The sequence below is a fragment of the Poecilia mexicana genome, unplaced genomic scaffold, assembly GCF_051168715.1.
Source record: "Poecilia mexicana isolate PSO_F unplaced genomic scaffold, ASM5116871v1 scaffold_6, whole genome shotgun sequence".
Taxonomy (NCBI): domain Eukaryota; kingdom Metazoa; phylum Chordata; class Actinopteri; order Cyprinodontiformes; family Poeciliidae; genus Poecilia; species Poecilia mexicana.
In genome coordinates this window covers 22,618,922-22,823,151 of record NW_028263375.1, presented here as the reverse complement: position 1 = coordinate 22,823,151, position 204,230 = coordinate 22,618,922, and the positions used below count along the sequence as shown (strand labels likewise).

Below are 204,230 nucleotides of genomic sequence, written 5' to 3'. Positions count from 1 at the left end.
AATATGATATTATATGTTATTTATTATATCGGTTAATGTATTATTTTGTTTGTTCATTTTGTTGTTTTTTCAAATACTTGGTAAATCTGGATTATGTTGGAAATAAACGAACCTACAAAATTATAATAAAAGTTAAATAATAAGACATAAATTGCAGCATCAAAAATGTACATTTTTAAAACTATGGTTAAAATATTGAGTCAAAGAAAGATTCATTGCGATTTGTTTATGCTTTTATTGTGAAAGTATAATCACCCATTTTCCTTTTTGAGTCATCAGTTTCTGTGGGAGAGTAAAGTCAGAGCCGGATGACAGGAGGAAGCAGCCAATAGGAGCGAAGACCTAATTATTTATTCATGCTCAGGAGGTGGGGCTTCCGTACAGGCCGCATTGATCCCCGACAAGAAAGCGGAGCCTCTGCTTACTGCTTACAGGACACTTTCATTTTCCCATCAGTACCACTTTCAGAAACCATGAAGCAGACACTCACTTCTGCTCATTTTACAAACGTTTAAAAATATTTTTCAATTCATTTTGCTCTTCAGGTATAAATGGTTGGGACTCACTTAAAAGCAAGATCCACTTTACAGTTACTGTCATTTTAATTTATTTTTAAATTAACCCTCTTGGTTATCAAAATGTTCTTCCAGTGGTTTTAGCTTTTTACTTTATCATTACATAACACTAGTGAATTGATGTAAATTATAGTTTTTGTTGCCATTTGTATATTAGGAAAAAGTTAATTTGTATCATAGTTCTTATTTTATGTGCCTTTCAAAAATAAATAATCTTTGTCCTATTGAAAATGCAGTTTTTAAATAGTTGTATAAAATTATTTTAAATACAACATTTATTAAAAAAAGTTACATTTTCTGAATGAATGAATATTTGAAGACTGGGAGACACGGAGAGAAAAAATATGCTTACATTTTCCATCACAAACCCTTTTTTTGTTGCAACTGAGAGACACAGGTAGAACAGTCTATTTTTAAATAACTTTACACATAAAATTAACCAAAATATCTTGCATATTTTGCTGCCAACTTTTCACCCATGCAGAGCACCAAAACACAGGAAGCCCTGAAGGTCAAATACCTCCTTCTAGCCATCTAAACATCACCGCAAAAGTACTGAAACAAAAACATTAACAAAAAGCAGCAGCCTTGAACAGACATTAAAGAGTGAGCCACTCTTTACTCCAAAACGCTCACTGCAACGTACCAACTGCTCCTTCTGATCGGTCAAATTTGTGCTACTGCAGGACAGCTGTGCTCCTCTCTGTTGTTTGGTGAGCCCACAGTAAAAAACTCGCAGATGCAGCACTGGTCGTGTTTTGTCACTGGATCTTTATTGCAGCCGAGGTTCACTTTGTGTTTACAAAACCAGAACAGATTGCAAAGCATCCATGTGGGAAGTGAGAGAGGCGGGAGATTCACCTGCTCGCCTCTCTAGTCATGCTAACGTCGGCTAAAGGTGCGGCCCGCAGCTTCACCCGGTTACATTCACAGTGTCGCTGACATTTCACCCCCCCCCACCCCACTGCAGGTCTGGGGTCTTCACAAGCGTCGCCAGAGAGGCCTCGTTACGCAGCAGCAGATTGTTTTCAACTCCCCTTTTTAATGGTTAAAAATAAATATTTTATTGTTTACAAGCTATTAAGTTTACAATTTTGTTCTTGTAAGGTACATTCAGGACAAAAACAAGGCAACCCATTAGAGTTAAACGCTAATGCAACACTGCACAGCTTTTTAACCTCGCAAAGCCCTGCCTCTCGACCTCCAACGCTCCCCGCCTCTGATTGAACCCCTCCCGCCCCAAAATGCGTGAGTGAAGAGTGAAGGTTTGGTGCAGCAGATAGGGCAGATGCAGAGAGAGATTTAAGTCAACAAGTGTGTTGAGAGTGAAGATGGTGAGATAAGGAAGGTAAAGCAGTTGTGCAAAAAAGCTGGCATGTCTACATTCTTGCTAAAGAGTTCTTAACAGCTTCAGTGATTTTTTTTTATTTTTTTTTTTATCTTTTAGACCTAAACTTGACTATTAAATGATACATTTAATGCTCCAATCCAGCAAAATTAACTTTGAAGCACCTTTACTGGATTATATGATCATTAAGACACGCTGCAAACCCTCGGAGAGTCCTCCCCTCTTTAAATACAAACGGTGTGCACAGTGAGGTCAGAGTCTGAGCCAGTCATTGCTTCGTGCTGCGGACCGTCTCGCTGCGGTGGAGCTGCGATGAAGGTGGTTGGTGGTGATGGTGGTTTGGTTGAGGCGAAGCCTCGAAGTTGGACTGCCGCTGCAGCTGTGGCCTCTGAGCGGCTTTGGCCTCTCTCTTTGGAGTGTTGTTGAGGATGTCCAGGCTCCGGCGGCTGGAGGAGATGACGTCGGCGACAAACTTTGTGCATTCGGCGCAGATGTCGCGCAGCGTGCAGCCGTGAGCGTACAGGTGCGGGAACTCCTCCTCCACCGAGCGGCGGGACAGAGTCCGCAGGGATCTGCGAGTGGAAACGGAGGATGGGGGTGTCTTCACATCGTATATGAATCAGACATGTAGACAAATAACTACAACATTGCGTCTATAACTGGGATAACACACAAGCGCATCATGTTACAGTAGAACGGAACTGAAAGTCTAGTTTGTTTCGGTAATTCAATTCAAAAAGTGAAACGCAGTATCCAAACATACATATGGAAAGCTGAGTGGAAGGAAAACATCTGTAAGAAAAAGATGCACAAGGATAACTGCAGCCTGGAGAGAAATTGAAGGGTTTGGGGGGGATTAACGAGGCTTAGCCCACATTAGAGTGTTTATATTTTTTTGCTTAGTTCAGATGAAAGGGTTGGATCATTGAAACTGAAAAACTACGCAAATCTGACATTATCAGACTTTTGTGAGCGAGAACGTTTTACTCCTATAAAAGGGTTTGACTTTTTTTTTCTTGTTGTAAAAAAAAAAAAACCGTAAACAAAATTCTCCAAAACTTAATAATGCATCAAAATAAAGTGTGATTGCTTATTACCAGTAGTTTAGCCAATACTGCGATAACGACAGTTAGTCCACTTTGCAACTTATTTTTGGAGAATATTGTACATCGTGACAAAAAGAGCATAAAAATCTTTTTTTCTATGTTCTGGTGGTAAGCAGCTGAAAATAGTTGACACATTTATGTATGTTTACACTTTTGGCAGGATTGTTAGCCATTTCAATTTAAGGAAAAAGTGTTGCAATAATATGCAGTCTGACTGTCTCAGTCCAAATAGTTCCCTCTGCAACTTATAGTTTTGGAAGATTAAGTACATTTTGTGTTCCTTTCCACCAAAAAGGGTGTAAAAGCAGAGTAAAAACAGACAATAAAAAAAAGGCTTTATATCTATGATCTCAAGTGGATGAAATGCTTGGATGAATGGAAAGCACATCAAATTTTGAAGTGAACTAAAGCATAAAAACGATGCTTCAGCGGTGAGCCAGGAAAATCAGTCACTGTGGAGAAGACTGAGCCGTCTGACTGAAAGAACAACAATCTCAGTCGTAAAATGAAAAACCTCCCTGACAGCAGAGAAACGCGACACCACACCAGCTCCGGCTTCACACCGACTGGCTGCCTTCAAGGCGGGAGGATCGTAGTGACAGCTGGGTAATTATTACATAATGGCTGCTGAGAGGCCGTGTAGGAGGCGCTGCACTGATTACACAACAAAGGAAGGAGGGAGTGAGTTATTGGAGGTGACTGGATTGAGGAGGCCAGCTTCTAGTACTTACATGGGGAAAAGTTAGTAAATCGTCACTAATGGGATAAAAAGTGGGATAAAGAGGAACTTTAAACATTAAGGAATGTAAACTACAAATAAAAAGATAAATAGAGGGAAACAACAGTTAAATATTACTTGGTTTTACAATTAATTTATGTCCAGTCAGGCCGTCTTCATACTCAATGTGAGTTAAAAAAAAAAAGCTCAGCTGTCTTGTTGCCTGAGTTTCCGTTGAACATTTAACATTAAGTTAGCTGAATTCAGAGTGTAATCCACCACGCACAACATTGTGCATATATCAGGAGATATCCTTCAGTTTGTTATCCTGCATTGAGCTTAGTTGGACTTTCTGTTTTGTGCGGATTTTGTTGTTTTTCTTCTTTAAATATATATTTTTTTCCTAGTCAGGCTTTCTTATATTATTTTAAAGCGGTCTGGTTCAACAGCTCTCTGACCTTCCTGATGGTTTTTCTTTGGACTTTGGATGCTTCTTACTCTTTTTCATTCTTGTCAAGAGATAACCTAACACATAAGAGAACATTTTATTAATCTGAAGCCAAGCTTACACTGTGCGATTATCAGCTGTCTTAGATCAAATCTTCCGTCGTGAAAGGAAATCTGTGGTTGTGAGGTGAATCTGCGGTCGGCACACAGACAGAACTTAGTGCTCCAATTAGCAAAGATAACCTGAGAGAGAAATCCAGCAGCACCAGAGACGTTCTGAGAAAGTTGTGCAGCGTGACTGCAGACTGGTTTTTATCCCTTGTTGCCCAGCCTGAGTGCTGGCAGCTGACCTTTCTCCCTCTTCTCAACATCTGAATTGAACTGGAAGGATTTAAGCCTCGTAGCTTGGTGTCCATTTCTTAGTTGGAATAATATATGTTGCATTTTGGTGACACATCTTCCAGTTGTGCAGCGTTATGCTACCGAGCCTGGACAGTGTAACATGTTTGAGTCCTGCAGGATTTTAAAAACACAAACTGTTCTCGCTTCCTTAGTTCGATCTATAAAGGAACACTTCAGACACTGTTTGAGAGACAGAAAATAGTATTTTAACGCCATTGGCTGCTTTCTAAATTATTACTAGCTCAAAATTTGTCCAAAATTAGATGGTGTATATCTCAGGTACTGAGTTAGAGCTTCACTGTTGTTGTTTTTTTAAAATTCACTACAAATGTCTTCTCTAGACACTGGAAAACAATGCAACCCGGTTCAATCCACTCCAATGGTCAAGTTCAAACCCGATGGACAACATGGTTAAAATATATAAACTAATTCCTGTTTCTTAACAGTTCTTCAGATGGACTTCATCTCTAGGTAGTTTCAGGCCTGGTGTTTTGTCAAATCTTTCACTTTTTCCACAATTTTGGAAACTGAGCATCAAATAAACCACCAATCAAAACCACCTTCAAACATTACAAGAAACGTTTAATTAATGTTCTAAAGATGCCAGTAACAGTAACTTCTCCTCTTTATTAAGATAAGTCAACAAAGAGTATTTGCTTAATCAAATGCTAGCAGCGTCAGAGTGTCGCCCTCAGTGAAAAACACAACCAAATACTGCTGAAAAAACCAATAAACCAGAGGCTGCAGTCTAAAAATACTCCTACTATTCTTTATTTTCTGTCTTTCATAATTGTTGAGATTTGGTTAAAAAATAAAATAAAATAAAAAAAAGAATAAAAAAATGTCATACATTTCCATAAAATCACCTAATAAAGCTGAGATGTGTGAGGCTCGCGTTGGTTCCCACCAGTGATTTGTATGAATGTGCTCCAGTAAACATGTTCATAGGTTCTGGAGAACGGTGAGATTTTACGATGATGTTTTCACCTGCCGAACCTGAACCCAACACAGCTTCCCTTGTCGCCACTAAAAGGTGTTTTGTCCGGTAGTGAATGGCTGCCGCAAATGAAAGACTCTTAAAGTTGCAGCGTTTCCCCTCTGCCGGGTTTGACGGCTATAAAACGCACATATTTGTCCTGCTGTGGAGGAGGGACTGGAAATGTACACTTCTCTTTACTTTCTTTTAGCTTAAATGTTGAGTTGACCCAATTCTGTTGGCAACAGCCTGCTCTTAGCAGACAGATTGTGTCACTATCACCTTTTTTCTGGGACAAACATAGAGGTATCCAGTTACTTAGACTTTTTAAATTGCTCAATAAAAGCAAAGACTCACTTGTAGACTTGGCTTTTGTGTCCATGGCCTTTTGGGGTGCTGTGAAATCCCACCGTGTACACAGGAATATGAGCCATCTTCTTGGAGGGAATCTTCATCTGAATTCAAGAAACGCGAACAACATCCAGTCAGAAAAAGCAGAAAGTTGGAGGAAAAGAAACAGTCATGTGACATTAAGAGATGTTCATTAAAATAACAACTGACTCATACAATTTATTCGTAAAATAGGTCAGTATTATTTTACTCTCATTGCACAGCAACAAAGCACTGAACACACGTACAAACAAATGCAGACATTTTTAATTAACGGTGAGAGAGACATGAACACAGATGAGCCACAGCACCACACGGACCACAAACAACAAAGCACAACAAATCCAAACCTACACAGCACAGAACCACACATCCAACACGGGCCGGCACTGAGGCGACAAACGAAAAAACAAAAAACAAACAAAAAGAGCAACAACAAAAAAAAACAAGAAAAGAAAAGAAATTTGACGTCAACAGCGGATTAAACCAGTGCTAAAAACTAAAATACCTTTATTAACCCGTTTCTGCTGCAGCCTTTCTCACACTCCTTAACACTTTTCATGAACCATTTTTAAACTGACTTGCAAAGTAAACAACTAATAAACATAATCAAAAGATTAACAGGAGATAAACTTGTTCTACTGAGGCTGTAAGCTTTTGAATTTGCACATGTTTAAAACAGTAAAATTACATGTTCTTCTGTCATTGTGACGTTGCTGAGTAGAAATAATAGAGGTGGATAAATGTGGTTCTTTAAATCGCCTCCATTTCTGATTCACATTTTTGTCACAAAATGAAGGTCATGGAGACACCCGACTTGTTTCAACTTGAAAAATGTGCTCTGCATTATAAACTCCACATAAACCAACTAATATTCAAGCCATATAAACAGAGTAGGGATGCACCTACATGATCATTTAGGCCAGTGTTGATGTCCTATATTAACATTACCAGCTGTGGCTGATAACCAATATTACACATATTCCCCTTCCTTTTTAACACCAGGAAGAAAAAAAAATGACCAGACTGCTGACTCAGCTTCTCTGCTTCAGTTAAACACCAAACAATCCGGCTCTGGATCAGAGTCACATGACCAAACAAATGCCGCGTGATACACTTCCCCTCTCTCCTGAAACACATATACTAATGGCAACAAGATGGAAATAAACATCAGTCATTAATACTGGGCCAGTTTTAAGTATGGGGCCAAACGACTGACATAGGTCAATTAGACGGCAAATGCTAATTAATCTGAGAGAATAATAAACAAACAACATTGTTTGCTTCAAGCAATGAAAATCAACTTGCTGTATTTTTATGAGTGTAACTATTAAAACAAATATATAAAACTATTTAAAACAGAGTGACACAAGCTAGTATTTGGGAACAAAATAAATATTATATGTCTAAAGTTACCTTTGCACTACAAGAGCCACACACTGACCTGCAAGAGGAACAAAAACGAATGAGTGTTACTACAATTCAAATCTTAAATAGTTTCTAATTCCTGTGCTTCACACTCCAGTCGTTTGATATCAAGCTGCAGAAATTATTGCATGAAAACAAGTTCGATTGCCTTATCATTTATCTTCGTTTATCTATCAAACCTTTAAAGAGTGAAAAACATAACAGTGGCTAATGTTTTGGAGAAATTCGGTCTTTCCGTGTTTCGTGTGAAGCTTAAGCACGAGATCAATGTCTAAAGATAAAATGAATAACAATAAATATTCCAAGAAACGCTCAGAAGGTCCAGTCAAAACTTTTCTCGGCTACCTTTTGCACAGTAAGCACGTAGAGGGCCACGAGAAGAGAGGGAATCTCACTCTGCAGCAGCAGCAAACCTGAGGAATCAGACGCAGTAAATACCGACGGCATTCACTGCAAACACAGCAGAGGAGACGAGGAAACCAGAGCTGCTACCTTTCCTCGCTTCAGGTTGCTGTACAACTCCTTGCTCTGAAGATATTTCTCCATTTCTGCCTTGACGAGTACCCGACGCACGTTGATGATCTCGTCCAGCGTAAGGGCCAGACTCTCAACGGGGTGGCTGAACTCCTCCTGAGGAAAAACGGAGGATAAACACACGAACGTATGAGTTCAACGATAAATATATTCAGAAGGCGTAATAAAGAGGATATTCTAAAACCTGTAAAGTTATTGTTCACGTTGCAGAACGTGCATCAGCATTCCTGCGGCACTAGTTGCTTTCATGAACAGCATCTCAGTAGGACATCCTGATCTTTACTTTATACAGATGATGAGGCTCTGCCAAGAGTCTGCAGCCGTTTGGGAAGTGGCCAAGAAGAGAGTCAGCTCAAGTTAGAGGTCATGGATCTATACCAGAAAAATCTGGATTCTTCCTCCAGATTGGGGTTAATCTCCTGCCTCAAGGGAAGGTTCGAGCATCTTGGCGTCTTCTTTAAGAGTGATGGTACGACGGAGAGATCGGAGCGTTTCTTATACCGATTAAGATGAAAAACAGAAGCCAAAGCTCCGGATTTAAACGTCCACCAAAATATTAGAAGACCAAGATCAAGACTGAGGATATAATTTAACATCCTCTATGTAGAGAGAGATGTCAGATTAGAGCCACTGGGTTAGTTAGGGTCACTTGAACCTGTAATTATGTTGCCCTTTGGTTGTCTTCCATTAGAGGAAGTGATCCAAAACGTGGGTCAGTCCTAGTAGATCTACTCTGGTCTTGGAACTCACTGGGATGTCCAAATAAAAACAAAAAAACGTCACTGGGTTTTAACCAGTTCCTTGACGTTAACGTTTCCTGTTTTGCTGTGAATGTTCAGTAAATTTTGTGTGCTGTTGCCAGTCTCGGCCAGGACTCTCTTGTGAAAGAGATTTTTTATGTCAGTGGGATTTTGCTGGTGAAATAACATTTCATAAAAAACAAATGGGAAGGGGAATGTTTTGAATTAGGTCCTGATCCGTTACTGCCACAGTGTGTGTGTGTGTGTGTGTGTGTGTGTGTGTGTGTGTGTGTGTGTGTGTGTGTGTATCAGATTGGATTGATAGACGGATGGATTAGAGGTTTTAACCATTTCATCTGATCTTTATCTTCTCACTTATTCGGAAAAAAATGGAGGTCTGAAAGACACAATGCTGAATCCAACTCTTCACGGTGTTCTCTCTTCACCATCTTTTTTTTATCTCACCATCCACTGGTCTCCGCTTCTGGAGTCCGTTGTCGTCTCGAGGCCCTCCGTGGCCTCGTCGACCGAACTCAGAGACAGGCGAGCGGGAGACGGCGGCGCCCAGCCGTAGACAGGGAAGGAAGCTGGGCGTGGAGAAACGGATTCAAAGTCAGCGAGAAGGAAACGATAAAATACAGAGAGGTGGAGGGGTTGTGTAGCTGAGACTGCATGAGGAAGGCACATGTACCGGCCTAACTACTCCATGAATTACCCATCAGCCTCTGTCGTTCGGCGCCATCTCAGATCTCAGCCGCCGTACAGCGTTCGGCGAACTCCTCTAAAGCCGTCGTGTATTATTAATCTGATTTCAGGAGAGAGATTTGGCCCGGGCTGCTACGTCTGCGGGGCGGGCGGCCGTCACACGGCTCAAACTGGGTGCCTCTCTGCTGCTGCAGACGGAGGCCATCGATTTGGCTCAAACAGGCCGAGAAGACGGCTGAGTCAGGCCAGCAAACATCATCCGTACATACAATTTGGATCAACTGCTGACGACAGATGCAGCTTACAGGCTTACATCCCTACACAGCCCCCAGCGTAAGCATAGGGCCCCCCCTGCTGGCAGGGTTGAGTACTACACGATGAACCTCTGCGGACTGCTGTGCGGAAAGCTGGGAGTGGACCCGGATCGTTTTTCAGACGGCGAGGCTGTTAGTGCACAAATTGTTGCCACCGAGCCGAACCTTCGCTGCTGAAGCCCCATCGCCCAGTCTGACTTTATCAGCACATCTTTTTTTTTTTTTAATCCAATTACAATCCATCAAACGTCTGTTAGCATCCGCAGGGCTGATCTGATCCCCATCAGTGGCTGCTGTTCCAGCGTGGAGAGAAAAGGCTCTTATTTCAGCGAAGCAGCAGTAATTTAATAACTTTTTGTGCTTGAAGCAGAGAACGGAGGCAGCAGCGACGTAATGTCTTCGAAAATCACCAAATTATTCCGAATTGTGTCCAGCCCAAGTCAGAAATGGAGGAAATAAAGTGTGACGTTTGTAGTAAAAACAGTGGGTTTGCTGCTGGGCTGGTTACCTAACAAATATATAGTTCCAGCACAGAATAAGAGCTTAAATTTCACTGTTTGGGATAAGGAGTTACAGAGCTGCCCCTCCCCCACGTGTTGCTGAACACTGCCAGGTAACTGGTTGAAACATGACTGCTACATGGAAGGTCATGCTGAACATTAATTCTCCGGTTTTTAGAACCACTGGAAAGTTTGTCGAATGAACGCCACATGGCGTTTACCGCCACCACACTCTTATTTTTTTCCCAGGCTTTCTAACATATTTTGAAGAAAACATGTTTTTTTTCAGAGTGTGACAAATTTCCCCTTTTTCCATTAACCTCAAAGTCAAAATCTGAGGACAGAGTCACTAGTCGGTGCTGATGAAAATGATCCAAAATGACTTTCCATAATGCCACAGTTTTCCCTCGCTAGCCTATAAATAAATTTAAGTAAATAAATAAGTGTGCCTGTGCATTTATAGTTTAGTATTTCTTTCTGTGTACTCTGGTAGCCAAGCAACAACCATTCATTTCATTAGGAAGAAAAATATGGGTGTTTAGAAAAACTCAGTCATGTCATAGAAGATAACGGGGAGCCACCTCTCTCTCTTACTGATGTACTGCAGCTTTAAAATCCTATACTTGTCAAGCTAACAACTGCATGTCAGTCAAGCTGTTGTTAACCAATTAATATAAACCTATTATTTTCCCAGTGATGCTTTACAGCGTGCAGAACTGAAAAAAATGGTTATTCGAGTAAGTTTACTTGAACATTTCTTTAACTGGTGTTTATTCTATACCTAAAATAACTTTTTGTTCTGTCCAAACTTTAATTGCTGTGCTTTTGTAAAGCCGGCAGGTAAAAACAGGGAAACAATTTAAGCCTCTGTTTGGCTTCAGCCAACATATCTTTACTGAAGTCAATTGAACTGAAAAAAAAAACAACAAAAAAACCTAAATTTCATAAATCTCAGATTAATTCTTAAGCAGATTTTTGGAAATTTGTCCATCTTTTGTCTTATTTTTCATGTCTCACTGCATCCAGTGATGTCATGTTTTTATTTCCCTTTGCAGAACGAAGATGCATCACGACCACCTGGATTTGCTTTCTGATGCTTTGTCTCCCTCTAGAGGAGGAGAATTGAAACTGCTGCTGAGAGCAAACAGCTGGGTTTCCCAATCATCTTCCTTTCAGCCAAATTAAAGGGGCCGCAACACTCCAACAAGCTTCAGATGCGAGTCAAGATGCAGATGGGCAGGAGAGTTTAATGGCTGCACATCTCTGAATTGGCTGTGATTGAGACACAAAAAGATTTGAGTTTCTAAATAGTCCTGCTATCTCGCAAAAGTATTCACACTGCTGAGACGTTTTCACTTTTTCCCCACATTACGACAAAACCTTCAGAAATATTATTGGGAATGTTATGTTGTAGATCAACACAATGTGGATCATATTAGTAGAAAAAAAAAACAAAAAAAACATCCTACTGCAGTTTTAAAACATTTTACCAATAAAAGTCTAAAAAGCTTTGTTGTTTAAAATCTCCTCAGCCACAAACCGTTCATTGATCTAAAGATATTTGGTGAGTGAAAATCCATCAGACCTCGGTGATAAGGAGGCGCTCCGGCACCAGTCAGCGTTCTGGACCGCGGCCTCACGTCCTGCAGTCTGACCGTCTCGCCCAGCTGGGCTGACTCCGACAGCGAGGGAAGCATGTCCCCGCGGAGGAAGGCCAGGTCCTGCTCCGAAAACGATCGGTCTCTTTTCAGCGGCGCCGGAGAGCTCTCAGTCCTCCTCATGTCCCCGCTGTCCGGGGACTCCTCCTCCTGCCAGGGTTCAACGAAAGATGGATATTATTACACACAGTGTTGGAATAGCATGAAAAAATAACAAAATGATACATTTATTTATCTATGCTACAACGTAGCATATTTTTTAAAATCAAAATTCTACATCTCAGGTTACTGACCTCCATCTAACTTATTTTTACATTGTAACTATAAATGTTCAGTGTGAATTTATCTCTGGTTAAACTTAAATTCTCTTTCAAGTGAAAGATGTACAATAGATGCTGAACAAACACTGGAAAATAGATCTAGGTTTGGGGGATCAACAGGACTAGCACATAGTTTAGGTAATGGATGTGCAAAGTTTAGCATGTTTTCTTCAGTCATGTCTGAGAAAAATTTAACTTTTGAGCTAAAAGTGCCAACACATTTAAGCCAATCTGCTAGGTTTTTAACAATAAGACAGTGTCTAAAAAAATCAATATATGATTGCAAAAAAACAAAACAAAAACACAGTAAATCAGTAGAATTACTGCCTACAGGTTTAATTAAATGTTTTTCTTTATCACCTGATATTTTATTCAAGTTATTACAAAAATCTGCTAATATCTCATAGGTCTGTGTTCAGACATTTTGTGCTGCAATACTGTTGAAAACTATAAAAGGTAATTATTTAAGTTCTTAGTTGTAGTTTTTATTAATTGAAAGACAGATGAGGGTATATATTTATCTTTTTTTAAGCACTGAAGCAATTTGAACGCAATCCCAAGTGACTAACAACCAGTTAAATCAGCAGTCCCCGAACCTTTGCCTCTAATAATAATAATAATAAATATACATTCAAATTCATATCCTGCTTTTTAAAACAAACAATGACAATTCCATGCAATTTGTCTTCATTAAATTGCAAATTTCAAAAACAAAATGTGAAGCAGACTTTCTAAAAAAAATTGATCAAGTATCCAAGGTAGTTTTCCAACATTTACAACACGTTATTACATATGTCAAAAAAAAGAAGAAAACAAGCATTAAGACCTTTCAGATGGAAGAAATATCTTTAGTCTGGATGTTGTGGGTGTTTGTGCGATCCTAAATTTTACAGGTTTGATATTTTACAAATAACTAAATCTGCATAAAAATGTGTCTCTTTGTCCAAAATTAAAAAAAAAAAAAAGGATTCACCTCTCTGCAGAGAAGAAACTAAACCCACCAGTGCAAGGAACAAGAGTGAGAGAAACACAGAATCAAAACGAGCGACTGCCGGTGGGTCTTTTCCCACCTCAGAGATGTTCATCTCCTCCATCTCCGCCAGCGTCGGGGCCTTGAGCAGGATGCGAGGCCGCAGCGACGGCCGGGGCTCCGACACAGACAGATCGATGCATGACGTAGATTTGACATTGCAAGGACACGTCTGAGCCAGACAGGGCAGCGAGCCGAATGCTGAGAGAAGAGAAGCAGACGCAGCATTAGGGGGGAGCCAGGAGCTCTCAGATGGTGAAGGCAGGGGGAAGCTCAGACGTGCTTCGTGTGCAACTCCGGCGTCTGGAGCTCATTATCGCAATCATTCGGCGACATCAGAGTGACTGTAGCTGCTGCATTTTTAATAAGTGGGTCACAGAAATCTAATGCATTTCTCATTTTCATTTAATCTAAAACATTAATGCCAACCTGGGCATTACTCTGTCCATCTGTAACTGACATTTGGGGTAGGCACTCATTTTGCTTTCTTTCATTAAAAAAAAAAGAAGGAAGTAATAAAATTGAAGCGTCTTCTGTTCTGTTTACTAAAACAAAACATGACCAGTGTTACTGATGCTTTCTTAATAATATGCAAACTTTGTTCAACTTTATTTCATCTTTTCTACTCGGGTTTCTCCTGGCCCACACAGGTCACCTCAATAAGACGAAATGTTCTCATTTGAAGATGGAACCGCTTAAAAGAAGCAGTCAAAAACAGACGTAATGTGATGCAAAAAAAAATAAAATAAAAATTCTGTTTGTTGGTGAGAGCTTTTATATGGTGATAAATATATATAATGTGAAATATAAAGTGCAACAGTACATTTAGTATGAATGTTGCCAAGATAAAGAAATTAAGTCTAAGAAATCAACAGAAAACGTAGATTTTATGAACTGGTTGCTTTTTGTTGAACCGATTAGCTTCATAGTTTCTAAATGGTTGCAAATTTGTTTCTTACTTTTTACTTCTTAGTGAAGGCTGAATGAACAGTCACATGTGCTGAATTAAAGGCTAGTTATTATTATTTTATTTTTTTGTGAAATTAACATAATCAGAAGGTCAGGATTGTTTTCTTCGTGACAGAGGCAGTGGAGCTCAAGAGTGTCTGCGATTAATTGATTGAAATATTATTTTCTCTGCTGTGCGTAACTAATAAGGCCTTTATAGAAATCGGATCGTTTTACTTTATGTTTTTTAAGACTTGGAGGCTTTAAAGTGCATCTGTCCTGTTATTTATGTTCTTTCTCCCACAAAAAGGACAAACTAGCCGACCTTCATCTGGAAATAGCTGATCAGTATTTGTAAAATTTGACACCATGTATCAGCAAAGTGTCTGCAACTATAAACAGAAAGGTATTATCATATCAGTGTTCAGGTCTACCTTATAATTCTACTTAAAATGACTCAAAAAGACAGAAAACAGTGACGGAAAGGCATTTCAAAACTTATAAGAGAATACATTTAAAATACAACCAATTAAATCTGTCATAATCTAAGTTACATGTAGGAAGGCTTCAGTTGGAGCCAATAGAAGTTGTTTTTAGTTGCATTTAATCTGATGGCCAGGAGGAGGTGACACATTATTAGAAATGTGCGTAAAAGTCTATGGAAAATTAAATTCAGGTTTAAATCACTTCACTTTATCTACAATTCAAAATGAACGTCTTCTTCTCAAAGCACTTTATCAACATACAGAGCGACGATCAATTCAGATCAATACATGCACAGTTCAGATCCAGTACAATTCAAACCGAATGATTGATCACCTCAGCGGCTGCCCATGTGATCATAATAACGGGTTTACTGTTTGTGGACACGTGTGGCTGTAAAATGGTGAACATCACCAGAATGATGCTTTTTAAATTAGCTTAGAGGATTAAAAACTCGTTTCAGGCAGCAGGAGGAGGCGCCTCCTCTGGGGTGCCATTCATGCAAAACTGTCACTGAACCTCAGTAAACATTTTCCTGTAGAGTTCACCATTTTAATTAAAATTCAGCATCTTTCAGCTCCCGTTCTGGTGCTCTTCTTTAGGGAGACAAACATCAACCTGAACTTCTAAACGTGGCTGCAGAATTAATGTCTCTGTGTTGCAGAATCCAAAAGACGTTTGTCAATTTAAATCATGTCAGGAACAGAATCTCCTTTTTAAAGAGGATATTTTGTACCTTTTTAGACCAAAACACCTGAGACACAGTCATTCATTTTTTTTCTTCAGATATTTTTACTAACTTTTTCCTTTAAGCTCTTTTATCATACTTTGTCTCTCTCCTCTTGGTGTGATGCATTAACGGATTATGCTGTTTAATGCCTCGAAACTGGAATCAACATTTTGTACGATACTTCAGAGGGTGAAAACATAAAAGTTTTGCTCTTACGCCTGGCGGTGTGCGGCACCACAGGCCTGAGCTTCCTCTCCTGCTTGATTTCTGCCAGAATCCGGTCATGAAGCGAAGGCTGCCGCGGAGGAGGAGGAGGAAGGCTGCGCTCTGAGACCTAAGCAGAAGAAAATATTTCACCACATCTGCTCATTCAAAAAAAAGAAAAAAAAAAAAAACACTAGAAACCAAGCTTTTCCACCAGACAAAGTTGTCCTATTTATACAAAAAGCAACGGTAAAGTTTTCACACCCCTAAAACTTTTCCAGATTCTCTCTTGTTACAACCACAAACCGTCTAGTTTCTAGAGCAAATATCGCAGTGCACTTGAAATAAGACAAAACTTACTTAAAAATAAACTTCTAAAGGAATAAGAACTTTTTCCAAGTGAACAATTTCTTAAAATTGATGAAAACTTACCAGTTTCACTGGCAGAGCATTTCACTTATAACAAGAAAATCTTAGAACATGTTAGACTTGAGATTGGATCAGAGGTTCGTCTATAGAAAACAGAATCTATCTGCCAAATCTTCAGCTAAGAGAGTAAAAAGCAACAAACTTCAGCTGTAGATTTGTAAATAGGAAGAGACATGTCCGCAAAAGACCTGCAACTTCAAGCAGCAGCTTCTTCTAAGTACAGATTGCAAAACATTTTTGAAGAGTTAAAGTTTTTTGTTTTTTTTATCTGCATCATTTGCTTTCAGCTCTACTTTGTGTTTACGAAACAAAACCCCAATAAAATACGTAGACGTTTGTTGTAATAGGTTGTAATTGATCCTGCAAATGGATCCACTTACAGGTTTAAGAGGAGGTCTGGATCTGATGAAGTCCAGGATCAGCTCATGGGCGCTTCTCTTCACTCTGGTAGGAATATCACCGTCCACCTTTACAAGGCAGGAAACACAACGTCAACTTAGGGAACGCTAAAAACAACAACAGCAACAAAAAAATCATACAGTCACCCACTATTACATCAGAACAACATCTAATTGCAACAAAAAAATGTTATGTTGAAGCTTCAATAATTGACTTTTAGGCCTCTGACAGCTTTAAAGACACCAGGCTCTTTAAAGCACACATGAGCAGCACTAGCTGTGATTTGTAGCTTCACACAACGCAACTCTGTGTTGATGTACAAACACCATAAAACAGTAACAGCTGAACACCGCTTTCAGCATTGAAGCAATTATATAAAAAACCCTCCAATGTGGCCAGAACAACAGAAGGCAGGAGGGTTTCATTAATATTTGTGTCGCTGAGCTGAATAATGCATCTGGCCGTGGGGAAGGCCTCCAGGCTAACTCCACCACACCATCACCGTTTGCTCTCTGGGTCTGAGTTCAGCGTCTTCCTGCCTCACCTGAAGCTCTGCCAGCTGGTGATGAAAACATCTCCCAGCAATTGTCATTAAAATTTTTATTTTATTTATTTTTTTCTTTTGTGGATAACATTGTTGGGGACGATTTGAAACCCAAATCAGCTAACTGCGCTAAGTTAGCTGCTGTAAAACTGTGTAAGCTGAAGGCTGATCTAGGTGTTCAGTATCTATAGCAAACAAACTGAACTCAACATGTCTAAGTTGATGAACTCCGGCTGTTTTTAGCCTGTTTGTATCAGTTTTAGTTGCTACAAGGCTAGAAAGTTGGATCTTTGATTTTTGTTTTACCGTTAATTTCTGTCCTCTGTGCTTCTTGGATTGAATTTTTATGCGAGATTTCTAACAATTATCTCCTCTTAGCTGATGTTTTAGCTTCTGTACTGATATCACATTGTGGACTTCATGGGAATCTCCGCTAAAGACGCCGAAGAGCCGCACTAAAGCTGAATGAGGCCCTAATCGGAATGAATTCCAGTTCACATGTTTTATAATATTCAAGCAATAAATGATAGATAATTGAATTAGTTTTTTTGTTGTTGATGCTTTATTCTTTCTTTTCCATTTCTTTTGCCTTTTTTTCTTTTCTCTCTTTTGTTAGACTAGATTCTTTGCTCTTCTTTTTTCCTTTTCACTCTCATCCTGCCCTGGTTTGATCTGGCAGACATGTCTGGTGTGCAGCGCATGAAGAAGATTAGGTAAAAAGTCAGAGGTAAGAGAAAAGCTCAGTTTCAGAGAGCTGCAGAAAACATATATATATGCCACGTAGTAGGCTGAAGTGTATTCCAGGAAAAGGTTTTCGTGTCCTCACAACATGAGGTGTTTACTAAACACTTCCGAGGCTTCCTCTGGGACTGATGCTTCTGTTGGATGAGGCTAAGATTGAGCGTTTTTATAACAAACACTTCTGGTGAACCTTCTTCACATTTCCAATTTAGAAGTTACATTCGTTATTTAGCTTTTAGACATGAACCAAAAGCTAAAATGTCTCTTTATTTTCCATCTTTATTCCCCCAGCAGCTCTTCTGTTGTTCCAGTAAAAAGTTTGAACTCTTCCCCCTCGATCGCAGCGCTAGCTGAAGCCGTCGACTCTCACCATGACTTTGCGAAGCTGGAACTTGCGAGCTCGGATGTCCTGCATCAGCATCTCGAAGGGCGTCAGGCTGAACTCGGTGGGCAGCGGGTTGAACGGCTGCTCCTGGACCTTCTTCAGCTTCACCCCCTGCCTCAGCTCCTTCATCAGCTGCACCCACAGACGAGCCTGGTGGTGTGGGAAACAACAGCAACACATCTGGTTCTGTCAGCGTGACGGCTCCGCCCGCACCCGCTCAGACACACAGCGCTGCCGTTGTCCTTTCTGTGAACTCTGTCGCCTCGTCTCACCCAGTCTCTGTGCTTCAGCGCGTCCAGCTCGGCCGTGGATCGGTCCTCCAGAGCTTCTTCGGAGGAAATCTTCTTCAGCATCTGAGTGGCACAAAACAAATGTCAAACATTTATACCGCTCGTGTTTCTGGATCCCTTCTAGAAATCACTTAAAAGCGATTCAGAGTTGGTGGAAAGACTCGAAAAGTGCTATTCAGAGGTCCAGTCTGGCTGAGCCTGAGATTCTTTGCAACAGCGAATGAGTAAAGATTTTTGTCTGTGGATTTTTGCAAAGCCGGTAGAGACGAACACAAAAGGTGCTTCTATCACTTGAGATCCTGAGAAAGGTAATTTAAAGTTAGTGGCTGCACAACAGCACAATGGGGAAAAGTTCACAGGGAATGAATATCTTTGCAAGACACTGCAGGTCTTATCACCTTCACCTATCAGTGATTCAAGGCTGGTCGCACACATCCTGCTACAATTACAATTATGTTACAGTTACAGCTATGAACAGCTTAACTAAAATTCACATTTCCTATGATTAAAAGAAATACATTTCAAGCTGTTAGCACATTTAAACCTTATGTTTTATTTTCAGAAAATGCCTATAAACTCATATGCATAAACTTGGTATTTAACCTCATGAGCTTATAGAAATGTACTTATTGTTTTACCATCTACACAAAAATAACTCGCTGAAGCTAGACTAAGTTGATGGTTTTGGGCTTTGTTTTGGATTTCCATCCACTGGATGACCGTGCTTACAGGTTTAAATCACAGTAGGAACTCAGACAGTTAATGTCATGTTGACGTTCTGGAAGAAACTCTACATTAGAAATGTATTTTCTTCACTTAATTTGTGTTTAAAGCATTCATCAATCGAGTCTTATGGTGACATACTCATGACTTTGGCTACAAATATTATAAAATGTCATGCAGGATCATGTATTCACAAACATCATGTTTTACAAAAACTAATCATTGATACAATGTGATAAAGCCACTTATTTTCGTCATGTTGTATTCAGAGTTTCTAATTATTCTTGTCCCTAAACGTGTAAAGTTTTATCTTCTCGTCTGATTTGGCCCTTGCTCAGGAAACAACCTTTCTGACACGACGGCGCGGTGACGTACCTCCTTCGCGTCTCTGATCTTGACGAGGAAGGTCTGCAGCTCCAGCGTCTCCACAAACAGAGCACGGCAGACGGCCTGGTAGTGCTCCGGGGCCAGACTCGGGTTGGCCAGACGGGACGCACAGAGCACCACGACCTGACGGAACAAACACACCGGCCTGATCGCTCCCTCCTCCTCCTCTTCCTCCTCCTCCTCCTCTTCTTCCTGTCCGCTGTACCCCTCATCGGTAGCTCCGCTGCCAGCGGAGGGGACGCCCTCGCCGCCCTGATCCCCGCCCGCCATTCGCTCGATGAGGCGCTCCAGCTGCGGGCTGAGCTCCCGCTCCTCGTTGTCGTTCAGCCCCCAGTCCAGAGCTCGGTAAATGGCCACACCGAGGGACTGAACCAGCTGCAGGCACCAAGGGAAGCACAAAGAATAAAAGTTGTTTTTTTAAAACTATATGATGTTAACAGTAAGACATTTCTAAAATACAGTGTTGAGAATAAATGGGTACACCCCGACAGACTTGTCAGAAAACCTTTAGCTTCCTGTCAGAGTCAACATTCACTATTTGATACTATTCTCCAAAATATTCCCACAGATGTGGGATTTCAAACATGATGTTTTCATTTTGCGCATGCAAAAAAGTTACAAGCGTGATTACGCCAATGAGTACTCCACTGCGTTCAGAAATGAAAAGAATAATGACATGCCCAACAACAACCACTTTGGTCATTGGTTTCCTTAAATGTCAGAAATGTTCATTTGTAAAATATGTTTTCTTTTTACTTTTGTCATTTTAACACATTGAAACAAATAAAACTCTTTTTTTTTTTACATTATTACTCAGATTTATTACTCTCCTAACATTTACTTTCTTTAAACCATTACTTTAAAGTTAGTATTTAAGTTTTTTTTAAATAAGTAACAAAATGTTTTCAGCATTGTGTTGTATAATAGTGTTAGAAATGTTATTTTTCAGTAAATTACTAAACAATAAAAGTCAAGTTGAGGTGTTATTTTGTGTAAAGTCTTGTATCGCAAGCTAGCTATTTAGCATATCATGAAAAAAAGACTTTAAAAGTTGCTTTGTGCTTTTTACCCGTCGCTCTGCGATTGGTGGAAGAGGAGCGCCTTCATTATCATCTGGAAAAAAACAAAAACATGAAAACCAGTCAAAGCATCGCTGAGAATCAAAAGATTTCTATGATCATCAATATTGAAAGACAAAAATGCTTCAACACAGGAGAGCACATTTTCAGCATTTCCAATTTTATTGCAGTATTATTGCTGAAAAGTACAATAACAGTATTCATTAAGACTAATCCTTATTTTCAGGACATTTTTCTGTCTCCACTTTTCTCTATGGGCGTTTAATGGAAACTATTTAAAGAGTTAAACATGTTATGGATACATATAACATGAATGTATGACACTTGATGCTTACATTCTACCAATCATTGCATGATGATGAATGCAATTCAATATACTGTACTTGAAAAATATTACATTACGTCTGCAGCATCTTTATGGAACTATATGAATGGAATTGCGTAAATAAACTTTTCAATGACATATATAATGTATTGAGATGAGTCTGTATAAATGATTGGTAATTGGTAGCTGGAGAGCAGCTTATTTAATATCCAACTTCATAAATGGCTTAGTGATGAAGCTGTAAAGAACGGCAGAAAGGCTGGCTGCAGCGTCCTACATCAGGAAGAAACTAGACTACAAGAAATCACAGAAAGAGAATGACCTACGAAACGACAGAATACTAAATGAAGCTCCTTAGATTCATGACAAACAGCAGACAATGAGTAGATTACAGAAAATAACTTTAAATTATCGGCTGTCAAAGCAAGACAAAACATCCACAAGGTGAGTAAGAAGTGGCGCATGATGAGCACAGCTATTTGAATTGGCTAAAGCTAATCATCATTATCTGTGCATGGATGAGTAAAAAGGAACCAAGCAGGAGGAAGACGGATGGAAATGACGAGAACCAGACGGAATAATAACAGAGGAGGAGACGACAGAGGAGAATTAGCAACAATGGCCAGGTGTGAATTGTAGACAGCAGGTTACAATGCGTGCAGCACAGAGCAGACTATGCAGGCTTTCAGAGTTAAACACGAACCAAAACAAATACATCCTGAAGCTAAGACGGGAGATTAAAGAACTGAAATAAAACCAGAAAAGCTCAACAGACCATCACATCTATTCAGAAACACTGCAGAAAACACATCACACCAAAAACAATTACATCTGGACACACCAGGACGATAACTTTGGATAAAAATACCCCCATCTGACGTTATCAGGGTATTATTTTGCCCTGACCAAGTTGTACCCTGCCAATGACAGCTGAAAATAGAAACAAAACTATCAAGACAAAATCCAGAAGAAATGTCCACTAAGTTGAGTGAATGTTTCTCTTGAGCTGACACTAGCAGTCTAACTAGTCAGGCTGTCTGCACATGTAGCTAGTCTGCTGACTCCTGCCACACAGACATGTTTTTAACCTGCTGTCGTTTTAAAACAGCAGTAAGTAACGCAAAACAAGCGACATTGTTGTACCGTACTCCAATGTTTTCCTATTCGTGTTCACAACCGCAAATATTTCCAAACATGATTTTGAAAGGCGTGTAAGCGTGGAAAGCCATTTTGGACATTAATCAAACGTTAATCAAACAATGTCAAAGCCGCATGTGTAAAAAAACGTATTTAAGAACTTGAGATGAACATCATAACTCTGTTTTTTGTGGGCTAATGTTGCATTTGAAGTTAAGTTCAGGTTCAAATTTGGTACTTTTAGCAAAATATCTTTATGCCACAATCTCAAATAACTTTAAAGCTCCTGTTGCTGGAACTGTGGTTCTTTGACTCCATTTAGCTCATCTGAACTGGAGTTTTTGACCGCAGACGGGTTAGCTTGGTGTGCCCGTGTCAAAGAGTCAAGCAAGCCTTTCCTCTTGGCTCAGATGTCAGTAGCAACACCCGAGGAGGCCTGAAACTCTTTATCAGCAACTCAGCGGACAAACGGGAGACTGGACGAACACAAATATAGATCAGGGAGAAAAGATGCGAGGCTATTCATCAGGAAACCTAAAACATATTGTACAAAACGGGAAACTGAAGGCAGCAACTACACAGTGTTTATTATCAAAGATGTCTGAGTAATAAACTCTAAAATATTAGAACTGCTCTACATTCCTGTGTTTTATGCTTAACCAGATTCATTATCATTTCATTGGAAATGGAAATAGAAAGTTTAACTTGTTTTTCCCGGATAATTCTGAGTTAAAAGATAAAACCACATTCCTAAGACTTCAGCAACTTTGGGCTGCAGGCTATTTAAAGATGACACATTGTTAGTAAAGGTGTCTGCGCCACCGACAGTCGGACTCTCGGGGCGGTGAATCGGGTTTTTGCCCTGTAGGTCTGCTTGTGCTGCAGGAAGCAGTTGGCATCTTTCGCTGTCTACAACAAAGCGCTGGCAGAAGGGCGTGAGTGAGCGCATCGACCAGCAGAGCCTCGGCCCGTTTCCTGTGCGAAAAGAGACGCTGCTTCCATCAGCAACAAAAGGAGAGTCCATTACAAAGCCCTCCACTCAGGAAGGAGACGACAACATGAAGCCCTGTAAAACCTGTCGGGCAGGTCCGCAATAATGCAGGGCCCGGGTCACAGAGTGAAACCGATGATACCTTCCCACAGATACGCCCCGGTGAACACAAAAGAGGGAAAGAATCTGCAGTGAAAATCCCACAGCAGCCCTGCAGCTCAGCTCCTGGGAAAAACACACAGCGAGCCATGCGCTCTGGAAAACAGGAGGCGGCTGCGAATGGACCGGTTATCTTCTTTGAGCTGAGCCACTCCTTACAGCACCTTGCAAAAGTATTCCCACCCCTTAGACTTTCCTTTTTCCTCAGTACGTTTCAGCCATAAACATCAAGATGGCTTATTGGGATTTTAAGTGACAGGCCGACACAAAGCAGCGGGCGATTCTGAGTGGGTGCAAAAGGACAAATAAAATTCTGAAAGGTGCGGCATGCATTTGTATTCTAACACGGTGATTTAATAGTTTTTACAAACTTTTTCTGACACTAAGACAAATGAGAGTTTTTTTGGTGTTGAACTTGAAAATAGATCAAACTCAGATTAAGCAGAGAGGAAGAGTGAACAAGTTTCATGTCTTTGAACAGATTTCTTAATCGGTTTTATAGGTCATGGACTTTGACTGGACCAACCTAACACATAAATATACTTTCGTCTAATTAAGGGGTGCACTGACATGCAAATTTATCAGAAATGTTAGAATTTTGTTAACCGAGAGCCTCCAGGACACCTACAGCTCTGCCCTCAAAAATGCAAATAAATTATGCACAACGCAATAGCCCAGCGATGCCTTATCCAGCCAGAGCTAACGATAGTCAGAGCTAACCTGGATCAGGCTTTAGAGAAGGTTTAAAGGAGCAGTAACCTATTTTTGGGGAGTGTTTATTATCTAATGCAGGTTTTCCAAACATAATACTTTAAGTGAAACTCATGGGTCCAAATAAGCTGAGGGATTTTAATACTGATGGATTTCCGTGGATATAAACAAAACTCAAGTATTTGAAAATGATTCAGATTCCAGACTGCAGGCAAGTCCAATCCAACAACAGAAGGTCTGGCTGCATGCTCTACTCCTCCTGGGTTTATGGTGTGTTTCAGTGGTTGAACTGCAGCAATGCACGCCTGGGTAAGTGATGGAAACATTTGAATTTTTTGGAAAGATGACATTTCATGCACCACGGCTGTTATAAACAAACCATATATCAATTTGTACCCAACAATTACACGATTAAAAGAAATTTGAGTGAGCCGACATCAAGCCTGGTCCTGGTCCTTGGCGCAACACACCCGTGGTGAGACATTGGACAGAACGCCTCAATCGAATGCCTAAAATCCTACAGCTCAGCCAGCTCTGCGGAGGAAGCTCATTTCACCTCTTTGCATCCGAGATCTCGTTCTTTCAATCATGATCCGTATCTCCAACTCAGACTCCCATCCCATCTCATCATTAGTGTCATTCTGTTGTGGAAAGTCAAAGCAGATATGGAATATAAAAACAGAGCCACTGCCCAAACGAGTCCTTCTTACTACATTTATATTCGCTCATTTCTGCATGGCTTTTAGCCCGTGGGATTCAAAGTCACTGTGGAGGAAATAAACACCCACAAGCTGTAGACCCCCGCGCCTGGCTCAAACAGAGGAGACAGATATTTATCACAGAGAATAACAACCTTATACATAAAGACAGACGGCCTGTGTCATCTACGCGGAGCATGTTTCTGCCAACCAAAACGTAAACATATCGTCGGGTTCCCGACTTCTCCGGTAGACACGACGATAAGTCCTGCTGGACCTGGCAGAACTCCTTGCCGTCAGTCACACGCAGTTTACTCCGGCTAATGACGGATCGCTTTCATCCTCAGAAGCCCGACACCTCCCCGTTTCCTTCGTTAAGACGCAGTAACTCAAAAGCTCCCCCAGTGTGGACTTTGCCTCCTGTTGCCATGGAAATAAGGAAGGAGAAATGTGACGGAAGAAAAAGCAAACCGGGTTCAGAGGAACAGGCTTGATAATGAGTGATCAGAGGAGGCAAACAGTACAGAAGAAATAGGAAAGTGTGAAAGCAGCCGTTACATGAGCTGGAGCCACGGCCATAAATCCACCAAATCTAAAAAAAGAGATTCAGATGTCAGCGCAGGAAAAAGCTGCTGGGTGTTACCTGTGACGATTGTGATGTTTTCTGATCTTTAAGACACTTGCTGCTCAGTTTTTTGTTTTTTTTTAAAGCCAAATGTGAATAAACCCAATACTTGACATTGTAAAGTATTCATTCTCCTTTAACTTTCCCCATAGTATCCTTTAATAACCACAAACTGACGTATTTTACTGGTATTTTGGAGCATTTTCATACTTAGACACCGTGTTTGCCAGACAGCTCAAGTTCAGTCAAGAATGCTTTTACACTTTTCAACATATTTCTCATTTTCTGATATTTGAACCTGCAGCATCTAACCGATCTATAGATGCTGGAAGTTCTGCAAAGAAAAAAAACAGTATCCTATGTAAAACAAAACTGAGATCATGTAAAACTTTACAAGGCTTTTATCATAGAACTATCACTGTCAGTGTATGACTATACTCATAAAATGACTTCATCAGCCTTTATCTATACACCTATGCACCTAAAAGCAACAGTCACGCCTAATATGTGCAGTTTAAAAGGCGTGACTGTTTCATTTTGGACTTTTTACCTCGTTGTCAAACCTTTTTCTCAAGAAATGCAGAGACTAAAATGAGATCATCAGTAAATCCGTACTGATTTGCATTCAGTTTCCTAACTGAATGCAAACTATCACAGTCAACAATGAGCTGCTTTGGTTTCTTGGTGGATAAGGTCTGTGGTGCAAATGGCTTTTACCTGGCAGGAGCCATTTTTATATGTGGACCTTGACTTCCTGAGGACCTTCTGTGTAAGAGAATCAAGACGAATCTCAATCTCTGGAGTTTATATAAGAGCTCCAATGACTCAGAGCAAAGATTAGAGCTATTTAAAGTCCAGTTATTCCACAACCTCTGCTTAGAGTTTTCAGATTAGATTACAGCTCAGAGGAAGCTGAAAGAGGATCGTTCAAGTTAAACAGATGAGAAAATAAAACCTCACTGCTGCCAGAAGTTGAGTCCAAATTCATACAGTGAGGGTGTTGTGATTGAGTAGGCATATTTACATTCTTTAAAACGGTCTGGGTTTGAAATGACAACAGGATTTCCAGATCCTTTTAAACAGGGATCAGTGGATCCTGTGACCACAAAGTCTTCAGCCAGACTTGCTACAAAGACTAAAAGACTCAAAAACATCTTCCTCCTTGAATAAGCACTTTTGAACAAAATATTTGTCTGAAATTAGACCATAGCTCAAGACACTGTTCACGGTATAATCATTATAGGAAGTTCAGGAAGTCCTTTTAAGAAAACCTGCTGAAGCATAGATCAGTGTGCTCCAACTTTGTTTTGGTTGTTGGTGCGTCATACTGCATTTACTGTTCAAATAAAAGTCAACTAGGTTGGTACCACAGTTTGAGAACCTTGGGATTAAATAATCTTAAAACACTTTCAAATTTGAACACACGTATAGGAGAAGTTCTGGTACTTTGGAGAACCGGAGCGCGAAACTTAATTTGAATCCATCTAAAGTCTGCAGCAATGAATTTAACACCACATTTATTATTTCAGACATATCTGCTATAGCCCATGAAATCTTTACAAGCTGCCACTAGACTACACTCCCCCATATTGTTATTTTTCCACCAAAACTGCAGAGACGGATCTCTGGCGCCGAGCTCCAGATGGCAGGTGGCTGATGAGCGCTCCTATGCAGCTGGGTCGCAACAATTCAGCCTTTTTATGGGCCCGTTGCGGCACCGCGGCTCATGTTACGACGGCTGCTTCGGCTCAGATTTGTGCTCCGTCTGATGGGGGGAGAGTCAGAGCCACAGCTGATGTCAGCAGCGTCTGAAAAACTGCACACCGGCTCTCGTGTTTACCATCAAATCCGGCATCAAATCCGAGGAGGCTGGCGATGCCGGAGGAAACAGCAGAGAAGGAGGAGAGGCCCACCGTCCCTGAAGATGTGAGGATTATTTCATGTTTTCGTGCTTATGAGCACACAAGAGGACAGGAGAAATGTGATAACAGGAAAGTGGGAACGTTTTACTTGAAGATATCCATCACAGATTAACACATTAGTTAAAAACTCTATGAACAGCTACAGTCTGGATCCAGGGTGTTTTCCCTCTGTAGAGTCATAGCAGTGATAGATTGGCATGGAAACCACAAGCACGGTGACCGTCATGTCTGCTCATTTTTAGAAACTCAACTTTATATCTTATTGTTTTTTGGGGTTTTTTTTTTACTAACATACACTGAAATTAAAAACAGAATGGAGCTCCAACTTAAAAAATTTTTTTGTTGATTTGTCACAAGTAATTGAAAAAAGTTTGTCAGACTTACTTTATTTCATTTACAACCTAATAAACTTAACTTCATATGATTATTTGTGACTAGCACAGTATATTTAAGTTGGATCACCTGTTCTCTTTTCTCAGTGTACGCAGAAAGCAGATTAACTTGGCTGAAGGTCATAATATTACCACAGAAAACCAATAAAGGTTTTTGTGAACCAGCGCACATGTCTGAAGGCATGTAAAGAAGTAATCCAAATAAAAAACCCAACACTGACGCCACCGATGCGTTCACTGGCGTCAGAAAAACCAGGACACTTCTCCTTCCCCCAGAGGGATCTCTGAGGAGAATCTACTCAACGTTAGTCAGGAAGTTTCAACGTCTTTTTAACGCATCTACAAGTTTACAAGTGTTCGCTCTACCAGGCAAACAATACCCCTGTAACTGCTTGTGCAATGATTGCACATAAAAGTTAAAATGCCTCTTTTCATTATTGGCGCCACATTAACAGCTTGATTAGATGCAGTGAAAGACTTTTTGTTCTAAACCATTATAGTTCTGGCTGCATGCTTAGAGCCATTTTCCTGCTGGAGAGTGAACATCACTTTCAGCAAACTTTAAAATCGGCTAATCTTCTGACTGTCCTGGGAACGGATCTCTGGTGCTTCTGCTTCTGCTCTCTCTTTGCCCGACAGATACGTTTTGAGACGTTCAAATGGGCTCTAAAGTTCTCCACAACTTTACTTTTAGGTTTGTCCACTAAGGTTTTCCGACAAACTCTGCAATCCATATGCCATTAAATTAATAAACACTACTGGAATCAATCAGTTGACTTCTTCTTGAGTACAGCTGGTTAAGATAGATTTTATTTTCAAAGAATCAGAGTAAGTGGGGGGCAAATACAAAGTTTACCCTGTAAAAAATAATTATAAATATTTCTCTCTCCACTTCACGCAGATGCTGATGGTGTTTGTGGGGAAAAAATCAAGGTGTATGCATCTCTCTGTAGAGCACTGTAGCTCCTTAAAACGTGGATTTAAGTCTTCCACAGATGGTTAAATATGCACACATAGTTTGGCCTCCAGTTGTCTCCATGCAGACTCTGGAGCAGATCTCCTACACCGCAGTGAGGACATAAATACTTCACATCCGGGAAGATATTATGTCGGTGCAAGCTCAATTCAAACGGGAATTTCGGAAAACTAGGAGACTGCGCTAAAACCTTGTTTGCTTCGATCCACATTTGCTCGTCTCTAAAAACGGTCCTTAAATGAAAGGAAGCTCGGGTAAAGCTTTACTCTTTGAATAATTAATCATTTACCGGCACACAGTCATCCCTGTTGGCAGTGGATGTGAGATTATTCTAAATATGCATTGCACGAGTAAATTTCACTTTGTTTTAAAAGAATTTGAAATACTAAAGCACAAGATAAGGCGGAAATGTGAATTCTACCTGGGAAGGGAATTGTTCCTCTGTGCCAAACTTCCCTGGAAAACCACTTAATTTAAGAAAGAGCTGCTTTTTTCCCCACAATGTCCAAAGTAAAAACCATTATTTAAGGTTTCTAATGAGAGATTTAATATTACTATTAAATTCCGCAACATTACTGTAATTCTTACAACCCGTAGTTTATTAGTACACTTTGCAGACTTCAGTACTCAAACTGTTTTCAAACTAATAAGCGGATGATTTTTTTTTTTTTTTTTTTTTTTTTTTTTACCGAATATTAAAAGGGATATTTAGGTGTTGGGAGTTTAATTATAACCTACATTTTAAAAACTATTAGACCTGGTTTAATGATGGTTTCCCGCGTTTGTTTTGATTCAGGATGTAAGTTTGGGGGGGATAGGAACAGTTGGGGTTCGGTCCTACCGTCGGGTTGCGGCTCCTCCTTTAAAGACACGGTTCCGTCCCGGTGCAGGAGGATAGAGGACGGGTCCTTTACCCGACCGGGTCTCCCGGACGGCGGGCGGGGCACCCTGAGCCCGCTGCAGCACTGGTAGCACACCGCCCATGCCTGCTCCTCGTTGATGGGCTGCTCGTAGGACTTCAGCACCTCCTCCAAAGACAGCTCCCGGGGCTCGGCCAGGTCCCGCACCTCCGCGCGGTCCGTGGGGGCGGTTACACGGGGATCCCCGTCCTCTGCGCTTCGGTTGGTGGATCTGGCCATGACTGCGATGCCGCGGAGCCCATGCTTCACTTCGTGAGCAGCGGGGACATTGACGCCGAGCGCTGCTTGGCCCGGTCTCCTGCGTACCGCTTGATGTGTCGTCTACTACCGCAGCTGCACCGCGTTATCTCCTGTGCTGTCAAGGCAACGAGTGGACACAACTACATCCGGTTTGGCGCCTTACAAAAATAAAAGCATTTTTAAATTGCAAAATAAAATCGGTGACTAAACTGGAATAAATTTCTTTATTTAAAGAAAAAGTTACAACTTTTAAGCCAGTACTTAAGGTCTTTTCCTCAGTGGCATTTTCTAATGTATGTTTTTTTGGACATACACGTATATTCAGAGCCTGCAGGTTCTACAGACAGCACAGGAAAACTGTCATTGCAGATCTCCTTGAGGAAACCATCAATACCATGAAACATGGTGATGGCGCCATCATCCTGTGGGGATACTCTTATTCAACAGGACCAGTGGAGCTAGTCAGAGCTGAAGGGAAGATGGGTGGAGTTAAATGTAGCAGTTTAACATTCATTGTTGTCACTAATGAGTTTTAAACAGTTAAAACAGATATGAACTGAGAAATAGTCCAGTTCTTATTCTCCTCATCCCGGATAAGATGCTTCTCATGCTGTCTGTTGTTCAGGAGCAGCTTGACATGACGAATTTCACATTTTAAACCCATGCATGAGTATAATAGAATTTTTTAAACAATAGTCTAATGTCATGAAACACTGAATTTTGAGTTTTCAACATTTATAATCATCCAAATGTCAATAAAGACTTCAAATATGTCACTCCATATATGTAATGAATTTATATGATATACAAATTTCACTTTCTGAAATATGTAATTTAAAAAAAATGCATTTTTTCACAATATTCAATTTTTTCAGCTGTACTGTGAATTTTCATTGTTTTTAATTGGAATTTGCGGAGAGGCAACAGCGCCCTCTGGAGTTACAATATCCAGCAGGGGAGAGTCTCTGGATGACGTCACCGCTGCTAAGAAGTTTAGGGCATTTTCATTTCCCTGTTTTTCTACATAAATAAAACAAACTGTTTTAAACTCCGCTCTGATAAACTACGGCCCAGATGGACATTTTAACCATAATTAAGATTAAGAATATCAAAAATAAACACAGATAAACAAGAAAAAACTTGTTCTTGCGTTTGTTAAAAATCGGGATGTAATTTTTAATTAATCAGACTATTTTTATCTGATAATTGATGTTTGCGCCCTTAAGTTAAAGAAAAGATAAAACTGCAGCTTATTTTTGTCAATAAGAATGAGTTGTAAAGAACTTTGCTTTTGACAATCCTTTGACATTTAGCCTGTTAATATTGTGCTATAAAAATAAAAACAGCAGGTGGGAGAGAAAAAAAACAAGTAAAATGTAAACATTATCAACACTAATTAAATTGATTTTACATCATTACATTCAAATGCACTTGTAAAATACATGGATGCTACAGAACCAGGCAGGAGGAAGTCAGGAGGAAACCGGCCTTACAGGTTTGAAATGTTGCACCTTATTAAGCAAATCTGCTGAGTCAGCGCATAACACAGTCCTAAATAAGTCAGACAGTATGCTGTTGTAGACATGAAAGACATTATTTTCCATAAAGCTGCTGAAGCAAAGCATTCAGTCGTTCAGTTGCAGACTTTCTCCAATTTTTGTATTTCCCATAGAGGTATTAGTTGAAAACAAAAGAGACGTACTGTTGGTCCTGTGGCTTTTGGAGACCTTTTTATTTATTTATTTATTTATTTATTTTAGCATCTCAGTGTTGCTTTCAGGGTCAACGTGCTTGGTTGGACAGCCGGACCTGGATACAGTGGTTGTTTTTCCTACTGTGGATTTAAAATTAATTTTAGACCTTCTCAGACTCCAGACCAGACTCAGGAGCTGCTACAGTCTTCTTCCTGGAAGCTTCAGGCAAGTTTTTTTGGACTTCAGCCTTGGTGACCACAGTCACTTCAACAATCAGGACAGGAGCACCAATAAATGTCTGCAGTTCAAACCTTCTTCTATATGCTATGAGCAATGCAATGTCAGGCTTTGTAAGTGGAAACAAATGCCCTTATTTATTCCTCACCTGAAAAAAAACATTAGTTATTAGGTCTTACTGTTTATTTTAATTTCTCAGTATTGTCAAAACAGATATTAAAGATCAGCTACAAATATATAAATAAACGGAATGAGTATGTGTCAAAATCTTAATTGTAGGATTGATTAATGTTCTTATAAATAAAGGCAATTAGGTAATGTCATATGTTGGAACTTTATAACTTTTTTTTTGATATTGTTAAAACTAGATCATTTTATTTAAGGTTACCTGCTGTCAGAATCTGATACTGGATGTGTAAAACATAAATCATTAGGAAAAAAAAAACCTTGGAAATATCAGAAGAGATATTCTCCATTTCTAGCTTCTCTGTGCTGAACTTAAACCAAAACACATATTCTTCTAGTAATTTGCTGTATGTGCATTAAGAAAAAAGAACCAGTTCGTCATGCTTTTCTTTTGTCTGTTTTTTTTTTTTCCACAGAAAACACGGCGACCTCAGATCAACTGAGACCTGAAATTAAACTGCAGCAATGTGCCGCCAGAACAGATTCAACCCCAAAACCGCGACTACCCTGATCATCGTGCACGGGGCGGCAGTGGTTCTCCTTTGCAGCTGGTTCGTTCACTTCGGCCCCTGCAACTTCGCTCCCGCAGGCCCCAAAGTTCACGTTTTGCTGCTGTCTTCGTGGCGGTCGGGTTCATCCTTTCTGGGTCAGGTTTTCAGTCAGCACCCGTCCGTTTTCTACCTCTCAGAGCCCGCTTGGCACGTCTGGACCAAAAAGTGGACGTCTGGCGCGCAGGCTCACCGAATAGCAGTGAGGGATCTCTTACGGCATTTATACCGCTGTGACTTTTCTGTGATGGGTTCCTACCTTCCAGAGAAACGCAGCGTGTCCTCCATGTTCATGTGGACTCACAGCCGGGCACTGTGCTCGCCGCCGGCCTGTCCCCTTACGGCCACCAATGACACTCAGTGCCGCCAGATATGCCATGCTCAGGACATGAAGAAAGTGGAAGAAACCTGTCGCGGATACTCTCATCTCGTAATTAAAGAAGTGCGATTTTTTGAGCTGGAATCCCTTTATCCCCTTCTGCAAGACCCAAACTTGAACATCCGCATCGTTCATCTTGTTCGAGACCCGCGGGCCGTGATACGGTCGAGAGAGGAATCAGCCAAAATGTTGAGGAGGGACAACGCCATCATTCTGGAGCACCGAAACGTGCCAGCGGCTGAGAACAACTACGAAGTGATGCAGGAGATCTGCAGAAGCCACATACGCATCAACGAAAGAGCAATCCTGAAGCCACCTCCGTTTCTGAAAGGCCGCTACAAAAGGATTCGGTATGAAGACGTGGCACGCAACCCGCTGAAGGAGATGAACGACATTTATAAGTTTGTAGGCTTGAAGATGACTAAACAAATGGAGGAATGGATCTACAAGGTGACCCACGGAAAAGGGAAAGGCAGCAAGAAAGAGGCTTTCCAGATCACCTCTAGGAATGCCACCGAGGTGTCGCAGGCGTGGCGCACCGTGCTGCAACACAGCAAGGTCAAACGCATTCAGGAGCTGTGCAAAGGGGCCATGTCGCTGCTCGGCTACCGGACAGTTGACAGCGAAAAAGAGCAGAAGAGACTCGACATAGATCTGCTGGTTCCGCTGGAGTTCAGATGGGGGTCAACGAAGAAGACATGAACCTTGGATTATCACCAAAACTGCTCAGACGCCCCACTGGCTCGCTATACACCATCCATGTTTTTGCTACATTTCTGACAACTACAAACCTTCACACAGTCAAATGACCTGTCATCTCATTTGACTGAGTTCATAAAGCCAGGAGTATTGCATGACAAGCTGAGTTTATGTTGTCACGACAAACCCGCAGGAAATGCACGGTGGAGCAAACTGTCTAGCCACTAGAAAGGACTTTATTGTGACATAGACTGAAAGTCAACAGCAACAGTGATTCTGATCAGTTTTTACTTCTTGAGCAAAGTCAAAAATACAAGGTGCATATCGACTAATGTGAAACGTTTGTAAAAGTTCAATAGTTTTTCTCATTTCACAGAGAAAACTTAATAAATAAGCATTTATAAATAGAATGGAATATTTAAAACTTATCATTTGTTGTAATATCATGTAAACCAAATGTTTTAAACAGAAATGCAAGACTTTTGGAAAGTATGCTCATTTTTATGTACTCGATAATTTGGTTGGGGATCCTTTTACATCCGCATCATTGACTGTGGAAACTTTCGGCTGGATTGCCAGCAATGTGGATCCCGAGTCTCACAAATACTTTGTGAATAGCCGCGTGTCTCCTTTGGACAAAAAAAAAGCTCCTTCCAAGTTGCCATCATATTATTTTTGTGTCAACATGTTTTCTCCAGTTCTTTTCTTTTAAACGGTTTCTAAAGTTCTCTCAATACACTGAATCTTCGCAAAATTACTGAAATATGAACCAATTTTAATGCTTGAGGCCATTTTTATAAAAAAAAAAAAACAATACTAAAGCATTGAATCTGATCACATTTTATGTTTTGTCATTAAAAAGATGTCAAAAGAAATATTTATTTCTTGTCCTACACATGGCACAATAATAAAGCCACACCATAATTTATACAGCCCATGAAAAATATCTTCAACGGACAAAAATATTGAATTTCCTTATGCTGAAATAAGGAAATGAATGCAATAACAGTGCATTCAAAGTATGCATGTTTAGTTTGGAGTCAAAGACTGAATAAGAAGTCAAAGGGACACAGATTGCAACATTTAGTTTGAAATTAAATTGCAAAATATGACAGAAAACACTATGGCAAGTGAAAATTTAGCCAACATTTACAACCTGCCAGAATTTTACAGAATTAGGATTAAACCTTTTCTTAGCCACAACATTCAGCTGCACAAAAACCCAACTCAGAGTGTAAAGTATGACAACTAAACCTCCAACAGCAAAACATTTAATGTGGTGTAATGGGACTAAAAACTCTATCAAGGGCATAAAATTTACCAAAATCTAAATAGTTAAATATAAATAACTAAATAATTGAATTGATAACTAATATGTATCATTGAATAAGGGAAAATAGCATTTTCACTTTACTTCCTTATTTCACAATCAGCATTTTTTTAAGGATTCACAGAGGGTTAAAGTCCATGACTTACAGATTTGTTGCAAAGCAAAAGGAAAAACAATGAAACCACTCCATGAATTAATAAACAATTAATAATAAAAAAATGCAAGAAAAATAGTCAACAAAAGATGCAATAATGAACAAAAACACAAATTTATTCTGTACCTAAAGGTAATTTGGAACCATTATGAAAAAATTTAATATTTTAAACTTTTTGATTATTTGCCTTTTAAAAACCCCATAGAAACCCTTCACCATAAATAATAGAGAACCAAAGATCTGTTTTTGCCACTGGTAGATTTTTTTTATGGATATTTTTTAAGACACATTTTGCTCATGATGTCAAACATCAAGTTACTATCACTTGATGTTTTTAAAACATCATTAGTCGTCACTTTTGGCCATTCTTCACTCACAGGTGCTACCATAACAGTAGCTAGTTGTGATTATTAATTTGACTATGGATCTTGTTAACCATGATTGCAACAATGATGGGTTTTTATGTTGCTCTGGTTTCCAAACGTTTTTGTCACTTGGGCCAAAATCACCAATTCAAAACTGCTGAGGGTCCAAAAGAATATAAATAAGTAAAAGAATACAGAAACAAATTGTGCATTTATTTTTACCTGCACACCTACAAACTAAGCATGCAAGAGAGAGGAATGTCTAAATTGCCATGGATGCCACACAAAACTAATTAGTCCAAAGGTCACTAACAGCTCTAGGGTTACACTTTGGAAAACTAATTTTACCAGTAGGTGGCGCCAGAATGTCAATTATTCAATTACCAATTTTAAATACAGCAGAGCAGGTGCTGTCATGTAAATGTGTCATTATAGAGAAAAAAAATTATATCCACAGGTTGATGATATAGAACAAGAATAAAGATTAAAATCATCGTCGACATGCAACAGTCACAGGCCAGATCACGCAGATTATTAGTTATATTTTCCCAAAATAAAAATTCTGTAGGGATGAGCTAAGACCATTTATCCAGTATTTGTACATCTTGTTATAGAGTCTGGTGACTGTAAATGCAGTTCTTCATATTTTCTTCATCACGGAGTCTCTCCACCCTTCAATAAGTTTTAACATCTCGGCTGCTGAGATTTGCAAGCATAAAATATAATATACTGACAAATATTGCATCCATCCAGTCCTGCTTCAACTGTATATATGTTGCTACTTTCGTGCACACACTAATGCTCCTTTTCTTTGGTAGATTGAGAACAGATCTGGTACATGTTTTGGTTTGAAACAATCTGCAAGATTCCTTCCCAGATAATTTGCTTATATGAAAATAAAAGGTATTTTTAGGATTTTTAGCTTACTTCTTTTAGTTCATGGAGCTTGTTTTATGGGAAAAAGCTAAAATAAAAATAAAGGTAAGGCAATTTTAATTATATAGCACATTTCAGCAACAAGGTAATTCAAAGTGCTTTACAAGAATTAAAAAGAAAAACAAAGAATATAATAATGTTGATCCAAAGTATGTAAACTAGATACTCCTATTCAGGGTTGCTCGATAAATATAAGTAAGTATCCTCGGGTCTAATTCCTATTCTGGGTTGGGAAAACAGGAGTCTAAAAAGTAGTTGCTAAGGTAGATTCAAAGTTTGTACTTGAATCCAGAAAGGAGGTTTGGCTGGTGCAGGAGACAACAGAGAGACTGGTGCTGGAACCGGAGCTGGGTTGGAGGTATGATTTCTTGCAGATAGAGGTCATATAGTCCAAGAACCAGGTCGAACAGGGTCGGATGACCCTTGTAGTGCTGGAGGAGGTGGAGGTAGTCTGTGTCCGTGTACTCGCTCCAGGTCTCTGGGCCCATGATGAAAAGTGGCGTTCCTCACCGTTTAGTGGTCGGGTCCTACTGTCATGAGTTGAGGTGGAGGTGGTGAGAGTGAACGCAGGCAGGACCCAGATTGAGAGGTGATGATGATGATGATTGATTTAATAGACAGTAGCACAAACAGTCCAGTTCAGGCGGCATGGCAGAAAACTAAGCAACAGCTTGATACCGGTAGCAACTGAAACTAATAAGACTGACATACAAGAGCTAACACCGTCACAGGACTATACAGTTCAACTGTGACGACTAAGACAATTACTGACAACGACAACGAGGACCGACAAGAGACAAAGACAACAGGTGGACTTAAATATGCAGGGAGGGTAATCAGGGAATGAGACACACCTGGGAAGCAATCAACAGGGAAGATGCAGAAACAACAGAGACTCAGGACAGAAACTGAACACAGAAAAACCTTAAAATAAATACACAGAAACACGGATCATGACAGTACTCATCCTTGTTTTGGGTTGCTAAATAATGTTCCTGTTCTGGACGTAGTTTTTTCTGGATTCTAAGTTCGTTCTAAGTCCTAATAAAAAGCACATTAAAGTTAGAAATGCGCTGATTTTATCAGTTTACTTGTGTGTTAATTACAGGATTCTTTTCCAGAAAACAACCTCTGAGTATGTTATCAAGTATGAATAACTGTGTATCTTTTTCTGTGACTTATATTTTTTTAACACAACAAGAATCTAGCACTTGCGTCTAAGTTTGTTTTTGATAATGGTTTTTTTAGGGGTGCACCAATTGCGGTTTTCTGGTCGATTGCCGATCTTTTAAAAAAGCCTAACTTACCATTCCCATTTTGGCCAATACCATTTTTTTGTCTGAAATGTAGCTCAATATATCAAGAAAGCTGTTGAATTGGCAACATTGAGGTGACTATTGTTAACTGTAAATGTGCAGACATGACCTGGTCGGCTGGTTTGTCAGTCAAACTTCTCTCACGGGAGAAAAGAAAAGCACAGTGGTCGATTTTTAGACCTTTGCCGAGGTTGATAGTATCTGTGGTTAAGATCGGCTTCACATGTAAAAATCGGCCGATCACTTATCTCCTAATTAAGGAAATCGGCCGGCCGATAAATCGGTGCACCCCTACTTTTTTGGTCTAACCTGGAAGCTGAGCTCTTCATGGCTGCCCAGGGTCTAACAGGTCGATATCGAGTCTCTTCTGCTCTTCTTCGCTCTCTACCGTCCTGTAGCCGAGCAGCAACATGGCGCCTTTGCACAGCTTCTGAATGCGCTGGACCTTGCTGTGCTTCAGCACGGTGCGCCAAGCCTGCGACACTTCAGATGCGTTCCTGGAGGTGATTTTAAAAGCTACGCTCCCGCCGCCTTTCCCCCGTCCATGCGTCATCTTTTGGATCCATTCCTCCACCTCATAGGTCATCTTTAAACCTACAAACTCATAAATACTATTCAACTCTGTTAGTGGGTTTCGTGCCACGTCTTCGTAGCGAACCAGTTTGTAGCGACCCTCCAGAAACGCAGGCGGGTCGAGGAACCCCCTCTCATAAATGTCCAGGTGACTGCGGCAGATTTCTCGTATGACTTCGTACTGCCTGTCGGCCGCGGACACGTTTCTGTGCTCCAGGACTATAACGCTATCTCTGTCGAGGAGGTACGCTGACTCCTCCCTGGACCGCATCACCGCCCGAGGGTCCCGGACCAGATGAACCACTCGGAGGTCCAGGCTGGGGTCCAGCAGAAGGGGATACAGGGACTCCATCTCAAAGAAGCGAGTTTCTTTTAAAACCACATGAGTGTATGTTGCGCAGGCGTCCTGCGCTTTGTCCAGGCTTGCAGAGTGACATGCTTGGCTGCAGTGACTCTCATTGGCTGATTTGACGGGACAGGCCGGCGGCGAGCACAGCGCCTGACTCCGGGTCCACATGAAAAAGGAGGACAGACGAGGGTTTCCTGGCAGGTAGTCTCTGATCAGCGAGAAGTCGCACTTGTATAAACCCCACAGCATTTCCCTCACAGGCACTCGGAGACTCTTTGCCCCGGATTTGTGATTTCTAGTCCACACGTGCCACGCGGGCTCCATGAGGTAGAAAACGGACGGGTGCTGACTGAACACCTGACCCAGGAAGGACGAACCAGATCTCCATGACGACAGCAGCAAAACGTGAACCTTGCGGCCTTCAGGGGGAGGAGAGTGACGGGGGCTGATCCTGGTGTACCAGTCATAGAACAGCACCACTGCTGCCCCCTGCAGGACGCCCAGGAGAATTAAGGTTCTGAATCTGCAACGGGGAATCATCGTGAACTTTGTTAATGTAGGCTTCAAAATCTGAAGTCTATTTCAGCCTTCTTTTATCCTTTGTGGTGCACAGACGCATTTCTTCTGCAAAAAAAAAAAAAAATGCAAAAAGTAGAAGTTAGAAATTCGTCAGTTGCTTGTTGAAACAAATTCTAGATGTACAATTGTAATGAGTTCAGCCAGTTTCATAAATTTGGGCATCAAAATGAAAACTACATGCAGAAGGTTAAAGTGAGGTTGAAAAAAATAGGATTTAAATTACTTTGAAAGCGTCATGCTTGTGTTGCCAGGTGAATAATATCAGAAACTGCTGATTTGCTGGTATTTTCACTCATAATCATCTCTTCTGCTCACAGAATGTGGTCTGAAAAAGACAAAATACCCACTGAGCAAAACACGTGTAGACGAGTACTTGAATTCAGAAGGATTCAGGATGTGAGGGTGGAGCTGTCACCTGTACAATCTTTCATTGTAACAAAACAAAGCTTGTGATAGCGCACAATCACAAGCTAAATATTTAGCTTCTTTTACTGCTTGCAAAGCATAAATATTATAATAATGCTTCAGGTAGCTGTTAGGAAAGTTCTCGACTGAATAGGCCATTGTACTATGAACTGCTTTTATTCAACAATGTGCCCGAAGCATTCCTGAGATTTTGGTCCATATTAACATGATTGTTTATGTGGTAGTATTTTTGGAACCAACCGTTTGCCCCAAATGATGTTAAAATTGGCATCTGAGCCTCCTGTTGGACTATCTCTCTAGAGATGTCCGTCTCATCCCCTACCAGAAATAAACTTAAGCTTACAATTTCAAGTCTGGACCTGCATCTGTACGTCTGCTTTTAATCAATCAATCAAGCAAGCAAATTTTATGAGTGTAAGTAAAATATATGGCCTTTTACCTCAATACCCAGATATTCAAAAGAGGTAAAATGACCCATTAAGATTTTGTTACAATTTAAGCCACGCCTCTCCCTTTTCTATGTTTTCTATTGTCACCGAAAAAAAAATTGTAATTCTGAGACGCTTATTCAATTAGTACAGAAACAACCATGTTTCTGTTAGAAATCAATATTATGTTGGGTGGAGAAGTCATTAATTAGTAAAGCTTTTGGTGTTAATGACTGAAAATTTAAAAGAGCCCGTTTGAGTGAGCTGGTGGGAGTTTTAGTTCCTGAGATTGAGGTTCCTTTAGGTAATGAGATGGGTCTGATTTCAGGACGCTGTATTTTGTATTTTTCTGTTTTTTTGTAAGTTTTCTTTTGGTGATCCGGACAGGCACCGTCCTGTTTTGTAGTGCTGGGAGGCCAGACACATTCTGGAAGAAGACAGGTGTAAAGATAATGTCTGGCACCCAATCTCAGACTTCAGAAACAATTGGAGAATCGGGGAATCTGGGGAATCAGAGTCAGGTAGTTTTGTTTTTATGCACTAAGAAAATAAGTAATTTTATCTGGGAAACATGCTTTTTGGGAGCTCAGGAGAGAAGTGTCCGGCGAAAAGTGACGATCCAGTTTCTCACTGAAGTCAAGAAAACCCAGTTTAAGTGACGAGATTTCTGATGCGCTCCCCTAGCCTGGATGAGATGAGGCCTCCGATCCAGTAGATGCAGCAGGGGTGGGGACCAGAGCAGGGAGGAGGGGGGGGAGAGCAGTCGCTGCTTCCCCAGTTGATGTTTTATTGTTTAGGAACAGCCTGTTCCTGATAGGCGGTGGGTCCCATCCTAATCAGGCGTCCTTCAGCCGTCCGTCAGGTCTGAAGAGGTGGAGTGAATGTTTTCCGTGTGTGAAGGCTCACAGGTTCTTGTTGAAGTGCAGCAAAACTGTTTTTCAGTGGGATTCCCATGGTGTCGGCAAGCTATAAAATTATAAAACTAATGCAAACCATTATCATGTCTTCTGGGACTGCCCAATTATAAAAGATTATTGGAAAGAGATAAATAGTGCCTTACAAGATATTTTTATGCAAAACATTCCTTTTGAGTTCAAGCTTATGTATTTAGGCATAATTCCTCAAGACGCCACAAAAAGAAACAAATATCTGATGACTATTTTATTAACGGCAAGTAAGAAAAACATTACAAGAAAATGGTTGTCACATGACAAACCAACATTAGATGACTGGATTAACATAACATTTAACATATATGAAATGGGAAAAATAACAGCCTCTCTCAATCACAGGACTGAACAATTTGATCAGTGTTGGAGGATTTGGGTAGATTATGTAAAACCTAAAAGACCTGATTTCATCTTTAAAGACCAAACTTATTAAATCTCCTGGACAATCCACTCTCCTATGATAGCCATACCTTATAGTTATTTTATATTATATTTTTTGTTACTGTATTTTCTTTTCTTTTTTAATTATTTTTTCTCTTTTCTTTCCCTTAGTTTCTTCTTTCACACTTTTTTTTCTTTATGATCACTTTACAATCTTTCTCAGAGAAGTGTAGTTATACTTTTGAGTTGACTGTTATAAGGCAATGGTCTACATGTGAATCTTATTTCAAATGTGGAAGTTAGTTTGGTGATGCCTAATGTTATGTAAATGATACTTTCTCGAGAATCAATAAAGATATAATTAAAAAAAAATTATAAAACTGAATTTATGGAATAACTTTACCAGTCAGTGCTATCAGTAAGGACGAAATACCAAGCAAAATAAAAACAGTGGTGTGTAGGACACCTTAAAAATGTTAAAAGCTGGACTAAAGTTTAAGAGTTGTAATTGGAAGTATTTGATTAAAACTGGCTCTCCTGCTACAAGATTCAAAATCTTTAGAGATTTTTTTAATCTTCTTGCTAATTATGGTGAAATATCTCCCACTTACTACAAGTTTGATCACTTTTAGTTAGTGATACATTGAAATTTGTTGCTCAGTGTAAAAGTGAGCCGCTTGATCTTCGTCCGTGTTTCTTCCCTCCCCAGCAGGTCGTTAATGCAGATAAGGATTTGTTCTTATTAACTCACCTGGTTAAATAAAGACCAAATAAATCAAATAAAACTCTCCTCATTTAGTAAGTAAGAAATAATAAAAGGATCATAATGAGAACAAATTCCTACCTCTGATGTCTTCGGTTTCACTGGTTTAACTAAGAGGCTGATGGGAAAGAGCTGCCAGCAGGATGTGAGACTTATTGTCTCCTCAGCACACGCACACAAAGGAGCTGCAATGTAAATGGACAAGCAAACAGGATAAAGTACAGATAAAATCCTGTGACAGATAATCCTTTTGTTCAAAAGACCGCCTTGAAGTTCACCCTGCTTTCAGGCCAGTAACCGACTCAGTTTATTTTTCATATTTAATTTTTAATTTAATTTTTAACCTCTCATATTTGAGAGGTTTAATCTTTAAACCTCTCAACAACCATATCAGTATTCAACATAAACATAAAGTTCACTCAAGTAAAAGTAAAATAAAGTGTTTGGTATAAAGGCTTCTCAATTACTCTGACTGATAAAAACATCTAATTTAATTGGTGAAAATGTTTCAATCACACAGACAAAATTATACGCTTATCTGAAAATTCTGGTATTTTGCAGAGTAAAGTAAAAAAGAATAAATAAATGAGTAGAAATAAATATACAAAAATCAAGAAGGAACCAACTATTCCTAATCCTCATTTCACGACATAAAGATCTAGTTCTACTTTATTTGCAGAACACTTTACTTTCAGTAAATTGTGAATTCAATACACTGTAATATTCAGTAAGTTGCTGTTTATGGCCGACGCATTATGAGCGACACACTGCTGGGAATCTGCGTTGCATTCCTGTGGTATGCAATAATTTACCACGGGAAGCTTTAATGGAATAAGAAGAACCTCTCTACACCTGATACTTTATCAAATTAGTAATCACCAGCTAAGCTAGGTCAGAGTTTTTCTTTTAAATGTCTTCTATGTCCAGGCATACTGCAGGAACAGTTCCGCAACAGCTTAAATGTCTCCGTATTAACCGGATAATATTACTTAACCTGTTGTTGCTCTAAGCAGACGCTGTCTGCACTGATGAGGTTTTACTCACTTCAGCATGCCGAGTTTGGAGCGACTTCGACAACAAGGACTTTCAGCCTCTTTACTCATCAGTCAGCTAATAACTATTTGACCACTGGGGGGCGCTCACACACCGCAAAGACCATTACTGGTAACTTGCAGGTAAGTGACGTCAGAGCTGTGGATGTTATGTAGGCGTCTGTATGATTAGAGGAATGTACACTTCCTGGCAAACTAATATTTCTTAAAATGAGGAGAAATAATGTACCAGTCAATTTATTTAGCTAACTTTGACAGCATCTTGCTAAACCTCTTTGGCCTTCAGAACTGCTTTGATTTTTTTTTTTAATGTACAGATTCAACAAGGAAACATTCCTCGGGGATTTTGGTCCATCATGCAGCTCCTGCAGAATCCCTCGGTCCACCGTCCCAAAGATGTTTTGTTGAACTCAAATCCGGTGACTATGGAGACCAGGGGATAAACCAGACAATAAACACATTGTCATCTCCAGGAAACCAGTTTGAGAGTTTTGTGAGACAGTGCATCTGTCAAACCAGGGCAAATCATATTATCTAGGCAGAAGAAATCTGTCACAATAATACCAAAATAAATTTTTTTATTATTATTATTATTTTTAGTTGATCTGTGACAATTATATCCCCAGCTGATTGTTTTTAACTAACAGGATGGATACTTGGACTGGTTTTTTGCTGCTTTAGCTCATCTGCTTTAATGTTTAATGCGTTGTGAGTTCAGATGCAACTCGCCCAGATGGTGATTCAAAGATATTGTGCTGGGTAATTCTCCCATGAAATCTGAATTTTTATAAGCACGTGTTCGTTCTCTCCTTAGATAGTATGTATCCAATGCTGTATTTGAATAAAACCCCAAATCACATTTTGGTATGTTTATTCCACACAAAGTCACTGTTATGGAGATCAATCCTACAGCAACCTCAGCTAAAAGAGGACTTTGAATGTTGGTATGTGCTAGCATGAAGAGAAAAGGGTAAGGCCGCTTATATGTTTCACATAGCTTTAGCTTAAGCAAAAGAATGGGCTAATCAGATCTATTCAGAGAGTTCATGAATGTGCTTTTTGAGTAATTGCCCAATGGTTCTTGAAATACCTGTTTGAAGAGTTGGCATTGTGTCTCATGCTGAAACTTAATTTTCTAGATCACTCAGTTGTGAAATATGAAAGACGAAACGTTTGAAACGTACATGTACCTCACAGTCACGATAACCATCTTAAAGTGGAAAATCAGGGAGGAAATGGAGAAGTTATATGAAGTCCAGCAATGAGTCAAGGCCTAATGGAAAGAGGAATAAAAAGCTACACATTAAAACTTAACGGGCTCATGTTGCAGTTTTTCACCGACTCGTCTTACAAAATTAAATAAAAACAGAACAACATGATTACAAAATCACAGCTCCAATGGAGAAAATAGGGAAACAAAATAAATAAATGAATACGCAAAACTTAGCTTTGGATCTTCATTGTATTTTAAGCAAACACATCCAGGCACAATGTGGAATAAGCATTATAGAATCCCCAAGCTTTTCCAACAAAGATGAACATCTCCGAATTTTAATGGATTCCATTGTTTACCAAACCTTGTTAAAAAATGCTGCCATATAATTGTTTTAAAAAAATCAAAGGGATAAAAGGAAAATACACAGAAAGGCAGATACCTAAAACTAACAAAAATCCAATCAAAACAGTAAAAGCACCAAAAATCTGAAAAATGGTGGGCGAGAAACAAAACTTAAAATCTCAAATAAAGGTAAAAACACATTTAGTGCCGATTCCGTCTGTCAAGTGAAAAATATCATCAGAGATACATTTTATACAAGTAGGTTCAGTGTCAAAACAAGAATATCATCTCTGCTCTGACTACAAAGAATACAGTTAAATTAAATTAAAATACATTTTATTTAATACGTCTACAGACTGCATGAAGGTTCTACATCTACCATCTGTAGATGTACAACAAAACCAAAACAAACAAAAAGGTAGTTAAATTACTAATAACCTTAATTCACATACTCACAAATTACAATTTAAGAATTTGCTAATTCAAAGTAGCCATGCTTTAGGACCGAATTATTCGTGTCTTTGGAAAAACATTTATATCTCATAGATGAGCGACTGTTTTAACAAGTCCCGTTTTTAAATTACAATCTAAGAGCCTCTAAAGACAATTTGCTATTATTACAAGCCTGTAATAATAACAATAATAAATACTTCCTGACAATTGCACATTATAATAGAAATATTTAAACCACAACAGAAGACACCTTCTTAAACAGAATAATTCAATCAGGCCATCCAGTGAAATACAGAACACAAAAAAGCCCTTCATTCATAAAACAAACATTTATGCACTTATTTATCATGTGAGGGGAAATATTCCCTCAGTTACTAGGCGACCTTACAAAACTAACACCCTACTAAAGAATTTAAAACACCATTTGAAAATCCCAGCCGGCCTGAAATGAGCCAAGGTGGTGAAGAAACGTGTGATAAAATCTTATTGCATTATGATAATCCATCCATCTATGCTACCTTACAAGCCTGGGGGTCGTCTGGGGTGCTGGTGCCCAGCTCCAGCGGTCAACGGGTCAGAGGCGGGGTCAATCTGGACAGGTCACTAGTCCATCACAGGGCAACACAGAGACATTCATAACTAAATTTTACAAGGAGAACAGATCAATTTCTCTTAACTCCCATGTTGTTGTGCAAGCATCAGTGGAGGAAAGCAGCTGTCAGCTAATAGAAGGAGTGACCCGGCTAATTTCTGTGCAATAATCCAATTAGGAGCTGATAAAAGTATTCATAATTCAGGTAAATAATTCATCACAATGAAAATGATCTCACTTCTCATGATGTAGGTGTAATATATATAGAAGCACAATTAAGGGACAAAATGGTGGCACAGTTCGATAAACAGAATCAGAGACACTTCCTATAGATCTGTAACACAATCACTGTGCCAACCTCTTGTTGTCTATTTCATGAATTGAACTGCTATTTATGAAAACTAATAATGGACAAAAAAACCCCATCTACTATCTATTCAAATGTTTTGCAAAGAATGCTTTGTTCCAACACCAGATGGGATTTAATTGATCATTCATTTCTAAAAAATGTTTCCTCGAAACAAAGCTGCAGCTGAGTTCACCTACTTTGTTTGATGCCTGTCCTTTGCGCGACCTTGTCTTTTTCACAGCACAGATTACCACTGTACTCTCGCTCCACATTTAAATCTCTTTAACAAATAATCACTGTGAGGTCCGTAGGACAGTAAATCTCGCTATCGAAACCATTATGATGCCAGTTTGAGCAATGCCCATATTACAGATCAAGAAATCTGCGTTGGATTGTTCATGTTTGTAGTTTCCAGAGGAACCTGAAGCACCCCGGTAGACCCTTGAATGTCTTAACGCCTCCGTATTTTACCCGATGCCCAAGCAAAGCCTTTCGGTCCTTCTGGCATGTACAGATCCATGTCAAGTCTCTTCTGCTCTTCTTCACTGCTGACTGCCTTGTAGTGGAGCATTGACATGGCCTCTTTACACACTTCCTGAATGCGTTTGACCTTGTTGTGCGGCACTCTGGTGCGCCAAGCCTGGGACACTTGGGCAGCGTTTCTGGAGATAACCTCGAAAGCATCATTCAAGTTGCCTTTCCCCCTTCCGTGGGTCATCTTAACTATCCATTCCTCCATCTCTTTGGTCATCTTTAAACCTACAAAGTCATAAATATCACTGATCTCCTGAAGCGGGAAGCGTGTCACATCTTCATAGCGAACCAGCTTGTAGCGACCCTTGAGGAACGGAGGAGGGTCCTGGGTGGCTGTTTTGTTGATCTGGATGTGACTCTGGCAGATTTTCTTCATAACTTGAAACTGCTCCTCGGCTGCTGGTGCGGCTCTGTGCTCCAAGACGATGGCATTGTCCATCTTAAAGGATAAAGCTGACTCCTCTCTGGACCTGTACACGGCCCGAGGATCTCGGATAAGATGAACAATGCGCAGGTCAAGATTGGGGTCTTGAAAAAGAGGGTAAAGGGATTCCAGCTCAAAAAATCTAGTTTCTTTTAAAACCACATGGCTGTAAATCTGGCAGGAATTTGTCACTTTCTCAAAATCTAAACCGTGGCATTCCTTTTGGCACTCTTTCATGCTGCTTATCTGACCAAACAGTGTGACGGAACAGACTGGCGGCGAGCACAGTGCCCGACTTTGATACCACATAAAGAAGGAGGAGGTCTTGCGATTTTTTGGCATGTAGGAATCCATCACGGAGAAGTCACACTGGAACACGCTCCGTATTAGATCCCTCACAGCCATCCGGAGAGTATGCGCACCAGAAGTCCTCATTGTGCTCCACGCGTGCCACGCGGGCTCCATGAGATAGAAAACAGACGGGTGCTGGCTAAACACCTGACCCAGGAAGGATGAACCCGATCGCCATGACGACAGCAGCAAGACGTGAACTTTGCGGTCCACAGGAGGAGAGTCACAAGAGCTGAGCTGGTAGTACCAGTTGCAGAACATCACCACTGCTGCCCCCTGCAGGAGCACCAGGAAAATCAGAGTGTTGAAGTTCAACCTTAAGACGGGTCTCATGTCTGGAGATCACTGTCAGCTTCTAGCGCAGGAGAACATCAGCATTGTTATTCAGTCTGTGGAGACGAATTCAACTGATTCGCGATGAAGTCGATCAGCGTCCAGGGGGTTTGAGACGAGTTTTCTGCAGGAAGAAAGGCAAACAGAAAAAAGAGAGAGATTGGTACTATTCTTAAAAATCAAACATGACAGCTTTTGACAAAAATTACAGAGAGCTCCTGCTCTTTATCAACCTCTAGGAAGTGCCTTAAGAGAGAGAGAAGCTACAAAGCTTGAGCTTTAAAGTGTTGCTTTTGGAATATTTTGCAACAAATGTTCCCCTGTGTTGATAATAAAGCATGTATGTGTTTGTAAAATCAGCCTCTGAATGGTTAATGGTGAGAACTTCTTGATCCGATTGAAATGAGACGCTCCCTCCTGTCAGTTCGTAAGGTGTTGCACCAGGTGAAGAATGAGTAAGTGATGCCTTCAGAAGCAGTAGGAAAAACAAAGCTCCAAGCAAGAAAAAAGAAGGTGGTTACAAATTTAACAAAGTTTTATATTCAATATTTAAACAAAAAATAGACATAACTGGAATCACTAAGAAGAACAGGAAGACAAGCACAAGATTCTTCTAACCAAAATAAGAAAATAACACAAAATAATGAAACTATAATGACCAAGAAAGGACTGAACTAAGGTGAAACAAAGACATAACTGATCTAAATTAAAGGGGGAACAGAAATAAGCAAAACCCTACCAGACACCCTGGGAACCTGACACTTCCTTTGTGCTTTCTCTACAGACTCTCCACAGATTTAAACCAGTTAATATTTTATCTCTCATCTGCCATTGATTTTTAGTTCCTTTTGGAAGTTGTGGTTTGCTTGTTTAGGTTTGCCTCGCTTCTTTACTCATCAGCTTGGTTAAACACTGGTTAATTATCCACAAGATTCAATATAATCACTCAGTTTCATCTCAGGACATTTTTCTTTTTTTTTTCCTTTTTTTTAAAGAAAATTTTAATTTAAGGATCACTGAATGCAACAGTTTACCAATTGAATAGATTTTAATATGAAACTTAGAATGATAATTCACTCCCTCGTTTAAACATTAGAATATTATTGAAAAATGTATTTATTTCAGTAACTCAATTCACTAATATTTAGATTTTTTTAAACACTTATTGATGTTTTCATACATTTATTTCTGTTATTCATGAAAAACACACCATTTAATATTAGAATATTACATCAGACTCATAAAAATACTATTTTAATGCAGAAGGGTATTAATGAAAGTAGCAAGAAATACCTGCTGAAAGGTTATTTTAAAAAAAGATATTCCTGATTTGACAGCTGAGCTTAAATGAATGCACATATTGAATATGACTGTATTTTATTTAATGAGGCTGATTAATCCATATTGCTTACTTCATTATGGGGAATTGCAAACAAAAATGTACTTTCCCCTAAGTATTTTAAATGATCGAGATGCACGTCCAAAACAAAAGCTAATTAAAAAGGAGCTGCTCCTTTCAGACAGAAAAATAAAACAGCTGGCAGCATTTACTTTATGTCTCTACCTGAACATGAATTGAAAAGTGGCTTCAGCAGAATTTGAGGAAGCAGTGGTGAGGCCATAAGTCAAGATAACGTGGAAGAAAGAATGAGGAAATGTGGCATAAATATGCAAATTAAACAAACTAGAACTAGTTTTTGCATGGATTTGTGAAACAAAGGGATATGACTAATATACGTTCCACAAATATCAGTCATATTATCATAGTTTCATCAAATACTTGTTACTCTGGTTCTGGGAAAAGCGTTTGGTGCCTTTAGCAACATGTCTTAAGGGAAAAACCTTGCAGGACTTCTTCATTTGAATGTCTTTAAATGAGCAATTAATTACAGTCATTAATAGAACTGTAAATTAAGAGAAAGTGGGAGCAAAATAAATTAATAAAGATAAAGAAACACAATGCTCTTCTCAAAAACACTGTATTTTTTTTTTTTTTTTTTTTTAAACTGAAGATTTAAAATTCCCCATGCCTCTTTGCTCATCATTAGATGTTTGATCTTATCTGAAAAGTGTCCCTCAGTGTTTCCTGGAGAACTTTCCAGTGATTTCAACTAAATCCCTCTTCTAAAGCGCACATGTGACACCTCGTGATCTGTGGGATTTGACTGGGACGTTGTGCTGTTGCCTGAACATAGTGATGTGTAAACAAACATAAATAAAACTATGCTAAATACTTCCTTTGGCTTTTTAAAAATAAGCACATTTGTTACGTGTCCTTCTGTATTCTCTGGTTTATGAAAGTTCATATTTTGTCATTTCATCGTAAATATTTATCATTTTAATGTATTATTATTATTATTATTATTGTTATTATTATTATTATTATTATTATTATTATTATTGTTATTATTATTTACAAATTCAACATTGGGGGAATTTTTTGAGAGGGATTCATTATAGTTAAAAAATAATAAGTAATCCTCCAGAGTTTTGCCCAAATAGAAAAATAAATCGTCTTACTATTATTACATTATAGTGTTAAAGAAACATATTTAATATATTATCTATTCATTCACTTGAATAACAATAAATTCCTACCGTAAGTGTGTTAATTAACTGATGGCTGTCAGCAGCTCTCCTCCTCTGCGCCGTCCTCTGGACTGGGTGAACTGGTACTGGACCCGTACCCGCGGAGCTGGTGGGAGGGATGACTGATCAGCAGGCGGGACCAGAGACGGATGATCACGGCCACATCCGCTGCAGGAAGTGCATTGCTCTGCAGGTGGAGACCAGGTGAGTCGGTATGCATAGACATGATTAAGATTTGAAGTTAAAGCTGGTGTCTTAGCGCAGTATTATTATTATTTTATTTCTAAATGAACTTTTCTTCATCTCCCTACATGTAGAGCTGCTGTAAACCTGCACAGTTTGACTGTATTTGCTTACCTCGCGGTTTCAGTACCTATTTTAGAGTATTTCTCGTCAGTTCTTGTCATTACCGGAGTTCAGAAGTTAATTCAAAGAAGTTATCTGCGGTCAGCGGAAGGTGCGGCATCCCCGCCCTGCGCTGCTTCTGTTGGGTCATTGTCCTGGCCGCAGTGCTGGCTCGCTTCTTTTCGCTGCTTTAACCTGCCATCTTACTGTGGCTGACTTTATGAGAGCAACCAAAACGATTCTCCCGGACCTAATGTATTTTTACAGTCCGCTTTTGATGCTCTGAATGGTACCGTGTATGGAAGCTCATTCATGCCAAAGAAACCCAGCATTAAAACACAATGTCAGTCACAATTGTGGTCACATTGGGAACTCTGAAAGTTGAAAATATGATTGAAGACTTTACAAATCGCACTCTAAATTTTTTGCACTCTAAATTCTGACTACTGATGTTATAAACATGAGATATAAAGTTGAATTAGTCTAAAAAAAGTTTACCTTTCACTTAGAATTTTACAATTAAGGATACTGGTACATTTTGGACAGGTTGGTATATAAAGTTCAATTAATTTTACATTAAAATTATTGATTTTAATCTCATAAACTTGAGTGAACTCTTTACCCTTTTTGAAGTCAAAATGACAATCTGATATTTATTAGATATTACAGTATATGCTGTGACTTTTTTTCTTCAAGTGGCAAAAATGGACTTCTATCCATTAGTAGATTTTTATCAATAGCTGCACTCACCTGTCCAGCTCTGGATTACCTGTATTGTCTCTTTGTGATAAATGAATTCAACTTCTTCTCACAGCAACATGAAAAAAAAAGCACCTTAAGCCTTTATTTTGCCTCAAGGCGAGCAGTGGGTGGACATAAAAAAGTAGTATTTACTCAACAAACCTTTGTGAAGATGTAAGCAGAAAAGCAAAATGTTGTTCGTCACAGTTTTCAACATTACATAATATGTGAAACTGTGGTATGGCAGTGCCTGGCAATTTGTAAATAATTTGATTATTCTCAAGTTATGAGAATAATTCAGAGACATTAAGCACAAATGGAGAAAGAATGGAAGAGCGGTGAACCCACACACTGACTATTCATCCAAAAGGAGAAAGAGCCCGATGTAATAAGAAGGAGACCTGGAGGTGGCATAAATAGTGAAACTCACTCATGACCAAAAACAAAGCTAAAGCTCAACTCCTAATTCCCAAAAACAACTTGAAGAAACCCCAAAGAAAAATATTTTATGGATTAACATAGCAGAAGTGCAACTTTTTGAAAGGTTAATACAGGTTAAAGATACATTTTTAAACTTCCTTAAAAAGTCTGTGAGTCCTACTATTTACCACGGTGGTGAACTGTCAAAACAGGGTTTAAAACCACCACTTTAGATAAGTCAGATAAAACTGGAGCTTTATGTACAGTCACTAAAGTTTTACGTTTATAGAAGGAAAAATGAAGCTGTATCCATTGGAAAACATGAAGGAGTATTGTTTGGAAAAATTGTGAAATCACATCAAGACTGTCAGACAACCCAGAAGAGAAACATACGGCTCACGTTTAACCTTTTGTTATCCAGAATGAAACACTGCAAACTGGCACCATGCGTTAAACACAGTTTGTTTTGTTTTGGGGTTTTTTTTTACTAGATTTTAATCGACATACAACAACATACATTAAGGCACTAATTCTATAAATATATCCCAACAACATGTGCATGGTTTGGTTACATATCGGTACCAGACGGAGGAGCCCCTGGGTCATGGAAGCATTTTAATTTAAGAAATTCAATACGATGACAGAAAAGCTGACAAAATATAAAGAAATGAGAGTGCGCAAATCTAAAAGGAGGCAAAAAATAAGAAAATTACATAAAATCACTCAGTATGACCTTTAAACAGCTTCGACAAACTGATCAGAAATACAGGAGTTAGTGTCTCAAAAAACATTAATTTATACAGCAATGCAAAAACAATCAAGACATGAGAAACAAATTGGAGTCAAAACATTTGCAGCTACACAGAACCATGAAACCAAACTGATGGGAAAAAAGTTGATGCAACAGAAATTATTACTCAAAACACAAATAAATAAAAAAATAGAGGGCAGAAAGATCAGGGGTCCTTATAAAAGCTAAACATGTGAATCAATGTAGAGTAAAACTAAATGACATCCCAATGGGGCTGTCTGTCCTTTTTAAATTCACAGGAAAAAAAAATCAGTAACTTGCACACATTTATTAGTGCAACCCTAAGTTTCTAAAACTGAATTGCTTTTCTTATGTTGATCCATCCATACTGTGTTGAACCACAAAGGAAATGCTGTGCATCATTTGCACTGCAACACTAGATATTCACGTGAGAATTAAAAATGAATACTGAAACCATAAAGGTCTGATTCATCGACACCTTCACGTAAAGCACTCAGTCAACATAAATAAGCAAAGCTCATAGTAAACTACCTCCTCAATGTCTGACCACTTTGAACATTTTCAGTGTTAGTCAAAGAGAAATCTGGTCCACTAAGAGGAATATCTTTGTTTTCCAGTCAAATTAAAAATCCTACACCTAAAAATCAAAATTAAAGCTTGGATATTAAATCACTAAAGATTCAGAATTAAAAATAAAAAAAATAATGTCGATAAAAGTCACCTAAACTGAACCACATTTCCAGGCACTTTGATGAGAATAATGAAATGAAACCAGTTTTTATTTGTTACCAACTGGAAAACAAAAGCCGCTCGAGTGGAAAAGTGAAAACGTACAAAAATATAGATATTTATTACTCATAGAATAGAAAATACTTATCTCTGAATATTGCTATTGCTTATAAACTGTTTCTTTGTTTCATAATTTCAGTGCAATTATGAAAGGATTTCTAAAACAAAAGGTTTTCTCTAGTCTACACAACCAGCTGATGCTGACAGCTGTCCACCAGCAGTCACTGATGCTCCCCCCCCCATAGTGGGTAAACTGGTAAAGGAAGCTGAAACCCGGATGTTCAAAGTGCTGCATCCCAGCATGTTGATGGAAAGTTGACTGGAAGGAAAATGTATTAATAAAACGTATGCAAGCTCACATAACCATGGACATACGTTGCAATGGACTGACTTTGTATATAAACATTTTTTCTTGAAGTAATTTATTTTTTGTTGGATTAGTAAACCAGTATAATAAGTCTAATATAAAACAATAAACAGTGAAGATATGCCACCCTCTGTGTATGGGCCCATGTAGAATATCAGTTTCATTTTTTGAATAAAATCACTGAAATAAATGAGCTTTTTCATAACATCATCTTTTTTTGTTGTTTTGATTATCACCAGTTGTAATGGATAGTGGCCCATTAAAATAAACTGCCTAAATTATTCAAATTTGTAGACTATTGTAAATTATTTTAAGCAAATTTTCTAAATTAAGGATGTTGCAGATTGTTTAATATTTGTCTGTTTTGATTAGCACTGTTGGTGGTTTGTATTTTGTTTTGTTTAATTGTATTTGCACTTTGTAAAGTTTTTTGTTGTTGTTGTTGTTGTTATGTACCTCCCGGGCTGCCGTAGCTAAATGAGGGCAGGCCCTAAAAAAGCTGGCAGAATCATTGTACCAATGAATGACTTGAACAAACTGTCAAAGATGTGCTTGGCACTGTCAACACTTAGTGTTCCCCGGTGAAAGCAGCGACGTACGTTTTATTTTGTTTGTGTGTTGTAAGTTTATGTTTATATTCTAATATTTGTATATTTGTTTAGTTTTCACGGTAACTACGGTGACTGAGGTAATCAAGATGATTGAGATGACTGATGGTCCACATCAAAGAAAAATAAATAAACCTTGAAAATCACCCGTCGAGACCACGCAAATTAATTGAAGTGCTGGGGAGCTGCTACACCAGTAATATGCTACATTTTTGCATTACTTCACTTGTATCCACTACACGTGTGGCTAAAGCTTTAAGTGTCCTTTTCCTTTTGCCAGTTTTTTGTAGTTGGCAACTTTGTTATGCATTAATATCAGCTTGATGTTACGTAGGTATAGTTATCCCTTTCAGTCATCAAATTTAAATAATTATAACAATCATTACCTACAAGTTTGAACACCACTGAAAAGGAAAAGTTGAATTAATGATGATGCATGTCGTCTAAGACTGATCTGTGCCATCGTTCAATCACTATCATTACACCATAACTTCATTTTTTGTGTTACACTTTACAAAGCAACTCTGACATATTTTATCCTTTAAACGCACATTCTCAGGTAAATCTCGCAAACAATTCAGCGCTATTTAAAAAACAACTTTGTACATTTATGTTTGTCAGAACGGAAAAGCTACATGTTGCAGAATGAGGTGGTCAGATGTGTAACAGCCTGACACACATAGCAGACAACCAAATCCTGTCTTTGAGGCAAAATTTTGTTGATTCCTTCATAAAAAAGAAGAAGCCAAAGTTTGTCCTAAAACGATCTCATCTTCAGGCATCTCTTGTCTCCAGATCAGTACACTCCAACGAGCTGTGCTCTATTCAAGTTTCTCAGGAATAAAAAGCCATATTAAGCTCGGCGTTCTCAGACAATATACACGTACCCTCAGAAATGTGTTCCTGCTCATCACTGGACAAAGAACGCATTGATTTACAATAAATTACATGTGAGACTGGATGTGCGCATACCATTCCAATGTATACAAATTTAGGTAAATCAGATTTGTCCGTTGAAACCCCTGGTAATTACGAGTCTCAAGTTTCCATAAATCTTGGTAAGTTTCTCCTCCAAAGCAGTAGAGAGACTCCAGGAATCGCTGGGCCCAAGGATAACAAGACAAACTCTGTATGCTAATTGGCATAGGGTGTATGTTAACATTTTGCTAAGGTTTACATGATCATTTAAATAATATACAAATACAAAAGTTAGTGGAAAAGAAGTGGAAAGCATTGAAAACAAGTGCCATTAGTTTGTCTTCAAGCTCAATTGTGACTCTTAAGGTGAGTGACGTTCTGTGAAATGCAATGGAGTGTAAACCCTTGCATAGCTATCCATCTATCAGAGGTTTTCAGGAACAAGGCTGTCAGTAAGTTCTACTGAGTCTTTTACTCCACTTTCACATGCTGTACTGTCATGCAAAAAGGCTGTAATTAATCTTCAAATCTTGAAAAGAGGCAGTCTGAGGTGGCAGTTTGAGCCATGTTTTAACAACGACAGGGAGACCATTCAAGCCTGTCGCCTCTGAGAGGACCTGAAACAGGAGGCGTGATGCTCTAGCTGCTCCCTGTGCGCTGAGATTTAGCTGAAACCCAGCTGAACTCATAAGGTTCACGTGGAACCAGCAGATCTATGTCGAGTCTTTTCTGCTCTTTTTCGCTGTCAACTGTCCGGTAGCCGAGCAGCGACATGGCCCCTTTGCACAGCTCCTGAATGCGTTTGACCTTGCTGTGTTGCAGCACGGTGCGCCACGCCTGTGACACCTCATTGGCATTCCTAGAGGTGATCTGGAAAGCCTCTTTCTTGCTGCCTTTCCCTTTTCCGTGGGTCACCTTGTAGATCCATTCCTCCATCTGACTTGTCATCTCTAAACCGACAAAGTCATAAATATCATTAATCTCCTTTAGCGGGTTGCGTGCCACGTCTTCATACCGAATCATTTTGTAGCGACCTTCCAGAAAAGGAGGTGGCTTCAGGATTGCCCTTTCGTTGATGCGTACGTGGCTTCTGCAGACCTCCTGCATCACTTTGTACTGGATACTGGCTGCTGGTACGTTTCTTTGCTCCAAGACGATGGCGTTGTCCATGTCAAAAGACTTGGCTGATTCCTCTCTTGACCGTATCACGGCCCGAGGGTCTCGAACGAGGTGAACGATGCGGAGGTCCAGGTTTGGGTCTTGAAAAAGGGGATAAAGGGATTCCAGCTCAAAAAAACGAGTTTCTTTTAAAACCACATGGCTGTAAGTGTGGCAGGCCTTCTCCACCATCTCCAAACCTTGAGAATCACATTTCTTTTGGCAAAGAGTCTCGTTGCTCATGTCACTGCGCCGTGTGAGGGAGCACGCAGGAGGCGAGCACAGTGCCCGACTGTGGTGAAACATAAACAAGGTGGACATATTGTAGTTCTCAGGCATGTAGGAATCCATCACTGAGAAGTCACACTGGTACAAGCTCCGCATTAGATCCCTCACAGCCATTCGGAGAACTCGTGCCCCAGGCTTCTCTATTTTGGTCCAAACATGCCACCCGGGCTCCATGAGGTAGAAAACAGATGGGTGTTGACTGAAAACCTGACCCAGAAAGGATGAACCTGATCGCCACGACGACAGCAGCAAAACATGAATCTTGCCTTTTCGGGGAGGGGAGTCACAGGGGCTCAGCTGGTAGTACCAGTTGCAGAAGAGCACAACTGCTGCCCCCTGCAGGACGACCAGGAAAATCATAGTGTTGAAGTTCACTCTGCAGCGGGGACTCATGACTGGAGGTCACTTTAAGCTTCTGAAACAAAGAGAGAGGAAGACAGATTTTTAAGACAGCAGGTCCAAATATCCAACATTTCTATTCATATATGTTCTCCCACCTCCTTTCTCAGGTTTATGTCTGACAAGACAAAGTCCATTAAACCCTACGGATTCAAAGTCTCTTTTAAATCCTTAATTGTCAGACCCAAAACGCTGACATGTCAGTTCCAAGTTCCATGAGGACTAAAACTAGAAGTGAAGGTAAAAAGTGTCAGTCTTTTTAATAATAACTGCATGGCTCTACAAAATAAAACCCATCAAAAAAAAAGTTTACAGGTATATTACTTTAGGTTTGCAAACATTGTCTGTTAGTTTATCATTATACAGTGCCTATTTGTGTTTCGGTATTTGTGGATTCACCTATTAGTGGGTTTTTTCACTCCAAATTATTCAAAATGCTTATCAAAAAAATGTAAAAGAAAACGTAGGTTGAGAAGCTGAAATACCTCTTCTCTTTATGCTTGACAAACTACTGGCTGGCTAAGACAGCAAAACACCCACTCTAGAAAATCTGAAACATCATCTGACTTCAGCAACTAACATTTCCTTGTTGAACATAAATGCTTTGGTTTGTTTTAGTTATGCAATCAACTCTCTATCTGAAAAGAAAGAGGAGTGTAGAAAAATATTTCCACTTCACACATCAGGAAAAAAGTCATCTGGCATGCATCAAAAATAATGGATTAGCGTAACTAGTAGGACAAGTCTTGAAACGCCTGCTGAATTTAGAATATGAGCATTTTTTTTCAGGCTGAAAATCAAGTTTCTTAAGTTAATGTCAATTAACTCATGCTGTTATTTTTCATTCTTTTAAACTCTTCCAAAATGCTGCTGCCAGAATCCTGACCAAAACCTGACCAGCCATGATGCTGTACAGCTTCAACAAAACCCCTGAGCCATATGTGACGACAATGGAATAGCCAAATTTGATTTCCAAGCAGGGGTGGACTGGGATAATCCAGGCCGGGAATTTGATACTATTTCAAGCCACCACCAGCGAATTAACCAAGTTAAATTAAATCGTGGTTGGAACAAACAGCTGCCTGGAGACTACCACTTGACTTTCCATTGAAACAAACTGAAATGTTTCACATCATGCATTCAAGAACAAAATAAATAAATGTAGAACTATCCTCAAATATAGTTTCAGCCAGGCAGAAACTACCCGAGAGAGTGGCATGGATTGGTGTTTATTAAGTGGGACCCGTCACATAAACCACGTAGCCCCGCTATGCCTCCACCTCAACAACTACCTAGGCTAGAGGGGAGACAAAAGAAAACCATAATTTCTGAAGCCTCAGCAGCTAACATGACCCTAGGTACATGTAGAGTGGGGTGTGTCGCAGCGACTCAACAAGGAAGATTTGGTTCTGCAGAAGTTACAAAATAATGTCCTCCACTCCGTTTATGCACTACATGGAGAGTCTAAATTTATGTCTAATGTATTTGAATATCATTTGTACAGTTTAGATTGTAATTATTCATTCCCCGGGTAGATTTTATCTCTGAGTTTTAGTTTCAAACTTGCATTGAGCTGCTTGTTTTTAATGAATTTCGCAGTAAATATTTCAAAGTATTTATGTGTGTCTAGCGTAATTTAACATATTTGTAGTGTAATTTAATGTATTTTCTTCCTTAATCTTGCGTTTCCTCAGACTGTACCAATTTTAGTCAAGTCTGAGGAAACTTTTCCAAAACATGTTTGGACTTGCAATTTGTAGTTTCTTAAACAGTATTGCATGAAACCCGACACGTTAAATGCTATAATATGGGGCATTCAGGAGCTTGACATTAGAACCAACAGTTGCATGAAGACACATCCACATGTTGCATCTTTCCACAAGATGTTGTAAAAACGAATCCCCAAACGCTGGACATTTGCGAAATATGACAAGTTGCCTTGAGCAAACCTAAAAGGAAACAGTTTCACTCTTTGAATGTAATCTTGTGTAATGTTTGAGGCACGCAGTACACTGCTTTGACTGACTATGCTTAGATGCCCTCGCAAAATGCCTGTAGCAAATCTCTCCTGACACGGCTCGGGCCTTCTGGCGGTGAGAATCTGATTCTAGAAATACTCGTTCTTTGGCTGATGCAGATTTTTTTTTGTTCACCTGTTTGACCATTTGACTACACTACACCACAAAATGAAATAATTTACATGCCATATGAGTGATCTGTTTGCATACCTTTTTAGTCATTTTAGTGTAGAATGACCCTCATTAGCAACATTTAGTTGTATCAATTGTAAATCGTCTACCATGCAACCCTGTCACAGTGTCCTCTCAGACATGAATTATGAGTTTCACCCTTTCAGAATTAAAGCACTCGGTTGGCTGCATGCTGCTCTTTCTTCACTTACAGTTGTTGCACATGATAAACTGTTTGTTTTACAATCAGTTTATTCAACAGTGCGTATCATACAGTGAATCAGCTACTTTAATTACAAGCAGTTAAAAAAAGAAAGCAAGTTCCTTACAGGTGAAACATTAAGGATGATATGCACACAAACAGGAGTTTCCTGTCTGTCTCCTAAAAAACGTTTACTGAATTCAGAATGTTCACACGAACTCACCCTGTCACAACAATCCACCTTATTTTATATATCATTTTAATAATGTAATTTATAACCTTCAAACATCTTGACAGTTCAAACTTGAGAAAAATTTTAAGTATAGTATTTGCCAATGTTTTCCAAAAACTACAAATTCTCTAAAATGGAGAAAGGAAAAGAAAAGATGCTAAAATCTACAGAGTGAAACAAACAGTAAACCAGGGGGGAATTTCATCTGTCTACTCAGATCTGGTCTTCACAGTCTATCATGTTAATGTTACTTCTCTGTGGAACTCCCACTTTATTTGCTTTCACTTGCTGCAATGAAGGGCAAATACAGTTTAGTTATGGACAATTTGTGTTGTCAAAATGCAGTGTGACAATTTAAAGGCAAACATCATGCATAACATCAGAGATATTTAGTAAAAGCCCGTCTAGGGTTACTGGCATCCATCCAGCCATCGTCTATGTATTTTCTTATGCCATCAGTGTTGAAGGCATAAGAAGTCAGCGGGCAAGAGTCGAAGTACGCCCAGGACAGGTTTGGTTATTCAAATAAATTATATAATATAGAGCAGTGGTGTACTACAACGTTAGAGGATACATTGTACTGACAGCAACAGCTTGCTTTTGTTGTTATAAAGGTTTTGGAAAGTCACCAGTGTGCTGCAATACATCACTACAGAATCATTCCCACAAGGAAGGAATCCACAAATTGTGTCCAAAACAGGTTTCAAAATCTTACTGTAAATGTCTAATCTTTCTGATAATAGAATAATAGAACAACTTTGTAAACGTAACAGCTTGTTACGTTTTACTTGTTTGGCACCGATTTACCAAAATATCGGTTTATGTTGCTTGTTTCTCAGTGTTGTTCATGACATGTTGCTCAGCTCATCTATGTAGCAAAGCAAACAGACACGCCCCTTCATGTAACTCAGTGCAGGCCCCAGAGATAAACAACCTACTTAAATAGTATGAAGAAATTCATATCCCACATCTCCAAAATACAACTAGAGGCGTCCAAAACTGAAGCCCAAAATCAAATAAGAAAAATTAAAGCAACTGAACCACCAAAAATACAGGAGTCTGACCACTGCCCAAAAACACAAAAAGTATTTGGTGGCGTATTTACAAAAAGACATTCATGAAATGTTTTATAGTTCTTGAAACAATTGGCTTGTTGTTTTTGAGCTTTATAAATTCAGAAAACAAGAGACAAGACTTATTAAATTGTAATTTTCACAGACCATCTTTAAATCGTATTAGATAATTGGAAGATTTGCACAACAGTTTCTTAAGCAATCCAGAGATTTTTCAGACAACTTGACTGACAACAGAAGAATAGCACGTCTAGGTTTGTAAGAGTTACCGTAAACTGGAATGTCCAATTCCTGAACGAAGGAATGACTGTAAAAGTTCACAATGTACTCAAGGACAAAACCATGTCATACTTCTGACATGGTTTGCAACACAATGATTCTTATCTACATTGGCTTATTTTCAAGCATCACTGCTCTTGAATAACATGTTTCAACACTTACTTATTCCTTGCCTCGGCTGAATGGTTCCTATAGCAGAACTGCGTTAAAGTGCTTTACTGCCTGAAACCCGATTTCGTCTTCAAATAATTTATAGTTTGAAAACCTACCAAAAATATTTCTATGGTGAACTCCTTCAGTTAATGTAAAAGGCAATGATGAATTCCCAAAGAATGCAAAATAATTTCATTCAGTTTGGTAAATTTCAAGCCCAGGTGATCATACAACGCTGCCACCTGCTGATTATATTTGGTAGGTGTGACATTATGCACTTTCCAGGCACATAGAGCCATTTATAGCACAACCCAGCAACTATAGTGTTATAAACATGCTGTACGTATCAAACATAATTTAAAAGAAATATTACTTTGCAATTTAATACCTTAAAATTGGCCTCCGTCTTTTTAAGAAGCTCCTGTTCTTTCCAACACTCCGCCTTCAGCACACTATCACAATGTCTTCCCATCATGCCGTTTAAACTGTTGCTAGGAGCTTTGGACTGAGAAGTAGTTTGTATGCTAAGCTCAGCAGACTCATATTTCCTCAAAATGTTTGCTAATGACTGCAGTTGATATATGTTACTTCATATATATTATTGTAAATATACATCAATGGGCTACGCTTTGTGAGACCAAGTGTGTTTGCACCCTGAATGGCTGCCAAGGAAGATCCGACGATTCCTCAAAACATGCATAAAAAATAAATCAAAACCAAAAAAATCAAAGCAATACTTCAAGTATGTTTTTGTTGAGGGAACAACAATAAAGATTAATTAAATCTCAAAAAAGTCCACTTTACTTAATACCCCCACTTTAAGACATGAACTGTTTCAGTATGGACCCTGATTAATTTCCTGTTCTATGTAGACCAAAACTGTTCAGTTTTTTTTGTTGTTGTTGTTGTTTTTTTTTGCCATCTTAAATGCCTATTTGTAATTAAATTATTATTTCAACAGTACACCGTTTCTGTGATAAGGCAGGAAATTATATAAAAGTCTAAACAGAAGATATGTGGATTCTGGTGGGCTCTGGACAGAGACACATTCTGCTGACACTAGGAGGCAGCAGAAAAGGAGAATCATTTATTTATTTACAGATAGATCCCTCTCTACTGTTGTACAACAGGCCACCAACTCTGCACACCCCACACTTCCTTGACTCATAATGTTTTACCTCTGGGTTGGTGCTGTGGCGCACTTCTCACAGCAATAAGACGCCACAGAGAAAGTTTCGTCCTCCACGGTGTCTCTGTGGTGAACACAACCAACACCTTACAGCCAGTATAATCAGCTACTCTGCTGCAAAACAATTCGCTTATTTTCACCATTTTAACCTGTATTTTTAAAGGAAATTACACAAATATAATATTTACATATTGTTTATTTAGTTGGGGTTTTTTATATTGAATGTTTATACACCTTAAGCGGGTGAAACCACAGTTGAATTCTCTATGCAATGAGGGGTGCCAAAAGAGAGGAAATAAAGTTGCATAAACTATAATCAAATGTTGATTTTTCTAACAACGCTGAACTCCTGATGAGTTGAATCAGATCAAAGAACAATTTGACACTTCCTATTACTCAACAAATTGAACATTTATTCAAAACGAGTACATTTTTACTTACTAAAGTTACTTGGCCTGTTTTTTTTTTTTTTTAAACATTTGAACTAATTTGAATAATGTACTCGACTGCAATGTTTGATCAATTGGAATAAATGTAACTGACTTTGAATATGTTCTTATGATTGAATTGAATTTAGTTTTTTTTTTAAGTGCCAAATTGTCAGTGTGATAAGGACAAAATTGTTTATACTGTGTAGCTGGCATCTAAAAAACAAAACTTTAAGAGACATTCAGAAGGATGCTCTACCCGTTCCTGCTACAACGTGGACTGATGCTGTTGCAAACCCTGTCCAATGTTTTACTTTGCTTGAAGCCCCTGTGGTGCTCAAATGAAATGTTGGGTGAGCTGCATTCTGCCTCACTGAGTTTTTAATGACCTGAAATCATGCGCCCTGCGGGACGTCTGAGCTGATTTATTACAGCTCTTTGCATAATTAACTGCTTATTCAAAAACCAAAAATATTCAGTGTTGAAAACTTATCAAAAAGATTTACCAGCATAATTAAAGCTGCACAGAGAATTTTTAATTTTTAAAATTATGATGGTGGTTGTGAAGAAGCCATTGTGCAAAGGAGATTTTTTTTGTTTTGTTTATCTGACCAGAACATAAAAACTAAGTATGACATCATTCCTCTTTACTAGAACCAAATGTTGGAGACTTAAGTGAACACAAACAAACCAAACTCAAATCAAATGACTGATAAGACTACGCAACAATGCCAAAGGGCTTATCTGATGTTTTTTTCATACTGCACTGTATAAACACACTCCAGCCGACAAAACCAGTGCAGGATGTTGTGGCTGAGTCACAAACAGTGAGAAATCTTAACACCAATGTCTCTTTAAGGCCTGCACTGCATCCCATTGTTGGAGATAACTGAGTGGGTTTGTGTCATGTCTGATCCGACCCCCCACAGCAGATTTTCCTCAGTGTTCTGAAACTTAAAACTTACTAGTTAGAAGCTAATGTCTCTGCATATATAAACAGTCCTAAGGTTTTATATTTTAGAACTTAAATAAAATAATAATAAAAAATAAATAAATCGCTGATCCCTCCTCTAAGATTTACACACGAAAAATAACAGTCATTATTCCCCACACTATGAAAACCATTACTATTTTCAGTTTTACTGTTAATTTCTTAAAGTTTAAAAGTACCTCAAACAACAACTGGCAGAAGCAACAAACCCAGCAGACATTCGCAGATGCTACATTCTCCCATAATTTAATCCAGTGGCAATTTTTAGTTGCCATTGGATTAAATGACTGGAAATCATCTTCAAAAGTATTTTAAAACAGCAGAACAAAAGTTGACTCAACTATGGCCCGGAGCCGTCATGTGTGGAGTTTGTATGCTGTTCACATGAATGAGTGGGTTTTCTACGGCTACCTCTCGCAGTCAAAATAAGTCACTTATAGGTTAACCAGAGGTTCAAAATTGCCTTTAGGCAAGCATGAGTGTTTGCATGCATGTGACCTGCACCTGTACGCTGCTCTTTTGCTCATTGACTGCTAGAAATGCGCAGTATTCCTACAAAGTTTAGGTGGGTATAGAAGATATGGACAGTTTAAACATCTTAGCATAATTGATTTAAAAACTGTAACACTGAAAAAGTTTGTTTTTGAGTGCAGTTCCTCTGTCATTTTGGAGGATGGAGGACTTGATTAGTGATTTTAGTTAAAATTAAGTTCTCATAGAACATTTTTTATTTTAAATAACGTGCAAAGTTAACATGGATCAACATCTCACTGGTTCTCTTTCTACATTTTCCCCCCACACAGTTTATTTGATGCAAGTAAATTTTTCCACCTCTTATTTTCTCCCTTGTCCAATTATCCTTTTTTATTTTAAGAAAACAGTAACGCCATGCAAAAATATACTTGTTTACAGCCAAATACACAGGAACAAATGATTAAACTTGATAACTCCCTATTAAACTTCAATTTAAATTGGCTAATCCACAACCTCCACATGAATGATACATAGGGTCCTATAAGCTGATTGTCATCTCATGCACTATGTAAATATTACCAGTGCTGTCTGTCTTCTGCTTATGGGTTTATTATGAGTTATGTCTGTAAAAGTCAAACCAATAATTCCTCAGAAATTTATTCTTCTCCTAATGTTTGCAGCTACAGTCACATCATTTTTCATCTTAGAGCTTCGGTTCATTTAGTGAGTTGAACTTTTCATCTGTCAGATTGTTGAAGATTATACTTCACCAGCTAAATTAGGCCCGAGCTTAAAATATCAGCAACACCCTAACTTAGAGCAGAAATATTCTGCAACAACAAACTGAACACAGTCTGTATTCCAAGAGTCCTGGGCCATCCTACGTAAAAGGTGTTTATCCATAAATATGCTTGCAGACAAGAACAATGTCTTCAACAAATGGCCAACTTTCAACAACAAAAAAACTTAGTTACTCTGCACATCTAAAAACAAAATGAAATAAAATAAAACCAAAGAGTTCCACTGTTTGTTTACCTGTAACAAAGAGGGTTTTAGTATTTCACCTGCACATCAACTTTGACTTATTCTCTTCGATTCATTTATTGGCAGGAAAAAGCTAAAATATTAAATTTTTTCCTAACAATGAGTGTGAAATATCTTGTATTTTAATCATTGGGAGTGACTCAGCCAGAGTGCTGACTTGAAGATGATAAGACAGGAGGGAGCAGAAGTTAGGGTGGAGAAAATGAGGCCAACAGCCCCAAAGACCTGCAGCAAATCACCAAAGAAGAATCATCAACATAACAGCAGATAGAAGAACATGCAGAAAACCTTTCAGGAATTTCAGAAGCATTTCATTGCTGCAATAGTAGTAACATTTTTTTCCATTAATCTGTGTGGAAGTAATTTTCAATGCTAACCTTATTTTGTTAAAATGTAAATAACCAGAAAATTGATTCCCCTTGTACATTTTCTTCCTGTTGTTTGAGTTGCCCGTTGCATTTCCATAGAATCAAATTTCTTGATTGAATTTAAATCATTTTAATCATAGATAATAATTTGGGGTTTAACTGGTTTTGTTTCTTTTATAGCTACAATAGCCATCCAAACCTTCACAGAGCGTCAAAAATGGTTTGATCTGTTGCCAGTTTGAGACGACATTATTTATGTTATCTTAATAATTAAAGATTTCAGTCTGATAACATCAGGATATTCCTCAATAAAGACAAACTATGACACAAGCAAACTAAAATGCTGCTTCGGGCTCCCACGCCAGCAGCGAGACCCCCAAGAACTCTTCACTCATCTCAAAAATTTTTTATTTTTTTTTTCTGTCCTCCGATTGATCCAGGTCAACAACTTAGGTAAGGGCATCTGATACTTGCAGAAATTTGACTGATATAGAAGAATGTTTTTCCCTCTTGCTCTCGGTGAAGGCGGACGCGTTTTTCCTCTGCTCCCTCCCTGCCCTCGCCTGCCCTGTTTGCTCTGTTTTTGTCCTGTCTTTTTCTCTATTTTTGGAGCCTTTCTTTTCACATCCTCCAAATCTACAAATTATGGATCTGGTCAACCGGTCTCTCAATGCAATTGATCAAATTTTCTCGACGAGAAAACTGGACACAGGAGAGCCCTCTTGTCCTGATTGGGAACTGAGATGTAACGGTGAGACTTTATGAGAGATAGAAATTTATAATCTACCCAACCTAAGACATTCTGTATCTGAACTGGCTTTTCCCGTGTGGCCTTGGAAGGGCTGCATATTTCCAATTTCCTTGAAGATATGTAAACATAACACTCCTTCCCATCTCACCCCCTTCTGTTATCCATGCAGCTGCAGAGCTGAGCACTTCCAAGAACGATATCATATCAGACTTCTACCTTGAGGCTGAGCAACGTGGTTTCATGGCCCTGTGATGTCACCGCCTTCACTCATTTCTTTCTTTTGACCTTTGTTTTGTCTGAATGTTGCCATGTGCCCTAATGTGTCCTTTCCTTTTTTATTTCATTCCCCTTTATTATTATTTAGAAACTGTAGAGTAATCACTATTTAGACCACTATTATATTTCTTAGATTCATTTTTAGATTATTATGCAGAGAGACTCCTATTATTGCAAACAGATTAGATTTAGAACAACCTATAGAATCCAGAAAAAAAGTCTTCCAGAACAGGAACATTTAGTTTTTATTATTACTTAGAAATTGTGGAGTACTCATTACTTTTAGGTCCAAAATTATAGTCTTTGTTTGGTCATGCATAACGTTAAGCGTAAGGAAAAGAAACTCTGCATAGAACTGTAAAAGAACCGTTCCTTTGATCAAACATGAAACTGAATAATAAACTGTAAGAGATAAGAAACTGCTGTAAACTCAGATATATGAACACGTTTTTAGTTTGCTTTTAAAAACATTCAAACTTCCTTTTCCACATCTTAGGGCCCCAATGATAAAAAAGGACTCCTCAATGTATGTTCTAATTCTCTCACCAAGCACCAGAAGAAGACTTTTCCACAATACTTGCTGAGATTATTTTGAGTTTTAGATAGCAGTAAAGAGCATCTTAAATCAATTTAATGTAAAGACTTTAAAAACAATAAGATGTGAGCTCGCTCTCTGGCCCACTTTTGCAGTTTTGGGGCCGAGTTCTGAAGTGGAGATAAGGTTATTTTAGGAGAACCAGAAAGCAGGACATTACAATATCTATGCTACAAGCTATAAAAGATAAACAACGATCTCTAAATTGAACTAAGGGAGAAACTGTGACAGTTCTTTAAGTGATAATGTATTTTTGTCACATATAATGTGGTTTCAAGTTTGATTCAGGAGTTATTAGGATGAGCTGAATAAATCATTGTCGGTGTTTGAAGCAGGGCTAGTTATTGGCACAGTTTAGTATTATCTGTGCCAATAACTAAAATTGATTCTGATTTAGCTAAAGGAAACTCGGAGATATCCATAACTTAACATCCCGATTTGGTAACACAATCTACAGGGTCACAAATGTCTCTGTATCCCCTCACTAGTCCAACACACTCGAGCCCATTTGTGTGTAGTTTTCAGCTTATAAAGCACCCTGGACTTATCTATTAGGTTAAACTTAAATAAAATATACATATGTACGTTTTTTTCTGTCCGTTTCTGTTAAAGATGAATAACTTATAACCAATTAAGTTTGTTTCCTCGTCTGCAATGAACCAAATCAACAGACGAAGTCAGAACAGGAAGAAGTGGCCAAAGTTAATTTATTCAAACTCATTTAGAACAGAATGAAAAGAAAAAAAACAAATCCCACCTTTAACTATTTTTCCGTCGTTTCGCTGTCTTCCAGCGGGGAGTCGTCGTTCGGTCCACCGTGTCCCTAAATCCCGCGGTACTCCCCGCCGCTCCCCGCTACAAGCAGACCACCAGATGTACGGTCAAATGAGTCCCGCGGCCCTATTGGGTACAGAGCGGAGCTTTCTGATACGTGTCCGGTTGCTCTGCCGTGCTGAACTGGATGGCCAGTGGGCTGGGCGGAGGCTGGTGGGTGGGTGGGAGAAACAGGCGCGTCCATGAGGCAGGGAAAACTGTCCCCAAACCAGGGTGCAACACGCAGGTAAGAAAGCCGACAACCTTCAACAGCTTTGAAAGCTAACGTCTAGTGGCTTCGGCGTTGCTAAGCAACCTTAAAACCCGGCTTCCAGGGTTTTCTAAAGAAACTCATAACCTGGGCTGAGACTCTGCACACCAAATGCCCTGTTACTATTTTGTATTTTAGGTTAAAAAATGTGTCTCTTCTTAAAAAGTGTTCAAGGCCAAATGTTCCAAAAACAACGGGAACTTGTACAATAATTACAAGTGCTGTACAACCTGTTGTTTTAAAGTGCTTTACAAATAAAATTGGCACTGCCAGGTGTTACGATACTACATATTGAAAATGCAAACTAGTTCCTTTCAGCACAAGGATGGAGGGTAATTTCTAAAGAAACCGGCTATTCACAGAGTGCTGGATCCTGGAAAGTTTAGTGTTGCTTTGAAGCATAAGATTATATTGATCCCACAGCAGAAACAGGAAAAACAGCCTGTAGAGAGTAAAAAAATAAATTAAAAAATAAAATAAAATAAAATAAAATAATAATAATAATAAAGGATGATAGAAATTATAGTGCTAAAATGATTAAACAATAGTAAAGTATTTGATTGTTATGCAATATGTGTGTACAATATGATGTACTGCACACCTGTCATGGTTGAGTGATCAGAGGTGAGATTTAATTTGCAGCAGCAGAGATAGAAAATGCCAGAAGTGTGCACAACTTTAATATGTTGGTGTCTTAAAGTTATTTGCTTTTATGTGGTTGCAGTTAAAACAATCATCTACTGCACAGGTGTCAAACTCCAGTCCTGGAGGGCCACTGTCCTGCAACTTTTAAATGCCACTCTGCTGCACCACATCTGAATAGAATAATTAGGTCATTAGCAAGGCTCTGGAGAACTTATCTACATAAGAAGGAGGCTATTAACCCATTTCATTCCAGTGTCGTGTACCTGTAGCACATCTAAAAACTGCAGCACAGCGGCCCTTGAGGACTGGAGCTTGACACCCCTGATCTACTGAATTGCTGAACTGTTAATCATTTTCTATTCACCTTATTACAGAGGGAATGCTAGGAAGAAGCCTTCTAATTTAGTGGAAGACAACTCCAAGTACCCACAATAAATTAATTAAAGCCCATTTGCTGAAGTATTGCTCAACACTATGTGCGTTTTCACTAGAGTGAACAATTTAAAATCTTAGATCCATTTGTAACAGTGGCTCACCGTTGCAGTGTATTTGTGTCAGCTTCTTCACATCATCATTTTTCTTTCTCATTTGTTTTCATGGTCAGTTACTACCTATTCATCAGCAGGCAGGAAAGCAGATAATACGTTTCACCTCCACTCAATAGAAAAAGAAGGCCAAACGCTTCTAGTTACATATAGGTAACACCCAAAGAAGTTCATATTCACTGTTGTTGGGAACTGTTACCTTGAGGCAGTTCATTAACATTAGCACAAACATTAGCATTTCATGGGTGTCTCATGAAGATCGAAATCCTTCTCCACCTTTCTGTCTGACACACAGGGCAGTTGGCTGAGGGCCAATCGCTATAGCAACAGAATCCAGAGAAAGGCAGAGCTGCTGGTTTGGACTACAAACCAGCAGCCATAACTGCCATAACTGTAGTTCTATCTATGGCCAAGACTCAGTTAAAACAGAGGCCTGAGCAGCATCTCAGAACTACAACATGGCGGAACTGTCTGTTACTATAGAGGAGGACTTAGCTGGTATTCTGAACTACTTGTGCTTTGGGCTTTATATAACTGATTTAACCCAATCACTATTACACATGGAATTAGTGTGACCATTTCAAATGAAGCTTACTGAAAGTTTCAAAGTTTCAAAATAAAAGCTTCATTAATCCCCTCCGGTAAGTGCAACGCCACAGGCGGTGCAATTATATTAGCTTTAATGATCTTTTTTCCTTGAGTTAGTGCTCCACCTTATGCAGTGCAATAATATGAGCCTTTTTTTTTTTAGCATTTTCTTTCAAGTTATGGCATTGGCGTGCACAAGTCAGTGCATTAGCATTAGTATTTCACCTAAAATGCTAATGCAAAAAAAAGGGCGTTTAGCCAATTTTTTTACTTATTAGCCATGTTTTGTATACTGAATGGAATAAGTGAATGACAGACAACATGGTAGTGATACCCCACATTCTACTGATACCATTCATGCTATTAGTAGCATTTTGGCTCATTTTACCGTATGCAACACACTGAATGGTACAAGTACAGCTTAGTCCACATGCTTCTGACTCTCCACAGGTTATTGACTACATTGAAGCTTTCTCTAGCATTAATGCTAGTTTTTAGCATCAGAACGCTGGGTCCAATCTGACGGGCACACTTTGGCAAGCTCCATTTAAATTTCTTCAGGAATTTTCTAGTTGAAATATGCTGTTATGTGACTGGCACACTTTTGACTGCATGACTTCGAACTGTGGGAATCCAAGCAGGTGCTAATAGTCCAGTTAGCTTTGTAGTTAACACAGCGATTTGGGCGCCAGTGGTCATTTGCGTGCGCCCCCTCACAGGGCCTCAATTATAAACCTTGCTCAACAGTTTTACTAGCCAATGGTAATGGAAAAGCTGAAAAAGAAGCAAGGCAACTTAGCAAATGGTTCTAGTTGACACTAATCGTAAAGGGTTTAACTGTCTAACCTTGATAACAGTCCCACAAAGTCAAATCACTTTGACGTTGACACAATGTGCCCAATACATCGTGTAAACTTTAACCACTATGTTCTGTGTAAATGATGTAATGTATTGTTTTGTAAATTGACAGAATTCCCCTATTTAAGATGAATAACCTTGAGGAATTATGTGTTGAAGGAACCATGTTGATTAAAAGAAGACTTATGCAAGACTTGGGGATGAGCAAACATTTATTTCACTAACAGAGCCAGATCTGAAGTTTTTGATTGAAGGTAAGGCACTGGAATTAATCAAGCTTTACTCAGGAATCTGAGGTCCTTGTAATGTAACTTCACACACTAATGTTTTTTCAAAAGTAATGTTCCAGATACCATGCATATGTGAGTATTAGAGCAACAAAGCATCATAATTTTGATTATTTTTTAGGATCAAATTAACAACATTCTCAAATACATCCTCATCCAAATCAACTGTCAACAACCAGGGGGGAGATATGCTGCACATTATTTTTTGTTTTTGAACTTGAAGTGTTTTTCTATATTGAATAGCATCATCTGATCAAGCATCCTATGAACATGGACCTGGAGGACCAGCTGTATGAAGCCATCACACTGATTAAGCATTCAGCTAATGAGGACACAATAAGAAGACAAAGCTCACATTTGACTTCCAACGCAACATGGTCCTCGACCCCCAATAATCAAGCAACGTACTCTCTGTCTTTCTGCATCAAAAGCTTGGTAATTATTTATTATTTTTACTATTTCAACAATTTCAGTTATACATAAATTGTGTATCTTTGTGACAAGTCAAAATGAATACAATTAATCTGGCTGTGAAATGTTAGTTTTTCATTGATTTTATTCTGATGTTTATAGAAAACATCTGTGGCACGTTTCTGGAGAAATGGATGACGACATTCAAAAGAGACATCATCCAACAATGCAGAAAGTTTCCAACCACCAGGGAGCTTGAAGATCTCCTCCTGACAGCTGATTATACTGAGGATTGGACTGACGTGGATGACGACAACATCGGTAAGTTGTCTGTAATAGTGCCAGGATTTGCCGAAACCAGCTCGTTGCTGCTAGTACATTTTCGAAATTATATTAGGTGTCGTCATGTGAGCTTCACTTAGTGAAGCGTACATAATTGAAATTGCAGAACCACAAAATTTTTCTGATCGACAGTTTAACATAAAATTTCTGTTTTCACAGGTTGGGACAGTGACGTCTCATCAATTTGCTACTGTTACTTCTGGTTCCCCCCCTCTGCCATGGCTCATTATTAACCAGGGAAGGTGTCTTCGTCCCAAGCAGAGAAGCATCTTGTGATCTTCAAGAAGGTTTGTATTTGTTGCAAATTTTATTTTAGGTTTTATTCGAGTTTGTTTCACTGAGAGAGTTTCAGTTTTCGGATTAAGACCTCACACATAGTTAAATGCTGTTTGCCCATATGAAGGCCGTAGTTTCTGTGTAATATTACAGTTATCGAATTGTAATGGTATTTTTCTTTTCTCAGAGCAGAACCAAAATCCAGGAATGTCTTGATGCCATTACAATGAGCACACAACCCTATCACCTGGCTGGAGGACAGAAGAAGAAGGCAGTCCACCAAAATGCCATTGCTTACAGGTGAACCTCCTCTCTTGATGCCTTTGACAAAATGTTTAAGGGACTTTGTGTTTGCCACAGTATACAACCCCATGCTGTGCAACATGTTTACATTCATCCAGATCACTGTGTACAACATAAACTTTAGCAAAGTATAGGAGAGTCCTCATGTGGCAGAAATTTGAGCCAAGTTTTAATTATACTTGACCATTTCTGTTTGGCATGAAGTGTTTTCTTTGTGAGACAGTTGACTTGCACAAATGCACTTTATGGTGACACTTTGATTTTAGAGGGTACAGTAATTGCTGCAAAATTAGGGATTGTTTTGACAACTAGTGTGCTTTCTGCCAAGTAGATAAAATACTGTGGTACAGAGTTGTGTCCTGATTTTATCATATGTACTGAGATAGCATGTGAGATACCTGTATTTTGCAAAGGTAAAGTTATGTGCTGAAAAATTGATGGAAATCATGAGTTTTGATGACCACTACAAATCCCAAATTTTGCAGCAATTGCTGCACCCTCTGAAGTCAAAGGGTCACTTTATGGGCAAGCTGCATGTAGACAATTTTCTAAATGTTTTGCATATAACTAATCTTTTCTACTTCAAACCAATTGATGTTCAAATGAAGTATGTTATGACTAATACTGCCTTATATTTGGTTCCATATTGCCATTTTATACAGATCTGTGGTCATTTTGGTAGTAGTGTTTTTGGTAGTGCTGAAGTTAACTGTTTGTGGACTTGAGATTGGTTGCTTGGCATGCCAGGCACACCTGAAACCATTTTTACTGTCAACTCAAAGCTCTAATGTATTGGGGAGTACACCATATGATATTACTGTAACACTAAAAGTTTACAATGGAACTTTAAAAGGTGCTTTTGTTCAATAAAGTGAAATTAAATGCATTTCTGTGGTATCTTTATTTTACTTAGTTGTACATTCTAAAGTCATTATTGAATAGCAATGGATTGATGCAACTGAACTCTACAAAAGAGTAGAAATAGCACCACAACAATGTGCAGTGTTAAATTTTGACAGAGTTGGTTTTTCACTGCAAAAGAGTAAATAATCAACACATACCGTGTTAAATTAACACTCTTAGGAGTTATATGAAGCTCCAGTGTTAACTCTCAATAACTCAATGCCATGTTAAAAAGCATGAGTCTGAGTTCATTTGTTGCCAGTGTGGAGTAAATTATTAACTCTGCTTAGAATAATATTTAGTCTCATCAGTTATTTGACTCATAGTGTTAAGTTTTATTAACACTGTACAGTGTTAGGCAGTGTTAAATTTTACTCTGAAAATGTAACACTATGGAAAGAGTTAAATTAACACCAATTCCGATAAGGACCAAACAGACTCGGACACACTGCAAAAGAGTAAATAACTCTTTAAGTGTTGATTTAACACTGCAAAATTTACTGATATAGAGATATATCTCTATGAATCTCTGTAAATAAACTCAAAGAAGGCTAGACTCCCTTTCCCCGCATACCCTAGGACAGAGTAATAGGATGCATCTGGTTCCTGTACACAGCAATCTCATATCCTGTCCTTCATCTCTCTGCTTCCAAACGTGAGCCACTCTGCATTTAGATGGGACAGTGGCTTTATTCTGAAGCGCTAGTCTGGAATCAGTTTGAAAAGGTCACACCAACATGTAAGACAAAAAAAACAAAACAAACGGCACTCTGTCATGCCAACTTCAGATACAGAGCAGCATGGCTCTTGGGAATCCATTAATTATTTCCTTCGTTATTCAAGAATGTCCACTGCAATTGTTTTTTTTTTTTTTTAAGTTATAAGCTGTGGTGATTCCAGCACACCTGATTTAAATTGCATTACCTCCTCAGGATGCTCTGAGAAGATTGTTCCGTTACATTTTTAATTAGAAGTCAACAGATTTCACTTGGAAGCTGAACACAAAGATCTTAGCAACATTAACACAAACAAAATAATTGAGAGAAGTTTGTGGGTTTCTATTCATGGCTGCCTCACAGTGGCACAACAAAAAAAAACTGTTGGCAAAAGTCTGAGGATTTGCTTCTCGTTCAACCTTTCAAATAACAGCTTCATTCAGTGAGCATGTTTCTACTACTACCATTAGCTGCATTTCCATCGACCATATAATCGCGCAATTTGACGTTTAGAAAGTAAATTTGCTTAATAGAAAATTATTTTCAATAAAGAGTTTTGGCACTAGGATAAGATGATGTTTTGGCCGTATCAACATTGCAGTGGAGACACTTTTCGCATCACACGAGTCACGTGATCAACAACCGGATGTTGCTACTAGCGCAAACCACGAAGAAAAAGACGACAGGAAGTAGCTGGAGGATGAAGGTGTTTTTTAATGACTTATGTGAACAAACTTATTCATGTGTGATTTTAACTGTGTTTTATCAGCATTAGCAGAATATTGAGAAAGGTTGGCGCACATTTGAAATGGAGGTGCAGCTATTGTTTTTAGCTAATATTGCTAGCAGTAGTTAGGTAAATCTCACTGTTGGTTTCAAAACTTGAACTGGAGCATGGCTCAGTTGGATTAGATTCAACTCCCAGAGCCCATTCCTGAATTTAGATGTGGAAAAGAACTTTAACCGAAATCGCTTCTTGTTTCTCTGTCGTCCGTTTCAGCTTTTATTGGGGTCTCTAAAATTTCCTATGTTCCACCTGTTCTAAGTTACTTTACTTTGTTCCTTTGTATTTATGTCCCGCAAGCAAATGTTTAGTGTCAACATTTCTTCTAATCACCACTAAAAGCAGCCCAAATCCTACCGTTGGTACCAACTTCACAGCATATTGAAGTTTGTAACAAATAACAAGGAACTACCTCAAATCAGGTGGACTCTCGTGCTCTCATCATCAATTTCCCAATAAACCAACATCAGCACTTTCTGTGAATGGCTGTGCTGGAAGGAGCTAGCAGCAATGAATGCTAAATAGGACAAGGCTCTATTACATGCAAACAGTACTTCCCTGTTCACATAAGTAACTAATGGCCTCCTAGCATCCTCATCTGACTTGAATTATTCTGAAGACCTCAGCAGCAACAAGGAAAGTGTAAGAGGGTGTAACAGTTACGTAATTCTCCACTTGGCCCTAACCAGTGGAATAAGTCATTTACATGAGCTAATTTAGAGGGATGGGCTCAGAGCCACACCAAAGCAAACAAAGCATATCCTGGCAAACCTTTCCTGGGACAGACTGGCTGCGAGAAGAAGCTAAATGAAAAGACGCCCCTCTGAAGCACAGCTGATCAGAAAAACTGATCTTTCTAAAGTTGGGTTTCATCGAGGTGTTAATGGGTCTCAATTTTCAGGAACTGATGGCACTTTTTGTTCAAATAAAGTGAAATTACTTGGAAGATAAACACAAAAATCTTAGCAACATCAAGTGTACAAAACACATTTGCTGATTTAAGTAATATTCTGTATTTCCTTGCAGAAACTGTTCCCTGCATGTTAAATTGCATCTTCGGTTCTCTCTCTTTATTGTGTGAAAGGAAAACTAAAAACTTTGTTTACATCATCTCAGCAATAAAAAGTAAAAGTCTTGTCAATTTAAAACTTTATTTTTAACCAGATGTATTGTTGACAGGCTCCATATTACTGCCACAGAGCAGCCAATGGTATGCTGCTACCAGTATGCATCATTACAGTGCCTGGTTTACACATATATCAAGTCTTTTTTTATAAAACAGTTTTTCCACCAGCCCTAAATCTTTTACATTGTCAAAGCTAATTCAGAACATTATTGTTTCTTTTAATTTTTAGAGAACAATGTATTTCTACCACTTAAGTTCTAAAAGCTATTGATATCAAGAATTCAATTTGGGCTCACAAATGACTAATGTAGATTTCTACAAGCTTCTACTGTTTAAAATCTAAACTCATAAAGACAAGAATATTCAATGGTGAACATTGGAGGTAAGGGCGAAACATTTAAATTAGTGCAGATGAGGCTGAAGTGTTTTGGAATGACAGCAACTCTAACAAAGTGCCTCATAAAATCACAGCAGCTTATCAGTCAGGCCTTTGAGGAGTTTTAATATTCATTTCGCTACAGATTGTGGTAACTATGTTGTTCTTGGTATTTTCAGACTTGACAGTCACATGCGATTCAGTGGACTATGGAGATGTAATCTCTCGCTTACAGCAGTGGGAGGGTGCAAGGGGCATTGCTCTGGATGGGTTCAGGTCCCATTTGTCTGGGCGTACATTCTGTGTCAGCTTTGGTAGATCTGCATCCTCACAGGTCTTCCTTTTGGAGTTCATCAGGGCTCAGTCTTAGGTCCCTGTTTTTTTTTTTTTTCCTTCTCTGCTCCATTTTTATGTAGAATGGTATACACTTGCACTGTTATGTGGTTGATGTGCAAAGTTACCTGCCTCAGCAGAAAGGACGCCTCTTTGGTTTACTGGACTGCCTTGACGAGATTTGGGTTTGGACGTCCTTAGACATTTTGAGTTTCAATGAAAAGAAAACTGAGTTTACGGTTCTTGGCAGCGCCTCCACCTGTACCTCCCATGATCTTAGTTCCCGTGCAGACTTTATAAAGGCAACTATTACAGATAATGTTCATCCTCGAGCTGCAGTCTACACAACCTGCTATTAGAAAAGCAAAAGACAAGAGATGAATGGATGGATGGAAGAAAGGAAGTGTGAGGTGAAGACAAAACGAGCAAAAGTTGCAAATACTTATGGAATGGAAATATTAAATTTAACAGTTTAAAAAATAAGTCATCTTGTCATTATTAAATGATTGTTTAAATAATTACAAGAAAAAATGTGCTTTATGAAGTTATCTGGAAAAATAACTCTTAATAATCTTTTAAACACAGAGTTTCATGCAAATATACAAAAAATGTATTTGAATTACTGAGAAAAGACAAAGGAAGAACGCTATGGGTCCACCAAAGCTATACTGCACAAAATAATTTCTTTTATTTATGTCACAAACTGTTTTAAAACGTGTAACATTCAAGTTGCAAAAATATAGACAATTCACAAAATCCCTACACTTCAAACGTTATAAAACAGCAGAAAAAGAAGAATAATTATCTTCTAGGAAAAAGGTTTATTAGGTTTACTACACAGAAAAACTATAAAACTCTAAGACAACACGTGCTTTTCTTGTAAGTTTTCCTTTACAAAGAAAAGTCTAATCAGCTCTCTGCTCAATCAGCACAAAAAGAAACAACTTTCTGTCCTGCGGTGAGTCCATAAGTTTTAGATTCTGAATTGAATCTAAGGGATATTCAGTGGGAGTCATCTGTGTCGTACGTTGCTGTTACAGGAAAAAAGCCTTTCAGGATGTTTACACTGGCCTCACAGATGCAGTAATAAATTAAACCGTGCAGGGAAATGTGTACTTTAAATGTATTACTTCCTTCTTGTATAAAAGTCGTAAAAGTGTGTGATATCGGAGCAGTGTTGCCCAGACACAGCAGTTTGAGAAGCATAAGTATGTAAAATCAATTCCTCTTTTCAGTTCTGGTCTCGCTACATTCTCACTAATGAAAACCTTCTTTATTTGTGTGTGTGTTCTTGTGACAGTGCTATAAAAAGTCCTGAATGGATCAACTCTCTCATTTAACATTTAGTTAGATTATGAAGTTAAAAAAAAAAACTATATCAAAAATATGGAGCTATTTGAGAAAATGTGCTGATTTCAGATAGTCTACACATATAGAAAACATATTACCCCCTGTATCAGGAAAAGTGAGGTTTTCCCACAGGTATGGGTACGGTTCTGATGACCTGGTTCTGGAAAACAAATCTCTGGATGCGTTCAAAGACCCAAATGAAGATCAGGAGGACGCTGACATACTGGATCCAGGCAAACTTGATGGTTTCCCAAAAGCCGGGCCGGTAGGTGGAGGGAGGCAGTTAAGGTGCAAATGTAGTTCTGTCAGCAGAATCTTTATTTGGCTTTCAATATGTTCTTCAGTCCAGATTCCCAAAATGCCTCAGTGTGTTTGACTCACCTGGTCTGAACTAGATGGTCAGAACAAGTTCATGTTTACAAATATTTACACGTCTCATTACCGTTTTTAGGGAATATTTCTGTATTAAACTTGTTGCTTTTCAGCATTCCTTACATAACTGAGTAATATGTTCATATCCAGTACAAATAAGTAAAAATAAATCAAATGATGGGGAGTTTTAGTTGTGTAACTTGTGTCACATTCTTTTTTCTTTTAATTTCTGTTTTATGGCATTTTAAATGATCAGAGCTGGAATTTCTTGATGAAAATAAACTGGGAATGTTTTCAGAAATGGTTACAGTCACTAGCCTAAACCTACTACTTATTTGTCTAATGTAACATTTTATACCCCCAAGTATAGAACCCACCTTAAAATAAAGCACAGGCCCAATCCCGTCTCTGTTCTTGTTAAAGGATATCTGATGATCTCCAAGGGATAACGGATTTCAGCATTCAGCTCAAAGGGGGAGCCATCAGCTCGACCCACGGTCCAGACCAGCACTGGACCGGACAGCACCGTCGACACTAAAGGTCAGAGAACACAGCGAAGAAAATTATACGTTTCAATCCCAGTGCGGAGAGACGGCAAGCAAACAAAATGACTCCCTTTGCCAACTTACAGTTTCTCTCCTGGTAGCGCCTCATGATGTTGATCAGGTCGTATGAACTTGCAAAAAGGCTGGCGCCGTCGATCACTGAGACCTTCGCAACAAAACAGAGGAGACTGGATGACACCTGAGAGCCCGATTCTGAACAAGCGCAGAATGTGGCTGACGCACTAAATATAAGTTTGAAGGGAGATGGCACATCTAAATCTGCCCCAGGGGTCCTGACTGGTGGCAGAGCCTGGATGACACAACTCCTGAAATCATTCAGTAGTACAACGCTTCATGATAAGCATTCTCTGACTTTCTGGCACAGTTTAAAGTGTCAGCACCGGTTATTTACGTTCCAGTTATTGTCTATATTTACTGTAGTTTTGTTTTCCATCTTCTCATACATTTACTTCCTAATTCTTCTCTCCACTCAATCATAAGTTTCCAGGGAATGGTTTTTGTTTTTTCACATTCTGCTCATTTTTGGCTTTATGTGAGATGTACAATCTGAAAGGTTGTCTCTAAAAGACAGACAGCTGTATTTAAAGTGCTAGCACTCCAGGAGAGTGTGTGTGTGTGTGTAAGTGTGGGCGTGCTCTCTTACGTTGTAAGTGTTGTGGAGCCCCCGGTGAGGCAGGGGAATCCTCTGCTGCAGCCTCAGGTCTCCACTGATGAACATCTTCGCTCCGGGCACAGGAGACGAGTGCTGCACAAACGCAAGGCTCTGCATCACTACAGTGGACTTCCGCTGGAGAAGAAAAGCGGTAATGTAAGAATAATCTCTGCTGCATCCATTTTTTTTTGTGCCTGGATGGTTTACAATTATCTACTACATATTAGGTAAAAAAAAAAAATTTTTAAAAGTAATTTACATAAAGAATACATACAAAAAGCTGGTAGCTGAAGGTGAGCAGCAGCTGAATACTGTATACATGCTCATCAGACTTCAGAGGAAGCTGCAGCTGAAATGTCAAGAGGTCCAACTTCCCATCTTGGTTCTGGTCTTCTTCTCTCACCTATGATGCAGATACATAAAGAAATAGAAGAAAAAGCGTTTGTCTAAGACTGTTACAGTTTCCTAACCTGAACACGATAAGACGGAGACTGAAGAAGGGATGTAATTTTAAACACTGACTGATGTCAAGAAGGGCAGCAGGTAAGCCACTTGTTTCAAAGAAAAGCATAAAGTGTAGATTTATATTCTGCACAGAGCACTAGTAGAGGAGCGGAATAGAGTTATTTCCTCTGAAGAAACCTTGTCTGTCTGGAACGTCTGAAAAAAGAAAGTCTCTCTGGACATGCCAAGTAGATAGTAAACATCACTCCTCCTCCAAGAAAGTGGACTAACTCAGTTTTATATAGAAACACAGCAGTGAATAAAGAAAACATTCTCTAAAAGCAACTTTGGTCAATGGTCAAAAAGAAATTTGGTGAACTCATCAGATCTAGATCTAAACCTGTCTTGAATAGAAACTAAGTAATGATGATGATGATGATGATGATGATGATGGAGCAACACTCGGTTGTCATCGATGAAGATGGTGCAAAAGTGACTTTCAGGGGCATTAAAAAAACAAAAGCAGACACTCAAATTATTGAAGCTTTGCACGTGGTTGATGCCTTTCTCTTTTAATGTCATAAAATTGCTACTAAACTTTAGTGTACAACAGAAACATCGCACAGGAAAAGATCACACTGCATCCTTTATAAAAGCTGTTGATGTTGTGATATTATCAGTGTTTAGTTCTTACAGAGACGGCGGGAATCCTTAGGTTGGTCCCAAGCATGTTGTTGAGATGAGGAAACGTGCTCCAGGCAACGTAGTCTCCCTGTAAACTGGTGGCTGCGAACAGCAGGGTTTGGTACTGGAATCTCACCACTGGCTGTTCTTCATAAGTTTTTCTCTTAATCCAGAAACCTGAAATAGAAACAACAGCCCAGAACTGAAAATGCATTGTCCAGCTGTACATTTCACTACAATTTGAACATTTATTTCATAATAATATTTTATAATTTGCGCTTCATATGTACACTCTACAAGAACCTTAGAAGATGCAGAGTCTGCAAATTCACCAAGTTATATCCAAGATTTTTTAATAAACAGATAAAACCTACGTTTAATTGGTATTTATAATCAGTTTTACAGTCACTCTGAGGCATGAAATTAAAAAACCTGACCTAAAAATCTACAAATTGCAGAGTGTCTCCGTTTATTAAACAAAAGTTAAGCAAAGATGGGCAAACTGCAAGACACACCTGAGTGCATCTCATGATGCCACACTTACAGCCATCTAATGCTCACGTTGTTGCAGTAAAATGTTGGTACACTCTTATTTAACTTTTCTCCAATTCACTGAGACTTCTTTCACATTATTCTCAGATCGTCTGAACTTTGACTAGGCCACTAGAAATGTCTTAATTTTGTTTTTCAGCGATTGTGTTGTGGATTTGCTCCTGTTTTTAGTATAATTGTTCTCAGTTTACCAAGATTTAACTGTCACAACGAGTTTGCCTCACATTTGACTACTGAGGTGATAGTTTTTATTCTCCCAAAAACCTTAAGTTTGATGAAGTAGTCTTAAAGGAGTCACATGCAACTTTGCAAATCCATGTTATACTCCCTTATAATAGGAGTTTGCAACTCCAGTTCTCGACCTAAACCATTTTTTGTCGTTGTTCCCAGCAGTTATGACAGCATTATCAGCGAATTAACACACAGGGACTAGAGCAACATAAAAAAAAAAAAAAAAACACCGCTGTACCTTGGCTTCTGTAAGCGACCAGCAGAGGCGCGATGTATGTGAGGCACAGAACAACCACCAGGAACAGGGTGGCCTTTGTACAAACGCTGGTTCGGTACCGGACCAGAGCCGGATGAGAGTACACTTCATAGAAAGCCATCGCTAAAGCTAGCGAAGATGCTAACCGAGTGATCTAAAGTGAGCAAACATTCACACAAAACAAATTGAGGTGAATAACATATTGCTCCTGTTAGGTAACGTCCATCTAGCTGTCTCCAAAGTCGACTTTACGTGCGTAATATTGACAAAATGTGGCGTTTACAGATGCTAGCGGCGCTAGCTTTCTTCTAGCGTATTAGCAGCCACCGCGCCATGTCTAGCGTCAAACGGTTTCCATGGCTGCCACTTTTAGCAGCCAGGGTGCGTTCAAGTACCGTTGGAGTTTATTTTAAAATAATCTACACATAGGTTGAAAAGGGTAAAACTTTATATTGGGAAGTACTTGTAGCACAATTTTCATAGGATATCATGGGATGTTATTTTATTTATGTATTTATTTATTTATTTACTGCTGTTTATCTTACTATAATCTCTACAAATTTAAGTTTATTTTTGATTGTTCTCCATGTTTTATTTTTCTCTGTCTGGTTTTTCAACGTTGTATGGCGTTACAGCTTAGGCAAACGGCATAGTGGGTCTGGTAGCCCTACATCGTCAGGGCAGATTTGCTTACAAAGCCGGAATATTTGATTTGTTTTACTAATTCCTTCATCATGAGAAACCATATTAGATTTGTTACACAGAGTGACACTTCAAATGCGTCTTTTGATTAATTTAGGTCATAAATGACGACCCAAAAATCCTAAATCTAATATCAACCTCAGAAAATTTGAGTACATGATTGGCAGCAGATTTTTCCACTTGCTAAAGAAAATCTTCATGTAAATCTGCATGGACTTTGTCAGGGCTTCTTTTGCATGAATGACTACCCAAACACAGCATGGTATGGAGGCGGTGAGCCTATTCAAAGCCTGCGCATCTTTATTAGCATCCTTCAGCTTACATACACCATTGGCTCTGGCTTCTCGTATTTCTTAACAATAATTTATAGATTCACAGTGGGATTAAAAACGCCATTTTCTACTGTAGTTTTTCCATCCACTCGACTTTCAATAAATATGTTTTGACACACAAACAATTTTCCTGGAGGGCATCTATGATTTGCCTTCTGGACAACTCTCAAGTCAGCAGTCTTCCCTATAATAATGTATGTTAATATACATTTCATATATGACGATGTTCTAGTTTACTGAGATGGACGCGTGAAGGCGCATATACTGACTGTCTGGGAGTGCACCTGAAAGCAGCAGCGCTCTGTCAGACGATGACGTCACCCTGTGTTAGACGGACAGCTGAAAGGCAGAGACTTCTTGTTGACGTTTTGTTTTGATCGCGTTTGTTTGGATTTTTTTTGGACGTTTCACCAGCATTCTCAGCGGATCCAGAAGCTCGTACCGTCACGCCTCAGTGCGGGGATCCTGCAAAGATGAAATGGATGTTTAAAGAGGACCATTCCCTCGGTAAAATAAAAAAAAAAGAGAGAGAAAGAACATAAAACAGAAAAGGGCATTGGATTGTTATGAAACGGGAGCTGATTCTTGTCTTGTCACGCATCTTGATCCCTTCTTTCCTTTCTGTTTTGCAGTTCCCGCATTCATGTTTTTTTTCCCTCAATTTCCCCTGATAGGCGCATTAATGCACGTTTGGGTTCCCCCCCCCCTTTGCAACCTGCAGATGAATGCTGTAAATCAATAATGGCTGACGCTTCGGCTGTAGCAACCTCTAATAACGTGTCTTTGCTGCAGGATAGGGGCTTACAAAACAAATTAATCAGCTGGTTGCACCTTAAAATATTACCTCGTGTGTGCATGTGTTTATTCTAATAATATTATCAAGTTTAATTACTGAAACTAGCGAGTTGAGCAACTTCTTAAGGGTGTTGACCCGCAAGGTTATTTAGTAAAATTACATTTACCTGTACGCAGATGCCAGAATTTGTGTTTTTCATGCACAATTTGCCTCATGCTATGATTTCTGTAGCAAATTATTGAACTTCCATATATGACTACTAGTGTTTCTGAACTCAAGCTTTTATTTTGAAACTCTCTTTAGATAACCTCCAAGCTCCTTTCTTTAGAGGAACATCCCAAATTAGCCCCTCTATCTAGGCTAAGGAAGGCCTGCACCTAAATGAGTCCTTCCACATTTTACCACCTTTCCTGACTTCTGCTCATTTTCTGCCTGCTGTGGCAGCTTCTGGGCTCCATGACAGCACTGAATATACCTCATAAAAGGTGCCAGATTCAGAAAATGTTGTACTTGTGTGCATGAGCAAGCATCAGCTTATCTCTCTGCTTGTTGTGTTGTGCTTTGTTGCTGAGCTCTCTATCGAACCGGGCCCGGCTGCAGAGCAGCAGAGCAAGAATCCCAAGAGGCCTCACTCATCCCTTTAATCTCTGACTTCCTGTTTGTTTGCTGTCTCTCCCCCAGAGCACCGATGTGTGGAGTCAGCCAAAATACGCAACAAATACCCGGACAGAGTACCGGTGAGTGGTGGGGGAGGGGAGGTGCTCCTTTATTTTAAGGCCGCCGAGGTTCAGATGAAGTGACAGAGTCAACAAATAAAAGCAGAGGAAGGGGATAGCTATTTATCACTTCTTTTTTAGGCGACGGTGTGGTTGTGTCAGTCTGCATAATTCCACAAATATTTTTAATATGCTTATTTAAGGCACAAAGAAGTATGATTTGCATCACTTAACATGACTTACTGTCTCTTTCTTTCAATATGACCCCAGTGCAATCAGCCATGTAGGCCACATTTGTGGAAAAATGCTGGTTGAAACATTTTTCAATCTCTGCAGTTCCTCCAGAGTTACCCTGAGGTTCAGTTGCTTCTCTGATTCACTCTTTCAGTTTAGTTGGACAATCATGTCCTGGCTGCTGTACTCTCAGTGTTCAGATGATGGATTTAGCAGAGCTCTGTGAGATATCCCAGGATTGGGATATCTTTAATCCTGCTCCAAACTTCTCCAGGATGTTCTCCCTGACTTGACTACTTTGCCCCCTGGTTTCCATGCTGCTCTGGGTTACCGCCCATATGGCTCCTACCAAAAACTGCAAATTCAAGCCAAAGGTTTAAGAAAACACATTTAGAAACCCACGTATAATTTTTCTTTCCACTTCACAGTGATGGATATCTTTAAGTGGGGCTGTCACATAATACCCCATCACACAACACATTGAAGTTTGTGGTTGTAATGTGACACAGTCTCAAAAAGTTAAAGAGCCATGAATGCTTTTGTAAAGAACTGGATTTTAAAGCTCCCTATTGTTAACATTTTAACAATAAAACTCAGGATTTCCCCCAGAAAACTTGCTAAGCCCAGTGCGCGCGTGCTGCCGCTGGCCGTGTTTTTGAGTTAAAAAATGTTTCAAGTTGACAGAAAATTTAAAAATATCACTTGATATTTATGGATTATTGTAAGACTGGAAGATTATTGCCTAAACACCAACAAAGAAGTCTTAAAAAAGTCAATAATAAAAAAAACCTAAGATAAGTTAACAATGCCAAGCCTGGTGGGGGCACAAGTAAAGCCTGGTGGCCTGCCAGGCTTATAATACACTGAGGGAAAACCTCAAGCTAGGTTTTAGATGATGCAATGTTTTTTTTTTTTCTAAATAACAGCTTAACTTATTTGTACTCTCTTTGACTTAAAAAAAAATCTAATTTTGTTGCATTGCTGCATATCTCATTAGATGTGCATAAATATATTTAATTGTAATCAACATTTCAATAAAAGCATGTGATACAATGCAGACACACATGTATATTATCCCACCAGTTGGACTTACTCAGAAAATGTAATAATTATTCATGCTAAGTGACAAAGTCCCATCACCTCCATTTATCCTGATTTATTGTACCGAATCGTCTTCTGTTGGACTGAAACACTGCATGGTGACTGAGAGGTGAGCCGCACAGCGTTTGCTGCTCATGAATCTTTAATGTATCATCAGACTGATGGCAATGCAAAAAGATACGCATGGCATCGGCTGTAAAGCAGATATAGCTCTTCCAGTGGGATTCTGAGGTGTTTCCAGGCCGGAGAGGAGAGAGATAATCCCTTCAGTGTGACACGGATCTGTCCCAATATCTCCTCCCTACCTGGAGCCGCTGACGGCTCCTCCGACCATGAATCAGCAGAGTTTCGGCTCGGAGCGCTCACCTCGCAGCGCTTTACACTGAACATGTCACTCCTGCTGTCAGTTTAAACTCGCCTCATTCCCTCAGTTTTCACACAGGATTCTGACAGAAATACAGACTGAGCTAAAAAATAAAATAAAAACAAGAGCGCGGTTCGCTCTGCTCTTCACGGTCGAACGTGGTCAGAGATTCTGATCCTCCTCCGCCTGCGCCGTTTGTGATGGCAGGTGAAGGAGGCCAAAAGCAGAGGAAGAAATATGTGGCCATCAAACCGTGTGCTTTTTGAGTGAAACAGGATGGTGCAGGAAAGGGGTTTACCATTTATATGAACTTAAAATAATGTATATGTAACAAATAAGAACATTTCTTCAAACAGATATTTGAACCAGATAAAGTAAAACTTTCCAGAATCCTGGAAATGCTTGTCATAGAGGACAAAATTCACAGTGAACGGGTTCTTCTTTTAAGGGCCAGAAGTCCCAAAATTAAAGAAATAAGTGTTTGTGATCATAAAAATAAAAACCGTAGAATATGAAAGTATAATAATATATTACAGTGTCATTAATATCTGCAATAAGCAGTACAATAATAAAATACTGAAATAAATTATTAAAACTTCATAATGTTTGAAAATGACGTGTAAATATCTCATATTTGATTGGTGTATATTTTGTATTCCACAGTTTATCATGAAATAATTTAAGCCAATCACGTTGCGTTTAGCAGTGTTAGCCCCGCCCACTAACTCTGACGGACAGACAATATAATTTCATAATATGTAACAATAAGACTGTGAAATAATTTACATTAATTTAAAACATCCATAATAATTGATGCTTTTTAATGTAATTAATACTTATTTCATGTATTTATTTCCACATGCATTTTACTAATTACATATAATTATTCAATATTTAATGTGTCCAGCATAAATATTTATATAAATTTGATACGTGTTGAATTGTGGCACCTTTTGGTTTCCGTCCTGCTCTATTCTGGAAAAGTCTCTCACTTATTCGCTGCAGCTAAATTAATCTCTTGCCAACTTTGCATCCTGCTGCACAGATAAAACGTTGCAACTTTACATAGTGCTGCATGTTTAAACACGGGTGCAACTTAACAAGGAAGTTAGAGAAGAATTATGAACAATAAATCGATGAAAATTAAACAGGAGATTCTGGAAACAGGCCTGTGCCTCACAGCTGATTGCAATGCAAATGCCCAGAAGTGTTCACCCTTAAACACAGGAACAAATCAGCCGCTGCACTTGGCAAAATATTTGCACAGTTTTCAAACTTGTGCAGATATTTAACCAGACAGTTTTTGAACCCACTAACAGCCTACAGCTCTGACTGGACGTTATAAGTTAGTCATAAAAAATAAACTCCAGACAAACTTGCCTATTTAGAAACCTTCAGATTTGATTTTATAGATGTATTTGCAGTGGAAAAAAGAAATAGAATGAATAAAATATTCTCTTTTGGGATCTTATTTTCCTCCTCGTATGTTTTTAAGCCAGACGCAACTTTAATAAAACAGCATCTATTTCTGTGTCGAATTCTGGTATTTTCTTCTTAAGAAAGTTAGTGTTGTGTTTCTGGAACAGTCTGAACCTCAACTTGATAAAAAATTTGTGTTATTTGCTTAAACACCAGGTGCGTAAAATGAAACCGGCTAAAGTTACGCGAGCTTACCAGTTCTGTTAGAGTCCAACGTCCAGTCAGAGCTGTAGGCTGTTAGTGGGTTCAAAAACTGTGATTAAAATCCTACTGTTTCATCCGACGGTTCAGTGGCAGAGCAGGTTCACCGCATGCTGAGACCACCGACCTCGACGCAATGGTTCCTGGTTTGATTCCCGGCTCCTGCCGTTTGCTGCATGTCAGGCTACCGTTGGGTAAAGGTCATTAGTGCCATAAAAATCGCTAAAAAGGAGATATTTGACAAAAATCTTAGCGGGTTCGGTCAAATATATTTTGCATGCTGGGTACATATAAACCAGTCTTTGTAATTTTGACCCCGTGTCGATTACAGAAAGAAATTTTTCATAAACAGAGTTGCATAATTCTGCTCTGGAAAATGAATATTCCAATTTAATCACAAAATATTTAAAAGGCTGCAGCATTTATGGTGATTGTAATATCATCAGCCATTCTTCAAATATCACCAGAGCACCCTGCCTCCCAGTGTTTTTTTCGTATATTAAATTAGAATTTCATGAAATGACTTTTGTCTCAGATTCTCTCAGTTCAGATTTGGAAAAGTTTGTTTGTTTGCTTCCTGAAAGTTGAAAGTTGTAGCAAGGATCTACCAAACAGCTGCTGTGACACAAACCGTAAGCCACATGAAAAGATCGTACATGACCTGTTGATGAAAAATGGTCAGGCGTCTTCTGGTTGTTGATCTTGGCTCAACTTTTAAGCCTCCTTGGTGTCGTTTTGGGAGGAACAAAGATAAGCAAGGATAACGCAGGTACAATTTCAGTTTGCACAGGGATCAAATGGCAATGCTTTGCTTTGGACCCAACTGTAACATTTGTTCCAGGAACTTTCACTGACAGCCAGCAGAGCGAAACACTTTATATATAGGCAGACAAATAAAAACAAAAAAACCCCAACCTTCTGAATAAACAGCAATCAAGCATAATCTTCTTGTTGGAGCGCGCAGTCAGTCTAACCTCTCGGGGTCGGCTTCCTGTTTGGCCTCCAGGTGATCGTGGAGAAGGTCTCCGGCTCTCAGATAGTCGACATCGATAAGAGGAAGTACCTGGTGCCGTCGGACATCACGGTGGCCCAGTTCATGTGGATCATCAGGAAACGCATCCAGCTGCCTTCGGAGAAAGCCATCTTCCTCTTTGTTGACAAAACAGTCCCCCAGTCCAGGTGAGCGCCACGCAGGTGACCCCACAGTGGGTAAATACAAGAACAGGTTCTGCAGACTGAGAAATGAGTGAGTCCTGGTAGCGTGCGGTCGTGTTAAGTGGACGACAGTAACGGGACGAAGTAATTAAAGCAGGTTTTAACGCATGTAGTTTATTTCCACGTATTCCGTGTGTGAGAAATCAACTCTCAAATCCTTTAAGGTTATTAATTATGCAAATTGAGTGGGGATCACAGCTAAACTAGTGAAAGGCTAGGTTTTTTTTTTGCATCCGCGTGTCGTATTTGCTGATTATCTGTTTAACTGCAGAGCTGGAAGGTCCCACAGTCATCGGTTTCTTTCGTGTGAGGATTAGGCTTAACCTTCGGGTTCGGTTCATTTAGTCCTAAGCTAATATTAACACATGTAAACTGAATGTAGAAAGAAACATAAAAAAAAATGCTGTTTTATTACTCTGGCATTTAGCAAAATTTGAAGGACCTGAAACAGAAAAAGTTTAGTTTGATGTAATGTCAGACAGAAACCATGTAGCATTTATTTTTTATTTTTTTGGGTTGATTTTCAGTTTCTCCGCATAGCTACAAGTGACTTAATCCACCATCATAAATGTGGAAAATTGTCATCATGAGGTTGTTTCTAACTCAGTCTACTTCCCATAATGCCTCTCTTTCCTCAGGTGAAGCATAAATAAAACAAACTCACAATCTCCACAAGATCTGTCCTGTTTTTATCAGTTCTTGATCAGTATTTTACAATCAGGCGGGAGGCGTAATGGGACGGACCGCCGCTCTCGACAGTGGCGATAACCTTGGGTCATGTTTCTGTTTTGTGCCGCAGTCTGACGATGGGCCAGCTGTACGACAAGGAGAAGGATGAGGACGGCTTCCTGTATGTGGCGTACAGCGGAGAAAACACGTTCGGTTAACGCCTCACTGAGCATCCAGCCTTCTCCCTCACACACACACGCACACACACACACACACACACCCACCCACCCACCCCAACACGGAGGGGGGCCTGACAGCAACTCGGGCCTTCACTTGTGACACTCCAGTAACGCCCACACGTACACTTCAGTTTTTGATACTGAAATATATTCATTTATTGGGTTAGAAAAAAAACCAAAATGCGCCATTGTTTTGGGTCGAGTTTGGATGATTAGACACACAGGGAAAATACTCGACTGTAAAGGACAGGAAAATCTGAAACACTGCCGTTAAATCCGATACACACATCACCTGAATGAGACAAAAAGAGGAAAAACAATATATCAAACCAGGAAAACAACCTCCATCCTCCCTCCCATGTTTTCTTTGTTTCTGTTCTTTGCGTTCATCCGAAGCGAGAGAGAAACTGTGATCTTTAACGCTCAAGCTCGGCGCTTTAGACCCATGCGGATGGAAAGCGGCTCGACGGCCGGTGAGTCCAGCGCAGGGTCGAGCGAAACAGGTTTCAGTGCTTCCTCAGTTTGGCTGGTTTACATTTGCACATTGCGATTGCCGATTCAGGATCCAGAGCGCATGAGGATTTAAACTTTACTTGAAGCTAACTGTGCTGAACTGTGATATTTATCTGCTGGCAGGAAGAAAGCGTATTACTCTGCAGAATCTCAGTAATTTAAGACGCGGCAGACAAGTGAAGAAGCAGTAATAATGATGAACGCTGCTTTTATTCCAGCTACATGCGAGCAAAGAGAGGGCGAGGTTAGCTACTGTTCCCTCCTGATTCGTTTTTGGATCTTTCTGCACCATTAGATTATGAATCCGTTATTTATTTGGAAGAATTTGAATGAAGTGTCTCAGAAAATGCAGGAAAGACTCAGATCTGCTTTCAGTTTTCTTTTGTTAAACATTAGTTTTATTTTTGCATGCGTCAGTCTGACAGAAGTTTGTTTTTCGCAGCTAGTACTTGTTTAGCACTTTAAGTTATTATAGGTACATTCACTCATAAAGTTTATTTTTTCTTTGTGGCACTTACGTTTTTAAGGTGTGACGTTGTAGAATATCTGGACGTGAAGATCAGGAAATTTGACGAAACCTCTTTTTGCTGGCTGCGTCTTTTCTGCGAAAACTAAAACTGTTGATCAGGAGTTTAAATCAACTCATCAGCAGAATTATCAAATTAATTTTGTGAATGTAATGCTTTTTTTTTCATAATGTACAACTCTAATAATTTTTTTTTTAAAGGTGGAAAATTTGACTTTTGAATCTTTTTTTCCACCTCATTAGGTCAGAATTATTGGTGCAGGTTCAATCATCTATTTATTTCTAATAAGAAAGATTGAAAATGAATTTTATTTCCCAGCCACGATCATCAGAGCGACAGAAATAAATATGTAAAATGTATCACTTAAATGGCAGTAGATTTTTTTTTTTGGATATTTTATCTTAAACTGATGAGGGTTCAAACAAGCGTCTTCTGGCCATGAATTGTTGTTTAGAGACACAAGAGAAATCATTGAGAGGGAAACTGAAGCCATACTAAGCAGCTTGCATGCAATCATATGTATTCGTTTTCTTTTTGACACTTTCTCCTAGTATTTCTCCACTTCTGTTAGTGAAGAGTAAACTGTACGCCAATAATCACATATCTTCAGATTATTTACTTTTTGTGCCATTTTAGAAATCTGCTTGGCAAAAAGCGCATAAAGAGCAGCAGACAAGAGATTCTGGGACATTTTAATGGGACATAAATGGTCATAAAAATGGGATTTATCACAACACGTTGCTGATTTTTATTTTTTGTTATAATTTACAGCAGAAATCACCAATCATGCAGTAGCAGAGGAACAGTTTTTAATGATCTTGCTCACACGAAGCGCAGAGTTATGATTTCTCTGGTTAGTTTACCTCTCTTCTCTCAGATGAAGCTAGCCGACATTTTAACAGCTGCAGTTTGTTTTGGTGCTGAGAAATCATAGCTGAGCCCCGCAAAGATGAAACCGCCGTTTAAAAATGCGAGAAGGCGTGTCGTCCATTGTTCTTCCATCGTCATCAGACACACGTTGCAGATGTGAAGGGATTTTCCACATTTGTAAAATGTATGTAGCCAAATGAAGTGATCAATAAAAATAATAAGCTGATGTCAAAGTCTGTCTTCTCAATATGAAATGTGTCTTTCTGGTTGTTTTTAACTCTGTAAGTCTGCGACGAGTTACAACATTGTTGGTTTGGATTTTCTCGTCAATGTGATGGAGCGACGCCCAACTCCTCTTCAGTTTAGTCCGCTGAAGTTTTCAGATTCTTGTTTCTCTCTGTTGGGTGACGGAGTTCAGATGATTTGGGAAGCGGCCTGTAATCCTCACATTTTAATCCGCAGCAACAACAAATCCTCCCCTGAGATTACTGCTGATGTCTTTCCATTTGGTTACCAAACACCTGATGATGACCAATCAATCAACAGCGTTTAATTAGCAGCATAGTTTCTCTTTGGTCTTCTGTGGAAACGTTAACGGGTAATAAAACAAAAATTATTGAAGTTTCTGGTGTCATATATGCATTATATCCTGATAACCAATGGAGCCGATTCACAAACTCTTCTAAACTTCAGGTGCTCCCATGCTAATCATCAGTGATCCATTAAAAGTATGTTCTAATTTGACTATTTCAACTATAGCAGATTGTTGCATTTAAAGGAAACGGTACAACAAAACCAGAGTGCAATGCTGATGAATCAAAATATGCGTAAGCACTAGCCTCCTTAGAGATTCATTCTGCTTCTTATGACAAAACACATTTTTCACTTATTAAATCGTGGATTAAGTTTAATTTCCTGGTTTCCTGATTGCTGTCAGGATGCTTCAGAAAGTCACTGAAACAAACCCTGGCTGACATGAAGTAGGCTAAAGGAGCTCAAAAAGCAACACATCACCTCCCGATCTGAAGAAATCCAAGAACGGGTAGGAAGTCGACGGCTGCCATTAGTCTGGAAACGATTACGAAGACGTTTGTGAGGCTTCGGGGCGGCGGGGAACCACGCCGAGAGACACGGAGCGGACGACCAACTGAAATAACTCCAAGAGCTCTGCAAAGGACCAACAACAACATCTAAACACTGCTGACCTCACCAGCCTCAGGTCAGGTCAGAGTTCATGATTCAGCAATAAGAAAGAAACTCCGTTTGTGGCAAAAAAGAAAAAAGAAAGAAAAGAACATAAAGGTTGATCATCTCAACTGTCCATAAAACTTGCAATTCAGGAAAGCAGCAGATAAGAGAATACTGATTTCATTCTGCTTCATCTGTTTGATAATTAATGCAGAGGAGCGAAAGGTGCAGGCGGCTCCCCTCCCAGCTGTGTTTTCAGAGAGCTCTCTCAGCATGAAAATAAAGCAGCCACATGCAGACACCAGCGGGACGGAGCGGGCCGTCCTGCTGCGGGTTCTGAGCCGCAGCGCAGCTGAGCTAACAGACGGCCAGGGGAAAGTGACGCTTTGTCTCTGGGTCTGCCGACCTCAGTTTGAAATCAGAGCTTTTCTGCCGGCCGGCGGCCGTTTCAGCACGTGACCCTCCGGGTTTGCGCTGCAACAAAGCCGGTTCTTCATCGAGCCTGACGAGGACATTCCTGCTGCGGAGTGGGCTTTCAGCGAAACAGGAGGAGGTTTCTGTCGCTGCGGGGCCACAGAGGGAAGGTCTGCAGACGCAGCTGCTGCCAGGCCTGCTGGTACGACTGGGAGGCCCGCTTGTGGTCCCAGTAGGTGTGCAGCTCTCCTGACCTGAGCAAACAGAAGAACGAGGGTTGGACTCTGTGTGCACCTGTATTACTCAAATGAACGGGAATAAAAAATGGTGAAAGGTGCTACATGAGTAATACTTTCCATCATACCTATAAAGTGTGTGTACAGTGTGTGTACTACCTGATCCTGTCCTCTGGTAAAACTGGGACATGGTTCTGAATAAAGTAGCTGAAGTTTCTTCTCATAATCTCTTATTTGCAACAGTCAGATGTGCTAATGTCAAGAGCTTTGGCAAAATGAGGAATCCACAGCAAACATCACTAACTCACTAATGCGACATCTCAAGCGCCGCAGTTTTATGATTTAACAACTCGAGAAATCACATAGTAATCTAAATTTATCTAATATTCACAAATGCAATTGTGTAAATATTTTCAGTAATATATTTAAATAAAAACATAACATTTTCTATTTATACTTTTTATGATTACAGTTAATGAAAATTAAAAGCTTAGTTTCAAAAGGGATTTTTAATACAGAAATGTTCTGCTACGGCAAACACATGACTTCTGGAGGTTTCACCACCTCATTTAAGAGACTTTTTAAGACAATTATGTATGAAACTTAAGACCTGTATCAGATAAGAAGGAAAGGTCCCAGGGGAAAGGTGAATGTTGTCCAGCCAACTAGCGATAAATCTGAACTTAAACCAGGATAGATGCAAAAAAAAAAAAAAAGCAAGCTAGTAACTAGCTAGCTAGCTAGCTTTTGCTTTAGCTAGCTAGCTAATTTTTCTCCTCCCTTAGTTTCCACTGCAGGAGCCAGGGCTAATGGTTCTTGCTAATACAGCTGCTAATATGCGCTTTGCGAGCTAGCAAGGGTATATTAGCAGCTAGTTATCGTTAGCCTCAACTGTCTTGAGTCACAACGCAAGCGGCTAATTATACTCTACAGAACATGAGCATGTTTTAGAGTATCCTGGCTGAGATTTATTATGCAATATTTCTATTATCTGAGAAACCAAACTAAACGTTCAGTTTCTCCATCATCATTAAAATTAGAAGAAAAAGCTGCTTGAAATATACGTTTTACTTTTTTTTAAATTAATTTTTGAAACGAATTAGCATTTTGATGCTATTCTAATATTTACCGAGACACACCAATAAATCTGTGATTTATTTTATTCTCCAATGATCACTTTTCATGCAGCTGCACAGTTTGGATCTAAATCATCAGAACAACAATTCATCTGCACCTTCTTCCTGTGACTGCAAAGAGAAGAAAACTTCCTGGTGACCCGTTGGTAAGGTAAGCAAGTTACTGGAAGCTGCAGTTTTGTTTTCAGGTGGGGAATAATGAGCGACCTGTGCGAAGAAAGCAGCAGATCAGGTTCTGTGCTGAAGCCATGAGGAACAGAGGAGCCTTTGTTTCTCCTTCAGAAAAGATTCCCAATGGGAGCCTGGTTACACACATTCAAACAGAGACTTGTGTTTCTGTTGTTTCAGGGGTCGCATATTGATTCAGAGCAATGATGAAACTATTAAAAAAAATACATAAAAGTATTGAATTTTTTCTTAAAAGCTTCCTCATTTAGTGACAGAAAACACTTTGTTCTTTACCGGGATCTGCCGGTAAAGAATATTCTGATAATGGCTCTGTGTAAACTGACCCAAATAGATATGATGATAAGTAAACACCAGCAAAAAAATATGAGAAATATGTGAACAGGGACAGCCTCAGGCAAACTGAAGGAGATGATCACATAAAATCTGGGCAGTAAAACCTTAGTTTTAAAGTTTTGTCTTTTAAGGGCTTAAATACTGGTCTGGACTCACTGATAGCCGGATTTAAAAGCAACCAAAACATGATTATAGTCAAAGTAAAACACAGACATTTACTAAGTGTATGACTAGTATTCGGTCAAAATTTCTGACCAAAATAATTAACAGCAGAGTTTAATATCTGAGCATTGGGATGGGTTTAGTAACAAAATGAGAGGAAAAAACATTTAAATCAGTCTAAAAATATTTTTTAAAATCCATTTAAATGTACTTTAACACACTTCTTGGTGCCTGACATTATCCAAAGCTTAATTAATTTTAAACATGAAGGGTTTCTTTATTGAACATTAATTTAAAACAAAAATTTAAAAATCCCAAATTTCACCTGAGTGAGTCGGGCAGAGCCGAAGGGTCAGTGGCCGCTACGAGAGACAGGAACGAGTGAAAAAGCTCCAGTTTACACAGCAGAGACCTTAAAGGACAAAACGACATGAAGACAGACCTCAGGAGGAAACTTTAATGACACAAAAACAGTAAACAGTACTTAAATTAAGAGCCTGTAAGCTTGTACCTAGCTTTCGGTGTTCCCAGAACTTTCTTTGTCACGCCATGTTTGTAGCCGTTGGCAGTGACATCTAGTGGCTGATCTGCAACATTACACCAGCTGATGGCTGAAAGACAAGGGACATTTATTTAAGCTAATAAGAAAAATAAAACTACGTTAAATGTAATTTTTTCAGACAAAACTTTTTATCGTATGTAAAAAAAGATTCAAAATTTATATAGTATTTTATATAGATTCTAACAAAAGTAGGGTCCTGCCCGAATTAATTTTCTTCTAGCTTGATATTTCTACAATCTTTTTGAATTAAAGTCAGTTTTTCACTTTTTGAACACAAAATAAATGTATTTTTATTAACACAAACACTAATCCTTACAAACATAAATTGTGCAATTTATTTGAAACTCTGGGTGAGGCTCAGACTGGATAATCAGCTTCTGTGAACATAATTTTTCAAGTTTTGCCACAAATTCCTAAGTAGGTTTAGGTCTGGACTTTGACTAGGCCATTCTAACCCATGAATGTGCTTTGATCTGAATCACTGCGGCTCTTGTGGTATTGTAACGGCTGTCGTCCTGCTCTAAACACAGGGGCCTCTACCTGTGGTAATGTGGAGTATAGAGGTACTGATCAGATTTTCAGTCGATTTCCGTCTCCAGTTTGTTTAAAGCCTTCATCTTCTGACAACCTTTAGTACTTATGATTTTTAACAGCAAGGCCAAAGATTAAAAACAGCATATGTTCTATGGCCTTCCTATTGTCTGCTAAAGGTCTCGCTCTCTCTCAGCCTCATTAATATGTCAGAGCTCCAGACTAACTCCCACTGAAACTGTAATAAAGTAATCAAAGTTTCATGTATTCAGTGACAGTATTTGTTGGGAGAGCTGACCCGCTCCACATGCGGAGATGCGTCCCTGTCCGCCCCGGTGTTGGAGCTCGGTTTGGTTCTGGCTGAACGGGAACTCCAGGCTGGACTGCAGCAGCAGCGGCGAACAGACAGAGAAACCAGCAGGAAGCTCTGAAACGCGGGAGCATCTGCAAGTAGAGGGAAATGATCCATAAAGAAGATTTTAAATACGCTCTGTATCCGTTCTTGGTGGAACTGATAAGCTTTGCTTTAACAGGCTGGTTTCCTGCTACGGACGCGGCTCTTAAACTTAGCCCAGAATTTTTAAACAAGGTTGACATCAGGGCTTTGAATAGGACATTGGGGTCCTCTTTTTCAGGCATCTAGCTGTACAGTAACACTATATGAGCATGATGCTGCCATTACTAAGCAACAGCAAGCAGATACAATATTTCTAGGTTTGAAAGTCTCTATTTGATTAGTTTCTTCTGTATGTGGTGCAGTTAGTCTTCTACAGTAAATGTTTTAAATACTGCTAAAAATAATCATGAAATCACTAAAAACAAAAAGCACTTGGCCTTCCTCCAGCAGAATAAGAGTCTCTGCAAGCCGCGCACCTCGTGACCAGCGCCCTGTGCATGACTTCCTGGCTGTAGGGACACTTGCCCACCACCACCGTGTCGAAGTACAGCGCCTCCTCCAGGTAATGAGACAGCAGCGCACCCTGGAAGCCCAGCACCCCCCAGCGGGCCAGTTTGTCGCTGCAGGACAGGGACAGAGTCGGCTCTCCTCGACCCGGCTTCACACGGAGGACCCCGGTGCTGTGGTAGCCCGCCCCGGGCCGCAGCGGGTCGGCCGGGCCGCCCGGCACACACTTGGCGCCCGTCCTGTGAACGTCCGACTGTGTCGAGTCTCCTGGTTTGAGCTCCGACGCCGATGCAGGAACAGACGCGACTCCGTCAGGCGATTTAGTCCTGGATTCTTCTTCTTCTTCTTTTGAATCTTCCTCTGCGAGTCGAGGCAGCTTCAAGTTCCCTCCTTCGCCGGGTTCCTCAGCTTTCCTTTTCAGGTTCCGTCTTCCGTCTCTCTCGCCATAGCTGCTCACAGATGTGACGGGGGGACAAGGCTGGGCCTGGGAGTCCGTCATGGGGATGATGGACGCGTCACCACCTCAGGATAAAAAAACAAGAGCCTCAGAAAAACCTTCAGGTCAGAGAGTTTCCATGGTGAAGAACTAGTAGAATATATGAAACTTAAGAGAAATGTCAGTATTCTGGATTTTACTGTACTACAAACTCACTTTTAGTGATTTTTCTGTTGCTAAAGATGAAGATATTGCAAATAATAACACATTCCTAGTTTACCTAGAGCTTGTTAAGCACAGCGGGAGCACACTGGACTCACATGGAGTGTGACTGGTGAAGAGCAGGAAGGAAACTCCGGGCTGAAGCCTCCACTTCCCTCTCCGGTCCGCCGGGCGAAACAGCGAGTTGCAGCGACCGCTCACGGCTCCATGAAGCTCCTGGATCAGATACCTGCACAGAAATTCATCCGCACTGAACTCGGGGTGGAGAAAACGTCCACGGAGAAACACAACAGAGAAATTCTCCCCAAACATTCACCTGATGCAGCCTCTTCGGGCGATGACTTCAGCATGGCTGTCGTTGAGCACGTCACCTGATTCAGAAAACGGTTTTCATTTAGAAACGAGAAAGCTGCACGGTGTTCAGACCCTAATAGAGGCTAAAATGCTGAGAACATTTTAAAAGCAACGTCCAAAGCAAGTGTTTGAGTAATGAATTATGTAAGCGAGGAAGAGAGACAAAGGAAAAACAGGATCCCACAGACCAGCGGCACTCATGGCTGCCCTTCCGACACACTTAGTCCCGGTTCCCAAGGAAACGACCTCCATCTCCACTGGAAAAAAAAAAAAAAAAAACATTTAATTTTACATGTCAGAGATCCAGATTTTTATGTAAAATTTATGCTGTACTGAACAACAAGGCCTGAGTCTCGACTGTGCAAACATTTTGAGCCACCTCTTTACAGTTTGCTTTGCTGCAGTCAGAGATGAATCACATGCTGATGCCCCACAATCCTGTCAAATCCACTATTCCTTTTGTGAATGCTTTTTTCCTTCCACTAAGCTTTCCATCTATATGTTTAGACACCCAGTCTCTTTCTCAATTACCTGTTTTTTCATTCCCACTTTCCAGAGGGTTTCTTCTCCATGTTCCAAACACAAATAATTTTTCATTGATCTTATGAAATTAATTAAATCAATAATTTAATCTTATGAGACATTTTATTTTGCATTTAATTACCCGCATGCCAATCGGAGTTTGCACAGTATCTCAGGCTCTCACAAACTAAGATAGTTTTTAAAAGCACAGATTTATTAATTGGTACAATAAGAGCATTATGTTGTGGTTGTTTCTGCTCTCTAACCTGAGTCGGAGTTTGGTCTCCGGGTGATCCGGAGCACAGCGGCCAGCAGGCTCCACTCTCTGCCCGGCTCGGGCTTCCCTCTCCGGGGCAGCTGGCGGAAACGCTCGTAGCACAACTCGGCGACTTCATCCGCATTTATCATATTAAACAGGAGAAATATCATTCAAATGTGGTCAAATTGTTGTTAGACATGTATTAGATTAACAGCGTACGGACTGAACCGCGTGAACCGATTTGAAAACATCTCCAAAGCCCGGAGGAAGTACTTCCGGGATGGATAGAAGGCGGGATTTCCACAATAAAATCCCCTTATTTTATCTCTTCCCCCTCTTTTTCTACAACCTAAAGTAGAATGGCAGAAAGTAATATTTAATGTTGCAGAATATATATGTAAAAAAAAACTAAGACCTGGAAGTCTGGACTAAAGCGCAATTCTCATATTCAAAACCACAACATACGGAGGAATAACAGAAAAGAAAAGACATGCGACTAACTGTTGAATAACCTATAACATGACATATGAATATAATGTCAATTTTGTTAATTCTGGGCGCACAACGTGGTAGCAATGTTTCTTTGTAGCAAGAAGGCAAATGTGTTAAACTCAAGGCCTGGGGGCCAAATCCGGACCACCATAAGTTTTTATGTGGCCCTTTAGACTCCAAGAACTAGAACTTTAAAGATAACATATATGTGCTTAAAAAATTTTTATTGAGTAAAAGCAATTTATATCTGTATAGTGGCAAATTACATCAAAAATAATAAGAGACAACTATTTATTAATATTTTAACTTTGCTAGTGGGCAGTTTTATCACTGCATTCTGCCACAACCAGCCCTTTGGAGACATTCATGATCTTGAAATGGCCCAAAATGAAAAAGAGTTCAACTCCCTCCCTGCTCTACAGTGTTTGTCACAGAGTTCCCCTGTGACAGGTTGACATCCTTCCTGTCCAGGATGTACCACTATTGGAAACAGGCAGATGATTTTTGCATTGTAGTCCATTTTCACAGATCACGCCGGTTGTTTCTCCTTCTGGTATTTAAGCGTTGTCTTTTGATGTTCTGTTGCACCTTTAAGGTATTTTCAAACCCAGATGTAGTCACTGCCAGCAGCCAGTTCGTATCTTTGCTCACTAGGACTTACAGCAAACCGCTTATGCTACTTGGAACATTTCCATCGCCCCCAGTTCAAGACTGGAACCATTGTTGGCAACAGTGGGGATGACATGACAGCAGTTTGTTTGTGTGGCTGCATTCCAGCATCTATTTCCAATTATTGAAAGCCTGCCGGCCAAACCACAAACTGCGTCTCGATGAGCGGAAAACGCCGCCAGCTCCGGCACAGCTCTATCTGCACCAACAATCACCGACTAGTTTCGGTTTGTAGATTCAGAGGCACTGGGTTTAATTATTGTCAACATTGTCCACGTTCCCTTTGATGCTCTGAAAATCGAAAAATCAAGTTGTGTTTAAATGAACTGCCACAACTGATCGTAGGCCTACTAAAAATGAAATTGCCTTTCTCCAACAGCACTTTGTGGGGCATCGTCTGTTGCATCTCCAAGCAGCCGCTTCCCACCAAATAATTCATCCCAGCTCCTTGATTGGTATCAATATTCCTACAAACATGCATTTTGTATCTATGGCAACCAAGTTGCTAATGGACGCCGCCACTTTAAAATCTTTCAGCACCATTGGGACATCAAGCTTTACTCTGAGATCATCTATAACGAAGAATCACACAGTTGAGACACTTTCTTTCACAACTTACATATTGAAGACCTTGCATTAAGGCATCAGAAATCAGCATCAGCACAAGAATGTACCGCATGATCAGAGGGAAATGGCATGTTTAAAAGCTTGCAAACCTGGTAGTACAAGACTGAAACCATTAAAATACATGCGTTTAATGGGAAGTTATATAATCAATCAATAGTCCCCTGATATTTCAGGTTTGTTTTAGTTGTTCTGAACATAAAGGCGTCTAGTTTCGCTGTGAAAGGGACTGCCTCAAACTCCAGGCAGATATACTGGAAGACAGTAGCGTGGAGCACATTGAAAATTGGAGTACAGGTACATATCGACTTTGGACGTTTTCAGATGAGACTTTTCTCCTTTTACATGGGGAAAAATGAACTCGTCATTAGCTACAGTATGTGCCAAACTACAGAAACTGACCTATAAAGGAAAAGGAGTTACTTCACATTAACACTTAATGGCCTGAATTGTCTAAATATGTCATCAGAGATCAGCATCAACACAAGCATATGTGTAGGAACAAAAGCAGCTTCGCTCAGTGAAGATGCTTTTTATTTAAAATGTTAAGGAAACATTTAAAAAAAAAAATCCATCTTGTTTAACAAAGAACAGGCAAAGGAGAAACTCAGATGCGTTGTACTGCCAAGTACTGAAGGCAGTACTTGTTCTTGTACTGCCTGTACACTGGGTCAGGAGGCTGTGGTGCTTCTCCTCAATAATTAAGCATCTATTATTGTCATACACCGTTAAAGGTCATCATCTTCATGTTGAAGGTAACTACATGTCTGTTATTTCTATTAAATGGACTGAACTCTTTGCCAAGATTCCATTCATGTAACTTTTGTTTGTTTCCTAGAAGTTACTAGAAAAATACCATTAACTCATACATTATTAAACATAGAAAAACCTCCTGGAATAGTATTTCTGAGTTTTTCTGCACCCAAAACCTTTACAATTGATCACAGAGCAATTGTCCTGATCTAGTTATACAAATCTGCAAAGGATGAATCGACTCTGTTTACGATTGAAGTCTCATTTATTTAGGGTCTGTACAAGAGAAAATGCAGACTTTTAAAATTAACATAAAAATAAAAAATAAAATCACATCTCCTCTCTCTAACCTCTATAAAGGAGGTGCAGTAGTTCCTGATAACCTCTCGGATGTGTTCATCTCTTTAAAACGCTAAAAGTGTTTGTCTCTGGTAGATATGTTACGCTGCATTCGCGGTTAACTGTGCTGTGGTTGTGGAGCGGCATTAAAGCTTTAATGCCGTCTGATTCTGGTGCAGTTTGTAAGCTCAGAGTGGTGCCACCGGCGCGTTCTTGTCAAATTTAGGCAATTACAATAAAGTGAGCATACACACACACACGCGCACACACACACACACGTTCATTCGTTCTCGAAGCAACTGTGCTCCGACTTCAATTTTTTTTGTGTCGACAGACATCATCTGATTGCAAGTGATTGGTGAGACTGCAGCCCTGTGATTAACAAACGCAAAATAGGCTCGATAACAAAAACAAGAAACTATTTTGTTGCTTTAACGGCTTCACTCCTGCCCAAATCCCTCCGTCTCCTCGATGGCGAACAGCAGCTTCTCTCTGAGCTGCTCCAGGCTCCTGTAGGGCGGCAGATCCAGACGGTTGAAGCTGAAAAGAACAGAAAACGGAGCAGCAAAGTTATGCATCCAGGTTAAGACATCCTCCTCCTGCTCCTACTGCTGCTGCTTACAAGGAAGACGCTGGGAAGACCAGCAGACACTGGACCGGTCTGTCAGAGACACACAGAACAACCAACCAACCAGGCAATATAAAGAGTTCAATCAAAAAGATTTTCAGGTGTTTGCAACAAACCAAAACATACAAAAATATGTTAAAATACAAGGATATAATTGGCTGCTTTTCCCTGACACTGGAAGCCTGCAACCAATCACGTATCAGGACAACCTGGGAGAAAATGTCAGTCTGTGAGGACGCTGAAGTTTGGGAAGCACTGGACTTTTCTCCGATACCAAAGAAATGTGAAAATCTACAGAGGACTGCGGCCATCATGATCGTCAAAACTGAACCGCATTTAAAATCTCCGTTGGGATTAAAAAAAGGTAGATGCAATCAGTTGAATAAATGAATGAACTGGTTTCTTTTCACAGCAAAGCCACAAAAAGGACACTAATATCTGCTGAAACAGTTAAATAATTTTGAGGCTTCAACAAACATAAGTGTCACGATAAAACCCTGGGTTTATCGTGAGAAAACGACTTATGATATTAGTCATGTAGAGCTATATAAATCACATGTTTATGCCTTTGGCCAGAACATGTGGGTTGAATAACTAATTTCAGCTGTATGCATTAATGTCTTCTGTTTGACAATCCAGCATTGTTTTCATTCAACGTATAAAAAAATGTGTTCCTCATCAGTAAGACGATCCGTTTTGCAAATCCCGTTTTCTAAAGAGTCACTGCTTCGAGAAGAGAAGTTGTTTTTTTTTTTGTTTTTTTTACATACAGACTTGAGGTTTTTAGCAACAACCAACCAGTCCGTTTCTCACCATGTGTGGCTTCTTGGAAGCCAAGTCTCCTTCCCCACTCTGTCTATGCAGAACTTCTGGGGGCCGTTACTTCCTGCAGGGACGAAGAGGAGAACAAAACTCATCACACTTTCATCTGGAAACATAAATGAAAATGTTTCACATTTTTTCCTTTTCACCGGTTAAATTACCGTTCATGAATATAAAAAGATAATAGTAAACTCAAGGAACTCATTATTGTTTTCAGAGCATCTGTAAGTAACTGAGCGATACTGTTTTACATGACGATCGAGCTGACAGTTGTAAAAAAAAGAAAACTTCACTGTTTTATTAAAGCAACATTTTTACCGTGACTATTTTGTCTGATAGAAATCATCTGGTCCTAATGAGGTTCTGAGATTTGTTTAAATCCAACCTTGTCAATCATAACTAGTCAGCAGATGGAACGTTGTTATTACTGACTAAACACAGAAGAAAAAAAGTATGGGTGGAAAACAAGCTTGATGCTTCTATGGGACTTAAGGAGTAAAGTAGCAAACAGGAGCGCTGAACGAATGAGAAATGTCTAGAAAAGCAGGAGGTATCTCAAACAGCATGAGACCTTCACATGATGCTTCAATAAAACTGAAGCAATGCTATAAAGAAGAGTGAGAGACTGATGAGGTCAGACAGAAAATGACTTCTGAGAATTATTGGATTCTGGGGTGTACTTAGTTTTTCCATACACAACATTTCCCCCTGCGTTCGCCTCATCCCGATCAAACGCAGCGTTACTCGTCTCATCCTTTCATCCCGGTGAACCGGTGTACCTATGAGCTCGGTGAAGCCTCCGACCGGCAGCCGACAGGTTCCCGTCACGAACTGCAGCAGACGGATTCTCTTCTCGTTGTCCATCTCTTTCACAACCTGCATGTCAGTCGCACAATAAAAGCATTTTTACTGAAGGTTCTTGGCTAATTCCAAACCTCAAGTCAACGTTTGTGCAAGAGTGTACGTTTTGGACATCGTTACCTGCCAGAACCAGTGGATCTGCTTGCTGTTCTTGGTGTAGTGTCTGTAGATGGTGTTCTTCTGCCAGTCAGCCAGATCAATCTCCTGCATGCCGCAGAGCATCAGCTGAAAGCAAAGAAACATCGACGACGTGGTCAGAGTAGCTGATATAAAGTTATGTGTCATCAGCATGTTTATGGTAAGAAAAGCTGCATTACTCCATGATCTGATGTCAGTGGGAGAATGTAAATACTGCATAAAAGGGGCTCCGAGACTGGAGCCTTGAGGAACACCACATGGGAGCTTTGTTCACTCAGATTTATAATTGCCAAATGACCCAAAGAAACTTTTACTTATACACCAAATGTAGTCTATTTTTGTCTGACAAACTTAGGAAACTATGGGATAATAAATGGAAATTGTGTGGAAACCCTGTAAAGCAATTTAACAAGCACACAGTTCTGAAGTTTGCTGGAAACAGTTCTCAAGTTGAGATGTGGGAAGATGAATGCCTGCGTTATTCAGCCTGGGAGATTTTACAGTCACCTTCCTCGTTAAATAATTGGAAAATAGTCCAAGGATTTAACAAGACACTAAACACGTGGAGACGTTTTGTGAACATTGTCACGTTTGCTCTGCAGCAGGTGAAATTCAAAGGCCTGACTCTGGTCCTCCTCACCTCCAGCTCCTTCTCATCGAAGTAGCGAAGCCACTCCAGAGGAACCACCTCATTGAAGCCGTCCAGGAAGGCCTTGGTCTGCTCCTCCACCCCGCGGGTGAACCTCCAGTCTGTCAGCAGGCTGCAGGGACAAAACACCTTCCCGTTTTCAAGGTCTGGCTTCCACCGTTTCTCTCACGTCTGCTGAGGCTTCATTCCTCTCCTGTGAAGTCCAACAGCTCACCTGATGTACTCCTCCTTGTTTTCTTCTGTGACCAGTTCGTCCTCTCCGCCCTCCTTCAGCGCGTGACTGGAGACCTTCCCGAGGATTTCCATGTCCTGTGCAAAATACAGCTCCACTCCACAGTCCTTCAGGTTGTTCTCTCTGGAGACAAAGAAAAACACAAAACGTGTTACAGCATCAAAAATCGCCTGCTGCGTTTTTACACACTTTTGACACTTTAAGATAATCTGATAGTCCATTTCTGATTGTAGACTAAGGGGCTAAAATCCCATGTTCATTTCAAATTTCTAAAACGTACAAACTGATGGGCAACATTTATGTGCCGTTTAGGTAGCGTATTTGATAAGTGTTGATAAAAGTTTGATTTTTAGAGCCATACACGCATTTGTTAAAGATGTATTGCCAAAAAGCCGTACTTCATTTTGTAATACTTCTTTTATTATTATCATAAATAATATGATAATTATTTATGATTATTATATTTTCACATAATCACATATTTTTTAAAAAGTAAACTCTATAATCATCATATCTCTATTTCAAGTGTTATGAAAATAAGATAGAAACCAGAAGGTATTCTACCTTTGAAACAACTAATACTTTGGATTTTTACCTATACAGATCAATATCTAAAAAATATGCACGAATATAAATGACAATACCTGAAACCTAAAAAAAAAAAAAAAAAAAAAAAATATATATATATATATATATATATATATATATATATATATATATATATAAACATTTATATATATAAATAAATGTTTATAAAAAATAAAGTGAGCAGCAAAAGCCGCTGTATTAACAAACATAATGTCTCCCTTTAGCTACAGAAATATTAACAATATAATAAACACATTCAGGGATGATACTGAATTTTTTTCTATTAATTTACTCTTTTTGAACATTGATCTCTATTCATCAATTGACATTATGGTTTTATAATATATAGTTATCTATTTTAACAGTTTAAAAGTATGTTTGCTCATTTTTTTTAGAGAACATACCAAGATGCTGTTGAAATCTTAATTTAAATAAAAATGTAAAAGTCTGGAAAAACATCCTGATTTTCTTCAGTTCAGAGGTTTCAAACCGGCTACGACACAAACCTAAAAACGAGCAGTGGCTTCACTTACTTAACCCACATGATGGAGTTATAAAACTCGGGATCTATGGACTCCAGGTCTTTCAGAGTTGGCTTCTTGTCCAGCATCCGCTTGTAGAACGGCAGCGTGAAGCCGGTGTCGATGAACTTCCCGTGGTACAGCGCCTGCAGGGAGGACGCCGTGCATCAGAAACCACACCGAGGCCGTCTGCAGCTCTCTGCTCAGAGTCCCTCGAAAATAAACTCAAAGGTTTGTCTGCAGCTCGAACAAGCAGGTGATGTGTTTGAGTCATGGATGAAGCTTTTTAATGTACTTGTGTATATAAAAAAAGATGCAGATGTCCTACAAAAACATCCAAATGGTTTAGAGGAAACATTTTTTTACTGCTTTATTTTACGTGGCAGCATGAATAAAAGGTTAAATGACCAACATGCGGCGGCAGAACGCGTTTTAAAACGCTGCTCTGTGTTCCTGGACCAAGCTGGTGGACAGAGCAGCGCCTCACAAATGGATGAGACCAATGGTTTTTAGACAGGAACTGACATCACCTTGTGGCAAAAGTGTTAAAATTATAAATAAATAGATGTATGTCGACTGCATGAAAGCATCAGACCAAGTTGGGTTGGGATTTCTGAAATTATTTCTGTCCTGTGTCTGAATAATTAAAGGCAGATTTTTCTAAAACGCTTCATTCAAAGCCAGAGGTTCAACATAAATTACCTTTGTATGAGGAAGCATTGCTTTTAAACTTTGTGAGTTGGGTCAAAAGTGATGAATATTCTTCCACAAGCCTCTCTCAACCGTTTGTCCTTAAGCAACTTTGTAACTAATTTGGCATTAGTTTTGACCCACTGCCTATTTAAAACGCCCATTTAAAGTCAGAGAATAGAGAGGCTAACACACCAACTAAAAGGTGATTCTGATTCGTTTCTCCTCTGATTTCATCAGGTTTAGGCTCCAGGACAAAATAAAGCACAGTGTCGTAATTTTGCCCTCTCGCTATTCTGGGATAATTTATGGTTATTTCATGGACACATGGTTGAAGGAAGTAGGTCACTGAAAACTCAATCATTAGGTGTTTGTACTGATGACTCACGGGGGGATTATCTGGTGCCTATTTAGGTGTTAGAAAGGTTTCAACAGCTATTTTTTTTTAATTTTTTTTTTTTTACAAGAATCATGAACGGGTCTTTTATTTCTATAATCGTTGCAGCCAAAATCACTCACATAAGGTGTGTGACTCACACGGTCAATTTGTTACAGACTCAGAAGAGCTGCCGTCTTCTTTTTGTGTCATGTACACATAAAAAAACAAACAAAAAAAGAGATTTATACAAATGTGAGAACTTAAAGAGCTTTAATCCAAGTCCTAATCTTTGCTTAGGTGTCTGTGTGTGTGTTTGCAGAGAATCAGACAGACGGAGCTGTTTAGCGTTAGAGAAACCACAGAGGGTTCAGAGCCGCAATGCCAACAATAACACAGACGTCCAAGGACTGACTCAGTCACAGTCTGCTCTGCGTTACTGACTGGGCCGACCGTGCGCTCGTCTCACAGCTAAGGGGGTTTTCAGGCAGAAGGTGGCTGTGGAAATTTACAAAATGAAAACGAAGGCCTGCACCGGCTCGGTAGATGGAGGAAATCGACTTTAGGAGAGAAGAAGTCAACAAAGTGAATTCGTGCTCTAAATATAGGCAGCTGGTGGCGGGTGTGGGCTGGCTGAAGCAGTGAGCTCATGGTGTGGGCGAGAGCTGGCAGGAGGGTGGAGGGTTTGGGAACCCAAACCATTTGGAGTCGATCCCAAAGAGAAACCTTCAGCTTTTTGCTTTATTCTGCGAGAGCTGGAGATGTGTTCACACACTTGTGTCATTAGATGACATGATACAGGCCACAAACTTAGCGGGAAATGTTCTGAACTCAAAGAAGAACTCGGCGTAGGCCTGGCTTCTCCAAGCACAAAAGCTTTTCAAGGAAGACCCCATATACAATCCCCCTTTTGATTAGAGTAAGAGAAAATATTGAGTTTTGACAAATAGTGCTAAAGTTTCAACATAATGAAACCTGTATTAATGATCCAGGCCTGCAAAGGGAGAACAAGCAAAGTCCACACAGAAAAGCCCCTGCTGGGTTTCTATTAACATTTAGTAACAAAGTTAAAAATGCAGTCCACTGCTAAATATTCTTCAGCTGGTTAAAACAAAACGGAGGTGAATTGATTTAAATACAAAGTGCTACGCTACGTCAAATCACAAAGATGTCGAGGTGCTTAGATCTCGACTTTCTGCATCGTCAGCAGCTGCTGGCCTCCAAACATCGCAGGGCTTTCCACGGCCTGCTCAAATCGGCCCCTTCGTTCCAGTAAAAGACCTTCATGCTTCCGTGTGCCAAGACGTCTTGGACCATTTCATGCTCCCAACTTTGTGGGAACAGTTTGGGGACGGCCCCTTTCTGTTCCTAGCAGAAAACCGAAAACGCATCAAAGACGTAGATTTGATCTTATGGAAGCGTGAGGAACAAATGGTAGGACTTGCAAATAAGCATGAAGATGGAAACGATGCTTAAAGAGCGACTCAAAGCAAAGATATTTATGAGGCGAGGCTCACCATGGCGATGAAGCGACCGATGAAGCGGAAGTACGTGAGATGGTCAGGGTTGATGGAGGAGGCCGGGTTTATCTGGAGACAGTAGTTGTTCTTTCCGGCGTATTCAAACAGGCAGTACATGGGGTTCAGGACTTCATGGGACAGCAGGAAGAACCACTCCCTGCAGGGCCAGAGGACAAAGGTCATCAACGACAGAAATCACTCCATTAACCTGTAATTTAGCAAGAGAAGCTTTTTGTTTTACACCAAGCAGACACAGAGAAACTTTAGTCACCGAGAGCAGAGCAAAACCAACGTTAGCTTAAGACACATTTTAGCACCACTGACACAAAAAATAGCAGCAACAGATTTAAACTGAGCTATTTGTTTTTATTTTTTTACAAACCTGATGAAATATATATATTAAAAAAAAAAAACACACACACACAAACAGTCCTGTTTTGTGCTTTATATCTCTTTCTTGCTTAGAAACAAATACTGGCAAAGAGCAACCCAGTCTAGGTTTAATATTAATTATATTAAATCCAGCTGGTTAACAACAGGAGAGGATAAGCTGCTTAATGCCTGCTGGTTTCCATCTCCAGTGTCTCTGTACAAATAACTGAACTTTTGTAGTTTAATTTAGAACTAAAACTCAGTGAAACTAATACAAAAAATAAAGATTCACCAGTCAAGTGGCCATTTTCCCCAATTTTTTTTCAAATATATATAAAAATAATAGAAATAAGATTATTCTTTTTGTTTATTACATGCATAAAAACCAAGATTTCTCACCATTTTCTTCCTTCATGCACTTTTAGCTGATTAAAAATCAGATAACATGTTTTGATGCATAAATCTTTTGATGCATGTTAAATTACTGCTACACTTACCCAGCCAGCCTTTATAAAGTTTTACATAATAGAGTCAATCATGGAACTCGGATACAATCTTGAGTTGGTATTTATTTGCTCTGCTGCTCTTTGCTCATGCAGATGTTCCTGGAATATGATGATTAAAACTATGAGAATAAATATTTTTACAATATGTGACATTAAAGCAGCAGAAGCAACAGGAGTTGCCCTTTCTGTTTTCAATAAAAACCAGTGGGATTATCTTAGCTATTATGTTCCAAGCTTTTTAATAAAGGCAAAGAAAATTATGGAACTATGCCGTTTCTTGCTTTGCTCTAAAAGGAACCAAACTTGTGATCAGTTGGGGGAAAAGCAAAGCTAAGGTTTATGTCTTATGACCCCAAAGCCACAACAAGATGTTATTTTGCGTTACTGAAATCTAATTTAAAATTCTGCCTAACAAAAATCTGTGCTTTAATCAGAACTTGGCATTAAAAAAAAGTGAGAAAAAAAAACACGCAACATTAAAAATGGTGGACTTAAAAAACAACAACAAAAAAAAAAAACAGGATAATGAGGAAGGATGCATGTTAGATAGAATGAAGGCCCTCCACCAGCTGCAGCACCAAGCGCTCCCACGGTTCACCCGTTTCAGCACACATCGGGTGGAGTAGGCGTATGAACGGACGGACGGTTGGACGCAGACACCTCCCAACATCCCGTCCGTGGTTCTACCCTGTGGTAGAACAGCATGATGTCACCTACCATAGGGTAAAACCACTGACGTGACACCGGAGACAGAGACACAATGCGAAACCAAACAGAAACAAAATGAGGAAAAAAACAACAAAAACAAAACACGGCAAACAGAAAAAATGTCAACATATTACAGAGAGTCGGAGGACAACAGAGGGAGGTGTGAGGAGGATGAACGGGATGAGGGAGGGAGGACAGAAATGTTGGAGGAGGAGGAGCGCGTGTTGCATGGCTTCAACGACATTTACATCAGACACACCAGGCCTAAAACTCAAATGTTACGACTTGATGCAGCTTCAGAACTCAGTTTTATGGAATAAAAATAAGCAAAAAATCTTAAATAAAAATTTGAATAAAATGCAGATCTGGATTGAGGAAAAATAATTTAACAAAATCATCTTTGGTATAGAAATGTTTTTGTTATTTTTATTTTGCATAAATAATTTGCCATGATTATCTTGAAGGTCCAGTGGCTGCAGAACAAGAACAAAGCATCACTCCTCCACCAGCACAACCATCCAGTCACACTTCTCTCTCATTTTACCATCCTGAACTCAACACTCGACTGTGTCAGGTTTTGGACGCTGCGGCTTGCTGTAGCTCAAAATTGTGAGCTGCAGGTCAAACCGTAAATTTTACTCAAATATATGTAAAGTTCCCTGAGTAACAACAGACGTGATGACTAACAGGAAGGTTAAACATCAATGAGACAAAAACAAAACAATTTCTGGATAGATGTTAAATAATTTGAATTTTATTCTCCTTGAAATGTTAGAGAACAGTCCGCTCCAGGGGTCCACGCTTTAGCGACAAAAATACGACATTAACTAATCCCAAAATAATTTATTAGGTTTGGATGATTTATTGCAGTAAACTATGTTAACATATTTATTCATTCTTATATTTTCAGTGTTTCCCCCAGTGTAATATAAGCCTGGCGGGCCACCAGGCTTATAAGTATTTATTTAAGTGTTTTTAAAATGTTTGCATTTTTTTAAGACTTTATAGTTGATGTTCAGGTATAAATCTTCCAATAACACATAATTATCAAGTGATATTTTCATATTTCCTGTCAAGTTGAAACATTTTTTTACTCAAAAACACGACGGGCTGCTGGATGAATGACTGCCTTAGCACCAAACCACCGGGCTTAGCAGGTTTTCTGGGGGGAAACCCTGCAGTTTTATATCCAATCAACTATCAAAAGACATTTGTATTAAATACTGAATGAGCCTCATCTCTTTTGTGCCTTTTGTCTTGTTATCGTCACAGCTTCTGCTTTGATCCAAAGAATGGGGTCAGAGATTGAACAGCAGCGAAGACAGAAAAACAACACACCGTCACCAACATCACCAGAACAAAAAGAGCTGAACAGGTCAAAAAAGAAGCCCAGAAACAAAACCAGAGTGCGACAGGAAAATGGCGGTTCGACGCTCACCTGGCAATCCCGCCGTAGTCCAGACCCTCCTCTCCTCTCATGATGATGTAGAGCCGGCGCCGAAGGTCATACGGCTTCACGTTCATGATCTGACGAAGAATCATTCATTAGCTTTTAATGCAGAGTTCAGAACTAAAGTGTTTGGGTAAAGAGATTTTAATTGTTTTGACTTTAAGTCTAAACGAAAAAGGGTAAAGGTGTGCACAGATGAAACGCTGTATATCACCAAATATAAACATCATTTATTCAGAAAACACAAGACTGAATGCAGTTGTTATTTAACAGGGTAATTTTAATCCCTTTGTGTGGCACACTGTTGCAGAGAAGATGTACTGAGTGCTGTGTGTCTGACCTGCTGGAACGAATCTTCAAACAGTGTTTGTCTGGACACGGAGATCTTCACATGGCTGGGCAAGGCGTTGGACTGCACAGAGACAACACAGACCAGGAATATCAGGAATGTTTGCACATTTGTTTTCGCACACAGGACATTCCTGGAAACCCTGTCACAGCTTAGCAGTTTCAGCTGACTGGGACAGCTACGTCCTGGAAGTTGAACGTTTCTCTCTGGACGGTTCAGCACTTAGAGCTGATTAGGTAAACTTCATGTGGGACTGAAAGACATTTTTACCCTAAATGTTCAATTATCACCCCGTTATCAAGCTGATGTGAACACTTTATGAGCTTTAAGATATTTGCGTTAAGAAAATATGCATTTGATATTAAAGATTGTCCTGCTACAAATGCTAATTTTGAATAATGAATGCATATACACCCAAATTATGGGTTACACTTTCTTTCAAAGATGTCAAACATTTTGAGTCCAAAATCCTAAGTTCTTTTTATCCAATTATAAAGGCAAAACAAAACACTATGAATTTATGACGTGTGTTTTGACAAAAGGTATGTATTTAAATATGCAGCCTCTGAAAGACGAGTGAATGGACGGTCTGACTGATGGATGCAACAGTTTTTTCTCTATATTTATCCAGACCTGGAGAAACTCAAATCACTACAAACATTTCCAGGTTGCATAGGAACGCTGGGCAGCTGCAGTGAGAGGATTGTTTCCTTTCTTTTAGAGGCTGGACCGAGAAGATCAAAGTGGTTAAAGCTGAACTGAGTGTTTTATTGAACCTGCAGACTTCGTTTAACACTTACATGACACAGGAAACGGAACTGGTGGTATTTCCACCTGAAGCTCCGATCATAAGCTCCAGGCGAGCCGCCCTGCCTGGACCTGAACACAGACATGGAAACAGACAAAAATTGGTCAGTTTTCATTATTCCAAGGAAAACAAAATAAAATGACAACAAAAAATAGAAAAATGAAGAAGCTGATGTTCCAGGGAGCAAGTAATATTGTATTTACAGCATCCATTCTGCTGCAGATCAACGTCTGGGTCTCACAGAGAAAGGTGAGCTTAGGGCTGCAGCTGTGTTAGTGTTAGCTCTCTGCACACACACATGCACACAGGATTTCTGCTTTGTCAGCAGCAAAAAAGGCCAAGATGCAGAGAGAAAGAGGGGAGGAGGAGGTGAAATGTGTGGGGCTCGCTGAGCTGCCAGGCATTTCTCAGTCTGGGTTCGGAAGCGGAGACCGCAGCGGCAGAGCGCCGTCCGTGCGAACCTGCGCTGCTGCAGGATCCAGAGCAAGAAAGCTGTCTAAAAGTGTCTTTCTGGACCGCTCCAAAGCCACCGGACTAAAAATAACACCAAACATCACCAGGGGGAGCAGATTCATGCAGCTTTCTCCACAAACACGTGTCGTATACAGCAGCGGCCACATAAGTAAAACTGAGAGGAGACACGGAAAAGCACAAACAGCCACATGGATGCCAGGGCAGTCTGCGGCGCGGCATGCGGTGCACGGCCACGCGGGCCTGACTCTGGCTGCGAGATTTCAAGCCGCTGCAATAAAGAGATTTACAGTTTGTGTGTCCGAATGAGCATGTTGCTGTGATTTTATGTCATCTCTTAATTTAACGGCTACGACAAAAGGAAATGCAAATCACAGACGAAGAAATGAAAGGCGTGGAGTTAAGAAAAGAAGCTGATAAAAAAAATCAAAAAGAATAAATTGTAGTTCAGATTTAGAGACATTTTGACCCTGTTGTGTGGAAATTAACACTGTATGCCTGACCAAGGCAGAATTACTGTGCAAGAATCAAAGTATTTGAACACAAATAGAAATCTGATTGATTGTTTCTCTCCGTCTCGGTCTGTGGCAGGTTCGAGGGGGAGAGACAATAGTTACCCTGACTCAAAGCCGGGTCTGGGGTCTTTAAAGGTGGTGGTGCGAGAGTTGTGGTCCACAAAATACCGCACTCCCTCTGCGGTGTACTTCATCTCCCAGCCAGGGGGCAGGGCGTGCTCCTTGATCATCCTGCAACAGGGAGAGGGGCAGTGAGCACGTTCCCAAGCCGAGGGGCCCCGTCTGGGGGGGCGAAGCTAACACAATCCCCCCTGCCGACCTGTGCTGATAAAAAGCCAGGGTGCTAAAAGCAATAAGATGAGCCACAATGTGGCAAAACGTCTAAGTTTGAAAGTACTGGAGATCAGCTTAGAGAGGAAAAAAAAAAAAAAAAAGCTTAACCGTGCATGCCTTATTTGTGATAGAGTCAAAATAAATAGATAAATAAATACAGCACCTTCCACATATAGAAAAATATCCAATAGCAAAATCTCACTGAAAAATTAAGAAGCTTTTAATCTATAATTTTTAAGCACAATTATTCAAGTTTTTTTTTTTAAATCACAGAGGCCACATTTATTGGCTCCCTGAATAATCCCTATAAAATAAATGCAAATGAGGTTCTTTTTTTTTTTGTCATTTCTGTTTCACATTTTAAAGTTGATCCAGGGAAGCAGGAAGCAGGTAGACATCGATAACTTAGAGGTTTAGAAAAGATGCATTTCCACTGCAGAAGCTTTTATAAAAGAACCATGCTAGCTGCCTGGTCCGTTCTTTGTTTTTCTTTTCTTTTTCCTTAGGGGAAAAAGTGTTTCTCCTGGTCAGGAGTTTCTGCATAGATGCCAAAATATAAGTGAAGTTTTGAGGTGGAAGTGTGATAAATATTTATGTCTGGTTAAAATCCACACAGTTTGGGGAGTCTTCACTCCACTTTTAAACCACAACAACAAAAATCTGATCTGAATACCATATTGGACTGATTCCACCAGGTTTTGATCACAGAGGACAGAAGATCTTTGCCCAGATTGCGGAGGCAGCCCACTCAGGAACAGTGGCAGGAAGTAATTTAATCAAAGAGCCCGGCAGCAAACCCCACAGTGGAAACACACACAACTGTCTGTGGAATACAAAGTTTGGGGAAATTCAGGCACCACAGCAGGCCCGATTTTAATAGCAATTCATCAAAATAGGAAAGACAAGAGAACTTGATCCTGGATGTGTTAACAGAAATAATTTCAGGGTGTGGGTGCACAGTGAACGGTTTAACTTTAAGGTTTTCATGCAACCAGTTAATATGAAGGATGCTTATGTGCTTTCAGAAAAAAAAATTTAATTAGCCACTGTTTTAAATTAAAAAATATTAATTTACATTTAAAGAACGCAGACCGACTTGGCGTGGAAGGCAAGTAAAAGGTGTTTTCCATATGAAGAGGCAAATTGTCTGAACTTGGCAAAATCGTAAATGAGTGAAAATCTCATGAAAGTTTAATTATGAGTGACATGAAGCAAAAATAATTTAAAAACTCCGGCTAAAGGAAGATAAAATGACATCAGCAACATGATCGGTTGTGTTATGATAAACTCTGAAAATGGCTTCAAAAACACTTTTGTCTGTAGTTTTTAATAAAACTTTTGTAAAGACCCGATGCCGTTCCGGTTCCCGGAACGGCATCGGGAACCGGTGCCAATTCTGTCATAATTGGCACTTTAACGTCCAATTCTGTCATAATTTGTAAAGCTGTCTCACAGCAGTGTGACGTTCACATCTCCCTGTGTCTGAGCAAACACTCAAAGCAAGGCGCCACCTAACAAGCAGGCAGACACACATGCTCAGACACACTGGTGTTGAATCTGGAGCTCGGCGGTCTCACCCTTGGGTCCGAGGATCGTCCCACTGAGTTGTCCTGGTGTTGTGGTTGACAAAGTACACCCGGCCATTGTCCTGACGTTTCTCTGCGAACACAAGCAGGACAGAAGGAGCGTGAATATTGTGACGAAATCAGAGGGGGCATTTATCGTATCGTATATCGTTTATCGTGGCAAACTTTGCATCGCGATAAGATTTGAGTTATCGCTCCAATTAATGTTTAAAAATGACAAAACATTTCTGTCCTGTTAGGATTTTTATTTATTATTTAGTTATCCAGTTTGTTCAACAAAGGTGTGTCAATAAATATCAATAAATTTGAAAATATCATTAAATGTTACTGTGAGCGTTTTAGTCATACAAATCACACTTCTTAATGTCCTAAAGAAGTTTATTACAAATTTTCGGGCTTTGGCTGCTGTGCACAGCCCCTCAGTTACCTTAAAAAGAAAAAGAAATAAAAAGCTTTTATTGTTGCTTCTATCGTTGTCACAGTAGCACCATAAAGTATTGCTCATGTCGCTCACCCCTAAATCAGAGGAATCACCTTTTGGGATGAAGAGGAGAGGAAAATTATCAGCACTCTGAGTTAAAACTGGCGGGTCTGTGTGGCATTTCACCATGACTTGATGTGAATACACAGAGGTTCGTTTCTGGTGGTTAATAAAGTTTTACAGAAGCAAACTTCAGTCAAAGTTTTCTTCTTTCATGCAAAAGTGTGTCTGTGCCATGAGAGTTAAGCCGGTGCCCCATCCTCCTCCCTCCGCTGCTCTAACATCTTTTTCTCATTACCAGCAGTAAGTGGAGGGCCCAGAAACAGTAGTGCTCTCATTGCTGCTCCTGCTAGCGTTCCGCTTTCCTCTCTCCACCCCCCTTCATCATCCAGTCAGAGCTCCCTTCACTTTTTCTCCATCATCTTTTCTCCCATCTTTCTCTTTCCGAATCTGAGCCTCAAACAAAAGAGGAAAAAAAAAAACTAGAGGGAAGAGACCGCAGTTGACAGAAAAAAAAAAAAAAAAAAGAGCAAGAAAGAAAAAAAGCGCGCCAGAGAGGCGAAGCTGAGCCAATGATATAATTGAGGTTTTCGTCTTGAGGTACCGCAACATGTTGAAAAGGCATCATGGGCAGAGGAGAGGGAGCGTTTCTGGAGAGGACACGGCTGTGAGAACGCAGGCGGACGCGGAGCTGCCAGCGGCGTTCGTTTATGAATGAATGTGTGCGATGAGGGGAGTCTGCGTGGATCCCATTACATTACTCTGTTGGGAAAATGTTGGATGATGAAGGGTCCCATCAATAACACGGTCCCTGTAATTTGTAGACCTTTAGAGCAAAGGGAGTCCTTACAGTGATAAACGAGCGGAGCAACAAATAGAAACCAGGAGAGACTCTCTTCAACGGAGCAGAAATCAGAATCGCTCGAGTGGAGACGTAAATCTGCCAATTAACGACCGGTTCGCTCGCGGCAACTGCGTCCCGCCGGACACAACCAAAGGGAGAACATTCCTTCTGTTGTTTCATGAAGGCCTAATACCAGTAAAAACTGCTCTGAGGTTGGCAAAAGCAAAATACGCTTAATGCGTTGTAGAGCTGCACGATATATCAAATCACAATTGTAAAACACTGGCGGGATGCAATATTTACCAGGCTACTACGTCTCAAAAAGCCAAGCGCTAAAGCTCTGCTAGTCAAAGTCATGGCCTCATGGATGCACTTTTACTGTCACAGCTGATCCAAGTGACCCTGGAGTTCAGAGGTCAATAAACTCGTGACATTGTGATGACGGCAAAGAAAGGACGAAAAATGTGGATTAAAGACAATCGACCTTGTGCTTGTGAAAAACAAAACAATTCTTTGAATTTATTCAGAAAACCCAAATAAAAAGTGCTGGAACAAACAAAAATAATGTTCTGCTGCACAATGTATCCCATTAGAACCATCCTGGATCAAACAACACTGCTTTGATGGGATATTTAGTAGGAAGATTTAAAACTCTGCTAACCACTAATGTGCTCGGATGTGCTTGTAGGTTTCCTTTATGGCCGTAAATGATAGATCCGAAAAGCTCAGGGATAGTGGAGGGGACATCGCAACGATGAAAAAGAAGACTGAGGAAAACCTTCTCTTGATTTGACATGCAGGGTCCCATTTAAAAAAACAAAACAAAACAAAAAAAACATCCACACCTTTACCAGACTCCATTTTTTTGATTTTTCAAGCAATATTGTGAATATTAGAGTAGAAATCGTTTACATTGTTGGGGAGAGCGACTTTCACTGCTTTCCCAGCAAATGGACAAACTGATAGAAAAGTATATAAAGCTGAGACGTATAAAGTGCAAACATTAATTACAGATTTAATTTCTGTATGACTTGGATCTTATTCTCTGTAAATTAGAAAGACGATATATTGAATCAAATTAATTTGATGTTTAATCAATATTTGAAGCATTTAATCAGTCAATGCTCATCAATTAGACGAGGGATTCAGAAATAAATGTCTTTCTTGTTCGATCCAGTTCCAGACTCTGAAACTTTTTAAACCCAAATCCAAGACTTCAAAGGAAGCCTGAAGATATCGAGCAGCCCTAAGCGGATGACGACATAACGGCAGCTGGAGAATAATAATAATCTTGTGCATACGAGCGAGTCAGGCGAACTTACCCCATCCAGGAGGCAGCGGGCCCAGGGGGTCATTTTCCACCGGAGCGCCGGACGGCTGAGGAGAGACAAGACAAATCCAGTTAGGACATCTTTCTGTCTCTCATCTCCACATGCTGCATGTTTCTTCTCAGCCTTGAATCACTCTGTGTTGGCATTCTACTTTCCTGATGCTGTTTGTGGGAAACATTTAAAAAAAAAAAAAAAAAAAAAAAAAGTCAAGCAAGGAAGGGAAAAGATGAGGGAAAAAAAACCTACTCAGTTCTGCTCTTCCAAGGGCAGCAGATCTTTTCACCTTGCTACCTCCTGAAGCCCAGTGTGTGAGTGCGTGTGTGAAGTATTTAAGATAGAAAGGGGCTGGCGGGGCAGCATGGTGGGGCGGGGAGGGGGGGGACTCCTCTTTGCTCCAGCAGCGAGGGGCGACTGAGGGAGCTGGCCGGCTGGCGGCTCCAGTGGTTTCCAAAAGTGACACGCTCGGTAGGAGGATAAAACAACAACGCTGTTCCAATGAGCTCACTGGCTGGATGCAAGCCCCGCCCACTCAGCTTCCCGCTCGACTCCTCGAACACACACCCTCCTGCCCTCACCAACACCACCTCCTCATCCACTGACCCAGCCCTCCGGTCCTCCTCCTCCTTTCTAGCGCTGTTGTGAAACCAGGCAGGGAAGTGTGATGTCTGAGCGAACTGAGGGAACATTCATGCCTGTTCCAGACTGGACACCCCACCTCCTCTCCAGCCCCACCCACCCAATGTCTCACAAAAGGCACCTTTATTCACCGTGGGCTTGGAAACCACTGTGGGGTTTACTCAGGCTGCACACACACACACACCTAAAAGAAAAAAAAAAAGGTGTGTGTGTGTGTGTAGCAAAGTGTGGAAAATTTGTCCGTGGCAAACAGTCGGTCAATGTGTACGCTTTAATATGAGGATAAACACACACACACCCACCGGCACGCAAGAATATATTAACTTGACTGGGAAAGCGGCTCAAACGTTTGCTTGTTGGGAACGTTACAAGAAGCTCCAGCATCACTGCAGAGCTTACCAGAAATCAGGAAGCAAGCTACTACAGCTTAATTAATTTATTTATGCAGAAAACCTAAAATATATTATCATTTTTGGCAGCATTACATTCGCTGAAATCCCTGCACACTACAAAAAAAACCAAACACAAATCTTACTAAGCATTTTTGGTCTAGTTTCTTAGTATGCTTGAAATAAGAAAACTAGCTCAAAAGTAACTTTTCAGCAATAAAAATTAAATATGAGCTTGTTTTAAGTCAATATTTCCTTAATACTGATGAAAAAGTACTAGTTCTACTGGGAGATTTTTTCACTTATAAACACCTTGTTAACATCTTGTTACAAGTGCAATAATCTGGCATTTCTCAATGTTAAGTAATAGTTGACTTTAAACAAGTTGTTTATATTCTGTTGAAAAAAATACTTGTATATTAGTTTATCTTATTCCATGTGTACTAAGACATTTGCACCAGAAACTGGACTTTTGGTAAGATTTGTGTGACAAAAACAAAAACTCAAACTAGAATTTCTCCAAATGAAATCTGTTGCTTCTTCAAATGTCCCTCTCTCACACTGAGCTTAAAATATTGATGCCTTCCTCGGCGGGCATAAGTGGAGTATTATCCACCTAATGCCAGCGCCACTTTGAGCGTCTTTTAAAGCAGCTCTGTCATGGAAACTCTGAGGGAGTCGGGATGGAAAGGACTGGGCCCGCGTAAGGAGTGAGACTGGGCACAAAACAGGGTTAAAGGGTGTGTGCGCGATTATGTGTGCGAGTGTGTGTCGCTCCCATCGACAGCCAATCTATGCCCCGAGCCCCACCCGTATGGGTTTTCTGTGACTAAAAAAGGTAAAAGGAGAATATAATGATATAAAGACATGATGACTTCATCCTGGCTCTGACCATTCAGCTCCTCCGTGGCTTCCAGACAGAGCGAAGCTGGAGGGAGGAAAAGAAAAGGAGTCTGGGAAAACAAGGGAGGGAGAGGAAGCGAGGAAAAGCAGCCATTTGGCACAAACGTGAAATAAGGATAGTGTGCTGCGGATTGTGGGAGGACTACAGGTGAAAATGTAGCTTTGGTGCTTTGGACTCACGAGAAGAAAAATACGAAGGATAAAACAAAATCTAGTTGCTAATGTGAGCAAACAGCAGGGGGTAAAAATCATGTACTATAGGGGGAAAAAGTGGGTTGGGAGTGTCTTAAGCATAAGGTCATGGAGTTTGCCTGAGAAAATACCAAGTCATCTTAGTGCTTCATGCTAATGTAGCAGAAAATTGTCTTACAGTCAACTCACATTTCAAGAGGATTTCAGCTTTTGGCCTGTTTTTAAAATGCCAATAAAGTTTATGGTGGAAATTTCAACAGTAGTGAAGCTTTAAGAGTGGAAAATGAAAAAAAAACCCCACAGAGTGTGAGGGTGGATGATCAGATGGACAAAAAGACAGCTGGACCAACTGACTGGATTATTAATGGACGAACTGACGGACAGATGGTTGGATGTACTTTTAGAAATCTAGATATTTATCCATTAGACACTAAAACATTTTAAGATTATCCAGGGCTTCACTGACAAGAATTAGTGGATAAGATGGAAATAAAGAAAATGTTCAAACTTGATTCCCCGGTTTTTACATTTGGTCAGATGGAGTTAGATTATCCTTTAGCTTTAGTCAAACTCACCAATTTCTCCTCACTTTCTTCTTCTACTACTCTCCAATTTGTATTATTTGCTGTGTAAGGTACTTTAGGCACGTAAGGTAGTTAAGTCAGCAGTTGTCACAGCTGTGATTTCAACTGCTGACTTTTTGTTTTCTCAGTTTCTCAAATTTCTCTCCAAAGAAGCTAACAGTCTCTTCTCAAACGCCCAGTGGGTCGTGGCAGACGGCTGCTTGTACTGAGCCTGGTTCTGGTTCTGTTGGAGGTTTCTTCCTGTTAAAGGGGAGTTTTTCCTCTCCACATGAAGCATTGCTGTAAAGTCAATGACGAGGAAAGCAATTTTCTGCTGCAAGTCAGTGACTGAATGCAATCTGTTGGGTTTAGACAGAAAACTTTTTAAGCTACTTTGAATAATTAATTGAACATTTGAATCAGATTGATATCTGGGATTAATTGAAGTGTTTGTGGGATTGAACTTTTTTTTTCTTTTTTTTTTTACTAAGTGCCTCGAGACAACATTTTTTGTGAATTGGCGCCACATAAATAAACTTAAATGAATTTAATTTTATATTGCAAGAAACATTTACATTAGTATAATAAGAAGAGCCAAACTGAACAGGAATAAATTAACATATCAGTTAATAGAAATTACATTTTTCTCTTCTCAGTGTTTTTGTGCGTTAAAGCAGGCAGTGACAAACATACCAGCGGTTCACCCAAATGTAAGTTTTATGTAAAACCGGGAAGGAGAAATGTGTTTTATTAATGTTTTACAGAAAAACCCCCAACTCCAATTCAAAGACTTCATTTTCTCCAATTAAGATAAAAAACAAAACAAATGCCTAGTTTTTCTTTCTTAATTTCAGAAAAGCAGCATGTTTAGTGTTTTTATCTGCAGGATTTTTACAGCGCTTTTTTTTTTTTTTTTTAAAGAACCAATTTGTCATATTAAGTCCAAAGTATAAGTCCACCAAGGTCTAATGTACAGAGCAAGATTGGAGCAGCTTAAACATTTTCTGTTCATTGTCCTTTCATGGCAATAATGTTGTCTATGGAAATATGAGTGCTGACGGGTTGTGTGTAAACACAAGCTAAGGTGTTAGAAGGAGCAGTGTGGATGTGTGTGAGTTTTCTGTTCTGTGAGTGATAAAACACAGGGTTGATTCAGGTGCTGCTGTTAAGGAGCCCTTGTTCAGGCAAAAATGGGCTGAACTCATAATTGGAGCGGTGGAGGAGGAGGAGGAGGAGGGATGAGGAGATACTGCTGGGAAGGAAACCGATCTGACAGCAGAAAATCAAGGATGGAAAAATTATGTCTGAAATAAAGCCAGATGAAAATGAAGAGGTTCTGATGCAGAAAGGGAAAGTTTTGGAAACCAAAACGGGATTTTTTTTTTTTTTAACAGGGGCGATGGAATGATGAGGAGGGGTTACAGGAAGGAGCAAGGGTGAGCAACAAGGAAGGGGACGACAGGCAGAGAAGGAGGGAACGGGGGAGAGCTGAATCGGCCGCTAATGGCCACGAGGCCGCCCTTCTAACGAGCTGAAATTACTCTGCAAACACACATTTGGGCTTCTATCTTTGCATGGACTGAGGCAGCAGCGGTCAGTGTTTTCACTGTTGATTCACGTTAAGTTTACTTTCTCAACTACGTCTTTTGCTAGCTTGAAGAGAAAAAAAAAACAAGGGAAAGTCTCAAGTTTTACTTAATAAACGACAAATCAAAAATATTTACTTAATCTGTAATTTGAAAAATATATATATACAGAATATCAACTTTTTAAAAAATGATTTGTGGCGAGTTTTATTTGTTGACATCTGACAAAGTCACCTTCACCTCCTTCATTCTTCTGTTAATACAGATTAAAAACAGAACAACAAACCTGATTGTGTTTGGTGTTAAAATATGAAGAAATAAAGAACAAAACAAGATCAGCTTGATACTGAACACTGTTTGCCATGTTTCAATCAAAAAAGCTCAGAGAAATTTGCATCTGCTGAACAGTTATTTTTTGTAAAAGTGTTATTTTGGATATTTTTCATAGATTTAATTTAAAAAAAAAATAAGGTCAAATAGTGATTCTGTGAGTGTTTCATCCCTGAATGAGGAGTCATAGTAAAGAAGTATAACAAAAAACATCTTAATGGTTGTTCAAATATATCGACTGGGAACCACTTTAAACGTCAAAGTTTGGCTTCTTGGAAGCAAACAGAAAAACAGGAGAGAGCTCCAACACTTTTTGCACAGTAGTGTAAATGAAGAGCTGCTCTGGTGCTTGTGTATATTGGTTTGTGCAGATGAGCCTTTGCACAACGTTTCCGTACAGCTGTGTGAAAAATGTGCATGCCCCTTAGAGCAGCTCCGTGGATTCAAGAAGACCGGCCACTTGACCCTCTTCAGTTGTCATGTGCAGCGCAGAAAAATGTTGCACCTGAGCTCAACTTTAGCAACTCTGACTCACACCGAGACAGAAGGAGCACATGACGCCGCCCCTCAACATGCACAGTGGAGTCGACGTATTCTCTATTGCATAAAGTCTGCAATCCAGTTTGTTTCCATTCAACCAAAAATGAACAACTTTACAGAGCTTGCAGAACCTTTCAGCTGGTTGGAAAAAAAAAACAACAAAAAAAAACAGTTCAGCTGAACGGGGGCGGTGGCAGCGGATCGTGTGGCTGTGTTCACAGTGAAGCTATGAGCCCTTTTGTGAGCCTGTTTCCTTGTTCACACACACTGGGGCCATAAATAGTCGGCACTATCAGCAGTTTGGGCATTCCAAGACAGAGCCGCGCACTATCAACAACCTGCCCTCTTGGCTGTTCTCACACACTGGGTGAAGGAGGGAAGGAAAGGGAAGGAGAGAAGGAAAGGACGGCGGTGGAGTTGTTGATTCTGTCCCAAAAAACCAAAAAAAAAAAACAACGGCATTGAATGCTTGTATCTGATTGGCTTTCTCTGCAGTTTTTACCTGCAGAGAAAGTGGCGTAAAGGAGGATGCTTGGTTACTGATAAATCCAATCCTACTCAAACAGCTGGCAGGTGGTTCTGGCAGGTTCTAAATGTTTTTGACTCAGAGTCTGGATATTCATTTCCCACAGAACCAATATGGAATGGAATCAAAACATTTATTGCACCAGATGTGAGGGAAAAATCAGATAATCTGACAACATGACATCAAGAACTTAACTGGATTCTTTTCTCACTGTTAAAACATTTTACACCTGATATTCCTGATGCGTAAAGGTATTTGTACCTTTACTGAATGCTCACAGTCCAGACATCATCTCCTGCTCATGCAGTCAGATGAATAATAGTGCATGTTAGTCGTAAGGAATTGCCACTTTCATTTGGAAAATAAACGCATTTCTTTTGTTCCTACTAAGTAGCAAACCAGGAGAAAAGGAAGATACGACTTCACGTCGAAGCAATTCAATAATGGTTTGTTGCATCATGCAGAAGAAAGAAAATCTGAACTCTGTTTACCAAACATGCGACTTCTGAAGCTTGTTGAGCTTCTTTTGTGTTTGTCTGCTGCATAAAATCCCAATAAAATCCACTGAAAGTTCTGGTGGTAAAGTTGTGACTTGTGAAAAGTCAAGCAGTGTGAATTCTTCCGGAGGGCATTTTACTCGTTTCAGTAAAGTCAATCTACTCCTGATTTTCACAGCAAATTTGAGCTGTAAAAAATGGAAATATCTCATTTAGACTTGGAATCGTCTTACTGACTAACTTAGCAGAAAAAAAAAAGCTTTTCCCAAAAGGAAGGAGAGGGATTTAACACAATAGTTTGATTTGGGGTGCTAAAAGAAAGTATTTGGGCGTGAAATGAGCAATTAGTGGGATAAAAACACAGTTTTCTTTTCAAAAAAAAAAAAAAAAAGAAGCATTTGAGGGATGTTTAGGGCTAAACTGTAAAGTGGCGGTCGGACCAAAGACAAATAAAGCCCACACCCGGAAGACCATAAAACCCAAAGAGACGCAGGACAACAAAAAGTGGACAGAAAACACCAAAGTTACATAAAAGTAAAACATAAAGGGTGCGGAGGCTTTATTGGAGTCTGTATGAGTTTTAATGTTGGTTTAACTGATGACCCATTGAAGAATCTTTGTTGTTCTAATCCAGTATAACGTTAATGCCTGGCAACTGTCTGACCATGGCCGCTTCATTCAGACCCAAAGCCTCAACAAGCTCCACTGGAATAAACACACGTCTGTGTGTCATTAATCTACATCATGTGTTTCAATTAGAGATAAAGTTCCCGAGATAAACGGATTTCTCAATTCAGATTCATTAAAACCCTTAACTAACAAGATAACATGCAAGTGTTTTTAGGGTGAGAGTTAATGGGGGTTTTTTTCATTTAAACTCAAAAATAAAAATAAAATGACAAATGTTCCAAACAATGTATTCATCACGAATTAGACTTTTGTCCTTTTTCAAAAGATTGTGCAACTTTTGTAGCTCTAAATTACATTTATTAAGTTGGAGGGAGAGCAAAAGGCTCCGTGGACCACTTCACTAGAGCGTTTTAAATATCATAAAAATGCTCTTAAAGAAGGAATGAGGGAATGTGGGATGACTCAGGAGTTCGCTACACGACAGCAGCGGTCTCCAACCTCGGTTTTCAAGACCCACTGAGCTGAAGGTTTTATATGTCTCTGCTCCAGCAAACCTGATTTAAATGACAGCAATAACTAACACAATATTAGTTAATCACACCGTTCCTCACAATGGCTCCCTGTAGCTCAGAATAGACTTTAAAATGCTGTTAGTTTATAAATCACTGAACGTTTTATCAACAAAGTACATGAAAGATCTGCTATTGTCGTATCAACCTTCCAGATATCCCAGGTCTTCTGGTTCTGGTTCTGCTCTGCATCCCCAGAACCGGAACCAAACATGGAGAAGCAGCATTCAGCTTCTGTGCACCACAAATCTGGAACAAACTTCCAGAAAACTGCAAAACAGCTGAAACACTGAGTTCCTTTAAATCTCAGCTGTTTAGAGCTGCTTTTGAAACCTAATCATGAAATATCAATCAATAATCTGATGTGCAAAATGTAATGTTGTCAACTGTGTCCTCCATGACTTTGCATTTTTGTGTTTTTATGATGTAAAGCACTTTGAAATGCCTTGTTGCTGAAAGGCGTTGAAGTAACCAAAGGGACGCGGCTAAAACGAGCTGAATTGACCTCCGAGCAGCAGCTAAAACCATTTGCAGTCTTATGAACCAGTGATGGCTGCAGGTACCTGGTAAAGGAAGCGCTGGCTGAACTGGTGCATGGCGCCCTGCAGCTGGCTGCGCTGGCTCTGCCACTGCTGGTAGTTGCGCACGGACTCGGCTGTGGGCCTCTGCCACGTGGTGGTCCTGGTGTTATGGTCCACATAGTAGAACCGGCCACCCTGGTCCACTCGTTTCTCCCAGCTGAAAGGGGGAATTGGTTGGAAAACACAAGTAGGGGTGAGAGAGGGTTTAGCTTTCAGCAGCATTTTCTTTTTTATTTGACAAGTCAAGAGTGGGTGGTTGCATCAAAAAGCTGCTCCCTGCTTCTAAAGTCGAGGAAAAAGAAACAAAGACGAGAAAAGGAAGGAAAACAGAGAGAGGAGGCGATGAGCGAGTGGCAGCTGAGAAAGGAAGAGAGAAAAACGACAAGGAGGAAATAAAGCAATAATGTAAAGATACCATTTTACATGGAAGGAGGACAAAAAGGGAAAATGCTACTAAAAAGGTAAATGCAGAGAATTTTTAGAAATTCCTATAGAAATATTTAAAATGTTATTTTTATGCTCCACACCTAAAATAAAAGCCTTCCTAGAAATTAATCATGATGCCGTGAAAGCTTATTCCACAAAACCCAAAATGGATTACAACAGCCAAACGGGAGATGGATGACAATTTTCCTTGTGTTGAACTCAGTTTTTATGCTGCTCTTGTTATTTTTTTAGTAATTCCATTCAAACAGTAAATTATATGTATCCATTACACACTGAGTGATTAGTTCCAAGTGATTATTTCTGTTAAATTCCTTGACATAAAAGATTATTTAAATACAAAATTATTGCGGCGTAGATGATACAATTGTGGAACAGTGTTTGACCTGCTAAGAAAGAGGCTAAGTCATAGAAGATTGTTGTTAAAGAAGCTGGCTACTCATAGGTGCCAGCTTCCACGCATAGGAAAATTGAGTGGAAGGTAAAACTGCAATAAAAATGTAGGCGCAAAAGATAACCACCACCTTGAGAGTGACTTCAGATGAAAATACCAATTGAGTGTTGGGGGAAATTAATAACGGTGTGGACTGCAGCTGGAGTTGGGCCCAGACAGAAGTATTCAGGACCTGAAACCGTCTCGTTCTTCATGTTTAATCACTCAGCAGACTGGCCACAAAGAGAAACTGTCAGATATTGCCAGAAGGAAAACGAAAGACACCAAACCCAACAATGCAGATGACCTGAAGGCATTCTGGACTTCCATTACGCCTCAGCAGAACCACAGGCTGACTGCCTCCATGCCGCACCCCGTAGATCCTAAAAGTATTTTGTTTTTTTTTTAAATTGATGTTATATGCAAGCAATGCACAACAAATAAGCTCCTGAAAAAAGCTTTCTTTGTATCTCACCATTATACAACTTCTACATTTTTGAAAAAGTTTCAATAATATTGAACTCCATTAAGATTTCCTTAAAGATTACACCATGTTGACTGTAGCTTCTTGTTCTGTTGCAGACTCATTTCTTTTCCCCCCTTTATGCTTTGGGCAGCGCTTTATTGCATTTATTCTCGATTGCGCCATTTCTTGAGGTTTCATCTTTCAATGAGAAGCACATAAAGTTAGTATGAAATTGCTCTACCTAATGCAAAACACTTCAAGCCAAAGCCCGTTTTCAATTATGTAAATGAGAGAGAGTAACGAGAGAAGCATTTCTGACTGCCGATAGCCGTGTTTGCACCACAGCGCGCCTTTTGTCCGCCGCTGCTTGCCAGTGGCATTACTCAGAGGTGAATGTATATTCCAGTTTTCCCCAGAGGCAGGAGGTCTGGACGAAGGCTGAGATAGTAGCAACCCACAGAAACACAAACACACACACACAAAGGACAGTGTAAAGAAGGACACCACACACACACATGGACCGACTGCTGGTACTGCTGGTCTGCTGCTATTCTCATGTCTGACTTAAGTGTTGCAGAATTTGGAAGAGAAATCAGCATCAACTTCCATGTGCTTGGAAAAACACGGACTTGGTTTCTTAGGAAACTTTTAAATCTGCACAAGAGCAAAAAGAAATAAAGTCCCCTGTGGTGCAAGACGCAGAGTTTCTCCTTATAACCAGAAAAGGTTAAAGGCAAGCCATGTAAAGCTGCAAGTCATTATGCGTCAGGGCACAGGTCTCTCCCCTATTCGAGCTTTAATCCTCCAACTTTTAGTTTGCATAGCTTCCCAAAGCTCTGAATAGATGCACTTTGGTTGCTCCAAAGTTATTAATGCAAACTCACACAAAGACAAACACATCCAGTCTGCTCAGTGGGCAGAAGAACTGCATGCATACTTCAGTATGCAAGAAACAGACTGGGACATTATAAAAAAAAAAAAAAAAAATATATATATATATATATATATATATATATATATATATATATATATATATATATATATATATATATATATATATATATATTTATTTACTGTAGCTGTAAAAAGTATTTACGCCATTGGATGTATTAAACTTTTCATTGTTTCATTGCTCTTACAAATCAATCATGATCAACAAAATGTGGCTGTTTTGACAAAAATGACACAAAAACTCCTTTAATGTAAAAGTGAAGATGAATTTCTACAGCCAGTTAATGCCAGTAAATTTTTGCTGGGTGATAAACTGTCCCAGTAATAGAGATAAACAATAATATTGTTGTTTGGAGACCATTTTCAAGTAATAGATTGATAACGTCATAATAATGCAAGTTCGCCCTCACAAAGACCAATAAACTTTAATTTTGGAGGGAAAAAAACAAAAAACAACAAAAAAAAAACCTTCACACTGAACCTGTAAGACACAATATCCAAAAAAACATCCAAAAAAAATAAAAAAAATATTACACGAAAATAAAAACCACACACAAATGAAACCATAAATAAAATGGATTACAAAGTCTCTAAACAAAATCGTCCTTCAAAAAATGCTACTCATACAAATGGAAGAATCTCACTGCGATTAAATGATTATTTGCTTACTGCGACTGGCTAAGCCAACAGTCCCACAATGAGTGCAGTCAGTGTGTCTCAAGTGATTGTATTGTAGTCGTACACCAGTAAGGTCCATTCACTGGTTGCTCAGAAATCCTGGTCCAAGCAAATCAGAGAAAATGTCACTGAAAAGTATAAGATATGAATGAACAACAGTGGGTGTTGCCATAACAACCCGTTAATCAGCAACGCCCTCTTGGCTGCATGCTGCTGAAGGATGTTTCTGTGCATCATATAAACAGCAGGAGTCCTCACTCTCTGGTATTATTAACAGTAGCTACTCATTTACTGGAGACAGGGGAAATCCATAGAACCCACAGTGGTCCGTTGAGCCTCTACATAGTTATTTACCTGATTATATCTCCAAGAACTGCCAGTTAAGGCTCGGGGTACATCTGTGTTCCTCTTTTGGACGAGCCGTTCGTTACTCATCACCGTTTTGATTCAGGGTAAGATCTACTCCGTGTTTGAAGTTTAAAGTTAAAGTTTTGTTTTAATAACCAAAGAAAAGAGTAAAAAAGATCAATAAGTGATTGGAATTTCAATACAATTAGTTTAAAAAAAAGCAGTATGTGAGAAGAGTATAACAAAAACAGGCTTCTGAGAACTTTTTCTTCCTGACACTGCGGTGACCCCTTTTAAACTAAACCAAAAACCCACAAACACCCTGGATAATGTCAGGATTTTGTCTCAAGTGGATATTCTCTGGGTTCAGTCCTACATCAAATGACTGCAGTACTTGTGGCTCCAGATCTGATTGGCTGTGATGTAAAAATAACACTCCCTAATTTTCTCTGGTGGTACTTTACTCAAACAGGAAAGAGTACAGCTTATTCTTTGGTCTTACTAATAGATCTTTACTGAAGCGGCGAAGGACTTGAAAGGGAACAGAGCTGCAAAACTCGCATAAATAGATGCAATGAATTAAGAAAAAAGTCCTGCTGTGTGTCATTGACTCCCACAGTCTAATCAAAAATTATAGTTCACGCACAGGGCGTCATGCCTTGCAGGAGCTGTTATTCGGCCCAGAGAATATCTGTAATTTCTGGAGTGCTCCGTTTAGTTAACACACCACAAACCTAGTGGAAATTGACTTTTCATTAGTCATTTTACACAATCCCATTAAAATAAAAAAACACTAGAAACTTGTGGAAATTAGCATCTGGTTTCCAGGTATAAATGACTAAAATGGTAGTTTCCAGCTATTAGGACGACCAAAAAAAAATCTCACTAATATCCAAAATGAGGCACAATTGACTCACTCACTGTCTTTTTAATAATCAACGTGGGACAGACTGACATCAAACACATACTGGATAGTTTGAGAATGAGTCGTAATATGACAGCTCTGATTACCAGAATGTGGGTTTGTTCAGTCTGCACCAGACACATTTTTAAAAAGAGTGACTGTTGCACAAAAATGCAGCCACATTAACAATGCAGCCTTGATTACTGATCGGAGCTTTGATTGCATTGTACACATGCGACAGCTATGCGCTTTAGTGTGGTCGTTTATCCCTGGAAGTAGAAGTAAGTGCTCCACTTTGGTTTGGCAGAGGTGCTCAATCTCGAGGCTGGTATTTCTTTAACAAAACATGAAAAAAAAAAAATGAAGTTTTGTTCAAATGTAACTGCTACAATTTGAAATATGCTTGCTGTAACCATAAAATTCAGCTTTCCAGTCTGCTTTCTACAGTTTATCTGTGTCTACATAATGCCACATGATAAAACTGGCACCGTGCAAAGTATAGCTTCATGTAAACACGCCTTTAGCTTTGTTTATGAAGGCCCTAACAGTGAGAGGCACAAAAAACAAGAGTGAGTATGTTTGTGATGCAAGGCTGGATTCAAAACACGACAGAATATTTGATAAAAACGGTGTGACTCATAAGTTCTCCCCAGCCTAGCTTCGGATGGCTTTCATTACTCCGGCTTCCAAGCTCTGCTCTGCTACCCCCACTCAACCTCCTAAACAGTTCCTGGTGCGTACATCTGGAGCGCTGGCCCACTATTAGCCTGCTAATTGATCCTCTGACAGGCCACGGCAGCCAGCACAGCGGAGCATGGAGGTTCATGTGACTCTAAGAAAGGACTTTTGTTCTCAGGGCCCCAACAGTCTTGTTCCTTGCATGGAAAAACTGACATGGGGGGCAGGAGTTTGGAAAGGAGGAGGAGGAGGAGGAGGGGGTGGGGGTGACCTTTACTTAAAACAGACTCTTTTTCTCTCTGTCACCCAGTCAGACACGCTGTGAAAACCAATAAATACAAGTGGAGAGTAAAAATGTCATGAAAACAGTTGAACTCTGATAAGAAAAACTGATTAAAACCGGAGAGTGCACTTCCAGTTGTACGCATATACTACAATTAGACTGCAGGATAAGGGAATGATGTCTTTAAAAGTCAAATTTAACACTTTCAATGACATTTTTAATGGCAACTTGAATGAAATTTAAGGCAGAACAAATTATAAGTGTAGAGGATGGTTGGGGGATCTTGCTGCATTACAATCAAGCAAAAACGTACATTTCAGGGGTTTGTTTGTGGATCTTAGCAGCGGCTTTGTGCTTCTCACTCACAGTGCCAAACTTTTATAATTGTTTTGTACCAAGCTTCGTATGGGTTGGCATCAGAAGTGAGCCAGTGATGAAAACACACTTCATCCAGCCAACTGGTGACAAATTTGCACTTATCCACGATGGACACACGATGGGTGGCTGGCAAGCTAGCAAGGATATAATATTAGCGAGTTAGCAGTAGCCTCATCTAGTCACGGATCCCAATGAAGATTTCTGCAAGCGGGGAAAACTTTTACCCAACAGAAAAGTCCTGCGAGAAAAAAAACTGAATACAAGGATAAGGATTAAATACTATCACCACAACAAAGTTTAAGACTCGTGATGACAAATTGGCATCTTTCAAATGCATTTAAGATTTTTAAAGGCCTTAATTTTAGACACATGAATTTAAGACTTGTGAAAGATGTGCAGACACCTTGCATATTTCACCAAACTGTAGCTGAGAAGACAAGAATTCAATATTTAATTTTGTTCATTTTTTTTTTCAGGGATGCACAGATCAGGGATGTTAAAATCCTATATATTTTTCAAGACAATGTAGAAACCCCGATTTATCTAAACATACTTACTTGCTGCCATAGAAACTTGATAGCAGGAGTCCATCAGCAGCTACTCATCAGTCACAACAGCCGACGACGTTTAAACCTTTCCAATGTGTGTCATCAATCTAAATCTCTTCCGATTTGCAAAAGTAAATTCACACTAAACACCAAACTACCTTCCTTTTTACCCAGAAATGTATTTTAAAGCAAGTTGCATGTACCTTCCAAAACAAATGTAATATATATATATATATATATATATTTTTTTTTTTTTAATTTTTTTTTTATAAACAGAGCAAATATTATTTGAAATCACATCTGTTTTTCTTACCACCGTTGAGGAAAGAACTTCCTGTATCTGGACGAATATGAAAGAAACGTCCAATTCATTTTTAAGACGTCAACCTGCGCTATTCAGCCTTGTCCGACTCACCCAGGGCATCAACAGGAAAAATGGATATAAAAAGTGTGATGGGCGTACCCTGCTGGCAGTGGTCTCTCCCAAGTTGTGGTTTTGGTGTTGTGGTCAACGTAATACACTCTGCCATGAGGTAAAACCCGCTGCTCCCAGCTGCATGGAGAGACAAGCACACACACACACACACACACACACACATTTACTTCACCGCTGAAAACGAAAACAAAGACGGTATTTGGTAGGATTTCACAATGAATGCATCTGAATGTCATTTAGAGAGGACAGGGAGTATCCTTCCTCGTTAGGTAAGGACGGGACATTAACGCCGACACAGACCAGCATTGATGAAATAAATCCACGGAAAACTCCACGGACCTAAATCTGACCAAATTACCTGTAATCACAGTTTACTAAATGCATCCCACCTGCTTTTTTATCTTCTCTCCTGGGCTTTTCTACAGACACTTTGATTCACTACAATTTAATATATAGAAGTTAGGGATGAATTATATTTAAGGTTATTTTGCGATTTGTTTGTTCATGCATAAAAAAAGATCACATCTTTTAAGTATTTTGTCCTTTCAAAAAAAGAAATTATCACATATCTGAGAAATAAAGTGATTTAATTGCACTCAAAAAAACTCAGTTTAATTTATTAAACAGAAGATTTATAAACAAAAATGTGTTCCCTAGTTGAGAAAAAAGTTAGAACACCGTTCCATCTTATAGTTAAAGTTCAGAAGAAATAATTTCAGTGATTCTTGTATCCGTCTTTGACCTTTGACCTATTCCAGATGTCTAAGGGGTTTCTTGGATGAACAGCTAGGTTCAAGTCACTCCATAGATATGACATCAGGATCTGGGCTTTGACTAGGCCAGGATTTTCCTTTTCTCAACGCTCAGCCAGTCCTTGGTGGATATGTGTTGGATTACTGTCATATCACCGGGTGCGGATCTGGTTCATTCATCCGTCCCTGCTCGTCCTTGTAGGGATGCGGGGAGCAGTTCACCACACCAAGACACTCAGGACAAATGTTAGCAGTTTGTTCTAAATCTCTTCCAGCTGCAGACGGTTTTCTGTCCAGCGGGGTGGCTGATTTCAGATTCGGTTGAGCTGCTAAAGTCATCTTATTGAAGACCTGAAGCAGCTCTTTTGATCTCATCCTGGTGTTCACTTTACTTCAGGAGCATCAAACTAAATGTTTGAGGTTTAAACAGTGAAAACCTCTTTGAAATGTTTGATTGTTCACAGGTTAAATTAGACGACAGGACAATGATTAACTGAAGTAATAACTTAGAGAAATTCACTGTTTTGAGCAAAAAAGAAGGAAAAAGGACATAAAGGAAATTTAACATTTTAGTGTGGGTGGATTTTCACCTTATTTACAATTTACATAACATATTTAAGGCTGCACCGTGGCACTGTTGGTAGAGCTGTTGCCTTGCAGCAAGAAGGTTCTGGGTTCGATTCCCGGCCTGGGGTCTTTCTACATGTTCTCCCTGTGCATGTGTGGGTTTTCTCCAGGTACTCCGGTTTCCTCCCACAGTCCAAAAACATGACTATCAAGTTAACTGGACTCTCCAAATTGCCCCTAGGTGTGTGTGCATGCATGTCCTGTGTATCTCTGTGTTGCCCTGCGACAGACTGGCGACCTGTCCAGGGTGACCCCGCCTCTCGCCCGGAACGTTAGCTGGAGATGGGCACCAGCACCCCTCCCGACCCCACTGAGGGACAAGGGTGTAAAGAAAATGGATAACATATTTAAAACATCTTCTACCTTATGTCAGGTTTTATCTGTGCTAATTTGAAAAAGTGTATTTTTAGAGTTTTTTTTTCCATGTCAAAATTTAAAAAAAAAGGTTTTCAATCTTCCAAATGAACTCCCACAACATTTGCAGTCTGCAAACCGTAATACATGTTTTTATTTCAAAATGACTGAACTTTCCAGATTCAAGCTCTACTTTTTTGTGTAATGTCTAAATAATACAAAACACATTTTAATTTATGGTAGGTTACAGAAATTTCAGCTTTAAATAATTTAACCTTCTGTTTTTGTACTTTGAAAAGTACTTTTAATATTTAATTCTGGCCTGGATTGGATGGACTGACAGTCTGGGTGGCTGGAAGGAGAGAAAGATGGATACAGGATGTAGATAGGAGGGAAACAGAGTTGAGAAATACAACATATTTGGTTTTATTTGCTTTTTCACCTCTTAACCAGACCAGGAAAGTACTTAAATTCCAGAATCTTCCAAAGCCCTCTTTTTACCGTGATATTTGTTTATGTTGCTGAACCAAGAGACAGACGAGGATGTGCCGGTTCTTACCCTGCCGGAAGCGAATCTGTGGTCGACTCAGTCGTGTTGCTGTTGGCCTGCTCTGCGCTGGAGGGGGCGTTGGGACTGGGCTCTGCCGGGGCCACTGGACCCACGGCATCCTGTCCCGGAGAGGGGCTGCTGCCGCTGCTGTTGGCCGCTGGAGATCGGCCTGACGGGGAGGACGGAGGAGGAGGAGTCTGACGGGCCACGACGCCACGACTGTCGTCCAACCCGTTGGACGACAGCTCAACTTTGTCTGCAAGAAGATACAGAGGGAAGAAGATTGTAGCAGATTTGCTTAAAGTGGAAAGAATCAAATGCTGTCCGATCCAACACGATTTTATGCGTTATTGTTGGATCTATGTGGGCAGACGGTTCACCTGCACTGTGACCCGGGCTGCCGTTGCTCTTTGAGGGCTGTCGGTGGTTAGCTGTGTCACGGTTCTGCTCCTCGGTCAGCTCCCCGTTTTGCACAGTCCTCTCTCTGGACCCCCCGGGGGAATCGCCCTGCGGACCTCCCACCGAGTGCCTGTTGCTCCTGCAAACAGTAAAACAAAACAGGTAAGAAGATGAAACGGGCAAAAAGAAGATTAAAAAAAAAAAAAAAAAAAAAAAAAAGGAAACATCTGAGTTTTTCTAAATAACTCAATATGAACCCCTGCTTCCATGCTCTCCCCTCTCAGACATCTGCTGTGGTTCCTCAAGTTAAGCTGGCACAGGTGCAGCTTTGGTCACAGTCAAAGCCACAAACACCTGATGAGGTGTCGATTTCCCTTTCTGGATAATCTCGTGTTTGTTCTCCCGGAGCTGCATTTAACTTTGAAGTTCCTTCACGAAATAAACAAATGTGTTGATGGTAGTGGTGGGCGATATGGGCGTAAAACTTTATCCAGATATGCTGTGAGAATGATGAGAACTACTTGTAACTTCTTTTTTTAGGTAATTGTATGTCTGACTGCATGACACAGCAATCATAGCCACACAAACATAAACACTGCCATTGAACGCGCTTCTTTAGGACTCCGGTTACATGATTTATATCATTAAACAGCACACAGTAACTGCGTTTAATAATATTTTCAAATGTATTGATATTTGTTGATGCTCTCATTGAACAAGCAGAGGGGAAAAATAGCAAAAAAAACAATTTAGACAATATGGAGAGTTTTGGGGGGGTTAAGAGATCATCTGGATTTCATTGCAACAAACTTCTTATCGTGACAAAACATTTATCACAAAAAATGATAAACGGTACAATAAATTCCCACACCTAGTTGAAGGATTGAACAAAACAAAAGCATAAAAAGATGAAGGAAGAAAACGACACATTCACAATTTTATTCACGCGATATATTTCTTCCTCGTTTCAGGAGAAGAAACATGCGCTGGCGATATTCGTTAATGTAAAACACAAAGCTGCTGACTGCTTCTCCGTGACAGCTGTGCTCTGAGCTCTTGGCTGAACCGTACGCAGCGGCCCCCCCACGATGTTTAGAAGGAAATACCATCTGACCTCTCGCACCCCCCAACCCCCCGCAGCAAGGCTTTGAAATAAACGCAGCTATTTATTATCCTGCTACTATTGTAGCCGATGAGAGCAGCGTCTGAAACCGCAGTCAGAGGGGAATAACACGCTGGCATGCCGCATCATGCTCTGGCCGACCAACCTGGCACCGGACCCGTTCATCCGATCCTCCTCTTTCTTCCATTTATTTTGAAAACTGTTATGTTCTGGTTTCAGGACTTTCATATAAGCGCTTTGCAAAACAGTATTTAAGAAACAGTTTCGTGACTTTATTATTGTGCTATTATTCTTATTATCTTACCACAAGGTCTGCAGAGTTTTGAAAGCAGCAGTATTAGGTACTTTTATGGATTCTGATGCCTGAAAAGCTGTTTTCTTATGTCCTTCTTTACAGCCATAAAGCTGACTATGATTTATGATTCAACTCCTGTGTGTCTTGTTATATTATAATGACAAAACCCAAAACCTTCATTTCTCTGGATGTAATTTTAAACACACATTTCCAGCTAGATTCTAATTCTTTTTTTTGTTTGTTTTTGCACAGATTTTTTTATGGTCCCAATTTTTCACACATTAATTGATTTGATGCAATATTTACCAAGCAGGTAGTTTAAAAAACTTAATTAAATTAAAGTGTGATTTTAACTAAGTAGGACAACAACAAAACTGTCCAGTGAATGATTAACAAAGACCCAGAAACTTAAATTTGTCCACTTAAAGAGCAAAGTAGGCCCTCTTCTCATTACTCACAATTTCCTTTACTTACAAAATTTCCTTCCTGTGATGGCCTCAAGAAAAATGACCTTTTTTTATTGTTACTATATTATAACAACCGGATATAGTGTGAATAATTGTTTTAAGTAGGATTTTTTATGCTTCAGCTACAATTCTTAAAACAGGCATTGTATTCTTTTTCCACTCATGCATGGCAAATGGGAAAAGTTAAGAAAGGTCTTTTCAAAACAATAAACTTAAAAAGGTCATTTGTCTCAGTCTTATTGGTTAAGGTTGTCATGGTAATGGGATGATGATGAAATGGGCTAATATCTGGTCCATCTTTAAGTCCGTTCAGACAGACTTTCACTTGATCAAATTTGAAGGTCAACATGTTACGTGCTAAAAGATTATTTTTTTAAAAATCCGATTCTTTTTCCTCATCATGTTGTCCAATTAAAGGTTTGTCATGGTTTAAGCTGATCAGTAGAATCAATTTGATATTTAAGGATGTGAAGGAGGAAGGTGAAAACATTATTCTGTTCCTGCACAAGAAAACATAATTTTATCTTCGACACATGGCAGCTAAACAGCCTCCCGATCAAGGTGTATGGTTATGAAGCAGAACGGTATTGAACGACGCTGTTGTGGCTCAGAAGAACAACCAAAATGCATTATGGTGAACTGCAGAAAATGCCATAAATGTCTAAATTATCACCTCCCATCTGATTAACGAGCCTCAATGTTTTTTCCTGCCTGTAAACATTTCAAAGTTCAGTCGCTGCATCCAGCTGGCGCTAAACACTGTTGGATGTCACACTATGATCCTGTGTCGGTGTGTTTGGTCTGACCTGCTGTTTGGTCCAGCTGAAGTGGGAGTCCCCTCACTCTGTGTCCTCCTCAGGTTGGGTCTGTCAGGCTGGAGGATCTCTGCAAGTCAAACATAAACACATCATTACTGTAGCAACACAAACGGCCGACTGTCAGTCAGACCGGAGGTGGAAAAGAAAAGCAAACTTGAAATTATTTGGGGTTTGGTGGTTAAACTAATGAAAAATGGTGCAGGGAATAATGATACGTTGCTTGCCAAGTAGCAGCAAAAGGGTCGGGCACTAAGAGTTAATGTTTATTATTTCCACTACTATTAATAGATTGTACTTTAGTTTCTTAAAGTGATTTGAAATGCACAAGGAAATTGGCTGATGATAAAAGTTATTGGTTTTGAACTTAACCAGCCTTCAGAGATCAACCATTCCCAACGTTTTCAAATTCACAACATATCAGTTAAAAGGATTTTTCTCACGCAGTAAGACTTTTAATTTTAAGTTCATGTGATTGTTGTTTGAGTTTTGTTTGCTGTACACTTAAACTTACAGGATGTCTGGAAATACGTTGCCAGATATGCAAAGCAATTTCTCTAAAACGAATGACAGAGACTCAGAATCGGCTGTTTTCACTACAGGTAAGGAGTTTAAAATGAAAAACAAATCCATTGAAAGAACAACTCCATCCATTCATACCATTTTTCCTTCGTTGATGTGATAATCACACAATAAAACTTCCCAAATGAGGTATTGTAGCAAACTGACAATCTAAACTTAACATTTTCTAAACACTCTTCAAGCCAAAGAAAAACACAGAGTAAAAGGCAGAAATAAAGGTTTTAACAACACAGGCCAAAGCTTTCCAAAAATCTGTTTTCTTCAAACTAGCGTCAGTTCCAGTCTGCCAACAGAGGACTTATTGCCTCTTTGAACATTACTGAGGTCAGCTGTCCTCCTTGCAGCTGTAAAGGATGAGAAAGTGATCATAGAGAGGCTTGGACCTCTTCAAGTTTATAAAAAAAATAATAATAATAATGAAATCCATGCAGCCATCACATGTGGGATGGGAAGTGAAGTTAGTGGTTTGACATGGACCATTCATCCCTGCGTGTGCCATGGAGTCTGCGCCGGGCTTGTGAGCGGGGCCGTGTGCGGTCTCGGCGGTGTGAGGGAATGTGTGACTTACGGTCCCGACTGTGACTGAAAACCACAGGCCTGTATCGAGCTTTTCATTAACACTCACTTTCTCCTTTACACACAAACATCCAGCATCTTCCAGTGACACACCGGAGGAATAAGCGCCTCAAACGCTGCCCCTGTTTACACACACACACACACACACTACATCCTGCTATCTAAAGTAAGGCAAACAGGTAAGGTCTTACATGCTCCTTTGCACAGACACACAGTTCTGTTTTGTGGCTATGAAAGAGCTTCTTGTGTGCAGACCCTGTGGACATGCAGAAAAATAAACAGTGGTCTTGAGGAGAAACCATTGTGTCATAGCCTGCAAACCAAGTTCATCACCCCCCACCCCTCAGAACAGCGCAGCTCTAATTACTGGTCTGTTACGTGTCTGTAGAAATGAAAAAGAGTTTTTATGTGTAGAAAAATCCCAACAAAAAAAATCTAAGGAAAAGAAGGCAGGTTTTGGCTTTAAACTGTAGCCTATTTGTAACTACGGCTTTTATTTCAGGGTTTAAGAAAAAAAAAATTGTGCAGAAATCTTGCAGTGATTTTTCAATGTATTCTCGCTCAGTTTGAGAAAACTTTCCTGTCCTGGTGAGAATGGAGAAAAAGTAGATTTCAAAATACCCACAAAAGGACAGCAAGTGCTGATGATGTCAACACTCTTTATGAGTTCCTCTCAATGGATTTTCAGCACATGGGAAAAGTTGCATTGGAAAGGGATTGGGGTGGTGAAGATCTTCCACGTTATACGTCAAGAACCATAACTGTATCGTTGTAGTAAATCCTCCATACATAAAGCCATGGTGCAGATGCAGGACGTAAACGATGAGGTCACTGTTCTCTCAGAGTATCTCAGTTCGTCAAATCAGTACTGTTATTCCCTTGTCATAGTATTGCATATCTTGCTTATGCTTCAGTGGCATATGAAGATATGCTGCCTTGGGTAAATAATATTCCAGCATCATCTTCCTATACATTTAACGCTGTAACATAAATAATTTGGTCACCAGAAGTAGCTGCATCTCTGATCTGGCAAATAAACCGCACATGTGCAGCACAGCAAAAACATTTATACACTGCTTTTCAAGTCATGACCCAATGATAGCATAACTCAAGCTCATACAACACCATGCAAACACTTGGTCTGCACTGAAGAAGATTCACTTATCACTGGATGTTGGATCTTTGATCCTTAAAGTGAAACTGACGGCCTGACCTACTTTCTGTATGATGGGGCAAATTATTATCTGACCACTTGAGAACACTCAAGGAGAAAAATATTACAACCAAGAAAATGTTTTTCAAAAGCAAAGTTACCCAAGAGCAACATATTTAACCTACATATACTGATTAACATTCATAGAGAAAACACAACCACACGTCTACAAAGCTCAGTGAAATGACATGAGGTTTATTAACTAGGTAAATGATCTTTAAAGATTAACAAAACTGGATTTACTTAAGGTTTCCTTTTGCTAAAAAAGATGTTTATTAAATCAACTACTGGCAAATTCATCATCACACTAATGAATGGATCTTGATACGACACGGGGAGGAAGCTGGATGTTACTCATAGCCTAAGCATCTCCGTGCTGTGTGGGGGGAAAAAAATTAAAAAATTGTCTCACGGTTCCATGGAAAAAGGAAGTTTGAATATGAGAGTCCCAGTCAGAAAGGGTGCCAATATTTCCAGAGCTAAAAATCTCTCTGCTCTGGATTCTGTTTCTCACCATCCTTGAATGTAAGTTTTGTTTATGAAGGCTTCCACATGCACGCGTGCGTTTGTGCATCTCACAGGAGCTGCCAGAAGAAAATAAGGAAAATCTTCGAACTAACAGAGCAACGTTCAGAGCAGGAACACAGAGTGCCTTCACGCCAGCAGCAGGCAACACACTCCTACCTTTATATATTCATTTGGGGCCCATTGGTCTACAAGCGTGCACGCACAACCCTCAATAAATGTAAAACATGTGCATGCCTGGATCTACAAAACCATAAGGCAAAGACAAGAACTATAACACTTCATCTCTTTATCGCTGCTCCTGCCCCCCCAAAAACCAACCCCGCGCATACACACACACAACTTCTGTCATCCGCAACCCTACAAGTCAGGAGAACAACCACCCCTCCCCTGGGTAAACATACACAAAGCTTCAGGATCACAGGAGGAGATTGTGCTGCCGAGCTGCAAGCAATAAGGCTCAATTACGCAATCCTCAGAAACAAATTAGACAAAGGCGCTCCTGATGTCTGTGATTACGGGTGTGGAGAGACTCCAAACAACGGGTCATAAAAGGAAAACTGGATAAAGGGAGGTTTCTCTTAATTAAATGGTGACCTTTGACCTGCACACATGCGACAATTATAGCCGCAGCTTTCTTTCACTGCTTTCTGACATCTTACGATGGGAATTTAGTTCCTTCATGAGTCAGGGTTTACATTTTTTTTTTTAAAGGGAGTAGTTCAACATTTAAGAACAGAGCCTGAAAACTAATTGGTGTGGTAAAACTGGTGCAGACATATTAGTCAAGTGAGTGTTTTGACCATAACACAATTTTTGGGCATTTTTCTTAACCCCAAGCTGGATGAACTTGAATGGTTGATGGAGTTGAGGATTTTTTAGGCCCACATTATATCAAGGTGTGCATAATTATTTGGCAGTTCCTTTTCTTTTGGCAAAATGGGTCATAAAAAGAGATTTCACTGACTCTGAAAAGCTGAAAATTACTAAACGTTTCTCAGAGGAATGCAGCACTGAGCAAGTTTCTCTCCAAAAACCAACAATATATCCTTGACAGATGGTGAATTTCGGGTTGAGCGCACAAAACACACCTGGACAAAATAATAGGCACAAATCAATGAGTAATGTTCATCCTGCGTGCTACCAAAGTTCCTTTTGGATCGTCTGAGCCTTTGGTTTGTGCCTCTGATGATTTGTAAAGTTTAAACCTGAGCACAAGTAAACCATTTCTAGGATCTCGGAGAGAAATTTGTTTTTAGCTGAAATAACATAAGGTGATGAAGTAAAGAAAACTTTGCCTTCCTCTTCTTTTTGCATAAAAGCAGAACTCAAAAGAGGATATAAGGTGCAATGCAAAGACTTTATAACTGAAATCTATTTAATTAAAAAAAACGACATCAATTGATCTTTCTGAGGAGGTAAAGCTGTGGAAACAATCTGGAAAAGGCAGACCACATAGATTAAGAACCAGTGCTTCTTTTCACAAACAAAAATCAGTGAGTCAAGTTACTCTGAAGTGATTCATTTTCTGCTTCGCAAGTATTCAGAACAAGTACATATTTTTAGACTACAAGTGAATTGTATTTGACACGGTTGCCATCTCCGGTTTGACCGCTAGACATCACACAACGCGCCTCACTCCAATTCATCACTCGGCCAATCCATTAAACCTGCAGAAAAGCCTCTGAATCCGATCTTTATGAGACTTTTCCCCCATCCTGCTGTCCCTGTGGTGCAACACGGCGCACACGCAAATATAAACAGACGCGATCGCTTAATTTCACTTCACAACTAAACATTTACAAAGAGACACGTTTATGTGTCCATGGCAGGCCCTCACTGCTGTTTCTGTGTTCATTCAGCAGGAAACACAGCCGTCTCTGTGTGCTGCTAAATGAAAAGCTGTGTGTGAGCTGCTGCATGGACTTGGCTGGGGTATAACGGACAGTTAAAGAACAGTGTATTCGTAAAAAAAAAGAAAAAAAAAAAAGACTTTTAAACTTTGCTTCCAAGCCATGGAGGAAGGTAAAATGTTAGTGCAATACCTGGAAGGGGAAAGTACTGTTGATTGAATGTGAAGGCTTTGAAAACTTTCCCTCTAGGAGCAATTGGTCCGGGAAGAGCACATTAATGTGAAGATTAAGTGTTCTCCCATGCTGATGTTAAAGCTCTGTGGTAGAAAATGCTGCAGCCGAACAGTCGGTATATGCTGTCGCTATCAGGTTACTTTAAGTTTAACAGTGTACTTGACATGTTGTTGTTGGCGAGACAGAAGAAACTCTGACATACAATTTAAACATCGGCCAAACTCTCCACTAAAACCCAGGCTTTTCTGAAACGAATAAATGCACGTTTAGGCCGGCCTTAACTGTTGGCAGGTGTGATTCTGCAGAAGAGAAACCCAAGCTGCAGACTTAAGTCTCTGCAAGCAAACGCCGTACTTATGTCAGATACGTAAATTTTACACAGTTCAGCAAGAATATCAATGCTACACAATAACCAGGACTGTGCTGTTCTGTCTGGAGGCCAGACACAAATTTGTGTTTTGAGGAGAAACGCCACGACAGACAAGTAGCCGTTTTAAATCTGATGAACAGGTCACTGTTGTAGACCAGTCTAGCTCTCTTGATTTGAGTTTAATAAGCAAAATCGAACCTTATTTACCTTATGGTGGCCCAGAAAAAAAAAAAAAAAAAAAGTTGCTACTACAGCTGGTCCAAAACAACACAAGTGAGCACATTACCCCCATATTCTCCTCCCTGCAAGGCATGTTTTAGGATCGATTTAAAGATTTTAATTTTAGCTTTTAAATGTTGAAATGGTGAGGCTCCTTCTTCTCTAACAAAGTATGCACAAGAGTGCTCCCAGAAGAAGTTTGAGGTCAGAAATCCTGCTGCTTCCAGATCAGAGTTTCAAGTGCTAGAATCCTGCAGGTTTTAGATGGACCCCTTCTCCAACACACCTGATCAGCTGAATAACTTGTTACCAGGCATTCAACTGCAGTGAGCAGGTATAAAATCGACTTTTTTGAGCTTTATATCATGCTGTAATATTATTCCCACATCATAACATACCTGGAGTTTTACTTTGAGTCTTTCATGCATGTTGGAGAAGTCCTTGAATCTCCGTTGGGAGCCATTTGCATAAATGCTCGATCTCACAAATCGCCTCCTTGGAGCTGCAGCCTCCAGCCAACACACTTATTCCTGGGATGCTTCTAATATCATTAGTTAGCGACTTCCACCTCTAAATGTCACATCTTTTTCCTTCGCCTCCTTGGCCCCACCGTTTTCTTTGCCGTTTTTAAATCGCTATCCATATTTATTTGGCATGAATGCTACAACACTCTTCTTTCCTGCTACTGCTGCTGCTTTTGAAATAGCTGTTGAACCATGCACCGCTAAGGTGGGAAAACACAAATATCACAGTTTAAAACAGATATCTGAGTCTTTATGTTTATTTATACAACATGTTCATGCTGCAGTATTGCCAAACATAAAGGAAAAACAGGAAGCAATGGAGTTAAAGGAGGAAAAATGGTTTAATGTTAGGGTGTTTTGCTAAACTAAGCATGTGCATTTTCACCTAAAACAAGCAGCAGCTGTAAGCATTGATTTTCATGTGACCATTCTCTATAAATGAAAGCTTTTTTTGTATCTCAAACCAATTTCAGCAGCACAATTCATAAAATGTGACAATTACCAATCTGGGCTTTAATGTGCATCTAAAGTCTGTGGTGTGAAGGCTTAACGAGGTGCTCCTCTGTTCATTTCTGTTCCTTCTCACACCTTTGAGTAAATGAGGCTGAGTGTTTGAGTGTGCATGTGTGTATGCGTGTGTGCGTGTGTGTGTGTGGTAAGAGGCAGGACTTACTGTCTGCTGCTGCGCTGCCATTGGGCAGAGAGCCCAGATCAACAACCATGCCGTCCAGACAGACGTTGAGCTCCCCTCCTGCCACAACCGAGCCTTTGTTCTCCGTCTGCAGAACCAGACTCAGCTGGACGTTCTCCACTAGAGGGAGAGAGGACACACACACACACACGGAGAAAGAATGAGTGATAAAGAAAAGGAGAAAGTTGTGGGGAGGAGGAAAAGTGTAATTGGACATCCTTCCTTAAGAACGTCCTCTCAGGGGTTTAGACATCGTCTTCATTCATCACGCATGAAATCAATTAATGCTATGCTTGTTATTTAAAAACAAAAGACAGTTAAGGTAAGGCTAGAGGCATGATTACATTATAATGCCCCCACTCCTCTTTGGGCTCTGTGGCTGGATCCAGCCGCAGACATCTGCACTAACAGCTGTGTGAAGGTGAGATACATTCACTAGCCAAAAAACAATTTAAAATTAAAATCACATCACCTAGACCTAATTAAGCAAACAAGTGAGAGCCCACCTTTGTTAGAGTGCTGCAGTGCTGCACTTCAGCTGGGGTCGAGTTATACGACCCCAGCTGAAAGAGTGAGGAGCTGCTTCAACACCAGGGTCAGGACATGCAGCCTGTTATTGCACGAATTACTTTTTATGAGGGTCTGTGTCACACAACTAAACAGAAAAATGAGATTTCTTAAGCAAGTTGGTTTAAGAATGTCAAAACCGGCAAAGGTCATAAAATTAAGCCTCGTATGAAAATTTTTCAGGATTTGGGTCAAACGTCACAGAATTGTTGACTGAAGTCAAATAGCGCCTGAACTGATGGCAATGTTTAATAGTGAAACTTCAGCTCCTGCCACACTGTTTCTTATCTTTTCACGCTAAGTTGGACATAATAACTGTCCAACTCTCTTTGGCTGAAAGTTCAATGCTCTACTCACAGTCTACAAGTGATCCTAAATGGTTAAATAATTATTAACCCAATTGGACTTTGCCCTATAGCTGCTTCACTTCTGCTCCACATTGTGGCCCCTGCAGACCAGGCGTCCTTCACAACAGCTGCAGTCAGAGATGCTCTGGCCCAGTGGGTCAGCCACAGAACTTTGTACTTGTCACACTGACTAAAATCCTTATGTTTACCTATTTTTACTGTTTCTACAGCATCAAATTTAGGAGTAAAATGTTCACTTGGGCGTAGGGATGAATGATATATCGTATTGGTCAATTTTAGTCAGTCATTGCTACAAAGAAAAAAAGAAATGACATCTGTGTCCAAGCAAAACTATGGACAGGAGAGAGGAAGGAAAAAAGGCGCACAAGAAACAGGGATATGAGAATGGGAGCAAAACAAATGATCTGAAAAGCTTTCAGAGTTAACAAGTTCTTGATCAAGTGAAAATGTTCAAACTACCTAAGAGTTGCACAATATACCTGTGCAGAATATTTTTTTTTTTCTTTACCCCAAGCCTGAGTGCATTTTCTTACTTTTGCCATCATGAGTGCGCAGAGTGTCCAGGAGGTCTATGGTAGCGCTGCCCAGTAGCTCCTTCCTCAAGGTGTGGCAGCTCCACAGCTTCAGGTCCAGATGACTCTGAGGCGTCACATTGCTGCAGCACACAGGGCAACAATTCAGGCTGCATGAGAATGCTATTGCTAGACCAGTTTATCATATGTGCAGCTCTATTTCTTTGAAATGATATCAGATGTCAATTTTATTTATAAAGCAAGTAATTGCTCCAAAGTGCTGTGTGATATTCATCAAACCATATTAGAATAAAACACAATAAATTAAACAGGGTAGATTAGAATGTCAGACTTGACATTCCTTTTAAGGAGTGATTTGAAATGTCCCATGCTATGAGCAGATCTAATATTGAAGAGTAAGTTTTTATTATTTGATCAAAGTATTTTGGAAATGGAGTGGTAGCGAAGAATATCCTTGAGATAAGCCGGTGCTCAGCCATTTATAACTTCAAAAACCAACACAATTTCAAAATCAATCCAATATGAAACCAGCAGCCAATACTGGGGTTATCTGCTCACATTTCTGGGTTCCAGTTAAGGGTTGAGTTGTGGCGTTTTGAATAATTTGCAGACAAAGTCAAGAAAATTGGTCCGTATTTTTGTACAGTGAGTTACAGTAATCTAAGCACATAGTAACAAAGGCATGGATAAGTTTCTCCACAACTTTAGTACAGAAGCTGTATTTTACAGATTAAAAAAAGGGGCAAGGGAACCAAAAATTTTATCAGGTTTGCTAATCAAAGTTATCCACAGCTATGAACTCCTCATTTAAGCAGGGAAAAGTTTCCTCCTGCACCGAGATTATTTTAAAACTCAGATGAGCTGTGTGCATCTTACAGGGTGAGGTCTTCATTCCACTGCAGCTCCAGGTGCCCGGTGCGTTTGCCCGTTTTTTTGGTTTCACTGGTCAGGCCGTCGGCAGTCACCTCGACGAAGGAGCTGAGCCGAGAGTGTCGGTTCGGCAGCTTTGGGGACTGGGGCTTTGCAGACACCACTGCGTACAAACACACACACCGTTAAATCTGAACACAGATGAGTCAGGCACAGTGAAAGGCTTGTTTTGATATTCAAAAAGTGGTTAATGAGTATGAAACAAAACCAGAGCTGTATTTTTTTGCTAATTCTATGTTCTGTCAACAAAATATCAGAAAAATACAAAAAAGTGCAACAGGTTTTAGACAGCTTTATCAGAATATATGAGAAAGTTTTACTTTAAAATGACAGATTTCTTTTCTGCAATGTCACAGATCAAAATTAAAATGATTTTAAAGACGTTAAAGATGATCAGAAGCTACCCTTTGATATTCTATGTAAAAAAAAAACCATTGAGTATAATTTTTTTTGTTTTCATAACATAAAATGAATACAATACTACACCTGTCACAATAAATCAATTAATTGCATAATAAAAAGAAGAAACTCAATATTTTTCATTTGCTGGATTTATCGTTTTTCTCTTTTTACCAAAATAAAAGTCTTCAGTCTGGTGTTTTGGTCTCAACTATTCCTTTCTTTGAAGGACAATTTTGTTTACAGAGGCTTCATAATTCATTTTATTTGTTGTTTTCTTTATTTATTTTAGATATTTCAAATGTCTTCCAGTGCCAGTGTTCAAATGTTCATTAGAATTGAAAGTTTATTGATCCTTGAGAATGTGTTCTTGCACTAATGTGCCATTATTACTGTTGTATTACTTGAAAACTGTCTCAAAACAACAATATTATCGTTTATCTCAATACGTTCTGGGACAATTTATCACCCAGCAAAATGTGTTATCGTGACAGGCCTTTAACAATACCATAAATCAAGCTAAATTCTGCTGCAGAATTTAGCTATTTGTTAAAAAGATAGTAAAAAAATAAATAGTAATCTACAGCCTGAGTCTGGATTGTTTTCTCAGAGACTCCTCCTAAATATTTTAAATTCTGATTTTAATTTTTAATTTTCTTTTTTTTTTGTAGTTTACAGAAAGCTAGAGCCATTTTCTTTGCTGCAAGCATCCCAGTTTTCTTCCAACAAATTTGCTTTCCTCTACAATGTACAACTCAGGATAAACATAAACCACAATCTAAAAGTTTCTCTCCTAAAATAGGCAAATAAATAGCATTCATTACAATGCATACATAATAAAATTGATCATTATTGTTAGTATCCATCCAAAACAGGTACAACTTTAAAAACATACATTTTGACTAAACAGAAAATTCAGATGCAGTAATCGCATAAATATAGGGTTTTATTAGTAGCTTAATTAAACTACTAATATGGTTAAGTTGGAGCTTTAACCATAAAGCTCCAACTCCACTTTGGTGCTTAATTTGTTTCAGTAATGTACTTGACTGCACCTCTATGATCAACAATAACTACTGGTAGTGAAATCTTTATGCATTTGTCAGCTTATAAAAGCAAAATAAATATTTTGCCTGGAAATCTCAGTTAGTAAAGGAATCTGTTAAAAGTCTTTTTCATGCTATCAATACAATGTGCTTTAAAGTATGTAATTATTAAATAAATTAAATCTTTATTTGAACTGCCTACAGCAATTTGTCATGAATTTTGTGTCTCAGCTTGCTCAGGATGCAGATGGCCTTTTTTGTCACTGTTGGGGCGACACACCAGAATACAAACACTGCCCTCTAGTGGCATAAAAGAAAACATGCAATATTGCTTGAATCCTGGTCCTATGGGAATACTACCCTGAATGTTTTTGGGGTTTTGAAATTGCTTACATGTTCTGAGAATCTTATCAGAGCTTGTTGCAGTTCGAAAACGCTGAGGAGCTCATTGTGACAAAACGGCCAAAGACAAGTGTATAAATATATTGCAAGACAAGACATGAGGAGATCTAATCTGGCCGAGACATACTGATGTCTGTGCTCCAGAACATCTGGCAAAACAAAAGTGACTCACTGCAGTTAGGAGGAAATGATAGAAAGATGGCACAAGGCCAGCTATGGAACAATCATAGCAGGTCTCAAGAGCATTCAATGATAAAGGGAAGCGCAGAAGAGCTGAACGGCCTTTTTATGAGGCGGTGAGTCAGAGCTGACATTAAAAATAAATAAAAAAAACACCACTGGTCAAAGTCAAGCTTCACTGCGTGCACAGTTATAAGAAAAGCTGTATTTTTCAAGATTTATTTTATCGTTCGAGCCATCAGTCAATCCAAAAATAATACAGTAATTTCAAATGTGCACAATTTTGACCAACTATGAGAATGCCAATCAGTTTTACACATAAAAAGTATTTTGACTTCCGTTTTACACACTCACAGCATACAGGAAAAGCATTTTGTACTTTAATTTTGAACTTTCTGTTTTTACATCTATATTTACTCTAAAAAAAAAAAAAAGCTGTAATGTACTTTATATGCACAAATTTATCTTTGCTATTACTATCACTACTATTAGCAGTGCACCAATTGCAGTTTTCTGGAAAATCACCGATTATAGATCTTCAGTAAAGCCTGACCTGCCAATTCTGATTGTGGCAGGTTAGTTTTTTTTGTTTGAAATGTTGTTAAATATACCAAGAAAATCACTGATTTTGCAACAGTGGGGTGGCCATCGTTCAGTGGAAATGAGCAGACATGAGCTGGTGGGCCGGTCTATCAGTCAAATCTCTCTCATGCCAGAGCAGGAGAGGACAGAGGCTTATTTTGAGACTTTTGCTGAGGTTGATAAGGTCAGTGGATAAGATTGGTGATCGGCTGATATTTACATGTGAAGCCAATCTCCCAAAATTAAGAAAATTGGTTTCGCCAAGTCGGTTGGCCATTAAATCGGTGCATCCCAAATTATCATGCGCAAACGAAAAGACCAAATTAGTTTAATTTCTAAGAAGCTCCAATTCCACTTTGAGTGTGCTTAAATTCACAAACTCAGGAACTTGATGTGAAAATCCATCTGATAAGCAGCTGTCTATTTTTACCAGCATGTGGTACCAGTTGCTAACACCACTACAAAGTAGCAGTTTTATGCTCGGATGTGTCCTGTGACCCAACACGGTGCTTTTCAATGCAATGTCCAGCACAGCTTCCTTACAACAAGACCTCAGATTGTTTCTGCATCTGTTCCTACCACTTAGGTTTTATTAGAAGCTTGTAAAACCGCAGCCCTGGGTGAGCTGCACCTTCTCTCCTAAAACACGTACACACTCGCTCACACTGAACAATTTGACAGGTGGAAAGAGACTGAACACAAAGTTTCCTGGCAAGCAGAATTCACCAAAGCAGAAAATGTGCCCTTTGGAATTATTGGTACATCTGGCAACAACGTTCAAAAAGCTTTCAAAAAAAATTTTAATAACTGTGAAAAACAAAAGATCTGAAGATGAAATCCCACAGGTTTAATTTTCTTAGCGTCTCTTCAAAATGGGAAAGAAAGAAGAACAAACCATTTAAATAAGGCAGATGTGTGCCGATCTCCATAGGTCGGGAAATTACTATGGAAACGGCTACTACCCTAACCTCATCTTGCAGCAAGAGCGAAAATAAAGTTTAAAACTACTGGAACTGTGGCCCCATATGTAGTTTGCCAATAAACAGTGAGGAAGATAATGAGGAAGATGGGGGGGGGGGGGACTCCATTAGCTGCAGGAGTAAGTGGCATTTTGTGGTTGCCAGGAATCCACAGCAATTTATTTCAAGTCTGTTGGACACATCTTTACCATTGGGGGTGCTGGAGTGTAGTTTCTTAATGGTAAAGACCCATTGACTTCCTTCATTCCCAATTATTTACATCCACCAGGTGAACGCGGGAGATAGCATGGATATTCAGATAATGAGGTAATATAGTCTCACCTATAATGTCACAGAAACTGAGCTGACTGGGAGACTGAGCAGAGAAAATATTGCCCTGCAGCAGTGAAGGTGAAACTTTACGAGGCAGCATGATACAACCATTTCTGCACTCAGCTGAATGTCAGCTGTGTGTATTGTATTTAATGTTGTATGTTTTTTGCACCAGTCAATCAGCAAGATTTGATTTGAACCATTTTCCCTTGATCATTAGGTCAAATACTGAGAGTCACACAGCTTGTCAGGCTACAGAACCATCAACCTACGGCATGTACATTAATGACAGCTACGGACACGCAGCGATACAGACGTTAAGGTTTGACTGATGCATCATCTGGACGTCATTCGTCATTGTAGTTTGTGTGGCATGAAATTATAAAATACTGAAAGAACACTGTGCAAACAAATCAAAACAGAACACTTTACATGCTAATCAGCTCTTTACCTTTCAGGATCAACTGAGACTTTTCGGGGGTCTGGGCACTGCCAGGTCGGGTCACGCTGGCAGCCGCCATGACATCACAGCTCTGTAACACAACCACAAAAAAACCCCACATTAAACAATATGCTTCCTGATCGCTTTAAACCAGAGGTGCTCGATGTGAGGACTTTATCCCCATCTGTGCAGGGGAGAGTTACCATATAATTGTTAAACAGCCTCGGAGGCACATTAGTCAATGAGATTACAGCTGAGGCTGTAATCTGAACTGATCACTGCAATTTTCCTCTCTGACAACCAACGCAAACCTGCACCGAGTCTGGAGAGGGGTTCTGTCTACAGAGGCTCAAATAAACATTTCTTTCTTTTTTGTTGTTGCTTCCAATTATCTAACAATCAATAGAGAATAAAGTAGACTTTAAAATTAGTGGAACAACATGAACTGCAATGACAATAATGGATGTGGGAAAAACTCACTCCTTTCTTTCTTCTCCATCATTTTGTCTAGCATTCAAATTCAATCCTAATTATTATTAATGCAATCAAGTTTAATCTGACATGTCAACTGGTTTAAAAAAAAGTATCTGAAGAAATGCTGCCGACTGAATCAAATCAACAACTTCACCGTAATCTTTCAATATGCTTGTTCAGTTATTGACTTTTCAGCAATTTCTCATATTGAGCATCCACAACATTATGGTCCAACTAAGATTAAAATGAAACCAAAACAATCTACTTAAACAAAAAAAAACTCAGTTTTCACTTAATTTAAACAATCTCGGGAATCGCTACAACATGCAGGTGATATTATGGGTTATTTTTTAACTGAGACATTTGCAGCCTATTGAGAAGTTCAATCCATACGAGTCCACTGCCTGTTTAATATTATGATGTCTACAGATATCACAAGAGAAAACCAATTCATTATTTTTTTTGAGCAGCATGGTCAATGTCACAGCAGAGGTTTGGCCCTCATCGGCTTCACCTTGAGCAAAGTCACAGATGAGCTCCGCAGCATTTAACCATAAGAAAACTGCAATGCACAACAAGACTGCAGTCAGCCAAGATGCTGTCCTTTCTACAAACTCTTATCAAGGTAAGGTTTGTCACTCTGCTGTTCACATTGCTGTTCACTAACCCAGAGCTTGTGCTTAAATTTGGTTCACTCTATAAAATGTGTAAATTGCCCGTTGAAGATTGCATCAGCGACTTCTTCTTATCAACTTCAATCCCAGACCAACGATAAAGTATTTGTTCTAGTGCTTGATACACCACTTAACTCCACCAATGAAAAATTCTAAAATTAAGACATACTTTGTTGTCGTTTTTTTTTTATAAAAAGAATATTAACTTATGAAAGAATGAGATTTTTTCTTTAATGTTTTTAAGACATAGCTTCTTCCTACACTGCAAAAACACAACATTGCATACAATCTAGAAGCTTAATTACTTAATAATAATGATGAAAAAGTTCTAGTTGCATTAGGCTTGTCACGATAAATTTTGCTAGACAATAAATTGTCCCAGAACTTATTGCGATAAACGAAAATATTGTTGTTGAGACCATTTTCAAGTAATACAACAGTAATAATGGCACAACAATGCAGGAACAAGTTCTCAAAGATAAATAACCTTTAAAATATAATAACATTTAAAGACTAAAACTGGAAGAAATTTTAAATATCCAAAATAAATAAAGAAAACAACAGAAACAACAAATGAAATTAATTAAACACCAAACTGACGACTTTTATTATTCAGTTTTTGGTAAAACGAGAAAGAAGAGAGAAAAACGATAAATCAAGCAAATGAAAATTATTGAGTTTCTTTTAATTTATCATGCGATTAATTGATTTATCGTTTATTGTGACAGGCCCAGCACTGGCAGCTTATTTTACTTATAGCATGGATAAAATTTCTTGCTATAAGTGAAATAATCTAGCACTATTTCATCAATATTAAGTAATTATCTACTTAAAATAAGCTGCTATGTCTTGTAAGTTCATTTTTTTTGTCTTCATAATTTTATCTTAAGATATTTGTACTCGGAACTAGAAAAAAATATGTGGTAAGATTTTGTAGTTTTACAGCGATATTGCTCAGACAAAAAACAAAAGAGTCATTGTTAACAATAAAGTAATGAGAAGCAGCTCCAGACGTCTGTATAATTAATATGTCACTCTGCACAATACATTCAATCATAATCATTATTACGTCAGTTTGTGCAATATCACGGTTACAATGGAGTGACTGACTGAATTCATCCTTTAAATAATTTTGGTCAGCTGCACAACCTCTTTCTGACCTTGATGTGTCCACAGCAGATGTAGATTTTAGCGAGTGACTGAAATGCTATTCAATTCAGTTTATTTAAACAGCATCCGTTCAAAACAAATGTCATCTAGACATCCTTTACAAAAAAGAAAATTTATGGGCATTGCATTCTTTTTAGTGGGAATACTGTTGATATGAGCAACAGTGGAAGCGTAAGGAAAGATGAACCTCCAGTCATCCAAGCGACAGTGGAGTTGATCGCGAAGTGTGAAATAGGCGTCCCGATCAACTCCAATACAGTCAAGAATAACTTGGCACATGTATGTTCTTCTATTATTCAGGGCTAAAGACATATTCACCATTGCATCAGGATGAGCCTGGTTGCAATCTGGAGCTCGGTGCTACTATTTTATCCTGTCATTTGCCATCACTAAACCAAAAAGCATGTTTTCCATTGATTTCTGAGGGTAACTATCCAGAAATACTTAAGAATAAGAAAAAAAGTAAATGATGTGAAAGTGGTTCCATTCTGCTGATTATATTGCATTTACACTGAAGTTTGCCTCCAACTCTTTGCAGCTGCAGACCTAATCAGGTTCATGGTATTCAGTTGTTTTCAGCTGCATTAATTCTGTATTGAAAACTGTGAAGGTCTTGGCAAGAGGGCCTGACATGACTTGATACAGAAGCTAATTACTTACTTACACAAACGCCATGTACATTCTTAGAAATCATTAGATATTGGCAACTTGCTTAAAGAAAACAAAATCAGAAATTGGCGGTAGTCAGCCAATCTTTAACTACACCAGCCCTGAATTCGTAATTGATTAGTTGAAAATTAAGAGTTGTTAAAAAAAAACTGCATCATAACCAACATTAATCTGTGTGTAAAGCTGGTCCTGACTGAGTGAGTAAGACTCAGGATTTTATAATCAGAATTAGGGAAGCGCTGTGAGGAGGACGTCACTAGATAATGAGAAATTGAATACATTATAGTTGCCTTGCTTTATTTTTTTAAAGACCAATTGTGTCATGGAAGATAGCAGAACAACAGCAAATGTTGGCTGTGTTGGAAAATCTCAAAGTTAAGCTGAGGGTTTACAAACTCAACGGGTAATACGCGCAGAGACCTGTAATGCTAAAGGCAAAATCTGAGCTCATCACTAAAACAAAATGCTAAAGACGGTTTAAAAGTGAACTCAGCTTAACAACACTGATGATCAACGCATTTATAATTTACATACAACTACCTTATTTTATGTTGTTTTTGTTTTTTGGTTGGAGTCAAAGACTCAAATGTTCTTCCTATTTTCTGACATAATTCAATTGAAATCCACGAGTTAACAATCTTAGATCCATAACTTATTATTTTGTACCATCAAAATGTAAGTCAAAACACAATGCGTCTCTCCTCTTGTAGGCAAACTTAAGAGGCGAGTTTTGTAGAAAAATATGCAAATACTAACTGCTGCATCAAGGTGACTAATGCTGCCATCCCAGCCTGGGACCACAGGAAACTATGATACATAGCTGGAATACTTTTGGTAATAATCAAAGCAGATAACTGGGTGTTTAACCAACAATAAACAAAAAAAAAAAAAAAACACAACCTAAGGTCACTGGCAAAGCCGCAGATGATCCGATGGGAATTATCACAACAAAAGAGGACAACATTACCTCCTATCCACTTTGCAAACCAAGCTGATCGGCTGAGCAGAATGGGGATATCAGCTGGAGAGTTTGGAGCCGAGTTTAGTTTCATTTAAACTGTCAAATGTGTGTTGTCGATAAACAGACTTATGCTCAACCTAATAAACATCCATGGCAGCTGCGCACAAAACACAAACACGGAAGATGATTGAGGTTCGCACCCCATAGTCAAGAGATAATTAGGAAACGGCAAAACTTCCGGCACGTCTTTTTAAAAATAAGACTCAAGAGGAACGCGTATCAACAAACCAAACGGGAGTAGGCTGCTTTTCAGTATGTGCACCACTCTCTTTCCTACCTTTGTAGTTTAGGGCGTTTCGTACCAGACAACAGAGTGTAATTGATCAACCATGCTATGGGTTTGCATGTATTTATATGCTTTCTTATTGTTCATATAATGTACTATGAGAAATTTTGATTATGTGCCTCAGTAATGTTACCTGTCAAGAGCCAATTGCTCAGGCTTCCTCTGGACTTTATCAGTGGGAGTGCAGAGCAATACACAATTTTCAGATAATAAAAAATGTCGATATAAATTAAATATCGACTGGGATTTTATCATTTCACTGTCAACTGTATCTCCAATGTAATGTTAGAGGGGAAAACACCTGGTGAAAGTACACAAGTATAAAATGTATAAGGTTACATTGACACAGCTGAAGAAAAAAGCTAGATAGGATTATAATGTACAATGACACACTTAACGTTAAATAATATATATTTTTTAAACGTTTAACAAAATCGTCTTTTTGTGAGCACACAGCTTTTAATTTTGATTTCTTTACGCTTTATAAATATATATATATATATATATATATATATATATATATATATATATATATATATATACCACACATCATAGTGTGGAAATACGTCCTTAACTTTGAAGAATGCTCTTCCTTACATCCGGTCCGACGCGCTTACATTTAGCAAGCTTGATGCTAAGGAGGCTAACTGTTAGCCAGTCAGTTTCGTAGGGGGATTTCACAAAAGGACACACCGGCAAATGTCGTTTTAACCATAAGGGAGCAGGCGGAGCCGTCCTTATAGTAGCGTCTTATGTCAGTAGGTGACATGTGAATTGACATGCCGGAAATTGAAGCGAAGCAGTGATAATTTACGTACCTTGTTCAGCTGTGCTCTGCCGTTGTCGCTACTGAACTTTCATTTCCGCCTGTGACAAAACCACGTGACGAACGCAACGTCGTTGTGATTGCACAAAGACTTGTGGGTCATATTAGTAATAATAAACATAAATTAGCATATCAAACACCTTTCCATCTGAATTACCGGATGTGTGTGCGCCGTATTGGTGTAATTAACTTGTCAGGTAGGTGAGAAATAAATAACTGACATGGATCCTCAGGGGCGCTGCTAGGCAGACAAATGTAGAGGGCAGCACTCCTCCCCTTGCCACCTATTTGTAATACTGTTAAAGATGACAATGCAAAGATAGATGCGTCAGGGATATTTATTATTAGTATGAACTAACTGGAATGTATCATACAAATATGAGTTAAATAAGGTAAGTGCTATTCCCTTAAGCTCCGCAGTATTTAAGCATGTCACCAGACTGCTCAAAGTTAACACTGCCCTCATGTGGTGCCGATATTTATCTTACTCATCTAACATAAGTGGATTATTTGATCTTCAGCATTTATTATATAACATAGGGTAAGATAGCAAAATAATATATAACCTCCCACCCCCACTTTACTCAGAAATCTTGGTATTAGTCTTTAATCTGAAAACATCCACATTATTATTAACTTTATATAGTTTCTATTTGTTTCAAAGATCATGAAGCTTCAACTCACTATCACTAAGATTTAGAGACTCACCAGATTGAAATGTCTGGAACAAACTTGCAAATATCTTTGGATGCTGCAGAAGTTCATATACGAGGACGTCTCATCACTGATATCCAAACCATTCGTCTCCTTGTTGTTGGGTTGAACCCGAGCTCCCTCGCTTTGTTTCCAGATGTGAAAACAATTAACTGAAAGCCTGTTTTCTATCTTTTTACCATTTCAATCATGTGACCAGACATTACATCCAATAACGTAACAAGTCTGTACCATAGCTAAATTGTGCTAATCTACTTGGATTAAAAAAATGTAAAAAAAAGAAATCAACAAAAAAAAAAAGTCTTGTTTTCTTGAATTATGTTTATATCTCTCCGAAATGGCACTCACTTCCCTTCAGCCACCACATACAAGTGGCGGCACGTTCCAGATAAGGGGGAAATCTTGTACACGCATACAAGGATGATTTACTGCACTAAGACCCTCCTCCTGTCTCTGATTAGTTGTTTCTGATTGGTTATTAGCACTGAAAGAAGGCAGAGGAGCTCAATTATTTAATAGATTATCTGTCTCGAACTATACTGTCACAATGTACTGATGGCATAAATCTGTAAAAAAAAATTATTTTTTAAATAAAAGTCATATATTGCAGTGTTAAAAGAAGCTGCTGTATTAATACAAAGCATTACTTTGACAATAAAAGTAAATAAAATACCAAAAAACTAATTTATTAAAAAAAAAAAGCTTGCATTAATACAAATAAACTCTTGAGAAACTGAAAATGTGTCACTAACAGTTTCTGCTGCAATACAACTCCCCTCTGTTGAGTGAGATAAATGAACACAAATTAATTTAATATTACAGATGATTCTGATCCAGTAGATCTGGGTTCAGTTGAGTCTGAAAAGAGATCTCGAGGTTGAGCCTCCGGCAACAACAGAGGTGTCTTCAGTTAATGGTGAGGACGTCACTCTGGATCTCATGGCTCAGCTGGGTCTGCAGGTCACTGAGCTTCTTCTTCAGAACCGCCAACGCCGACATGACGATGGTCTCCGGCCGGAGCGAACCGCAGGACTCCACGTTGAAATAAAATCTAGGGGAGAGTCAAATCTCACATGAGCTGTGTTCAAAGTTTCAGTCAAGCTGCAGGGACAATTAAACAAGAAGAGAAACTACAAAAAGTTTATAAAAATGAAAATCAACCTATTTTTTATTTTGGTTTGCAACAATATGTCTGTCTGTGCAGATACATCTAGAGAGAAGTTCATTTTATTAGTGATGCACAATGTATTGCCAGTACCTCTGGTATCAACCAATGCTGGTCATTTTTTTATGGCTATGTGGTTTTCTTTAGTCATGTGACGGTGATAGTGACGCAGCGCGGGATTGTTTTTAGGGTGGTTACCTAAAAAAGAGAAGTATTGTCAGTGATGTGGTCATTTTCTCACTATGTTGAAAGGCTAGGGATATATATGTGATGTAATATTGGTTATCGGCCATAACAGAAATATTAATATTGGCCAAACTTGTCTTTTCAGTGCATCCCTACTTTTCACAATGGAGGAGAAAATATTGGTTGACGAGCTGCAACATCTAATTTTATTTTCTATGTTATAAGAAAAGAAAAAAAACAAACATAAAAAAAAAAAACAGAAGGTGTTGGTGGATGTTCGCCCGCTGCATTGGATCAGAACCATGCAGAGGGTGTTAAGTGTTTTAGAACAGTCGTATGTACTTCCTCATGGCCTCAAAAGTTGCTCCCCAAAACTATCCAGCTACACACACACACACACACATTTTATATATATATATATATATATATATATATATATATATATATATATATATATATATATATATATATATATATAAAAGAAAGAAATTCAGAAATTCAATTATAATGGTTTTGCATTGAGAAAAGCTTAACAGGTAGATGGAACATGAGTTACATCAGTTTTGTCGGGACCAGAAATCCAGCAAACTATTCTAAGAAACTGATCGAAGACCAAAAACTTTGGATTAAGCCATACACACTTTCATTTGCTTTTTCAACTCCAAAGAGCTTTACACTATGATGAGTCATTCACTCACTCATTACTACACACATTCACACACTGATGGGGGTAAGCTACATCGTAGTAACAGCTGCCTTAAGGCATACCGACATAAGGCAAGTTTAAAAGGCAGTTCTTCTAAATACTCAGGAAATAAGTGTAAACTTCTGAATTTAGCAAGAACATAATTTTTTCTATTATTTAGTAAATTGACATAATTTAGGTATCCTAATTATAACTGGACAGTTAAATCTAGTTCACTGAGACAAAAGAGACAGTGAGGGAAAATAAGGTTAACTATGTTTTTATACGATTTATGAAAAAGCTTGGTTTCACCTAAATTTGCCTTTATTATTATTTTACTATCCAAATATTTAACTTCATGATTTTCCAAACTTACCAACACAGAGAAATTGTCATGTCCACTAAACATGCATATCTGATTATGACATGAACAGGTAAGAACCAAACTACTGGCACGTAATTATAGAAACAGCCAATTTTTGCTGCAAATACTTAAACTTTATGCAAATAACGTATCCACAGACTGTTTGCTCACCTTTCTGGCTTTCCGTTGGGGTCATAGGGCGCCTGAACTTCATCTTCCTCGATCTCTGAGTATTCACTCTTTGGCCTGAGAAAAATTACACCGCTGATTAAACGATCGACTCTTGTACTTCACAGTGAAGTTTTCTGAAATGAATACCTACCATTCCTCGGGTCGTGGATAGACCGTGTGCCTCAGTGCGTTGTCTGGGTCATACTCGAACGAGACCCCCGCCGTCGGGTTCCACTTGGCGTGCTCTTTACCGAAGCCCTTCTTGGCGTACGCCCTCAGCCGAAGCTCCTGACCTTTACGGAGCTTCACCAGCAAGATGTCTAACATGGACAATGCAACAAGCATGTAAATTATTAAAAGATAGTAGCAGAAAAGGCTAAAACAGCGAGACAAGATCTGAGAGTACCATCCTGCTCGACGTAGTCGTTCGGGTCATTGTCTCGGCTTCTGGAAGTGACCTGGAAAAAAAACAACTTCAGTCCACATTCTACGTACTGGACTATCAGGTGTGAAAGCACCCTGAAAGACTCACAGGGATCACTCTGGGGTTGTTGGAGAGCAGATCGCGTGACGTGACGTGACGCGTTTGGTCCTCGGTGCAGCGGACGTCCAAGGTCAGCTCCACGGAGCATTCGGGACAGAAGTCATCACATGTGCAGTCCTGCAGGAGGAGCAGATAGAAACGCACTCAGTTTCAACAACAAACCAGCATTCTTCCTAGTCTGAACTGTTTTCTGTCTGTTTTGTCACAGTTTACATTTATTACTAACTGGTTTTCATACACAAAAAAGAATGTAACAAATTACATGCAACGGATATTTTTCTTTGTTGTTTTGAATTTATAGACTGAAGCTGCAAAAGACGTCCTCAACCCATTTCCTGTTCAATAAAGGCAGCTAGAGCCTTAAAAAAAAACAACTTTTAAAAAGCAGGACCATCAGGATAAAAGCAGAATTATCTTAGCTTTCTGTAATTAGTCCCAGTAATGACTAGCAACATATTTAAAAGCTTTTGTTACCAGTAATAATGAAAGCTTTATTACTGATGAATTGCCATAAATGTTGGTATAAATTTGAGAAGTTATCCAAAATATTCCATTTCCAACATCCATACTTGTGTTTGTTTAAACACTTAGTTGAGTAATTGTCCCAACAGGTAACGTTTTACCAATATTCACCGTTCACACAAATGCTTTTATAGGAGTTCATCCATCCAACCCTGCTTATACGGCATGCATCTCAGAAGAACTGATGTCTAGGTACAAACCTTAAGCTGTTGCTGCTTCAGGAATGTGGCAAATTTAGACAATTATTTTTTAAGTAAAATCTTAAAACATATTTAGTCAAAATGGCTCTTAATACGTAGTAGAACTGTGATGCTCTGACACTAGGAACGCCTTGATTTATTTTTCTTTTTGTGTGTGTTTTTCATTATTTGCTGTATTTTTTTTCTGGTTGCCATTTTAGATGTTGTAAAAACTCTATAAATGTTAACTGATTTATTCAGTACACAATCAGCAAAACCTTCTTCCAGGTCATAGGTTTAGACTTAAACTGCTTTTTTTCTTCTTTTTTTTTTTTTGCCCAAACAGCTTTGAACAACATTTGTTTTTGTTTTTCAGATGCAACAGTCCACTCACCCTTGAATACTGCATCTTATCCACTATGTCGTCGCTGGTGAGGGGAATAAGACCTGGCGACACATAAAGCGAGCAGATTAGTGTTCAGGTCATAAATTGCCTACTAAGCTGCGCTGCAATCAACAGGACGGGGCTCTGGAGATACACACCGACTCTGTGCGCGATGAACTCATCGTGCAGCACTGATGAATTAGCATCGATTTGGATCCAGTCGATGGCTGAAAAGAATGCAATGAGTTAAAGTGATGCTGTAGCTACAACAAATGTTGGAGAAAAAAAAAACATACTCAGGCTTTAGTGTTGTTTACCCAACTAAACAAAGAGCTTAAAGGCTTGTAATAGTTTCTATAGAAAGCGTAATTTCACACAATAATAAAACAGAACTTTATCTGTATTTAGCATCCGAAATCATGATGTTTAGGAAAAACGTCGTAACAAAACAAAATAACTAAAGGGTATGATGGACCAAAAATATTGTTACACTACCTATTGTGGGAACTTCTGACATGAAGACACGGCGGAGAGAGTTTGCAACCCTTAAATGAAGAAAAGAGGTGTAAAACATATATGCAACACTATATATGTTTTGTAGGCCTGACTTCTATTTTCTTTGGCATTTATTTTTCTTGAATCGTCTCGTAACTCGTGCTTCTATACGCACACAGGCACAATGGGCGCCCAATTCCCAATACAACAATAAGAATGGGGAAAAATAAATACTCACGCCAAATCCGTGTTTTCAATGACGAATTTGACATTTTCGTCCGTCAATTCTGTTATTTTAACCGTCGGCTGGTTAGCATACGGCATCTTTAAAGGTTATTCTGTTCAAAAATGACAAGAACTGCACCACCTCGGGATTTAGGCCTCCCGGAAATGGCTGCTGAGCTGATTGGCTCAACGGAGGAGGCGGGACTTCAGGGGGAATTAGTGGATTTTCAAAATAAAACCCTGTTGATCGTTCTAAAATAGGGGTCTGTAACCTTCGCAATTCTTAAAACGTTAGATCTTAAGTATTTTATAAAAAAAAAAAATGTATGTATATATTTTTTTGTTATTAGATTTCACAATGAAGAAAAATAAAGTTTTAAGTAGAAAGAAGATAGATGAGTTTCCTTCTGTGGGATGTTGAAATTTATGGAAGATGGAAAAAAAAAAAAGTAAATAGTTTCCAACCTAATGACACAAAAGACAAATCTGGAACATCACTAATGTTTTTAGTGTGATTATGTTGCGTTATTTTATTGTTTTTATGAAAAAGTACTTAAACCAGCATTTGTTATGGAATTTATATTTGAAACAGTTGACTATCATTTTAATCCTGAATTAGGTTAGGTTGCAATCCCCCAGCTGTTCTAAGTCACTGATTGAGGTTAAAACTCTACAACAAAACACACAAAAAATTGTAACTGATTTTCTTTTTAGTCTGAAAAAATATTAGGCTCTTATTTCAAAGAGATAATTTCCCCTGCTTTTCTTAACTTTGCAAATTGCATGTTTTTTTAATACAGAATGAATTATTTATTTTCTACACATGTAACAAAGATCACAACAGACATGTGTTGAATATACACTACTTTATTTGGCTTATGATTCCACAATCAAATTGAGTCTGTTCTTGTACTTCTATACAACAGGAAAAAAAAATTATTTGAGTAAAACAAAATAAAGCCACTCATACCGAAGGTGAACTGAAATATACAGAGGACTTTCAACAAATCGGGTGTTTCTGTGTTCTTAAAATCAATTGCGAAATTCCTTCAGCCATACCATACAACCGAAAAGACAAGAGCAATCTCCCCCTCAGAAAACACACCATCCTCAGCTCATGGCATTATGGTTGGGCTTCATGGGCCTCAGAAATGTTTCACATCATCGTCTCTGGTTCAGTCCTGTGAGGTTCTTCAACTGAAAAAATAAATGAATTAAAAAAATAACATTTTAAAAATGGGTCACATTATCTCAGATCAACTTATATTTATCATTAACTACAAAGCTACTAACGCTCATATGTACCTAAGTATTAAAAATAATTAAACATAGTATGTAGCACTATCAAACAAAACAAAACACTCATTAAAAATAAATGCAGTAATTGACAAATGACAGGTTCACAGAGGGTTTGTTAGAGCTTTAAGCCAAATAGATGGGGGTGAGGGATAGAAATTTACTTTTTTGATACATTGAGATGCAAACAGGAACCTTTTTAATCAGAGCTGGTCGTATGGATAGTTTTATTTCATTCTGTAATTTAATCTTGTCTATTTTTTGTTGGACTAAAAGATCTTCCCAGGGCATAAAGAGGAAGAGTGAGGAAAGGTGATTCAAACAACTATATTTGGAAAAAAGAAACAAAAACCCTCTTCCTTCTCTACAGCTGTGTTGTAATTTGCAGTATTGAGGCAGTTTTGCAGATCCAATGCTGCCATCATGTGGATGTTCACAGAAAAGCCTATCGGTTAAAAAATAGACCATGTCCTTTAACAAGGAAAGGTCAGAGATATGCATGAGAAGCCATAATGATTACAGTAGTTTTATTCGCTGATTAAAAAGAAAACACACCCTGAAAACTCACCGTAACTGCAGCTCCCATGAGACCCTGCGCTACAGCTTCACCAGTCGACTGCATCTACAGGGAAAAAGAAAACTATGCCACGTCGTTCAAACAGGTATTTTGGTTTTTAATTCATTCACGCATTCAGAACATTACTAAAAGAGAGAGATTCATCTCTTTCTCTTGAGTGATCAAATTTGAATGTTTTCTGCCTCAACTCTTCTGTACCTGCTTTGCCGTGACGGCCATGTTGGTTACGTCCTGAATGCGGTTATCAAGGAAGGTCCAGGTGTCTTGGAAGTCCGGGGAGGAATCCTGCAGCATCACCAGCTCTGTTGCGTTGTACAGACCGGTCAGCACTGCCCGCTTCGTGTACCAGTTCATCTTCAGACAGAAGGCAGATGGAAAAATAACTTTGACATTTTGTTGAGAAAGAAATTGACTTTACTGTCGCATATGAATTTACCATTTATTAAGACAAAATATGCAGACTAAAAAGAAAACAAAAACAAAAACATGCAGAAGAGTGAGGTACAGAAATCTGAAGAATCAATATTCCTTCAGATAAGAGAGAAAGAAGACATGAAAGTTGGCTCGGTGATGGGCGGGATAACCTGAGACGTAGCAGGCCGGATATTGTGGGGGTGATGATGAAAGGGGGAGAGGAAGGTATGAGCAGGAGAAGAGGAGGATCGAAGGCGGGAGGATCCACTCACGTCTGTGGAGCGGTCCCCGGCGTAGTACCAGATGTCGTCCACCATGGTGGAGAGATGCTTCAAGCTGTCGGGGATGTTGTGAGGAAGGAGCAAGATGCTCATCGCCTACAGACGCAACAGCAAGAAAAAGATGAAATGCAATTCTTACCGTTTCTGCTGGGACTGAGCGCTGATGGTTACCTGTGGCCAGGATTCCATGTAGGGGATGTACATCCGCAGCCTGGTCTCTACCGCATCTCTTAGGAAGTCAGCCGTCTTCTTTGGTCTGCAACAAAAATAGCCGACGGGGAGTTTGGGTTTACGTCTCCAAAAGCCTCACAAAAGTAGATGTACTATAACTTTTGAACATTTTCTCAAATCCAAACCACAAACTTCACTGAGCGGAAGTTACATTTTATGTGAGAGATCAACCCAAAGTAACGCATAGCAGTGACGTGGGAGGGAAAGACTGCAAGGTTTCAAAATGTCTTACAGGAAAATATCTAGAAATTGTGTGGCATACATGTATATCCAGCCTTCCTGAGATAATACTTTGGAAAACCAGCTTCTGCTCAAATTATAGTTGCAGGTTTTTTGTGACGTGTCTCCATCAGCTTTGCAGATCTAGAGACTAAAACGTTTGCCCCCTCTTTTTGCAAAGCAGCTCATCGCAGCAAGATAGCATGAAAACATTAATCCTCAAGTCTCAACATACATTCCCAGCTTGATGTAGGGTTTGACTTTGACTAGATCATTCTAAAACATCAAAATGTCCTCGTCTAAACACGTCTACTTCAGCTCTGCTTGTATTTTGGAGCTGTCCTGCCGATGAGTAAAGTCTCAAGTCTCTTGCAGACTCTAAAAAGTTTTATTTCTGAAATGCACAGTGAGGTTGTGCATACATACTCTGCCTGACCCAGCTGGACTTCATTGTGTTGTTCAGCCAGGATCTCTGTCAGCTTGGAGTTGCACTGGGAGATGAAATGTAGGACCAAGTCTCCCGCTCCATTGGTGAACATCCCAGTGGAAGCAGAGGACAAACCCACAGCCTGGGGGCAGCACAGCAACAACAGAAACATCAAAGATAGCCTGAAGCCTCCTTTAACATAATGTAATTAATTTACTCCTGTTAATTCCAATTGTTGCACTTAGTCTAAATCCAGATAGTCTCAAATTAAACAACTGTTTCAAAAATTAGCTTGGCCTTACAAAGGTGAAGTTGTTGTGTTGGGGAAAAAAAACATTCAAAAGAAGTCAAGATAACATTTTAACTGCTGATAGAAGTAGTTAAAAAAATGAAAAGTAAATATACTTGAAAGTTGCTTAAATCTTACTTCAGCACCAGCGGAGATGGCTTCCATGGACCAGCCGTGCAACGGGACAAACTCCAGAGCCGCCGTCAGAATTCGTGCCTGCAGCTGCTCTTCCGTTTCATAGTCCTCGTCCTGCTCCTGGTCACTTTGTGCAAACACAGAGGAATATTTTACAACGAATGAAGCACAATAAGTTAAACTTGTTTGCATTAGCATTTTGAGGCAGACTGCCCAGTAGGTGGAACAGCAGCAGAACTCGCAAACAGCTTCTTAATGACTGACCCGCTGCTTGGATCAAAATCCTGCTGGGAGGTGTAGTCATCGTGGGTTGTGGATGATGATGATGAGGAGGAGGAGGAGGACGAAGATGCAGAGTGTTTGTCAGATTTGGACTCGTCCTGCAGTCTCAGTGCTGCACAGTGGAAGCCTCGTCTCAGGCTGCTGCACTGAGGGGTTGTTGATGTCGGTGCAGCGACCACTGGAGGAGGGCAGAGATTTTCACTCAATCTCCTAATCAACTCGGTTATTAGGGTTTTCCATGAAGAACAAAAGTCTGAGCTGGGATGTTGTTGCTCACATGGGCGGGATGCACCCTGAACAAGTTACTCATTCAACACAGATGTCTTTGAATTTCAGCAACTAAATATAACATACGTAAACAAATACTCTTGTTTAAAATTTGTTTTCAGATTACTGGTGTTTGTATTTTAATTTACCTTTAATTTGTTTACACAGTTTTTGCTACTACCCAATGAAGTTGGAAGAAGACAACATCTTTAAATTATTCATACAGGGTTTCCCCCAGCGTAATATAAGCCTGGCAGGCCACCAGGCTTTACTTGTGCCCCCACCAGGCTAAGCATTGCTTATTTACTTAAGTTGTCTTTTAAATGCTTGCATTTTTTAAGACTTTGTAGGTGGTGTTCAGATATTAATCTTCCACTCTTTCAGTAACACATAATTATCAAGTGATATTTTCAAACTTCTTGTCAACTATAAACATTTTTTAACTCAAAAACATGGCGGGACACTGGATGAAAGACTGCCCGAGCGACCCAATCACCGGGTTTAGCACGTTTTCTGGGGAAAACCTTGCCATGGATCAGTAATCTGGGGTCAAATACAAAAAAAAAAAAAAGCTTTTTTTCCTAGTCAATAAGGTCATAAAAAATATGGCTGCACAATTTTAGAAAACTAGCATTAGTATTGTTGAACATAATGACAATTTTAATAAGAAAATTCATAAGTAAATACCAATTACTTCAGCTTGAACGAAAGGCTAATGTCCATAAACATGGTATATTGTGAGACAAAATAAAGCTTTATTCTACTTTTCTCTATTGTTGCTCCGAATGACTCCTTTAAAGATTAAAAGAGAAGATTACGCTCAAATATAAATACTGACATATTCCAGCTTATATCTGCATCTGTGCTATCCGTTGAAAATTTTGTTATGAAACAAGAAAATAAACAAGTATACTCAGCTATATATAGCCGATTTATTAGAAACGCTTGCCATAACTGCAGAAAAACACGCCCCCCAACCCCCCAGCTGTAAAGACTAACATGCTTACAATGCACTGCAATACGATTAACATATGTCTGATTTTATTACTTAAATTCTTCATTTTTATAAAGCGTACGCCTCCGAAAGGTAACCTGTTTACTGTCCTTCATGATCACCTTCGGTTAGCTAACGTAAACTCTGGCTTTTTTTGTTTTTTTTCAAAACGTAAAACTGAAACAGAAAGATTTGTAGGCGTGTCTTTGATTTGTGTGTGTGTGTGTGTGTTCTGCGGTGAAACAAAGCAAGCACGAGTTTGTCTTACCGCTGGATAGCCCTCGGAGGAGCCTTCCAGCTCGCAGTCCTCTCAGAAGCGCCGCCATAACAAGCTGCACAACTGGGAGGTTCACAGCTGCGTCACTTCACCGCGACGCAAATTTACCGGAAGTTTATTTTAAAACAAAACTTGACTGCCAAAATTTTTTTTAAATTAAAATCAATATTACTCATTTTTTTGTACATGAAACACAATATTATGCAAAAGAATAATTATATATTTAGTAATAAATATACATCACCACATTATCTCTGTTTGAATTAAATTCTTTAAAATGTTAAACTTTTAAAAATATTTTATTTTGAAAGTTAATAACCGGAAACACTCCCCCTCAACTCACTTAAACGACTTATTTTGTGTAAGTGCCGTGAGAAGAGCAGGTGAGTCGTTGAGAGAAATCCTTTTAGTTTTTATTTTAATTAGTTAAAGTTACTTCTTGGAGGTGTTTTACATCGATAACTAGAAACCTTTATTTATTTTTCCTGGGGTAGAACTTTACCGGGCTCTCACTGTCTAAACAACGTGTCAAAAAACCTCAGAAGTGTCGCTAATGGTTACAAACTGCGTCATTGCGTCGGTTTTTAGTAACAAAGACTTTCACCAAAGATAAGTTTGGTGTATCATTGTTGATACTAAAAGTATTCGGTTTACACCAAGTGAGGATTTTAATTTGCGGCTTTGTTACACAGTTGACGGAGAACATTCTGGATAACTGGTCAGTTCATCTTCAAGATTTTATTTGTACATTAGCCATTAGCTAATTTGTAGGGCAGAGTCAATGCTTCACATAATTTAGCAATGTTTACCAAACACTAAAGCCGTATTTAAAACTTACACATTGATTCTGAACTGTAGTCGGGACCATCATATATACTGGATAAGTATCATTCTCTAGTTCCCATCTTTCCAAATCTGAGCAGTATTAAAAAGTATGTAATTATTATTTGATATATATATATATATATATATATATATATATATATATATATATATATATACACACACACACACACACACACACACACACACACACACACACACACACACACAGAATTTGGAAACCCCAAACGGCACCTGGGTGCTAGAGAGAAGCAGAAATGTAAAGTGTGCACACTCTCCTGTATTTGTTTAGAAAATGCATTTGTTAAATAAGACATTTCAGGCTTGAGGCCTTTCACAAGATTGGAGTTCAGAAATCTAAAAGCTGATCTACAAACGGATCTGGAGCCAGTTTGATCTGATCATTTTGATCTGGATCCTGACCGGCGTCTAGTTGAGGAGTCTGTGCTTTACATATAATAAAACAATTATTAAAAAATATCAAACCCCAAAAGATGAAACCATAAACTGAGAAAGTCCAGGGTTTATATTTTAGTCATAGGGTTTTTTTTTTTTTTACAAACAAAAATATACTTCTGTAAAGGTGGCATATAACTTTTAAAGGCTAATTATAATTAAACCTTCTTGGAAATAATGCAGTTGATGGAGTGACCTGAAAAAGTCATGCTTTTCTACGTTGGGATATTGGTCTGAGCTCGAAGGGCCACGTGATGTAAAATTGGTGGTTGACGATGTTGACAGATCAAGGAAAAGAACAGCAAGCCTGTCATTTTCCTCTCCCGCTATTTTGTTTTGTTGATATATAAATACTGCCTACCTTTGTGTTGTTTCTGTATTGCTTGAACATTATAATTAAAGGTATTGACATATTATGAAGAATTGAAACCCAATCTGCAGGTTCAGATTGAGTCCTAAATGTTGTGACGCAACCTTACCATATTTTTTAGAAAATTTTCCAATTTTTTTTTTTTTGTTTTTTAAAGTGATTTGTAAATCATCACATTTTTTTAAAAAGAAAATGTAAAACTTGACCAACTTTAATTAATCTTTCCCCAGGAAATAATGGCCGACCTTGGCGTCAAAGCAGGAGACAAAGTGTTGCTGGTGTGGACTCAGCCGTCAACACCAGAAACCTTGAAGCAATATGCTGAGGAACTTGGGGCAGCAGTAGGTGCAGATGGAAAAGTCTCCGTGGAGAACATGGAGAGACTGTCGCTCTGTGAGTCAGTCGCCCACCAATTTAATTATTCAACCCAGTTAAGTCTAACTGGCGAAACATCAATGTATTCGTCCTTAAAATGATTATTCCGTATTGAAACATCCAGATTATGGCCAAGTTTTTTAGTAAAGTTTACCCTGTTTTGAGTTCTAACGGGACTGATATCTTAAAATCAGATATATATGAACAAAGAAAATATAACAAGGCCTAGACAATAAAATTTTTCTGTTGAAGGCATGAGTAGAAAGTTTTACTGTATTTCTTCCTTCTTCATCACAGCCTCTCATGCAGCTTCTTCCTTTGACTGGGTGCTCTCCTGTCTTCTGGCCGACTGCTCCTACATCCACAGTCCAGACACTTTAGCCGAGATGGTCAGAGTGCTGAGACCTGGTGGGAAGCTGCTCCTGGATGAACCAGTCACAGGTAAGATGAATCATTCCTTTCAAGTTGCTTTCTAGTCTCTTATTGGGAGTTCGGTCTCTGTGCCTAACGCAGCCTCACCAGAAACCCTTTTGTCCGCCATCTTTGTTTGAAATACCCAGGGGGTTATAGTGTTCGACTACATGTGTAACTTAAAAATAAAAAAGAAATCAGGGCACCTGGCAAACTGGATTTGTTATCCTTCACTTGCAATGTGTGCATCCAGTAAGATTTATAACTAAGAAAGTAGCTTTTTCGCGTCTGTCGTAAATGTAAATTTCTTGTCTGGATGACATTTGTCTTCAGCAATGCTGCATTCATTCTGTGCTACAATATAAATATGTGATTTTAAAAAAAATTAGTACATATCTGACATGATACAGGTTTAAATTCCATTCATATTGGTTTGAAAAGGTGCTAAATATGTGTTAAAGTGTTACTATGGTGCAGGCCTCAGAATCATTAGGAATGTTAGATTACCAGAAGACGTACAGCACAACTTTTATAAACACAATCCTGCTGAAAAGCCCGAGATTGGTTATCGTGTGTTATCCATTCTCTAAATGAACTGTGTTTGTGTTACAGGCACAGAAGCACAAACGATGAGAACTGCAGAGAAACTCATGTCGGCTCTGAAGTTGTCTGGCTTCATGTCGGTAACAGAGGTGAGAGAAAAGCAAGGGTTCAGTAAAATGTTCCAATTTATCATCTACTGTGATTATACTGGAGATGAACATGGCAGTTATTAGCCAAATAGATGCCATCACTCCAAAGAGAACGAAAACTGAGTTTAAATAAGAATATCAAGCCGTGACTAGAATTAATTCAGTGGTTTCGTGGTTACACTGTTGCTAAAACCTAGTTTGGTTCGTTTTGTTTTTTGTTTTTTTTTTTCTGAAGTTTGTTCCCTCTGCAAGTACTCACCATGTAGGTCAACTACAGGGTGGCTGGATTAAGAGATGAAAGATAGTGGAAGAGTACGAGTTGTTTGTAAGTTAGCTCGTGCATCTGAGTTTTTATTGCTTTCTTTCTACTCTTTGGCTGATTTTTGTTATTATTAATAATGGAGGTGGGAGAAGTTAGATGGTAGAAGGAGCCAAAATATCTGTAGTCTGGAGAAGTTTCAAGAAAAACACAAAGGATAGTAGAAAAAGAAGCAGTCTCTCAAGAGGAGGGGCGAAATGTGAGCCTTTTAACACGAGTGATTTGATAAAGGTAAACTAAACAATGAATTGAAAACGCATTCAGAGTATGATGCTGGTGGCTGCAGCACAGCACAACCAACAGAACTCCAAACATGAAGAAGAGCATACAATTCTGCTACCATAGAGATGCAGGGCTAAAATTTATTGTTTTGTTAGTTTATATCTTAATTGAAATGTTTGGTGGTTGTATGTTCAAGGAAACTTGTAAAGAATGTAAATCTTTTATTATTTTAAATGAATGCAACACTGTATGTCATGTTTTATTTACCAGTCAGCTGGGACTCTGGGCTTATAAAGCAGAAGAGCCAGCTTGTTCTGTGTAAATGTGTTTGTGTGATGTTTCAGCACCAACTTGTTAACTACTTGGAATCAGTAAGTATGTAAACTGAAGTACTCACATTTGTACTCAGTCTGGAAAAAACAGCTATCAATACACCTCTAAATAATCAACAGGTTTAAAAAAAAAACAATCACAAGGTCACCTGTGTTTAATCCCCTCTTAGATCTGCTGACCCTCCTGCTGTCTCTTTATTCAGGTCAGTAAAACAGAGCTTAGTCCGGAGGCACTGAGCACCCTCAGAGCAGCCACTGGTTACCAAGGAAACACTCTGACTAGGGTCCGCATATCTGCCTCCAAACCCAACTACGAGGTGGGATCCTCCAGCCAGCTCAAACTGTCGTTTGGGAAAAAGACACCGAAGCCAGGTAAGTTTATAAAGATAGTCTCTCATTCAGTCATCATCTTCATAACAGCTTTAGCAGCATTTGGTCATTTTAATGTCTATAAATGTTAACATCTGTGTGTTTAGCAGAGAAACCAGCTTTGGATCCCAACACTAAGAAAATGTGGATGCTGTCAGCAAACGACATGAATGACGATGACGTGGTGAGTTCAAAGGCAATTCGATTTTTCAAAAACCACTGCAGGTATGATTTAATTTGTGGTTAACGAGTTGTGTTGGCAAGCCAGGAGCTTTGAATGAGCATGAGTAGAATGACAGACAGAAATCTCTGAAATATCATCAGAAAATGCTGTATTGGAAATAAGAGCCTGGACTTTATTAATGACATTTTGTTAAAACTGGGTTTAAACAGCTGAAAATCCTAATTGCACGAAAGAAGCACATCATTTTTGGAGTATTTTTAAGTGACTCAGTCATATTATTGGACTGTTGTTCAGTTTCTGACTTGTTTTGCTGTTTGAATAAGAAGCTGAAAATACTGCATGTAAACACAGCAACCTTCCTGAGTTGAGTTTGAAAAATTACGGATAATACAGAACCAAATAGAAGTAAGAGGCTTACTGTATACAGACGTAGAGTGACGACATGAAGCTAATTATCCAACAATAATTTTAAGACGAGTTTAGATGTGAAATATAAAGTATGGTAAATATGAGTCATTTTACTGAGGGATGTTTGAAATATAAACTTAGTGTAAAATTGTGCAACATTATAGCAACATACTTATTAGTTTATCAGAGGCTATTTCCACAAACCGAGCGTGAATAAAGTAGCTGCAGCCTCTTGATGCGGTTTGTCTCCACGCTGCTCCGTTTGCTGCAGGATCTGTTGGACTCTGACACTCTGCTCGATGAGGACGACCTAAAGAAGCCGGACGCAGCTTCTCTTAAAGCTTCAAGCTGCGGAGAAGGAACTGGCAAGAAGAAAAAAGCCTGCAAGAACTGGTAAGGTCCCGCCTTACGTTTTAAAACCCTCCTAGGTCATTTTTCACTTCAAGCTCTAAGCCGTCAGGTCAGAGAGGTCAAAGGTTGGGCTGCTCTCAGATGACAAGCTGGTTTGAGTTCCAGGTGTATCTACATCCGATATATTTTCACTACGTCGTTTCAGACCGTTAATATTTCAATATGGTTTATTATGTTCTGTCATTGTGCAGCACATGTGGGCTTGCTGAAGAGTTGGAGCAGGAGAGCAAAGAGAGCCAGAAAACTAACCTACCAAAGTCTGCGTGTGGAAGTGTGAGTAGTGTGGGGGAAAAAAAAAAAAATCAAAGCGTCGACTCCTGTTTCCAAATTATTAAAATAATATTGATGTATTTTATTTGTGCTAGTGTTACCTTGGTGATGCCTTCCGCTGTGCCAGCTGCCCATACCTGGGAATGCCAGCGTTCAAACCGGGGGAGAAGATCGTCCTGGACAACAACACGCTGACAGACGCCTGAAGCCAAAACGTTCCACTTCTCTGCTGCTCACGCTTCAGGACATTTAACATTCCTCTGTTTTCCTTCCACCCAGAACTCGTCGGCTCCTCTGGGGGTTCTCAGTAGACCATAAATATTGACATTGATGCCACTGCAATGTTGTTTCCCATGAGGCACCGTAACGCCGCCACGACTGGACAGGAGAGTCATTTGTTTTACAAGCGAGAACCTAAACAACTCGTTCAAAATTTGAAATTTGCGATCAATATATCTATGCGATTTGGTGCCTGAATTGAGAGAATGCCAGATTTTTCATGGGTCAAAAGAAAATGCAAGTGTGAAACCAGCATCTTTTCTGGCAATCTAGTAATGAAACTTTTTACCTCAGTTGTCTTTTTTTTTCATTCATTAAAACTAATCAGAATAGAAATGTTTTTGGGGGTTTAAATCATGTTTCGACGTTATCAAAGCTGGAGCAGTGATCTCCATCAAAACGCAGAAAGCTGCACTGAAATTGTTGAACTGAAGCTTATTTATGTATGAAGGCATCATTTCACTTTCTGTCATTTATTACAAATAAACTTAAGACCAACTCTTTGGATTTAACCCTAAGAATGTGGTGTAGAGATTTGATACTTCAGGTTTTGTCGTCCTTTGCTGTTGCCAGCAGTGTATGCCTGTCAGTAACCGATCTGTCTTTTTAACGATTGTGTGATATAACTTTGTGGAAACATATTGGACTCTCAGGGCACCTAAAGATGTTACTACTGTTTTATTCCACTCTTTTTTTTGTTTTGTGTTCCAAACTTTGCTTTCTTCGTCTGTGTAAAGTTAAGAGTTTACAGAAACGAGTCCATGTCTGATTTTCACTATAAAACAAGACAACAGTGGGTCTGTTGGAGAGAGTAACTTGTGCAGGAGGTTTTGACGTCTCCATATCAAAGCCTGTTCGGCCCTGAGAATTCCTGATGTTGACGTATCGTTAAAAAAAAGGCAAACGGTAACTTCTGTCATTACAGCAACTGTAAACACACAGAGCATTTAAATATGCTCTAAATAAGAGACTTGAGGTAAAACCTTTTCAGTCAGTTTTGGATTCACATCAGTGACCCGTGATGCTAAAGTCCATCTTGACGTCTCCTAAGCTGGGCTCGAACGTGAAGCTGTACGACACGCCGGTCCTGCCGTCACCTAAACTGTCCCACGCCGACCTGAGGAAGTAAACTCCCTGCTTCCTGTGTCGACTCCACTCGCAGTCTCCCTGCAGGGAAAACAGAGAAACGCCTGCCATCAGATTTCGGACAAATTTTGATGATTTGAAAAAGACTATTTTAAAGAGTGTTTCCTGACATGCTTTCACAGATGACAAAAGAAGAAGATACCTGCTCACTGATTGGTTGAGTCAGACCCCCACTGACTGTGACATCATCAGTCAGGTGATAGTCCATCCACAAGGCAACACCGTGACATCGACCCGTCCTGAAACCGATTTTTAAGCAGTTCAACAGAAATACCAAGCGCTAACTTCTGGATAAATTAAGCAACAGTAGAAGAAAATTAAACTAAAACGTCAACAAACCCGTTTCAAAAAAACATTTTCTGCCCTAAGCTGAAGGAAGCAGATTCTACCTTATGAAAGGCAGCAAGCCCTGGCTGCTGATTGGCTCTTGAGGGACACACTGTGTGAAGTCAAAGGTCATGACTTCGGTGGGGTGAGTGAGAGCTCGACATGGATATTCCCACAGCGGGTGGGGCTCCGCTTCACGGGACTCGCGGAAATCCAGAGAGCGCTGTGGAAACACACAGCCTGAACCCACCTTCTGCAACTTCAGCTCAGATTTATGAACTCTGTTCACTTTTTGTTTCCTCTCATGAGTGATTTAAAGACACAGGCGCACATTTTCAAATACAAAAACACACCTTGACATGGTACTGTTATTAAATCATCACCCTACTAATGAATAACTTGTTAAATTTTTGTTTGACCTCGATTTTAATCTTTACCTGCACCATCTCGTCCATGGGAGTGACGTCAAAGCCTTCACATATTCCACACGGCGCTCTTATTCTCCACAAATCCTAACAAACAAAAATAACAATAATTTATTTCAAAATCTTAATGGATTCGCTTTCAATTTATTTTAAGTCCTGCCAGTTTTCAGCAAAAACGGAAACACCTGAAGTCTTTCAAAGGAAACAAAGGAACAGCTCTATTAGGAATGAGCTCAAAATTATACAAGTCAGAGATATCATTTAGTACTAGCACGTTAAAATAACTTTAAAGTAATTATATATATTTTTTAGAAGTGACCGAGTCGCACTCTGGCATCTCAGATCATCAAGTTTCTACGACTCAAAACTGAAATGCATAAAAGCTGAATTGTTCTGGTAACAACTTGTGTTGCCTTTTGGATGATATTTGATCAATTGCTCGACTGTCTGACCTGGAACTCCACGGCTACAACATGCAGGGAGGCAGAGCAGGGCAGGATGGTGGCAGTGGGCCGCAGGAGGCCCGCCAGAGCGGTCCTGCAGTACCAGAAGAACAGGGAGTGCCACGGCAGGAGGCTGGTGCTGAAGTACGGCTCCCCCATCAGGACGGAAATCTGCAGGAGGCGCAACCCCAGGTTTTAGATCGTCAACTTAAAAACATAACCGGGTCTTGTAGCGTGTTATTGTAAATAAATGAACCGTTAATAAAGTTACTTTTTGATTACTTTGCTTTAAATGGGACAGAAAATAAACAGAAAACAACTCATTAATAGAGCTGTAAATTGTTTTTATTTGAGGTCTGGCTGTCTGATTATTTTAGCCCAAACTTTCTTTTTTTTATTTATTTTTTTATCTGAGGACTAAAACACCAAACGGAGGAAGAAAATGACTGCAGGTTGTTTGATGAAGTCCTGAATCCAAGAGAGATTACAAGATTATCCTTGTTCATCCATCAAAGAAATATATAGCTAGATTTCTACTAAACTCCAAAAGAGTGAAAGACGACGAATATGGCAGATCTGCGTTTTGACCCATTTACCAAATAAAAACTAAAAATGAATTTATCATATGTTTTCCAACTTGGTACTAGCTTGATGTTCAGAGAGGAAGATCAGAGTGAAAGATGCTTTTTCTGATAAAAACGACTGTTTTCATCCCCTTGCTCTGTTGTTAAATCATCAAATAAATGAAATGTTCTGCTGCACGGCGGGATCGTCATCAAAAGCGGCACCTGCTCTCCTCTGAGGTCCTGACTGGTGAGCTGTTCAGGCCTGATCTCCAGCAGTTCAACCCCGCCTTTCTTAGAGTTGGCTTCCAACACCTGCAGATTAAATTAACAAAATTAATTCAAGTTAACATTTCTCTACATGCATTTGTAAAAAAAAAAAAAAAAATGTTTCGATTATGTAGCATTTATTCAACAGGTCTGACCACAAAGACGTTTTATTGGAGGGTACCGGTAGCTGACCCCTGATTTAGGTTTAGGTAACAAAAAAAAACAAAAAAAAAAAGAAAGAAAAGCATCCAGAAAATGAGGGTTAATTATAATGTGTATCAGGAGTTTGCAGCTCCAGTCTTCAAATGCCTCTGGACTCATTCCAGCTCCAACTCGCCTTGAATTAAACTGATTATGGTCATGAATAAAGACCAGGGCTTTCCAAAGCTTGCTGACAAGCCAAAGAGCTAATTAAGATGTCCCTCTACTAATCACCATCACATCATTTGGCACCAAACAAAAGCCTCCAGACAATAACTTTGTAGTTTTACCTCCTCAATAACTTGTTTGGACATTCTGGAGTTTTCCAAACTGAACACCTGAGTCAGGAACAAGAGCACAAAAAACCCCAAAACATATTAATACAAGAATCTGAGCAGGAACATTTGGTTTGCAGGAGCTGCCGTACCTTTTTGGCTCCCAGCATGTGAGCGAACACAGGAAGCAGACTTCCATCGCTGACAGAGAGACACACGCTGTCCTCGCTCAGGACCTGGAGGGACCACCGCTTTAATGAACGCACACAAACGCAACCGTGCACGCTCGGCCATGACGACGGCGTTCGCTTACACTGCGGAGAGCGGCGACGTAGCTCCCCGTACGCCGTCTGTCGTTCAGCTCGCCGAAGCGAGGCCGAGTCCAGACGAGGTGAGCCTGACAGGTGCAACACGGCCGAGGCGGCGGGGTCGCAGCCTGGGCGTCCTGGAGACTGAAACATCGAGACAGAGAGGTTCACTGAACTGAGGTAAACGCTACACGTCGATTAATAGGGGAAGTAATGACAAAGCGAAGCTGTCCAAGCGGACCTGTGAGGCTGCAGGCTGTACCACAGACTGTAGTCGTCATGGCAGACCGTCAGACTGAGCTCCTCTCGCTCAGCCACCTGGCGCTCTGCAGGCAGGAAGTAAACACTCTGCATCCAGTGATCCCGCCACTAAAACACACCAGCAGGACTCGGATTTACTGGAGAAACTTACCGCTGGTTTTTCCATTTTGGGCCAAATCTACATCACAGATGTTCTCAAACGGCCAGTTTTGCCAGGATGTGTTGATAAAACTCATCAACAAACAGTTAAAATATGGAGAAAATCTCTGTCTGCATTCAGTGACTTGTATAAACTACGTAATATTGAAAATCATTTCACACTGACCGGTCCGTCCAGGATTTTAAGATTGTTTTTGTGAATTTTTTGTAATCAAAATCACTGATTTTGTAGAGCTACTTTTAAAAATGTTTGTTACTCATCACCACCCTGATCACAAACTACAACTTGACATTACATGAAGCTCAGGGAGCGTTGTGCTAGAAGTAAGGAATGCTGCCACCTGCAGGCGGGAGTTAGCGACCATACATTTTTGACCATTTCTTGTGGGAAATTGCAATAAACTCACAATTATGCACTCACACAAAAAACATGTGTGAATGTGTTGATTCTGCATGAATTTCAACCATCTGAAAATGGTGAAAAACTGGACGGACTGATCTGTAATTTGGCAGTAAACAAATAAAAACTTCTTTGATTTAATTGATATGATGATATTTAAGATCTCTGGAGTTTAGAGGGCCACATAAAAAAAGCTATGGTGGGATGGATTTGGACCCCGGACCTTAAGTTTCACACATTCAGACTCAGATATTTATGTCCCAATGGGAAATTAATTTTATAGAAAGTCACAATAAAAACAACACACCAACAATTAATATTTAACTAGAAGGTGTGGCATTTGATTCCACTGCTTCAATCGATGGAGGTTAAAAACACAAAACTTGTCGACAAAAAACATCGAGGAGCTGGTAAGACAAAAAAGGTGAGCAATAAATAAATCAATTCATTGCATAAACAATTTGAAATCCCTCACTTTAAGAAACGGCAACAAATTAAACTCAGTTTGTTAAACTCGTGTGTCTTAAATCTTCTGCACATCTTTTGCCCCCAACAAGCTTTAGAGTCGTCGCTCTGGACAGATCTGCCTCCTGAAGCTCTGACCAGTTACTCACTGGGGCCTTCGCTGGCTGTGGGTACGTCCAGCTGGGAGCCATGCTGCACACAATGGCTCCGCTGGGATCCATGTCCAGGTCCCACCAGGACAGAACGACCTGAGCCCGACCGCCGGCCCGAGCCACGAAGCTGGTGGAGTGGGACTGGAAGGCACTGCTGACCGGCTTGCTGAAGTCCACACTGGGAAGGAACGCAGACGGGCGTGAGCAGCGACTGCGTGACGGAAACAAGAGAGAAGCAGAAGGTGCTTCTACCTGAACATGGCGCAGAGCGGACTCAGCGGGGTGAAGCTGCTGGGGGAGACCTGGCTCAGCTGGACGTCGCAAACCGAGTGAGCGCCGGCGCAGCGGCCGACGGCGGGCGGCGGGACCAGACGGGCCCCCTCCACCTCCGCTGGCTGCAGCTGGGCCCAGCTCCACAGCAGCTCCGACTCCACCAGCTGGGCGTAGACGGTGGCGCGGTGAGGCACCGCCTCGCAGCCCGCCTGCACACAGAGAGAGAAACCACAGAGAGCCAAAAGAGGTTTAAATGAAAAGCTGATGGATGAATAAAAAGGTGCAGGCATTTTTCATCTGGACAAAAATGAAGAAAAAAAAAAAGTTTGAGGTCTAAATCTTTAATATACTTTCCAAGCGCCCTCTACAGGAAAAGTGCCATTGACATGAATAAAAAAAAAACAAAAAGAAAGAAATCTCCAATAGCAGGTGGTATAAAAATGGACATACTGCTCTAAAAACTATCTGCACTAATATTTTACTCAACATATCATGTATTTACTAAATGGTGCTAAGCTTCAATTTAAAACAGAAATCCTAAAAATATCTTACATATTCATACAAACAAAAGACGAGGAAAAACTTACTTAATTTCTTCACTCTGAGGCCAAATGAAACAACAAGTTGAAGAGAAATTAGATCACATCTTACTTATTGTTGGCCACAGAGCAACCTTTACTCTGCAACAAGGTGGACAGTCATTGGCCAATTACATAAACACCTGAACCAATGAGAAAACGCTTCCAAAGAGGCACAAAATGCTAATTTAAGGCATCTTCAATAACTATACTTTACTGTATTTACTGTAAACAGAATAAACATAAACAACAGATTTTTTTAAAGATTTCTTTTAAGAAGATTTATTAATTTTATCTCAGCATTCATGTAATTATATAAAGGCTTTATTAAAATTTATTTCACGTTACCTGAATAAAACAATTAGCATTTTCTCTAGAAACTACTGATGGTTTTTAACTCATTTCTAAAACCAATACCATTTCTATTTGTGAGGAAATGTTTGTGTGGGAATAATGAATGTATGAGCGAGAGAAGAATTCAATTGCAGCTTAAATGGCCTCTAATACGTTTCTGCTTTCACAGTTTTTCCCATTAGAGCTCGTCTGTCTGAGCAGCAGCGAAGGAGCGGACTGAGTTTGGAAGGTTTTGGACGAACCGTGACCAGGTTTTGGTGAGCGTGCTCGTAGCTGGGCAGAGCTCCCTCCCCGATGAGCTCGGTGTCAAACAGCTCTGTGATCAGCAGGTTGGCCTTCTCTTGCATGTCGCCGTCTGTTAAAACACAACCAGAATATTTATGAAATGAAGCCACTGAGAAAGAAGAAAAATAACGGCTTTTAGTTTCCCTCATAATAAACAGACGCCCACATTTTTAGAAACAACTTTTGATGAGTTCGCAAAAATGTCTTGAGAGGTTATGGTTAAATAAGTGGATCGGCAGCAAATATTTCCAGAAGGAAATACAGGTTTGAACATTATTAAACCTCTAGAAAGAGTAAATTTAATTACAACAAAAAACATAATAAGCGAGTCATTCCTCAGCTTAGTTCAAAAGTAAATGACAAACTAAATGTAAGTGATTTAGGTAAGTTTATATTGAACACTAAGGTTGGGCGATGCAGCAGATTCAGTAAAGGCAAGTTTAGGACATTTACTGTACATAAAAGTTGTTATAACCCATTATTGAGTTCAATTAAATTTACAAATCCTATGGCAGCCATCCTTACTATATTTAACAACTTAATTTTTTTTTTTTTTAGGTATAAAAGCATTTCTAACATAGACATCAGTAATCGGTAAAGCAGATGTGGCAGAGTTGTGTATTTCTTCTTCTCTCTCACCTGGTCCCACAGTCACATCTGACGAGTGTTTGTTGATAATCTTGATCTTGTCAGAGAAGTTGTTCTTCTTCACAATGCACTGAGCTGCTTCTGCCATGGGCTTAAAGACCTGCAGAAAATCCACACGTTTTATTGCAATTATATAGGAAGAGCAAAGCTTCGCGCAGCACTCGGCTCGTCATAAAGTGTCGGTGACGTGATCTTGGTCAGTGGTTCTCAGGAAATCTTTAAAAGGTTTTCTTTCAACTTGGACTTGACTGCTTTTTCAGTCATTTTCAGATAAATACTTTAAGTTTAAGGAACCAGAATTTTTTTGTCCCTTTTCAGGTCAATATTTTGTTCACTTCACAAACTTTTCCTCTGCTGAAGATTTTTTTTTCAGCCCTGAAACTACATTTTATTGCCCAAATGTCTAATAAAAAGATGCAAACTTTGACATGGAATCCCTGAAACAAAAAAAAGGACATTCATGCTGCACATTATGTGTTCTTGCAGTAATGATTTCTTTTTTCTTTCTTCTTGTTCTTTCAAACACCGAAGTGAAGCCAGTGTTGTTTAAATTTCTCATTTCTAAATTAAGAATTAAAAAAAAAACTATTGAGAAAAATTAAGTAAAAAGATTAACTACAAGTCTGGAATACTCTTCAAAACAATTATGCATTATGCAATATTAAAAAAAACACCTCAGTTTCAGTGAAAAACCACTTGGTTGGAAATCTGCTTGATCCACTAGAAGTTCATGTGTTGTTTTTTTTTAAGTGCATCAAGTCAACAGTATTTATAAAGGCAATTTTTAAACAAGAATGTAACCCAAAGCACAAAATGCAATGAAGCACAAAGAACAGACAAAACTTTAAAGGTAAAATGACATCAGAGGTCAAATGATGAAGAAACTGTTTTTGTAGGCTTTGATTTTCAGTGAACTTCTGCTGCAATTGCTGACATTTTACGGGACAAACAGAGAATATTCCTGTACCTCCACGGCGTAACAGAAGTCGGCTCCGGCAGTGGCGGCCATCATGGACAGGAGGCCGGTTCCAGTCCCGATGTCCAGGACGACGACTCGCTCGCCCCGAGCCTTTATTCTGGACACAGCAGCCCGGATGCCCTGGTAGTACTTCTCGTTCTGAAAGGGAGTGAAATTACGCAAGCAAAAAACATTTACACAACCAAACACTTTCTTTTAACATACTTTTAATAAGAAAATATTTGTTGTAAATCGTGGCGATTTGAACTTCCTTGCCGAATAATGCAGTTCAGGTGGATAAAATAGGTTTTTAGATGATTAAAAAGGCTCTAAAGACAAAACGATGAGGTAATTCATACACCATACGGAGACCATCTATGCCGTCATTAATCAACTATTAGTCGCTGCATGGATGGTTAAACGCAGTCAGAGAGCAGCGATGTGTGTGGAGTTCTCACCCTGTCGTGGTCATGCAGCATGTCGGCATAACAGGACCTGAAACAGAAACATAAACACCATCAGATTAATGCGGAGGATTATTTAGTGTCTTAATCTCACAACACTTCGATCATGACATTTTAAGAACTGTTGCAAAATCATTTCTCTTTCAGATATCAACCCTGTAGATTTGGATTGTTTTGGGTCTGTTTTTTTGTTTTGTTTTGTTTTATCTGGAACAAAAAAAAAAAATACAGGTTATTGTTTAAATCAATGCGTAGATCTGGTAAGCCTCCAACTATCAATGAAAAATTAGAAATCGGAATTATATTTCCTTCTCAACATTACCTGACGTCATAAATAATCTGCTGCATCTCCACTATATTATTCACCTGATACTTAACATCTAGAAATAATAAGGAAAATACATTTAAAAATAATGATCTAATTCAGTGGCCACAGATAATTTGGATTTTATTTGCATTCTAAACCTATACAGATCTGGAGAAAATGAAGAGCCCACTGCACTGAACCCCATTAAAAACCTCATGGTTTTCCACTAAATATTGATTTCTGAACTCTTCCTGAGTTAAAACATCAGAATTGTTGTGTCTAAATGAATATTAACTCATTTTGTTTGCATTATTTGAGGTCTGAAAGCTCCGCATCGTTTTGTAATTTTGACCATTTCTCATTTTGTGCAAACTAATTTTTTGCTTGGAATTTCAGAGACATGTTGTCAGTAGTTCATAGAATAAAAGAGCAATGTTCATTTTACTCAAACATAGACCTATAAAGAGTAAAATCAGAGAAACTGGTCTTTTAATTTTTTTCCAGAGCTGTGTAGTTATCAGCTACAATCTCGGTTTTGACCTGAATGATACCTGAACCAGAACCTCTTTTTGTACGAGACCACCGGAGATATCAACTATCTGTTTAATGGGTTTTTTTAAAAAGAAGGTTTTACTTTTTTTTTTTTTACAACTAATAAAAACTGTAACTGATAACGTAACATTTTTTCAGACACCATATTGGAATGACTTAAAATTCTAAGTGTTTATTTTTTACTTAATCTAGAGTGTTTTCGTGCTATTTTTAAAGTTAATTAATTCGTCTTTTATCAAGGTTTGACTATTTATCGACTATAAATGTTCTGGTTATCTCATTACAAAGCAAAACGAGTCAGAGCTTGGTATTGCTGGGTCGAATTCAAACTTAATATTTTATTAAATAATGCTTACTGATTTTTTTTTAACAGATATAACCGACAATGTCCTCTCTAATGTGAATTTTAATGTTCATATATGATTGTTTTTAAGCCTCTGTATTATCAGAGCAGCAGCACATCGGCCCCTCGCCATAGTTTCCGTCCCGTCAGCCTCGCTCCTGGACCCACCTGGCTATCTCCTGGTGGTAGTCGTACTCCTCGCTCTCCTCCACCCAGTCCAAAGCTCCGGTGGTCGGGTTCGCTCTGCCACAGAAGGTCTTCATCTCCGCCAGGACGTCCGAGGAGTGGAAAAAAGCTGATTTGAGTCGAATTATTCACTACAAATCAAAATGTTAGCAGGATTATTAACACAGCATTGCATCCATGCAGGCCACCATATTGGAACGAAACGTCACTTGCTGTTATGGTCACGTGACCAAAGTTTGTCACGTGTCAAAGAGCGTCGTATATTTTCTCATCGCTAGATGTCAGCATAGAGCTTCAGTTTATTACAGATGGACACTAATAATCTGCCCAAAATATTTGGGTGTAGTGAACCAGGGAACTCCAACCAGATTTATGCAATTTATCCGTTTTACGAAAGTCTACTTCGAAATTTGTTTTATTTAAGCTTCAATGTAACCAATTTTACAGTGCATACAACAAAAGAAAAAAAAAACACATAAATACAATAAATATGGAACAACAAAAAGTATCTGGTATAAACAACAAAGGAGGAGACGACTTTGCAAAAAAAAAAAAAAAAAAAAAGATGAAGTCAAGTTTTTGGAAAATAATAACCCAATAGTAATAAAAGTAATGATTTTAAACCAGTTATTATGCAGTATGTTTATCTCTTACTCACGGGGGGCCATTCTCCTGATAGACTCATGTATGTATTTACCTTCAGTTTTTCTTGTATATGTTGATTTTAACATGCATCCAATAAAATGCGAAAAAATATCTGATCTTTTTTTTACACAAACACATGAGAGTGAGTGAAACAAATATTTGTTGTGTTTTGTTTTAATGTTTTATTTTTAATGGACACACTATAGATCAGAGTGGATTGAATTCCCTAAACAGGGACAATATTTGACAATAAATATCAGGTCTGAGTAAAACCATTTATATGCAATTTATAATAAATCTTTAGCAATAACTTTGAGAACCAGCTGAGGGGGAGAGACAGTCATTTAAGGCACGAGAGACCTTTACAGTGAATAGAAGTCAGACCCGAACCAGCAAGTCACAAACTTTTTCCCTGATAAGCTGCAGCAGAAACGGATCCATCGCGATCCAGAAATCTGGAAAGAAGAGGATGTTTTTCCCCGCTCAGTCTAGTCATGCACACTTGGCCGTCGGCAGGCAGAAGGCCAAGGTGGAGGGCGGCACCAGGATGTCCGTGAAGATGGGCCGGTATCCGGCTGGAAGAGGGGGGGCGCTCTGCTCCAGCAGGTCCAACACGGCCCATCGGATGTCCCTGGAGACGTCTCCACGAACGTCCAGCAGCACAGACACGTGCTCCTCGCTGAGGGGAGACGAGGACACGGCGTGTAAAATGTTTGAAAGTTCAAACACTCTGATGGTTTTGCAGATGATTTTGTGCTGAATGAGTTTTAGAAGCAGATAGTTGCAAGACACGGTATTAAAAAACAAGCTGTTTGTTTAAGACTACAAGTCAAAATTAAGTAACCCCAAAAATACCAAACAGTTTCAAAACAGGTTTTAGTTGAAAGACATCTTAATCATTTTCACATTTCCATGTCTCATGTCGATATGAAACTTTTTTTTTCTGCTTCAGTTCGGTGATGTTTGAAGACATTTCTTTCACAGCTGGTCAATCAGTCTGACATGTTGAGTTTGACTGAATCATTGCAACACTTCAGCATCACTTTACGTGGGGAAAGGTTACCTGATGTCCGGATATTTGGCTACGAGTCCAGAAACCTCCAGAGTGAGCATGCCGGGATCTTTGAGACGGATGAAGTCGGCCAGAACGGGGAGCAGAGCCAGAGGATTCACATCAGGAAGCGACACCTCGCTCTCTTGCTGAGACAAAAAAAAAGTGATCGTCTGGGCTTTATAGACATGAAAGGAATGGGTACCAAAGGCTGCTGTGTTAAACTTATACTGTTTAATTTAAATTATTGATTAAATTAGAATTATACGGTTAAAAAGCATTAATACTTTTCTAATTTCTTTATGTGATCCTGGGAGAGGCGATGAATCAGGTCTTTTTCTAAGATGCAAATGGCATGCCAACTTACTTTTACACGATGGCGCATCGGTGAAAACAATATTAAACCTTGGCATGAGGAAAGGAAGCTCTGCTGCCTAGTTTCTGTTAAGGTGTTTTACCACGCCAGAAAAAAATAAAGCTGGGATCTCGTCTCGTCATGAAAACCAAAACCATGGCAGAGCAGATGCTTTTTATTTCATTTTGACTTCTGGATGAATATTCAGCACATTATTCCTGTCATTATTAATCTCCAGATCCACAACAACAATGGTATAAAACCCCGCACGTCGTGATATTCATATTAGACAAGAGCGTGTTCTCTTGCCTTTCCTATTTAACGAAATAAGTGAATATCCTCACCAGGCTGTGGAAGACTTCCCTGAGCAGCTGGTCGTCCAGGATCATCTGCTGGGCCAGCTGCCTCCTTTCCTCGCTGCTCCGACACACCAGCTTCTTCTGCATCAGGGCCCGGACGTACTCCACCACCATCAGCCACTGGGCCTCCTCCTGCAGCCGCTGCAGCCACGGGGGAGCAGGACGGGGTTATGACGCAACACATGCACAGTAAATTTCATCCTCCCACATGAAACAACTGGGTCGTTGTAATACACGTATGAGACGTGTGTGTGTGTTAATCTTTTTTGTATTTTTGTCACATGTTTTTTATATTGGCCAGAAAGGGTCATTCTGACCTCGTCCGTTGAGATAACTTTCTTGTATGTTTGCTGTTTCTCTCTAATGGATCGTGTTAAAGTAACGGCTTTCTTTCAAACATCGTTCCGTTTAACACTTTTTTTTCTTGAAGTCCAGATTTGGAGTCTACAGCTAAACGTTGCCCTTTCAGATTCTCCCACCTGAGCTGTGGATCCCTGCAGCTCCTCCAGAATGACCAGGGGTCTCTTGGCAGCTTCTCTGATTAATGTCTTGGCCTCAGAGCTGGACTGGGACCAAAACCTGGCCCTGGTGTTTTTGTGCCATGGCGGCTCATCGTGAATATTTATACAGCATGCAGGCAGGCCTTTGTGGCCTTTTTGGTGTTTTATGAAATCTAGTGTTTATACTGATAGGAAACCCATAATCAGATCATATCCTCTCAGTTTTTTAAAGTATGAAAAGCAGAGAGAGAATTTCACTGGTTTTGCTTCTCTGATTACCAGTGATAAATCATCTGTTTCCAAAAAACAACGTTTCACTAATATTACATGATAATAATAAGCGGCAATGTCTGCAAACTTTAACTTTATATCTAAGAAAGAGCTGGACGTGTTCCACCTTAGTATTGTCATTTTGTGTTGTTTTTGACTGCGTGATGCGTCTGAGATTAAGTTGCTGGACTTTTCTCAAAGTAACCTTGTTTGTCTTTCTCATAAAACCCAAATGAAGTTTGGCTTTGCGACTTAGCAAAATGTTAAAATGTTTAAAGCATCGACTTCTTCTCAAAGCAAACGTCTGCTGAGTGATTTTTAGTCACCTGCCGGCAGGGCGGCCGCACTCGACCGTACAAGTCCAGGTGACTTTCCAGGACGCTGCACAGTTTCGGGACGGGATCTCCCTGGACCAGCCAGGGTCGGGTCAGCAGGCTGGGGAGGAAGGGCTGAAGCTCCAGCAGCAGCTGATCCATCACCAGGCGACACGCCCGCCTCACCGCCCGGTCCAGGGCTGCCAGAGGGTTGGGGGGAGTCCGAGAGAACATCCCCGCAAAGCGGGACGACTGCTGCTGCTGCAGGCTCTCCGTTGACTTTCTGCATCGAGCACAAGACGATGCTGAACTGAGAAGGGCTGAGTGTTAAGACGACGGGAAGGGTGACGATCAGAACACGTCTTACTTGAGGATGATGCAGTTGCTGATGGAGGCCAGCAGGTAGTGGAGGTAGAACTTGTTTTTGTTGTTGTTGGTCGGATCCCTGCGGTGCTCCTTCCCAAACTCAACCAGAGCTTCCCGGAACCTGAAAGTCGCATTAAAACATGCATTTCCTTGTGTATGGAAAATAAAACATGGTTTTAAATCGGTACTACGTGACAAAAAGAACAAGAAGGAGGCTAGCTAAAAGTATGTAAAACAGATGTGTGACTGCTCAGGTGGCCTTTTGTTGAACAACACACCTGTTGAGGAGGTTCTCTACCTCGTACAGCCCCATCTGGATGGTCTGATCTCGCAGGGATTCCCCAATCATCAGAGCCACCCGGGCGTTCTCCTCCAGCATCTGGTGACCGACAAACACAGTGACACAAATTATGCAGCCTGAAAACTGCAGGAAGCATTCTTATACAGCGACGGGCACATAAAGACAGATCCCGAGAGCGGACACTGATATAGGTAATTATGATCAAATCAGTGGATTATAATTTATCTCCAGCTACATCACAATAAACGGTGTAACTCTACCACTTGTGGTCTTTTTATCATCTGCATTGAAACGCTACACAGTAGCTTGTGTTTGTGCAGAAAACTCACCTGAGTGATGATGGTGGGCAGGCTGGTTTGGTAGAATCCTTCGTGGTCCGTATCCGGCTCCTGGTCTCTCTGCCAGTCCTGCAGCTCCACCTGCAGAGCTTTGTGCATCCACTCAGATACGCTCTTCTGCAAACCCACAAAACAAAACAAAAAAAAAATGAAGGAAATCAATGTGGTGCTTTCCAAAAGTGTTCATAGGACTTGAGCTTTCCTATTTTGTCTCATTACACTGGACTTTATGGGATAATTCGGGACGGAAGAGAATATTTTGAATTTTTAACAGCTTTTACTCAAAAGCAAACATGCATGAATCTATTTACTACAACACAGGCATGCAGACAGAGATATTTTGAACCAGACAACCAACCAACCATTCTTAATGGGAAAACCATGAATCATTTTCATCCACTTCACAACTATGTGCTACTTTGTACTGGTCTGTAAAAAGAAAACAATGTTCTGCAGAGGAGGTTTTTGTTCCTCCTGCTTAGAATATTTGGAATTTGTTGAATATGTATTTTAGATCTTTTGCAGTGATGCAGCATCTGAAGCTTCTCAGTAAGTCTTCAAAAACCGCTCACACCTCACCGGGGCAGAGTTAAATTCTGAGTAAAGCCAAAGAAGCGATTGTGATCGACTCACCCGAACACTCTGCACGTATTTGCTCTGCAGCTGCTCGACGCCCTCAGCGGAGATGAGCGGTCCCAGCTCCGACCGGTCCGACTCCGTGACCAGCTCTGGATGTCCCATCATGTCTGGGCTGCCGACAAAACCAACTGTTTAACGTCCACCGTATGCGGATACTGGGCTTGATTGTTCACTGTAATGCTGCACTTTTAAACGCTGTACGCCAATTCCTTTGAATAATCTCGTGAACTCCTGTTACACAAATCCACACCTCGACATCTCCACCTTAAATTTCTCTGAGCGTAGTTTACTATGTTCAAAATATACATTTTAGATTCAGCTTTATGGTGGGAGCTGAGTACGCTTGATTTGATGGTGGAACAAAAAGAGAAAGGGCAGGAGGTGTTGAGTGGATTTTCTGTCAGCTGTGTTCCTTTGTTTTCATGGTGCCAGTTGTTCTTTAACGTTAAACATCCGAGTTTTTCAGAGAACAACTGGAGGTCATATCACAAACAGCCGGATTCTGCTTGTAATGTGACAAAATCCAGGGTTGTGATTTCCAAGATGAGGAGGATGCATGCTCCGTGTTCTTTGCTAGAAGCATTCGTTTCATCCATGAAGCTCATTTATGAGAAGCCATAATCTATCCTTGCATTTACATAAACAAAGATATCGGCATTCATGTCAAACCGCAGGATAAACAGACGGGGATTCGTCATCAAAGTGTCAGTATTGAGACTCACCTGTTGTAGATGTGCAGCACCCAGTTGAGCACCGCGAATATTTCACCACTCTCCAGATCCCAGCTGCTAACCTAGGCCACAATTTAACACTTAGATGTGGAGGTGTTTTCACGCAACGATGAAAAAAAATGTCTAGGCTCCACTTTGTCCCTGAAGACGTGAAAGTGTGTGAATCAAAACACGAACGTAACAACCTTTAGGTAAGTCAAGACTAGAGCGACATACCGTCTCTGCAGAGCAAATTTAGTGATAAAGCTTTTGGTGTAACGCCTTCATCACAGTCAGCATGAATAAGTCTGCAATTAACTGAAAAACTATGACAGAAATAATACAGAACAACCATGTGAAGATGTCAATAAACATCAAACAACAAGGTTTCACCAGGGTTCCTTTATATTTTCCAGGATAAAATTCCCGTTTGAAATTAAAATTTCAAGATTTTGGTTCAATGTATTAATCTGGAACCATCTCCAGTGTTCGTTGGGTCTTATAATTATGTCTAGGTTTCACAGATAGTGAAACAATGAGGTCATCTACCTACTTTTCTTACATCTGGAGTAATGTAGATGCCCCATTTTTCAAAATCTAGAACCTGTCAAGTTGCTTGATAAGATTGAAGATAAATGCTGATTTTTTTAAAGCACATTAGTAACTACATTTTGTTTTTAAATTCCAAACAAAGAGCAGTTTTATGGCTTTGTTGTGCATTTTACAGGCCTAACTGAATAAATAAAGACTCATCCAGATGCACATTTACTACCCAAGTCAAAAAGCAAAAATACTAATAGATTTTGAAAGTAAGGTGTGATATGGCAAATCAATGAAAGTCGTGTAGAGTTGGTGTGGAAATCAAACAGTTTTTCAAGGCTTACTAAACCTTTGTTCATCAGAAAACAGAAGAAGGAGAAAGTCTCTCACGCGTCGCAGCTGTAGATGCAACAGTACACGAGTCGTGAATCCCAACACCACTCACAGTTCATAAAACATCGCTGACCTGCGCCAGGTGAGTGTGTAAACAGCGGTGGCTGGCTCTCAGGTAGGCCGCAGTCAGCTGGTAGTGAGGTGGGACGCAGTGCTCCAGCAGGTGGCGCACTGTGGCCAGGTCAGCCATGACGGCGTGCTGGAGAGCAGAGAGGTGGCCCGCCAAACCCGGGCCTCGCGTGTGCAGATAGGAAACGCTGCGAAGTCGCGCAGAGACCGCCTCCTCTAGTACCTGATGTGGAGAAGGTGGCAGATTTGACAGGCTGAAGTTTGTCATGTGAGCCTGAGTTGGAGGTAAGGCTCACCTGGAAGAAGCAGGCCTTCCAGCAGCGAGGTCTTCCTGCGGGCAGCGGCCTGCCGCCGCCTCCTCTCTCCGCCAGCAGGGCCCGGTCCAGGGCCTCCTCCCGCTCCACTATCCTCACCGCGGACACAAACGGCGTGGGGTTCTGCCGGGCCAGAGCCAGAGAGCTGCTCACCACGGCCCACAGCTCCTTCCCTGCAGCCGCACACCGGGACAGGAAGTCAGTGTAGTGCTTTGAGATCAAACTTCTTGTTATTTTTCATCCTAAATTAATTCACAAGCCGATATATCGATATGAGCTCTGCGGTGGTAAAAGAGAATGTACATTTAATATTCCCTGATCAATCTGCCCGAATAGGAACCATTGATCATCTCACGGAAACAATCCAACATGGTTTGTTTCACTTCCAGCAGTACTGGTTGGTACACTACACAAAATGGATTAAATAAAAATAAAAATAATAATAATCTAATTATAAATTCTTCAGCTTCCCCACTTATCATTTAGATTGTGGAAACTTGTCACAGTTTGGTTTTCACAAATTCACATTAAAACAGGCATTTAGATGGATAATCCTGGCTAATGCCTTCCCCAAACTCCAATCTAAAGTCTATTAAAAATCTTATTAAAATTTGCGAACTATTCTCAGAAGTGGGTCTGTGCCAGGAAAAGCAAACCAAACTTAAATTAACTTTACTACCTCAGCCAAGAGGAGTTGTCAGATATTCACCAGCAAGGTCAGCTGCCAGATGTTTGCAGCTGACCTTGATTGATTATGATGAGGGGAGGAGGTGTATATTTGAGCCTGCTTGTATAATTTTGTATAATCATTCCACCCCTTAAAACAGGTTCAAAAACATCAATAAAAGCATAAAATGAATGAGACATTCATGCCAGTGATCAATGCTTGTTCAAGTGCAACACTGTATGCATTTATTAGATAGCAACGTGTTAAATTGTTTACCAGACCTGCTGCTAGATGCCTGCCGAGCAAAACATTTGCGTAAAAGTTACAACAGATCTCCAGATTTCGCATTTTCTGATTTAATAGCGTTGAGACTAAAAGTTAAATTCACTCTGTAGTTTTGTGGAGCGCGAAGGGAAAAGCTACAGCTGCGTCTCCAAGGTGTCCTCACCCAGGGCGTCCACCAGCTGCCTGACTCCAGAGAAATATTTGGCCACAAGCTCCGTGTCCTCGCTGCTGAGTGAACTTCCTGCTGTCCCGGCGGCCCCGTGGAGCTGCCAGAGGATGTCGTCCTGCCAGCGCTCCAGATCCATTAGCCGGGCGTGGGCCTCCAGGAGCCGCCTGGACTCCACCAGTCGCTCTGTCTCCAGCACCATGCCCCGTACTGCAACACGGCCAGGGAGGGAAGACTGAATGTTAACCTCAATAACGGCATCTCAGGAAGTGACGCCGTTATTGGGATTATTGAGAGTATATCCTTTACTCGTCACTGTGGCCAAACGGTGTCTCATCTGATGATCTAATGTTTATTTATTTAGTAATTACTGGTCAGTTATTATTGGTCATTCTTGTGCAACATTGCTGCCTTTTGGCCAGGACTCCCTTTTTTAATCTCAATGGGACTTCCCTGGTTAAATAAATGTAAAACGTAATAAAAAAAAAAAAAAAAGTAACTTTTCCCAGGAAGGTATTTGGTTTGTCCATGTCAGCTGCTGCACATTTCAGGTCTGCCTGAAGGTGTTGATCTTTCTATTTTTCTTGGTTCAAGGCCTAACAGTTTAGTTGGTGATGATTTCATGCCTGAATTCCCTAACCAATTGTTCTTCCTCCAAAGCGAATCATAAATGTTGATTTTTACGATCGCTAAAGCTGGAAAAAAAAACCCCCAGCTTAGTCAAAATTTCATGGCACATATACCCGATGACGTGTGTGTGTGTGTGTGTGTGTGTGTGTGTGTGTGCGCGCGTGTGTGCGTGTGTGTTTGTAATATTTTCTGGGGACGATTTTCCTGACACATACTACGTTATGGGGACCAATTGCTCCTTGTGGGGACCGAAGTCTGGTCCCCACAAAGGAAAGCCCTGTTTTTGGGTCAGGGGTCAGAGTTAGGACTAAGGTGTGAATTGAGTTTTGGTTACAGTTAGGTATGTGATGGATAGGGTTAAGAAAAGGGTAAAGGTTAGGTTTAGGCTGTAGAAATGAATGTAAGTCAATGGAAAGTCCCCACAAAGATAGCGTGCGTGCGTACACGTGTAAGCTTCGGACCAGAACTGTGAGACATTATTTCTGCACGAGCAGCACCATCACACGGCGGCTTGGAGCTTCTCACTGGCGTAAAGTCGAGGCAGGTTGCTGACGGCAGCGAAGAGCTGGCGGTGGTCGACCGAAACTTCTCTCAGCTTCTCCAGAGACGCCAAGCAGTCTGCGTTTCCGTCCGACTCCAGTCCTGCTTCCTTCAGGGTGAGCGACACCTCCCTCAACTCGTCCCGGGCCTCCCGCAGCTGCTCCAGGCCCCAGCCGACCCCCTCCAGGTACGACTGGACCATCGACTGGAGACAAGTCATCCCAGCAGGTTGGATTAGCTTTTAAAAGTGGTAGTAATCACATCATCATATGATGATGCGTCGTTTTGGTTCTTTCTGACCTTCAGTCTGGTGTGGATGGAGGCCGTCCTCTGGCTCTCTCTCTTCTTGTACTGGCTCAGTCGCTCCAGATGTTCGGGCCGACAGAAAACTCCAGACGCCCACTTCAGAGCAGCGCCGCGGGCCAAGCACTCTGCCCGCTCCACCTCTGGCCACACAGCAGCCTCTGGTTTCAAAGAAGACACACACACACAAACACACACACACACACACACACACACACACACACACACACACACACACACACACACACACACACACATCGTGACATATAGGAGCGTGAATGCCTTTAGCTGCTCACAGATGTAAAATCAAGTTGTGTTTCTGGGTGAAATGTGGGATTGTTGGGATTTTGTGCATCAGACTGAAACAAAAGTGCTGCACAGCAGCATCAACATGCTCCATAAATATATCCCCAACAAGTGTGGTGTGCAGATGTATTCAGCTCTCAATACCTCTAGATAAAATCCACATCATTCCCACTGTAAAACATGGCTGTGGCAGCATCTTGCTGTGGGAATGATTGACTTCGGCAGGGTCAGAAACCTTTCAGAGGCCGTGAAAGAGTCAAAGATGGGCTCACCATATCATGGTAACTCCAAACACTGTACTCCATTAGAGTCTTGGATCTAATGTGTTAGAATGGCCTAGTCAAAGTCCACACCTAAATGCAATTCGTAATATGTGGAAAAACCTACAAAAAATTCCATTTATTCAGAGCCAGAAATACTTGGAAAGAAGAAGGAGATCAAATTTCATCTACTAGATGCTGGTAGAGACCAAACCCCGAATATCTGGAGTTACTGTGAATGATGACCTGAAATGAGCAGAAAACAAATGGTTGTCACACTTTTCAGATTTTGAGCTGTAAAAACGCTTTGAAACCAATTCATCTCCAGCCTCACAACTGTGCTCCACTTTGTCGGTTTATCACATAGACATTCAGGAAAATGCTCTGAAAGGTTTGTGGCCGTAACCAATCTGAAACGTGAGAACCTTGAAGGGCTGTAAATAGTTTGGCAAAGCACCGCGTTTCTTTTTCTCATGTCTACTTTTTTCTTTCCAGATCAAATTGACCCTTAAACCTTAACAGTGGGAGGACTTTATTTTTGATCCTATATGAGAATTAGATTAAAATCGCAATAAATTAGAGCCACAGATCAATCACTCTTGAGCAAAAACAAAACAAAAAAAAAAAACGTCCATCTGGGAACGAACCTCAAAGTGGCAGCGAATTTAGTTTCTGCAAACGTTTCCTGGAAGCCAAGCTGCAGTTGCAACAGAGATAATGACGCCGGTGATCAAGTTAAACTTCACAAGGAGCTTAAATTGGCCGGCTGCAGCTTTTCTATCATGGGAAAAGGTTGTGCCCTGGACTTAAGGAGCCGTTTGCTCCAATGGGGTTTCTAAGAGGCCATTCTAAACGTACTTTCTCAAACTGATGTTTGTCGACAGATGAAAGAGTTTCCCAGCAGAAAACGGCAACGCTTCAGGTCAATTTGGCTGGCAAACCAGAAGCATCTGCAGCCAAACGGAGGTCCGTGAGAAACGCTCTTTAGCTCTGTTTTCATTACGTTTCATTATAAACAAACCAGGGCACTCAGATATTTGTGTTCCAGCTATCGCTTGGATTTCTGTACAGGATGTCTCAATGCTTCGATCTAATATTGTACTGCCAACATTTGGACAGATAATGCCTCACTAAATGGTTCATTAATTACATGGCAGAATCAGCTTTGTTTGCATGCACAAACAGGGAATTTGACTCCTCCAGTTTGTTCTCAATGAAGACTTTAAAATGTCAATTTAATTTATTTATTTTTATCTGTGTATACAAGGTGTTTTTACAAAAAAAAAAAAAAAAAAAGATAAGGTTGAATTATCTCACATTTTCATATTTCATGTTCAAGTAAAAAATGAGAGGAATGAGGCATGGAAATAATACATTCATCTGAAGTTACATAATCAACATGTGAGTCTAAAGATTACACTGGATCTAACTACTGTATTAGAATAAATATTTAACCAATTGGTAATCACATGAATAGATTTGTTGTTCTATAACTGTAGTGGTGAAGAAAGACCTGAGCGCTCAGTTTATTTGTCTACATCCTGATCCATATTCTGTAAATATGGATAAAATAATCTAATTTTGTTTCTTCTGTGTTCACCAAAGGAGGAGATTAATATTAAACAGAAATAGTGCAACAGTTTGATAGGAACCGAACCCTGTGCAGCTACCTGAAGGATCATAACATAAAGCAAACTGTGAATAAATATGGGAGTATATCGACAATGAGACTCGCTTTTTATAGAGGACAGAGGAGCGGGTCAACTGACCGGTCCAGGTAGCCTGGATATCATTCCTGATCCGTTCAGTCAATGAGAAGAGGAAGCTCTGCAGCCATCATGGTCGCATGACCGAGCTTCGGTCTGGGGATGCACGTCCTGATCGGCTTTGGCAGGACGACAGCTTCACGAGTGACTCAGTGGAGACCGATGCTGGGCGCAGGTCAGCAAAACAGTGTCTCTTAGTCACGAGTGTCTTTGTGCGGATTCTGTCAACATCTCTGTTACGCCAACAGGCCCGTCTCTGTCTCCGAGGAGGTCATGGGATGCTAGCCTGAGCAGATCTGATGACGCTGAAGCGTTGTCAAAAGCAAAACTGCAACATAGTGAAACCACAGAACTCCACGTGACGACTGACGAGCCTAATGTAATCTACCTCTGCAGCAGAGCAGATCCCAGAGCGAAGCCAGGCAGAGAACAACACGCAGTCACACACTGATTAAGCCCCAATGATGCTGCTGCTGCTCCTGCATCAGCAGGGAAACGGCCGGCTGACAGGAACCAAACAAACATTATCTGATGCTCAGAGATCCACGGCGAGCTGAAAAGTTACGCTTCCTTATCGATTCGTGTAAATGCTGTAACTTTTTTATACAGCAACGACTTCACGAGAAGTTGTTACCACTTTACAACACCAAACATGCCAAAAATCTTACTCATGTACAGCCTCCTGCAAAAAAAAACTGAACAAAAAAAACTGACGTCTTTTCACATTTTGGGATCTTTTAACTATAAACTTCATTGTACTTTGTTGAGATCTGAAACGATAGATGATCAGAAAGCCCATCTACCAAACCCCAGAGTGAAAGGATAAATAATGTCATGTAATATGTGGCTCCATAATTATTGAGCATATCCTTTAGACATCTAAGACAAAGAAGAAAAGTCTAAGAATCCAACTTTTGTAAATGGTCAAATGACATTGCAGTCTTTCATTTCAGTCCTCAGACCCAACGTCAGCTGAAGAGAGAAACCAGGAAAATCTGTGACGTGTCCCAGTGCTACCAGGTGTTCTAATAAGCTTTAAATAGCAGATGGGGTTGTTCTCATACTGAGCTTTCAGTGTGAGATTATTATCCTACAATATGGAGTCAAATGAGAATTGTAGGCCTGAAACACTAAAGTGAAGCTCATGCCATCTTTTTTTTTAACGCTGTTCAGGCTCATTGGCATGTTTGTGTCTGTCGTTTGTACAGGATCTCTCCCAGGTCGACAATTCAACAATCATCACAAAGGATTTTAAATTCTGGTCACGAGTTCAAAACAACTCACCACGGCTATGGAGATCATGTCAATTTTATAGATTTTAATGATTTATTTCAGTGTTTTCCCAGGGTGGAATGGCTTTAAAATCAAATCTAAACACATATTTAATGTAATTTATCAGTGATCAGATCAAGGGTGTAATATTTATTTAATCTTAATGACATTTGCCTCAATGTCACTGAGGCATTGAGGCAAAGGAAAAGTTTCTCAAGAATGAGAAACTCTTCCTTTGCGTTTCCACATCGAAACAGTCGAACTTCACTCCTTTAACTCATTTGAAACTTTGTCCTTGAAATGTTCACTAGTCCAAGTTAAAAGCTGGTTTTTAAACATCACTACATATTCACTTTTCTGATGGGCAAATGCAAAAGCAAAGTACAGCGGAACTGACATTTAGCTCAGAGAACAACATTAAAACCGCCTGACAAGTTTGTAAGATGTTTTCTGAAAATCCTCAACCTGCTCTCAGGGAGTATCGTCCATCACTCGGAGGCGGGATGACGATCAATACGCAGTCAGACGCCACAAATCAATCCATCACTCCCAACCTGTCTCCTCTAGGCATGGCAAAGCACAGTCCATTCATTTCTCTGGCTGAGAAGCAGCACTGCCGACCCATTTTGTTTATTTCTGCTCAGGGACTTTAGGGAAGTGGGTGTTGGTCATCCAGAAAAAGCTGCTGCTGCTGTTGTTGTTGTCGCCGTCTTTACCTTTAGGTTTGTCACCTCCATTCTTCTGGTCCCCAGCTGACATTGAAGTTCAGTTTTCAGCCACCCGTCCGCCCGACGAGACTCCTTCAACCCCCGAGGGCCAGCGCTGAGGGTGTGACCAGTGCGCAACGCGGGCCGGGAAGGCCGAGCAGAGCCGGAGAGGAGGAGAGGAAGGAGAAGAGAGGGTGGAGGAGAGAGGGCACATATCCATTCTACTGACGGCTTTCCCCTTCCCCCCCCCACCACCTCACACGCACTCTCTCTCCCAGACACATCCTCTGCCGAGAGGCCGGCAGGAAAGGGAGGGAGCTGAGGGGAAGCAGGAGGAGGGGATTGCTGCTTGGATGATGAAGGGGGGAGATAGAGAGGGGAGGGAAGGGCAGGGATGAGGAGTGTGGATGTGTTGCATTCAAGAGCATGGGTAAAATATAAAAAAAAAAAATGTAAACCTTTAAATGTGGGACTGACTTCAACAAAGCAGTTTCTAAGGATATGAAGGTGATAAATGTAAATAAAACAGCTTACCAAAGGTTCTAAACTATTTAGTTTTTATGCGTAAAAATGCATCTGTTTCGTTTAGCTTAGACCTCAGACAAAGAAAACTCTCGAGGCAGATTGAAGATGATCCGAGTGCCAAACCTCTAAGCTGCTTTTTAATAGAAAATGCATTTAGTCCAAAAGAAAAAAATATTCTGTGTTTATCACTTTATTTGCTAAATAAAGTGATTGAAAGGAAGCACACGTTTGGGTTCAGCTAGGCTCTTTTCTGGATGGAGTCACTGACCAATCTGTTTTCCATTAACTTTGGGGTTTCTCCATCTTCTTTACCATAGAAAGTAATAATGGCTCCCTTCACCCCGAGTGTGAACACTATACGGCATGGTGATGAGAGCATCATGCTGTGGGAACGTTGTTCCTCTGCAGGAACAGGGAAAATGGGAAGATGGACAGAGTGGAGGACAAGAAATTCATGCGAGATGCTGCAAAGGAGTCGAGACTGGCCAAACTTAAAGCACGCTCATGTGTTAGAATGGTTTACCATGAGAACTGGTAAAATAAATAAATCAATAAATCAACCCAAAGAAACCAAGTCAGAAGTATTGAGTTCACAGGAAAAACACAAAACAATTTCAAGTTTTTCTAGTCTAGCTTCTAGTTTAAATATGATAAAAGACAAAACTAACTTTTCAGCAACATATGAGCTTGTTTTAAGTCAATAAAATAATGTTCCATAAGCAGATTATTTCATTTATAGCATGGGGGGGAATGTCTTGTTGTGGTACATTCTCATCATTTTCATATAAACAAGCTCTGGTATCTTGCTGAAAAGGTAAGTTAGTTTTGTCGTATTTCCAGTGTACTAAGACTTTTGTGCTAAAATCCTTTTTGCGTTTTTTTGCAGTGTAGCTGACTTTGCAGCCCCTGCTCCTCTTTAACAAACATGCGGTAGCAGCAGCAGTACAGCTGATCGTATTGACACATTTAAATGCGCAGCGGTGCAACATAACCGAGCACGCAAAAAATATTTCCGGCACATCGATGCCGACAGTAAACCTCCTCAGTCCCCCCCTCCAATCCTAAGGAATGTTTTTAGGTTTTCTCTTTCGGCGGCATCAGCCCTTAACGCACATAAAGGTCCCAGCAGACCACGAGGAAAGGAGGAGATGAGGAAAACAATCAGGTGGTGGCGCAAGCAGTGGGAGGGGTGGATGTGATGTTGTGCAGGACCTTCTGGGAGACTGGGAGTCTCCCATACTAGTAAAGGGAAAGCAGTTACTGGAAAACACAATGTATAATGTATAAGTCATTTAGTCTACGCCCGTAGTAACTGAAGGGAGGACGCGGGACTTAATGGAGACTGTAATGATTTCACTGAAAGAGTCCACAAGGTCTCCGACAAGAGCGATCCATCTTACCGGATGATCTGCTGTTGAAGCAGAATCGTACCGCGCGTCTTCAGGCGCCAAAGATCGATCATAACCTGCAGCTGTTTGATGGAGACCGAGCAAAGTTTGATTCATTTCAGAGCAGTCGAGCTCGGCTGTCCCCATCTGGAGCAGCAGCTGGACGAGTAAGAACCAAAGGAAAGAGTTCGATTCTGGTGTCAGTGGTTCACCTAATGAAATATTCGGTGACACTTTGACGGGGAATGCATGTCAGGAACATGAAGGAGTCTTCGTGATTTTTATGACTGTTGTCAGAAAGTGTCATTCGGTAAATAATGACGCTTTTAATGCAAAGTCGACTCTTTTAATGGACTTTTAATGGAATGTTGCTTTTAAAAAATTCTGAAATTACTGAATAATGCACAATTGACACTTTTAATCAATCGATCAAATTTTATTTGTATAGCGGATTTCAGCATGACCTGCTGAAGTAGCAAAGTGCTTTACATCATAAACACAAAAAGACAGTCGTGCAACAAAGAATCAACAATGAAAACATTACATTAAGTCAAGTGCCATCATTACATTCGTAATTGATTACGTTTCAAATACAACTCTAAGCAGGTCGGTTTTAAGTGGAGATCCAAAGGCACTCAGTGTTTCAGCTGTTTTACAGTTTTCTGGAAGTTTGTTCCAAATTTGTGGTGCATAGAAGCTGAATGCTGCTTTTCCTCGTTTGGTTCTGGGGACATTTAATGCAACATTTAGTTCAACATTACGTTAAAGGCGTCATCGTTTATCAAATGACACTTCATGACAACAGTCAATCGTTCATGAAGACTCCTTTATGTTCATAACAGATTTTATGTCAGTTTTATGCACACCCCTTCAAATAAAGTGTTACCAAATATTCTCTTACAAAATGACTCAAACTTTGGGCCAGAAACTAGGCATAGGATGAGGGATTGCTGGAAAGTCAATGAGTGGTGGGAGTGAACTGAATGCCAGTCCTATTGGATTCTATAAAGCTGAATATGAACTGGACTTTTTCAGAAAGTCCACTGAAGTGGCATTTGTTACATATTAAAGAAAATATATCAAAATCCGGCACAGCGATGTGATAAAAATAATTTTTCTACGTCAGTCCAAACAGGGCGGGATCTCTCCTTCCATAAATCTCTTATTTGTGGATCCTTCATTTCACCTCCTGTGTTGTTGCCACACAGGAAGAGCGCCAGTCGCCTCCGCGTAAAGAGCAGGGCAGGATGCTGAGGACGGCGTATTCCTGCCCGGGTGGAACCACATGGACCCGAACAGCAAGGCCGCTGACCGACTGCCTGGACTCCATTCGAGTGTTTCTTCTCATCTGGGTTTCAGCTACTCTTCACCATTAGGGTCCAGCAAGAAAATCCAGATTTAGGGTGGAGATGTAGTTTAGGATTCAAATTAATGGATATCTTTTCGGAGAAAAAGGTTTCTGTTTGTGAGCAAACCTGCGATTGTTTCCGTTGGTGTAGAAGAAACAATGAAACAAGAGGTACATTAAATAAGGAACAACTGCTAGGCAGGATGCAGCTTTTAGAAAATGCAAGGAAACATTACAGAGTCCTATTGTATTACAGCGGCCATCTTGCTGCTGAAGCATTTCAGCTCAACACGGCTCACGTTACTAAATTTCTGCAACTCTCAATAATTTGAAACTGGAAGAGGAACCAGATCTTCCAGTCTTCTGTGGACCCAACAGATTTTGTCCATCAGGCAGACGCTCATTCAACATCAAGACTGTTAAAACTTTCCATTAGTGCAACTATTCAAATTGGGCTTTTCTTCCCAAATGTCTTTTGTCTTTGCCTCGTCTTAATTCTCAGGCTGGTTTATAACTTTCAAGATGGATGCTTCTGGTGAGGCAACACTTAATTATGAACCTAACACACACACAATGATTAAGAGTATTTCACAAACAAGAATTTTAGATCTGCTGTAAAAGGATTTTTTTTTTCACTGTTCAAAAGATCAAACGGTTAAAAATGATGTAGCGCTTTAATTATACCAACCACAGAGAGCAGCTCTCATTCAGCCAGCCGACCGTTCACATCTGTGCTCCAACGCACAGCTCGGTAGGCGACCTGGGATTCAGTGCCTTGCCCAAGGGAACATCAACATGTGGCAGTAATGGAAACATGAAATTAAAGCCATAACACTGCAACTGCAAAACGACCGCTCTTCCCACTAAACTCATTTTACAGAAGAAACTAGTGTGATAAACCTTTTCATGCACAGTGGTCACTAAAGTGGACAGCTGTCTAAAAGCCATTTTCTTGTGCTTCTTGTGGATTTTTGTTATAAATGCGCACAGACCACTGAAGTGGACACTAATGCATCATAAAATACAGTATCAACTACTGGCCATCAGCTGCAAATGCAATAAACTATTTTTTGTTAAATCCATTATGGCTGTCAGACAAAAAAAAAAAAAAGCATGCCAACCGACCCGATCCCTCCTTTACCTGCTAGACGACTCTAGCAGGTAAAAAAATATTGTGACACCAGGTATCCCCTAAAGAACAATACTACTGATGTATTTTTCAAATAACTTTGTATTTGGAGAAAATTACAATTGATCACCTAAAAAAAAAATAATGAAAATGTTTCCAATTTTTTTTTCTACCCGTTTTTTTATGCCCAAGAAAATTTAAAAAAAAAAAAAAAAAAAAAAGGGGAAAAAAAAAAAATCCTGACACAAAGGATCATAAGTCATGCATGAACGGGTTAATGTCATGAAGTAAAAATCTGTCCCAGCTGTGTGAGGCGTTTCTGTGCCACTGGAAAGCACAGCTGCTGAAAACACCAGCGTTGCCCCGCCCAACGCAGCTGAATAGGTGCAGCCCCCCTCCCCTCCTTGTTGTCATCACCTTAGATTTAATGACGCCCAGCAGCACCTCCACCCAGAGGAGCGAACAGGAAGTCTAATTCTAGACCACTTCCTGTATGACATTCCTGACCTGAGCCGCCTTCCTGCCAGACTCTTGCAGGCTCCGAATGCGGAGCAGAGCTTCAGTTTTAGTTGGCACGACATACAACACACTGCTACTCAGGTGTGAAAGAACCAAACAAGACGGCAGGAAATATTTACCTTTCCTGTTGATGCTGAAATGAGGCATTAAGGCAGAAAAATGTCCTGTGAAAGCAT

The 204,230-nt window shown here is 39.7% G+C and overlaps 14 protein-coding genes, 1 long non-coding RNA gene and 1 pseudogene across 21 annotated transcripts; 5 read left to right on the top strand and 11 right to left on the bottom strand.

Annotated features, from left to right (window-relative positions):
* Window positions 1-1,326: 1,326 nt before the first annotated feature.
* spire2 (spire-type actin nucleation factor 2) lies at window positions 1,327-29,767 on the bottom strand. Its single transcript, XM_088006432.1, has 15 exons — window positions 29,227-29,767; window positions 20,524-20,567; window positions 19,443-19,829; window positions 18,327-18,407; window positions 18,040-18,204; window positions 16,366-16,452; window positions 15,569-15,686; window positions 13,232-13,392; window positions 11,769-11,991; window positions 9,130-9,251; window positions 7,883-8,020; window positions 7,736-7,803; window positions 7,379-7,406; window positions 5,930-6,027; window positions 1,327-2,495 (listed from the first exon to the last, which is right to left on the bottom strand). Exons 1-15 carry the CDS (start codon window positions 29,606-29,608, stop codon window positions 2,192-2,194), a joined length of 2,406 nt encoding a protein of 801 aa, XP_087862558.1. The 5' UTR covers window positions 29,609-29,767; the 3' UTR covers window positions 1,327-2,191.
* Window positions 29,768-31,992: 2,225 nt separating this feature from the next.
* LOC106907925 (carbohydrate sulfotransferase 6-like) lies at window positions 31,993-34,049 on the top strand. The gene has a single exon (XM_014973840.2). It carries the CDS (start codon window positions 32,212-32,214, stop codon window positions 33,373-33,375), a length of 1,164 nt encoding a protein of 387 aa, XP_014829326.1. The 5' UTR covers window positions 31,993-32,211; the 3' UTR covers window positions 33,376-34,049.
* Window positions 34,050-34,196: 147 nt separating this feature from the next.
* LOC106907926 (carbohydrate sulfotransferase 6-like) lies at window positions 34,197-39,721 on the bottom strand. The gene has a single exon (XM_014973841.2). It carries the CDS (start codon window positions 38,933-38,935, stop codon window positions 37,799-37,801), a length of 1,137 nt encoding a protein of 378 aa, XP_014829327.1. The 5' UTR covers window positions 38,936-39,721; the 3' UTR covers window positions 34,197-37,798.
* Window positions 39,722-44,417: 4,696 nt separating this feature from the next.
* LOC106907924 (carbohydrate sulfotransferase 6-like) lies at window positions 44,418-50,308 on the bottom strand. The gene is made up of 2 exons (XM_014973839.2): window positions 50,167-50,308; window positions 44,418-47,692 (listed from the first exon to the last, which is right to left on the bottom strand). The coding sequence occupies exon 2, from the start codon at window positions 47,566-47,568 to the stop codon at window positions 46,378-46,380; it is 1,191 nt and encodes a 396-aa protein (XP_014829325.2). The 5' UTR covers window positions 47,569-47,692; window positions 50,167-50,308; the 3' UTR covers window positions 44,418-46,377.
* Window positions 50,307-54,345, top strand: LOC148158704 (uncharacterized). The gene is made up of 2 exons (XR_015763071.1): window positions 50,307-50,361; window positions 53,364-54,345. It is a non-coding gene; the product is annotated as an uncharacterized LOC148158704 (long non-coding RNA).
* On the bottom strand, window positions 54,192-69,390 carry LOC106907928 (carbohydrate sulfotransferase 6-like). The gene is made up of 2 exons (XM_088006430.1): window positions 67,964-69,390; window positions 54,192-56,978 (listed from the first exon to the last, which is right to left on the bottom strand). The coding sequence occupies exon 2, from the start codon at window positions 56,954-56,956 to the stop codon at window positions 55,757-55,759; it is 1,200 nt and encodes a 399-aa protein (XP_087862556.1). The 5' UTR covers window positions 56,957-56,978; window positions 67,964-69,390; the 3' UTR covers window positions 54,192-55,756.
* LOC106933749 (uncharacterized) lies at window positions 68,168-73,403 on the top strand (annotated as a pseudogene).
* A 4,046-nt stretch (window positions 73,404-77,449) lies between these two features.
* Window positions 77,450-83,322, bottom strand: tmem231 (transmembrane protein 231). 3 transcript variants are annotated; one of them, XM_088006428.1, is made up of 8 exons: window positions 83,209-83,322; window positions 81,873-82,044; window positions 80,862-81,028; window positions 79,998-80,126; window positions 79,715-79,858; window positions 79,135-79,216; window positions 78,934-79,039; window positions 77,450-78,402 (listed from the first exon to the last, which is right to left on the bottom strand). In XM_088006428.1, exons 2-8 carry the CDS (start codon window positions 82,009-82,011, stop codon window positions 78,240-78,242), a joined length of 930 nt encoding a protein of 309 aa, XP_087862554.1. In that variant the 5' UTR covers window positions 82,012-82,044; window positions 83,209-83,322; the 3' UTR covers window positions 77,450-78,239. The 3 variants fall into 3 exon arrangements, with proteins under 3 accessions (XP_087862554.1, XP_014868703.1, XP_087862555.1); XM_015013217.2 differs by having other exon boundaries at window positions 81,873-83,245; XM_088006429.1 differs by having other exon boundaries at window positions 79,715-79,816; window positions 81,873-83,245.
* Window positions 83,291-92,081, top strand: gabarapl2 (GABA(A) receptor-associated protein like 2). The gene is made up of 4 exons (XM_015013218.2): window positions 83,291-83,431; window positions 84,402-84,457; window positions 88,822-88,994; window positions 89,830-92,081. The coding sequence occupies exons 1-4, from the start codon at window positions 83,398-83,400 to the stop codon at window positions 89,915-89,917; spliced, it is 351 nt and encodes a 116-aa protein (XP_014868704.1). The 5' UTR covers window positions 83,291-83,397; the 3' UTR covers window positions 89,918-92,081.
* On the bottom strand, window positions 91,698-99,978 carry adat1 (adenosine deaminase tRNA specific 1). The gene is made up of 9 exons (XM_015013216.2): window positions 99,304-99,978; window positions 98,704-98,772; window positions 98,478-98,532; window positions 98,260-98,390; window positions 97,473-98,025; window positions 96,898-97,043; window positions 96,018-96,117; window positions 95,832-95,918; window positions 91,698-93,704 (listed from the first exon to the last, which is right to left on the bottom strand). The coding sequence occupies exons 1-9, from the start codon at window positions 99,464-99,466 to the stop codon at window positions 93,572-93,574; spliced, it is 1,437 nt and encodes a 478-aa protein (XP_014868702.2). The 5' UTR covers window positions 99,467-99,978; the 3' UTR covers window positions 91,698-93,571.
* Window positions 99,979-102,080: 2,102 nt separating this feature from the next.
* Window positions 102,081-157,565, bottom strand: wwp2 (WW domain containing E3 ubiquitin protein ligase 2). Of its 3 annotated transcripts, none has more exons than XM_015013219.2 (24): window positions 157,464-157,565; window positions 152,361-152,442; window positions 147,955-148,111; window positions 147,079-147,200; window positions 145,593-145,730; window positions 138,815-138,893; window positions 136,105-136,262; window positions 135,734-135,980; window positions 133,469-133,558; window positions 126,877-127,051; window positions 118,944-118,998; window positions 116,288-116,369; window positions 114,480-114,608; window positions 113,384-113,462; window positions 112,575-112,646; window positions 112,223-112,311; window positions 109,196-109,355; window positions 106,625-106,758; window positions 105,486-105,626; window positions 105,263-105,383; window positions 104,605-104,709; window positions 104,403-104,499; window positions 103,615-103,687; window positions 102,081-102,713 (listed from the first exon to the last, which is right to left on the bottom strand). In XM_015013219.2, the coding sequence occupies exons 2-24, from the start codon at window positions 152,428-152,430 to the stop codon at window positions 102,614-102,616; spliced, it is 2,673 nt and encodes an 890-aa protein (XP_014868705.2). In that variant the 5' UTR covers window positions 152,431-152,442; window positions 157,464-157,565; the 3' UTR covers window positions 102,081-102,613. The 3 variants fall into 3 exon arrangements, with proteins under 3 accessions (XP_014868705.2, XP_014868706.2, XP_014868708.2); XM_015013220.2 differs by lacking the exon at window positions 157,464-157,565 and adding an exon at window positions 156,306-156,482; XM_015013222.2 differs by lacking the exon at window positions 114,480-114,608.
* Window positions 157,566-158,850: 1,285 nt separating this feature from the next.
* polr2c (RNA polymerase II subunit C) lies at window positions 158,851-163,295 on the bottom strand. The gene is made up of 9 exons (XM_015013231.2): window positions 163,120-163,295; window positions 162,882-162,931; window positions 162,545-162,613; window positions 162,396-162,448; window positions 161,289-161,417; window positions 161,163-161,214; window positions 160,908-161,076; window positions 160,757-160,831; window positions 158,851-159,236 (listed from the first exon to the last, which is right to left on the bottom strand). Exons 1-9 carry the CDS (start codon window positions 163,203-163,205, stop codon window positions 159,092-159,094), a joined length of 828 nt encoding a protein of 275 aa, XP_014868717.1. The 5' UTR covers window positions 163,206-163,295; the 3' UTR covers window positions 158,851-159,091.
* Window positions 163,296-163,957: 662 nt separating this feature from the next.
* Window positions 163,958-168,903, bottom strand: coq9 (coenzyme Q9 homolog (S. cerevisiae)). The gene is made up of 9 exons (XM_015013230.2): window positions 168,787-168,903; window positions 167,240-167,435; window positions 166,979-167,102; window positions 166,551-166,693; window positions 165,846-165,930; window positions 165,666-165,770; window positions 165,178-165,333; window positions 164,971-165,024; window positions 163,958-164,303 (listed from the first exon to the last, which is right to left on the bottom strand). The coding sequence occupies exons 1-9, from the start codon at window positions 168,842-168,844 to the stop codon at window positions 164,268-164,270; spliced, it is 957 nt and encodes a 318-aa protein (XP_014868716.1). The 5' UTR covers window positions 168,845-168,903; the 3' UTR covers window positions 163,958-164,267.
* A 211-nt stretch (window positions 168,904-169,114) lies between these two features.
* Window positions 169,115-175,257, top strand: ciapin1 (cytokine induced apoptosis inhibitor 1). Of its 2 annotated transcripts, none has more exons than XM_015013228.2 (9): window positions 169,115-169,178; window positions 170,695-170,857; window positions 171,137-171,280; window positions 171,863-171,942; window positions 173,019-173,187; window positions 173,295-173,368; window positions 174,048-174,169; window positions 174,379-174,460; window positions 174,553-175,257. In XM_015013228.2, exons 2-9 carry the CDS (start codon window positions 170,701-170,703, stop codon window positions 174,661-174,663), a joined length of 939 nt encoding a protein of 312 aa, XP_014868714.2. In that variant the 5' UTR covers window positions 169,115-169,178; window positions 170,695-170,700; the 3' UTR covers window positions 174,664-175,257. The 2 variants fall into 2 exon arrangements, with proteins under 2 accessions (XP_014868714.2, XP_014868712.2); XM_015013226.2 differs by having other exon boundaries at window positions 173,292-173,368.
* Window positions 175,258-175,399: 142 nt separating this feature from the next.
* prmt7 (protein arginine methyltransferase 7) lies at window positions 175,400-185,367 on the bottom strand. Its single transcript, XM_014969587.2, has 17 exons — window positions 185,062-185,367; window positions 183,686-183,722; window positions 183,237-183,386; window positions 182,261-182,369; window positions 181,579-181,691; window positions 180,384-180,613; window positions 180,129-180,309; window positions 178,936-179,063; window positions 178,700-178,838; window positions 178,539-178,622; window positions 178,402-178,449; window positions 177,866-177,955; window positions 177,087-177,248; window positions 176,647-176,721; window positions 176,272-176,432; window positions 176,025-176,121; window positions 175,400-175,903 (listed from the first exon to the last, which is right to left on the bottom strand). The coding sequence occupies exons 1-17, from the start codon at window positions 185,154-185,156 to the stop codon at window positions 175,745-175,747; spliced, it is 2,058 nt and encodes a 685-aa protein (XP_014825073.1). The 5' UTR covers window positions 185,157-185,367; the 3' UTR covers window positions 175,400-175,744.
* Window positions 185,368-185,476: 109 nt separating this feature from the next.
* On the bottom strand, window positions 185,477-199,833 carry exoc3l1 (exocyst complex component 3-like 1). Of its 2 annotated transcripts, none has more exons than XM_014969582.2 (15): window positions 199,155-199,828; window positions 194,832-194,995; window positions 194,517-194,736; window positions 193,359-193,571; window positions 192,226-192,416; window positions 191,934-192,152; window positions 190,940-191,010; window positions 190,212-190,329; window positions 189,570-189,695; window positions 189,218-189,318; window positions 188,941-189,060; window positions 188,586-188,856; window positions 187,475-187,630; window positions 186,788-186,924; window positions 185,477-186,403 (listed from the first exon to the last, which is right to left on the bottom strand). In XM_014969582.2, the coding sequence occupies exons 1-15, from the start codon at window positions 199,195-199,197 to the stop codon at window positions 186,217-186,219; spliced, it is 2,337 nt and encodes a 778-aa protein (XP_014825068.2). In that variant the 5' UTR covers window positions 199,198-199,828; the 3' UTR covers window positions 185,477-186,216. The 2 variants fall into 2 exon arrangements, 1 of the variants encoding a protein (XP_014825068.2); XR_015763070.1 differs by having other exon boundaries at window positions 186,265-186,403; window positions 186,788-186,920; window positions 199,155-199,833.
* Window positions 199,834-204,230: the final 4,397 nt, after the last annotated feature.

Bases quoted from the DNA above. Each gene is read 5' to 3' on its own strand.
- gabarapl2 (XM_015013218.2), top strand. From the start codon at position 83,398: ATGAAATGGATGTTTAAAGAGGACCATTCCCTCG. The intron at 84,458-88,821 runs GTGAGTGGTGGG...TTTGGCCTCCAG, and splicing joins AATACCCGGACAGAGTACCG to GTGATCGTGGAGAAGGTCTC. The intron at 88,995-89,829 runs GTGAGCGCCACG...TTTGTGCCGCAG, and splicing joins AAAACAGTCCCCCAGTCCAG to TCTGACGATGGGCCAGCTGT.
- LOC106907926 (XM_014973841.2), bottom strand. From the start codon at position 38,935: ATGATTCCCCGTTGCAGATTCAGAACCTTAATTCTCCTGGGCGTCCTG.
- polr2c (XM_015013231.2), bottom strand. From the start codon at position 163,205: ATGCCGTATGCTAACCAGCCGACGGTTAAAATAACAGAATTGACGGAC. The intron at 161,077-161,162 runs GTACTCTCAGAT...TGTCCATGTTAG, and splicing joins CGACTACGTCGAGCAGGATG to ACATCTTGCTGGTGAAGCTC. The intron at 159,237-160,756 runs GTGAGCAAACAG...ACTCTCCCCTAG, and splicing joins CCCAACGGAAAGCCAGAAAG to ATTTTATTTCAACGTGGAGT.
- tmem231 (XM_088006428.1), bottom strand. From the start codon at position 82,011: ATGGCTTTCTATGAAGTGTACTCTCATCCGGCTCTGGTCCGGTACCGA. The intron at 79,040-79,134 runs GTAAGTTGGCAA...TCTGACCTTTAG, and splicing joins GCGCTACCAGGAGAGAAACT to TGTCGACGGTGCTGTCCGGT. The intron at 78,403-78,933 runs ATATCCTTTAAC...GCCTCCCTCCAC, and splicing joins TATCCCTTGGAGATCATCAG to CTACCGGCCCGGCTTTTGGG.
- exoc3l1 (XM_014969582.2), bottom strand. From the start codon at position 199,197: ATGTCAGCTGGGGACCAGAAGAATGGAGGTGACAAACCTAAAG. The intron at 192,417-193,358 runs GTGAGGACACCT...GTGCGGCTGCAG, and splicing joins GCAGCTGGTGGACGCCCTGG to GGAAGGAGCTGTGGGCCGTG. The intron at 186,925-187,474 runs GTGAGGATATTC...TTTTTGTCTCAG, and splicing joins GGGAAGTCTTCCACAGCCTG to CAAGAGAGCGAGGTGTCGCT.
- LOC106907928 (XM_088006430.1), bottom strand. From the start codon at position 56,956: ATGAGTCCCCGCTGCAGAGTGAACTTCAACACTATGATTTTCCTGGTC.
- wwp2 (XM_015013219.2), bottom strand. From the start codon at position 152,430: ATGGCGGCTGCCAGCGTGACCCGACCTGGCAGTGCCCAGACCCCCGAA. The intron at 109,356-112,222 runs GTGAGCGTCGAA...CTGGCCCTGCAG, and splicing joins GACTACGGCGGGATTGCCAG to GGAGTGGTTCTTCCTGCTGT. The intron at 105,627-106,624 runs GTAAGTGAAGCC...CTTTGTCTCCAG, and splicing joins AACTCCATCATGTGGGTTAA to AGAGAACAACCTGAAGGACT.
- spire2 (XM_088006432.1), bottom strand. From the start codon at position 29,608: ATGGCCAGATCCACCAACCGAAGCGCAGAGGACGGGGATCCCCGTGTA. The intron at 16,453-18,039 runs GTGAGAGTCGAC...TGCCTTGTAAAG, and splicing joins TCCAGCTTCGCAAAGTCATG to GTGGACGGTGATATTCCTAC. The intron at 15,687-16,365 runs GTAAGTGGATCC...TCTTCTGCTTAG, and splicing joins CCAGACCTCCTCTTAAACCT to GTCTCAGAGCGCAGCCTTCC.
- ciapin1 (XM_015013226.2), top strand. From the start codon at position 170,701: ATGGCCGACCTTGGCGTCAAAGCAGGAGACAAAGTGTTGCTGGTGTGG. The intron at 171,943-173,018 runs GTGAGAGAAAAG...CTCTTTATTCAG, and splicing joins GCTTCATGTCGGTAACAGAG to GTCAGTAAAACAGAGCTTAG. The intron at 173,369-174,047 runs GTGAGTTCAAAG...CGTTTGCTGCAG, and splicing joins ACATGAATGACGATGACGTG to GATCTGTTGGACTCTGACAC.
- prmt7 (XM_014969587.2), bottom strand. From the start codon at position 185,156: ATGAAGACCTTCTGTGGCAGAGCGAACCCGACCACCGGAGCTTTGGAC. The intron at 177,249-177,865 runs GTGCCGCTTTTG...CGCCTCCTGCAG, and splicing joins AGGACCTCAGAGGAGAGCAG to ATTTCCGTCCTGATGGGGGA. The intron at 176,722-177,086 runs GTCAGACAGTCG...TTTGTTTGTTAG, and splicing joins TTGTAGCCGTGGAGTTCCAG to GATTTGTGGAGAATAAGAGC.
- LOC106907925 (XM_014973840.2), top strand. From the start codon at position 32,212: ATGTGCCGCCAGAACAGATTCAACCCCAAAACCGCGACTACCCTGATC.
- LOC106907924 (XM_014973839.2), bottom strand. From the start codon at position 47,568: ATGAGACCCGTCTTAAGGTTGAACTTCAACACTCTGATTTTCCTGGTG.
- adat1 (XM_015013216.2), bottom strand. From the start codon at position 99,466: ATGATATTTCTCCTGTTTAATATGATAAATGCGGATGAAGTCGCCGAG. The intron at 98,026-98,259 runs GTGAGTCCAGTG...TTTTATCCTGAG, and splicing joins CTTCACCAGTCACACTCCAT to GTGGTGACGCGTCCATCATC. The intron at 97,044-97,472 runs GTGCGCGGCTTG...CTCTACTTGCAG, and splicing joins CACAGGGCGCTGGTCACGAG to ATGCTCCCGCGTTTCAGAGC.
- coq9 (XM_015013230.2), bottom strand. From the start codon at position 168,844: ATGGCGGCGCTTCTGAGAGGACTGCGAGCTGGAAGGCTCCTCCGAGGG. The intron at 165,025-165,177 runs GTACAGAAGAGT...TTTTCCCTGTAG, and splicing joins TGGCCGTCACGGCAAAGCAG to ATGCAGTCGACTGGTGAAGC. The intron at 164,304-164,970 runs GTGAGTTTTCAG...TTATTTTTTCAG, and splicing joins TCATGGGAGCTGCAGTTACG to TTGAAGAACCTCACAGGACT.